Here is a 236178-nt window from a genome sequence, read left to right as displayed (position 1 = left end):
ACAACAAAACGGAAAAAGGAAGCATGCAAATTATTAAAGAATAAAAAAATATTACATAAACATAAATTTAAATAAGCATCTGGACATTCCGCTTAATAGTTATATATATATATATAAATCTATGCGATGTCTCGCAGCAGTCTCTTCCCTTCGACAAAACCCAAACTTGTACACTTCTCCTGAAAATGGCTTTCGTTTTGGAGAACATAATATTTTAATCCAGGACATAGAACACTCTTCGAAAAGAGAAATTTCTCCGAGCGAAAGTCGCACGTGTTTTTGGTATTAAATAATTCAAATTACAGGAAAACCTCATAAAAGCATTCTGCTGGGATCTCCTCTTGGAACGCATTGTAATGATGCACCTGGGCCACAATCACAAACGCTATCTTCATCGATGCATATTGAGACATTATAAAATTAAATTGATATTTATGTACAAAAGTGCGTACATTTATATAAAAATTTTAAGTATCCTTGTTGGGCACCCGTAATTGAGCATGTTAAGAAAAAAAAAATGTACACATATTATTTTTCTCATACAGAAAACAATAATTTTGCTTCGCAAATAAAATTACAGATGTTAACTTCCCATTATAAAAAAGGTCCTGGGCCCCGATTACATTTAGAAGTAAACATAATTATCGTTTACTGTCCATAAAGAAAAACCGATGTTTGTGTACGAAAATGAGTAATTTGCATTAACATTTAAAGTATCTTCGTCGGTAACCTATAATTGAACATGTTTAGAAGAAAAAATTGTGTGCATATTCTGCTTTTCTTACAGAAAACATTATTTTACTTTGTAAATAATACTGAAGATAATTGTTATCTTTCCATTGTCATCGGGGCCCGGGGTCGCAATTATGAACACCTATTTTCATCAATACATACTGAGGCGCTTTATACTAATATCGATATTTATGTACGAAAGAGTATACATTTGTATGAAAAGTCCAAGTTTCTTTGTCGGTAACCGGTAATTAAACATGTTAAGAAAAAAGAAATTACATTATTTTTATTTTTAGAGTCTTTATTCAATAAAATATACCAATTATTACAATATTAATACATTTCAAAGAAAACAAAGTATTAAAATATATTTTGTCCCGATAAACTATTCAATAATAGTTTGTCATCGGGTGCTCAGACATTAGTTTTAATTAATAATCAAATAAAAAGAGTACTCTTATGTCTGTACAGACATAAAACTGTATACATATAAAATAATAAACATAAAAAAAGTTGAAAGAAATATTATCATTTTTTTTTAAAGTAAGAAAATAGAGTACAATTAAAATTAAAGAATAGCAATTGACTTGAATATATTTTTAAAATAAATAAAAAATTAAACACATATATAAATAGTGTGTTTTCATAAATGTAATCAAAACAAGATAAAAAATAAAACAAAGTAAATCGCAAATTTCAATTCATAACTAAAGAAAAAATAGAAATAAGAAAATTAAAAGTACAATATTAATTAAAATTAAAATCTAAAAAATGTAAATAAAGTAAGAAAGAAATAAAAGAAAAGGTAAACCTAAGAAAATAACAAAAATATATTCAATGAGAGATAAAAAAAATAGTTTTACATAAATAATAAATCAATATGGGAACGTTCTGTCTACTAACCGCTTACATAATAAAAACATAATTTTATTTTTACTATGACATGTTTTCATGTCAAGGGCAACATACGAATTATTAAATATTTTTGGAAAAATATTATCCATATTCTGTTTTTCATGCAGCAAACTTAATTTTACTTTGTAGATAAAATTGAAGATAAATTTTTACTTCCCATCAGAATACGAGCCCAGATGTAACTATGCAATAACATTTGCTGATATAATTTATCTATTTAAAATAGTTTCTGGTTCAATTGACTGTCCTGGATACTTTTCAAACTCTATATTAATGTTCCTCCTAAAGTTCTTAAGAATAACCTTCTTCATATTCCTCTTGTTTTATCTAATTATGGGTAAAATTCATATTTACTGCTAACTTTTTATAATTTTAATGTCATCACAAAATCATTTAACGTGGATTTATTTGCGAATAATTATAAAGATGTGCGGCGTTCGCTTTTGAAATAATTTGTTGGGTTTTTTGTTTTTCTATTGGATTTAGATTACTGTTTATTTTATGTTTGAGAATATATTTTAACTTACTGTAGTGCTACTTGTTAAAAACTGTACTTGGCTTTTTTGTAACTTGTTTTTACATATGATAAATGTAGCTGTTCGTTATCGGAATAAGGAATAAAAAAACAAGCATTGGTGATAGGAACAGTGACTTTATGGTTTTATCAAAATACATACATATAAAGTTTTAACATTTTCTTTTTTTTTTTACATTTAACAAATTTTATGTAAAAACAAGTCTAATAATTTTAATATAAAAGTGGCATAATCCTTAACTCACATTTTAATTTTCAAATTATATGTTTTTTATTCAAGCCGTAAATTCATTTCTTAATAATACACTTTATCTATTTATTCAGTTTATTATCATTATTATTATTGGAAAATTCTTGAAAATCTCTTCCACATTAATGTAGATTTCAGCTCTTTAACTTCCAAAAAATCAACGGAAGAATTGAAGAAATATGGATGTTCGAATATAGACAATATGTTGACGTTACACAGTGTAGAGAAACGGCAGTGTATATTTGCAATCGCTTGGGAGAATTTATCTTCAACTATGACATCATAATGAAGACATGTCACTTTAGTGCGTAGATATGTGTACCGTGACATACCTACGCTTCCTCTTGTTACATATCGATGTACCTACCCAAAACTTGAAGGTGGGGGGTCGGTAGCAGGCGCGTTCTGTCCATACTGTGGATGCGGCGCATCCCTTAAAAAAACATGTATAATAATGTATACATATTTTAAAATAAATAAGAATGAAAGGGAAAAAATCTACAAAATATCCTTGATGTAAATTTTTACGAAGAACTTTTTATCGCGAACGATTCCCAAACTCGAACAATAATTTCACTATTTATATCTAGTCGGGTATGTACGCGTACGCGTAATTTCTATACCCACACAATACGCTATGCGAACAGTCGCCTTGTATTTTAAGACAAGCTGTGGATTCTGCTGTTAAAATTGAGTCTGATTCTATACTTTAAAATCCAATCCCCCGCATGCGCATTAAGTTAAATATATTTTTTATTTGATCTACGAGACTCACCTGGAATGATAGCATCTAATTTTACGTAACGCAATGAAAACTCGACTCTATTATCACATGGCATAAAGTGTGAAATTGCTTATTATTTAAATTTGGTCAGTTATCTTGGACATTGTAAGTTTTGTTTTGTTATATATTATGTACCTAGTTATTTACTATTGTGGTAAATAATTAGGTACATAAAATTATACTATTGTGGTAATATCCATTAAAAAATATTTTTTTATGATCGAGTGATCGACGATTTTTCGAAGAAAGAATGTAGGTTCGATCTGAAGTTCAAATAGATGGATTTACTTACAGGTAATTAAAACAAACATTTATTTAATTCCATAATTTCTTAATATCACGATGACAAGTATTTAGATAAGAAACATCTAAATTAATAAAAATCTTAATATTCAAAAATATATACTGTCAGTAACCCTCCCAGCATCCCTCCCAGCAATAGTCACCGCACGCTCCTGGTCGGTAGTGTATCTTCGTAATCACTCGAGAGAATTTCTCTTCAACATAATCATGTTGAATTTATGACGTCCTTAGCTTCTTGACAATTATGCACGCTGACCGACGACATGATTTATGTATATAACTTATTTGTCACATTACAGAATAAGGCTTCAATGTGCGCTATAGGAACTTTAAATTATTAACTTATTAACCAAGGAATTACTAAAATATTAATATTGAAGATCTTAGAACTACTCACTACATAATCAAAAAAATAACAAAATCAGTATAGTTTTTATTTTTCATGATGGACAATACAATGGCTAATTATTTGAACAGACAGCAATCCAATATGTCTAATTGCGCTAATTTTTCACATATGAAAAGTAATGTATATTTGGGATACTTCCTTAAAAAAAAAACTTTTCGAAAGTCTACTTGTAAAAAATATTAAAAATCGGTGGTAAGGAAAATCGAAAACACCTGTCCCACGCGTGCGGATGATAATAATGTAATCCGATGCATCCCGACCGCAGGTTTCGGCTGAGCCGAAGTTTCGGTAATTTTTTGGCCGAAGCTCGTTTTATTAACCGAAACTGGCCGGAACCCAAACTTCGGTCGCTCACTAAATTCAAATCCGAATTTATTTTTGAGATTACTGAAATTCAAACTACAGGCGCCGCTGCCGCCGATTCAAATAGAATAGAACGACACCTAGCGGCAATTTGTGTTATCTTTTTTTATTCAAAGTAAAGACGCAAACCTACTTTATTATCAGTGGTAGTGTTGTAAACTACTCAGTACTCAGAGAACAGGAAAGTCGTCGTCGGCGCTTTATTGCACTATATTTTTATTTTTTTTATATATACGCCTCCACTCGTTTGCGAGTGATTTTGGCCCTTAGAAACAATAATAAGAAATTTAAAGAATATACGCTTCAGTGAACAACAAAAAAAAACTCATACCCACGAAAAAATATAATATAATGTGAGGTAGTTAAAATCAGTATGAAAAAGTTATGTGACAATAAAATATTATTACCGTCTAAATTAAACGTAAACATAACATGAAATTTAGGGCCAAAAGTAAAGAGGGACATTCAATTAGACTTATTATTTAAATTTGGCAAATAATTTTTAACAAATTCAAATATTTTTATTATTTGTCCTTAAGAATTTAGTCAGAAGTAAATAAGTATCCAAATCATTCTGGGCGAGTAAAAATTTTACGTTAAGAGGGAACGTATTATATTCTTCACAAATATTTTGAAGGAATTCGCTTCTTTCGTAGAGGGGCAGTCAAAAAACAGATGATCTAATGTCTCATCGTCATTTTCACAAAGACACATTGCCGAAGTAAAGACACCTATTCTCGATAAATACGAGGCAACGAGAGCACTATAATTTAGGGAATACATATTATTGGATGGCAGGCCCTACTGATACATTTTTTGTATTTTTTTTATTTATTAACGTATTTCATAATTGGTACATGTTTTTTTTAATTCTATACAAATCTTCTTTTATACATCTAGCAAATATTATCACTGTCATAAGTCACGAGGTAAGTACATTCTATTGTCTTCACCTTCGGGTTATTCTCTGCATATGAGATTAGAATGTAGGTACTTTCCTCACCTTAAGTTTTGTCTCTGCATACGGGTATAACTCTCCAAAAAAGAGACTAACTCTTGTGCTTGGAGAGAATGGAGAGTGACTTACACTATTATAGTTATTTATTTATTAGAATATATATAATTTTGAATATACAAGTACACGAGAAAAAAAACTAATAAGATATGAAGAGAAAAACAGAAAATAATAATAATACATTCATACTAATTAAAATTAAATCCAGTTTTTAGTTTTTCTATACAGGGTGTTCTTTAAACCCTGTCACATTCGAAACCACGATGATAAGTAAGGGCAAGAAGACATATTAGCATATAAAAAAAATATTTAGAAGAAAGAAATTTAAAAAAAAATATATATTTAAAAAATAAATGGTGGCTTACTTCTGCAGGGGAGAAGCGAGGGGAGCGTATCAGACTCCCCCCTCTCCCCTCCCCGTTTCGCCCTGCAGAAGTAAGCAACCATTTGCTTTTGTTGTTATTTTATATTTTTAAATTTTATTTGTTCTAAAAAATTATTTTGATGTGCCAATATGTCTTCTTGCTCATACTGATCATCGTGGTTTCAGATGTGACAGGGTTTAATGAACACCATGTATATTCATTTAACCTGTACATCTGTCTTTATTCGAAATAAATAAAAAGATTAGTTTTTTTACATTCCTTAAAGTAATAAAGGTCTATAAAAGACTGTCCAGTAAAAAAATCTTTTTTACTAATTATTAGTAGATAGCATAAAAGATATTCATAAATGTGTAATTTTGAATTCCAGAAAAAACGGTCATTCCATTAGCCACGCCCCTAATACGTCACGATTCATGTTTATTTGTTTCTGGCCATTGAATTTTGTTGAGAACATTATCACGAATCTTGACGTCACAACAACCAAGGCCAAAGGCTTCGCGTTTTTCTGCGAACGTACTTTTATTGAATTTATTTTTTACATTTATTTATGAAAACATTTCTCCACAATATTTATATTGATTTTGAAAATACAATTAATTATTCTAATTTAATTTCAAATATATTTCCCTGTAGTCTAGAGAAGCCCTTATTATTTTAAGTTTGATAAATATTTTTTTTTTTTAAATCATTAGATATATAATTTCAAGTATAGATCTTTAAAAACCTGTAATAAAATAAATAATGAAAAAAAAAATGCATTGAACAGAAGCGTTCCAACTTTTTTGTTTGGTTTAAGTTCGGTTTTTAATTTTAAAACAAACATGTAATGGACGGTTTTGGTTAGAGCTCGCAATGAGGAAGTTCAATGTTTAAAAAAAAAAAAAAATTGTTAATAGACTGTTGAACTAAAACATTTTTTTTTTCGATTTTTATACACTGTATTATCAGCGCTATATTTTTTTAAAGTTTTCTATTTCAGTGGCCTTATTGTGTAACTAAATCGTTTCTTTCGCTGTCCATTCGCTTACATGTCCAAACATCGTAGAGCTCCTTTCTTGCTTTTGTCGATAATGCTTATCTCAGCCTCAGATAATGTACGGATCTCGACATTTGTTTATCAATCATGCATAGTTTTACCACATATTCACCCGAGAGATCGCATTTCGACAGCATTCTACCTACTTTCATCCCTGTTTTCCAAGTCGATACTTCGCTCACATGCATCAGAGTCGGGACCAGGATTCCATTATGAACTGCTAATTTTGCCTCTTGTGACAAACATGCAAAAAAAATAACTTAAATATTAGTAGAACCTTGTTAAAGTGGTTTATACAAATTTATAAATAAACACGTTTGTGGTCTGTTGTTTTTGTTATTTTTAATTTAAAGTTTTTTTTTTAAACAACTTTAAAACTTTATTTTTAAGCAATGTTTTTCCTTCTTCATAACAGTTATTTTGTTAAATTATTTTCTTTTTATTCAAATATTTGTGCTGTTACTTTTATTTTTTGTAGTAGTAGTAAAAAATCAAATAACAATAAGAATAATTAAAAATAATTTTCAAAAATCAACACCAGTCTGAAGATGCCCATTAGATCGTGAAAGCGCTAATCGGTCAATAAATAAGTAGAAGTTTAGTGTGCCAAGTATTTTAGATAAGTATTATATTTATAATCAGTTAAAAAAATACTTAGGAGACTAAGCATAACTTATGCCTTCGTTTCGCAAGATCGTTCGGCAAAAATTGTATTTCGCTCTCGTTTCGGCTACGTGGGTACTACGTACGAAAGATCACAGTAGACTCTTGCGCTAAGCATACTTATCTTCAAAAACTTTCGTCTTTTGATGAACCAAAACTAAATTATTGGCAGCTTCCAACCAGCTGTTGCCAACTAATACCTACTCGATCGTTTCAGCAATAATGATTCAAAGCCAAATAATATATTTTAACTACATATTTAGGTAGTCTGAATCAACGCGAAGTACCGAATTACCAATTCTAATTTCTCTTTCCTACATTTAATGAGGATTGAGCATTGTTTACAAAGTTCATATCGCAATTTACCTAAATTCTGTGGCTTGGATCTAAAAGGGCCAATGTCAGATTTAATTTTAATCTTATCAATATTTTGTAGAATAAAAAATTACGGATATCAACAAAAATAATTAAATAATTCACTATTGTATAAATCATCATCATCATTCCCTTTCCACACCCAATGGTGCATAGGGCGCTGCATTGGTACACCAATTGCAGCGTATCTTGAACTCTTTTTTTTTGTTACATGATGGTAAAATTATCAGTTTTACGCTTACGGTACCAGTCCAGGGACTATGAATTCTAGTGTAAAAACATCCTTTTAAATACCTACATATTTCATATCAACCATGTCGGGAATCGAACCCGTGACCTCTTGTATGGAAGGCAAAAGCGCTGACCATTACACCACGAGGCCGACTAAATAATATTTTTATTTAAAACCTTATATACAAATACATTTAAACGAAGTTATGCAGAAAGCAGTCAGCCATAGAAAACCGAAACTGAGATAATAGCACCTTTGTGAAAAGAGTGAATAATCAAATCTGCACAACAGTTGTAATGTTTTTGACTTTGACAAATGATAAACAATGAACATATTAGTTTTTTTTTACATTACAATTAATAATCCAATTATGTATTTGACCAGTTTTTATGATTTTTTTTAAGTACCACAAGATTTTTCGGGTGCTTTGGGTGTTTTCTGCAAATTTAGAAACGTCGTTTTTGAAATCGAAACTATTTTCAGAAGGTGATTACTATAGTTTTTTGTATGAAAGTGGTCTGGCTGTTTTTAGCAAAACATAGAATTGACCTTACTGCACCCGATAACACCGATATCTATTTTTTTTCAAAATTTTGGACTGGCTGCTTTCTGCATAGCTACGTTCATTTTATAAATATATTAGGGCCGTAATATTGCCTTTAGGCAATTGCTTTCTGCCTACCCAAACCGTTCAGTTTGAGAAAATAAGAAGTATACATATGGACATATTCTAGGTAAATTAATAGATAATATTATTTTATATAAATTATTTATTGACAATTCTTGATGGAATTCCATTGAAATGATGTAATAACTTATATTTAAATATAAGTTATTAATTAAAAAAAACTTGGTACAAATCCACTTCTTTATTTGACTTATTGGCGCTTTCACCCTCAAATGGGCATCTTCAGACTGGTGAATATTATACAGTGTAAGGATAATTTATATAAAACTAAATATTATCTTAAGTGTAGGTACATTTACAAATAAGTTGAAAAATATACAATACGCAATATTTCAATGGAACAGAGTGAGACAAATTATTGAAACATGTGTTGGCGGTGTACTGTTAGGGAGGATTCTATTCTATGAAAAACATTCATTGTTTTATTACAATGTACAGGGTCCAACTAAGGGGGCTAATAAGGGTGAGTTTTTGAATTTTATCTGCTGATTTATTAAAATTCTATCGCTTTTTATCCTTTTTATTTCTAAAATTTCCAATCCATCTAACTTTTGACCTTAATGTCCTACATACTCGTATATATATATTTTATTGTTTTTTGATTTGTCGAAATTGTGTTTTAATTCATTTACTATGCATCACATTTAAACACAAAGGGCAAAAGTTAGAGAAATTGGAAATTTAAGCTATCCGCACCCGGTGGTGCATAGGGCACTGCATTTGTAAACCAAATGCAGCGTATTTCGATAATCTGTTACGTGAAGGTCATTTAATCAATCCTACGCTTCTGGCCAGTCCAGAAACAACGAAATATTACAGTTTATAAAACCTTTTCCTTGTTTCACTCCGACAGAGAGCAAACCCAGAACCTCAAGGATGATATGTGAATGCGCTTAGCACTACACAACGAGGCAGGCTTATCTCCATTCGATTTCCTTATTCATGATTTTTACCTGAGAGCAGCCATCGAGTCGAAAACACTCGTGCAGGCATCTGGTTCTATTTCACAGGCAGAATTGTATTCTTCATCTGCCTGGACACAGAAATTATTACGCCGCATGACTAAAAAAATATTCTTCTGATGTATTGCGATTTACGACTTGGCCCTTTCAGATCCAAGCCACAGAGGTAATCAAAATAAAAGGTAAGAAATGATTCTAATTGCAAATGGAACAATGCTCGCGGATCAAAGTTTTATTTCTGAAATATTTTCAGACAAACAGTCATTAACAATAAATGTGTATTTAAGATATATAGGTTTATTTTTCTTCCATAAAATAATTATTCATTGTTCGAATTCATTGCTTATTGTTTTACAAAAAATGGCATTTCAGAAATCCCGTGCGTTGATATCTCCATACAAAAATGTACCGCGGTTTAAAAGTCGACTGAAATGAGAAAATTTAAAGAATCATTCTAATTATGATTTACTTAAATTTCCTTATGTTATAACAAATAATCAATAGTGTTATTTTTAAACGTAAAAAAATCTACAATTCATTGATTCATATTTTCGTTCACAAAATTTTACGTTTTAGCTCTAATAAGAAAGTTTACGGGTTTTTTAATTTATTTTATTTGTTATTTGTTTATTTATTTAATACTTCACAAGAATACATTACATAATTGAATTTACAATGTATTTCTCACTGGTAAAACCCGTGCTGAGGAAGATATTTTACAATTTCAGTTTAGTGGGATATATACCTACATAAATAAATATTTATTTATTTATTTATTCATATTTTTCGCTTACAAACTACAATTAATAATAAAAATAATGTGACCTTACTGGGGTTTCCCGTGCCGAGGACACTTTACAATTTAGTTTTCTTAAATTACATTTGAGAATAAACAAAGAAGACTAACTTAAAAAACAAACATAATTAACAAATATTCAGACAGTTTTAAAAACAAGGTATTTATGTACATCTATATTATTTATTTTACAAAACACACAGTGAAAATAAAGAAAACCTAACATAAGCGATACAGTTGTGGAGCAGTTGATTCAGCATTGGTATGGGCGAATGAGACAATTCATTTTACTTCTACCAGCTCCACTATCCATTTTTTTATAGCCTTTTTAAACATTTTGCTTTAATAGATAGTGGAAGTAGGTTATAGATTTTAATTGAATAATACTCAAAATCCCTTTGTCCGAAAGTGGTATTAGTTTGTATTTGTTTAAGTTGTCTATGTGTTGAGGATCTAGTGATTATATTATTTGTATGTGATGTATTGTGGGAGTTATGTCTTTCATTTGAGTAAGAGTAGTTTTTGAATCTATAAGTGAGTATTGTTTTAGCGTATAATTGTTTTGGTGTCATAAGTTGTGGTTTATGGAATATTTCTTCAGTAGATGTCATATATTATGTTTATTTCTTTAAAAATAAGTTGTCTTCTTTTAAACGATCACTGAATCCAATTCGATTGTAAACACCTCTCTCCCGCTTCCACTTCCACCGAGTCTACTACATACCATTGTGTCTTTCTTCCTTTATAATAATTTTCTATCCATAATTATGTCCTTAAAAATACCCATTGGGCGTATATAAAAATAAATAAAAAAGTGTATAGATATTAAACACGATGAATTGTTTTAGACTAAAAAGTATGCAAAAACATAGATATAAAAACAAATAATTGATTTTAAATACAAACACATTGTTACTAATTTAAACCAAGTGTAGGTAGCTAGGATCATAGGAATTATAGGGTGCCCATAGTTTACGGGTATGTTGCATTTCTGTCCATTAATATACATTAATTATTTTCTGATTGAATTTTGAGTATTTTGATGTCCAAAACATTTTTGGCAGACTGTTAAAGGAATATACTAATAAACTAAGCCACATTTTTTTATATTTTGATGTATCGTATTACATATTCATCATCATCATCATTATTATCATTCCATTTTCCGCATCTAATGGCGCATAGGACACTGCATTGGTACACCAACCGCAGCGTATCTTGATCATTTTTGTTCCATGAAGGCAGAATGACCACTCTTACGCTTCGGGTACCAGTCCAGAGACGAAGAAATATTCTAGTGTTTTTATAAATATGTCATATCAACCATAGCGGGAATCGAACCGGAGACTTCTTGCATGGTAGGCAAACATGCTGACCATTACACTACGAGGCCGACATTGCATATTGGTGCTATGATTTTTTAATTTTTAAATTACTTCGCCTATGACGTCACAAGTTCTCTTCGGTAAGTTGTCCTAATTAGTGAGTTAACTTCCCGGTAACCGGAAATCTATCACAACACTCTATTATTGATTGATTTCGTAGTACTAGTAACGTCATTCAAAGTAGTTTAGTTTTATTCATTTTTCATTCATTTTCGAGAAATTTCGCCATACAATTTAAACGCTTTAATAATTTTTACCGCACATGAAAAACTTTTTTATCACGTATTCAATAATAATAATAATAAAAATATATCTATATATAGAAAGAAAAAAACAATTTAAATGAATAATTAGTACTAATGTACAATTAATAGATAAAAACAATTGTAAACATATTTTAATATTTTTAATAATTCTAGGCCAAACTGAGAATCGAATAATAATTATTAAAAACATTTATAAATACCAATAATAATTTTATATAATAATAAATATAAAAACATTGATAATATAAAGAAAAATGTTATATTACAATTGAAAAAAACTCTTTATAATATCAAGAATATTTTTTTTCGTCCCTTGGCTTTGTGGTTAGAGCGTTTTGATAATATGCACGAGACAAGATTGACGTAAAATATGTAGATTATAATGAGCTGATACAGTATGTGATGATAGTGGTTGTTGGATTTTTTCTTTAATTAAACCGCAAAAGCGAACATCGGACAGTTCAAAGTTGAAATCTTTCGTAATATTACGAACCAAGTTTTTGATTTTACTTGCAAGTAGAGAGGTTTTTGCTTTACTATATTTCCTGTAAAACAGAATCTAACTGGAAATGGTAATTTTCTCATAGAAAGGCCCCTTTGATAACGCCCAACGACTGGGTCTCTGTTTATTTTATTCAGCTATAAATCATAAATTGATAAACGACATCAGATTACATGCACAGATAGTACATAGCCTGCATCACACTAGGAAATAATTAAATGCAATTCTAAGTAGCGTACGAATGCACAAAAAAACACAAAATAATATACCAAACATACGAGTTCTCAGCGCAACATGTAGAACCGGCTATCCCGCTAAACAAGATTCAAGAATTAACCAGACATCGAACTAACTCAGGTCGAATCTGCACGCCAAAAACACACAGAGCATGTATAATGTCCCGCACCGACAAAAATAAACCAATGCTCGACTATCAAATTTAAATGCTAAAGACGGTATGATCATTTTGATGCGAGCGTACTTAAACCCTTTTCTCTGACGGACTTCCTTGAGTCACTAAGATCGACCATTGGAGATCAACCGTTCGCACCTGTCTACATTTCAATTAATATAACCACCAGCAAAGAAATAATTGTAAAAAAACATATATAAAGCATTGAAGGGGTATTTGTTCTTGTGTAAATGAATTGACCTTTTTGTTATGTATCTTTATTTACCTCGTGATAAATCACGAGTAACGTTCGGTCTATGGCGGGTCGCCATACTTGATCAGTTACAGGTGTTCGCCGGTAGAGCGCGGGCGGCCTATCCGACTAAATTTCAAACCGAGTTCTGAATGTAATAAAGTGCACCATTTTTAAGCCGAAAAACGCAAAATAACTTGCACAACCGATCAATTTTATTGAACGTATCAATTTACTAGCATATCATTGATAATGGTCGCTCATTGCGATAGTTTTGGCTGTTCGGTCGCTACATGTCAAATTGTTTTTTTGCTTCCTCCGGTTGCTAACGCGATGTATAGACGTTCGTTCTTGTGTCGTGTTGTTTAGTTCTTGATTTCTTGTTTACCGGGAGGATACAGGTTCTCGGCTGACACTGGCAATACCAGATACTTTGCAAAAGGCGAACGATTCCAGAAGGTATGTACAATTCCTCCACAATCATTAAACTTAACTAAATCAAACACGTTTGCTTTGAGCCAACACGTCAAGATTCTGAGAACTTGGTATTTTTTTGTTTCACCCAAATTATGCAGTCTCACCTATGTGTAAAACTTCAAATAATTTATCTCCAACGAAAAATAACATACATTCACATTTTTTATAACTCCCTAATTGGTAAAAATGTTTCATAGCATCCTAAATGGTAAAACTGAAAGGGTAAAGACTTTATATTATTTATCCATTTATTTTTATTTGGGAAAAAACAACAGATTTTACATAGGTATATTGTTTACAGAAAATAAGAATACATATAAACGAAAATTGTGAAAACAGTCTATAAAAGTTTGTTTTTGGTGTAAGCTATAGATTAAGTTCATTATCGGTATCAAAATAAAGCAATTAACAATTGCTAGGCACTTAGAAGTTGCAAATAAAATAAAAATACATATACTTGTATACAATCATAAAAATAAAGTAAATAGAAACTAGATAAATTTAAAGAATAAGAAAAGCAAAAAGTTGTGTAAAAATAATGTAAAAGGTACAAAAATATATTAATGAACATACGAGTACATACATAATTACTGACATCGTAATAATAATTATAGTACTACATATAAAAATGTTCTTGATTGATATTTTGTTTTTAATTATTAAATTTATATGTCGCTAAAACTGTTTTTATTTATTATACAGAAGAAGTATAATTATTGAACTATTTAAAAAATGCATTTTTATGATTAGATTACAATATCGACGCTGGAAAGGAAAAATTTTCCAAGCGACATGCTTGTAGTAACTTCACAAAAGAGTCAATAAAAGTTTTTTATATTTTTTTTAATCAGTAAAAAATCTCATACATACGTATTATTTTGGCGTGATTCCTACATATTTTAAATAAAAATTGAAAATACGATATTATTTTTCAATAAAAAAACAACTAATTGGCCTTTCTGCGAAGTTGCTATAATATGTCACTTGGTAACTTATTCATTTCCAGCGTCGATATCAATCGTCGTGAATTTAAAAAATCCAAAGCTAATGATTATTTATAATAATATAAATACGTATATAGTTTTATTCCACTTTTATTGATAAAATATTACCGGGTTTCGTCGTGACCGACATCGTCAGACTGGTGGGAGACTAAATTATTTTTTAAAAATATAAGTACAAGCAGGGGTTGTAAATCATGATTTTGTATAGTTATGGATATAAAAGAGTTTAAAAGGTAATAACAACTATATGAAAGATACATTTAAATATGGCTGATGAAAATTAGGATAAAAGAAATAAAAAAAAATAAATGGCATGTGAAATATGTAAAAAAATAATAATATTTAAATACTGTACAGTCCTCCTTAGAACAGGTTTCCCTAGTGAGGAGTGAGAAGGACTCTTGAATTATTTTTTTATAAAAAATATATCGTATAGTATAATAATAACAAATTAGTAAATTTCACGTACCAGGGGGTGCGTTGTATTAGCACGCTCAAAAGCTATAGGTTGCCTAGTACGTGAAATAATTCAGCACGATAAATCTTACCCACATCAATAAAGGTTTCAGCTCTTTCACTTCAAAAAAGCCAACAAAAAGCTTACCATGTTTTGTTGAAGAGTTGAGGAAATGTGAATGTTAAACTTAGGCAAAATGGTAAATCACTTCAAACAGCCAATGCCAGGTCATAAGCCCCGTAAATGCTTGGACTTCCAAATTCTCCTTTCTGTTGCAATAAATTAAACGTAATTTTGCAGAAAGCAGCCAGCCGTAGAAAAATTAAACTGAGATAATAGCACTTTTGTGAAAAGGGTGAATGATCAAATAAATCTACGCAACAGTTAGAATGTTTTTTAATTTAATAAATAATGCAAACATTTGTTTTTTCATAATAAAAAAATAAATAAATCACCAGTTTTGAGGATTTTTAAAGTTTAGCTGGCCACACAACCTAAAATGTGCATTTTCTAAAAAATGGATTTTCATTTAAATTGGAGTACTTAATGGAGAAGTTCAGTGGTTTTTATTTTTATATTTATTTATACACTGTTAAACGAAGCCAATTTTTTATTTCAATTTTTATATTTCATATTATCAGCACTACGATTTTTTAAAGTTTTGTATTTCTGAAATAACTCCGCTTATTATCATTCAGTTCTTCCTATTGGTCCAGAAATGGCAAGCAGACTGGAAATCTTCCATAGCTCTCATATCATTGCTTGATTCATATGAACCAGTGACGTCATTTAAAGTAGTGCGTTTTTATCAAAATGATTTTTATTATTTTTTCGTACGTTTTCAAGAAACTTTGCAGTACAATTATTACCCCGCGCAAGAAAACCATTTTTTGTACCCAATTTCCCGTAGGACTTAAGTTCCTCATTGTGAGTAATCACTTAATTAATTTGTTATAATAACTTTTTTTTATGTGTTAAGGGAATTTCGGTGGTTTTTTTAAGTCTGGCTGACCACACAACCTGAAATATGCATTTTGCGGAACTCAGCCAGATCTGACACCTAAATCAAACTTTGAATGCATGAGGTGACACTCTGAATTAAAACATATTTAGAACTAGATTTCTGGATGCAATCATGTTCCCATCAGCATCTATATACCGTAAGATTTTCCTAGTCCTGTGGGTGTTTCTGCAAATTGATAAATGCCGTTTTTATGATCAACACTATTTTCAGAAGGTGATTATTACAGTTTTTTGTATGAAAGTGGCCTGGCTGTTTTTAGCAGAACATAGAATTGACCTTACAGCACCCGATAACACCAATATCGCATTTTGTCACAATTGTGGACTGGGTGCTTTCTGCATAACAACATCCAATTTAGATCCGCATTTTAAAAATATATTTGCTGACTGCTAATATAATGATATAAGGTACCTACTTATGTAGTAATAATAATAATAATAATAATAATAAGATAAATAATAAAATATGGAAGAATTAAAGAAATATGGATGTTCAAATATAGGCAAAATGATAAATGTTACACAGTGTGTAAAGTGGCCTCTTAAACCAGCCAATGACAGGTCATAAGCTCTGTTAATGCCTAGACTTCCATATTGCCTTCTTTAAGGTTTTTTTTTTATTTTTATATATGAAGTTGCATTATTCAATACCTTGCTTGCAATGTACAAGGTTAATATACACTTCAAAGCGACAGCCATTAACTTGTTTACTTAAAAATATTTACTTTAATGAAAAACTTTATTTCGTCACTTTATAAAAGGATCAGTAAGATGTCTCGGCTGTGACCTGTTTCAAGAGGTAAGGACAGAAAACTCGTCAGAAGAAGGCGGACCGTTGCCATTCGTCAACAGATCCTCCGATCCACCTGAACGGTGTTCGGCATTTGGTGTCCTGCTATCATTGATACCTTTTATTGCCTTCACTATATCTGTCATGTATAATGATACCTCTCTTGACAAGTCCCTGTGACTAATCACTACATGCACATCGTGTAAATCCTCATTTAGACTTCTGCATCGCGCCTCCAGTTGCATTCTCTGCAGACTAAAAAAGGGGCAATGCATCAATAGATGGGAGACATCTTGGAGAGTAACATCATCGCATGGGCAAGTGTTGATCTCAGATATTTTGAATCTGTGTAAATAACTCATAAATCCGCCATGTCCTGTCAGGATTTGTGTGAGTTCGTATCCTGCACGCTGCAGTTTCCTAAATTCAAAAGCATGGTAAATAGATGGAAAAAACATTTTTGTTACCTTTCCTGTGGGTTCTGCTAAATAGCGATCATTCCAGAGCTGTAAAGTTCTGCTTCTTATTTTTCTCTTAGCAAAACTTATTGGGAAGTCAGCAAAATCAGGAACTGTTTTTTTTTAATGTTGCTTCCCGAGCCTTTTCGTCAGCTCTTTCATTGCCAATTATTCCGCAGTGTCCTCGAATCCAGCCAATGTACACATTTTGCGATCGATTTTTTAATATCTGGATATCAGTTCGTATACTCATGACCATTGGGTTCACCGAATTACGATCCGCAATCGCGTGAATACATGATTTACAGTCTGTCAAAATCGTTATATGTTTCCATCTATTAGGCGGTTTTTTTAAAGCGTAAGCTATAGATTCTCTAATAGCGTATATTTCAGCCTGAAATACTGAGCAAAAGTGATCGAGTTTAAACTTCCTGGCAGGCAGTTCTCTTACGCCATCGTAGGGTACAAATGCTGCACCTACTTTGCCATTTAAGAGACTGCCATCAGTGAAGATCCTCAATTCATTCTCCTTCATGTCAGGCAGCGTTTGGTCATTGAATCCATAGTCTATCTGGTATCGCTCCGCAGGATGAGGAAGGGAGAAACAATTTCCGGTTCCCTGATAAAACCTGTCAGTTGGCAAGTCTTGCAGAGTGAGACTCTTCTTGACCTCATAAGCTTCTCCAAGCTCCTTGATTCTAAGGTCGAGTGGCATGAAGCCGCTAAGAACCTGAGCAGACACCAAGGAGATTGTTCTATAGCCCTTGCAAGACCTGATGGCAATTTGTCTCTGAATGGAGTCCAATTTCTTCCTGTTATATTTTTTATTTACCGCATCTACCCACACACTTGAAGCATATGTAATCAGGGGCTCGACCGCTCCTACGTACATTTGCTGCATTACCTCCGGTGATGCACCCCATGTTGGTTTAGCGGCCTGAACAAGTTTGTTTGTAATAGCCGCAGCTTTTTTACAAACATTGTCAATATGTTTAGACCAATTCAGGTGGCGGTCTATGGTTATACCTAAAACTTTAAAATGATCGACGAATTCCAACCGGACTCCATTTATGTGGATGATGGGCTGCTGGTCTTTTCTTCTAGAAATGAACATTGCATTTGTTTTTTCTTCAGCAAAATTTAGTTTGGCTTTTAATCCCCATTTTGTTATAATCTCTAGAGCATCTTCCGTTTTCTTTACGAGTTCATTTATTTTGTCTTCTACAACTATTAATAGGAGGTCATCTGCAAATGCAGTCAGTTCGACTCCACGGCCTAAATCCTTCTGCAGGACATCATCTACAATGTAGTTCCAAAAACTTGGTCCACATGAGGATCCCTGAACACACCCCTTGGTCGTGATTTTCTCAAGTGCAGCATCAAAGTGTGACAATTTAACTCTTCTTTGGTGATGGTAACTTTTTACAAGCATAAACAGGTTTCGAGGGCACCTTTTCCTACTTAGTTGGCACATCAAGAATGGCCACCAAGCATTATCGAAGGCCTTCTTTAAGGTACTCTCCATCCCTGTTGTAATTTGTTAATCTTAATGACTCCCGAGGGGGTGAAATCCAGTCTATTGTCTACAAACATTTGGACAAACTCAAATATTGTAATAAAACCAAATGGTCCAAGAAGAAATCTAAAAATTGGAAAATTGCTTTCAGGTGTTACCTACTCGTAAGTATGTGAAATAATTTAGTCAGATGAATCTTTTCACAACAATAAAGGTTTCAGCTCTTTGGCTTCACTTAAATCAACAGATAGAAGGATTGAAGAAATATGGATGTTCAAACATAGGCAAAATGGTGAATGTTACACAGTGTGTAAAGTGGCCACTATCATACAGTACCTTTATTAATAAAAAAATAGTAAATGAATTGTGAATTTTTCCAATCAAATTAGTAAATGATAGGGACCAGGGGGTTCGTTGTATTAGCTGTTATATTAATTTTTAAAAAAAAATACTAGAAAAAGGGGAAAAAAATACAAACAATAATAATTAACACATACATCACGATTTTTAAACTTTAGGAAAAAAATTGTGGCTGCTCATAAATGTTAACAAAACTAGATAAAAAAAACTAAAATTTCAATTTAGGTATATTTATAAAAAAAATCTAATGAAAAGGGCATATTAAAATTAGAATATAAAATATAATTAAGAAAGAAAGAAAAGAAAGGGAAAAAAATGTATAAAACTAATTAAAAAGTTAATTAATAATTTTTTGGGGAAACCGAATTAGGTTTTTTTTTATTGAAAAGGGTATAAATTTTAATGCCGACGTACAAACATGTGTCTTGAATAAGCAAGGTTATTTTTTATTATTGTTTCTAGTAGTATATAATATATAATAGCAGATAGTAAAATCAATGATTCAAACCGCAAAACAGATTTATTTATATCAATTATGTACATATAAAAATATTTTCGTAATATTCCTATAACGAACTGAATAATGGCGTATGTAAGGCGCGTTCAGTACCTACAGTCCATTTAAATCTTTCATAACCTTGCTTTGTGTGTGCGTAACAATAATAATAAACAATAATAGGTATAACAATTATTAGTTAATTCTAAGTAAAACAAGTAAAAAATAACTCGTTGCGGACTCATTGCCACTAACATTTTACAGTCTGACTAAAAACAAATAAAAAATACTATAACGAAAAAATTAAGTAAATAAACAATTTTAAAAAAGAAACAATAAAGTAAATAAAATAAAGCAAAGGACATACAAACAGTAAATACATTTTATTAATTATTGTAGATAATTTCACGCATCACACGCGGGAACAGCCAAGTTTCTAGTACTTCTCCCAGACACCAGTTAGTAGCTATCGGACTTTCGTCAAGGGCATTTCTTTCGCCCGCGCTGGGAACATGAGCTAATGAATTGTTCGTGTTTTTAGCAATTATATTAAAAATATTATCACTTTTGACTTCAACTTTAAAAATTAAATCAATTGTTTACAAATATAACTTTTTCCGATTTTAAACCTATCATTTTTTGCATGTTTAATGAGACTACACAACACCGTAACGCGCGGATTTTTTTGGGACAGTAAGAGCTCGTATAAACCAACCAATGATGGGTCATAATTCATGTAAATGTCCAACGAGTGTTTTCGACCCGATGACTACTCTCAGGTAAAATACTAAAAAGGACCGGGGTTTACTGGCAAGAGCTTTTGCTTACGATCCTTGGCAAGATCGACGTGAGATATGTATTTCAATGGTCATTTTCATTATAATATCCGTTGTCCCTGGACAGGATTTGTTTTTTTTTATTATTGTAGTAATATATTGTATGTATATATAGGATGTTCTTTAAACCCCGTCATATCCGAAATCAAGATAATCAGTATAGGCAAGAAGACATATTGGCGCATTAAAATATTAAAAAAAAAAAACAAATGGTTGCTTACTTCTGCAGGGGAGAAGTGAGGGGGGCGCGGCCGCGCTGTTGGTGGTGTATCAGACTCCCCCCTCCCGTTTCTCCCCTGCAGAAGTAATCAACCAATTGTTTTTTTTAATTTGTTCTAAAAAATAATTTTAATGATCCAATATGTCTTCTTGCTCATACTGATCATCGTGGTTTCGGATGTGAAAGGGGTTTAAAGACCATCCTGTATATATAACAGAAAAAACACAATTATCAAAATTTAAAGGTCAAAACATAAAAAAAACTCATAACGCATTTTAAATATCAATATTATCTGTGGTTTTCTTATAACAATCAAGGCCTAAGGTATGCACAAGGAGGAAGTTCAGTGGCTTTTTCAATTTTTTTTTATTATCTATTAATGAACTATCAAACTAAGCAAAAAAACTGAATAGGTGCGAAGGTTTTATCAATATGTTTCTTTTTTGGGTGATACCGTGTGTGTCGTATTTGTTCTGACGTTTCGGCTACCATTGTAAGAGCCATCTTCGGGGACTCAGTTTACCCTGAAGATGGCTCCTGCAATGGTAGCCGAAACGCCGGAACAAATCCAACGCACACGGTATCACCCAAAAAAGAAACATATAAATATGTATTGTATTATCATCGCTACGATTTTTTTTAAAATTAATTACTTCCACGCGTGAGGTTACTAGTTCTCTTCGGTGAGTCGTCCTGATTGGTGTTGCAACTTTCCTGAAATCGGAAATCTATCACAACATTCTATCATTAGTTAATTAAAAAAAAAGTTTTGTCGTCATTTAAAGTGGTTCATTGTTATAAAAATATTTTTTTTAAATTTTTTAGAGAAACTTCGCTGTATAATTAAACGCTTTATTTTTTACCGCGCGCAAAAATATTTTTTTGTATCTAATTTTTCGTTGCACTGAATTTTCTCATTCCTTTTTTCTTCTCTAACTCATATAGTGTCCATGCGGCTCGACTATTAAATCATTTCTCATCCTCTACCAAAATATTTCTACAGTATGTCTCTTTAAGTCATGCCGAAAACATCTCTTTCCTCTTCCTTAATCTCTCCTGCTTTCGTCCCTCTTTATTCCCCATGTCCATTTAAGACTAGTATGGATGTAAAAGAACAAATATTGCTATTTCTATTTTTGTAACTATTTTGTTCTATTATTGTAATTACTCTCGAATACGTTTTGAAACAAAAAATATATACATAACACATAATATTTTATTTCTTGGAAGAATTTGCCATTTGGCAATAAGCCTGCCAACGTACAAATATGTATTGACAAGCGTAATATTGTTGATACAAGAAGTTATTAATAATAAAAAAATGTTTATTTTTCCATGAACAATGTCAATCTATTTATTTTTTAGGACATCAACTATTACTAATTATGTACTATTGTGATTTGAAATTGAATTCCATTTGACATGACGTCAAAAATGATTATATACATTAAAAAATATATCTTATTGTCTGATAATTACATTTCTTAGAAGTAAGTGCTTATTGTTACGAAAAAATAATTTGGTGAGGTTTATTATTTCATACAAGCACGTACCATTATAAAGTAATTATAACATGATATAGTGCTTACAATTAATAATAATCTTACTCACATTGGATTTTTATAATACAAAAAAAAACAACTTATTAAACCTGGATATTTTTTTTTCAGGTAGCACAGAAAACGACGTCGTAGGAATCTAACAAACTTACATGTTTTTAAAATTAATGATTTAAAAAATATGTATACGTATAAAAAAATCGTAATCATTACGTTTTAAACCTTATTTTAAATCCTTATCTTTGCAGGACGAAAAAAAATTTTTTTTACGCTATTTGTTTTCATTATTTTTAAGAAACTTTGCTGTACAATTTAAAAATCAAATTTTTACCGCCCGCAAGAAAAAAAAATGCATTATGAATTGCGATAATGCAGTTAACTCTTCAATGCCCAATTTTTCTAATTCTAACTAAAAACGCATTGTTATGTACGTTTTTAGATGCGAATACTGGAAAAAATAATAATAAAAAAAGTTTTTTTTTTTCAGTTTTAATTTCTTAATTTAGTTTATGTAGACAATATGCTACATCGGTCATTAAAAGGTAAAAAAATACAAGAATGTAAGGAAAACAGGAAATAACGATTCTTATGAACATCTTTTCAAATAATGAAAGTTGCGGAAACGATTTTAACTTCAATTCTTAAAAAAAAAAAACAGTGAAATCACCCTTTGAACTTTAGCTAAATTACGCTTTTGACAGAATACGTGCAACTGACTTTTTGTTTCAAATCTTGTCGAAAAAAAATCCCTGGCGGCGACTTTTATAAACAGATTATAATGCCTAGTATGTATACAATATAATAAACTAGTCGCCGAGTGATAAACATGTTTGATGTAACTTTTATACACCGATTATCAGTATGTAGCAGATCGTCTACATTGGGCATTGTATGGTTAAGAATAAAAAATATGGTGAATCAGTTTTAAGTGCATGCTGTTTTACTCGTATGAAAAATATTTATATCATATGTATCATATTTAATTGAAACATTTAGGTCACACCGCATGCAACAAATCTCATACAATCGTTACATCAGTCTTACGCTGGTGCTGTCCAGAAACAATAATTGCTATGTATTGTAAACGGTAGAGAATAAAGGTAGAGAAAAAAGGTAGGTAAAGAAAAGAAAAAAGGGAACCTGTATAAAATACAATCTCATTAGAATGTGATATCTCTTTCTACAAGAATTTCGGTAATAAATTTATAACAAATAGGCTTACGTTACGTTGAACGTTCCCTTTCTTGAAGGACTACATTTTTGAAGTGTGCGATCGCCTCTCTTCGAGTCTTTGGGCGGTAAATGGACTGTTCGTCTCGAGTTTTCAAATGGAACGAAATCTACTTCTAATGCACGGATATCGTATGGATGAGCTACTACATCAGGGAGTTTAGAATTATAATCCAGTACTAAAATGCTTTCAAAACGGGGTACGTTGGACTTGTTTTTTACAACGTTACAGTATAATCACCTTAAAAAATAATAATTCACGTGCAGACAGGCAGGAATCGAACCGAGGATCTCAAGCACGGTAGGTTCACGCGCCAACCACTATACCACTAGGCGGACGTATCTTCACTCGACGACCTTTTTTAGGATTTTTACCTGAGAGCAGGTATCCAAAATACTCGTACGATTCTGGTTCTTTTTCATCAACCAGAAGCAACCCTGGGAGAGTATTTTCGACTCAATCGCTACTCTTATGTAGGTCAGCTCTCGGGTTGAGAAGCGGAAACTCTCAGGGCTCAGGGGTACTGCATAAGTACAGACCGGTGTTTGCGAAACTTTTGTCTTTTTAAGATTTTGTAGAATAGTTGGTGAATAGATGTTGAAAGGAGGGTGATTGCGGGCAACAAAATGAACGACGCACTGAGCACAGTAATTGCTATTAAAAATGTCAGTCGAAGCTAAACTGGCAGTTGGCAACGGAGTTTTAGTCCCAACACTTATTTGTGTATGAAATCAATGTATGACAGGGTTACGAGTGCAAACGAGAGTGCAAATCCGAGACAATTGTAATCGATATGATTTAGAAAGGGTCATTGAGATGGTTTGGTCTTGTAAAACGAATGGATGAAGATTGAAAGCTAAACCATATATGTACGTACGTGACGAGGACGACCGAGGAAGACGTGGCATGATCAGATAAACCAAAATCGAATCGAAGAGCATGTATGGCAATATGTATGAATGTGGAAGAAGAATGTATGTCAGGATAGACGCGTGTGGTCGTCCATCCACTCTGCCTACCCCCACGGAGAAATGTCATGATGGTACTAGCAATAGTAGTAGTAGTTATCATATTTCATAAAAAAATCGTATCTCGTCAAAAGTGCCCATGCTCACGGTATAAATATGAACTAAACTAATATTTTCTCTACTGTCCTCTCCCATCAATGGGAGGTAGTACTGCCAGTATAATTTAAATATTAAGTTTTAATGTAATTAGTAAATTTATTACAAACAATCCTTTCACTGTGACTAGATGAAATTGTTTGAAATAAGCGGTGTCCATTATTGCACGACGGAATGAAATTTTTTGGATACTCGTGTGAATGGCGTCGGAAGAGTTAAGTAATCGTTCAAAATAAAGATGATAATCTAAATTGATATTAATGGATTAAAGTGGTAATGGATTTTTTGTAACTAGATTATACAAGTGCATTAAACAGTTTTTGCTACTGTTCGTGTAATAACAATTTGGTAGTCAGCAAGAATGGCTCTATTTGACATAATCCGTCAGTATAATTTGCCAAAACCACAGTGAAAGGGGAAATAAAAACTGCAGAGTAAAATTCAATTAAAAACGCAGTTAATGCAATTGAAATTTTAAGAAATTCAGTGCAACTCAGTGCCGAAATACGGCGTTTATTGCCAAAAAATTTCAAGCACATACTTGCAATACAAAATACGTATTTGACGTGTAAAAATTGCAAGAAAATATTCCTAGGTAGCGGCTTCCCTGGATACAATAATACCCGTTCTAAAGCTACATATATTATATACAGTGTGTTCTTTAAACCCTGTCACATCCAAAACCACGAAGATCAGTATGAGCAAGAAGACATAACATAACGAATAAAATTTACAAAAATGAAATATAAAAAAAAACAAATGGTGGCTTACTTCTGCAGGGGAGAAACGAGGAGGGGGGAGTCTGATATACCGTCAACAGCGTGGCGGCGCCCCCTCGCTTTTCCCCTGCAGAACGCAACCATGCGTTTTTTCAATATTTTCTTTAAAAAAAATTTGTTCGTTCTAAATATTTTTTTAAATATGCTAATATATCTTCTTGCCCATACTGATCATCGTGGTTTCGGATGCGACAGGGTTATAGAACACCCTGTTCTCTTATATACTATATATGGACTATAATGGCTATAATTAATATATTATAATAATAATAATACTATACTGTAATAGAAATAAAGACATTACAGAAAAATAAAACAAAAAACATTCTTATTCTTAGAGGTGGGGGTCAGTGCTACGCAAGCTCCTGGACGACACTGCGACCTCTGAAGATCTATTGTGACGGATCCCCGTGAATAGTTCTCGCCCTCCAAGCCTAGGTTTGTAAAGAGCCTGGCTACTGTGTAGAACGCGTTTTCATTTTTTTCTAAATCTCCCCCTCCAAGCCCAGATCCGTAAAGTATTGGGCTATTAGGTAGGGGGCGAGCTCTTTAACATACTCAGGTTTAATTAATGGTCAGAAGTTTTGAAAGGTGTTTGTTCAATCTGCAGTGCCGTTGGCGGGCTCTAGTGATAACCCTCAATTGATTTCGGCCGGGTTTTATTAGGTCAAAAGCAAAACTTTAAGGGTCACGTATAATAATTCATACGGGCAAATATTCGGACTGCCGAGGTATTGCAGTGCCTCCGAAATGTTTACAGCTGGATGGGTAAACACCCTCGCTGCCCTACTTCGCCAAAGAGCCTGAAGTCTATGGGAACGCCTGAAAAGCTCTAATAACGCACTTCTCCAAGCCACTGCAGGGTGGATCCATTCAACGTTGTTCGAGCGATGGCGGGATATGCTAAGACCACCATAAGTGCTGCAAATATAAAATTTTGTTTCATATTTATGTTTATACGGTAGGATTGGCTCTGCACTATGTAGCCATTTTACCGGAATAAAAAAATAAAAAAACTTGGCGAGTACCCTTTTATCGCTTCCTTCGCATGGTGCTGACCAGGTACTTTTTGCCAGAGCATAATGCTCTGCTTCCTGGCCCATGACCTAAGCTTACCACGAGGAGCACATTTAGTCAACCCACAGTAGGGCTCGGGACCTATTGGGGCTGTCTCAGCTCCTAGCCTTGCCAATTCATCAGCTGCCTCGTCACCGTCGATGTTAGAGTGTCCAGGTACCCAAATTATTCACACTGTTACACTCACCGACACAATTAAGCGCACGTAGGCACTCCAGGGTTCATTTAGAATTGATCTCGACAGAGCTAGTGCTCTTAGAGCAGCCTGACTGTCTGAGAGAATAAAAATTCATTTATTTTTGTATTGTCTGCGCATTTTTTTTATAAACGCGGGCATAAATGGCATAGAGCTCCGTTTGGAAGACAGTGGGATAGAGCCCTAGGCTAATGGAAAATCTTTACTTAAAACATTATAACATAAAAATTATAACATTTAAGTATATATAACATACTAATAAATAAACTAAAATTAATAAATAATTTTAAAAATAACTATTTAAATTCCAAAAACCAAAACAAAGTAAAGAAAATTACAGATTATAAAATCAGAAAGTTTTTTTTTCTTTTAATTAAATGAATGAAAAATAAACATTGATTATTGAAGGCAGTGTTAAATTCTTACTCTTAAGACCTCATCCAGCTGACTTGTTCCGATTCTGAGGAGCCACTCTTTTAGACAGTTATTCGATTATTTACAAACAAAACCTCATTTTTAGTATAAGCGATTAAAAACCGATACAAAGACCCTCGGTCTTTAAAACGGTTTTGGGTTTTTTTGAGGTGCTCTAGTGCAATATTTCTTTGTCCCTGGACTGGCGCTTGAAGCACGAGACTTCATGTAACGGATAATCGTGATTCGAGATATGCAAAAAGATATTTTACTGCAAGACTGTTCGATGGATTGAACATAATCAGGTGAACCTTTACTCATTAATTGTCAGGTCTCAGGTAGCTAGTTCTCACCGAACACGGAGAGTACAGTAGTTAGTAGTTGTTTAGCAAACTCCCACGATATGCCCATTGTAAAGGTATTCAGGTGTTTTTTTTTGTTTAACATTCGCATGATACATGAATTCACATTCTTAATTTGGTTTATTTCCACCCACGGGTATTGTGTTTGATTTATTTATAACACTAGGTAAGCATGTTTGTGGTATACCCGGTTTTGCCCTCCACTCCACCCGATGTTGCTCCCATCCGTTCGGAACAAAACTAACTAGTACACAAGAGATAAGAGTCACGGAGCTTTCGTTCGAGTAGCGGGAACAAGAGCAAAATACGATTTTCTTTACCTTAAGGGCTGTTTTACGTGGACAGTATAGGGTAAACTGGGTACGGTTGTGACAATTTTCATCTGATCGCCCATAATTTTGTTTCTACGCCAATCCGCTGAATGAAAAGAGTTTTATATAGTAAAGTGTACATTTTTCTACGTATAAATACTAAAATTTTGTTCCTTAATACAATAGTCAACTGATAGGAGAAAATAAGGAAAAAAATGTCACAACCGACTACACCCCAAGGGCGGTTGTGACGGTGCCCAACGCACTCCTTCGCAAAAAAACAACCGCCATGACAATACAAAATACTTTATGTGCAAAGTACGGGTTGTGGTCCTGTGGCTAGTGTCTCGGACTCACGGACCAAAGGTCCCTGGTTCGAATCCCACTCTACCCCAACTTGATACCCATTTTCTAATAGTAAGTTATTTAAAACTCGTTGAGTTCAAAATTCAATATTTGGGTAAATTATAAGAATTTTCGATTTTTTTACATTTTCGACAGAAAAATTTGCGGGAGCGACTCGTTCACGTCGAGCGAATCACTATTGTCACAAAGTCCTGTCCTTGCGTGTTCACACGAGGACAATGCGGCCGCGCGCGGTGGCGGGGTTAATCATTGACCCGTGGAGATAGCCTGCCCGTCTATTTCGGTGGCAATGTCTCGGAAAAATATTTTGTCCTACAGATTGCAGTTTATACGTGAAAAATGGTCGAAGAAAGTATAATCACAAGGTACAAGAAAAATCAAGCCAGTAATTTCTGTTTTAAAAGAACATGAAAATCATAAAATTATTTGAAAGAATTATCGCAGCACCTATTGTGATTTTTATGCTGAACAAAATAAATTTATACGCTATTGGTCATGTACGTGTCTGGGTGGATTAAGAATACATTTCTATGTCTGTAATATAATTTGGGACCGTATTACAATGAGATGTAAACGGAGTTATTTTATGATGATTATACTTACCCTGTCCCTAAACCTACCCTCACACCCATATACAATCACACACATATTCACATACCTACCAAAACCACACTCCACTTTTTTACACACGCATCCTCACACAAAAAAAAACTCGCACACATGTACTTCTATGAATTATATCTAACTGAACTGGATTTTTATAATTGTATTTCTGTGGATAACTGATTTGGCTTTATTTTATGTTTTTTTTTTATAATGTTGTGTATATTTTTTTGTATTGCTGTTGTTTTTCTGAATAAACAAAATAAAATAAAATATTATATTGAATCTTGAAATAGGGCACACATAAACATATTCTTATGTGTGCTTAAGTTATTCAACACATATTTCTTAACCTTCTGTTTGAACCTATAAAGTAAATTCGAATTTTCTGTGTGGAAAATTAAATATATTGTTTTTTTTAAAACATGATACGGGTTATCGACGAAGATATATAACATTTTCATACATATATACGTGTTTTAGTATATAAAAATCGATTAAATAAAGGAAGATAACTTCGTTAAGTTGTCTCTGTTAACTTTCATTGTAATCGGGGCCCGTATTCCAATCTTCAAAGGTCTGTCAAGTAAAATAGAATTTTCTGCACGAAAATGTGTGTATTTGTATAAAAATTTGAAGTATCTTCGTCGGTAACCTGTAATTGAACATGTTTAAAAAAACTTTTTTATGCATGTTCAATTTTTCATCCAGAAAATTTGATTTTATTTAATAGGTAAAATTGAAGGACTCGCGGCTCAAAGGTTACGGATACGGATTCGAATCCCACTCTACCCCAACTTGATTCCCATTTTTAATAGTGAGTTATTTAGAACTCTTTGAAAATGGCCTTTAAAATAAAATATTTCCGTAAATCATAACGCAAATATTTATTTTTAAAAAAAATATTTTTTTTAACGTGTGCTTTCAAATTATATGCAAAGATACATTAAATTTTCACGAAAAATTCCATTTTATATTTTACTCGTAGACATTTGAAGATAATGTTGATTTCCCTTTGTAATCGGGGCCCTGGATTCCATAAAAAAAATTAAACATCTCATTACCTTTGCGTAAGTTTATTTAACCACAAAAACGACTTTCTATCGGTATTAATGGAGGTTGTTTTTTTTTTTTTTTAAATGAAGTAGTTAAAAATCAATATCAATTGACTTCCTCAAATATAGGCGAATGCATTGCCCACTATACACATTACGCAACGCAACGTTTAGTTAATCGACAATATTAATCACGAATTACGATGTGAAAATATCACCGATAATAATTCTTGAATATCTAATTACTAGCTACTTACGGTTGGAGAAAATGGCCGTAAAAAGTCGATTGAGTTTGTTAATACATAATTGCCTACTCGTACTGTGTAGTATTGTATGTACAGTGCATTTGAATGTTTAATGGTCTGTATTAATGTGTTAGTGCCTGTTGGTGAACCAAGTAAACAAATTTAATTTGTGTTAGGACGCGCACTAGAATATATTATTTAAAAAAAACTCTGTCACGCACACATAACAAACGCCATTAAAGATTTAAATGGACTATACATTTATGTTAATAATGGATTCTAAAACGAAAACGAACCACTTTATGGCTAATATTCTCTTCAAACGCTTTAAAACTTAGAAGTTTGGTGTTTATGAGCTTTGGTGAGGTGCCAAGGTTCGCACCCATATAAGACAGAGTACTTGCGTTATACAAGAGTTGAATTATCGTAATTTCATTTTGAAGAGTATAGACCAGGGCCGCGATTATGATGCAAAGCTAAGGACGTCAAACCTTCACCGTGACGATATAGTTGAAGATAAATTCTCTCGAGCGATTACGAAGATATGTTACCGACCCCCTACCTTCAAGTTTTGGGTAGGTACATCGATATGTAACAAGGGTGTACATCACGGTACACATCTACGCACTAAAGTGACAAAGATACATTATGACGTCATAGTTGAAGATACATTCTCCTGAGTGATTACGAAAATACACTGCCTTCCTAAGTGTACGCATCGAATCGTTAAAGCCGGCTTTGTAATCGCTGGGTAGATAAATAGAGACGATCGTTTAGCATACCGTCTTGGTAGTTTTCAAAAGTCATATAAAAATCATGTTCAAGCGAGCATTTTTTGCTTGAATTGGGATTTATTGGAGTTTATAATCGTTTTGAAGTGTGAACTTTTTATCACAGAAGCTTATTTAAAATATAAATGAAAACTATTTCAAATTTTAATGAAGTAAGGAACGCGGACTAAATTTTCGGGGTCATTCATTGGTTGGAATCGATCGATGTGACGTCGAGATGACAAGTCAATAGAACATACCGAGGTAGATAGAGATAGAATAGACGTTTAGTGTACCGTCTCGGTATGTACATATAAAGATAGCGTTCACAATAGCGGCACAGGGTCCGTATTCCAGTGGAAAGTAAAAATTTATTTTAAATTTTATGTACAAAGTAAACTTTAGTTTTCTGTGTGAAAAATATAATATGTTTTCATTTTTTTTTCTAAACATGTTCAATTACTGGTTACCGACGAAGATACTTTGAATTTTCATACAAATATACACATTTTCGTACATAAATATCGATGTTAGCTTATACGAAAAAACCTATCTCCTTTGATTACAAAATAGAAAATATTAATTTAGATGTAGTCAAGTCTATTAAAGACCTCGGAATTGTCGTGGATTGTAAACTTACCTTTAATGAACATATTGATACTATGATTAACAAGTCGCTAAAACTCTTGGGTTTTGTTAGCGGGACATCTAGTGACTTTACTAATATGTTTACAGTTAAAACACTATATTGCTCACTTGTTCGTCCTCTTTTAGAATATGCCTCCGTGATCTGGTCTCCCTTCTATGTAGGCTGGATAAATCATATCGAATCGGTGCAACATCGTTTGCTAAGAAAAGTAGCATAGATGATTGGCCTCGAGAGGGGAGACTACATTTACGGAGAAATGGAGTCAATGTTAAAAATCTCAAGTCTACAAAAACGTAGATGACTCCATATTTATGTTTAATTACTGAATGGCTTAATTGATGTACCATCGTTAGTGGAACAAGTGGCATCCAATGTTCCAATCCGCCGGTTGCGAAATAATAATGTGCTGTTTCTCGATCAACACAGCACAAACTATGGCTTGCATGCACCAATGTCCCGATTGTGTCGTATTGTAAACTCGAAACAAGATCTGGACTTTTTTGGTGTAAGTCTTTATAGATTTAAAAAATCACTAAGATAGACCAGTTCTTGTCTTGAGGTAGTAATTTAATTTTTTTTTGTCCGAGCTTTAATTTCATTTAGTTGTATTTTATTTTATTAGTGCCTGTATTTATTATTAGAAATTGTATTTACCATCGTTAGAATGGACTGCATAAGTCCGTTAAATAAATGAATAAATACCGTCTCGATATGTACCGTTTACAATCGCGGCCCAGAGGTCCAGACAACACATATCGTGTCAAAAGTTTTCCCGCAATTCCTTTTCGTTTCGAGCTCATTGTTCATCCTCAGTTATGTGAATTCCCAAGTATTTAAAGCTGTCAACTTTCTCGATCATCTGCCCCTTATTATAGAAAGGCTGATCAGGGTTAGGACAGGATTTGCTGCACATATGTAATTTGGGTATTTTTGGTATTGATATCGAGGCCCAGATGATAAGAGGGTTCCCGCAGTGTGTCAACAATTTAACGACAAGAAAAAATATATTGTGCCCCACTTAATATTAAATTTTAAATCAATAAGTAAAATTAACGTCGTATAAAACTTGTGACTGTGATTCGACCCCGTTTTAAAAATGAAAACTACTATCGTAACCATATTATCTACATTCGATCATGAACGATTTTTTTTATTTACACGTCTGTCTATTAGATAAACATCTATAATATATCACAGGCCTCGAGTTGTCAATATCCCAATCTATAAATATAGCTAATACTCACGATTTTAATTGTGCAATATCTGATTAATAAGAAAATAGTCACTCTTTTCTGTCGTATTTCATCGATCAGTCGATAAATTGACAGTCAGTTAGTCGATTACTTTCGACTCAGTGTGTGTATTTTTTAAATATTGATATTTCAGCAGACGTTTAGATGTCAAGACTTTTTTAAATTTATTTTTTTATTCATAAATTTCATAAAAAGTATATGTTTTTGTGAAATTCTAAACATATCTACTTTTACACATCTAGTAAATGTTATCACTGTAACTCTCCAAAAAAAGAGACTAACTCTTGTGCTTGGAGAGTGACTTACACTTTTTTAGTTGTTTTATTTGTTAATAGATTCAACTCCCCGGGGAGTTGTTAATACTAACGTATTACAACAGAGATGAAGAACATCTGAGAGAAGGTAATATAGAAGTCTAGGCATCTACAGGGCTTATAACCTGTCATTGGCTGGTTAAGTGGCCACTTTGCACACTGTGTAACATTCACCATTCTGCCCATGTTTGAACATCCACATTTCCTCAACTCTTCCATCTGTTGACTTTAGTGAGGTAAAAGAGCTGAAGCCTTTATCACGTGGGTGAGATTCATCCGGCTGAACTAAATCACCTACTAGGCAACGCTTTAAAACAGTTTTCCTATTTTTATACATCTTCTTTTTCCCGGGTAGTTAATTCAACAATGTTTGAGTATGTCCAAATGCTTGCAGACTGGCTGGATTTTCTCCCTAGAGAGTTACTCATATTTAAATTTAATAATTTAGGGAGTTATTCATATTTAAATTATTAAATTTAAATATGAGTAACTCTCTAGGTAGGAAATCCAGCCAGTCTGCAAGCATTTTGACATACTCAAACATTGTTAAACTAATTTTTGTTTGTGATTTGTTGTCTGTTTGTGAATTGTTGTTTTGTATATAGGTTTTAGTTGTAAATATACATTGATTGTACATTTTCATGATTCGTCGAGGTAATTCAATATTATGCGAACACGATAAATGCTCAACCATATGAAAATGATACTACAGTTTTAGCGTCACAAGAATTCATAGAAAACATATCAAAATAAATAACCATGTACGTCTGACACTTTCCACGTTAAATAAGTGAGTTTGGGATTAATTATAGTATATATTTTATTGGCGGCCTCCGTAGTGTAGTGGTCAAGACGCTTGAGTCACGCACGGAAGGTTCCGGGTTCGATTCCCGGTGAGGATACACAAATTGAATGTGATTTTTCTCAAGCCTGGATAATCTGTGCTGTTATTCACCACTGTAATTGGCCCTTATGGCCGGTTAAGCAAAAAAAATAGTAATAATATTTTATGCAACTATTGTATAACTCTGTGGCCCAATCACATATAACTATCGATATGCTTAAAAACATGCTAAGCATTTGAGCGATCACAAAGAACAATAATGAACATGCTTAAGTTATCGCAGTCATAAGTCAACGCGTGTGTAATCTCTAAGTCAACGTTCGTGTCTCGGTTTGTGTTTTTTACTCGTAAATAAATACAGTCTATTGGCGAAAAATCAGTGTTTACTATAAAAAATAATACAATATATTGCATTTACAAAATAGTAAGGAGTATCTAATATAAAAAAGTGAAAATTAATTTACAATTACTTTGGCGATTTTTTTCTTGACATTTGGCTTGCCAACCGCCACCGCCGGCTAAATGCAATAAATGGCACGATAAATAATAAATAAATAAATAAAAATAGCAGTTTTGGAATATTTTCCATATTTACACCGAAGAAATTAAAATATGTGATTGCGCAGCAGGATTATACGCCGCGAAACGTAAATATTTCAACATTTAATATTAGGTGTTCACGGATGTTCTATTGTGATCGCGAATACGATAAACAAGCACGGTGAGAAATTGTTATCACGTCGCTTATTAGCACGTCGGTGGTTATTAGTGATTGGGCTACTGGCATTGAAGTTAAACGAAACGATGTTTGCCCGTATAAATTTAAGTTGTAGAAATCATTATAATAAATGAGATTTAATGTCTCTTTGATCCGTCCGTATTATTTGCACCCAATTAGGCATTAAAATTAGAGCGGTGAAGGGGTATTAAAAGGGTTCTTACTAGAGTGAAGATATAGTCCATATTGGAGGTTGGAAGAGCTCTTTCAGATAAGCAGGCGAAGTGGGATTATTCAAAATATTGTGAAGAAGTGTTAGTATATGCATGTTTTTTCTATGCCTGATGTTCAGCTAGTGTAGTTGCGTACGGTATTCGGTTATGTGGACAAATTTGCGAAATTAAAGATTAATTCAATTTATTTATTTGAAAAAATAACATGTACAAAATAAACTTAAATTTAAGGCGTACATAATTATAACAAGAAAAAAGTACATTTAATAGGCTTTTGTCAAAGTAGTAGGAGAACCATGCTCCGGAAAACCCCATCGGATACATGGAGCAGATCAACATCCAGAGCGATGTTCTTCAGCAAAGCTGTAGCCCTTCCAACAGGCATAACCATCGGCAGGTTGGTCCTGTATATCGGAATATGAAACAATCTATGCTGACGCTGTCTTAGTTAATTAGCAGGAACGTACAAACCAATACTCTTTATAATTTCAGGATGATCGACCATACCGCGCAGCAATCGATAAAAATGTGTAGTCAAATACACATTCCTTCTAGTCTCTAAACTGTTGTAGCCAAGCATACCGTGGAGATACTCAGTCGGGTAGTGCCAAGGATAATACCCGCACTCTCGTGTGGAGATATCTCAGAAACTTCTTTTGGATTTTCTTTATCATAAAAGAGTACTTCAGTTCATGTGGCCCCCAAATCATCGAGCCACTCTCGAGTCTATTTCGCACCGAGGAGTTGTAAAGAGTTCTCGTAAACGAATCCTAACATCTTCAATGATTTACCACTGAATGCCTCTATGTGATCATGAAATGTCAGGGTGCTCACAAATCTAACGCCCAGATCCTTAACATTTGATGCTCGTGTCAGATTCTGGTCATTCATTTTGTAGCGAAAAATAGAGTTTTTTGGGCCCTAGTAAAGGACAAGACAGAACACTTGGAAACATTAAACCTAAGTTTGTTTCATCTTCCCCATTCACATATATTAGATATACCCGCTTGGAGAATAACGCATACAAACATTCTGCAATCGTTCCAACTTATCAAGCAGTTCAGAATTAGCATCTGGGTAATAGACATCTGCATATCTTTTTTATCTTTAAAAAAAATATAAAAAATTGATTTCAATACTTAATTTATACTTATTTATATGTACATCTACTACCTGCATCGAATTAATTATTGTTGGTTGTGAATTTTTACAAAGAAATATAAATGTTCATGGAAGCAGAGAGAGAGGCAGGAAAGTAGAGTTGGAGCTATACAATGTCTTCTCTCTTTTATGTACTTTTTATTCAATATTTTTCCTTTTTTAGAATTAAATCATTTTTCCCCTCTCCTCCTGCATTCATAATAAATTAGTGTGAAATCTGTAATTGGTCTTACTTATTTTAATTGTTCTTTTGTACCTTGTATTTATATAAAGACTATGATTTCCTTAATAAATAAATAATCAAGGAGTGGGAGAAGTAAGCTCTGGACTAATGTTTGTACCTAGTAAGCGAGGCATAAAATAAAAAAGAAATATATTATTGAATCTTTTATTGTTTTGTGGCTAGCTTGTTTGTTTCATTCAGGGATTGACCGCTGATTTCGTGGTATTTTGACGGGATCAGAGATCGGCTAGGAGGTGAATACAATATAAATCAGCACATTTGAAAGAGAATGCTTTGAAGCGAAAAAACAACAACAATCTTCTGCACGCGTTCGTTTTGTTTATTTGCATAAAAATAACCTTAATCATACTTAAACATGTACACGTACATACGCCTTACATGTATTGTCTTGTAAAACTAACCAAATTATCACGACTTTTCTACAGGCGTATAGGCTACACCAGTGGTTTCCAACCCCTTTGCTTCTACGCCTCCCCAAAAAAAAATTCCGCCCCATCTTTTATTTTTTAAATTGTTGTAATAATATAGACGCGTTTTAAATTAAAGAAAACCTAATGACAACAAAAATAACTGAAAATTACAATTAACAGAACAACAAGGTTATAGAAGTCAAGGCATATACAGGGCTTATGACCTGTCATTGGCTGGTTTAAGTGGCCACTTTACGCACTGTATAACATTCATTATTCTGCCCATTTCTGAACATCTATATTCATTCAATTCTGTCATCTGTTGATGTTTGTGAAGTTAAAGAGCTGAAACATTCATTTACGCGGGTGAGATTAATCTAATTGATTTATTTCACCTACATACTTACTAGGCAACGCCTGAAAAATTTATCCCTCTCTAAAATGTTCTTCATCTCTGATGTAATATGTTTCAGTTTTTTTTTTTTGCACCACAACAGGCCAGGAGGCCTAATTACAGTGGTGAAATACATCACAGAGCACCCAGGCTTGAGAAAAATCACATTTTAAATTTTGTGTTCTCACCGGGAATCGAACCCAGAACCTTCCGTGCGTGAGTCAAGCGTCTTGACCACTACACCACGGAGGCCGCCGATGTTAGTATTGGCAGCTCCCCAGGGAGTTGAATCCAGAGTCTTTGTCTACGAAAATTTGGACAAACTCAAAATATTGTTGATAACAAGGTTATGCAACATCTACGTTCATATATATTTATTTTGGGGGATGGCACATAATCTAAAATTGAATGTGAGGGCTGTTGTTGTTTATTGGCACAAAGTTAATCAAATCTTGGGAGCAATGTGGAGAGTGGCACTCGTATCTGCTTTACGACTACTAACCTGGCTCGATATTTGGTTTTTGCAGCCAGTCCCGAATAGCCCGTTTCGCATAAATAAGTCGTAACAAATTGTAGAAGTACCTGCATTTCTTTGCAATACAAAGATTCATCCGAAATGATATAATTGTATCAATTTTTTATATTTTATTAATTGGTGTCTCCCCCGGCATAGTCCGCGTATCCCCTTGGAGACGCGCCTCCCAGGTTGGAAACCGCTGTACTACACTCAACAAACATGACTTCTATGATTTCCAGTCGTATTTTAACCATAAAATGTGTTTGTACAATACAATACACATATATTATAGATTACGCGTAATAAATAGTGGTTTATCGTCAAACTCAAATCTCAAACGTAAAAAAAACTTACAATTCCAATGAGGAACTTCAGCCCTACGGGAAATTGGATACGAAAAATGTTTTCTTGCGCGGGGTAAAAAAATAGAGCATTGAATTGTACTGCAAAGTTTCTTGAAAATTTACGAAAAAATAATAAAATATATTGTAATAAAAGCGCACTTCTTTGAATGACGTCACTGGTTCATATGAATCATCCTATGATATGAGAGCTATGGAAGATTTTCGGTATGCTTGCAATTGAAAATGGACCTCGAACGTTACACGCGGAGTTATTTCAGAAATACAAAACTTTAAAAAATCGTACCGCTGATAATACGATGTACAAAAAAATTAAAAATATATTTTGGCTCAGTTTAATAATCTATCAACAAATAAAAAAATAAAACCACTGAACTTCCTCATTGAACATCTGTATTCCTGTATTCTTCCATATGTTGATCTTTGTGAAGTTAACCCTCCCTCCCCGGTGCGCGGTGATGTGCAGCTAGTACACATTGCGTCTAATAACTATAATATCTTTATAAATATAATAAATATTGGGTTTGGATTTTCAGTATTCCTCCATTACACATTTACGTATCGACTGAAATAATTTGTAATTAAATAATAAGTACTTATAAAAAGCATTTTATCGGAAATCGGGGATAAATTATACTCACAGTATACCGATGTTTCGCATTGTTGCGTATGAAAAAGAGTAAAGAATTTACGCCCATCGCAGAGTCAGTCACGTAGGCCAGTACTAGCTAATTAGTAGCTCTCGGGATGTTGGCGCGGGTGCACGTTTCGCCCGAGTCGTTAGGGATACCCAATGGTTTTTTCATGTTTTCAGCAGTTAGATTTTAAATATTATTATCTTTGAATTAAATTAGGGTTTATTTAAGCCATTCCCTATAAATATTCCTTTTTTAAATCTCTTATTTTTTAATACTAATAGACTACACAGCACCGTAACGCGCGGGTGTTTTTAGGACAGTAAGGGAAAGGTTAAAGAGCTGAAACTTTAATTGATGCGTGTGAGATTTATCTGACTGAATTATTTCACCTACGTACTAGGCAACGCCTGAAAATTTCAGTATTTTCCTATTTAATTTGAAGTTATAGCAGGTATACAATCGAAATTAATAATATAATAATTACACTTGTGACTTCTGACGTTTCGTTGTAGTAATTAACTTTTACAGCGTCGAACAATTTAGATAAAGCATGAACGTTCTCCATTGTTAAAAAAATAATAAGGTTTTACCTTCGCGTTATTTAAATTTAAACGAAAAGAGAAATGGTTAAATCGTCTGGCGAACAATATTGCTACCGTTTGTCCATTGTACACAGTGAAAGCTCTCCGCAACAAAGATCTGTGATATAATAAATATTATCTAATTGCCTTTAGGTAAACTAGTACTTGTAGTATTTCAATACTTTTCGTTTTCTATTCAAAACTACTCTTACAATGCATATATTAATTAAATATTAGAGAAATTATTGGTGAGAAATAAGAATTGTTTGGGAGTTTTATTCTTTGTCAGTGCGCCTTAACCCTAAAATCTTGACTCGACAAAAGGTGATTAGATTATTTGTACATAATCAAAATGTTTCGTAACTAATCTTAGATTGTAACTCAGTGGAAAGATGGCTATGCACCTATGAAATGTCAGCCTGTTAAGTATATTGAGTCATATATATCACAGAATTTGATTATCTACAATCTGACAAAATATGGTACGTCTTCGTTAAATAGGGTTAGATATAGCCGTGTAACTTTATAATATAGGCAGAATGGCGAATGTTCCTCAGTGCGTAAAGTGGCAACTCAAACCAGCCAATAGCAGCCTAAGCCCTATAAATGCCCCGACTTCCATATTCCCTTCTTCAAAATGTTTTCCGTCTTTGTTTCAATAAATTTATATCTAAATAACTTCATTGGGAGGAAATCCAGCCTGTCTACAAACATTAAAACATACTCAAAACATTGCTGCTCTTAGAAGATATGATAAATATAAAATTTCGACTTCTGGTGACACGGTTGGGAACATGAAAATAAATTGATCGCGAGAAATCACTTACACCTTTCTGTGAGTGATGTGGTATTTGAAAGGGGGTGTGTGGTAATTAAGTGAAAAATAAATGGAAGCAACGAATATATTTTTGTATGGACAGAACAAACTTATTTTCTTTATCTTTCAAATTCAAGGCTGAGGAATTGGAGCTAAGATAATAAATGGCTAACAAAAGCTTTAATGCTAGTTTCCACGTAACGTTAACCACGAGATTAACTCATAATATCTGATATGGTATTTTTAGAGCTTAAGGACTGAACTACTGGGATCTAGGGTAACAAAACACGCAATATTATTTCCTACTACTGTTACGTATTCCAACCGATAAGATAACGCGTGGTCGCGTAGTGACATTTTTCGAATATTTTTGTTAAAATAAATACACAATAATATAAGATACCTAGGTATTTAAAAAATATGTATTTATTTACTAAAAAAAAAACGACAGCTATTATAACAAAAATATAACGTTTACAAGTAAACCAAAATTATAGGTTAATTAAAATTTTTCTTATATTATTAAATACGAAGCTGAAAAAAGCGCTCTTGTGCACAGTCACTCTACTTTTACAAAGAAAAAAAAATACAGTAGTAATAAAATAACTTTAAAATATTTAAAAAAATGTTTTTTGGCAGCTCGGTCTTAAGAAAACCTTTTCGTCAACTGATCCATGCAAAGTGACTCCAAATTAGCATTTTTCCTTTAAAACAAGATAAATAAATATGATAAGAAAAAAAAAAGCTAAATAAAGTTAGTTTTAAAATAATAAGAAATAATATCTTATTTATTTATTGATTTATTAATGAAATCATACAGTCTTTATATAAAACAAGGTACAAAAGAACAATTAAAAAAAGTAAGACCAATTACAGATTTCACACTAATTAATGCAAGAGGAGAGGGGAAAAATAATTTAATTCTAAAAAAGTAAAAATAAAAATATTACATAAAAAGTTCATAAATCATCTTACACGTATTTAAAAGCAGCCATCGTGTCTAAAACACTCGTCCAGGATTCTAATGCTATTTTATACACTAATCTGTTTCCTTCGTTCCGCCCGGACACGATATTTTTTTTAATAAGTGATAACCGCTCGTGACTTCTCTTTTTTCCACATTAACCTAAGTTGAGCATGTGGACATCACCAGACGCCTCCAGGGCTCCGATTACAATAGGAGATTAACATTTTAAAGTAAAATTTAGTTTTCTGTATGAATATCAGAATATGCATACAATATTTTCCTCTAAACATGCTCAATTATAGGTTATCGGCGAAGAAACTTAAAATTTTTATGCAAATATACTCATTTTCGTACACAAATATCGTTAACTTCCCATTGTAATAGGGACCCAGGAAACCCTTTCGTCAGCCAGTACTCTCGCCTCCTCCGACGTCAATTCCGCGTCCCTTAGTTCCACCGAATAAAGCCGAAAGATCGTCATCCCTTAAGCACAAGGTCAAAACACACTAGGGCGGCACTGCGCAGGTTGACAGCCCTTTTCTACTTTTTCATAACCAGTTTGTCTTTTTTTACTTAGTTCTCGTATTTTGTATGATATTATGTACATAAGATTAATTCTAATTTTACTAACAATATTTTGAGTTTGTCCAAATTTTTGTAGACAAGGACTGGATTCAACTCCCTGGGGAGCTGTTCATATTAACATATTACGACAGAGATGAAGAACATTTAAGATAAGGTAATATAGAAGTCTAGGCATCTACAGGGCTTATGACCTGTCAATGGCTGGTTTAAGTGGCCACTTTACACACTGTGTAACATTCACCATTCTGCCTATATTTAAACATCTATATTCCTTCAATTCTTTCATCTGTTGATGTTTGTGAAGTTAAAGAGCTGAAACCTTTATTTGTGCGGGTGAGATTCATCTGATTGAATTATTTCACCTACATACTAGGCAACGCCTGAAAATATTATTTTTTCAATTTCTATACTTCTTCATGGACCAGGTAGTTTATCAACAATATTTTGAGTTTGTCCAAATTTTTGTAGACATGGACTGGATTCAACTCCCTGGGGAGCTGTTCATATTAACATATTACAACAGAGATGAAGAACATTTAAGAGAAGGTAATATAGAAGTCTAGGCATCTACAGGGCTTATGCCCTGTAGATGCCTAGACTTCTATATTACCTTCTCTTAAATGTTCTTCATCTCTGTTCTAATTTTATTGTTTTTAAAGGTCTTGACATTTACAACGCGATGACATGTAATTTTTGAACAAGTTTTTTTTGTTGCTAAAATTGTGTTTTTACACTGAAAAAACAATTATAATATTATTTTTTTTCCCGCTATAAGTCGTCTATTAAATGTATGATAATCAATGGGTAAAATGTCACAGGATTATAATCCTTATTATTATAATAAGTTATTAAAATCCTGTGACATTTTTTTTATGTTGCCCACAGAAATAGGTATGCACTCCAAGTAACTGTGTACGTAATATTATCCGTATAAGTTGAATATTTTTTATTTTTTATAAATAAATTTCCTGGCTACCTTGTAGCTTGTGGCATATTCTACTACCCATTGGCTGTTTTCACACCACAGTGAAAATCAACCCGGTCCGATAAAATAACATAGGGCTATTTGATTATTATCGTATTATAATTCGGTACTGTGATGGAAAATGGTTATAGACGCTGTTTTTGTAATTTTTCATGTTTGTTCCAAAAAATTTCCCAAATAGTATATTCTTTGATGTAGCAAAAAGATAAAGCTATAATAATATTAGGATCAAGATATAAGATACATGGAATTATCTTTTATAAAACCCCGTCCAACCGATTTTGAAACTTTCTTTTTGCTCTCATGTAAAATAGTGTCTGTCTGACAGATATAACCTTTTGCCATTACAATACCGAATTATTAAAAATATATATATTTTATTTATTTTATTTTTATTTTATTTTATTGAAATAAACGGCACTTAGTGCCTTTTACATATTAGTTACAAATACAATTAAATATACATACATGTAAGCATAATTATAAGTAATACAGAGCATTTAAAACAATATGATTAATTTAGAAAGTCTAAGAAATATAAACTATATAAAATAATAAAATATTACCAGTTGTAGAATTATGGATAAAAAAAGATAATTTGGTATTAGAAATACTTTGAACCAATTAAAAAAATAACTAAGAAGCAAATTTTGAATAACATTAAAAATATATATATATATATGTATTATTATTGAAAACTAATATTTAGGTAAATAGTATATGTTTATGTATAAAAATATATAATGATGTAAAAAAAATGATAAAGAGAAATATTTTTTACTTATAAAATAATTAAGAAAAGAGACGAAAAAAGAAAAAAAAAACACTAATAAAGAAGTTTAAAACAAATTTTTAACAAAAGTAACAAATAGTTACCTAGAACTTTTACCAATAAAATAAAGAAGAAGAGCCGTTCTATATGTAATAAATTTCATGTGAAATGAGTCACCAATGTCCTGGTACTTATTGCCTAGAGAGTGAAGTCTATTGATGACTGCATTTTTACCATATGATGTCGAAGTATTGTTGCCACAGTATTGGTAGGTTTGCCGAGTTGTCCTTTTTGGTACATTAAAACTAATTAGTGATAAAAGTGCAGGGGTGTCAAACATGGAATGGATTATTTTATATAAATTTAATAAATCAGTTATAACTCTCCTGTCACTTAGTCTTAATAATTTCAAAATAAACAGTAACAAATCATAATTTAAAAATTCAATACCAACACCTAATTTAAAATTTATAAACCGTAAAAACTTATTTTGGACCTTTTCAATACAATATTGGTGCCTAGAATAATGAGGAGCCCAGATTGTAGAGTTGTACTCCAAAATGCTTCTTACAAGTGACGTGTACATTATTTTAAGTACACCAATATCTTTAAAATATTTAGTGGTTCTGATAATGAAACCCAACATTCTTAGAGATCTATTACTAATGCTATTAATGTGACCAATAAATGATAATTTGGTATCGAAAATAACACCTAAATCACGTATTTCGGAAACGGATAAAAGTTCAGAATTGCCAATAGAATAATTAAACATATATATATTTAATGGCAGGTAACACACTAACCAGTACACCACGAGGCCGACTAATCTACAGTCGTACAGCCGAGCTGAAGTTTTGAAGAAACCGAAACTTCGGTCGGCCACTAATTATTTTATCGTGTCGTGTGGATGTTCGCTGTCTGAAATGGGCCTTTGTGTTTGCGTAACTAACTGTACATTCTCCGGAAACGCAATAACTTCTGCTGTACTAAGTATGTGTATTTACAGTATACACCTCGTGTGCAATATGCTATATTGCATAGGCGTCTAGTGCACTACGCGCATATAAGTGTCATTTAATATTGCTGTCTCTCAACAATAATTTACTTCACACTTCCTGATAAGGTCGTCACTTGTAAAGATGCCTTGTTAGTGCCGTATTTACCTACGTATTATAAATTTAGTAATACAATGCCAATAAAACGTAACAGTGGTCAGTTGAATGTTGTTATGCAGAAAGCAACTAGTCCACAATTTTGAAAAAATGAGATTTTGGTGTAGGGTACAGTAGGGTCAATTCTATGTTCTGCTTAAAACAGCCAGGCCGTTTTCACACAAAAAATTGTAAAAACCACCATCTGAAAATAGTGTTGATCACACAACCGGCATTTCTAAATTTGCAGAAAACACCCACAGCACTAGAAAAATCTTACGGTATAGATGCTGATGGGAAGATTAATGCCTCCAGAAATCTTGTTCTCCTTAATAAATTAAAGTGAATAAAGACATCTTCTTCTTGAGGTGCCTTGTCAGATCCCCCGACGTTGGCGATCACTACACCGAAAGCATCTCGGTCCTGCGCTACTCCGCAGCCAGGACAACTGCTTATTGTATGTATTCGCCATAGTGATTCCTGGGAAAAGATGACCAGAGTGGTTTCCCGTTGCCTTCTCTGGTGGATTTTTCTGTCGGGGTTACCTTCCCTTAGCTGGTTGGTTCTGGTTCGCAGGCGCCAGAAACTCGCCTTTCATCCTCTCGTTATCTTAATAAAGAAATAGTTATTTTAATTTAAAAAAAAAATAACATTTTTAAATTATTTTTTTTCATTTTTTTTTTTCATTTCATTTTTTTTGGCACCACAACAGGCCAGGAGGCCCAATTACAGTGGTGAAACATTACATTACAGAACATCCAGGCTTGAGAAAAATCACATTTTAATTTTTGTGTTCTCACCGGGAATCGAACCCGGAACCTTCCGTGCGTGAGTGTCTTGACCACTATACCACGGAGGCCGCCGATATATGTTTTAGTACAGAATGTCACCTCATACGTTCAAAATTTGAATGATGTATCATTCAATATTAGATATGGCTGTTTTCTGCAAAATGTATATTTTAGGTTGTGTCGTGTAACACACATAGAGTAAATGTGGCGTAACCAGATTAGATCATTTTTATTTTTTTATTGTTAAACGTACTGCCTACGTTGAACAGAACGATTATTATATCTTATTTCCAAAATTCTCGAACGGGGGCTTAATGTATGTAATTCACATATTAATAGGTTACAAAACACTGGCTATAAATATTCCTCATATTTTGATATATTTAATTTATCTCCGTCTAACTTCAAAACCAAAGTTTCCAATATATTCTTGGCAATAACAGGGAATCAGCTTCAATAGATCGAGTTAGAATAGTTTTGTCTAATGATGTATTTTATTAGTGATTATTTGGTATAAAACATGCAAGTTTTTGTCTATATAATATGCGTATACATTATATTCAAATCTCATATTATTATTTTAAGCACTCCTGTGATGTGAACGCCAGAAATGCCGTGTATAAAAAAAAATATGATCCTACCAAAACTTTTTAAATCCTGTAAATCCGTTTTCTGTAGATAATGTACTTACGTTAAATTTAACCGTATTCATTTTGAGATCGCGTATCTTGCAATAAAATCATTTGATCGCTGCAACCGCGGCCAGTTGATTTCAGTTTGACAGATATCGTTACGAAATCAGCTGTTGGCGAACCGCCATTTCGTGTCCGCGTTCCACTCGCGCCAACTTCGCGTGGGTCGGATGTTAGATCGGTGACCTCTATTCACAGTGTAATAAAGCTGAATCTCGCAATTCCTAATACGGTTTATTGGAGACTGAAGAGAAATACCGTGTGACAATCTTACGCGCCCTTTGTCTCGAGTGCCTTGAAGGCTATTAAGGAATAATCGCATTTAATTACTTAATGTCATATATGGATACATATTATTTTATGAGTCAATGATTCTGTTTAACATTTAATACATTTCGTTGTTAGAAGAAAACCAGTTTCATATGAAAGGTGGCGACCATTGAGCCACGCTCGAACTTCTGAATACGATGGAAAATAGAACCACGGTGTGAAGGTAGAACGCTATCGGGCCCCGATCACAATGGGAAGTTAATAGAGTTGTCTTCGACTGTCTACAAAGAAAAACCGATATTTGTGTATGAAAATGATTCAATTTACATAAACATTAAAAGTATCTTCGTCGGTAACCTATAATTGAATATGTTTAGAAGAAAAAAATGCACGCATATTCAGTTTTTCATACAGAAAACATAATTTTACTTTGTAGATAAAATTTAAGGTAAATGTTAACTTCCCATTGTAATCGGGGCCCTGGGAAGGAGTAGAATCCGTCGCTAGACATTACATTTGTATAAAAATTTTCACAATACTATATAACAACACGTACATCGGTTTACTGAAAAAGTAGCAGTTTCGCTATTGATTTTTTAAAAAATTATTTTATTTATTGGGGATATCAACAGTAATACATTTAACAAAAATACAAATAAAATATACAGAGAATAAAACTAATGACAGATATCCACAGAAATACATTAAATACACGTACAATACATACTAGTGTGTTTGTGTGAGTGTAAGTAAGTGAGAGGGTGAGTGTTATATTGGAATGAGGGTGGACATGTGTGTAAATATTGCACAAGTGTCAAGTGTCGAAAATATAAATATATTTAAAATATTAAGAATTAGAGATAAAATATAATAAAATAAAATAAGATAAAATAAGACTTTATTATTGAAACTAAGTATAAGACAAAAAAATATGTTTTAACACGCGCATTTTAAATGTTATTTTTTTACAATCAAATGGATCAATAAGGGGAAAGTTTAAATTATATTCACGAGCAAAACGTATAAGTGGAGAGTTCAGGGCATAGTTCGTACGAACTGCTGGCACATGAAATAGAGAGCTCGACGTGTGACAGGTGCGGTAGCCTGGGACATTTAATGATGACTCCGACAAAAGAGCCGGACTATCAAGGCGTCCACTAAGTATGTCATGAAGCACCCCCATGTCCAACGGTAGACGGCCATCTTCTAAAGTAAGCAAGTGGTGTTTTTTGCAGGAAGACATATAATTATGATGTATGAGAGAGAAATATGATTTTGAATGCGTTAGAGTGAGATAGATATGTAACGAACGAACGAACGAATTTACGAAACGAAATTGCGACAGAATAAGCCTGCTGACTGCTCTCTCAACCTTATACTTGGTAATTATTGGAGATTTTGCACCAACTGTACACGTGTGCATAATGCAATTGTGTTGTTTTTTTTTTTTAAAACTATTATTCTTATTAGTTTTTATGGATGGATAACGGCATTTTCGTGATCTATAATACTAATATTCTAGAGTTGATTGATTGCGTCTGTCCCTTATACTCGCGCACGGGAATTTGAGCTTTCTTATCGTGGTATCTATTTTGCAATAATATTTACATGCATGTACACCCTCATTCCAATATAACATCCACTCACCCACCCTCTCACTCTCTAACACAAACACATTAGTATGTATTGTACGTGTATTTAATGTATTCTATGGATATCTGTCATTGGTTTTATTCTCTGTATATTTTATTTGTTATATTTTTGTTACATGTATTACTAACAATATTTTGAGTTTGTCCAAATTTTTGTAGACAAGGACTGGATTCAACTCCCTGGGGAGCTGTTTATATTAACATATTACAACAGAGATGAAGAACATTTAAGAGAAGGTAATATAGAAGTCTAGGCATCTACATTTAACTTCACAAACATCAAAAGATAGAAGAATTTAAGGAATATAGATGTTCAAATATAGGTAGAATGGTGAATGTTACACAGTGTGTAAAGTGGCCACTTAAACCAGCCATTGACAGGTCATAAGCCCTGTAGATGCCTAGACTTCTATATTACCTTCTCTTAAATGTTCTTCATCTCTGTTGTAATATGTTAACATGTATTACTGTTGATATCCCCAATAAATAGAAAAAAAAGAAGAAAAATACGATACGAATGAATTTACGAAACGGATTAGTTACAGAATATGGCCACAGCTTATTTTTCTTCATGCTTTGCATGTAGTACATTATTGCATACTTTTGCGAAGGTCCCGTCATGTCATAAATAATGCAATGGTACATTATATATATATATATATATAGACATACATACATACATACGAGTACACAATATTATTGTTCGCTCCTGTATACGCAGTGAGTGTCATATGGCTTCCTTGTAACTGAGTCTACTGACGTGACATGACACCTACATTCGGTAGCTTACCGGCTAATAGTTTATTTAGCTTTAGTTACCTGAAAAATGTTTTAAATATTCTCAAATGTTTGCAAACAGGCTGGATATCCTCTCTAGGGAGTTCGTTGCAACAAAGATGGAAAACATTTTTGAGATGTTTAAACATAGTGGCCGCTTAAACCAGCCAACGAAAGGTCACAAGCCCTGTAAATGCCTAGACTTCCATATTACCTTCTCAAAAATGTGTTCCATCTCTGCTGCAACAAATTTGGACTTAAATATATTCAGGTATATAAAGTTAATGTAATTTTAGTGTTTTATTTTATTTTATTTTATTAACATAAACGGCAAATCTGCCTTTTACAAATATTCATAATATGAACATATTTGGCTTAATATATTTTTTTTTTCAAAAACACGAATATTAAAAACAAAATTAAAAAAAAAAAATACACCAAAAATTATACAAGACTTATATTTAAAAAAATAACTTAAAAATTATACAGCATATTCACTAGAAAGTTTAAATAATAAAATATTCTATAGTAAAACAACAAGAAAATCATAAGTACTGTTAACACAGCTAGGCAAAGTGAACAAAAAATTGTATATGAAATGCATGAATAAATAAATATAATTACCATTCACCATCTTTGAAAAAATTTAAAGGGTTTGTTCTAAAGGAACAATACCCTACACTTAATATATCAGATACGAGATCATGAAGTCTATTTAATACTGCATTACAAGTATACACTGTCCGTGAATTGTTGCTACAAAACGGTGGCACCTGTCTAGTCATTTTTCCAGGCACCCTGAAGTTGATGAGAGATAACAGTTCAGGGCAATCCCTATCCCATCCCATCTTGTCTCGATGTCCCTTATGTTTGTCAATGCTTCTTTCTTTTTTCTTTAAATGTTTTAAACTACTCTTTTATTGTAATATTTAAAGCTTATAAATTGTATACATGGACAATGTCCGTTAATAAATAAATAAATAAATAAATAAATATTGAATTTACAATTTTGAATAAATTTAAAAGGTCTATAATTTTTCTTCTATCGTTAAGGTTTAACAAATTTAATGTTTTTAGTAAAAAATCGTAATTTAAAAATTCATGACTAATTCTAAGTTTAAAATTTATATACCGTAAGAATTTTTTGGATTCTTTCAAGAGAATTTTGGTGACAGTTGTAGTAAGGAGTCCATATTGTAGAGTTATACTCTAACTGGCTTTTCACTAATGAATTATACATCAACTTCAAAGTGTCTATGTTTTTGAATTCCTTTGTCACACGTAACATAAAGCCTAACATTTTTAGAGATTTACTAGTAATATTATTTATGTGCCTAATAAACGATAATTTTTGATCAAAAACGATACCCAGGTCGCGCACCTCAGAAGTTGAGCCTAAGTTAGCCTAGCCTACTAGTGTTGCTAAGTTGTTAGCGTTTTCATCATCATAATTCCCTTTTCGCACCTAATAGTGCATAGGGCACTGCATTGGCACACCAATCGCAGGGTATCTTGATCATTTTTGTTACACGGAGGTAAGATGATCAGTCTTACGCTTCAGGTACCAGTCCACGGACTATGAAATATTCTATTGTGAAAACACCCCTTTAAATAAATATTTCATATCAACTGCGTCGGAAATCGATCCTTTTCATACAAACTTAATTTTACTTAGTAGATAAAATCGAAGATAAATGTTAAATTCCCTGAATTAATGATTTCATATGAAAATATTAGGTCAGTTATTTTCCTGCGATCCTCCAGAGTAGGTAAATTAAAAAAAAAATAACAAAAACATGTAGTTAATTTCTTCTATAGGACTATGCAGTTTGAAACTAATGAATCTTAAAAATTTTCGTTGGACTCTTTCAACATTATTTATGTGAATTTTGTAAAAAGGGGACCGTATAGTAGAGGTGTACTCTAATTGGCTTCTAACCAAGGATATATACAAGAGTTTCATTATTTTAACTGATTCAAAATCTTTTATAGTTCTAAGAATGAAACCCAAAGTTTTCATACTTGTAAAAGTAATGTGGCTTTTAAATTCAAGTTTTTCGTCAAATATGACACCAAGATCTCGAATCTCTATGGCTTTCCAGTTGAATGTTGTTTATTGAATACGGAAATAAAATTGGAGATTTATTTCTACAAAAAGATAATAATTAACATTTGTCAACATTGAAAAACAAATTATTACAGATACATCAGTTACTTAATCTATTTAAATTTGATTGAGGTGTGAACCAGTCATTTTCATTTGTTATTTTCTTGTAGATCTTAATGTCGTCAGCAAAAAGTAAAAATTCGACCTCAATAAAACATTCAACAATATCATTTATAAAAAGGAATAATGCTGGCCCTTGATGCCCTTACATTACAGTAATTACACGATTATATTGGAATTCTTTTAAACCCTCGCTAATTACCCATAATGTGTATTTTTACACTTGCATATAATATATTGCCCTGGACTGGATTCTAAGGCATAAGTCTAATCACGTCTTATTCTCGTTATTTATGGGAGTAATAACTGCGAATCGATTCAATTCTGAGTCGGTTACACCATAATAATTATGTTTGTTTGCGACATTTTTTAAAACCAACTCAAATGAAAAGCTAAGGCTTTTAAATCACAGTATTTATTTCTCAGAGTAATAATTCTCTAGAGAAGCCTATTGCATAGAACAAAAACGTTCCAAATTTTTGGATTGATTTTTAGTTTCACAACGAACGTGTTACGGAAGGTTTCGGTTAGCGCTTGCAATTCTCAACCCAAGTACCCGTTGTAATGCTGTAATCTTAGCTAACTTCGTTGTCAATAATCATGGAATGGTTTTTCTACGTATGGGCGACTCTATTAGGTTATTACTCTTACAGAGTTATCTTTGATGAGAAGTTCAGTGCTAGGGGGATTTGGATATAATTATTTTTTTTGATAAAAATTAGATCATGTAATTGAGCAAAGTATCTCAAAAATACATGAAAAAAAATACAAAAAATAACTACTTTGAATTACGTCATAAGTTCTTCCTAATCAACCAATGATAGAGCGTTGTGATAGATTTGCGATTTCCGGGAAGCCAAATCACCAATCAGCAAAACTCACCGACTAGAACTTGTGACGTCATTGGCAGTAATTTCAAAATTTGAAAAATCGTAGTGCTGATAATACGATACATAAAAATATGCACACATATGAAATGTTTGTTTATGTGTGCCCTATTTCAAGATTATTCTCTTTTTTTAATTTGAACTAGTTTAATAACAACTAAAAAAAAATTATTTTAAAAACGATCGAACTTTCTCATTGTCCATAAACCAATTTTTTTAAAAACAAAATCGCTAATATTTGTACGATCATTTTAAGTATCTTCGCAATCGGATGAGAAAGGAAAATTTTTATTTGTGTTTTCATGTATTAAAAAAAAAATGCAGTACGAAGTAGCCGCCCTTCATAGTACATAATATTACATAGGAAACTATAATTAAGGATCGTTTTTTTCGAAACACAATATTCGCCCCACACAGCGGCTTAAGTTTTTCTTTTATAATTTAAAGCCAATATCGCGACATACCAATTACCCAAAAACAACTTAGCAAAACACGCTAAAAACCCGATAAAAAAAATACCAAACTATTATCGTTTTTTCATAACACGATAATTAATTTATCGTGTATATTAATCCCTAATTTCAACAATGTATATTAGGTGTTAATGAAATATAAAAGAAAATTATAAACTATGTATAAATTAGATTACATTCAGGGTTAGTGTGAGGTGTAATTTATAAAAATAATTATCGTTCACGCGATTTGATGCGAATCACAAAAGCCCTTCTCCCGAAAAATTTCGTTTCGAACGAATGTCGCGTTTTGAAAGAACGGTTCTCAATTGCATTTATAATTTTGGTTTATTTGTAAATATTGTATTCTTTTTATGGTCATTGTTTTCTTAAAATAAATCAATAAATAATGTTCCTAATTGCATTAGCGATATTTTGATCTGAATTGTCCCCTTTTACCTACCAGCATATGCGACTGCATACGAGTGGAAATTCCGTTATAATGTCACGTATCTTGTATACACGAGTCAGTGACAGTTATGACACCACTGAACTCCGATAAAAAATCGATGATGTATTTTAAATATATGCATTAATATGGCGTTTTTACTAGCAAAAAGTGTCGATATACTCCGTTACAGTATCGAATAAGTTAGAAATACCATATTTAAACGAATAATGCAGACGACGAAGAAGGCGTTGACGGGACATTGTCTTGTTCGTAAAAAGACATTCGAACAGACAATGACCGTGGGGACGGTACAATAACGGCTGATGTGTAAACTGTATAATGTATATTTTATATTATGGCTTGGAGTCACGTGTCGTATTCCGTTTTGCAGGTTATCACGTCTTCAGAGGCAGACAAATAAACTGACAGTTGTTATTCGTTAGCCTCTTGTTACATGAAGCCCAATTTTCCCAATTTTCTGGATATTTAAAGCTTTGATTATTGCTTTTCCCATCAATTATAGTACCATCTTTACTTTACATATAACCGAACACACTTTTTAAATTAAATACCATATAAATATATTTACGACGAAGACTTTAGAAAAAATAAGCCCATTGCAGAGGATGTGAACTAACTGACAATTTGAAGGGGAAGTAACTAATTGCTTATATTATTTATTTAAAACTTTAAGTACAAAGAATAAGTACTTTGTCGGACTTATTGCTAACAGCAATATCTTCCAGCCAACCAAAAAACAGACTGCTCAAAATTTTGTACTAAAAAACTATAAATATATATTAAAAGATCGCCTTCTGGGGAACTGGTAACAAGACAGACATAACAAGAATACAAAGACAACAAAATAAAATTCTTAAACTAACATACAACCTACCCTACCTGACCTCTACGACTGAACTGTACAAAAAACACACCAGTTTGAGATAAACTACTTGACTAAAATTGAGACCTTAAAAATTGTGCACAAAATAACACTGGGAAACATACAAGACGACGACATAATATTAGTCAAAAATGCTGACATACATAAATATAACACCAGACAACAAAAACACTATCATATTGAAAAAGCAAAGGCAAACACAGGACAGTCAAAAATACTACATAATGGACTTAAACACTACAACGACCTACCTTACTACTTGAAAACTTTTAATGGAGACAAATTTAAAATCAATCTGAAAAAGCACATGATGACTGAACTAACTAGACTAGACGAGACATAAAATGACTAGACAATATTAAATTTCTAATGTAACCCTAACGGGTTTTTTAAAATTGTAAATAAAAAAAAAAATAAAAAAAAGATACATATGTATGTTAAAATAAAATATTTAAAAAAATCCTAATTAATTAAAAATAAACCTTGTTTTTTAATTAGGAGATAAGGCTTGCACATATGAATATTTATATTTTTAAAAAAATATCTACATTATGTTATACGTATCAAATGATGAGATAATGAGTTTGGAAGGAGAGAGAAAGAGGAACCAAGGAAAGAAAAAGGGATAAAAAAATACATTTGAGAAAAAAGACATATTGGCACATTAAAATAATTTTTTAGAACTAATAAAATTTAAAAAAATAAAATATAAAAAATGGATTTTTTTTTTATTTTTTATTTTATTTTATTTTATTTTTGCACCACAACAGGCCAGGAGGCCCAATTACAGCGGTGAATTACATCACATAACACCCAGGCTTGAGAAAAATCACACTTAGTTTTTGTGTTCTCACCGGGAATCGAACCCGGAACCTTCCGTCTGTGAGTCAAGCGTCTTGACCACTACACCACGGAGGCGGCCAAATAGTTGCTTACTTCTGCAGGGGAGAAACGAAGAAGGGGAGGAGGGAGTCTGATACTGCACCGCGCTCCCCTCACTTCTCCCCTGCAGAACCATTTGTTTTTTAAAATATTTTATTTTTAAAAATTTACTTTGTTTTAAATATTTTTGTAAATATGCTTATATGTCTTCTTGCCCATACTAATCATTGTAGTTTCGGATGTGACTGAACACCCTGTATAATAATGTTTCAGGCGTTTCTTGAACGTGGCTAGAGAAGGTGCATTTTATATTATGTATATATTAAACGCATTTATACATATATTAAACATATATTAAATATCTGTAATCCTCAAACAATTGTTTCCTGATTCTTTGTGTACAAAACATCCATGTTAAAATCGTCAAAACAGTTAAATAAAAAATGGGCAAAAAGCTCACGGAGTCAAACATTAAATACAAAAGTTTCTCAATTTTGTCAGCTGTTTTACATCACCGGTTCAAATAATTTTATCACGAAATGGACGAATTTCGACGGAAGTATTCACAAGTTTAAAAAAAAAAAACTAAATACATTGCGCAACAGTCCGCCTAAAGAAATGTAATAAAGCTTGCATTTATAAATGTATATATATATAATGTATTGTATAGTTTTTATTGTTTATGCTGAACCAGACGTAAACAAAGGCGTGTATTTATTTATTTATTTATTTAGCATTTCACAGTTTTAAAATGTACAGAGTTTATTTGTTTCAGGTCCCGACTAGCTAGGAAATTCCTGTGTTTAGGAAGGACCTTATTTTATTCATGTGTTTTTTTTTATTTTTAATTTCATTAAATGATGCTTAATAAATTCAAAGAATAATAATAACATTATTAAAAATCAATATAAATTTAAATTAGAAAACATGCAAGTAATAATAATAAAAATAGATTAGAAAATATGCCATTAATAGTAAATAAATGAGACACAATTATTATAAATTATAAAACATACCGATAATAATAAAAATTGAACCACAAATACACATTATAATACATAAAATGAGTAATTAAGAAATTAAACAAAAATATAAATTGGAAAACATACCGATAATAATAAAAATTGAAGAACAAAAATAAATTACAGAATATACCATTTATAATTTTTTTTTAAAAATAAGATGCGGTTAAAATACTAGTTTTAAAAAGAAAAAAAAAACATATGTAAATGAATAAACATAAAAAGTAAAAATGAAATATACATAAAAACAATAAGAGATTTTTTTCAATTAAAAGCAACACAATTAAAAGCAACACAATAAAAGCAACAATATTTTATTATATTATACTACTATATCTAAACACAGGTACTGTTTGTTCAGCTGGTCCCACAAAACGTTTCTGAATGGCGAAGAAAAGAATTTCAACACTAGATAGATAGTAATATTCTCTATGGGTCATTACGATGCGTTTTTTGTTCTCTAGAATAAATCGGTCGGACAAGATATGTGACGAGTGTCGTGAGATATTTCAATTGCCATTTCTATTGACCGAAACGGTAAAATTTTCTTGTCAAATTAACGGTAAACATTTCATTTTGACTTGAAGTTCACAACGCATGTGGCTTTCCATGTTCCCAAAGCGATTAAGACCTCTTAATCTTTTCGATTGCATTATATGTAAATTTGTTGTAATTTACGCTGTTTATCATTTTAATAAAAACACTAATTCTATTCAATTTGAAACTTGCCGAGTTTTTATGACTTCATTCTCAGGGCACTTTTAAACCTTTTAATGTATATTCTATTACCGTACTATGATAAACACGTCTGATGTCAGATTTTGGTCAAAAATGCCATAACTTGCTGATGTATTCTAAATTCTCGAAGCGTGTCCCAGTGACGACACATTATTTTTATAATGTTTTATGTAAAATAAAATACGACAATTTAGTTCTTCCATGAACTTGTTGACGGGGGCCTGACCATAGATAGCGTGGGTTCATTTTACATACAGATTTTATTTACAGGTAAGCTATAAAAAAATATAATTTAGTTGTATCTACATAGTAGGTACATAATATAACGTAAGTGATATATGCTATAAATTGCTATTTTTTATGTGGTTCTGCGTGATATAACAACTCTTATCTTTGAAATTGACTCAAACGACGTAATTTTGTGATATACTCGTATTATATTGTGTAGCCATATTATCCATTAATTTAACACATAACTTATTACATAAAAAAAATATTAAAAAAATAGCACAATTAATTCAGTCCGTATAAGGTATTCTCATTACGATTGAAATGTCAACTGGTCGATTTGTTCTAGAAATAAATAATGCCAAAAACGGCCGCGTCGAGCGCCACATGTGTTGCTAGTCATATGTCTAAAGTATCATCTCAAAGAGAAATAGTCTTTAAGGAATAATGTTTGAAACACTGTTTTCCAAATCGAGAATCTTCAAATAATTTGTGTAATCTGCAAGTTTACTCTTGGAGAAAAATCCCGCCACTGCCACTGGGTTCAACATGTTCAAAATGTAGTACACTTATTTGTATGAAGAAATAAGCTGGAGTAATCGGCTCATTGTTCCTTGGCTCATTGCTGGCGCTGGGCGCGCTTTACTGATAATTTGATTCATCTTTGCAGAAAAATTCAAATAGTGGCAATGATCCATAAGAAATAGTAATTATTTGTTTGTTTTTCTGTAAATATAGTTATCATAAAAAATTATTATGGAAAGTCAAATATAATGGTAAGCTGCGCATAATCGTTTCTATACACGGTTCTCCCCTGCCAAATAGCCATAATAAAAACTCGAATGTATTTTTTCACTCGTTAATCGGCTGTCTATCTTGTCCATGTTTCTTTTAATAACTTCTCTGCACGAAGAAAACAAAGGTTTTTTCTGGATATCTTTAAAAGGCGTTTATGTATAAATAAAAACACACACAAATCAAGACTAAGGGAAAATTTTGTATTTGTTCTGTCGTTAACATGGGAGGTGTACGATGGCGTACGAATTATGAATAACATCGCTCATTTGTCGATGCCATTCCGTGCAATTTGTCCCAATCGCTTTTATCCATGGCGAGTCAGGTTCAGGTATACTGTAACAGTAATGGAAGTGACTATTGAGAGTAGATGTGCAGACGATGAACCCTTTCTTCTCACGCAGAACAATAAATTAATCTTGTAACTTGCGGGTAAGTAATGTTATGAGAATTATGAAGTGCACTTCTCCACTTGGTCGCAAACATTTGGTACAAAGAAGCAAACGGGAGTTCAAATTGGTCATTTAAACGGATAAATAATTTAACGTCGTTTCGCAGAAACCAATATTGAAAAAGGAGATATTGGTGTTATCAAGTTCAGTGCCTCGATTATGAACGCTATCTTCGTCTGTATATATCGAGACGGTATACTTAACTTCTGTACTATCTGTATCTTACCTCGGTATGTTCTACCTACTTGCCATATTGACATCATATGATCGAAACAAGCCAATGGAATGACCGCAAACAATTAGTCCGCGTTCCTTACGTCATTAACATTTAAAATAGTTCTCATTTATAGTTTAAATAGCTTCTCTAATAAAAAATGCTCACTTCAAATCGATTATAAATCCAATAAGTCCCAATTCTAGCAAAAAATGCTCGCTTGAACATGATTTTTATGACTTTTGAAAATTACCAAGACGGTATGCTAAACGATCGTCTCTATTTATCTACCCAGCGATTACAAGGCTTTTAAGAAAAAAAGTCCCAACCTCAAAACGATTAAAATTTTTAATAAATCGTAATTAAAGGAAAAATTGCTCGGTGGAAATAAATTTTTGACAATTTTAATGCGTAGATAAACGTATCGAGGGGTTCTAAAACCGTTGGTATAAAATGATGTACTTACATCAACACTTGATGGTAGGGTATCGGTACTATACTTTTGTAGTCGGTCGGGAGACTTTTATCTTCAACTATGACGTTATACTGAAGCTATGTAATTTTAGAGCGTAGATATGTGTACCGTGACGTACGCTTCCCCTTGATTCATATCGATGTACCTACCCAAAACTTGAAGGTGGGGGGTCAGTAGTATGTCTTAATAATTGCTAGAGGGAATTTATCTTCAACTATACCGTCAGGGTGAAGGTATGACGTCTTTATTTTCCCATCATAATCGAGGCTTAAATGCTTAAAGCCCGTATTATATTGGTCAGTAAATGGTACAAGAACTTGTGCAGAATTTGATCCGTCGTTAATACTCAAATTGGCTGAAATATGACGAAGTCAAATTCCAAAAACATAGGACACGTCCTATTTTTTCAACCAATATTTGAGTCAATATTTTCGCGCGCGTCCCACTGCTATATTGTTAACTGTCATCTATCAACTTCAATTTTCAAGGCGTATTAAATTATTTGTTGTTGCTTGTGTCATTTTATTTAGCCAATACATAAATTGAGTGAAAACTAACAAAGAACATTATAAAATCAACGATTTATTTATTGTAAAAACTAAATAAATAAGTAGAGATCTAGGTACATTGAGATTTTTTATGTTTTCTAGAATTTTTATTATTTTTTAGAGATATAAATCAAAGAAAGAAAAGAAAGAAAAAAGGTTAATATTAAACAAGTATTTATTTTCTAATTTTAAAGCCGTGTTTTAAAAACGCTGTGGTAAATAATGTTACAATAATAATAAATCTTTTTTAAACATAATATATTTATTTATTTATATTTGGATAATTTATATAGCGCCGTTTTTGTGAAAATCACCTCAAGGGCGCTGTACAATAAATAAATATCCCACTACGTCTTGCAGCTACAGAGCGCATGGACGGTTGGGATTCTTGTTCCTCGTCTCCAATTATGATATACAGGAGCTAGATTACAGCACGTCTTGCAGCTACAGAGCGCATAGATGATAAGAAATCTAGCCCCTTTTTACATTTTTTATTTGACAATGAAGTTTAGAGATTTAGTGATATTTAAAAAAAAAAAAGCAATTTATAAAAATAGAAGTTAGATTACAACAAGTCTTGCAGCTACTGAGCTCATGAACGGTTGGAATTCTAGACCTCATTTACTAAATTAAGATATTTGATAGTCCTAATTTATATAAAATATACCTATTGAAGCTAGATTACTAATCGTCGGACGAGTGAAATTCTGGCCACTTAAAATTATCAATAAATTTACAAAAACAAACATTGTGCATAATAGTAAATTTGTAAAGTGTTCGTGTTAAAAAGTAAACAATAAAAAAACTAAACAGATAAAGCACTTCAACACTATGGATCATATAACAGATAAAAATATCCGAGGGTAGCTTTCGTAAATTTCATAAAATTTTGGGTAGTCACTAGTCACTGTCGCACAAGTGCAAACACATGTTGTTTGTTTAATTCCTAGAAGATGGTCCGGTCCACGTGTAGTTGCCGGGTACAAAGGTATATATAGTTAAATGGCGGACTTATTGCTTCAAGTAATTTCTTGCAGTCTATCCAAAACTTGATAAAAATACAATAAAAATTAATTAAAAAAAATATTTTTTTTAAACCAAAAAAACCCTAATCTTGAAAACGCTGAACGAGTCTCCGAAGATATGAATGTTTTTCGCAGTGTTAGTCATGTTGTAGTTTTAAGGTCACCTCACTTTTGGCATTTGCCATGTATCTTTTTCTCCAGATCTTTAAATTGTCAAAAATTGTATGTGTCCACTTCATTCACAAGACATTCCCCTTGCCCGCCTTTTCTTGGTCATTTCATGAAACATTCTAAGTACGCGAGAATTCTCCGCGTGCATTTTTAAAAGTATTTCAATATTCGTCTCCGTACCGCAATGACCTTCGGTTTTCATCAAATTGGGTTATACATATCTTTTCCGAGTTGTTGCCGAGGATCGTGATCTCAATGTTCTGACCAATTCTAACCGCACATCTCTAGTTTCAAATCGGCAGAGTGCTTTTATGCTAAAGAGCCTGTCATGCTTTTAAGAAAACCAGATTTTAAAAATATTATATATCAACTCTTTAAGTCCGCTGGCTCAAAAAAAAGTATGCGTGTGGCGGCAATGGGTCAGATTAGACCCAGTTTTAAAAGTCGTCTACTAGACATTTTTTGTGAGGTTTTCAATATTACTTAATCATCAAAATATGCTCTGGTTCAGGAGAAAAATATGTACTAGTGTTTTGTGTTCGACTTCTCAAGATTCTTTTTTATTATGATTCAAAATATGTAAACGCACCAAAATCCTTCAGATACACTCTCTCCGCGCGCACACTTCGTAACGCGGTGATCAGCATCTTGTAGAGACGCTAAAATTGTCGCAAAAAATAACTTTTCACGTAATTGATAATTTTCGGTGCTATTGAGTCTAATCGGACCCATCTCCGGTGGTATGAGTTAAGATCTAATCTAATGGCTGATCTGGGGCTGCGTAGTTCAGTGAAGTTTGAGAAGAAGCGAAATGAAATTGTTTCTGGTCCCGTTCGTATTACATATCATATTGCATAGGTAGGTACATATTCGCTCTCAGATCACTGATGCGGTGCGCCACCGCCAATTTCCCAGGCTGTTTATTAAAAAATAAGTATCGCAGGAATGCTACCAAACGGTGCTGTTATAATTGCTCCCATCATGAGGGGAACTTCCGCATAGACTTCCATTGTCTATGTTCCACTTTACTGTTCCTCGGGATACTGAGCACCCACTAGGAATTATTCTGCAGCACCTCACTTCTTACATTATTTACCTATTACAACAAAGATAAAAAAAAACATCATAGAAAAGGTAATATAGAAGTCTTGGCATCTACATCATACCGCGCAACAATCGATAAAAATGTGTAGTTAAAATACACATTCCTTCTAGTCTCTAAACTGTTGTAGCCGAGCATACCCTGGAGAAACTCGGTCGGGTAGAGCCGAGGATAATACCCGCACTCTCTCATGTAGAGATATCTCAGAAACTTCTTTTGGATTTTCTCTATCATAAGTATTCTCTTCAGTTCGTGTGGCCCCCAAATCATCGAGCCACTCTCGAGTCTACTTCGCACCGAGGAGTTGTAAAGAGTTCTCAGTATGCGGGTATTTTCGAAAACCCTGACAGTACGCAGAACAAAACCTAACATCTTTAATGCATTACCACAAATATGGGCAGAATGGTGAATGTTACACAGTGTGTTAAGTGGCCACTTAAACCAGCCAATGACAGGTCATAAGCCATGTAAATGCCAAGACTTCTATATTACCTTCTCTAAAAGTTTCTTTATCTCTGTTGTAATATGTCAATATTAATAGCTCCCCAGGGAGTTGAATCCAGTCCATTGTTGATAGTCTTATTGTGGGAGTTATTATGCCATCCACCATTTAGTTTACGGGTTTTATTATCTTCAGAGTTATAAATATTTTTAAATTTATTTTTATTGATTATAAGTTTTCCTTTGCATTTTTCAAAAGGTATACATAAGTTACAAATACAAAAAAACTATTACATTAACACAAAAAAATCCAACAAAGACATGGTCTGTGTGTGGGTATACATTTTATTTTTTATTAAAATAAAAGCTACTGGAAGAACATGACAAATATCATTTGTTAACGAAAGGGCAGACCGTAAATGAAAATCGAATTTCATTCAGTTTTGTGAATTGGGAAATATTTGAGAAAGGAATAGGTACATGGAGTGGATACCTACCTTTAATATAATCTTAATGTTCTTCAATTTCTGGCACTGGATCACAAATGAACTATAATATAACAATGTTTTCCTCGACGCGCGACGATTCCAACCACTTTTTATCCAATTTTATGTCAAGTCAAAATGTTGTTTTGTTTTTGTTCTAAATCCGAATCTTCTAATTTTGAATATCTTCTATCTTGATGTTAGGTAGGTACCATAAGGATGGGTCAAAGGAAGGATGGGAACGAAAGGTAATCGGCCAGGAACAGTATCGAACAATGCTGTTATTTACTTAACATAATTATCAAACACATTTTTTTGTCACTAAAGATGACAAAACTATAATAAAAGTATATTCTATTCATTTGAAAAGAAGCTATTTAAATCTGTTTTTATATCTATAATTTTAACAAAATTAGCATCAAACAATTAATAAGCACAAGTTGCGAATTGCATTCGCCCTTAAAACCGAAATTATCGAAATAATAAAATATTTACCATCACTAATTTGACAGATCTCTCTAAATTTTAATTACACTTAAATTTATTTATTTTATACATACAATACACAATTTTACGATAGCTCAATTATTAATTTTCTTCTCCCGACTTCTTAGAAAATTCCATGTTAAGTTGGTACTCTTCTGTTTTAAAATTAATACATTTACTTATAAATATTATGATACATCAATAAACAAAATAATAATAAAATAAACTTATTGAATCAGGTTGCGGTCCCGTGGCTAGTGTTGCGGACTCCTGGATCAGAAATCCGAGGTTCGAATCCCACTCTACCCCAACTTCATTCACATTTTCTTATAGTGAGTTATTTACAATTCGCTGACAATGGTCCCAAAAATCGAAATATTTGGGTAAATAATAAGAACGCAAATATTTCCTTTTTTATTAAAAAAAAAGCACATTAACACTGAAATAATTCTGTAAGTACGTAAAAATTAGAGATCTTTTCATAGATATTAAAAATTACCAAAACATTTATGTTTGCCTTCTAAACTAAACATAAAATTAATTTTGAAAGTAATTTAGTTGAAATATCATTTTATGTATTTGCGTTATCTAAAAAGTGTGAATTTATATATCGTTTTATTAGGTATAAATGAAATAATATAAACATGTGGTATCTGTCATCTATTTTATAAATCGTGTTAATTTCGGTATACGCTATAAGCCATCAAAATGTTATTTATTACACACATAAAAATGACGTTTGCGAGTAATATTGTATCACTTGACTCATTTATTAAATGTGTCATAATATTTAAAATACACTTGTGTATCTTATAATTTTCGGCCATTATTTGAATACCTTTTTTTTACTCAGTACATATTTGCCATTAATCTCGTAAGCGATCTGATCCAATCTCGATGCTTTATATTCCGCGACAAACTGAATCATAATGTGCGGAGAATCAACGCGCCTTTCTATCAAGTGGTTTGATTTTACTTGCAAACTGCACTTTTATAACTTGCAGGTGTGAACTTACTGCGAACGCATGTGAGTTCGTACGTTCTCATTCATTACTCATTCTGTACCTAACATTGTCAGTGTAAACACTGCCTTCTGCCTCGCCCGCGCCCGTAGAGCCGTCGCTGCCTTATCTCCTCGCTAATTATAGCCAGCGTAAATATTACGATCTACCATGCTATCTCAGCTCGCGCTTTTATTATGTCGCTAATTTTGTATTGTTTTTGCAGACTGCGGAACCCAACGACTCGATTGCTGGTCGCGTGAACTTCGACCGCACAACCGAGAAAATACGATTCGACCTCGAAGGATGTGAAGACTCGCGCAGTCCGCAACACGCCGATCGAGGGATAATATGATATAACAGATGTTTGCCATTTCGAAACTCCACAATACGAAGTCATGCAGAATTCTAAAGATCAAACGTCCGCGAAGACAAAAAAAGCCAACAAGAGGCGCAACTCTAGAAAAAAATCTCTCTCCCCTTCCAACTCCATAGTGACGAATCAAAATATTTCAAATGGAAAAGCGAACCAGTCGGGAAATAAACCGGAATGCAAGAGGTCCCTCTCGGAAGGCTCTGCCAAACCGAAACACAATAGAAAGAGCAACTTGAAGAGAACCTTTTCGCATCCTTCCACCGACAGTTTACACAAAGATGAAGCGACGAAAGAGTCGGATGTTCCGGATGATTTATCGCGTGATGTTCCCGATAATATCCCAGCGCTCGATTCGAAGCCGGAAATTGAACTTGGTGATAAAATAAGTGCTCCCGAAAAAGCTTTAAGCCCAAAGTGCGAATCTGAAAGTGAAACCAGTGATAGTGTGCTGATACGAAGTCAGGGTATTAAAAGAAAACAAAATAAAAATAGTAAAGTAGTAACAACGAAAGTAAATAATAATTCTAGTTTAAACGACAGTGATATTAAAAATAGTGTTTTCGACGAAATAGATGTTAAAAATAATATTAAACCGGTCGAGGAATGCGCGGTAGAACTTGAAGCCCAAAAATGCGACGATACGGAGAAAGACAGAATCGCGCGTGAGTTTTTAGTCAAATCTTTGCCTTCCAGCATTTCTTTACACAAGGATGCCATCGAGATGCTCAACGAAGAAATACAAGCCCGATTCAAGGAGGGCATCAAGTCTTTCACGGATCAGCTGACTGCGGCCGCCACTCTCAAGCCGGGGTACATAAACGCCGAGCTGACCAGGATATTCCAGGAGCAGTCCAGAGAGCCGATGATCAAATTCGCGAGACAGCACATCTCTCAAGAGCTGGGAAATGAGCTGGAAAATCTACCAGGTTCAGCAGTCAAGAGGGTGCCGGTGAAGAGACGAAGAAGAGTTTCCGAAATGGGTGAGAGCACTTTTTATATATACTTCATCATTATCTGTACATTTCACATGCATTTAGTGGCTAACGAATTCTCTTATATACACAAGCTTAAGGCTTAAGCTGTGAAATATGATATTTTCTCTATTACAAATACGTAGTCGTTCGGCGCCGTATATTTTAACGGATCAGAATATTGATTGTCACTTACGTTTACAAGTCGAATTCCGTGTCACGTTGGCTGTCAGAAATGCCCAACTTTTACAATGATAATGAAATGTAGTTCTTCCTACACATCGCCCGATCGGGCTGGTGGCTTGCACCCGTAGGTTGAGTGGTACTGAGTACTGAGTACTGAGCAGAGGGAGTAGCTTTATGGTTCGTCGCCAGTATACCACTTATTTGCTTTCACTATTGGGGTTAAGGTCGACCTTTGTTTTCAGACTGGCGAATGTTTTGGGTAACAGAGCGTTACTAAATACGAGGATATCCTTTATCACCTTACCTTCAGTTATCGACAAAAGTCTTGTGTGTATCAGATTATCTATTCTTTAATGTTTTCTAGACATCTTTAGAGGATGGCCTTCGAGTTATGTAGCACATAATATTCTGCAAAAGATACACACGTGTTTTCTCATTATCTTTCGTAACATCGCTCCTATTATTACGCGTGTTGCAATGTTACGTAGATGTTTCATCTTCCAATTATTATTAGAAGTATCTAAAGCAAGTCATTCGGAAGATCAGTTTGCCGTGTGGTTTATGAATCATGCTGGCATAAATAAAATATCAGCAAAAATATTAAAAAAATATACGAACTAATGATAGCTTCATAAAAAAACAATGTGTCATTTAAGAAAATGTTGTACATTAGGGTGGGTCGATATTTTTTTCCGAATTTTGAAATGAAAGGGATCTAAAAAGTTGCCTTGCGGATTACTCGGAATGCAAAAAATATTTTTTTTAAATATTCGATACTACTTTTGGCCCTCAACTAGAGCTTCAAGTTTTCGAAAAGGTCGTTTTTTTTGCGCTTAACCTGCGCTGTCATTTCGTATTTAAGTAGAAAATCAGTCCAATTAAATTTTATAATGTGCATTAAACCTTATTAAACAAGCATCTAAAGGCGGGAGTTGCACTTTGTTTTGTAATAAATAGGTAGCATTGTTTTCAGGCGCTCAACGGAATCAGTTCCGCGGAGTGTAAACTTTTTGCATTTCGGTAGTCTTAATACTTTTTCGAATTTATAATGTGATTAAATTATATCTTTAATAACAAAAAATAATTTTATCAATATAGATAATTAACAAAATGTTTAGACTGTGATAAACTTCAAACCTCGGTTGAGGGCCAAAAGTAGGAATATTTTTTTAAAATAATTTTTACGTTCAATGTATTCCAAAATGCTACTTTTTAGACCCCTTTTACTCTAATGTTTGAAAAATAAAAAAACTTCATACGTCATTGCACATATATTTATTATGTATGTAAATATACCAATGCAAAGGAAGAGTCTTTTAATTTTATAATGTGACGTGAGAAGAACATAACGTCAAAAGTGAAACGTGTAATTTTTATTTAAGACGACTTTTTAATATTTCCATACAACCGGGTTTCGACGTAAGAAACATCGTCGAATTGGTCGATAAGACTAGACCGTGAATTAAAGTCTCGAATTGAACTCTAGCATTTATTCAAATTTTGAGGCTTTATTTTTCTTTAGATGAGATAATTTTTTCATCTTCATAGGTTTTACTTATATCAAGGCTTATTGTTTAAATTTATTTATTTATTATATACGCCAAGACGGCTTTTACATGACAGGTACAAAATTAAAATTCAAGCGTTTCATGGTATAACAGGACAATAAAAAATAAAAAGTATTTTTTTATTTAGTAATTATATTTTTATTGTAGGTCCGTCCAATAAATATGTATCTAATAAACGGGTTTTTTTAAGTATCGAACTACATTATGTATTATATATATGAATAAAGATAAAATACTTCATTAAAGTACGAAACGTAATTGTGCTAAGGATCTTTTTTTAAATTTTTGTAAATAGTTTTTTGTTTTTTTTTACAATATATAAAAGAGGTAAAAATTCAAAAAATAAAGAATAATTACATGGCAATGAAATACATATTAACAGTAAGAATAGTAAACAAAAAATCCCACAAAGACATGGCCTGTTCGTGGGTATTTATTTTATTTTATTTTATTTAGAAAACATACAGTCATACAAAATCAGTATTAAAAACAACAATTTTTTTAACATAAAAAGACCAATTAAGTTTTCATAAATTAAAAAGATATAAACATTAAATGTGACAAAAAATAAAAAATAAATAAGAATTTTAACTGAAAAAAGGATAATTGTTGACATTTGCGTTTTCCATGGAGGTAATAAATTAAAATAAATAAAAATACCGAATGTACACTCCGAGCCATCCACGCACACACATGAACGCACATATAAAACACACACAAACATATACATTACATGCGGCACATATACATAGCATTAACCACTCAAGATGTACATTCAGCAACTATCCCAAATAATCGACCCCATGAAGAAATTTTCTGTACAAATGCAACGTGCAGTTAAAAATGTCTACATCAATACTGAGTCCGTTATAATTTCTACAGGTACGTCTAATGAATGCATTCGAGGTATAATTGTTTTTACAAGTTGGTACATAAAAAAGGGAATTTAATCTAGTATAGCGAAGAGGACAACGGAAACCAATATTTTGTAAAAGATACGGCGAATCAACTATGTTATTGAGAATTTTGAAAAGAAAAATTAAATCATATCTAAGGCGCCTTTTTTGTAGTGATTCTATATTAAAATTGATCAAAGATGCGCCGTAATCATTTTCAATGTTACCAAAACGATATTCCAGGCTCCTTATAAATTTCTTTTGAATGTTTTCAATTTGATTAATATATACATTATATTGAGGGGACCATACTAATGAAGCGAATTCGAGTTGACTTCGCACATAAGTATAGTAAAGAAGTTTTAATGTATTTGGTGATGAGAATGGCTTGGAGATTCGTAAGATAAAGCCTAGAAGTCTGTACGCCTTATCTACTATTGTATTTATGTGATCTCTAAATAAAAGCTTATCATCCATCAGTACACCCAAATCTCTTGCTTTCATTGAACGATTGACAATTTTCCCAGATAGTTAGTATACAAGAAATGTTTATGAATTATTTGCTCCTTAAATAAATAGACAGGTAAAATATTTTTGTATAATATAAGAAAGAGAAAATAAAGTATTCTGTAAAAGATTAGGAGGTATTTTTTTATTTTAGTGTAATTAAAAAATATTAAAAACATAAAATATTCCTATAATTAAAGGGCAACAAAATACGTATATCATTGAAAAAAAGTGTTAATATTTTAAATTTGAATCCAGGATAGTGCGTATTTTTTCAAAAAATGAAAAATTTTAAAGTTAGGGATTTACGAAATATTATTAGTAAAACATTCTTTTTTTTTAAATCTGACAAGATAGTTGGCTGTGACCTGATTAAGGAACTTCTTCGCGTTTGTAAAAGTTTTGCCGCCGTGTTAAAATGCAAATAGCATTTCGTGAATAAATAATATAACATGATCTTAGGTGTTTGTATCTTAATAATCGCTCGTATGTTCGATGGCAGAGCCAATTCTCAATATTTCCACTCTAATTCAGCCACTTACCATTACCAAGTCCTCGTCCTTCAAATGTTGTAATCAAACATAATCCCATTAATCATTGGTGTTAAAGAATGATGGATTAATAATTATTTTCAAATCAATGCTGTCTACTAGCTAACGTGCCTCCCACAAAAGGTTATTATTAATAACACCTAATATACTATGTTTTCAAATATATAATATCATTCGAGTAATATGTGCATGCGAGAGGTAAACTACGGTAATTCCAAATATGACGAAATTCAGTTATTATTATGTCGAAACTAAATTTTTGTCCTCCATTGCGAGGTAAATAGCCTCTAATCTCTAGAATAACAAAGAGAAAGAGGGAAATTGGATATAAAAAAATGTTGTCCCACGCGCGGTAAAAATAAGACTTTTAAGTTTGTAAGTGAAAATTCTTGATGGAAGTTCATTGTAATTTAATAAAAATAAAATAAAATACTTAAACTCATTAAAATAGCATTATATAAACTCATTAGTTAACCCGAAAAAAAAATTTGATAATGATCCTTAAGATAAAAAATACTTTATTTAATTTACTTTCAAATAACTTTGAATTATCTATCCTTACCTCTGTTTTGTATAAATACATTGAACTCCTTAATGAAGATACCAGTCTCGAAGATGTCGCGAAAGCGACGAAACCAGTCATTGGGTATTCCAAATTTGTGGATTAAAGTATCACTCGTCTTTTATTTATATAATAAAAAAAATAAGACCATTTAATTCCACCGCAAAGTTTCTTGAAAATGTATGAAATAAAATGATAAAAAATATATTAATGAAAACAAACTACTTTGAACGTCGCTTGTTCATATGAATCAACCAATGATAGGAGAGTTGTGAAAGATTTTCGGTTTACGGTACGCTAATAGACCAATCGTCAGAACTGACCGAGAAGAAGCGGAAGAGAACGTGAGATGTCGCATGCGGAGTAATTTCAGAAAAACAACACTTCAAAAAATTATAGCGCTGATAATACATAGAAATGATAAAATATTTTAAAGTTTATATTTGAAGCACTAACTTTGCGGTTATTCAATATAATAATATAAATAAAACAACTTTGTTTTTAACCACACCAAAATAGTGGTTAAAAACAAAGTTGTTTAATTTTAATTTTTTTATGATAAAATGTTTCTTTGACTTAGTTAAATAGTCAATTAACCAATGAAAGATATTAAAAAAACCCATTAAATTTCCTCGTTCTTATTTTATTATTGTAACTCCTTTCCACATTAGAGGTAAAAAAACAGTAAGAAAACATGCAGTACTAAAAAAACCTCCTAATCATATGTTATACAGAAAAATATTACAGTATTAGCTATTGTGTTATTAGCATTACTGCTTATTTTTAACAACAAAAAACATGAAATAGGGTTGGCCATTTCCTGAGATAAAATAATTGGTTGGTTTATCAAAAATCTAAACAGATTTTGCATGATAATAATTTTTTGAAAATTAAAACGTATTGTGGATATATAGGCACCCTTTTAACATTGGAATATTTAAAAACATAAAACTAAATTATTCTTACAAAATATAATCTTAGAATGAATAAATACCACTTATTTTACTAATTACAAAATAGTGTTTTTTTCTATCGCGGGAAAAAAATTATTTGGATTTACTGGTTTATTTACTTAACCCTTATACTGCTAAACAACGATATATCGTTGTTGTTAATCCCTATCATAAAGTTCTAACTAGACTGATGCTGACGTCATAATCCCCAAAAGGGTAAATGAATTCGGGAACTGCTTGTTGCACTTAACCGTCAGTGGTATAAAACATTTTCAAAACATAAAAATGACTTATTCGACGGCTTATTATTTAGTTTCGTACCTATTTCAGCCCTACGGAAAATTTTATACAAAAAATGTTTTCTTACGCGCTGTAAAAATTTAAGCATTAAATTGTACGGCAAAGTTTCTTGAAAATGAATAAAAAATCATTAAATTTTTTTTAAATGAAAACGAACAACTTTGAACGACGTCACTTGTTCATATGAATCAATCAATGATAAGAGGGTTGTGTAAGATTTCCGGTTTGCTAATCGTCAATGAACCAATCAACAGAACTAACCGAGAAAAAGCGGAAGAGAACTTGCGACGTCACACGCGGATTAATGTCAGAAATACAAAACTTTAAAATATCGTAGCGCTGATAATACGATACATAAAAATTGAAAAAAAAAGCTTTGTCTATTAACATTTTTTTTTTAAACCTCTAAACATCCTCATTATAAATTTACTTATGTTGTTTAAATTCGCAGTGCTTTTAAGAAAAGAGAAACGACTAAACACGGGAAACTTCTAGCTAGTCGGGACCTGAAACTGAACTTTTTTACATTCCAAAAACAGTGAAATAAAAAATAAATCAATGTTAATAGTTAGATTTTTAATCACTTATATGATATTTGAGGAAAATAATTATATTTGGTGTTTTCCCCGCTATTGAACCCGAGTCAGTGATTACGAAAATATTGTACTTCGGTAATGAATAACTAATTGAATACTTTACCTTTAATATAATAACTCTTATCTAGTGAGGTCCCTATATCACCGGAAAACCCCATAATTAAGAATATAAACAAATAAGTAAAGAGCCATAAAACATAAAAATAATTCACCATGGAACCTAATGATTGTCAATTAGGACGTTTGAATATAAAAAAATCATTTGTTAATTTATTATAATGGGTACCCACAGTAATGGGAAATCAAAATGTTTTAGCTGTTCATTAGATAGTAATTATTGCTCTAATAACAAAACGTAATTATTACCATACAAACTCTATTCTACAAACAAAACGTAAATGAGGTATATCAGCTCGATATTGATCCTTCAAAAATACTTCAGAAAAAGCTTCTTCGATTTCGTGCTCTTCGTAAGAGTCATATTATAAATTATTATCACAACCACTTAAAAAAATATCGTTATTGTCATATTCACTTTCGGAATAGGTTGAGCTGCTAAGCCTCCGAGTTTCTCGGCGAGGTACTCTTATTTCTTTATCACTTTCACTATCCGTTATCATTTTGAATAATATATTTTGTAAATTTATTCATAATAAAAAGGACGCTTTGCAGAGTTAAATTGTTAATTAGAGTAACAAAGTAAGATTAAAAATATATATAAATGTAAAAAATATGTAATTTACCTCAGCTGTTTGTAATTTCGGCAACTGTTGTCTATCTCGCTCAGTCCATTATGCGTGAACTAGCTATTATCAAAACGGAATATTTTTCTTAGAAGAAATATCAATTTGTGAGACAGTTGTACAAAAACATATTTTTTTTTAATTTAAATTATATTATAACAACTACCAAGAAATAATATCACTTCTTTGTACATTTACCGGTTACCTTTAGGTTTCAATCTAAATAACTCCATACAAACATTTAGACATACTCAAAATATTGTTGATTGAAATAACTTGCATAAAAAATTTAAAGTAATTTTAGGCATTACCTAGGAGGTGAAATAATTTATCCAGATGAAACTTACCGACATCAATAAAGATTTCAGCTCTTTTAGTTTGCAAAAGTCAACAGATGGAAGAGTTGAGGTAATGTAAAAATAATCATGAATATGTATGTGTAGACATACCCAGAATAGTGAATATCTCGCAGTGTGTAAAGTGGTAATTTAAACCAGCCAATGACAGATCATAAGTCCTGTAAATGCCTAGACTTCCATATTCCCTTGGCAAAAATGTTTTTCCTATCTGTTGCAACAAATTTCAAGATATATTTTACTCATTTTTTTTTTAAATGCATTGATGGAAGTAGTAGGTTTGATAATTTATAACAGAGCACTTTGCTCCGCAATTAACAAAAAAACTATAATAATTATTTCGTTTCAATAATAATAATGCGCCTTGAGATTGCAGTACGAGATCAGTTTGTTTGTTTTTATTTTCAATTAAGAAAGGGTTTACAACCGCTGTACGAAAATTGTCTATTTGCGGCACGAGTTGTCCATCTTGCTCACTCCATTAGGCTTGACTTAGATATTTATGAAATGGAAGATTTTTGTTGGAATTGCTATTAATTGATAAAACAGTAGTGTGTTTGGAAAACAACGTATTCGATAAAATATTTTTGAAATGTATAAATAATAGGATTTCTGATTAGATTCTTGAAAAACTGCGTAGCAGCGTAAGGGTTAAATGTACAATACAGCACTATTACCAATTACAATGTACATTAACCCTTACGCTGCTACGCAGTTTTTCAAGAATCTAATCAGAAATCCTCTTATTTATACATTTCAAAAATATTTCATCGAATACGTTGTTTTCCAAACACACTACTGTTTTATCAATTAATAGCAATTCCAAGAAAAATCTTCCATTTCATAAATATCTAGTTCAAACCCAATGGAGTGAGCAAGATAGAAAATTCGTGCTGCAAATAGACAATTTTCGTACAGCGGTTGTAAACCCTTTCTAAATTGAAAATAAAAACAAACAAAACTGATCTCGTACTGCAATCTCAAGGCGCATTGTTATTATTGAAACGAAATAATTATGATAGTTTTTTTGTTGATTGCGGGGCAAAGTGCTCTGTTATATATTATCAAACCTACCACTTCCATAAATGCATGCTAAACAAAAATTGAGTAAAATATATCTTGAAATTTGTAAACCGGTAAATGTACCAAGTGACATTATTTCTTGGTAGTTGTCATAATACAATTTTAATTTAAAAAAATAATGTTTTTGTACAACTGTCTCACAAATTGATATGTCTTCTAAGAAAAATATTCCGTTTCACTAATAGCTAGTTCACGCATAATGGATTGAGCGAGATAGACAACAGTTGCCGAAATTACAAACAGCTGAGGTAAATTACATATTTTTTACATTTATATATATTTTTAATCTTACTTTGTTACTTTAACTAACAATTTAACTCTGCAAAGCGTCCTTTTTATTATGAATAAATTTACAAAATATATCATTCAAAATGATAACGGATAGTAAAAGTGATAAAGAAATAATAGTATCTCGCCGAGAAACTCAGAGGTTTAGCAGCTGAACCTATTCCGAAAGTGAATTAGATAATAATGATATTTTTTTAAGTGATAGTGATTATAATTTATAATATGACTCTTACGAAGAGCACGAAATCAAAGAAGCTTTTTCTGAAGTATTTTTGGATCAATATCGAGCTGATATACCTCATTTACGTTTTCTTTGTAGAATAGTTTGTAGAATAGAGTTTGTATAGTAATAATTACGTTTTGTTAGTAGAGTAATATTTACTACCTAATGAACAGCTAAAACATTTTGATTTCTCATTACTGTGGGTACCCATTATAATAAATTAACAAATGATTTTTTTAATATTCAAACCTCCTAATTGACAATCATTAGGTTCCATGGTGAATTATTTTTATGTTTTATGGCTCATTACTTATTTGTTTATATTCTTAATTATGGGGTTTTCCGGTGATATAGGAACCTCACTAGATAAGAATTTTTATATTAAAGGTAAAGTATACAATTAGTTATTCATTACGGAAGTACATCAATATTTTCGTAATCACTGAATCGGGTTTAATAGCGGGGAAAACACCAAATATAATTATTTTCCTCAGATGTCATATAAGTGATAAAAAATCTTACTATTGACATTGATTTATTTTTTATTTCACTGTTTCTGGAATGTAAAAAAAATCACTGTTTCAGGTCCCGACTAGCTAGAAGTTTCCCGTGTTTAGTCGTTTCTCTTTTCTTTAAAGCACTGTGAATTTAAACATCACAAGTAAATTTATAATGAGGTTGTTTAGTGGTTTAAAAAAATAAATTGTTAATAGACGAAGCTTTTTTTTTCTTTTTTTATGTATCGTATTATCAGCGCTACGATCTTTTAAAGTTTTGTATTTCTGACATTAATCCGCGTGTGACGTCGCAAGGTCTCTTCCGCTTCTTCTCGGTTAGTTCTGTTGATTGGTTTATTGACGATTAGCAAACCGGAAATCTTAAACAACCCTCTTATCATTGGTTGATTCATTCATTCATTCATTCATACAACTCCTTGGTGCGAAGTAGACTCGAGAGTGGCTCGATGATTTGGGGGGCACATGAACTGAAGTACTCTCTTATGATAGAGAAAATCCAAAAGAAGTTTCTGAGATATCTCTACATGAGAGAGTGCGGGTATTATCCTTGGCTCTACCCGACCGAGTTTCTCCAGGGTATGCTTGGCTACAACAGTTTAGAGACTAGAAGGAATGTGTATTTGACCACACATTTCATATTCCGATATTCAGGACCAACCTGCCTATGGTTATGCCTGTTGGAAGGGCTACCGCTATGCTGAACAACATCGCTCTGGATATTGATCTGTTCCATGTATCCGAAGGTGTTTTCCGGAGCAGGATTCTTCGACTACTTTGACATGAGTCTCTTTCGTGTATTTTTTTTTATTTTATTATTTTTTTTTTTATAATATGTACGTATTGAATATATTTTTGTAATGTATATGTTATATTTAAAATAAATAAATTGAATTGAAAATTGAATTGAATGAACAAGTGACGTCGTTCAAAGTTGTTCGTTTTCATTAAAATATTTTATATTATTTTTATTCATTTTCAAGAAACTTTGCTGTACAATTTAATGCTTAAATTTTTACTGCGCGTAAGAAAATATTTTTGTATTAAATTTTCTGTAGGCCTGAAATAGGTACGAAACTAAATAATAACCCGTCGAATAAGTAATTTTTATGTTTTGAAAATGTTTTATACCACTGACGGTTAAGTGCAACAAGCAGTTCCCGAATTCATTTACCCTTTTGGGGATTATGACGTCAGCATCAGTCTAGTTAGAACTTTATGATAGGGATTAACAACAACGATATATCGTTGTTTAGCAGTATAAGGGTTAAATATATAATTAGGGAACTACAAAAACATAATAAAAAAACACAATAAATTATTAAGGTCTATAAAATATAGTAAACAAAGACGAATAAGTCATTAAAACACGTTAAGATACATAGTTAGAGAGGAAAAGTCTAAAACTTGTAATCCCAGCATGGAAAAGATCCACCTTTCTCGGTAGGCTGTTCAACTGACCAATCATTCTCCCCACAGGCATCAACAGTGATAATCTTTCCCTGCATTCTGGAAGGACAAATGGTCTGTGCCGCCTAGCTCTTAAATAGTTTCTCGGTACATATATTTTATGCGCTCCAAAATGTTTGGATTGTAAATTAACCCGTTCGGAAGTTTAAAGGCCATCATAAGCAAGGCAATGCTCCTTCTGGCCCGCAAACTTGTTCCCTTAGGTATGCTTGGATACCTAAGGGAACAATGATGAGTACTGCAATGGGTAGTATCCATAGTCTCTCATGTAGAGGTAACGAAGAAACTTCTTCTGTTTTCTCTCAACCATTAGTGAGTAATTAGCTTTTTCAGCCTTCCCACATCACCGCACCACTCTCCAGAATGCTATGTACACACTAAAGTTGTATGCATAAGTTTGATGGTATTCAATTCTGCCAAGTGTTAAAAATTATGTGTCACAAATCCCAACATCTCGGAAGATGAACGACTCACATTGACAATGTGACTATGAAACGTTCATGAGGTATCAAAGGTCAGTCTCTGGTCCTTGGTTTCCGAGCTTTGTTTCAAAGAATCATCAGCCTTCTTATAGTTATAATGCAAAGTATGATAATTTCTAAGTAAACACATCACAATGCATCATTTCAGTGAAACCCATCAACCTTTGATGCTGTACCATAAATATATTTAGGGGTAAACAAATATATCTCCGTTTCTACCATTAAAGATGTCTAAAAACTAAAAAGAAAATATTATAGCATTAAGAATCCGTAATAATTAATGAATACTTGAAAACAAATTTAATTTAAAGCCTCTCATCAAAAATGCTAAACGTTTAAAGCATAAAAATCACTAATTTGTCTCTCCTCAAATGTTGGGTTTTTGGAGATACTGTAGTTTACCTTTCGCATAGAGATTACGACCAAGGTTAAATAAGCCTCATTTACTTGTGCTCCAATGCAGAAAAACGCTCTTTTAAAGAATCTTCTGTAAAGTTTTTCCATTTGCTTTCTATTTTCAAGTATAAACCGAATATAAACATTTATCAGTAAATAATTCGTATGCCTTCCTTATTTATTTTTGTTTATTCATACAAAGATACCACGGGCGTGCGGTGAGGTTTTCGATTAAAAAATAGGAAGCAGTCATTTGGTACTAGGTAAACATGAAATAAACATTTATTTATTTATGGACCCTTACGGATTATAACATTTATTTTGCAAAAATTATATATTTATTTTACTAATACTCTGTTATTGATATTAATATTTATTACATATTTTGAAAAGTTGGTCTGAGTCTTTAGTTTAGTTTTGTCTGGTAGTTTATTGTATAATTTCAGTCCCTGGTTTATTGACTGTCCTTGTCTCAAAGGTTGCATATGATATTTTTCTGATATTCTCGTATTGTGTACACGTTTACAATATTTTTTTCAAAGTTTTAGTTCTTCGTCTACAATTACATCAGTGGCTAATTTATGGATAAATTTTAACGATTCTAGTTTGAAGAGTTCAGTTATATTTGATTGCTTAGTTTCGTAAGAGTTCTCTAGTTGCTGTTGGATAGGAAAGGTCATATACTAACTTTAATATTTTATGTTGCTGTATTTTTAGTTTGTTTATGTAATTTTGATTTCCTGTTCCCCATAGTAGTTTCATATAACATATTTTAGATTTTACATAGGCTTCATACATTAGAATTTTTTCCGTTTTTGGAACAAAATTTTTGATTTAAAAAAAAGACTCGATAATGTCGCCACTTTGCTAATTGAATTGTTGATATGAATTTTCCATGTCAATTGTCGGTGTTGGTTGTCAATTGGTTCCGCAGATACTAAAGATCTCTATTTGAGCATGCGCGGACTTGTGAAATTCTGTTCTGAGGGACCACCTTAAAGGAACTAAAACACTTATGCAGTTCCATATTCCAGAATCAGTCAGAGCGCAAGTATTTTATACCAGTCCGCGCATAACTGCGCAGTCGGAAGGTTGTGTGGCGTTGTCGCAATTTTTTAGAAGTCATAATGAATAAACATCAAACCCATCTCAGATTACTCCTGTTAAAACAACAAACCCAGAAAAAAATAATTATTTTAGTTATTTAAAAGATTAGTTAACTTATATCTGATTTTATTAAATAAAAAAAATAAATACGGATTGTCTAAAGGTATTTTTTTAGGAAAACATTGGTTCCATCGAATATTGGACGGAGCGCGCATAAACGCACATATTATTTAAAAAAAGAATAACGTATCCGTAACTCTATGAGGCCAAGAAAGAGCCCTTTGTTATATTGGGATTCAGCATAATGGAAAGTAGAAGGATGCATATTATTAAAGAATACCAAAAATAAACATAATAACATAAACATTAATTTTATTCAATTTTATAAATTTTGTAAAACTAACGTCTGAGGATTTGATGACAAACTAGTTACTGAATTCTAAATTAGACTTATATAAATAAGTGTAAGACTTATCACCTCACCTTCCGTGTACAAAAATAATACCCAGACTCGGTAATTAGTAATTATGTAATTTTTGAGAAAAAACTTTTATTCAGTATTTTAAAAATATTTTATTTGAACTGAAAATAAAATTTCACCGTTTTCTCAAGAAACGTTAACTAGATAACCTTTTCTGAACAAAAACTAACTCCATAAACTTCTCTACGAACTGAGATATGTTTTTTTTTTACTTTCACTTACTCCATTACCCGTGCTAATTCGCCACCATTCTCGAAAAAAGGGTCCAAAATATTATAATTTCTTGAATAATCCAGACATTTTTTATTAATTTGAAGGCTCTATATAAAACCTCAACTGTCAATAAAAAATGTCAGAATTTTATGTAAAGAAAATGCGTAAATCCCAATCAGATTCTACCCTTAAATTCTTTACAATTTCTTTTCATTGGTTTTATTCGGAATGCAAAAATAATATTAACTCACGTTTATTTTATTTTTAAACGTATTTCTATCGGGGCACCCCTGTAACTAAGAAGAGCTTCGCAATTGCACCGCTAGGCGTAGTTTTACGTTTACATTTTTTAAAAATTTATATTGAAATATTCGTTGTTTTATGAACAAATTCATATTTACCAATGAAAAGTTACACAATATTTTTTGCAATGTTAATCCGAAAGGTTTTTACACTTTCATGGCACAAGCAGGCGTTTTGGTTTCGATTATAAACGTCACGCCTGGCTGGAGGTCAAAGAACGACTAAATACGCGTTGGGCACGACTGAGCGTTTAGGCATTAGTTAATGTCAAAGGGATGCCTAATTCAACGAGAAGGTACTGAAAGTTCAATATTTTGCAAATTGTAAATCAGTTTAAACAAGTCGTGTTGGTATCGGTTCCAAAATCCTCTTTATTGCGCTTTGGAACAATGGCTCGTAAATCGTTCAACGACATTCAAATCAAAACGGTACTTTATTTGTACGTATATTCATAATCGTTTCTGTATTATGATCCGTGTTTTATAATGTACAAAGAACAACTGTACTGTTAAAATCGTATTAGGTGTCCGTTTTCTACAGTGAAAGGCTTTCTTTTATTCTAAATTGGTACACGAAATATATTTACTATCCTAAATACTTAAAACAAAATATCAGTAGTAGAGTATAGTTCGCAGAATTGCTATTTAGTACGAGCGAAATTTAGTAGTCGGGGTTTTATTCCGATTAAAAATAAGAAAATCATTATAATGACCACCTGTTTCCTCATCCCTTAACCTTCTTACGAGCTCTTTTTTTTCTCATGTCTTATATAATATATTATTTTTCTCTTTACTGTGTAACATATTCTCTCATTATATTTGTGAAAAACTTTAACTGGATGTATGTACTATTTTTTTATATTTTGTATTCTTATATAACAACTGTTGTTTTTCCTTAATAAATAAAAATAAAATAAAATAAAATGAAAAAAGTAAATAAACATCAGATGAATGTGCTTCTTCCACATTGATCTTTTAAGTTCCTTATTTTTTTGTAAGATTATCATATTTTTATATATTATTCAATTTTGTATTAATTATCTTTAAACATCTCCAAAAAAGCTGTATTTTATATATTTTAAAAAAATTATGTGTACCTCAGAACTCAGGAAAGGTATTTACTATACCCAGTGGGAATTGGTTGGTTGGAAGAAATTGCCATTTTGGCAATAAGTCCGCCAATGTACAAATAACATTATGAACGAAAAGTTAAATAAATAGAATAAGGGTAGGAATACCACCCTTATTATACCACTATGCCCTGGCGTAACTTTATATCGGGTTTATTATAAGTAAGGCCCTTAAAATTTTAGTTGCAAATAATGGTTAAATATATTTTTACTAGAACTACCTAAGAAAATTCGTGTAGTTTTGTTTTTGGTTTTATAATGACAGGACCCCTCTTTATTTTTCTTCCACAAAAATAAATGTTTGCGCTCTTACGAGTTACCTAAATATTACAATGAGGAAGTTCAGTGGATTTAAAAAAAATAAAAAAATAATATATTACGCAAAAATTAAAAAATAATAATTTATATATCGTATTATGCGCAGCTACGATATTTTTAAGTTTCGTATTTCTGAAATAACTCTGTGTGTGACGTCTGACGGTCTCCTCCGTCTATTCTCGATCAGTTTTGCCCAATGATCCATTCACGGTAAGCAAACCGGAAATCTTCCACAACTCTCTTATCATTGGTTAAATAATTTGAATCAGTAAAGGCGTTCAAGTAGTCCGTTTTTATTAAAATATTTTTTATATTTTTTTTTCGTCCATTTTCAGGAAACTTTTGCCGTACAATTGAATGCTCCAGTTTTTACCGCGCGCAAGAAAACATTTATTGTATCCATTTTCCCGTAGGGTTGGGCTGAAGTTCCTCATTTCGTACCCATGAAACAAGTTGTTGTAGAGCGGGATTCTAACCTCGGACTTTCTGATCCGGAGTCCACGAATCTTACGGGACCACAACCCGTATCAACATCATAATTTCCTTATTCTTAGCCAATGATGCATAGGGCAGTTACTAAATTGGTACTTCAATCGCTGCGTATCTAAATAAGCTCGACCATACTTCGAATTAACAAATTTACGCTTCGCCGGCTCTTATGTTTGCCAGATTTGGGTACCGACACCGTGATCACAAACCTCGCACACCACCGCTCGATCACAGCGAGATAATAGCTACCTTGGTATATTCGTAAATCTTAATGTAACATCTGTAAAACAACTTAATGTAAAAGCTCTGTTACTGTATGCACACAAACATTATTCTCTACCTTCCATAACTCATTACACAAATACATGCGTTAGTAGATACTCCACCTTGATGCTGCAAAAACAACTTACTAAAGTGTTCAATCTACTTCCATTGTCCACAAAGACAGTTAGTAAGTACTCTCAATATAAAATTGCTATTAAGAAATGGATAGTGGAGGTGGGTTGCGCACGGATCGATCGAGTAGATCAAGCCAAATAGGTAAAAAAAAAACAAATTTTGTCGACAGGTCTATATGAATTTGTTATGTTTTTTATTATTAATTTAGTTTGTACTGTTTAGTATGTTTACGGTGTTAATTAGGTTTTTTTGTTCTTTTTTAAAAATAAATATTTGCGTTCTTATGATTTTCCCAAATATTGAATTTTTAGGGCCATTTTCAACGAGTTGTAAATAACCCACTATTAGAAAATGGAAATAAATTTGGAGTAAAGTGGAATTCTATGGAGACACTAGCCACAGGACCACAACCCGATTAATTGCGTTTTTATTTCATTATTATGTTAACTATGTTAAACAACCTTTTTAAGGCATGTTTCATTATACTTATGGCACTGGACCCCCTAGTATAAAAAAAACCACCCATTATTCTGTATAAAAAAAAAACAAATTGTAAAAGTAAAAATAAAAAAATAAAAAGTAATAAAATAATTAGTACTTTGTATTAATTTATTATCGGCTGCATACTTTTTGTTAGCAGTGGCCTATTTTCATTCGCAGTCACGTTCTCACGGGCATTTCATTAGAATTCGTGATTTCGGTACAAACCGCACGTACTTTTACTTTTTTGTTCTTGTGTATTTATTATGTATATTTCACTAAGGTATAATAAATCTCACCACTGTATAGGCATAGCTCGACTGATCATGACGCCTTTTGCTTGATTACGTGCGGTTGTGCAACAGTACGAATAAATTGAGTGATAACACTCGAACCAATGTCTGCGCCAAACATATACTTCAGCCGTACCTCATACCTTTAAGCCCATACACATATCAGATTTCGATCGACCGAAATTAATGTCTTCCGAGCCATGCCATCTCGTAAAATGATTCGTTTGACAGCCGTCAGATGTCATTAGGGTTAGCATTCGAGAAGTTTTTTTTCATTTAGGTTGGATTACATTGATTTATTGAACACTTTGTGGGGTTCATAGTCCATTGATCGATGACACGCGTGCTAAAAAATTCACCAGAAATTATAGTGCGATGACCGATGACGCTGGTCATCGCTTTCTATAGAATCCATTACAACATTTTATGCAACTCTAACAGTATTGCAAATAAATACGGGAGTATCGTTCTGCAGTACATTAACATTGTCCCTACCATGGAGATATGAAGAACAAAGGAACGTGGCCTATATAGAGATCGCAGGGCGCAATCAACGCCCAGTCAGTCCAGTTCAACGCAGTCGCACTGTTCCAACATGTAGTTCAAGTGCAGTCTCTTCAACCCATCATCGCTCCTACGTTCGCTCTACACGACCAAGTGCTGTATCTTATTCGCCATCTAATAAATACGCATTAAACAGCAACATCGTGTCTTCTGTCAATCTCTAACGGGGGTAAGAGCTCGAACCCCCCAACAAACTCATCCTACAAGTTTATACAAATAAACATTTTATTAAGGGTCATTTTTTCCTACCTACCCAAATCGTTCAGTTTGAGAAAATAAGAAGTACATGGACATATTCAAGGTATATTAATACAGAATCTTTTAATTTTATATAAAAAAAAAATACAAAAATAAACTAAAAATCTACACTATACTATAAAGAGAGGTGGGGGGATGCGAAGGAAAGAAGAAGAAGAAGAAGAAAGGAAAAACTCGAATATTTAGATCGTGATAAAAAAGTAAATAAAGAACGGGCGTCTCTGATATTAGTGGGTAGGTTATTCCACAATCGAGCAGCTACTACTGTGAAAGAGGAGTAAAAAAAATAGAGCCGTGAATGGGTATTGAAAGAGTGCATTGTTGTGTTCTATTGAGGTGTGGTCTGTCGTGACTCGAGTTAAGGTAGAATTTAATTGTATCGTGTTGTGGAGTGGAGTGGTGTGGTGTTTTAAAGGCTCTTCTGTCATTTTTATTGATCATTCACGGTGTTTGCAGTTACTCAATGCGTTAAGGAGACGTTTCTAAGAAGATGTTGTTGTGGTGTGGTGTGTTGTGACTTGTGGCGCGTAATAACCTCCCTCTATCACTCTGGTGCATACTAAAAATCGTTGGATCGGGACTGCATCGTGGCGCGCCACAACACACCAAAACCAACAAAACAAAAAACAACTTATCTTTTTTTTGTTTTGTACACCATTTTGTGAAAAGGACCTAAATAAGATTGTTATGGTACTTGTTACAATTAATATAGTGTAAAGTTTCCGCAAACCAAGTTTTGTAAAGTTTCCATTGATAAAAAATGTGAAAATGACAATTTTCAATAAAAAATGATAAAAGCGCCATCTATGAATAATTAGTTTCATATTTTCGTTTAGAATCACCTTAAGTGTAACTTTGTGCCAAGTTAATGAGTATGGCGCATGTAGTTTTTATGTGCACAGTGTGCTTTATCTGTTCCGAGAGGAAAACGTACGTGATTCCATTAAAATTGTATTAGTAACACTTTGGAAGCCTTGAAATTTTTTTTGCATAATTCAATGTTTATTTTAAAACATGATGTGTATTGGAAGTTGAGTATAGTATAAGGAGAAACTTTTAAAAAAGTAATTTATGTTCAGATGCATAATCGATCGTGATATCATTGACATGAAATATTATATTTTTACGACTCGTCGATGTTTTTTAAAAATTATATGCGATCATGATAAAAGTTACTCACGTATTAATAAGGTTATGAATAATTTACTAAGAAATACGTACAAACAAGATATTAATCATCATTTTTTTATTCGCATCTAATGATGCATAGGCCACAGTATTCTTACTCCCTCGATGTATATATCTACACTCTAAGGGTACACTAAATGCGGAGTATGGCCCTTTTCACACGTGCCACGCTAATCCACCCGGCCCGGTAAAATTACTGGGCCGGCTGGATTGGCGTGGCATGTGTGAAAAGTGCCTATCTCAATCATTTAAAAAAAAAAAAAAGTGCTGTGCTGATGCAAAAATAAAGAACCGTACAATATAATTAAACTTCAATTACTCTGATTAATGAATGCCAGGGCCCCGATTGCAATGGGAAGTTAACATTAATCTTCAATTTTATCTACAAAGTAAAATGAAGTTTTCTGTATGAAAAGCAATTTATGCATACAATTTTTTCTTCTAAACATGTTCAATTATAGGTTACCGACGAAGATACTTTAAATGTTCATTCAAATATACTTATTTTCGTAAACAAATATCGGGTTTTCTTTAGAGACAGTCGAAGATAATTCTCTTAACTTCCCATTGTAATCGTGGCCCAGGAGGGTTCATCAGTACATATTTTTACTTTTTTTTTTCTTAAAAATGTTCAATTATAGGTTGTCGACGAAGAAACTTTAAATGCTCATGCAAATATACTCATTTTCGTACACAAATATCAATTTTTTCTTTATCATCGAAGATAACTTTGTTAACTTCCTGTTGTAATCGAGGCCCAGGGGTGTTATTCTGAATGCAAAAGCGCGCGTAGAAAACGCATTTTTAACGCGTATTTAAGTACTAAATACACGCTAACAAAGCGATCTCTTCGCACGCAATTCCGTTCAGAATACCAGCCCTGGGGGTTACCTTCCTCTGTCTTTTTAGTCCTTTAGTCCGAGGTGCAGTTGTCTTTGCACATTATCGGGGAGGCATTTGCAAGAGCGACCGCAAAACATCGTTCAAATACTTGTTCATAAAAGTTCTCAGCCATCGCATATGATCTTAAAGCGATATTTAAATAGATCGATACCTAATTTAAACGGACGCAGAAATTTTAAATACTCAAGTCGGTAACACGAAATCTGTAATTGATGGTAAAACAGGTTACTGTATTTTATTTCTAATCAGTTCAGATAAAATATTGATATTATAATGCTTAAAAGTAATATTTGTAATGCTTTCACGCCATGATTATATTAATTTATATCACATAATATTAAACAATAAAACTAGTGAGTTCTCACTGAGGTAACCCGTGCAGAGGACACTCAATATACTTTTTTTTTGCATGTGAGAATATTCAAAGAAGACTTAATATGGAGAGAGAAAATTACGTATTTTTAACGCTTAATACATAAAATAAATGAGTTAGACAAATGAAATGTGCTTTCTTGGAAATGAAAACGTATTTTATCGTGTTTCAGAAATAAGTACTAACCACAGACTACTAAAGTAATCAAGTACACATACCAATAATATTTTCTTTTAAGCAGATTTCTGCTTTAGTTACAGAAATTGCCGCTAGAGTAAACGATTTTAATTTCTCGTTTGCTCGATAGATGTCAGTGCACGCCGTACACGGAATTCTGCTTCGTGTTGATGCAACGCCGTCCATTGTTAGAATATTATTGTATAATTATTATTCTATTTTGTATTTACTTCTGCCGCGTCTTGCTCGACTTCAGTGTTTCTCTTTCCACCACATCCGGGTTCTTTGAACGAGTGCTGAACCATTTGGTGCTTTGTCCAAAGTTTTGTATAATTTCTATAGCGATTTGCCATGGTGACATTATGTTGCCAGAAATCCGCGGGCATGCACTACAAGAAATATTTTTTACCGTAATGACTTTGAAAACCTTTATTTACGTAGACGGTACCTAAGCGCAAATAACGCTATGCGGCTCAAAACATATTTATTTAATTTACATCGCTTCTACTTTCTATCATAGTATTTATATATTCACAATAAATTAATGACGCTTGCTCGGTTACCATGTTAATTTGGTAATCGCGAGAGGTAGCTTTTATTTATGGTATTTAATTTTATTTTGACTTTTTAATTTATTTTGACTTTTTAATCAAGTTTGTATGTCTTTATTTACTTACATGACATTATCATAATTATTAATTTGTCCTAATGTCGTCATATAATAATGCATTATACCACTGATTCGTTTCACCAATCGCTGGGGATTTTTTTTGTTATGCTCAAAGGTAAGATTATCATCACATTTACGCTTTAGACCCTAGTTCCAACCCCATTGACATATCAATACACACATACATAGAATTAAGAATAGTCCAGAAGGAGCGTAGAATCATATTTGAATACATCGGAATGTGTCCAATAATTCCCCCACTATGCCTCACTTTCGCCGCACGCATTTGTGATGCCGCCGTGTAATGTTGCACGATGGGAAAAATATAATTATAACACAAATGTAAGGTAAAAAAAAGCAATCTGTTTTTTTCTCTAAAATTTTATTGTGCACGCGGAAATATTGACTGACACAACAGAGTAGATAAGTCAAGGGTCATTTAATAAGAATAATTGAATTAATTCACTTTAAACTTAAAACATAAAACAAATTTTATTCTACATAAAACGGATATTTTTATATCATGTTAAATAATACTTGTTGTTTTAAAGATAATGTCGGTCAAATGTCCACAATAGAATTGTTTAATCCGAGATCCAATTTTCATTAGTTCTCTCATAAGATGAGCAGAGTAGGGTAAAAAATAATACTACCCTGGCAATATAACCGAAATGTTCATTTTGTTTCTTCGACAATCTGACAGATATAAATAATTCAATTTTTAAATCATTTGTTACATGCACATTCATTTGCCAATTACACATGAAATGTGATTGCATCCTGATCCTAGCAGTATTTCTACACTTTAAAAGGATACAACACGACAAAGTTGAATTCAAATCAGGAGTTGCGTACTGAGCGACGTCTACAAAGAAACTAATGGGTTAAAACGTAAACCTACTCATTTATGAGTAGTTCAGTCGCCTTTTGTTTGATGTGCGTATGCGGTTTCTGGACTATTCTTAATTCTATGCACACATATGTCAATGGCCATCCCTATCGGAAATCGAACCCGAGATCCTTAGCTTGGTAGTGTTTATCATTTGACAATGAGGCAGACAGGATGGCATTAGCCGGGTACTTAGTAAATAATGTTATTTTATAATAATTTGAATTAAACTAGATTATTATAAATTATTTTTCTTGTATGCAAGATAGCTTTAAAAATATTTAATATGGCTAAAAACCTGTTGCTTTCCTGAACAAACAAAAATTTTCCTAGTGGACGAACTGTAAATAAGCAATTTAGGGGATTGTTGTATAATTTATTTATGGAAGCTATATTGAAAATGTTATTAAATTTATAATTGATAAATTCGTATTTGGTATATCACGGATCAGAGGTCCGAGGTTCGAACCCTCTTTCTACCCAAATTTGATTATCATTTTCTAATAGTGAATTATTTACAACTCGATAAAAAAGTGGAATTAAAATTGCAATGTTTGTGTGAATCGTAAGAACGTGAATATTTTAATTAAAAAAGGAATGTTTACATGCTATGTTATGTATTTACTAATATTTTAAAATATGTGTCTTTTGAATTGATGATTTGCATTTTACCATACATCAGTCTTTTGCATACGTATTACATCATAAAATTTGACAAGAGTTTATTGATAAATTCATCGATTTTCTTATCGTTTATGATAAAAATGATATCTTATCGATGAAGGTACATATTGTAGTATAATGTTGTTAGGTATATTTACTTTTTATTGTGTACGCAGATAATTGGTAGAATTCCGAATTAAAATTAGGTAAGGTATCCAAAATGAAACATTTTAATTGGCTTTAATTCTACAATGCTTGATTATGTCCAAATGCTTGCAGACTGGCTGGATTTCCTCCCTAGGGAGTTGTTCATATTTAAATTTATTTCAACAGAGGGAAAAATCTTTGAGAAGGGAACATGGAAGTCTAGGCATTTACAGGGCTTATGACCTGTCATTTATTTATTTATTTATTTGACACTTTATATACATATACAATAAATATACATATAAGGGCGGGCATATTGTCATTGACTGGTTTAAGTGGCCACTTTACACACTGTACCATTCACCATTCTGCCTCTCTGTTGAAATAAATTTAAATATGAACAACTCCCTAGGGAGGAAATCCAGCCAGTCTGCAAGCATTTGGACATAATCAAACATTGTTATATTACTACCTGGTAAAAGAAGAAGTATTAAAATTGGAAAATTGTTTTCAGGCGTTGCCTAGTAGGTGATTTGGTTCAGCCGGATGAATCTCACCCACGCGATAAAGGTTTCAGCTCTTTTACTTCACAAAAGTCAACAGATGGAAGAGTTGAGGAAATGTTCAAACATGGGCAGAATGGTGAATGTTACACAGTGTGTAAAGTGGCCACTAAAACCAGCCAATGACAGGTCATAAGCCCTGTAAATAGCTTTAATTCTACCTATATATTTAAAAAATATATGTGACGCGTTTTGTCTTGTTATTAAACTGACTAAAATATTTACAAAGTTTCTTATGCATTAAAAAAAATTGTTGTTTAATTATATAGGTGTTTAATAGTGCTAATAATTTATGGAGGTATTTAATAATTTAGGTAGCTATATTTACTTATTTATTGTGTATGCAGATATTTAGTAGAATTCGGTATTAACATTTGGTAAGGTATAAAATAAAATAAAACACTTTCATCGGATTTAATTCTACTTTTATGTTTTAAAAATATATGTGACGCGTTTCATCTTGTTAGTACATTATTAAACTGACTGAAACATTTACAAAGTTTCCTTATATACTTACTAACAAGTACAGGGTAGGTATATTTACGTTTTGCTTTGTGAATTATACATTCGAATCATATAAGAGGTTGTATGACAGGTATAATAGTAACCGACCGAAACAAGATTTTCAGCCGAATTTCGGCTTCTGGTCTCGTTTCCGCCGAAACCAAAACAGAAACATATCAAAATAATTAACATATTACAACAGAGATGAAGAACATTTAAGAGAAGGTAATATAGAAGTCCAGGCCTCTACAGCGCTTATGACCTGTCAATGGCTGGTTTAAGTGGCCACTTTACACACTGTGTAACATTCACCATTCTGCCTATATTTGAACATCTATATTCCTTCAATTCTTTCATCTGTTGATGTTTGTGAAGTTAAAGAGCTGAAACCTTTATTTATGCAGGTGAGATTCAACTAATTGAATTATTTGACCTACATACTAGGCAACGCCTGAAAATATTGTTTTTTTCAATTTCTATACTTCTTCATGGACCAGGTAATTTATCAACAAGATCCATCAACAAGATCCAAGATTTATCCAGTCCTTGTCTACAAAAATTTGGACAAACTCAAAATATTGTTGATATCAAAATAAGTTAAATACTATACACATGAGTAAATTAGGTTATTTATTTGCGCTTTTTGGTTCGTTTTTATGTTATACATATAACTTAAATGTAACGTTTCGTCAATTCACTATATAAATGTTTGAGTTAATCCCTTTTCCGCTTTCCATCCCATACCCTTTTCTTTCTTCATAGTGTATTGTAAATTTTAAGATCATTTTCGTTTTAAATTTTGTATAAAATTATAAGATTTTGTATAAGGATAATATGTCCATGTACTTCTAAATTTCTCAAACTGAACGGTTCTGGTAGGTAGGAAGAAATTGCCTTACGACAATATGCCCCCCTTATATATTTAAAAATTGTATATGTTTATAAAGTGTTAAATAAATAAATAAATACATTTACGCTATTGGAACGTTAACTTGTTAACTGTAAAGGAATTACAAAAACAAAACATTAAAAATCTTAGAACCTGCGATTACTTCGAGTCACGAGCTATAAGATGCACCCGAGTACAGCCGAACGTAATCTGACACATTCCGACCGCAGGTTTTGGCCGAGCCGACCTTTCGCTCAATTTTTGGACGATACCGAACCTTCGGTCGGTCACTAGACAGGGATAAGTTTTAATAGGGAGCGTTTCTTATCAGGTGACTCGGCGAAATCGCACCCACAACTTTAAAGCTTCCGGCTCTTTTACTTCACAAAATTCAACGGATGAAAAAGTGTGGATGTTTAAACATGGGCAGAACGCTGAATGATACACATATGTAATGTGAAATACATTACATAAACAACAAAAAAAAGATATATAATGCAGATAGAGAACACGAAATAATCTGTATCACGTTTCAAGGAATGTCTCAAAATCCTTATTTAGACCGACTGCAGACAAAATAAAATTGCAATGGTGATAGCGCCAACCTCCACACCACGGAGTGGCACCGCATAAAAAAGAAGGTATACGAAGAAATACAATACGAATGCAGCAACAAATTCACCCATTAATCGTGCCCTTACCTTGTACAATCAAATAGATACTTTTGACATCGACATTTTACTAGACTCTGCAATATAGTTTAAAAATAATATTCTGGAACAAAAGTGTGTTTTTTTATGATACTCTCACTCGAACACACATATACACCCTCCCACCCACCCTCTCTCATCCTGTTTTGACATACGTAGTAAAAAATTAAGGCTCTAATTGGAATACAACTAAAATGACATTTTCTACCTAAGCATCCCTACTTGTTGTTTAGATATATTTATTGTGTTGTATTCTGTTGCCTTCATAACATAAAAAAACAAATAAAAATTACGGCTACCTGTAGGCTAGATCATTTTCGACGAAAAGGCAAATCGTCTAAAATTGGATTCTTGCATCATGAAATTAGTGCTGTCTTTGTTCTCCCGGAGGTTTAGAAAAGCGCAAATGTACCATCGGGGTCGCGCGGTCATTTTCACGATTAGCTACGTAGTATTGAAATATTCGCTTTAACCGTTTTAGACTAAGTGGCTAGAGAATTAATTCTCATGGACATAAAAAATATTTTTTATTCTGTGTGTAGGTACCAAAGAAATTATTTTTAATTTTTTGGTATTTATGTTTTTTTAAAATCTTTTACACTTTTGAAATTATTTTACGTTCATTTTTTATCAACAATGGGTTTTAAACTGATTTATTTTTATTTTATTTTATTTCATTGGAAACCCAACAGACATTTATACATTTATAAGAATCAATTATACCATAAATACATATCATAAAGTCCAATTAGAGGCTTCAACATAAAATTGTTAGTGTAAATGTTGTCACATAAAATAACTAATCATACAAAATTTATAATATTACTAGAAATGTAAATGAATATTGGTCACACAGTTGCACATTACAATATAATCAACAGACATAATCAATTTTAAATGCGTTATCTTACAAAATGCGAGTATGTTTATTCAATCAAACTAACGTATTACAATAGAGATGAAGAACATTTTAGAGAAGGAAATATAAAAGTCTAGGTCTCTACAGGCTACACGGCTCATGCCTCGACATTGGCTGGTTTAAGTGGCCACTTTACACACTGTTTAACATTCACCATTCTACCTTTATTTGAAAATCTATATTCCATCAGTTCTTCTACCTGTTGATGTTGGTGAAGTTAAAGCTGTAGTCTGGTAAAATAAATGGAAAATTAGGAAATCATACGATTTTGCCATTTCAAAACGAATGTTTTTTTTTAATCGCGCAATAATAAAAAAACATAAATTAGATAAAAACAATATTTTGTAAAGGTATTTCTGTTAAAAAATATACATAAAAGTTTTATGTAACTAGAATGTAATTATTTTTAGACCGGCAGATTACGCCATTTCAAATTTAGACTAAATTTAGACTAAACTGGTATCTCAATAAAGACTAATTATTGAACTAATATTTGTTGCAATAATTTGAAGATAATAAATTGAACATGAAAGTGGCCGCGGTCAATTTTTTTTTTTGTTTTTGAAAAGAAATACAAGCATTTTAAATCACATACATTTTTGTGACATTTTTCTTTATTTCTACTTAAAACTATGCCTTCGGTAAAACTTAAAAAAAAAAAATATTGAAATACTTTAGTCGAAACATTTTTTTATATAATTGTATTTTTTTTTGTTTGAAAAAAGAAGATAATTCTGGTTGTGATATTCAATTTAAAACAATATCTTATTGACTTTTTTATGAGCTTTAGACCAGGATTACCGAAAACGATTAGGGCAGTTTTAAAATGGCAAAAACGTTTGATTTCCTAATTTTGCGTTCGTTTTACCAGACAGCACCCTTAAAGAGCTGAAACCTTCGCGGGTGAGATTCACCTGATTTAATTATTTCACCTGCATTAGTATTTTTCAGGGGACGCCTGAAAAATTAATTACATTTTTAAAACTGTGATTTTAATGTGTTTAAAACTTGCCTTACATATAATTTATAAGGACGACAGGAATTCGCTCCAAAACAAACAAACCTTCCTGAATCCAGTTTTCTATGTTAAAAACGAAATTTTTCGTGAAATGCTTATTACAGATGTTTACAAAAAAAAAACTTACAAAGCGGTTCCAATTATTAATAAATACACTTGCCGCTTTTGAATTTCGGTAGGTACGAGAGTAAAAAATCATAAAATTCATGTATATTTAAATGACACCCGGGCTGAAACAGTTTTTTTTATTTTATCTTGGACTGTTGCTGCTTGATTTGAATCATGAAGGCTTTTGTGTTTTTAGAAATATATTTGTTGAGATAGCTTTGGTAGAAGAAGAACTTTTGGTAGAAGATGCTTAGAATATTTAATGAGGCGATTTGACAAATTGACCCCTTCGAATTACAAGAGTGCTAACGCACACTGCACAATAACTCAGAAAATTGATTCTGCATCTAAACGGCAGACAAAAACCAAAAATGAATTAGAAATTACTATCACACTTCTGAACACATTTTTTGAAGCTCTTTGGGTCTGTAAATTCTTATAAAGGAATGCTTAAACCCTAATAATTCCGCTGTATATGTTTAAATATCATTTTTATTTCGTGCCTATTGTATCTTGAGCAAATAGCTTCTATAAAAACACTTTTTTGTTTTTTCAACAACAGTATTAGGTTCATTGATTTATTTAGAAGTTAATTAAATTTAGACTATGCTTTATTTAATACTAAAACACCAAATAACTGCCCGTCAGAGTTCACCAAACAAGCAACGGAATGGATTCAATTTCCTTACGGTATTTTCGCTTCCCGCTTTCCACATGGTTACCCGACACCGAGGTCAAATTACTAAACCCTCTGCGCCCTCTCGCATCGCACCATCACATACGAACAAGTTGTCAGGTGAAGCATTGCAAATTTAATACGGTGCTGTAATTCTAGACTAGTAAACCTGCTGTCACAGTGACAGCAGGTCATGCGCGATTTAGTGTGTCCAAACGACATTCAAAACTAAAAAAACAAACATACCACCACGCCGTTTCTCCACAAGTGTAGACAGAGAGGATAGAACGCCACATCACTTCATCTTTGCACACTGATCTCGCTTCCTTTACATTCATACATCTTCTCATTCACGCGCCCCGATTATTCCGACCTTTAACATATCCATCTTCAAGTATTTGTTGGATTTGGTCATGCCATGTCTTTCTCGGTCTTAGTCTATTTCTGCATCCATCAATATTTGCATCGTCAATATTTTTAGCCGTTCATTCGCTTTCCATTCGCTCTACATGTTCAAACCAACGCAGAGCTCCTTTCTTGATTTTGTCGATAGTAACATTTGTGCATCTATCGTAGGTACATAGTTTTACCGCCCAGTCGCCGAGAGATTGCATTTCGACAGCATTCAACCTGATTCCATGTCTGTTTTTACAAGTCCATACTTCGCTCCCATAAATCAGGGTCAGGATCGATACTAATTGGATTGCTAATTTATTTACAAAGGTTGGTTTAAGTGCATCGTTCACTCTGTTCCCAGCACTCAACCTCCTTTAAATATTTTTCTCAGTCATTCCATCCCTAGTAAACATATTTCCCAGATACACAAATTCCTCTACCTGTTTTAGTATAAACCCATTCACTGTGATTTCACATTTAGTTATACTTTTATTTCTTTTAAAAACCGTCAAATTCGATTTGTCGAGATTTATCAGCAAATCGCTTCCGCTTGCATACATCGTAGACTTTTGTTACCAAGAATTGCAGTTCCTCTTTGTTGCTAGCAAGAAGCATGGCATCATCAGCATACATAAGACAATTGACTGTTAAATCAACCGTTTTTGCTCCCAATATTAAGTCTTTCAGTTCTTTCATACAGTTATCGATATTCACGTTGAACAGCCATGGTGACATCACGAATCCCTGTTTGACTCCTTTATGAATGTCAAACCATGATGTGTATGATCGATTAACCCCAACACATGCTGTTTAAAAAAAACAACGTATTATACATATTTGAACCAGTTTATTAATTACATAAATAAAAACCCTAAAAAAAACAGTACCCTACATTAGGAAAATGACTGTTATAGATACTCAATTAATTATAAAAAAAAACTAATTAAACTTATCTATCTAACGAAGTATTATTTATGAAGGAAATCGCAATAGTTTGCTACCAACAAATCCCGAAAAAAATGTTTTCATTCATCACAACTAGATTTTAAGCATAAAAAAACAAAAGTATTTTAAGAATTGATATTCTGCGTACTATTCGGCTAAATATCGATTCTTAAAAAAAAAAATGCCGTATAGGCCGAATACCGAATAGTTGTTGCATCTCTATTCATGTGCCTGTTGATTGGTTTATTTTTTTTTAAATGTATGTCTATGGTGTTGACCTCGCTTTTTCATGACATTGGTCGTAAGTAATCAGAAAGGATGATGTATGCCGCGGATCGGAGATGCTTACTGGATGTTGAAAATAAATAATAATTCAAAAATATATATATACAAATGGCAATCATGAAGTTTCGCATTATAAATAAAGTGTCTTTGTTTTATGAATGTATGTATGTGTATGTACATGTGTGTGAATACATATGTTTATATATGTGTATATATATATATATATCTATGTATATATGCGTATATATGTGTATGTGTGTATGTATATACATACATCAAAATGTGTATACGAGTAAGTTTGTATTAGTCTAAACTTTCTATTAACTTGTAAATTATTATCATGTATTAAAATATAATTGCCTAGCTTGGAACAGGGTGTGTACCCTTGTTAGCTGGGCAAAGTGAACATAAAATTGTATTTATGATAAAATGTATAAATAAATAAACACTAGGACACTATTTGTTTTCAAAACTGCAATGAAAACAAAATGAAAAGGAAAACAATAAGGGATACTTTAAATTTTATAAAATACAATTATCATGTGTTAGCCGTACGTAAAGCTCATTCCAATATTCAACAAACTTTGATTATTTGTGTGTGACAAAATAATTTCAAATAAAATATTCTAGTGTATTTATAATATTTGGGTAAAATAAAAGATTGCATATATTTTTTTTTTCTTCGCTTTGATAACAATATTATGAGCGGCGTGTCTCGTGTACTGTGCTAGCGAACTTCTGGCGAATACTCACACACTGAAAGAACTGAATTTTTTATTTATTTATTGTATGGCCACTCATTGTCTGGCTTCTACCACCGAGCGAGACAAAACTATCAACCCGTAATGTGATACTGTTACATTAGCCATGTAATACCAGCGTGTGTGAGGGAGAAACGTAACCTGTCCCATTATGTTTGTCCCAGACGAATTAGAGACCAGCTGTAAATGATGTACAATGATAGAGTTCGGTGTTTTATTTTTTTTTAATAGACTAATAAACTTACCCAAATAAAAAAAAATATTTTTTAAAGTTTTGTATTTCTGAAATTACTCCGCGTGTGAAGTCACGTCTCGAGTTCTCTTCCGCTTCTTCTAGGTCAGTTCTGCCGATTGATCCGTTGACGTACCGTGAACCAGAAATTTTTCACTAGTCTCCTATCTTTGGTTTTTTTTTTTTGTGAAAGAAATATTTGCGTTCTTATCATTTACCCAAATTATAAATTTTGAGGGTCATTTTCAACGAGTTGTAAATAACTCACTATTAGAAAATGGAAATATGGTTGGAGTAGAGTGGGATTCGAACCACGGGCCATTGGTCCGTGAGTCCGAGACACTAGCCACAAGACCACAACCCGATTTCTATATTATTATTATATTTTGATTCATATGAATTATCAACGTCATTCAAAGTAGTTTGTTTTCATGAAAATATTTTTTAATACATTTTTCAAGAAACTTTGCCATACAATTGAATGCTCTAATTTACAACGCGCGTAAGAAAACATTTTTTATATCCAACTTCCCGTGGGGCTGAACTTCCTTATTATTTGAAATGTATGATTTTAGATTATTGGTTGTAAACTCTGTGATAATATAACATACAATATATTATTTATTTACATTTAAATCAAGATTAAAATGCCACTATCTAAATGTTTGAGTTGTTCCTTTCTCCTTCTTCTTTCCTTCCCATCGCCTCTCCTCTTCTCTCTTCATAGTATAGTGTAATTTTTTAAAATTAATTTTTGTGTAAAATTATAAGATTCTGCATAATTACCTAGAATACGCCCATATCCATGTACTTCTAATTTTATCAAACTTAGCGGTTTAGGTAGGTAGGAAGAAATTGCCTTAAGGCAATATGCCCGCCTGCATATGAATATAAATTGTACATAAAGTGTTAAATGAATAAAAAATATGTATAAATATTTTCTTTTTTGACCACGATTAGAATTTTAAATAAACATTTTAATTATTAAAATTAAAATGCAGGTTTATTTAGATGAAAATTTTAGTTCTCATATTTGGAAAATCAATAATTAAAAAAAAAAATATTTCACCGCACTAATATTTAATATTTAAGTTGATTAATTAAAATTGTTGGTGTGACATTATTGCAATTTATAATACAAATGAAACCGGTCAGTGGTTATTCTAAACTCGCACCAGTCTTTTTTGTTATACTATAATATACGTCAAATCATTAAACATTTGAAAAGTGTATAATAAGGATAAAAACCACTCTATGTCAATTCTTGTTCAAATGTGGCTTCTCCCTCAATACCCTCTGTAAACTAACCTGTAAACAGTATTTTTTTTTTTTGTCTCCATTCCCAACTTCAACCGGCATAATAATGTGTTATTTAACATTTCAGTCCAAATTTCTAATAACTGTAAAATGTCATACCACAAAGTGAAAAATGTTTTTGATAACAATAACAAATTTCTAATGTTTATTTTATAATTGTATTCACATTCCTATCGTGTGAAAGACTTTTTTCTTTATATAATACATTATTTAAAAAATGCAGAAATTAAATATTGTATTCAGAAGATTATTGACTTCAATAAAAAAATGTTTTTGCAACTAACCGTGTTGAAAAATGAGACAAAATTTGTGGTAATCCGGGGTTCGAACCTCGAATCTCCTGATACGGAGTCCGCGACACTACCCATGGGACCAGGACCGTTAGTATATAATATGTTTTAATTATAATAAAATAAATATTTTTTTATTTTTTTAATATTTTTTTTTTCTTTTTCGATTACCATAAAAAAAATACCGTATAATCTTCTACAGAATATTTTATTTTCTCTTTCTTATATAACACAAAAATATTATAATTGTCTATTTATTATAGGAGCCAAAATTCATCAACATTTTCTTATATACCCACAAACAGGCCATGCCTTTGTGGGATTTTTTTAAACTATTATTTTACTATTAATATATATTTCATTGCTATGTAACTATCCTTTATTTTTTTAATACTCTGTTTTACCTCTTATGTATATTGTAAAATAAAAAAAACACTTTTTTCTACAAACCAGTTTCAAAGCTATACAAGCTTTTTTATCAAGGTAAGGTATACCTTAATAAAGAAGCTTGTATTGTTGTTTTTTTTTATTATAATAAATAACCACAAAGTTATTGCGTCAAATATACATTTTACGTTTTTATAATAATACCTCAGTCACCAGAACCCGTCTCAAATTAAATTAGTTTGAAATACTAAAACGAATGAAAATAAATAAAAATGAAAACAGCGTATCAGCAATATGCAGAAAAATGCTATGTTTTTCCTTTTGTTTGTTTTTCAATCCAGGCACACCTGAACTGTTTTTATCTGAACAATTATCGATATTCGTGTCCCACGAATTATATTGTTCAAAAATAAGTCGGCATGACGTTCAACCACCAGAATCGGAGTTCGCGTCTAGTTCCATTTCCATTCTCTGAATGACTAACCACTAACCACCTCCAGTCATCAACCTCTTCATCCGAAGTCTCCGATGATTTTCCGCCGAAACAATGCCACCTCGCCAAAATTGACCCGTCGAACACCGCCACGTTTTTAGGGGGTAAATAAATGGTATAACCTTTTTTACGAATTCAGAGTGTATATCAGCTCGCTGAGTGGTTAAAGCTGTAGTCGTTAGTGTTGGTGACCCTGGGTTTTGTGATTTACTCTACGGGACCGGAAATGTGCAACTAAAATGTGAAAAAAAAGTTTTGAAGATTTAGTAATACGCTGGAATAATTATGCATGTAATAAATTTGAAAAAAAATAAATTATTCTACTGTCAATTTGTTTTGCTTATCAGAGTTCGTTAGTAAAAGTATCTCTGAAAAGAAAGCGTTCTCTGTTATTGGTGGCGTCCATCTACTCCCAACTGAAGGAATGTCTCAATCGAATATATATAAAATGTCTTTGAATGCTCTTCTCGATGCTTGGCAACCGCGATGGGAATCTTCCCCTTCAGGAAGGGTTACCTTTCTTTTTTTTCCTTCAATCCGTCAGCGCTTAAAATCTTCTACGGTTATCTCCAATCACTGGACTACGCAGTTTTTATCAGGTCATAGTAAATTCAATCAAAAATTATTTGTTTTCAATATTGTTGACTCCCCTTCGTGCTGCTGCGGATATCCTAACCAATCTTCTGAACACATTCTGTGGTCTTGTCCCTTTCCCCCTCTCTACGATTACCGAATGGAGCTTCTCGCTACTATCCGTGGCCCTGTTATTGGTCCTGTCGGATATACAGATCTGGTGGCTTCCAAAAAGAATTTCAAAGCTTTTAAAAAGTTTTGTAATCATTTCGGCGAATTGATCACGTCCAATCAATGTAATCCTAGTCAGTGAAAAATTCACTACCCTCTTTTCTCAATCCAATGAAGTACACATACTGTACTTCTGGATTACTTTCTTTCAGCACAAATATGTTAAGGCTACCAGAATACAGAGAGCTCCTTCGGGCAGCTTTTCTCGTTTGACAACGAGGAAATTTTCCGTGTAAGTGGGCACCGCCAAGGAGATTAATGTCCTCAGATGCGGTGTGCGGTATGTGGTGGGTATCTGTGATAAAAGTGTCTTCTTTAATAAAATAAAATTTCGTGCAAAAATTACGATAAATAACACTGCGCAATTCCAAATATTAGAATCTTTGTCTTGGAATAAAACGTAAATCTTCACGTGATACGAGAATGTAGCTTTTAAAAAATACTAATTTAACAGCATTGATTGTATAACTCATACAATCGTCATGAACATTTAATAGATTATATACAGTACGGAGTACTGAAATTTTCCAAACTGAAAATATCAGTTTTTTTAAATAATATTTTTTTTGTTTTGATTTCTTGATTGCTTTTCTGTCCAAATTATTAAGCAACACTGTTTAAAGATGATATATAAAAAAAGCCTATTTAGTGAGCAAAAAATTTTTTTTCATAATTTTATAGTGAATTTGTAGATTTTTGATTTTTTCGCACAAAAATGAAAAATGCTCATATGATTTTAAAAAACACATATTTATTTAAAATAAAGTTACATAGGTACATAACACTAACAATTATCAAAAACCAACAAAATCAGTACTTTGTTGTTCGTCTTTTTTTTGAAAATCTTTGAAAAATTCATATTTACTTGGTAAGGAAAATATTAAAAGTTATTTATAATTCTAACAGTATAGTATTTTTTTTATAATACTCGACTTTAATTTACCCATCATGACATACGAGTATGTTGTGGAAACACGGCCTGATACTGTTTGCGACAAAAGGCTACTCAGAACTGCTGAAACGAATGTCTTGAGGTTCGTTATTGGAAAACCTGTAACAAGAGACATGTGTAAAATATGGGATATCGCGCGATGGAGCAGATCCAGACGAGGATACTGGAGGGACCATGTGGAAAGGATGAGCGATGACAGATTTGTGTATGCTGCAGCCAATTAAATCATATCGATCGCCTGGAAGACCACCCAAGAGACACAGAATCGGCGGGACCTAATCATCTCAAGATAATAATAATAGTTTTCTGTGACACAGATCTTATAATCTATTAAAATATGAAGAATAAGTAGTTTATTTACGGCTGTACAGTTTTGAGTTGTAGTAGTCTTGTTTTAGGAAACGACACAAGACGAACTATTCGTTAAAGTAAAATGATTTTTTTTGATTTTAGGATTTTTTAAAGAAACTTTCAACAAATTACAACAGGGATGGAGAATACCTTAAATAAGGGAATATGGAAGTCAAGGCGTTTACAGGGCTTATGACCTTTCATTGGCTGGTTTGATAAAACCAAAACCATAAACCAGCCAATGACAGGTCATAAGCCCTGTAAATGCCTTGACTTCCATATTCCCTTATTTAAGGTATTCTCCATCCCTGTTGTAATTTGTTAATCTTAATGACCCCCGAGGGGGTGAAATCCAGTCTTTTGACTATGAGCATTTGGACAAACTCAAATATTGTAAAGAAACTTTCCTTTGAAATTAATTTAAACAAAAAAAAGTCGTTCCAATTATCTCGGAACGACATTTTTTGAGTTGTGCATACATAATAGTCTTATGTACATTAATTTAGTATGCGATATTTTCATATATTATGCCATAGAATTAAGAATAGTCCAGAAGGAGCGTAGAATCATATTTGAATACATCGGAGTGTGTCCAATAATTCCCCCACTATTCCTTACTTTCGCCGCGCGCATTCGTGATGTCGCCGCGTAATGTTGCACGATGGAAAAAAATATAATTCTAACACAAATGCACGGTAAAAAAAGCAATCTGTTAATTTCTCTAAAATTTTATTGTGCACACGGAAATATTGATTGACACAACAGAGTAGATAAGTAAAAGGTCATTTAATAAGAGTAATTGAATTAATGAACTTTAAACTTAAAATTGAAAACAAATTTTATTTTACATAAAACGAATATTTTTATATCACGTTAAATAATATTTGATGTTTTAAAGATAATGCCGGTCAAATATCCACGATAGAGATGTTTAATCCGAGATCCAATTTTCACTAGTTCTCTCATTAGATGAGCAAAGTAGGGTTAAAAAAATACTACCCTGGCAATATAACCGAAATGTTCATTTTGTTTCTTCGACAATCTGACAGATGGAAATATTATTCAATTTTTAAGTAATGCATTTGTTACATACACATTCATTTGCCAATTACACATGAAATGTGATTGCATATTTCTACACTTCAAAAGGACACAACACGGTATAGTTGAATTCAAATCAGGAGTTGCGCATTGAGCGACGTCTACAAAGAAACTTATGGGTCAAAACGTAAACGTACTAATTTATGAGTAGTTTAGTCGCCTTCTGTTTGATGTGCGTTTGCGGTTTCTGGACTATTCTTAATTCTATGTGTTATGATAATGATTATGATAAAATTATAAATAAACTTATCAGTCTTGAAGATGCCTACTTAGGCATAAGCGGTCGTTGGTCAAAATAATAATAAAGAAAAACTAAACCAAGAAGTTTCATTGATAAGTTTATTTATAATTTTATCATAATTATTAACTATGGAGTTTTATCAAGAAATATCAACAAAAAACATCAATACTATGTATTATGCGTGTGATATTTCAGGTGACCTGTATAATTTGCCTATCTTTATTGTTTGAGTGGCATTGAGAATTTAATTAATTCAAATAAATACTAATAAATTCACAATACTAAGCCTCTTGCAATATGTATATTTAGTATTTGCATGAACGTACTGCAGCCATTAATTTACATTCATACGGGTATCATAAAGAGACGAATGGAAATTGGATTTTTTGTCTACAAAATAGGAACCCGTTAATTGATTTCAGCCTAAAAGAATCGATATCTGCTTCCGAATTAAATGACGTGGGTTTGTGTACCATAATCATAATTTTATTGACTAAACAATAAAAAAACATATCGCAAAGGGGTCAGTTGCATCATAAAAGCAAAATAAAATGCTTGTCATTTATTTATTTAAAAATATGTATATTAGGAATCGGGTTGTGGTCCCGTGGCTAGTGTTTTTTTCAATTCAAGTCGATTGATTTATTGAAAATAATACATACATTACAAACTAAAATTTTAGACGTAGGTACATATTATAAAAGACAAAAAAGACATAGAGAGACTCTCGTCAAAATAGGAGAATCCTGCTCCGGAAAACCCTTTCGGATAAATGAAACAGATCAACATCCAGAGCGATGTTGTTCAGCATAGCGGTAGCCCTTCCAACAGGCATAACCATCGGCAGATTGGTCCTGTTTGTCGGAATATAAAACAATCTATGCGGACGCTGTCTTAGGTAATTATCAGGAACATACAAATCAATGCTCACTCATAATCTCAGAATTATCGATCATACTGCGCAACAATCGATAAAAATGCGTAGTCAAATACACATTTCTTCTAGCCTATAAACTGTTGTAGCCAAGCATACCCTGGAGAAACTCGGTCGGGTAGAGCTCGCTGTTAATGTTGCAGACTCACGGATCAGAGGTCCGAGGTTCGAACCCCACTTTACCCCAACTTGATTGCTATTTTCTAATAGGGAGTCATTTACAACTCGTTGAAATTGTCCACCAAAATTGAAATATTTGGATAAATGATAAGAACGCTAATATTTATATTTTATTAAAAATACATAAAGGTAATTCAAATTAAAACCAAGCATCTTTATTTAATCACATTTTTTTCGACCGATTCGGAAGCTACAGAAGCTTTCTTATCGACTTATGCTTTAAATTTGTTAACATATTTTTTTTACGTAACTGGCCCTTAGTCTTATATGAACAGTGCACAACATTCTACCAAGTATTATCATTGTTATTTCCATATCTGTGCCCAGTGGTGCATAGAGAATTGCAGTGGATCGTGGTCATTTTCATAACATGACAAGTTAGTGTAGAGTTGTATACAAAATATAACTAGAGCCCTGGACGAGTGATTTAAACCCAATGGCTACTTTCAGGTAAGGATCCCGGAAAAGACAATCGTGTGGAGATAAGTCTGTCTCATAGTGCAGTGGTTATTATTATTATGGATAACTTATACAGCGCCATTTTCGTAACAAAATACCTCAAGGGCGCTTTACATAGTGATTCTTTTAAATTTGTAATTTAATTAAAATAATTTATTTTGTTGTCAAATGTTACGGATTTATTCAAATGATTAAGAGAACAAGTGGGTTTTAAGTTTTTTCCGAAACATCACTTCACTTTCACAGTCTCGCACCTCTGCTGGGAAAGCATTCCATGCCATAGGGCCTGCGACCGCAAATGCGCGTTCACCAAATTTAGTGCGCTGTTTGCGTAGAGGTATAATAACTTTTCCTCTCGCCGTAGACGTAGCTGATCTAAGCGTTAGACGCCTGTCAGCTAGTTCATCTGGAATGCATAGTTCCCTTAGATATTCCGGAGCAGAGTTGCGCAGTGACTTATACATAAGCCAACAGAGTTTGTATTCGACCCTCTGTGGAAAACGTAGCCAGTGTAGTTCCCGAAGTAGTGGAGTCATATGACTGAACTTAGAGATTCCGAAAATAAGTTTCGCTGCGGCATTCAATACAGATTGTAGGCGAGTCATTTTGTTCATTGGCATACCTGCATAGACACCATTACAATAATCGACTCTAGACACTACAAACGCATTTATTAATTGACGGGCGGCATCAACCGGCAACCTTTTTGCGTATGCATTTAATTTGTCTCAGCTGGTAGAAGCATGAACTTATCGTTCTACTAATTTGAGCGTCAAGAGAAGGGTCAGAATTGAGTAAAACTCCCAGTAGTTTAACGGTGGGTAAAGCGGTACTCCCTACATTGGGTAGGGCCGTATCCTGGATCAAATTCAGTCGTCTGGCTGAAGCGACCCATAGTTGTTCAGTTTTTGAAGGGTTTAATGTTAGTCTGTTTTCAGCCATTCAGTTTCCTATTTTCTCGATGCATCCATCAATTAAATTGACAAGCACACTTCTCTCGCCTGGTTTGCAATAAAAATAAATCTGAGTATCATCTGCGTAGCAGTGAGACCACAATCCATATTCTTTGATAATGTTCTCTATATCTTTAGTGTAAAGGAGATAGAGGAGTGGTCCGAGTACTGACCCTTGAGGCACTCCTGTAAACACCCGAAAGTTGCTTGAGCTTTTACCCTGGAACACAACTGCATATTCTCTCTCATTAAGATATGAACTGAACCACATATGTGCCTGATCACGGATACCATAAGTTTTCTCCAGACGTTCAAGCAAAATATTATGGTCTACAGTATCGAATGCAGCACTCATGTCCAGAAGAGCCATCAACACCAGATTACCAGAGTCTACCGCCGTTATAATGTCAGATGTCTTATCACTCCCGTCTCCGTGGAATAAAAACGTCGGTATGCCGATTGCCTTACCGAAAATAAAGAATTCTGCTCGATATAGTTAACGAGCCTACGAGAAACTATTTTTTCTAGTATTTTTGATACGATGGGAAGATTTGAAATAGGGCGAAAACTGGAAAGATCTTCCACATTTATTGAGGTCTACCGTGCTTAAGGTTACGGGTTTGATTCCTGACGTGGTCGACATTAAATATTTATTTAAAAATAAGTTTTGACTCTTTAATATTCTATTATTTCTGAACTGGCACCTGCAGCATTAAAATGGTCACCTTACCTTCCTGCAGCAATGCAGTTGACGTAGACGGTGTTGACGATGATGACGATAATGACGATAATGACGACAATGATTATGATGATAGCGATGATGATTTTTTATGTTTTTTTTTGCACCACAACAGGCCCTGAGGCCCAATTACAGTATTGAATTACAGCACAGTACACCCAGGCTTGAGAAAAATCACACTTTATTTTTTTTTTGTTTTCACCGGGAATCAAACCCAAAACCTTCTGTGTGTGAGTCAAGTGTCTTAACCACTATACCACGGAGGCCGACGATGACGACGATGATGACGACGATGGTGACGATGATGATGACTATGACGATGATGACGATGATAATGTTAATGACGATGATGACGATGATAATGAAGATGGTGATGATGACGATGCTGGTGATGATGATGAAGATGGTGATGATGATGACGATGACGATGATGACGGTGATGATGACGATGGTGACGATGGTGATGATTACGATGTTGACGATGGTGACGATGATGATGATGAAGAAAGTGATGATGACGATGGTGACAAATATGGCGATGATGATGATGATGATTAAGATCTTGTCGAAGATTATGACGATGATGATAATGGTGATGACGATGATGATGACAACGATGATAATGATGAAGATGATGATGATGATAGTAATGATGATGATGATAACGAACCTGTTATGCCAATCGATACAATCCATTTCGTTTTTTATCACTTGAAATACAAAAAATACAACCGTCTTAAATTGAATATTGTGATATCGATACATTGGCAGGAAATATAAATATTGCAACAGGTATGGCATGGCTGTGGTCGGGTGGCAGGGTCGAGCGTGGTAGGAGTGCTGCAGAAGTATTTCCCCTACAAGTCCTGCCCACGTGGGCGGAACGTGGTTCCTACTCTTTCCGCCGTATCGCAATAAATACTCAACCTATTTGCATGTGTGTACTTGGGCGACGAAAGCTCGTTCCACGCACCGCTTTTGGCGGTGCAGTCGCTTGGATACGAGTACCACCTCTTCAAGAGTCGAGTACAACGAAATGATAACATTACCACGGTCCAGCGTTAATATTGGGATATCGCGCAGGGTCGATAAATCAATAATAAAATATGCGCGCCATTCGACAAATCGTTTCCTTTTTAAGGTTGTTACGGTGAATGATTTATTTAATAAAAAATTTACTTACTAGTACATGAACACGTATTTTTCTCTACAAAACACTCAATTTACCCTGAAGATTGCTCCTGCAATGGTGGCCAAAACGTCGTAACGAATCCAACTTACACGTGATCACCCAAAAAAGATGCATATTGATAACAGTGACCGTGAACACCTACGCATTATAAAATAAATTAAAAGTAATTGTTGTTTATTATATAAGTACCTTTATATAACTTTTCATGATACCATAAAACCCTTGAATTTTAATTATATAGCTGCCATGTAAATGTTCTCGGGGCGTATATAATAAATAAATAAATAATTTAATATTTTATTCTCATTACATATTGTTCTTGTTAGAAATTCGTATTATAAGTATATTTTGTTGTGTTGTTTTTATGTATTTGTTAATGTGTTAGGTTTAGAGATGGGCATTTCAGTTTTTTTTATATAAAAGTAGCAATAACGTTTACCGTTTCTCAAATTAAACTGTTTCGTGAAGACGTTAAAAAAATAACACTAAAGTCCGTTTTTTTAAACGGTGCAGGCTTACAGTTCTCTTAGCGGTGAAGTTTTCCCGTTTTTTTTTATGACTCAAAGGTGACAACTGGTAATAACACTGTTTCAGTTTTCAACTACTCCGTTGTGAAAACACCTTCAGTTTTTGATGTTTTTTACATGACGGTAACGACTTCGTGCTATTTAAAATTTCATTTTAAGAATACGGATGGATAAGGGCACGGGACTGCACGGGGGGGGGGGGGGTGACGGGCTGAGGAGATATCATGCGGATATGTGTATGTACTTCTTCCTTAAGAGATTATAATACGAGTAGGATTTGAAGGTAGGGCGAAGCACGGTACGTAGTGCTGCGGGGCGTTGAATTTTTCGCGCGAAGCGAAATGTTTTTTATATTTACTTCTACCCTTGGTGATTAAGTTTATGTTGTTTTTAAACAGTTTAATTTATTTTAGTGAAACTGTTTTAGGCGTTTCGGGAGAGTAACTGTTTTAAATCAGCAGTAAATTTTTTTACTACCGTTTTCGTTTATTGTAATATTTTATTTTATATATATTGTATCAACATAGCACTGTGTGCACAACGTTAACTATAAATATTGAAATAAAATATACATTTTCCAAAATAGAAATGATATTTATACAGTGAGTGCTTGAAATGTTTTTTTTTGCTTCTGATTTATTTTATTAATATGTTCACATTTTGATTTGATGGCTTGTGTATAAAAATAATTACTTACAATTCGCACATCCATCAAACCGTAATATTTTGATCTTTGACCTTTGTCTACTTTGTTCTCCCAAACGTGACTTGTCATTCAGTGAATTAACCTTGTCATTTTAGTGAAACATTTCGCTCATTCATTTTACTAGAAAATCCGAGCGAATCGCATTTAGCTTCAACAACTCGTATCTTTACTATCAAAACGTTCGGATGTCTAAGTTTTTTTTATAAAATACGACCATATTAAAAAAAAAAATGATTAGCACGAACTGAAGACCAATTACACTTCCTGTTTTATTTATCAAACTACCTCAAACATTATGACGTTATTGATTATAATATAGACTACAATTCTTTATCTTTTAAGTCTTGTTATTTTTTATTTTTTAAAAAATTTGATTTGATTGAATTTATTTTTAATTTACTTTTGCACCACAACAGGCCAGGAGGCCCAATTACAATGGTGAATTAAATCACAGAACACCCAGGCTTGAGAAAAATCACATAGTAATATTTGTGTTCTCATCGGGAATCGAACCCGGAACCTTCCGTATGTTAGTCGAGCGTCTTGACCACTGCACTACGGAGGCCGCCTTTACATATTATATCTCTGATGTTGCACAAAGCGCCAATATTAAAACTCAAGTCACAGTGAACTTATTACCGATTGTAGATTATGTAAATGTAATCATATATGATCGGTAAAAATTTCATCTCTTAAGTAACGGATTCTGGAATTTTTACCCATTAATTTTATAAATTTAATGAATGTTTATCATTTTCAGTATGAATAACGGATTTGAATATTTTCATGAAAGAACGTGGGATCCTTGCCAAGGATATCAACGCCAGGACAAGGAAGGAACATTAAAATTTGTGCTCTTTTTTTCTAATAGATTATTCAACTATGACAAAATAGAAAAATTAAAAATATATATCGTATCATCATCGCTATGATTTTTTTAAACTTTTGTTATTTTGAAATTACTCCGCCCGTTACGTCACAAGTTCTTGTCGATGAATTTTGCTGATTGGTGAATTGGCTTCCCGGAAACCAGAAATCTATCACAACACTATCATTGGTTGATTCGGAAGAACTTTTGACTTAATTCAAAGTAGTTCATTTTTTTTTTTTTTTTTAGATTTTCGAGATTTTTCATTGTACTTTTCTCTACAATTAAATGCGTAATTTTGTACCGGGTATAAGAAAACATTTATTGTATCCTATTTCCCGTAGCTCTGAACTTGCTTATTCTCTAGGGCTGATCACTTTACCTCCGTGTATCAGATAATTGGAATACGCTGCATTTGGTTGACCAATGCAATGCGTTAAAAAAAAATATATACAAAAAAGATGTTTGTTTTTGATAGTCCGCAAATAAAAAAAGAAATAATAACGTAGCAAAATATTTAGGAGAAGATGTATAATAAAGGATATTTTTTTTATAGAAACGTAAAATTCAGCAGATTTTTATCCAGAGAATCAGCCATATAAACATTATTTCACCTGCATATATTTTTAAAATAAAAGGATGGTATTTTTAAAGGTACTTTCGCCGTCCACATATGCCTTTACCTTTACATCACCCGTTTCTTAAAAATTACTGTATATTTTTTTGTTATTATTGTATACCCGTACAAAGTGTAATACAAATTAATAACATTCTCAGAAGTTGCTCAATTTGGGACTTAAATTTATTTATTATATATATACGGCCTAAGCCAATTACAACAGTTACATGAAGAAACATAAATGCAAGAAACTGAACAAAAAGAACATAAAACTATTTAGCAAAGACAAACAAGGGCAAAACAATAATAGTATACAATATATTTAAAAAAACGAAAGACCAAAAACTTTGAGCTAAACCATGCCAATCCAACTTCATCCCACACTGTTTAGTCGCGAAGAGATCTACGAAAAGCCGGAAGATCTATCCCAAAAAATTCCAAGTCGTGTGATGAATTGACTAATCTACACATTCTGGACATTGGGGCATAAAAACCAAAGTTGCTCTTAGAAGATTTTATAAATAGCAGATTTTGACTTCCGGTGACACGGTTAAGAACATGAAAAGAAATTGATTGCAACAGAGATGGGACATCACTTAAAGTATTAAGTATTTTGAAAATGCATATAAGGTCCACCTCAGTTCTACGTCTCTCCAATGAAGACAGATTAAGAGATTGCTCTATTTCAAAATAAGAATAATTACCCCTTTGTAATCCGAGCAACCATGCCACTTTTCTTAAAAAAACGGTGTTGGACAGACTCGATATGGTCAATATGAGTCCTGTAGAATGGAGACCAAATAGGAGAAGCGTATTCTAGATGGGGTCGAACTAGTGAGCAATAAAGAGTTTTGACGGTATTAATATTTTGAAGTCCGCCGTCACTCTATTGATAAAACCGAGAAGTTTGAGAGATTTGTTTAAATGATATTAACATTCCTTTGAAAAGCGTATATTTCAAACAACAAAGAAACAAAACAAATATATAAATATATCATAACAATCCTTTAATATTTTCGCTTCTTAGCGCAGTGTAGATTTTCAATTGATTTTTGTTTTAAAAAAAAAATTCACGTATGATCAATTTTATTAAAAAATTTTAAGATTTTATGTTACCTTGTCGGCCTCGTGGTGTAGTGGTCAGCGCGTTTGCCTGCCATGCAAGAAGTCTCGGGTTCGATTCCCGTCAGAGTTGACATGAAATATTTCTTTTAAAAGGTGTTTTTACACCATAATATTTTATAGTACCTGAACTGATACCTGAAGCGTAAGTCCAATCATTTTACCTTCATGTAAAAAACATAAAAAAATGATCAATATTCACTGCGATTGGTGTACGAATGTAGTGCCTTATGCACCATTAGGTGCAAAACGGCAATGATGATGTTAGTTAGCCTACCTAGCATACCTAGAATATGTCTATATATCTATTGCTTATTTTCTCAAACTGAAAGGTTTGGGTAGGTAAAAAGAAATTTCCTAAAGGCAATATGCCCAATATGTATATAAAATGTATGTGCATGCAAACTGTTAAAGAAATAAACAATATATATAACGAAAATCTTTTCTTACACAAACAAAATAAATAAATAAAAACGCTTTCAAGAACGGAGGAAGTGAAAAATCCATGACTTATATAATTCAAATACATATTTATATATTTTATGACCTCAGTGCTTCCAAAACTATTTGTAAATATATTATCGTGACTCCTACACACCTTATTTGAACTTTGTTCATATTTCATATGATATGTTTTCGTTATATTAATCTTGATTGTAAATGGCAAGAGCGAGGTGATCAGACTTCCGTTTCAGGTATCAGGACTTATCTGAAATAAGCTTTCTATTTAGGTAGCAATTATTATAAATGAATGTCTTTGTATGATATCTACATATAACATTGTTTTTGGATGTTTAAAGCACTTTCTTTTTGATTGTTATATTTTAGAGTTATAAATAAAATAACTTTGCTTTATGAACCACTTTTTATTCACTCAACCGACAAGTTTCGGCCACTACACGTTGCCCTCTTCAGGGTTATATAATAACTAAACATACCCAGGAATCAAACCCGGGACCTCAAGGATGGTAGGCGAATGCGTGAAGCACTACACTACGAGGCGGACTAATCTCCACGCGACTATCTTTTTCAGGATTTTTACCTGCGAGCAGCTATCGAGTCGAAAACATTCCACCAGAATTCTGATTATATCACTTACACAGAACTGTATTCTCGATTTGCCCGGACACAGACACTGCTCCTTAATTATATGTGAACGAATGTACAATTAAGTATAAAAAAAAGGAAACTAAAACACATGTTTGTTTGATAAGTGGCTTATCATCTCTGCACTATTTTATAGTCACTGATCTGGCGCCTGAAGGGAGAGACTGATCGTCTTGTATTCATAAATGTTAGGCACAAAAAAAATCAAAATTGGTCGCAACGGTTATAGAACATATCTTTGACAAGGGAATATGGATGACTATGCATTTACAAGTCTTATGCCTTGTCATTTATTTATTTATTTACATACATGTAGTTAATTACACATTATTTGAGACATAAGTCCCAACTTCATGGGACTAAAAGTCCTGTGTTGAGATGGGATGAGCAATTAGTTAACATATACACATGAGTATATCCCACAAAAATATATATATGGCACATCAATATAGTAAACGGTAAACTCAAACATTCGGAAAATCATCATTGGCTGGCCACTTAACTTACTCTGTAACATTCACCATTCCTTATGTTCAAACATCCGCATTTACTCAACTCTTCCATCTGTTGACTTTTGTGAAGTGAATAGCTAAAACCTTTATCATGTGGGTGAGATTCCCCCGGCTGACACAATTCACCTATTAGGCAATGCCTGAAAACAATTTTTATACTTCTTCTACTAGTTAGTTTAATCAACAATGTTTCGAGTACGTCCAAATGTTTGAAAACTTGTAAATGTCTAGACATCCATATTCCCTTCTCAAAGATGTTTTCCCTCTCAGTTGCGACAAATTTAGATCTTTATAACTCCTTAGGGAGGAAATTCGGCCTGTCTACGAACATTTGGACATACTCAGAACATTGTTGACAAAAAAATATCGCTAAAAAGCTGCGATTGGAGTATCATTGTATCCCTTTTTGCAAATGGGGGATGCAAATGTATAGAATGGTTAACAAATTACAACAGGGATGGAGAATACCTTAAATAAGGGAATATGGAAGTCAAGGCATTTACAGGGCTTATGACCTGTCATTAACTGGTTTAAGTGGCCACTTTACACACTGTGTAACATTCACCATTTTGCCTATGTTTGAACATCCATATTTCTTCAATTCTTCCATCTGTTGATTTAAGTGAAGTTAAAGAGCTGAAACCTTTATTGTTGTGAAGAGATTCATCTGACTGAATTATTTCACATACTAGGCAACGCCTGAAAACAATTTTTCAATTGAGAATGGTGTTATTTTTTGAGTTACTGTACTAGTGTTTTCATCACACGGCGATGACGTAGCCAGTACACTGCTGGTGTTGAGTCATCTTATTCAAGTGCAACAAAACGTATTATTTTCTTTAACAACAGCGTGCAGCTACTTCACTATTGCATCACTCCCCCCACTCTTCTACAGCGCTCCCCCCCCCCCACTCCTTCCATCTTCTTAACTCACGCCTCCACCAATGCCACGGTAACATGAAGAAATTACATAACAACACTGTTCGGAACGACAAAATGCCTGTTTGTTTTTTGACATTAATTTTAATGCGTAAATTTTAAATTTTAATCTTTGTACACACGTTAGCATAGGATAAAACGTCTTTTCGTCTTTCTTTTGAAGCGGGATCCGGGAGTATTGCTGCGGTCTGAAACTTTAACTAATACTGTATTCAGATTTGAATTTGTTGAAACAGAGAGGGAAAACTTTTTTGAGAAGGGAATATGGATGTCTAGGCATTTACAGGGCTTATGACCTATCATAGGCTAGTTTAAATGGCTTCTTTATACACTCCGTAACATTTACTTAATACAATTAATGTACTTTTAAAAATATTTTTTTGATTAAATTTTTTTGTTTTTTTTACAATAAACATAATAATGAAACAGAGTATTTTAAAAATAAAGCATAATTACATATCAATGAAATACATATTAATAGAAAAATAGTAAACAAAAAATCCCACAAAGGCATGGCCTGTTCGTGGGTATACAAGAAAATGTTAATGAATTTTTGCTCCTATAATAAATAATGGACAGTTATAATATTTTTGTATAACATCAGAAAGAAAAAATTAAATATTCTGTAAAAGATAATATGGTATTTTTATATATAGTAATTAAAAAAGGAAAAAAAATATATTAAAAAAAAAAACACAAAAATATTCCTTATTTTTAAAGAGCAAAAAAATAAATCATAGAAAAAAAGAGTTCATATCTTTAGTTTGAATCCAGGATAGTGCATGTTTTTTAAAAGAAGGAAATTTTGGAATTAATGAAATATTATCAGTAAAAAAATAATAAAAAATTTTTGGGCCTGTAAAATATGCATGTCTCTGTGAGAGCCTCGTACATTAAACAATTAAATATGTTTTGTTTGCAAAACACGGAAAAGGGGTACAATTATGTTAAATTAAATTTTAATTAAATTACAAGCAAACATATTAGACACGGTCTATCTTCACTAGGTATGGGTGTATTAATTTATTTTTTTATAATATATCATATTTAGTCTTTGTAATGACTTCAGTACAGATGTACATATGATACAGTACTTCAGTACAGATGATTTAAATATTAAAATCGTGTATAAGATGAAATAATATTTTAAAATATGAAAATCTTACGATAATGATGGAACAAAAAAAAAACAAAGTATATGAAACAGAAGAACAATACCTAGAAAAATGTCAAAGAGGGTAGTAAAATAGTAGAATCCAGTGAAATATAATAAATTATTGTATTTTATCATAAATGAAAATTGATAAAATAACATTTTTTAAATACGACACACTGACATGAAACATCTTAAACAACAACCTCAATCATCTACATTTCCTCAACTCTTCCATCTGTTGAATTTTTTAAGCAAACGCGCTGAAACCTTTATTGACGTAGGTGAGATTAATCTGGTTGAATTGTTTAAAAAAATGTACAAAATGAAGAACTTCAGCCCTACGCGAAATTGGATACAATTTTTTTTTATTGGGCGGGGTAAGAATAAGAGCATTAAATTTAAAAGCAAAGTTTCTAAAATATTTTTATAAAACCGCACTACTTTGAATTACGTCACTGGCTCATAAATCAACCTATGATCTGAGAGGTATGGAAGATTTCCGGTCTGCTTGCCGTTTCTGGACCAATGGGAAGAACTGAATGAGAATAAGCGGAAATGAACCTCTGACGCTACACGCGGAGTTCTTTAAAAAATACATAACTTTAAAAAATCGTAACGCTGATAATACGATATACTAATATGAAAATTAAAAAAAAATCTTTCGTCTCAGTTTATCAATATTTTAACAAATGCAACAATTAAAAAAATGACTGATCTCACTCATTGAAAAACTGTTATCAGGTGTTGCCCAGTAAACGAAAATACAAACGTAATAAATGCTAAGATTAACGATGCTAAATAATTATTTAAGGTTAAATTGATTTCAAACGGAATATAACTTATAAAAGATTAAACTTTTTTAAACAACAAAAAAAAATATGTCTTAAATTAAAAATACCTTTCATAAAATATATCTATATTAATTTAATATCACTATTTGCTCATTATTATATTATGATTGAATTATTATCGATAAGGAATTGTGGTCCGCAATATTGTTATTGAAATGTTGAAAACTTGTCACTTTTTATAAAAATAAATGAATAATTTATTCCAGCAAATAAAAAGATCAATGCCATTTAGAATTGGATGTTAGAAGGTACACTTCAATAGTGTGGGGGCGCGGGCGGTGAATTTAGTAGGCCAAGGTTCCTTTTAGGATCTAGCGCCGCGCCGTTGAAGAGGAAGAAAAAAAAAACTCATAAACGACTCATTGGCGATCACAAGGTAGCGGGATACCTACATCGATATCTTTTCTGTGTGGGAAAAAAATTACATTATTTTCATTATGTGAAACTGTTGTGAGGCAAAAATATTTGGTATCGGATTAAATTCGCCTGCAACTTTATCAAGATTTACAAATGCGAACAACCTCTTTGGGAAAGCAATATGGAGGTCTAGACATTCGCAGGGCTCAGCTGTCATTCTATATTTCATATCACTGAAGAAATATCTCTTTTTCTTCTTCTTCGTCTTCAGCCTCATCCTCTCCACTGCTGGATAAAGGCCTCTTCCAAACGTCTCCATTCCTTCCTATCACCCGCTTTCATCATCCATGTTTTACCGGCAATAAAGGCGATGTCGTCGACCCATCTTTTCTGTGGCCTTCCGATACTTCTTTTGTTTGCCCATGGTGTCCACTTTATTATTCTGGGTGTCCACCTGCCATTATTTTGCCTCGCCAAGTGTCCTGCCCACTGCCATTTCAATTTCGCTGCACGATCCATGATATCTACGACTCCTGTTCGGCGCCTTATTTCTTCATTTCTTACTCTGTCTCTCAGACATACAACGAGCATCTGTCTTTCCATGGATCGTTGCGTGCATTTTAATATCTGGCTACTTTTTTGTGTTACAGACATGGTTTCTAGTCCGTATGTTGTCACCGGCAATATGCACGATTCGTATACTTTTTTTAAAAGCATATAAAGACTTCTTTATTGTCAAAAATATATTTTAGTTTGCCGAAAGCAGCCCAACTTAGCCCTATTCTTCTAGGTAACTCCGCTGTCTGGTTATCTTTACCAAGTTTGACAATTTTAAAAATAACGTTTTTAAATTTTAGTCTTTTACATTATCAATTTCATCACACGATGACAAACCTCCTTTAAATCAATTTGTCGGTATATTTTTTTTTATCTATTTTTAAATAATTTTATTTGCGAAACTCATTGTTACGTACATTTTTTCTTTTATAAATAGAAACTCTAAAGAAAAATCGACATAATATTGTAATAAGTTAATCAGCGCAGTCACCGGTATCGAATTGGTTTGGTATATTTTCAACTTCACAGAACTTAATAATTGGCGGCCTCCATGGTGTAGTTGTTAAGGCGCTTGACTCAAGCAAAAAAGGTTCCGGGTTCGATTCCCGGTGAGATCACAAAAATTAAATGATGTTCTGTATTTTAATTCATCATTGTGATGAACGTTCTGGCCTGTTGTGATGCAAAAAAAAACGACATAAGACATTAATACCTACTAATGAAAAAGCTAATTCTTTAATTTTTTTTTTAAGATATCAAAAACCGTTGTAGTGATTAGAAACTTTATTTTAAAAACACTCGTCTTTTTTACTTTAAAAATTAATGTATTTTAATCAATCTAGTTTTTGTTACCGACAATGAAGAAGTTCAGTGAATAAAAATAAAATGTTCATCAGCATTCACTTTCCGCACCTAATGGTGAAAAGGGCACTGCACTAGCACACCAATCGCAGCATATATTTTTGTTGTTCAGTCTTACGGTTCAGGTGTCAGTCCAGGGACTATGAATATTCCAGTGTAAAAACACTTTTCTGAATAAATATTTCACGTCAACCATGTCGGGAATCGAACCCAAAACCTCTCGCATGGTAGGGAAACGCGCTGACCGCTACACCACGAGGTCGACTTGTTCATAGACTATTTAACTAAGCCAAATAAAAAAATATGTATAATATTATCAGCGCTACGATTGTTTAAAGCTTTGTATTTCTGAAATTACTCCGCGTGTGACGTCTCAAGATCTCTTCCGCTTCTTCTCGGTCAGTTCTACCGATTGGTTCGTTGACGGTTAGTAAACCGGAAATCTTGAAAAAAAAATTACGTCAATGTAAGATGATCAGTCTTACGCTTCAGGTACCAGTCCAGGAATTATGAGATATTCTAGTGTAAAAACAACATTTTAATCAGTATTTCATGTCGGAAATCGTATCCGAGATCTCTCGAAGAGAAGGCATTGTCAAATATTAATATCATGGCTCAAGAAGTAGTGACAGAAACTAGTAATATAGGAATACGTAACACATCCAAATAAAAAATATTTTAAGTATGCTGTTTTTTCTCTAATAGAGCTTCCGATAAATTTATAATTTGATGGCAATTTGGAAACCCCTGAATGTAAACTTTCTATTGAAACCAGACCGGCCAATCCTTGTCGCTTTCTCATTCTCTCAGGGCGCACTGCATCGTGAACGATCACTTGCGATAGTGATAGCGAGGACACGAAGCCATTCGTCACGACAATGCTGCTGCCATTTTGTGAACCTCAATTTGCAACTGAGACACCGCTAGGCCGAGCTCATCTTGTGATTTGGTCTCGACTGAACAAAAACACACGAATTTCGCTGTAAAATAGTAAGGCGGGAATTACATAGAGAGCTTTCGTCTCTTAACTAACTTACAAATTCAGTCCTATAGAACGGCTTTCATTTAGTTATTTTTATTTGTTGTCAATTCATTTAGGTAGTTTTACTTTAATAACATACATGATTTTTGTACCATTGTCAAACGCATTGTAACGATAAAAACTAGTCATATATAATTATATATGTAATAACAGACGTGAAAAACTTTTTACAAAAGGGAATATAAAAATCTAGGCATCCACAGAGCTTATGACCTCTCATTGACTGGTTTAAGTGGCCACTTTACCACTGTGTAACATTCACCATTCTTCCTATATTTGAAAAATTGCTCGGTCGAACAAAATTGCTGTCACTTTGAATGCGTAGATAAACGTATTGAGGGGTTCTAGACTCGTCGATACAAACCAATGTACTTACATCAAAACTTGATGGTGGGGGAGATCGGTAGCGTTTTTTAGTAATCGATCAGGAGAATTTTATCTTCAACTATGGACGTCATACTGAAGCTACGTCATTTTATTGCGTAGATATGTGTACCGTGTACGCTTCACCTTGTTTCATATCGATGTACCTATCCATAATTTGAAGGTGGGGGGTCAGTAGTGTATCTTTGTAATCGCTAGAGAGAATTTATCTTCATCTATACCGTCAAGGTCTTCATGTTCCCATCATAATTGAGGCCCAGAGGTTGAGAGCTGTAAAGTCATACGTGTTTTCCGTTATTTATGGAGTGGAAGGATGAACTCTTTAAATCTCTACGATAAAAAAAATTGAGGCATTAAAAGCGTGGTCGTACAGGAGAATACCGCGTGTATCATGGGCTGATTGAGTGTCCGATAAAAGGGTACTGAAAATAATAAAAAAGAACGATAACTGTTTAGCACTGTCAAAGTACGAAAGGGCGCATAATTTGGCCACATACCCCGTGTAGAAAAATATGCCCCAAATACAGCTCACAGTGGAAAGGAAGATTGAGGGTAGACTGGGTATGGGGCGCAAACGAATAGCATGACTTAGGAATCCTTGGGAGTAGTTTAGAATAATAATAATAATAATAATAAATCTTTATTAATTATAATATACAATGTCATATGTACAAAAATAATATCAAAGGCATACACAGTTAATTGGCCGACGTATTGCCAATTTCTTACAGTCTAACCAAAACTAAATAAAAAATAGAATAAAAATTATTCAAAAAAATTAAAATTAAAAAAACAAATAAATGAAATAGTTAAGGAACCGCAAACAGTGAAAACATTACAAAAGATTATTGCTTACATTTAATACATTTTAATTTATTTTATTACGTCTTTTATAGTACGGAAACATTTATTGATTAGAAACACTTTTAACACACCTGCAAATTTTTAAACACAATTTATATACTTAATTTTATTGAGGAGCATATTATATATTTTTACTGCCATGCATAAGGGCCCTCTTTGTATAAATTATTGTTTCGTTAATGGAATTTTTAATTTGCTTTTATTTCTGGTGTTGTGAAAGTGTATTTTTTCCAGTTTACTAAAATATTCAGGTCTTGATTTAACGATAAGACAAAGTTCAATTATATAAACACCCCGTCACTGTTAATAAATTTAATCTAATATAAATTGGCCTACATTTAGCCTGGTAATCAGCATTTACCATTTTCCATTTTCCTAACACATCTCTTTTGAATTTTAAAAACAGCCTGTACATTAGTAGAGTTTCCCCAAAAAATAATACCAGATGCAGCAATGCTCATCAGAATGGTTCAGGATCGAGAAGACTTTCAAGTGATGGTTGCAAACTTCCGATGGGAGCGTCACGAGAAGAAGATGTTCTCGTGAAGGAGTGGTTAGATAGAAATCTTATTTCGCTAAATTGTAATAAAACACTTTTTACTCCATTTTACAACTCAAAATCATCTTTCCCTTCTTCCCTTGGTGTAATCTTGACATGTAATAGCTGCGAAAAAATTAAGTCTGAAAGGTGTATAAAATATCTGGGAGTAATCATTGACTGTCAACTTAAATGGACCAATCATCTTGAAATAATTGTTAATAAACTGAGATATTTAACCCGTGTGTTCAAACGACCAAGTATTTACGCCCAGCTAAATACTATTCCAATGGCATATTATGCACTTGTACAGTCATCGCTTTCCTATAAAATAATTGGATGGGGGGAACTTACAAAAACCATATTAAACCATTAGAAACTGTTCAAAAATTTATATTAAAAATAATGCTTCGCAAAAATCGCACTTTTCCCTCATTCCAATTGTTCCAAAAAGCTAAACTTTTAGAAATAAGACAAGTATTTTGTTTTCAATGTTTAAAATATATATTTAAGAACCAAAATTTATTGACAAGTAATTCAAATATATCAAGTCAAAGAAGGAATCGTGTGCTAGAAATACCACATTGTAAAACGAGGCTCGCTCAGAGACATGCGTATTTTATAGGCCCAAATTTTTTCAATAATTTTTTTACTGATAATATTTCATTGATTCCAAACTTTCAAAATTTTCATTCTTTTAAAAAACACGCACTATCCTGGATTCAAACCAAAGATATGAACTCTTTTTTTCTACGATATATTTTGTTGCCCTTTAATAATAATGAATATTTTAATGTTTTATTTCCTTTTTGATTGCTATAAAAAAATTACCACATAACCTTTTACATAATATTTTATTTTCTCTTTCTTATGTTGCACAAAAATATTATAACTGTTTATTTATTATAGGAGCAAAAATTCATTAACATTTTCTTGTATACCCACGAACAGGCCATGCCTTTGTGGGATTTTTTGTTTACTATTTTTACTTTGAATATGTATTTCATTGCTATGTAATTATCCTTTATTTTTTTAATACCCTGTTCTACCTCTTATGTATATTGTAAAAAAAAAAGTTATTCTCTTCATGAACACTTCAACGCTTCAAAAAAACATAAAAGTGAATCAGAGAGTGTGAAACAAATGTATATGATAAGAATACTTATTGCAAATTGCACCAAAATAGGAGCCATCGGGAGTGTTTTCATCCTATTCAGAATCTTTATAATGAAGAAAAATGTTAGTGTATTTTTTCAATACCTGTCAACGGGTACCAGTTGTTCCCTGTACAATGAATCTACCCATTACAGCTATGAAAATAGTCAAAATGATTCGTGTTTTGAATAAATTATAATGGCGTTGAACCACCTGATGCAGAACTAACATGTGTACTGTGTAGCGTAATGTTCTGTAACTGTGTACTTTTGATGACGCGTCGCCTTTGTGTCTCTTCGACTAATGTTTACAACAAAAAACTGAACGACAAATTGGTCATAAAATATGAACATAAAAACTATAGGCAAAAAATCTTAAAATAATTTTTTTACTTGTATTGATGTTTTTTGAAGATATTTCTTGATAAAACTCCATAGTTAATGATTTAGATAAAATTATCAATAATTACAAAGGGAGAAAATTCAGCCAGTCTGCAAGCATTTGAACACACTCAAAACATTGTTAAATTAACTACCTGGTAAAAGAAGAAGTATAAAGAATTTAAAAATTGTTTTCAGGCGTTGCCTAGTAGGGATGAATGTCACCCACATGATAAAGGTTTCAGCTCTTTTACTTCACAAAAGTCAACAGATGGAAGAGTTGAGAAATTTGCATGTTCAAACAAAGGCAGAATGGTGAATGTTATACAGAGTGTAAAATGGCCACTTAAATCAGCCAATGACAGTGCATAAGCCCTGTAAGTGCCTAGACTCTCTGTTGCAACAAATTTAATTACAAAAAAGTTTTTGCAAACCAGTTGTAATAATATTTATGCTGTCTCTCCATTGATAAAATACTTGTGATCTTCTTATACCTAAACGTTGTAACAAATATTATAAAAGTTCAAAATGTTGTAAAAAAATACTAGTCTTGAAGATGTCTTCTTAGCGAAAGCGCTCGTTGGTCAGAATTAAATAAAAGTGGAACTAAACAATTAAGTTTTATTGTTAATTTTATTTATAATTTTATCTGAATCATCAACATTTGTACGTTTTAAAATAACACAGTGGACGGCACCATCATTCCCCTTTCCGCACCTAATGGTGCATAGGGCACTGTATTGGTACACCAATAGCAGCTTTTCTTGATCATTTTTTTGTTATATGAATGTAAGATGATCAGTCTTACGCTTCAGGAGCCAGTCCAGGGTAAATAAAATATTGCAGTGTAAAAATTCCTCTTATTAATAATGTTTCATGTCAACCATGGCGGGAATCAAACCCGAGACCTTTTGCGTGGTAGGCAAACGCGTTGACTATTACACCACCAGGTCGACCGTATTCAGGGACCTAGATATAATGTTAGTATCCATTTGTTCATTTTAATGAAATGAACTACATAAAAGCGGTGTAGTTTTTGCAATTAAACTTATTTCGAGTTCCATCAGGCTACATCAAAAAGGTGTTTAGTACAACTATTCGTTAAATGATGCCTTAATGAGACGAAACAGCTGTTACGGGAAATACATCCCAGTCATGCAAATAAAATATTAATGATTGTGTTAAACCAAATTCCAGCATTTAATAAGAAATATTTTTATCAGTAAAGAAGTTATCAGCGTTTAAATTTATTTTAACAGAGAGGGAAAACATTATTGAGAAGGGACTATGGAAGTCTAGGTATTTACAGGGCTTATGACCTGTCACTGGCTGGTTTAAGTTGCCACTTTACACACTGTGTAACATTCACCATTCCGCCCGTGTTTGAACATCCACATTTCCTCAACTCTTCTATCTGTTGACTTTTGTGAAGTAAAAGAGCTGAAACCTTTATTTGAGATTCATCCGGCTGAACCAAATCACCTACTAGGCAACACTTGAAAAGAATTTCTCAATTTTTATACTTCTTCTTTTACCGGGTAGTTAATTCAACAATATTTGAGTATGCCCAAATGCTTGCAGACTGGCTGGCTTTCCTCCCTAGGAAATTTTCCCTCTCTGTTGAAATAAATTTTAATATGAATAACTAAAGCTGTTTATTGTATTGAAATTTAAGGGAATTTTACTCGATAGCAAATTTTTGCGTAATGAAATTTTTACTTACTTTTCTTCCGCGTGGTAACACGCTATTGTTTCAAAAGAAACAAAGAACTTTAAAATAAATAAAAAACGTGAAAAAATCTTGCAAGCTTTGGTCACCCTGCATACCATATTGCCATATTGTTCCTCTAAGAGTAGCTACTTTTTAGTGTTATTTTTGTCTCTTTCTTACTCCCTCCGAGTGGCAAAATCCCTCTCTCCTCCCCGAAATTCAACGAAACCCGTCTTCACCAAAACACCAGCGTTTCCAGTCGCCAAAAAGAACACCCCCGCAAAAAGGCATGCACTTGGTTCTAATATCCTTCCGCTCTTCGGTGTTTTGTTTTGTCCGTCTTTTACTCGGTGTCTCGCGTTTGAGGTTGTGTCGGAGGCGTCGGTTTTGTCTACAATACCCTCCCGTATAGAATGGGTCGCCTCGCTTCAACAGTCGCGGTTAGGCCGCCATTACAAATTACGAGCTCGGTCCCTGGGATCGGCTGCAGTCGGAAGAGTTCGGCCTTTCCCGGCTATTGTTAGCGCGATCCGAAAATGTGCAAGTTAAAAGTTTGAGTGAAGTTTGTTTGAAATTTAAACCAAGTGAAATTTGTTGAATAAGAATAAAATGTATTATTATATACATGTAAGTACCAACCCAAGAATGCGGTGAAAATATATTTTATTTAAAATATAATAAGCAGTGTTACACAGTTTTACAATTTATTTTATGAAGTAATTTAACATTTAATTAAGCCCTTGAATTATTTGGGTTTAAGTTCATAAGTTGGTGTAATTTTTATGGTTGATAATTATCAAATTAAAGTTTTTGTTCTAAAAAACCATCTACGCGTACTTTTCCTACTATTGAATATTTTAACGAATTATAAAACACCGATAAATATTTTCAAAAATATATCAATATTAGCTCACAAAGCTGATCACCTTGCTTTTATTTAACAACTGATAAAGAAACAGTATTGTAGCGATGCAGTGCTCAATGAACCATCAAGTGCGGATAAAAGTTAAAAAGGAAAGAAGCAATAAAAATATAAAAAAAACAGAGGGTAAACATCACAAAACCCAGTTAAAAAATGTTAAAACTTGTTCGAGAAATAAATGTTAAAATGCATAAAAAAACAAGATGAATGAGGATTTAAATCATGTTTTTAAATAAATCTGCCCCGACGTTATTTCCATTTCAAGGTCAGATAAACACTCATTTAAAAATAAATAATTTAAGTATGTAATAAACGTTTCTTTTCTGTGTTTTTTTTTTGTCAAATGCTCTGCAAGAGCGCTAAATAAAAAGACAAATCACAACGCGTCTTGCTGCTACAAAGTAGATAGATGGTTTGAGTTCTTTACATAAACATATTTACGATATGGGGTACTCCATGTAAAGTGGGAAAATGAAATAAATTTGTATTTCCATTTATCACATCTAATTTAATAATAACGTACTAATCTTTTTTTTTTTAATAAATCAATACAAAAATATTTTTCAAAATAATAAATGATTACTTTTTTTGTTTATGGAAACAATTACTTCACGTATATTTACTATTTAGAAATTCCACTAGTCACAGAGTTCTGTACTCTGTTCCACCAGTCACGGTTTTTTTTCTTTTCTTTTCTTTATTTCTACAACTGTTATTAAAATAAAACATAAGTCGATGTTTTGAGAGTGCTCAATTTTATTTATTTTTTTCTTTTTTCAATAAAAACCTTTATTAGCGTAAAAAAACAAAACATGCAGTAAAAAAATGGAACAATTAAGGTTGAACTTGCCAAAAAAGAGTCTGGCTCTTGTGTTTGGCAAGTTTACAAAATATTATAAAAAAGAAACAAAACAATGCAAAACGAAATGATAAAATAAATAAAAAATTGAACAATTGTAAAAATTGAGAAAACGTAATACTAATAACAAGTAAAAAAATAAAAAATAAAAACACAAAATTTATAAATTGATATACACATATTATACAAACTTTTTTATTTTCAAAATACGGTTAATGTTAATTATGTCAGGAAGCTTTTCTTTAATTTATTCTTAAATTTTCCGTAATTTATTTCTTGACGTAGATTTTGTGGTAAATTATTGAAAAGCTTCCGTCCTATATGAGTATAATGATTTTTGGCCGTGGTAGTTTTAATTCTCTGTAGAGCGAGGCATCCCGTTCTTAACCTTCCCGTAATACGGTCCGATGGGAGGCTCTCCTTATGCACCCGGAGCATACAACACTTTTCGTAGATATCTTCTACTCTTAAAACGTTAAATTCTTTGAACAGTTCGGTAGGTGAGAACAAAGATAGTTTATATAGTATAATTTTAATAAGGTTTGTTTAATTTTAATTAAGGCTGGATTTCTTCCCTAGGGAGTTATTTAGATCTTATTTTTTCGCAACAGAGAGAGTAAACAAATTTCGAGAAACTATTTAAACATGGCTATGTAAGTATGGCTGAGTAATTATGTAAAGTGGCCACTTAAACTAGCTAATGACATGTCACGCGCTCTTTAAGTACCCAGACTTCCTTATTACCTTCTCAAAAATCTTTTCCCTCTCTGTTGCAACAAATTTAGATCAACATCAGTGTTCAATATTACCGTTTGGCCAAAATTCGTCATCAAATGCAAAAAGGTAGAAGGGATTTTCCAGTGTCCCACCATACACATTTATTAAAATAATCACCATACACAGAATATGTCGACTTTTTGACCTTTTCTCGAAAGCTGTATGGTTCTTATCTTGTTTTTTTTTTAAAAAATACTATTGTAAAAATCCTAATAGCCCCCCCCAAAGTATAATTGAACGTAGATATGCAGAAAGCAGCCAACCATAGAAAAGTGAAACTGAGATAATAGCTCTTTTGTAAAAAGAGTGAATTATCAAATTTACACAACAGTTGGAATGTTTTTGACTTTAACAAATGATAAACAATAAATACATAAGTTTTTTTTATATCACAAACAAGAATAAATTTAGTATTTGACCAGTATTAATGATTTTTAAAGCACCGTAAGATTTTTCTAGTGCTGAGGTGTTCATTTCATTTTTTCGAAATTGTGGACTGGCCGCTTTCTGCATAGCTACGTTCAATTGTAATGCTCAAAGTAAGCTACCTCAAGAAATTACTCATTCTTCCAAAAATAGATTTTCAGTTGAAGTAAAAAGTGGCTTCTTTGAATCGGAAGAAGCTAGCAGGATGAGGTTTTAAGAATATGAATTTAATGCTTCCAACAATAATTCAAATTTATATTTCATTCTTTATATTTAAAAAAATATTTTTATAATCTGTAATTTACTAATTATTTATTTAATTTTCTTTACTTGTTTTAGTTTTGGAATTAAGACTGTTAGTTGCCAATTAAAAAAAAAAATATATATATTTTATTTATTAGTTTGTCACATATTATTTTTTTTTTCTTCTTATTGAATTCTATTTTATTTATTATGGTTCACAAACAATACATATGATATTGGTATAATAATCACAAATTGTTATTTTAGATATTGTTCATCAAAAAATGTGAACTCAGCATGCACAAATATTTTATTTTTTTTTAATTGGCTAGCTCAATTGAGTTCTATGATGGTTATAAATGTTATTACAATAAAGTATTCTGTCTTTGTTTTTAATTTCTTAACTTTTCATTAATATTTTAAGTATTGTGTTTTTGTAATTCCTTCATGTTTATTACAATATTGTTACTATTAATGTTATTATAACATATTATTACAGTGTAAATATTTAATATACGTAGCTTTAGAATAGTTATTTTCGTATCTAGTGAAGCTGCAAGGATTATGTTCTTGCAATTTTTATACGTCAAATACTCATTTTGTTTTATTTGGTATTGCAAGCATATACTTTTTTTTTTACCAATAAACGCCGTATTTCGGCACTAAAAAGATGGTCATATTCTGGAATCAAATGTCCCACCAGTTACAATACAATGCCCCATTTATAACTTTCACATAATCAATCCGATTTAAAAGCAATTCAGGTTCATTATGAAGAATAATTTCTCCTGCGTAATAAGCCTCAGCAAATGAAAATTTCGTTTTCATTATTTTATTTATTTATTTATTAACATTTTACCAATTATTTTATCTTTTGGAAGTAAGCAGAGCATAGAACGCAAAGAACCGTCACACACTTAAATATGCACACGTTACTAGGTACAATAGATTTCTGATATTCTGTGTTTTCACATTTTAAACTTAAGTATTATACCTCTCTTATAAATTTTATTTTAATCAATATTACGATACGCTATTTTTCACAAGGGTAGGCAGATGACGTAAGCATAAAAAAGTATGGCAAAAAGATTATATGTACATGAAAAATTATTCAACAGATTTTTTTTATCTAGGGCGATATGTGGATGGTGTTTTTAGGGCTTTGGCGATTGTTTAGTCACATTATAATTATTCTCCTTTTCACACCTAATGGTGAATCATAAAGGAAAGATGATCAGCCTTAAGCTTCAGGTTCTAGTCCAGGAACTACTATATCTTCCAATGTAATAGCGGCAATTCTTGGTAACAAAAGTCTACGATGTGTGCTGATGAATGTCGACAAATTGAATGTGATGGTTTTTGAATGAAATAAAAGTATGACTAATGTAAGATCACTGTAAATAAGGTTTTTTTACATTTAAAAAAAATAAATATTTAATAACCCTCACGGATTATTACATTCATTTTACAAAAATAATATATATTTTTTTATTCATACTCTGTTGTTGATATTTTTAATTGCCAACATGTTATGCTAGCAACATGTTATTTTTTTGTTTTTCTGGGTTACAAACATTTAAAAAAATATTTTTACTTTAAAATTCATATTCTACTGTCAATGATAGTATTTTTAACATCTTTTGTAAAGTTTGTCTGAGTCTTTTGTTTTATTTTGTCTGATAGTTTATTGTATAATTTCAGTCCATGGTTTATTAGTCTCGACTGTCCTTGTCTCGTTTTAGAAGGTTGTATATTATATTTTTGTGATATTCTCTTATTGTGTCCATGTTTACTACAATTTTTTTCAAGTTTTAGTTTTTCGTCTACAATTACATCAGTAGCTAATTTATTAAAACACTTTAAGGATTTTAGTTTAAAGAGTTCAGTTATATTTAATTGATTAGTTTGTTTAAATAGTTTTTTAATTGCTGTTAGAAATGGGAGGTCATATACTAACTTTAGTATTTTATTTTGCTGTCTTTGTAGTCTGTTTCTGTCATTTTGATTTCCTGTTCCTAATAGTTATTGCATATAACATATTTTAGTTTTTACATAGGCTTCATACATTATATTTTTTCCGTTTTTGGAACAAAATTTTGGATTTTTAAATAAAGACTCGATAATGTCGCCACTTTGCCAATTAAATTGTTGATATGAATTGTCCATGTCAATTGTTTGTCTGTTGTTAGTCCTTAGAATTTAACATGTTCAATTTCAGTTGGTCGTTCATCATTTATGTGAGCATCTATTTTATGCCATTTTTTTCTAGATTCAAAATGGATAATATTGTTTTTTTTTTCATTAGGTGTAAGTCAGTTTGTGTTTGTCTATTTAGTCAACATAGTTAGGTATTCGTTAACGTCATTGTTTGTTTTACTAAAACAGATAAATAGGAATTTGTGTATCTGCGAAGTATGTTATTTAGGGATGGAACGACTGATATTGAAAGGAGGGAGTGCCGGGAACAGAGTGAGAGGTGCATTTAAATCAACCTTTAAAAATAAATGTTTGTCGCGGAAGGCAAAATTATCAGTTCACAATGGAGTCCTGGTGCTGACCGTGATGGATAAGATTGGAAATACAAGAATAAAAAAAGGCAGAATGCTGTTGAAATGCGATCTCTCAAGCGAATGTGTGGTAAAAAAAAAATGTATGTGAGGCTGAGACGAGCATATCGATAAAATCAAGAAAGACGTGCTGTGTTGGTTTGGACATACAGAGCGAATGGACGGCGAAAAAACGGCTGAAAGGATTTACGATGCGAATGTTGATGGACGCAGAAAACGAGGAAGATCGATAAAGAAATGGCACGACCTAATCTAACATCTAAAATACTTGATGTTTGATATGTGAAACGTCGGAATAATCGGCATGCCTGGATAAAAAGACGTAAAAATGTAGAGGAAGCGAGGTATGTATGTATGCTAAGACAGTGATATGGCGTTATATCGTTTCTGCCTATCTTTACAATACCTTTACAAATAATTTCCTGTGCCTATAAATCGCTTTATTGACCGTTTGACTTCGTGGCAAGAATTCATGATGCATTATGCCATTAAAACCGAAGAACACAGTGAGTTTTTATTGGTTGTTGATGTGCTGGGGCGTCCGGGCCGTTCGTCATCTTCAACGTCTTTACGACCATCTTGGAAACGCTTATACCACTCTTAATCTCTTGTTTTACTCAGAGCAGACTCACCATAGGCCTTTGTTAACATTTCAAATTCGTTACACTTTATTTCATTTCTTACACAAACTTTGATACAAATTCTTTGACTCATTTTTTTAGCAAACGAAAATTGCCGAGCTCGTAAAAACACGTGTAACTTAGCGGCCACAAAGTAAACTATAAATACAGCTGATAATTTTAGCATACTTCAGGGGCATGTGTACTGAAATAATTGAAAAAAATGACAATCGGACTCTCCAAACCCGTGAAATTAAAAAAATTCCGTTATTTTCTAAACACTCCTAATATGTTAGAGCAAAAAAATTATGTTTCTTTATTAAAAAAAATATATTTTTACATTATAAATTTAAGTTGTTTATATTCACTCATATCAAACATACACTCACCCTGTCTATAAACTTACCCTCCCACCCATATACAATCACACACATATTCACCTACCTACCAAAACCACACTCCATTTTTTTACACACGCATCCTTACACAAAAAAAAACTCGCACACATGCACTTTTATGAATTAATATCTAACTGAACTGGATTTTTATAATTGTATTTATGTGGAAAACTGATTTGGCTTTATTTTATGTTTTTTTTTATAATGTTGTGTATATTTTTTTGTATTGCTGTTGTTTTTGTGAATAAACAAAATTAATTAAAATTAACAAACTCAAATGTTTTTAGATATTAGTTTTCATCAATTGAGTTGCTTTGATTCACCGTGTTTAATTTAACTGTGCAAAACCGTTATTTCTTCTAATGTATAATTATTATTTATATCCTTGTTACATATTTATATATTCAATTAAAATAGATCTTTAACGTAAACCATGCGGCCATGCCCGTTGACGGATGTGAAGGCAAAACCGTGTCTTGTGAGGGCTGAAAATTTACGAAGGTTGTGTTATAGAAATATCATGGGTGTAAAAGTGGCTTGAGTATAGGCGGACTAGTTTACAACAAACGCATTATATTGAGCAAAAAACTTCAAAGTTTTTTTAGAGAAAGAAATTTATTTAAATTGTGGTTTAGGCGAATGTGAGGAAAAACTATGGACGGTAATAATTAAATAATAAAAAATCTTTACTAACCATAATATATACAATGTGATAAACACAAAGAAAATATTTTTTCTTAAATAAAAGAAATATGAACACGGTTAAACGGCGGACTTATTGCCACTAGCAATTACTTGCAGTCTGGCCAAAAACAAATAAAAAAATCTTATAAACAAATAAAATAAAATATTAATATAAAATAAATAAATAAAAAGTTATGAAAACAGTAAAAACATTATATTAGTTATGATGTCCATAATTGCTTACGTTATTAAAATTTAATGTATTTTAATTTATTTATTTGCATCTTTTCCAAATATTCGTTTATACCATAGAAACATTTATTTATTGGAAACACTTATAACACGCTTGAATTTTTTTTAACACTATTTATTTCTTAATTTTTTTGGGAAGCTTATTATACATTTTGACTGCCATGCATATAGGCCCTCTTTCGTCAACGGAATTTTTAATTTACTTTTATTCCTGGTGATATGATAGGGCGCATAAATGTCATGATTCGTACATTTTGTAAGGCAGAGTTAAGCATTATCGACAAAATCACGGAGTTTTGCGTTAGTTTTAACATGTAAAGCGTATGGACAGAGGAAGAACGGCTAAAAAGATTTAATATGAGAATGCTGATGGATGCGCAAAACGAGGAAGACCGAGAAAGAGATGGCATAACCAAATCCAACAAATACTTGAAGATGGATATGTTATAAGCCGGAGTAATCGGCGGGAGTGCATGAGAATGTTTATTTATTTATTTTAAAGAAACAAACAGTCGACAATGATATAGTAACATTAAAAAAAATACAGTTTAAAGACAGACCAGCAAAGTTTCTAAATAAGAATCTTACATATTATTAAATTGTGTTACAACAAAAGGGTGTGTTTATGTGTATTTGTATGAGAGTAAGTGTATATGTGTGTTTATGTGTATTAGTGTAGGAGTAAGTGTTCAGGTGTGTGTAAGTGTGAGCATCATTAAATAGTAAGTGGGATCGTATAATACGTAAGAATACGTATAAATGTAGTGAAAGCGAGATATGTATGCAAATATTGATTGATGTGGCATTTTATCCTCTCTGCCTACCCTTACGGAGAAACGGCGTGATGTTTGGTTTCTTTTGTGCATTATTTTTTTTTTCTTAGTTAAATTCACCACGTGGTCTTCTGTTTATTGTCCGAGGTTTGAAGGGCAGGCGTCAGCCTAAGAATTATGGAATGTTGCAGTGAAAAAACACATTTATAATAAATATTTTGTGACGTCGGCCATACCGGGAATCGAACGCGTGATATAAGGCATTGCAATTTGTGATTTTTAATTTTTAGTAGCAGGTAGTCATCAGTTTTAGTTATGATTCCAAAATTTGGCGTTGATTGGCATAACTGGTACACGTTATTCATTTGCAATACAAAACAAAAATATAAATACAATTTAAATCATTTCTAATAGTATAAAGTTGTTAACCAACAAAATTTAAGAATTTAAAATTGCAAAGAAATATTCCCAGCAACTTCACTAGGTACAAAAATACATAATTTGAATCTTCTAATAAACTAAATATACTACGAAAAATAATAACTCATAATATAAATTAATGAATTTATAATTAAAATTTATTTAGAAAATGTGTTAAAATAAGCAACATAATTATATATTCAGCTATCAATTTAAATTTAAGAAAATTAGGTTTAAGGGTCAGAAATTTTATATATTTTTATTTTATTTGGAAGTTTAGCAAGGATACATAAAATACATACAATTTGTAAGTAAGCATTGCTAACATTCTTCAATTATTATATGACTCCACCATCTTTCGTTACTTATATAAAATGAGTGGGTAGCTTAATTTAATCAATTTAAGTAATAATACAGATTAAGTTAAAGATAAGAAACTAATCGTTTTTAAAGAAAAAAAAAAGAGAAAATAAGAACATATAAGAAGTAATAAAATAAACGAAAATTAATTATTTGTTTATTTGTTTAAATTTAATGTTGTGCACACAGTGCTATGTTAATATAAATCTAGACAAAATTTGTGCTTTGTGTGAATTTACTAGCGATTGTGTTTTTATTGTTGTGAGTATGAAATGTAGTGCGTGGAGTGAGGTGTATGGAGTGATGTGTATAAGATGTGGTGTTTATGTAGTGTGTATTCTGGTAGTACCTAGTTTAGTATTAATTGTTTCTGTTTATTTTCAAAGAGGCTAAATGATACTAATATTACAGTAACTTTAAACTTTGAAGTAGGGCACACATAAGCAAATTCCCTTATGTGCTCCAATAATAACAATAATAATATTAGTAATACTAAACAATAAAATCTATAAGACTCAGCTTCCGTTTGTAGCAGAGAGCTGAGTCGTTAAAGATGTCTAAATGGTACATCTTCTCAATTTTAGAAAAGTTACTAACTGCTCTTCCTAAGAGCGAATTTTGAGCTGCTCTGGTGTTGCATTTGTTGTAGCTCAGTAATACAGTATGCCGAGTGCGACGAATAGGAGTATTAAAGTTTATTTCTATTTATTTATTTTTATAAACACTACTTAGTATCATTCCAACAGAAGCTATATTTCTGATGATTGAATTGTCAATTCTATACGGAAAGTAAGGTAAATATCTAAGGTGATAGAAATCTCAAATTGAAATTTTAAAAATACCATGAGATTTTTTACAATTGTTTTATTTTTTATTAATTGTATTATTTTGTTTTGCATTTTTTGTTTCTTTTTTATAATATTTTGTAGAATTGCCAAACACAAGAGCCAGAATCTTTTTTGGCAAGTTCAACCTTAAGTGTTCCATTTTTTTAATGTATATATTGTTTTTTTTTATGCTAATAAAAGTTTTTATTAGAAAAAAAAATATATAAAAAAATGTGAATGCTGCAACTTAGCTAAAAACTCCCGCGAATGAGTTTTTTTGTCTTGCTCCGTGCGTCAGTTATAGACATTTAATAACAATTTTTTAATAAGTTTAAAAAGTTCTCTAAATTTATTAAAACTACTTTAAAGCAATATTTTTTTTACTGCAATTCAAACAAACTTTGTTGTAAAACTTTGGAATATTTTAAAACGCTGTAGCCGACTGTTTTCATACAAATTTCTATTCGGGTATTTACGCACGGTGTTTTAAATAAATAGAACCATTATATTAATTTATTTATTTGTCAGTTCGGAAACGAAAGTCGAGCTGAAAGCGGGTCGATTTGAATTGTATTTTTTTTTCAATATGAGACGGAATATGGGACTGTTTAAAAACATAAAGTACTTAGCATCGGCTGCCGGATAGCTTGTGTCTTGATCCTTAAAATAAAAGTTAAGAGAAAAAAAAGATTCGAAAACACCCGTCCAGGTAAAATTTTACACACAGATCTTTATATATTTATTTTGTTCCGACACTGGACTGGGCCGGATATATTACATAATTATAGTTTATCTGTGGTCGTTATAACGAAGTCCGCCTGTAGTTGTTTATGGCGAAACAAGAAGAGTAGGCAGACAGAACGCTATCGGTTCTCGTAGGAGCATGATTTAATACCGTGACACTGAATCTGTATTGGTTTCCTCATGCTACAAGTATATCTGCCTACCTGAAATCATTCAATCCAACAAACAAGATAAAATACTTGTGATTTTTTTGTTTTTTTATTATTTTGCGGATGTTCATTTTATTGATATCCACAACACACATATTTCATTAATATATCTACAAAAAACATTCGTGATACACTTGAATATCTGGACATAGTACATTATCCGCGATATAATAAAATATCACTGTTTTACCGAAATTTTCGTTGTAACCTACAATATTCGTTACTTGCTACCTTATTAAATGTCCGTGGTATTTTAAAATATCTATGACGAACAAAAATATTCGTGGTAAATTAAATGCGTGCGATATGCAACCGAATCCGTAATGTAATAAAATATCCGTGATATCTGAAAAACGTTCCCGATTTTAGATGTACGTGGCAAACGCTTATTTTATCTACTATTATTGCTCGCCATATCACTTAAAAAATGGCCATAGTATATTCAAATTACCGCGGTAAAGGTTTAATTTTATCTGCTCTAATGGCCTGCTATTCCCATTTTAAAAATGTTCCTGACGCTCCCAAATTTCCGTGACACAGGTTTTACTTGATCATCTCGAATTGCATGCTATGTCATTTTAAAAATGTTCTCGATGCAATCGAATTTCCGCGGTAAAGGTTATATTTTATCTCAAATCTAATGGCATACTATGACATTTCAAAATGTTCCTGAGGCAATCAAATTAACGTTATAAAGGTTTTTTTATCTTCTTCAAAAGCATGCTATGTCGGTTAAAAAATATTCCCGATTCACTGAAATTTTCGCAATAATGGTTTGATTTTATCTTTTCTAATGTCATGCTATGATATTTTACTGACGTGCTATGACATTTCAAAAATGTTTCTAATATACTCAAACTTTCGAGATATATACACATATATAAATATATATAGCATGCTATGCCCTTCTAAAAATGTTCCTCATTCTCTTAAATTTCCGTGAAAAAGGTTTTATTTAATCTAATGGCATGATATGTAATTTAAAAAATGTTCCTAATGCAATCAAATTTCCGTGATAAGGCCTTTATTTTGTCCACTCTAATAAAATGCTATGTTATTTGAAAAAATACTCCTGATGCAATAAAATTTTCGTGTTACAGATTATATTTTATCAACTTTAAAAGCATGCTACTCGTATGACGTCTAAACAAAATCTGATGTCCTAAACTTTCCGTGATAAAGTACAAATATTGTATCTACTCTAATGGCATGCTATGACATTTTGTCGACACAAATGACATGTCATGACATTTTAAACATGTTTCTAATGTAATCGAACTTCCGAGATATATTCATATATTTATAACATGACATTTCAAAAATGGTCCCGATTTACTTAAATTTCCGTAATAAAGGTATTTTTTTATCCACTTTGATGGCATGCTATATTGTTTAAAAAATGTTCCTAATGCTATAGAATTTCTATGATAAGTATTTTATTTACGCTAATGACATGTACACATTTATTTATTTGTTTAGATTATACATTTACATTTATTTAAATCTTAAAGTAGGGCACACATATCATACATATTGTTGTGTGTTCTAATAATAACATTGCAAATATATTTAATTTATAAATTGTTTATCACATATGTCTTGACCATTATTTTAAATTTTGATATGTTTTTTTCTTCATAAATATTTTTTTCCATTTCGTAATACTTTTTAATTGCTTTAAATAAAATTGAATTTTGTGACTTTGCCTTTTTCCTAAATGGAAGTCTAATTTTGTTCTTTTCTCTAGTATTCTGATCGTGTCCATGCTGGTTCCGATTAATTTTTTTCCAAAATTCTGTTTTTTTATTAGAGTTTATAATTTTATGAACAAATATCATTGTATTGTAAAATATTCTTTGTTTATATGTTAATAATTTCATTTCATTTACCATCGACTTTACCCTCGTATATCTGTTTTTTTTCAAAATGATTCTAAAGGCTTTATTTTGTAATACAGTTAGTTTATCTATGTTTTCTTTGTTTGATAAAAATAAAATGCTACTACAGTAGTTAACGTGTGGTTCAATAATAACTTTGTAAATAGTTTTGCAGGAGTCCTTATCAATAAATCTTCTGATCCTTCCCAAAATTGATATTTTTTTTGCAATCTTATTTATTACCATCTCAGCGTTTTGGTGAAATGTAAGTTCTGAATCCAACATTACACCTAAATATTTAATTTCAGTGACTTAACATATTAACTTAATTTTACTTACTAGTGTAACAATATGATTAATCAATAATCAAAACTAAATATATCTAAAAATCTACATAATACACAATTTTATTATCTTTATCCCTAATATACGAATAGAATTTCGCTCGAAAAGGGGATATGCTCCAGCTTCCCTGAGACTTTCTGGCATTCAAAAAATGTTCTTAATGCAAACAAATTTCATGAGAAAGTTTTTATTTTATCCGCTACATATAATGGCATGCTGTTTGCATGCATTTTAAAAATGCTCCTAAAGCAATAAAATTTTCGTGATACAGTTTTTGTTTATCTTGTCTCATAGACATTTAAAAAATGTTTATAATTCCCTCAAATTCATGCCATGTACACATTGAATGTGTACAACGTTTTTGGCGTACAACGTAAGTTTTGTAACCAAATAAAAAATTCTTGTTGAAATTTTCGTAATGCACTCAAATATCTGCGATGGCACCAAACTATCTAATATAATGTACCTACTTTAACCTTACTGTAAATATTTGTGGTGAAAAAAAAATCCGTGATGGAAGTTATATTTTTAGTTAGATTTTTCTCAAGCACATGCTTTTGGAGGAACATTAAAAAAATGTTTGTCATACAATAAAAACTCTGCAATGTAGTTTTTATTTTATTTACAAACATTTAGTGAAAGTTGCTACTGTCTCGGACTCACGGATCAAAGGTTCGTGGTTCGAATCCCTCTCTACTCTAACTTGATTCCCATTTTTTAATAATGAGTTAGTCGTTGTAAATAAACTTTAACTTCGCGACTCACTTCCGCGATACACCCAAATATCCGTGATATACAAGAATTCCGTGATATAAACAAATTTCCGTGATAAACTAAAATATTCGTTATGGATTATGATAACCATGATAATATTATCATTTCTTGGTACCTCATTTACTGATCTACCTGATATGTCGTTGCAGGTAGCGGCCTGAGCCGCGAGGAGGCGCTCGAGCTGGACCCCGGGCGCATGCAGGCCGAGGACTACCGCCTTGTGTTCCTGAGCTCGGACTCCTCTCGGGACGAGGAGACGGAGTCGTGCTCGTCCTCGTCTTGCCCGGGCCTGGAGGACTGCGACTGGGACTACTTCGACTCCGGCCCGGCGCGCCCCCTGCGTGACTGGACGTGGAGCACGCCCTTCGGCAGCCCCAAGGTTACTCTCCTGTACAAATTGTTGCATAAGTTAGCCAATTACAGGTTTAGTAAACATAAAATGCGGCAGACCCCGCGATGTAGCGGTTAAGACGCTTGACTCATGCACGGAAGGTTATGGACCCATTTCCCGATGAGAATACAAAAATTAATGTGATTTTTCTCAAGCCTGGGTTTTCTACGCAATCCATCACTGTAGCTGGGCGTTCTGGCCTGTTGCGGTGCAATAATAATAAAAAAGTATTTTAAATTAAAATATTAAGTAAATATAAAAACGTAACGTCATTTGTATAAATTAATTTCCTGTGCAAATATCAAATTATTTATTCGTTACAATATTTGCTTGCATATTTAGGTACATACATCTTGTTTTCTTTTAATAAATTTTATTTTATTTATTTTATTTTATTTATTTCGAATACAAACAGATGTACAGGTTAAATGAATATTTAAAAAAAAAAACTATATAAAATGTATACATAGTAGAGCCTGCCATCCAATTATATGTATTCACTAAATAATACTGTAATAAAGCGACGACGGCTTGAAGTTTAAACTATATAAATAAAAAATATACTATATATTAAAATAAGATAAATATGGACAAAACAAGGAGATAGTGGAAAGGAAAAGAAGGAAATTGATAAGGAGCGGTAAAGGATGATTGAAGGGAAGTGAGAGTGGAAAATAAAATAAATATAAAAATAAATAAAATAAAATAAAAAGATATTGAAGAGACGAAAAAAAAGAAATTTAAAAAACCGTTCACAATTCACATATTATGTAAAGATGATTTTTTTTACATTTGCAATTCACAATTTATAAATTTTAAGTTAAGTTTACGTATGTACGGGGTTGGTAGGTAGCGTTTGGTTTCTTGTTTTTAAAAATAATAATTATTTTTTCTCTCATTTTTCATTCATGTTTAAACCAATAGTTAGTTTATAACTTAGTTTTTTATAACATGTTCAATTTTATAATTTGTTGGTTTTTACAATATTTTTATTAAATTTGTTTTAAAAATTTAAAAAAATGTTTCCTTACACTTTCTGTTTTTTTAATTCTTATTTATTTCTTTATTTTTTAAATATTTTCTCAATCCTGCGAATTTTCAAAATGTTTATACAATTTTGCTACTACGTACTTCGTTTTACTCTTGTATTCTAATCAACTATTAGGTTTTGATTTAATATACATTTTTTAATGCATTGCATCTTGCTAAATTTACAATTGCTAATTTCATTTTACTAGTTATGTATTATAATTCACTTTCGAAAATATACAGGCATTTTATGCGAAAATTGTTATTATTTTCCTAAAGAATAAATAAGTGATTAAATAGAAAAGATGCTAATTATACACCATAAACAATATTTACATCAGAGTGTTTGTACACAAATATTGGATTTAACCATTTAGGGATTTAGTTTGGGTAGATTTCAAACGAAGATAAAATAAAAAAAAGGAGTTTAAATTATTCTTTCCGTATTGAATGTGCTAATTTCTATATATTTATTAATAAAATAAAATAATATACAGAATTTAAGAGATAAGAATATGTTTATTAGAACTTAACTATAAGCACCTGCTGACGAACTGCATTTTATGCAGATCAGTAAGACTTGATAATTTATATGTTAATTTTTGTATGCTTTTGATAAATAAAAACATTAACTCTTTCTTTCAAAATAAACAAAATTCCAAACGTTGTAGATAAATATGGGATTTTAATATTTGTTTTCGTTTTCCATTTCCCAAATTCAAATACCAAATGATTATACCTAAATATATTATAAATGTGTTTGTCGTGTTTCAGGTGCTCAGGAAGCTGTCCTGCGAGTCTCCTCTCGGCAGCCCCTCCGGGGGGCGCAAATCCCGCGGCAGCGACACGGAGGACGAGCCTCCGGCGCCGTGCCGGCCGTGCCGCCCCCACCACCACCCCGCGCCCGGCGGCTGCCGCTCGTGCGGAGCCGTGCCTCGCTACGTGCCCGTACCCGTGCCCGTCCCGGTGCCGGTGCCCGTGCCGCTGTGGGACTCCCTGCTCGCCTACCCCGACGCCATGAAGCTGCGTCTCAAGGGCATCGGGTGGCCCTTCGCTCAAGAAGACAGAGGACACGTCATCCTGAACGCCGACCGGGAACCGGACAAGAACGCCACCGATCTCGCCAAAGACCCCTTCCTAGAACACAAAACGGAGCCGCGTCCCGTTATCGGAGACGAAAAAAGTACCCAATTTGTCAACAATTTCGTGGAACAAAAACTGTTCGAGAATAATATCAATTTTTTCCTCGGCAAAGGTGACGTGGCGGAAAATATTTTACTCGAGAGTGAAGTTACTGACGCCAAAATTACTCCTTCCATTACGGACGACGAAAAAACATTGTTGAACTCGCCTAAAAAACATAACCTCGAACTATCGTGTGACGGAAGCGCGAATCGCGAAGTACCGACGCGTGAAAATGATATAATATTACCCGCGCGGGTCGCCGTCACTGTCACTCCCGCCGCGGCGGCGGGGGAGGACCACGGGCGAGCGGGGCGGGGTACAGGTGATAAGGAACTCGGCTCCGCCGACTCCCCGCGACACATTTCAGTTTCAGTCTGCGATGAACCTCCCGCGTCGCCCGAGCCGCGCGGCGCAGTGAACGAAGGGACAGATATGGTTCCCGACCCCGCTAAGGACTCGCGCGTCGAGCACGACGATCTCGTCATCTCCGACCTGGCGGGCCCCGCGCCGCCGGGGGGCGAGGACCGGGAGAGCGACGGCGAGCGCCGCTCCCCCGAGCTGCGGGGGTACCTGGCCTCGGAGAACGCCTTCGCCTCGTCCTCCGAGTCCGGCTCCTCCAGCGCGGACGAGGACCGCGCGCACACCCGCCGAGCGTATACCGTCACGGGCCGCAGCAACAGCGGAAGCAGCGCCCGGAACTCCGTGATAGACGACGAGGGAGAATCTTCCTGTTCCGATTCGGAGAAATCCGAAAATGTAGAAAGAACGCTTCGCAGTTTTTCGAAAGTATTCAGAGTCAGCGTCAACACGAATAATTCCACCTCCGCCAGCGACACGCTCAGCGGAGAATCCGACACTTCGGACAACGATACGGACACGGAGAAAGACTGCGGCATTGTTCTCAATTACGTCAGGGAAATCCGAACGGAGGAGCCCGACCGCGGCGGACTTACCGCCGAAGAGGAAGCCAAAAATCTCAAAAATCGACTGCTGAGTCAGGAGGGTGTCGGCAGCCCTCCCCCGACCCCCGCGCTGCCGCCCCCCGCGGACCCCTTCCCCGATCCTCTCGGGGAGTCCTTCGTCAACAACGAAAGTGTGAAATCTTCGTCTATGGATTTCAAACGTTTCTGCGATGTGAACATGTTCAACGCTTGTGAAAGTGATTTCGCGCGAGACATATTGTATTCGGATGTTTTGATAAGCAACGGTAAATTAGAAGACACCGCGCTACGGCCGTTATCCGAGGCGGCAGGTAGAGTGGAGAGTAGCGATGCCGGTAATGCGGATAGTGGGGGGGAGTTATCGGCTACCGCCGATGCAGAGGAGATAAGGGACGCGGCGACCGATACGTTTAATTTTCCAAATGAGTCAGTGAGCGAAAAGGACGAAGGATTAAAAAATTGCGATTTAATAAGTCTATCAAAATATTCGACGTTCAGTGAACCGGAAAGTTACAATTACACGGACTTATCTTCTATTCTTAACGGTAAAATTGATGTCGATCGCTGTTACGATTTTGACATTCCGACATTCGAGTCCGACACGAGGAAACCCGCGCAAAAAACTCAAATCGACGTCCGTTCGGATTCGGCGGAGGGGAACGAGAGCGGAGACAGTACCGGCCGCACTCGCGGTGACGTAGATCTGGTGAGGGGCATCGAGCGCGCGCTGAGCGAGCTACTGATCAAGGAGGCTAGCGCGCCGCGAGACGAGCGACCGCGGGAGAGAGCGCCAGTCGACAGCGAGCGGTCGGGCCGCGCGGACCGCAGTGCGCGCTACACGAGCCGCGTCATCATCACGCAAGACAGCCTGCCGCGGGTGTCCGTGGTCACCAGCGACACCACCACGCTCATGGCGGATGTGACGGTGCAGCACACCAACTGGCAGGACGCGGCGGGCGAGCTCGGCCGCGGCGCGGAGCCGCCGCCGCCGCGGCCGGAGGGCGTGACCGTGGTCACCAACGAAGACACGCTCTCCGCCGTCGTGTGCCTGGAGGAGGGGCTGGCGGACGACGACTCCTGGGTGGAGGACGTCAGCCACGACGAAGACGACGCGCCTACCACCACCCCCACGGACACCGACTCCGGGGACGAGGTAGCTCTCTCCTCTTCGGCGGATCGCGAAGAGGAACTGAGAGGATACCGCAGGGCCGCGATAGACTTCACCCTTCACACGATAGTAGAGGAAAGTTGCGAGGAGAGTGAGGCGGAACCGACCGTTCGGAAAATGAGACCGATTTCCGCCACGGAGTTGGAAAAATATTTTTTCTTCGGTCTAGGTGACGGACAGCGCGCGAATGACGAAAACGGTGACGCTTTTTCGGAAACTAGTAGTGTGTGCAGCGAAGGGGTGGACTCTCTCCCGGGGGCGGAGGACTGCGAGCAGGGCGAGGGTCGCGACCCCGCGGAGCTCGCCTCCTCTCGGCTGGAGAAGTACTTCCTGACGGGTTTCATGGGCTTCACTCGGGAGAGCCGGGACTCGGATGGCTCGGGCAGCGTGGGCAGCGACAGCGAGGGCCGGCCCAGTCCCGAGCAGCGCAGGAAGCGGCTGGTGCGGGCGCGGGGCGCCGGCCGCTCGCACTCCTCCTCCCTGGACAACCTGCTGGCCGCGGCCGAGCTGCCCCCCGCGCCCGCCGACCACCTCCCCGAGCTCGCCGCGGACTCGGGAGAGTCGAGCACCGAAACGGACACTTTCGAAGAAAATATAAACAATTTCGAAAAAAATGACGGCCAAAGTGATACTGTTAAACGGAAAAAGCAAGGAAAAAAATCTAGGAACTCCCCCGCGGACGAAAAACGATTTTCCTCGGAAATCAGAGATGACGAGGACGCGAGGTCCGTGTCGGACGGGGACGAGGACGGCCGGAAGACACCTCAACCGGACTTCCTCCCGCTGGCTTCCGATCTCGCCAGCGGGAAAAAGCAAACCAGCAGGGATAGCGGTTTCGTCGGGAGTTGCGATGATTTATTGAAAAACGGCAACGAAAGCTCCAATGTTAATGATTGGAATTCGTCCCGAACGCCGGAGTTGAAATTAGATTTAGAAGAAATTGTCGAAGAAAATAAAGTGGATCTCGAGGACAAAAGTGATAACGGTGTAATTTCCGCCCTAACGACTAATGCCTTAATGCGTAAAGATAGTTTTAATAATTGGTCGTCCGATGAGGAGACTAATTTAATGATGAACAAAATGAGACAGTTTTTCAAAAGTATGGTGGCCGCTTCGGCTAACGCTCAAATTATGCAATCAGTTCCTATATCAAGCGCCAGCCCCAAGGTCCTCCCGCCCACCGCGGGGCGCCCTACCACCAGCCCCAGGGTCAGGAGAGGCACCAAGCCCCCGCAACTCGTGTACTTCGAGAGCGAGCTCACCCGTCTCATGAAGACCGTCCCCGGCATCAGGGATGAGGAGGTCCGCGAGATAGTGGAGTACCTGTCCAGCGAGGACACGTGGAGTGACTCTTACGACTCCTCGGACTACACGAGCTCGGACCTCGAGGGGGCTGGTGGCGGTAAATCTGCCCTGCAACAGCAGATATCCGACAGCTGTAAGCGAATAATTAACAATTTCGAAAATAAAGACGAGCCCGCCGTCTCCTCGACCGAAGATAAGGGGACGGAGGACGAAAGCGCCGTGTTCAATAGAGACACGGCGTTCGTGTACCAGAAACTAGTGGCGTCTCTGAACAAAATGGCGACAGAGCGAGACAAAGTGGTCAGCGACGACACCAGCAGTTCCCCGCACAGCTCTCCTCCCCTGATAGCCAAGGTCATGCACCACATCGGCAGCCGCCTGGTGGCGCTCATGCACGAGGTGTCCAGCGGAGAGTCGCACGCCGGGGGCTCCCCGCGCCGCGCCAGGGGCTGCTCCGCCTCCACCACGGAGGACGAGGGCGAGGGCCCGGGGGCGGCGCGCCTGCTGCCGCGCAGCAAGTCGCACGACCTGCTGCTGGGCGAGGCGCGCGCCGCGCAGCACGCGCAGGAGGCCGGTGAGGAGAGGGAGGCGAGTGACTACGAGAGGTTCTCGTGGCGAGGGAGCTTCGAGTCCGCGCTGATGGCCGCCGACTCCAGGAACAAGCTGTCCCTGCTGGGCTCCGAGGGAGGCAGCGCGCTGGCCGCCAAGCGCCGCTCGGCCGGGGACCTGCTGTTCCAGCACAAGAGCCCGTCCCGCGAGCAGCTGGACAGGGTGCGCAGCTGCGGCTCCATCGGGGGCGCCGCGAGCGAGGAACGCCTGTGGGCGGTGGGCGCCCCCCGCGGCCGGCGGCGCTCCAGCGTGCCGGACTCGGGCTCCGAGGAGGACGACGAGCGGCGGCCGGGCTCCCTGCCCCGCCTGACGGTCGTGGGCGGCGCCTACGTGAAGAGCGCTCGCTACCGCCCGCCCGGGTTCAGCAGGGCGCAGCGGGCGGTGTCCGCCCCCGGCCTGCAAGCTCCTGCTCCGGCCCCTGCTCCCTCCGCCCGGAGGGACAGACGAAGAGCGCCCCCTCCGCCCGCGCACACGGTTCATAGCAACGGTGAGTCAGACTTTATTTACATTTTATTTTATTTATCCCAGACGCCCTAGCAGGCTTTTAATTTAAAATAATATTATAAAAATACAAATGAAAATGAAAATTAAATTAATTGGCCATTTCAATGTACGCTTATTTTTCTTCTTTTTTTGGCATTGTAATGTATGGAAAACTATAATTGGCCTATAATTTTGGTTTATTTGTAAATATTTTTTTTTGTTGTAGTGGCTGTTGTTTTCTTTTAATAAATAAACTACGAGAATAGAAATAAAACAATAAGATTTTATTTAATCGATGCATTTTACTTCCATAGGCCATTTACATTACATTTACAGTGGCCATAGGCTCTACTGCGCATACATATTTTTAAGCTGATATGAATTTAGCGTTTTTTATGATACGAGGTTATTATTCGTAGGTTATTCCGGATTAAAATAAAAAATAAAATAAAATAAAACTTTGGTGAAAGATGGGTAAATATGATCCAGTCCATCTTTAGGCATATTGAGTTATATATATCACCGGATTTTTCAGCATTTTGTGTTAACACGCAATGGTGAAAAAAACAAGCTGGATATAGAATTGTTCAATGCACTAATTCAATAAGGCTTGTAAACAAAAAATCAAATTATTCAGAGTCCATCGAAACTCTCATTCAAAATGCCATATTTCAGCATAACATAAATTCTACAGGACTCATATTGACCGTATCGAGTCTGTCCAACACCGTTTTCTAAGAAAAGTAGCATGGTTGCTCGGATTACAAAGGGGTAATTATTCCTATTTTGAAATAGAGCAATATCTTAATATGTCTTCATTGGAGAGACGTAGAACTGAGATGGACCATATATGCATTTTCAAAATGTCCCATCTCTGTTGCAATCAATTTCTTTTCATGATCCCAACCGTGTCACCAGAAGTCAAAATCTGCTATTTATAAAATCTTCTAAGAGCAAATTTGTTTTTTATGCCCCAACGTCCAGAATGTGTAGATTAGTCAATTCATCACACGACTTGGAATTTTTTGGGATAGATCTTCCGGCTTTTCGTAGATCTCTTCGCGACTAAACAGTGTGGGATGAAGTTGGATTGGCATGATTTAGCTTAAAATTTTATGTCTTTCGTTTTTTGAATATATTTTATGCAATTATTGTTTTGCCCTTGTTTGTCTTTGCTAAATAGTTTTATGTTCTTTTTGTTCAGTTTCTTGCATTTATGTTTCTTCATGTAACTGTTGTAATTGGCTTAGGCCGTATATATTATAAATAAATAAATAACCATAAACATGCTACATATTCATATTATGACACTACTCCGCTATAATATCACCAGTCACATAACATTTACTTTCCGCAGTAAATCATCGTGACATTTCCCCATTCCCATACACTGTATTGTACCAGCACCTCGGAGTAACACACTACCACTTCTACTCGAGTATTATTTCTCAACTCCGCCAGATTGCGCAACGTAACAATATTGTCAAATATAGTACGAGTATAATTGTCGTCAGCTGTTGGTGTTATTGTAGCACAAGGCTCGGTAAAGTAACGGTTCTCATTGTCAGTAAACGGAAGCGGTATTTTGTCAAGAGGTGTTCCTGTTTTCTTGTTTTCATTTAATTCCGAACACCAATATAACAAAATGCATAACGAGACTAATGAATTCGATATTTAAAGAATAATCGTCATGTTTACTGACGAATTCGAGTAACGATTTCCCCTCGCATACATTCGATCACTTCCGTCATAATGATTATTTTCGTTATTTATTTATTTATTTTTATTTGGGAAAAAAACATCAGTTTTTTGAAAATTAGAATATATATAAACGAAAATTGTGAAAACAGACATTATAAATTTTCCACAGTGGTGTAAGCTATTGATTAAGTACATTATCGGTATGAAAATAAAAGCTGTATAACAATTAAGAAATGTTAGGCACTTAGAAAATTTTAAATAAAATACTTTTTTTTTTTATTATTTGGGAAAAAAACAACAGTTTTTACATATTATATTGTATACAGAAAATAAGAATACATATGAACGAAAATTGTGAAAACAGTCAATAAAAATTTTCCACAGTGGTGTAAGATATTGATTATGTACATTATCGGTATTAAAATAAAAGCAATTAACAATTGTTAGGCACTTAGAAGTGTCAAATAAAATAAAAATACAAATACTTAAATACAGTTATAAAAATAAAGTTAATAAACAAGATAAATTTAAAGAATAAGAAAAGAAAAAAAGTTGTACAAAAATAATGTAAAAGGTACAAAAATATAATAATAAACATACAAATACATACATACATAATTACTGACATCGCAAAACTAAACGGGATTACTGTCTATAAGTTTTTTTCACCATTGCGTGTTTACACAAAATGCTGAAAAATCCGGTGATATATATAACTCAATATGCCTAAAGATGAACTGGATCATATTTACTTATCTTTCACCAAAGTTATAATCCGGAATAACCTATCATAAAAAATGCTAAATTATTATTTATATCAGCTTAAAAACATATATTTATATACAGTTATAAAAATAAAGGAAATAGAAAAGGGATTAATTTAAATTTAAAGAATAAGAAAATAAAAAAAGTTATATAAAAATAATGTAAAAGGTACAAAATATAATAATGAACATACGAGTACATTCATAATTACTGACATCGTATAATTAAGCGGGTGTACTGTCTATAAGGAATCCTCTATATTTTATATAGGAGAGATGAAAATTGTCAGCGTGACCGGAGATATATCAGAATATTCGAAACGGTTTAATTTTCGTAACATGTAACGGTTAGCGATTTAGTTTTAAAAATCATTTATAATATTCGTTTATTGCGTGTATCATTTCCACGGAAGAGATAAATATACATCGCTTTATGTGTGTGTTAATAAACTAAAACGTGTGCTTCAAATCAATCAGAAAAGTGGTACACGCGAAGTAATTGAGCATACTAGCTGTTTGTAGTACGGCATACGTGATTACGTCATCAGTACGTCAGATACTCAGAAAACACACGGCAAAATATATCGGCGATACATTTAAAAAAAAGTTATATTTGAATAGATCTGTTAGTTTCTCTCAATTATTTTTATAGTATATACTAACGTAATATTTACATATTATCTATCTCTTTTTTTCTTTTTTTCTATAAAAAAATTGACTTTTAAATAAATAATCATATGATGTTGAAGTTTACGATTTTCAAATAAAATGTAAAAAATAGGTTATTTTTAATATTTTTTTCTGCCTAAAATATGAATAAACGATATTTAATACTTGCATAAACTAATTAACAGCCATATTATTCATCGAATCGGAAAAACATTTGTGGAATTACACAGTTTAATATATTGTAATAATAAAACGTTTGTAGGCAAAATACTATATTTCACCCCCGAGGGAGTCATTAAGATTTACAAATTACAACAGGGATAGAGAACTCTTTAGATAAGTAAATATGGAAGTCTAGGCATTTACAGATGATCATTTATGATCTCTCTCTCCCGCTTCCACTCCCACAAAGTCTACTATAAACCATTGAGTCTTTCTACTTTTTTTATAAAAAAATTATATGTATGTGTCCATAAAAATGCCCATTTGGCGTATATATAAATAAATAAATAAATTGTCGTAGATAATATTATTATTAATATTAATATTACTTACCTTGCAATTAGCTTTCAGACTCTTTTCTTCCTAACCTTATAAGCCATTGGGTTATTTTATTGCCAAATAAATAAATAAATTATTGACAAACTCAAAAAATGGGACGCTGCGTTGGTTGGTTCTTTATAATACACACAATTATTACGTCTAAAATATGGTTATGTAATCCACATAAATCCATTAAACGATTGCGGCTTATGTCTCAAAGTATCGATCAATATTTAGGTATTGATTTTGTAAATAAATTTCTTCGAAGTTGAAAAAATAATTTACAGTCTTATAATACGGGTGTGATAACATATTTTATTACCAAAACGTTCTCCTTTCTTCTATCATTCAAAACATGCGGATTAATCTTATCATAAATGAATTATTTATTGATCTGATATCTTTATCAGAAAGTATGATTCACAATTTAATTAAATTTTGTTTTATTTTTATACCAATCAAATATTTATAGTTTAAGCAAAATGCATTTTTAATACGTGATTATTTTTTCCTCTTACGATTGACTAATACGTTTATTTAGTATTTTAAAGCTGTAATTTCCCAAAAAAGAAACAAGTTGCTTGGAGAGTGGCTTAAACTTACACTTAATTGTAAACATAAATAAATTTTAAACATTCAAAAAAAAATCTTTACAATTATTGAGAATCGTTTATTTTGTCGGCCTGTAGTGCAGTGAACAGCGCGTTTGCCTACCATACAAGAGGTCTCGGGTTCGATTTCCGACATGGTTGAGATGAAATATTTATTAAAAAAAGTGTTTTTACACTAGAATATTTCATAATCCCTGGACTAGCACCTGTACCGTAAGACTGATCATCTTACTCATGTAACAAAAATGATCAAGATAAACTGCGATTGGTGTACCGTTGCAGTGCCCTATGTACCGTTAGGTGCGGAAAGAGAATGACGATGATTTTTCAAAACACGATATTCGCCCCACATGGCATTTTGTTATAAAAAAAGCCATTATTGAGACGCAGCGATTACTTGGAAAAACTTACCAAAACACGATAAATGAAAAAAACGGTATTTTATCACACAAACAGATACATGATAGACAGATAAGACAGCGTCAGCATAGATTGTTTCATATTCCGATATACACGACCAACCTGCCGATGGTTATGCCTGTTGGAAGGGCTACCGCTATGCTGAACAACACCGCTCTGGATGTTGATATGTTCCATGTATCTGAAGGGGTTTTCCGGAGCAGGGTTTACCTACTATTTTGACAAAAGTCTCTTTATATATTTTTTTGTCTTTTTATAATATGTACGAATTAAATTTTAGTTTGTAATGTATGTACTATTTAAAAAATTTAAATAAAAAAAATGAATTGAATATTATTTTTGTATGTAGGACATTGTATATTATGGTTTAAAATATTTATTATTATTGAGACTGCGAAGAATATATAGATTACCTGGGTACGTATTTTGACGAGAAGCTAAAATTTATCGTCAATTTTATCTATAAAGTAAAATTAAGTTTTGTGAATGAAAAATAGAATTTTATTTCAACAGTAGGGGAAAATATTTTTAAGAAGGGAATATGGAAGTCTAGGCATTTACAGGGCTTATGACCTGTCATTGGCTGGTTTAAGTGGCCAATTTATACACTGTGTAACATTCACCATTCTGCCCATGTTTGAACATCCACATTTCCTCAACTCTTCCACCTGTTGACTTTTGTGAAGTAAAAGAGCTGAAACCTGTATCACTGGGTGAGATTCATCCGGCTGAACCAAATCACCTACTAGGCAACGCCTGAACACAATTTTCCAAATTTTATACTTCTTTTACCAGGTCGTTAATTCAACAATGTTTGAGTATGTCCAAATGCTAGCAGACTGGCTGGATATCCTCCCTAGGGAGTTATTCATATTTAAATTTATTTCAACAGAGAGAGAAAAATCATTTTTGAGAAGGAAATATGGTCTAGGAATGCCCAATAAATGCCCTGTAAATGTACAGAACTTATGACCTATCATTGGCTGAATAAATTTAAACATGAATAACTCCCTAGGGAGGAAATCTAGCCAGTCTGAAAGCATTTGGACGCACTCAAACATTGTTGAAAAATAGAATATTATGTTAGCAAATTTTTCTTCTAAACATGTTCAATTACCGGTTACCGACGAAGATACTTTGAATTTTCCTACAAATATACACACTTTCGTACATAAATATTGATTTTAGTTTATACCATGTATATCGGTGAAGATAGCCGTTCATAATCTCGGCCCTGGTATTAAATATGTATACTTATTATGCAATAACTTTATACAATAAATAGATACGGGAATACGCTTGAATGAATAAAAGTCAGAGTACGTTTCTTCTTAATGATTTTTACCCGAAAGTAGCCATTGAGTCACACTAGTCCAGGATTTCGGTTATATTTCACACACGTAACTAAATTCCTCATCCCCCCGGACACAGACAAATTACCTTCTCAAAAATGTTATGTCTGTGTTGTAATATCTATCAATAGAATTGACTGAAGTTTTCGTCACCTTGTAATTTTAAAACTGGTCTCAAAAACGTAAAAACACATCACTATTTAAAATTTTGTCACCTTGCTAAGTATTTAGTCTTTGCTCAGGTGTTACAAGTTCGATGTTGACTCTGCATTAGCTCGCGAGTCCAACATTGAGCAAAAAGAATAACAAAATCGTGCGTCTGAATGTTTCCCGTTCCCGGGTGGATGAAGAATACGGTTCTGGGTGGGAAATAGAACCAGAACCCTGGACGAAGTGTTTCGACTCTGAATAAAGAAATCGAGACAAGTAACACACGGAAGAGTTGTAAAATGTTCAAACGCAGGCAGAATGGTGAATGTAAGTGTGTAAAGTGGCCACTTAAATCAAGCAAATGCCCAGACTTTAAAATTCCCTTTTAGAAACGTGTTTTCTCTATCTGTTGCGTGGAAAGTGGAACCCACCCTTGTCTACAAACATTTGTACGTGTTTGTAATATTAAAAAAAAAACTTATTTAAGATTTGTATTATTTTACGTATTTTAAATTTGCGGCCTCCGTCGTGTAGTGGTCAAGACACTTGACTCATTTACGGAAGGTTCCGGGTTCGATTCCCGGCGAGAACACACACAAAAAAAGTTATTTTTCTCAAGCCTGGGTGTTTTGTGATGTAATTCACCACTGTTATTGGGGGCCTCCTGGCCTGCTGTGGTGCAAAAAAAAGTAATAACTGCTGATGTCCATAACATTATCATTTTTTTAGTGAAAAATAAACAGAAAATTCAATCTGTTATTGTTTATTCATGATAACAATTGATTGTTTATTTTCTGAGATTCACTTTTAAATTAAACGCTTATCATTCATTACAGTAACCTTCTATTTTGTTTTCAGTAACACTGACAATATTTTTTTACACGTTCGTTTGTTCGTAATAATTCTATAATAATTTGGTATCGAAATACTTACAGACACATCTACCTGACATACTCACACATATTCACCTGTGGATGAATGTTTACAAAACATGTGAGCACCTTTCGAAACACCTATGAATATTTGTATAATAATCATTTTCCACTCACACATTCGCTCGAATCATGTATAAACTTTATCGATGTAGTTGCAGACAGAATATCGTCATAGTATGAATATATCAGTAAGTTTGAATTAATTATTGATACCTGTGTTTTATTCGTGTTATTTATGGGAGTACACAACGTTGTAACCGAGGTAGGAAAATATAATTATATTTATGTAAATATCAAAATATCCGATATACGAGTACATCGCGATGTATATCCGATACATCGACCTATTAATACATTTAGACGTAGAGTATTTTTTTGAAAATATTTTTTTAAAAGCAGTAATACGAAAACGTACCCATAGTTACCGAGTTTTTCTATACCAAGGCCCCGATTGCAATGGGAAGTTAAGGTTGTAGTCTGGTAAAACGCACGAAAAATAAGAAAATCATACGATTTTTCCATTTTTAAACGAATGTTTTTTTTAAAATCGCGCAATAATAAAAAATAAATGAGATAAAAACAATATTTTTTAAGGTATTTAAATTAAAAAGTATACTTAAAAGCTTTATTAACCTTAAATATAATTACTTTTTGACCGGCAGATTACGCCATTTAAAATTTAGGCTAAACTTTGGTATCTCGATTCTCATATAAAAACTAAGTATTGAACTATTTCCTTTTCTAATGATTTGAAGATAATGAATTGAATATTAAAATAGCGGAAGCAAAACCTTTTTTTTTGTTTTTGAAAAGAAATACAAGTACTTTAAATCACATAAATTTTCGTGACATTTTCATTTATTTCTACTAATACTTGTTAAAAAATTGGTTATTGAAATATTTTAGTTGAAAACTTTATTTATATAATTGTTTTCTCTTTTTATTTAAAAAAATGTAATTCTATTTGTAATTTTCAATTACTAACAATATCTTATTTAGGTTTTTATTACCTTCATACCGGTACCGCTAAGGACCCTAAACTATTTTTTTTAAAGGTGTCGAAAATGCTGACTTTCGTCTATTTGAAATTCCATTTTGAAGGCTTGTAATAAAAAAAAAAATGTAACTTAGAAGCGAATACAATATCTTGTAGAGCCGAAAATTTTCTTTCGAATAACCTTTACAATTTTTTTTACTTTAGGTGCTCATTTTTAAATTTGAAAAAAAATCGGACCCAAATTATGTTAACACCGAATATGTAATATGGTGATAAGACTGATAAATAAAATTAAATAATCTTCTGAGCTGCTACTCGTTTTATAAATTCATTCGTATCCGTATGAGAGGGAACGAGAGCGAAATACAATTTTGATTGCGTTAGAGCGGGATGGATATATGACGAACGAACGAACTTACGAAACGAAATGGTGACAGAATAAATCTGCAGCAGGCTTATTCTGTCACAATTTCGTTTCGTAAGTTCGTTAGTTTGCCATATATCCACCTCATTCTAACGCAATCAAAACCATAATTCGCTCTCGTTCTCTCCCATACGATACGAATGAATGAACGAATCGAATTAGTCACAGCTGAGGCCACAGAAGAATCAGTTTTGTTCTTTTCGCCCGCACACGGGTTAATATTTTCCAATAACTATTACTATTAAAATTATTTTGAAATGTGAAGTACTAGGAAGCAAAATATGGCAAGGCTAACGAAGATGCCAAGGCTATTCGTTTCTAGTACTATCTATCTTCTACTCAGCTGAACACTTAATTATTGTAGAACGATTTGATACTTTACACTTCATAACATCACGATTTATCTTATGGAATTGTTAATCATTTCAAAAAATGATTTCACAAACATTTCAATAATTCAAAACAGCCTATTACGTTACCCGTTCAATTTTCAAAGTTTTTTTGCTGTATTTTTTATTTGAATGTACTTTTTTTTATTAAAAATAACGTTCTGTATTTAAAAGAAATGGCGGCATTTATATGAAATGGGACAAAATACCGAAATTGACAAATATATAATAGACTAGCGGGCCTGACAGACGTTGTCCTGCCCGAACGTTGGTTTGCCTGCTATTAGCTTGGAAAAAGACTTTTCATTTATAAGTAGGTACCTAGGTACTTTTTTGTGATTAAATTCCAAAACTAAAATTTTTCAATATTCAAACATTTCATTTAAGTAATTCCAAAACATAAAATATTTTTTTTTTCAAATATGGCATTCTTTTTCTAACGTCTATCTCCGGTCTTTTCACCAACAGAGGGGTGTACTTATGTAGGAATACGGTGTTTTAAAATGTATTAAATTTAATATTATTTTAGTATTACCAAATATTCAGTAAAAACAAATAAATGGGTAGAAATTGTAAGGAATGTAAGGAAAGAATCTGATTGAGATCCACAAAAAACAAATGCTGTTTTTAAACATTCAAAAACAAACTTTCTTTAAACACAAAAAACAACATCTTTCCATTTTTTTGTAAATGCATTCTCCTCGAGTGCAACCCTGATAGATCGAAAAATAAGACATTTATGCTCCTTACTATTTTCTTACATATTAGATTGAAGATTTTTATATCTACGAACACGCACAGCGCAAATATCTATATTTCTCCGAAAACCGCAAGTAAATCGGTTAAGCCGTTTAGAAGGAGTTCAGTGACATCACACGTACAGAGGAATTATTTATACAAAGATTGGATATGATTTTTTTTGAGGAAATGTTCCCCTTCTTTTGATTTACCCAAACATTTAAATTTTGGAAGTTATTTTAGAGTTTTTGTTTTGTGTACTCAGAAAAAAAAAATTGTATCACAACTTAACAAAAAACTTAATATAAAATTAATACATATATTTTCATTAGCGTTTCTCATTGCGTAAAAGAAAACGCATTGATAAAATATTTTTTTTTAGTAATATTTATTCAGATCTGTTTTCTCTCACAAAATGTGTTTTTCTTTTAACATTTTGCTAGCTTTTGCATGAGGTCGGTAGTTTATTAAACCTCAATACCCATAAAACGTTTGTATTATAATAATTATCGGAACAAGCACGTACTAACCAGCAGAGCTACCTTTACTGGTTAAACTTGTTTCCGACTAAATGTTTATAAACGAGTGACCTCAAATTCATTACATCATCCATTTTGCGAACCACACCAAATTATCAAATGACCAGTTATATTTATCGAATAACCACGCCATAGAAACTCTCTATTTAAAATGCCGGTTAACGGTTAAACGCATATTTGTAAGAATGTTTTGTACTTAACAACACTAGATCATTAGTTGAGTTTTAGAACAGAGAAATTAAATTATATTGCACGTGTTGAAAATGTTATAAGTACTTTTAAACATTTTTTTTAAACAAAAACAAAATGAATATTTTACTGTATGCAGAAACCTCTCTTAAATGAGCATGAAAATAGTTAAAATAAAACACATTAGTAAATTGTAGTCCTTAAAATGTAACATGATTAGAATAACAGTTGTCAGAAAAAAAGACGACATAACTTTGTAGTTACGTCAAAAGAGTTATTTATATTGACAAACGAAAAATCATTTGTATCTGGCGTGCTAATTTTTTTTTTAATACAATGCTTGAAACATAAATCAACATTAATATATAAAATCAGCTTTAAAACGAAAAGAAAACTAAAATAAACCTAATTATTAACGACGTTCTTACAAGGTTACATAATTTTGCAAAAACGTTAGAGATGGGAAAAATTGATCGAATAAAAAAATAGTTCATTTGATGTTGTTCATGTAAAAAGTATAAATGTCTCTTTTTTTAGCGAATAATTGTGTTAAACGCACTATAATAGGCTTGTTTTTTTTTTTATATCAATTTTCGGAAACAGAGTTTCATGATTGCATGAAAAAACTGATAAAATCGATTTGATCAGTTATCAGTAATTTCCCATCACTAATAAAATTAGTTAATAATATTTAAAGGACTATAGTTTGTCTTTCGTAACCGCAATAGAAAAAAAACCACCTTTTGCCATAGAGGTATCACTGCCTTTTGCGGACATTTGGGAGGGAAACGTGACATTAGGATTTTAAAATACTACAAAAAATATATGTACAAAAAAATCTTTAGCATATCAAATTAAACACATTAACCCTCCCTCCCCGGTGTTGTGTAGCTAGTACACATTGCGTCTAATAACTATAAAATCTTATTAAATATAATAAATATTAGGTTTAGATTTTCAGTATTCCTCCATTACACATTTCCGTATCGACTGAAATAATTAAAAAAAAATAATAAGTACTTATTACTTACAAAAAATCAATAATATCATTAAAAGTATACTCACAGTATACCAATAACACCTACGTTACACGTCCACTACATGTCCAGTCACGTAGTCCAGTACTAGCTACTTAGTAGCTTTCGGGAGGTTAGCGCGGGTGCACATTTCGCTCAATTCGTTAGCGATACCCAATGGTTTTTTCATGTTTTCAGCAGTTAGATTTTAAATATTATCATCTTCGAATGAAATTATGCTTGTTTACAGCCATTCCCCATGAATATTCCATTTTTCCCTTTTTAAATCTCTTATTTTTTAAATGTGTAGCGACTATACAGCACCGTAACGCGCGGGTGTTTTTAGGACAGTGAAGAAAGGTTAAATGAACGCTTACACATTACTCGTCCTCTCGGCCACAAAAATATTTTGGATTATTTTGATATTTTGTAAATACAGTAATATAAAGAAAATAACTATTTTAGTTATATGTATTCAAAAAAAAGTTTTGCTTCATTTTTATATTTGTGACAAACTACAATTCGACACATATCTATTATTATTTATACTTGTGTTATTATAGCTACTTTTGTTTGTTTCTTTATGTAATATTTTTTACACTGGAAGACATACAATATATGTTATTATATCCTTATATCATATCAAAATAACAGTAAATAATAAATAACCAGTGTTATTTTTTATTACTAATAAACAAGTGTATAATATATGAGATCGCATTACATTCTACCTCTAATAATCTCAAACTTGCATGAATCATTAGAAGATTTGTGTCCCTTCCGCCTGTTTCGCCGTACTGAAGCGCTTCATCTCCGCCATCACGGCCGTTGAGGTCTTCACCCGTAGCCATAGCGAGGGGTCGCTTTATACCCCGCGATACTGGGTCCTCACCCAAACTTAGCCACCTAAGCATTTCTGTCTACTGAAGTGAAAGGTGCCCACCCGCGCGACATGGACGCGCTGAATGAGAATTACTCTGAACTCTTACTGAAGTAAATTCTACATTCCAACCTGTTTCTCCTGTCTACGCTTTGACATGCTCAAACACCTACAGTAATATTCGTAATACAGGAAGATGTACAACATATGTTATTTTATCCGCATATCATATCAAAATAACAGTAAATAATAAATAACCGGTTTTTAAAAACAAGTGTATAATATATGAGATCGTATTATATTCTACCCCTAATAATCTCAAACTTGCATGAATCATTAAAATGACGTGTTTTAAATTACTTCATAAAGCACATTTCATGAGACAGGTGAGTCTTGTCATTTTATTTATTTTAGGGTTGGTCAGTGGTCACAGTTTGAGCGTGCTTATTCTTACGTGTTTTTGTGTTGTTTATCCTCGCTTTTCGTGACATTTTTCATTGTTTTACCAGGGTAGGGATTAATATTTCTAAATTAGGTCGTTTACTTAACCCTCCCTGTATCACTTAAAAACATAATGTGTTCGGTCAGTTAAACGGTTTACAAATATATTCGTTTGGAAGTTTCGTATTCATTTATTTATTAATATTAAATTACATTTGTTAACACATTCACTGATTTATTATGGCTTTTTAGTTTATGTCCGTGTTAAGCCATAATAATTAAAAATGGGAAAAAAAAATTAGGAAAAAAAGCGAATATGCACAATTTCGTATCTACAATAGAGACATCCTTCTTTTCCTTTCCACTATCTCCTTGTTTTGTCCATATTTATCTTATTTTAATATATAGTATATTTATTATTTATATAGTTTAAACTTCAAGCCGTCGTCGCTTTATTACAGTATTATTTAGAGAATACATATAATTGGATGGCAGGCCCTACTATGTAAACATTTTATATAGTTAAAAAAAAAAAAAAAAAATTAACCTGTACATCTGTTTGTATTCGAAATAAATAAAATAAAAAATAAAAATATCACATACCTACTACGAATACCAATGAAAATATATGAAATGGATTAAGAAAAAAAATTTGTGTTTTCAAAATCAATATGGATATCGTTGAAAAATGCTTTCATACATAACTTTTAAAAATATTTTTTTAATAAATATATCCCCACATAAACGCGACATGTTTGGCCTTGATAATTGTGACATCAAGATTCGTGACGATGTTTATTTAAATTTAAACGGTCACAAACAAAGTTCAAAATTTACCAGAATCGTGACGTATTAGGGGCGTGGCCAATGCACTTGACCGTTTTCAAGGAAATCCAAAATTATAAATTAAAAATATTTTTATGCTAGTAGGAGAAAAAAGTTTATTTCCCTATTGAAGATAACTGTTAACATCCCATTGTAGTCGGGGCCTTGGTCATGAGAGGGTTAAATCCGCAATTCCACACGTTTCGTCGTGTAAAAAAGTAGGAAAATGAAGGTGTGTTCTTGTTCATGATCCAATCACATTATCCATACTAATCATATAATTATAATATACCAGAAGACGCGTAGAATCAAGTTTGCATACATCGCACTATGTCCGAAATTTGCCAAATGCCCGCCCCCTGCACGACATCCCACCTGCGTGCATGCGTGGAGTGGCCGCGTAATGTTGCCGAACCGCGAACAATATATTATCATAATTTTTATAATTTTATTATGATTTTATCAAAATCATTAACTATAGAGTTTTATTTAGAAATATCAACAAAAACCATAAATATATTATCATAACACAAATATAAGATAATTTTTTGTTTTGTTATGTTTTACCACGAAAAATATTTTACTGACTGGATTAAAAAAACAGGTACTTTTAGGCAAACGTAAAAAAAAACATGAAATAAAAAATTCGTAATTAAGTGAAATTCATTCAGCTTAATATTATACTAAGGTTTATTAATAGAAAGCTGGGTAAAAAATTCGACTACCCTGGCAACACTAATTTTAAGTAAATTCAATGTATATAGGAGAAGAAAGGGGGCGTCAAAATCAACCCCAAACCCCTCCGGCCCCTACCCTAAGCGGACCCACAACCCTCGGGGACTTTTAATATGTTATGCAGTAGATACCAAATCTTAATATTAGAAACATAAGACACAGTGTTCTATACTATTTATAGATTTTTTATTATTTAATGCACAAAATACACAATTTTATCATAGAGCACAATTATATTTCTTTATGTACCGACTTGTTAGAAAATTCCGTGTTAAGTCGGAACTCTTCTATATATAAATCAAAAATATTTATTAACATATTAAACAATATACAAAATAATCAAAACAATATACAAAATAATAATAGAAAAATATATGTATATTAATAACTATCACCATCAAAAAGATTCATGTAATATTTATCAATAAGGAAGTTCAGTGTCTTTTTTATTATTTTTATTTGTTAATAGACCATTAAACTAAGCCAATTAAAATGAATAAATTATATATCTTATTATTAGCACTATGATTTTTTAAAGTTTTGTATTTCTAAAATAACTCCGCTTGTGACGCCGGAGGTTCTTCTCTGTCAGTTCTTCCGATTGGTTCGTTTACGGAAATCAAACCGGATATCATTCACAGCTCTCATATCATTGGATGGTTCACACAAACCAAAGACGTCGTTCAAAATAGGGCGATTAAAAAAAAAAAAATTTTTTTCGTACATTTTCAAGAAACTTTGCTGCATGATTTAACGCTTTAATTTTTACCGCGCGCAAGAAAACATTTTTTGTATTCAATTTCCCGTAGTGTTGAAGTTCCTCATTGCTACACGTTCATTTAACTGCAACTAGAGAACTTTTTAAACAAACTAAGCAATTAAATATAACTGAACTCTTTCAACTAGAATCATTAAAATTTATCCATAAATTAGCCACTAATGTAATTGTAGACGAAGAACTAAAACTAGTAAAAAATTGTAGTCAACATGGACATAATACGAGAATATCAGACAAATACCATATACAACTTTCTAAAACAAGACAAGGACAATCAAGACTAATGAACCAGGGACTGAAATTATACAATAAATTACCAGACAAAACTAAACAAAAGACTCAGACAAACTTTACAAAAGATGTAAAAAATATTATTTTAAACAACAGAGTATAAATGAAAAATGTATGTATTATTTTATGTAAAATGAATGTTATAATCCGTAAGGGTTTATAAATAAATTTTCAAATAAAAAAAAAAAAAAAGATTTACTCTTCGAATTTTTAGTTCATCGGGCAGTTTATTAAATTGAGAACGGCCAATATTTTCAAGTGATTTACATATTTTGTTTTATGAACAGGTTACTCATACGCATATGTTAGAAAGATGAAATCTGCCTTATGAAAAGACGTTTAGAGACTGTAAATGTTAGTGGGAAACCTTCTCACGCCACACTCAGAGAGCCATTCATAACTCTCTCACTCGACTGCAAACGAAAGTTATCATTTAATTAAGTATTACATTTTCGCGATCGTTAAAATTCATCGATGATATACTTGTAGATACCCCGGAATATTCTGCATTGAAATAATCGGGGAAATTTATCTTTATGCATCATTAAATTAATTGTTACGTCTGTTATTGTATTGATTTTATTTACTTGTATGTATTATGAAATCGTATTCCACATATTTATGTACATATACAAATGTTATGATCATGGGAACGTAACACAGGTGAAACTTAATTTGAAATCACAAGTAGTTTGTACACATTCGAAAGATTTGTATTAATTTACATAATAGAATTTTATTTTTTTAATATTTTATTGAAATAAAAGGCACTTAGTGCCTTTTACTTATTAGTTACAAATACAATTAAATAAACATACATGTAAGCATAAGTAATACAGAGCATTTAAAAAGTTAAACTATATAAAAGAATAAAAAATTACCAGTTTTAGAATTATCGATAAAAAAGATAATTTGGTATTAGAAATACTTTGAACCAGTTAAAAAAAACTAAGAAAACAATTTTGAATAACATTAAAAAAAATTAAAAATACATGTATCATTATTTAAAACTAATATTTAGGTAAATAGTATATATTTATGTATAAAAATATATAATGATGTAAAAAAAATGACGAAGAGAAATGTTTTGTACTTTTAAATTAATTCAAGAAAAGAAAAAAAAGAGGACAAAAAAAAAACTTATGAAGAAATTTAAAACAATTCTTACCAATAGTTACAAATAGTTACCTAGACCTATTACCAATGAAATAAAGAAGAGCCGTTCTCTATGTACTAAATTTCATGTGCAATGAGTCACCAACGTCCTGGTACTCATTGCCTAGAGAGGGAAGTCTATTGATGACTGCATTTTTACCATATGATGTCGAATAAGAATAGTCTAGAAAGCGCATACGCACATGAAACAGAAGGCGACTTAACTACTCATAAATGAGTAGGTTTACGTTTTGGCCCATTAAATTCTTTGTAGACGTTGCTCAGTACGCAACTCCGGATTTGAATTCAACTATGCCGTGTTGTGTCCTTTTAAAGTGTATAAATACTGCTAGGATCTTAAAGAAACAGGATGGTATCACATTTCATGTGTAATTAGCAAATGAATGTGTATGTAACAAATGCTTTACTTAAAAATGGAATTATTTATCCATCTGTCAGATTGTCGAAGAAACAAAATGAACATTTCGTTAGTGTTGCCAAGGTAGTAATTTTTTTACCCTACTTTGCTCATCTAATTAGAGAACTAATGAAAATTGGATCTCGGATTAAACAACTCTATTGTGAACATTTGACCGACATTATCTTTAAAACATAAAATAATATTTAAAATTATATAAAAATACCCGTTGTTGTTTTAAATTTTAAGTTTAAAGTTCATTCATTCAATTACTCTTATTAAATGACCCTTTACTTATCTTCTCTGTTGTGTAAATCAATATTTCCGCGTGCACAATAAAATTTTAGAGAAATTAACAAATTGTTTTTTTTTTACCTTACATTTGAGTTATAATTATATTTTTTCCCATCGTGCAACATTACGCGGCGGCATCACGAATGCGCGCGGCGAAAGTAGAGCATAGTGGGGGAATTATTGGACACAGTTCGATGTATTCAAATATGGTTTTACGCTCCTTCTGGACTATTCTTAATTCTATGACTATTGTACATTATTTTGGCAATTCACCCTATGAAGGATGATTAAATTAATATATTTAAGTATCATGTCATTGTAATTTATTTATTATATAAATCTTCTTTGTTTACAATACCTTTAGCCCAAAAATAACGGACTAAGGGCCAGTTGCATAAAAAAGTTACGTTTAATAAAGTACAAGTTAAATTATTGTTACGTTTTTGTCAAAATGAGATGTTTTATTTTTCTTTTTCGTGCGAACTCTTCAGTCCATTTTGACGAAAACGCAAAAATTATTTAACTTGAAATTTAAATTAACTTGACTTTTCTTTATGCAACTGGCCCTTAACCCGATGTTTTACACGTTGTATACTGCAGTTTTGCAAATGTCGAGCCATAATCGGCAGAACAACGTAGCGACAAATAGTAAATTGTGCAGGAGAAGGTTTTTTTATTTTTTTGTTCCATATATATATTTTTTAATAATTTGGTAAATGGGATTTATAATGGTTGGTTACTGCCAGTACTGAAATGTCAGCCAAATTGTTTAAATTCCTTCCGTTTTTCAGATAGTGGCGGTAACGCTGTTTTACCTATAACTCTGACTGTGGTGCGAGCTAGCGTAACCTCTTACACTGTCGTCGGTTACGTTGTTTTGCTTAGCTTAAAAATAATATGTCAAGACGTTTAAACGCTAAAAGCCAAATATATATTTTTTTAAGAGTGAAATGATGCGGAGTAAAATATAGGAAATTCGGCCTTTAATTTTGGTTTGTTCGTAAATATTGTATTATTTTGGTATAATGGCTCTCGTTTTCTTTTAATAAATATCCTTAAATGTGGCTGGGGAATTTTATAGAGCTATGAGGATTTTAACGCTTGTGCAGGGGGCAATAAGGAACACTTTTCTTTTTTTTTTTTTAAATTCGCCAAAAGTGTCGCTTACGTTGTTCTGCCGATTATGGCTCGACGTATAGTTTTATTTTTCAAAAAAATAATTGTTTTTATATCAGTCATATATGTATACCCATTTAAAGAAAATATATGTGTGTAGAGTTTTAATACATTATTTTTTTAATTATTTATTTGTTAAAAGAAAACAACAGCCATTATAATATAAACATACAATATTTACAAATAAACTAAAATTATAGGCCATTTATAGTTGTCTGTATGTACCAACGTCGAACAATGACGAATTTAGATGAAACTGGGTCTAAAGCACAAAACTACTATGGAACCGGAACAATAGAATTTATTTTATCAATAGTTCAATCACAAATAACTATCGGCGTGCTTAAAAGTATGCTCAGCATTTGAGCGATCACAATGAACATGCTTAAGTTATCGCAGTGTGTAATCTCTAAGTCAACGCTCGTGTCGGTTTGTTTTTTGTTTTCCCCGTAAATAAATACAGTTCACTGACGAAAAATCGACGTTTGCAATAAAAAATAATACAATATATCAATATTTTTTTTTTAGTTTGTCCAAATTTTTGTAGACAAGAACTGGATTCAACTCCCTGAGGAGCTGTTTGTATTAACATATTACAACCACCCGGTCCATGAAGAAGTATAGAAATTGAAAAATTAAGATTTTCAGGCGTTGCCTAGTATGTAGGTGAAATAATTAAATTAGATGAATCTCACCCGCATAAATAAAGGTTTCAGCTCTTTAACTTTACAAACATCAGCAGATGAAAGAATTAAAGGAATATGGATGTTCGAATATGGGCAGAATGGTGAATGTTACACAGTGTGTAAAGTGGCCACTTTCTTCTTTCTTCTTTTTTTTTCTTCACTTTCCACACAGCTCTGTAGATGCCTTGACTTCTATATTACTTTCTCTTAAGTGTTCTTTATCTCTGTTGTAAAATGTTAATACAATATATTGCATTTGCAAAATAGTAAGGAGTTTCTAATACAAAAAAGTGAAAATTAAATAACAATTACTATGGCGACTGCTTTCCTTGACATTTGGCTTGCCAACCGCCGGCTAAATGCAATAGCATGACAAATAGTAAATAAATAAATAAGTAAAAATAGCAGTTTTGGAATACTTTCCATATTTACACCGGTGAAATTTAAATATGTGATGGCGCAGCAGGATTATATACGTCGCGAAACGTAAATATTCACGGATGTTCCATTATGATCGCGTATACGATAAACAACCATCGTGAGAAATTGTTATCACGTCGTTTATTAGCACGTCGATAGTTATTTGTGATTCAGGTACAAGACTGTTCAACAAGCTTCCCGCCGAGGTAAAGAACTCAACTAGTTTCGAGCAGAGAAGCGGACCAATAAATGATTTCCTTATCGAAAATCAAAACTTTACAAATGTGTGCACTTTATTTCTCCTTTTTTATAAATTTGTGGTATTACTTTTTACATTTTCTTATTTATTAATTAATTTAATTAAATTAATTTTTGTGTTTATTTGTTTTTTTATGATAATTTCCAGTTATTTTTATTTGAATAAGAAAGTTTTATTTATTATTTGTTTGGCGCGATATACTCGTAGATACCGTTAATTTTGAAATATGTTTGAATAAATAAAATAAAATTAAAAAAAAAAACCCAAATATAATTCCGAAAAATAAGACCCGCGTAAAATCACTCCGTATCATTCAACTTTTTTTTTTTTTTACATTACGATAATAATGTTTTTAACATTTTGGACCCTGACATAAAGGCGTCTGTCAGTTACAATGTTTATAAGAAGAAGGTGAGCAAGTGGATAAGGGGTAGACCTTTTTACATCCCGTAAATTATTTTCATGACTAAAAATTGTGTTGCTTTTAATAGCCAAATATCTCCTTATTGTTTTTATTTAAATCTTATTTTTACTTTTTATGTTTATTCATTTACATTTGTTTTACTTTTCTTATTATTACTAGTATTTACACGTATGTTTATTTTTAAAATTATAAATGGTATATTCTAATTAATGGTATATTTTTAAAATTATAAATGGTATATTTATATTTGTTCTTCAACTTTTTATTATTATCGGTATATTTTAAAATGTATATATATGTTTAATATCTTAATTTCTAATGCTATATTTTATAATTTGTATTTATGCTTCAATTTTTATTATTATCGGTATGTTTTCTAATTTATAATAATTATGTTTCATTTCTTAACTATTAATGGTATATTTTCTAATTTATATTTACGATTCAATTTGTATTATTTTTACCTGCATGTTTTCTAATTTATATTCATATTGATTTTTAAAAATGTTATTATTATTCAGACAGGGTATAGTCTAAGCTTATAACCGAGTTACACAGTTTAAACCCGCGCCGTGCCAGCGGGTACCCTGCAAGACATTCTTTGAATTTATTAAGCATCATTTAATGAAATAAAACAAACATATGTAAAAAAGAAGCTCCTTTCTAAACACTGGAATTTTCTAACTAGTCGGGACCTGAAACAAAGAAACTCCGTACATTTAAAACAGTGAAATACATAAATAAATAAATAAATGTAATAGAACATATAAAAAGTAGACGTTTTTTGTTTGCTCGGTCTTAAGATATCTTTTCGCCAGCGGATTAATACAATGTATATTGTAATGATGTGTCCTCGGCAAGGGGTTACCAAACAGTATGGACACTTGATATTTTATGTTTTTTATATAAATATGTGACGAAAAAGGAAAACAATAATAATGTAAACATCTTCAAAATTTAACTAATAGTCTAATAGATTATTTTATAAAATCTAATTATACCTTATTTTTTAGTTTTTAATAATGTAGACTATACCCTTTCCCTCACTTAAATCAATCGTCATGCAGATTCTATTTTTTTTAAAAGCGTATTGAATCACGTAAAATAATGACTTTTATCGTTTTAAGTTCGCATGGCAAAACATTGCCGATGAAAACAATCTACAATTTTATGATCCCGCGATAACGTGATTTTGATTGTGGGTTTCTTCGATCAGAAGTGTTTTATCGTAATTGCGTTTTGGTGAAATGTAAGTTTTGAATCCAGCATTACACCTAAATATTTAATTTCAGTGACTTCATTAAGTTTTTCATTTTCTATTACAATTGATGGTGTAATTTCTATTCTTTTGTTTCCTATATTCATATATTTAGTTTTGTTAACATTTAATTTTAATTTATTAATTTTTAGCCACAGTGATACACTATTAAGATCATGATTTAGTCTGTCCATAATTGTTTTATAATTTTCTCCCGATATATATATTAAGGCATCGTCTGCAAAGAGTCTTATTTTTGAATATTCTAATGTTTCGACAATATCATTTATGTATATAATAAACAAAACCGGTCCGAGAACCGATCCTTGTGGTACTCCCAATGAAATTTTGAGGGGCTCGGAAATTTCATCATTCACCTTCGTTATTTGGTATCTATCGCCAAGGTACTCTTAAAACCATTTTATAGTTTTTCCTTTTATTCCTATTTTTTTCAATTTTTTAATAATTATTTCTCGGTCTATTGTTTCGAAGGCTCTTTTAAAATCCAAAAAAACTGCAATTACGAACATGTTCTTATTTGTCTACCATACAAGAGGTCTCGGGATCGATTTCCGACATGGTTGACACGAAATGGCGATAAACGCCGTATTATTGACAGGTGAGTCGACAGTTCAAAAGTATGCACCGCCTGCGTCTAGAATTTCGGCTTATCAACGCCAACGGTCGAAAACTGTACATTTTGTTGGCTTCTGACACATAAATATTACCTGTTAATTTCAGTACGTGTAGTTACGTATAATCCGTATTATAAATCTGAAAATACATGGATGTTTGTATTAATGTTTGTTTGTCCGTCACAGGAACTCATCCGAAACGGCAAGTCGTAGCGAAACGGAAAATTTGGACACGTCATTCTCGATGCAATTTATAATTTCTGAACATATCTTAATTTTTTATATATATATTTAAATTTTTTGTTTTTTTTCAATATACATACGAGGTAAAACAGAGTATACAAAAAATAAAGGATATTTACATAGCAATGAAATACATATTAACAGTAAAAATAGTAAACAAAAATCCCACAAAGACATGGCCTGTTCGTGGGTATACAAGAAATGTTTATGAATTTTTGCTTATATAAAAAATAGACGGGTGTAATATTTTTTATTATTAAGAAGGAGAAAATAAAATATTCTGTATAAGATTATAAGGTAATTTTTTATTTCATAGTAATTGAAAAAAGAAATAGAAAATATAAAAAAAAAATACAAAAATATTCCTTAGTAATAGGATATTTACACAAATCATGAATTACGTTCAAAATATGTTCAATATTTAGAGTGGATTTTTACGATTCTAATAATCTGAGTATTTATGTATAAAAAACAAGTTTTCATTCAAAGTTTTCGGGTTTAAAAAAGGGCATATACAAAAAGGGTAGCAGTTTGTCCTCACACGTCATGCCCTCCGAGTGCATTTCCTACAAATGGATATATGGCGCGGTAACGTAATAAGTGCCGTCTTTCCTACAGGGCGCAAAACATCTCGTTTTCATTTAAAATATGCTTTTTTTAAACAATGTAGAAAATTTATCCAACGTCGCATGGAAAAATTGTGTGCGCGCGTATGACCGTATTATATGCGCGCGCAGAATCTTGAGTGAAAATTGGGTCAAAATAAGGACGGGTTCTTAAAATTAGCACTTATCTTCAACAAATTTACATATATATATTTTTATTTTTTTATATATTTTTTATTTTCTTTTATTCGGGAAACATACAGTACAGTTACAAAGTTTAATATTTTACACAATTAGACTTAATTCTAATGGACCAGTGAAGTTTCCATATATATATGTACATATATATATATATATGTATAACACAAAACAGTGAGGAATTTCAGTGGTTTTTAAATTCATTTTTTTCTTTTAATCAAACTAGGCCAAAATTAAAAATATTATGTATCTTATTATCATGGCTACGATTTTTTAAAGTTTTGTAATTTTTTAAGTACTCCGCGCGTGTGTCATCACTAGTCCTCTTTGGCAAGTTGCCCTGATTGGTGGGTTGGACCGGAAATCTATCACGACATTATATCATTGGTTAACAACTTGTGACGTCATTTAAAGTAGTTCATATTAATATTTTCATGCATTTTAGAGAAACTTCGCCGTTTACTTTTGAATGATCTTATTTTTGACGCGTGAAAAAAAATTAATTTAAATTCGATTTTCTGTAGCACTAAACCTTCTTGTTCTGAGTGAAAATCTTATTAATGTAACACAGTTTTACTAAGAATGATAATGCCATCGCTTTGTTGATTTTTTTTCTTCAGTTTGAACGCAGTCAAGAAAACACAATTAACTTTTTTTACCTTACTAAGGAATTACGTTACAAATACTGTGAGCAGTGTAAAAAAAATATAAAAAGCTGCAAGGTAGTTTCATGAAAACTTCATTTTTATGTATCCTTGAATATTGTTCTTTCTTTTTTTCTTTTTCTTTCTTCCAATTCTTGAAATATATTTCAAGAATTGAAATAATTCTAAAAAAAAATTGAATCACCTAAACTATCGTCAATGTTTACATTTCAATGACTATGAAGAAGCTGCAGTACATCACAAAATCGATACCTTACAATCTAGAAGAATCATCAATGATACCGTTTTCCTTTACAAAATATGCAATAACAGCTTAGATTGCCCTCAACTGCTTGAGAAAATTAAAATTCATATCCCTCAACGTACAACTCGGCTGCAACAATTAATTCATGTTTGTATTTCAAGCACGAATAATAACAAGAATACATCTTTGCCCAGAATTGTAAATAATTATAACACGTTTTTTTCTGAAATAGATATATTTATTTATTTATTTATAAATTTATTGCGAAAAAAATATAAACATACTTAAAAACAGGGAATCTATATAAAACCAATTAATGTAAAATGAAAACGGAGTGTTCTCTGTTTATGATAGTCTCCATCTAACATGGCACAGCCTGTTCTAAGATGGAGATTTTCAATCTTTAGAGCGTAAGTAGTCCTATACTAATAAAACAATAACATAAAAAAGAAAAACTAAAACTACTTTATTATAAATACCTAGCTAATCAAATGTAAGAAATTAAAAATCATTATTATACAAATATAAAGTATATATATGTGCCAAGAATACATCTTACTTAAACATAAATAATATAGTATAATATATAATCAAACAAATATAAAGCAATGAAATACATAAAAATATAAATAATATGTGTACCAATTATATAAAGTACTACGTTTATTGATTTACACATATTTTTCAAAAAAATCTCTCGCTACACTATTTATATGTGCAGTTATTTTAATTTTAAAATTTGTTTTACAATTTGAGTCTTTTATATTTGGCAATAAATCATATAACATATTTCCAATAAATCACATATAATCAAATATTTCCTCAATTAAAACAAATGTAAAGAAAATGCTAGAACCCTGATTAAAAATAATAATTATAATTTAATCTAACTGTACCTACCTATTTTTTTATTTTCTTGTACACTTTAATATTGTAATTATTTTCTCTTGTTTGAAAGAAGAAGAAAGGGAGGACTGATAGTTCCGTATGGATACGCCGGCGAAAGGCTTTTTAAGTTCGAGTAAACCAAAAACTTTTTCTTTTTTTTTTGTTACTATTTCATTATTATTGTAATATTTTATTTATTTTTTTCGTGTGGAATAATGCGGAGTGGCTATTTTAATGTACACTTTTTTTCTTATTTTTTTGACATTGTATTTAGTAATGTCTAGAAAACTGTAAGTGGCCCTTAATTTTGGTTTATTTGTAAAAAAATAATTTGTTGTTTTCTTTTTATAAAGAAAATAAAAAATAAATAAAATAAAATATATTTAGAACTTTTTATGTGGTGTTCTCAGTTTACTAAAGTAATGTTTTTTTATTATGAAATCATCGGCCTTGATGAATTTTGCTTGCGTAAAATCGGTATTTTTTAAATATAAACTGTTATATAGGTACCTAAACAAATTTTGTTTTGTCTAATAAAAAAGATAAGATGATTCATGGGAATTTGCACGGAAAATCTTTTGTAATAATTCTCAGAATTGCATAACTTTTTCATTCAACATCGTAAAATATACACAAAAACGAACAAATAAATCATCACACCCCGTAGCGGTAGACAAAGAAGATAGAATGCCAAATCACTCTGTCTTTTCAGACTTACCTTATTTCCTCTACATTATCATGCACGCGCGCCGATTATCCTGACTTTTGACATGTTGATCTTCGAGTATTTATTGGATTTAGTCTTGCCGTGTCTTTCTCGTTCTTCTTCGTCTTCTGGATCCATCAACATTTGTATCGTAAATCTTTTTACCCGTTCGTTCGCGGTCCATTCCCAAACCAACGCAGAGCTCCTTTCCTGATTTGACATAATTCACGGATCTTAATATCAGTACACCCATGGTTCATAGTTTTACCACACATGCGCCTCAAAGATCAACCAACGCAGAGCTCCTTTCCTGATTTGACATAATTCACGGATCTTAATATCAGTACACCCATGGTTCATAGTTTTACCACACATGCGCCTCAAAGATCGCATTTCGATAGCATTTAACGTACTTTTGTTGTTTTTCAAATTGCATTCTCCGCTTCTATACGTAAAAGTCTAGTCCAAGCACCAGGACTCCATTGTGAACGGCTATTGATACTGACATTTTCGCAATAGAGAGGTAAAACATTTTCGAGAACGCATTATGGAAGTCTACGAATTTACAGCTCTTATGACCTGTCATCGGCTGATTTAAGTGATCACTTTTCACATCGTGTAACGTTCACCATTCTGCCTATGTTTGAACATCCACATTTCCGCAACTCTTCCACCTGTCGACTTTTGCGAAGTAAAAGAGCTTAAACCTTTATCACGTGGGTGAGATTCATCCGGCTGAACCGGTTTACCTACTAGGCAACTTTTCTAATTTTTATACTTCTTCTTTTACCAGGTAGTTAATTCAACAATGTTTTGAGTATGTCCAAATAGTAGTAGTAGTAATAGACTCGCTGGATTTCCTCCCTAGGGAGTTATTCATATTTAAATTTACAGATGGAAGAGTTGAGGAAATGTGGATGTTCAAACATAGGCAGAATGGTGAATGTTACACAGTGTGTAAAGTGGCCACCTAAACCAGCCAATGACAGGTCTTAAGCCATGTAAATGCCTAGACTTTTCTATTCCCTTCTCAAAAATGTTTTCCCTCTCTGTTGCGACAAATTTAAATATCTATTTGTGTCCCACAGCATTTTTTTTATGGCTAAATAATTTTTCTGCTGGTTTTTCCTAGTGCATAGATGACGTCACAAGTTGCATTCCCTCCAATTTCATGCACGATCTCGCGATTGGTTCTGCCACATTCCAAATTACAAAATAAATACCTTGCCTGTATTATTGGGTATTATCCGCGTATAATATTCTTACGTAGTACATTTTATATTTATAATCATCAACATCATTTTCCGATCCACGCCCATTGGTGCACAAAACACTGCATTGGCTCTTCAACAAGGAAGTTCAGTGGTTTTTAAATTTTATTTTTTTGTTTGTTAGTTGACTATCTAACTAATCTAATCTAAAAAGTGCATCGTATTATCATCGCTATGATTTTTTTCAAGGTCATGTAATTTTGAAATTACTCCGCCGTACCCGTGACATCACTAGTTCTCGTCGGTGAGTTGTCCTGACCTTTTACAGTCGATCACAACACATGTCAGCGCTGTAATTGATCGGCTGATTCTCAAGTACTTGTGACGTCGTTCGATGTAGTTTATTTTTATTAATTTTTTCACGCTATTTCGAGAAACTTCTCATATTTTTACCACGTGTAAGAAAACATTTTTTATATTCAATTTTCCGAAGCGCTGAACTTCCGCATTGCATCGTATTTAGATAATGAGGAAGTTCAGTGGTTTAAAAAAAAAAAAAAATTGTAAATAGACTGTTAAACTAAGTCAAAATTATTTTTTTTAAATTTTTAAATATCGTATTATCGGCGCTACGATTTTTCAAAGTTTAATATCTCTGAAATAACTCCGCGTGTAACGTCAGAGGTTCATTTCCACTTATTCTCATTCAGTTCTTCCCATTGGTCCAGAAGCGACAAGCAGACCGGAAATCTTCCATAGCTCTTAGATTATAGGTTGATTCACATGAACCAGTGACGTCATTTAAAGTAGTGCGTTTTTATCAAAATATTTATTATTATTTTTTCTGTACATTTTCAAGAAACTTTGCCGTACAATTTAATGCTCTAATTTTTACCCCGCGTAAGAAAACATTTTTTGTATCCAATTTCCCGTAGGGCTGAAGTTCCTCATTGTTGTTACATATAAGGTAAAGTGATCTATGAAATATTACAGTGGAAGTACAGCCTCCACACACCCCAAAAAATGGTTTAAAAACCGAGTCTTCCTATCGGTTTTGCTCGTACTAAAAAAATTTTTTTTTGTCAGTAAACGTGTGACTTTTTAAAAATTTCAAATTAATAAACCGTGATTTTTATTGAATATAACTCTACTGCTCCCGTTGCCCCCTTCACGGTAAGTTTGCTAAACCGCACGGAAGGTTTATGTCGCGTATTGTCATTCTTCTTCATGACCATGTTGTAATCGCACGAATGGTAGCTAAAAACTGTTTTTATTTCATTACTAATTACAGTAATTTATTTAATTACTCATTACTGTAATTTACTTGTCTTAAATTCAGTTACATAAATCCGTTTCCATTTTATTTACATACATTTTTATAACATCAACAATACTTTGATTCTATCTGAATTTTTGTAGACAAGAACTAGATGGAATCCCCCTGGGAATTATAAACATTAATAAAGTACAACAGAGATGAAGAACATTTTAGAGAGGGTAATATAAAAATCTAGGCATTTACGGGGCTTATGACCTGTCATTGTTGATAAATCCACCTGGTCCATAAAGAAGTATTGAAATTGAAAAACAAAAAAAAAATCAGACGTAGCCTAGTATGTAGGTGAGATAGTTCAGTGAATGAAATCTCACCCGAATAACTAAAGGTTTCAGGTCCTTAACTTTACAAACATCAACAGATGAAACAATTGACGGAATATAGATGTTCAAATATGGGCAAAATAATGAATGTTACACAGTGTGTAAATTGGCCACTTAAACCAGCCAATGACAGGTCATAAGCCCTGTAGATGCCTAGACTTCTATGTTACCTTCTTAAAAATTTTCTTCATCACTGTTGTAATATGTTGATATTAACAGCTCCCCAGGGCGTTGAATCCAGTCCTTGTTTACAATTTGTTTTACATACTTAAAATATTTTTCAACTTCTATAAAATGTTCTTTATCTCTGTTGTAATATATGAATATTAAAATCTCCGGATGAATTTGAATTTTTATTGAATCCAGTTCTTGTCTACGAAAATTTGGATACACTCAAAATATAGGTCAGAAATATAGGTGAAATAATTCGGTCAGAATTTCACCCGCATCAATAAAGGCTTCAGCTCTTTAACTTCGCAAAGATCAACAGATGGAAGAATTTAAGGAATATGGATTTCCAAACATAGGCAGAATGGTGAATGTTACGCATTGTGTAAAGTGGCCACTTAATTCAGCCAATGACAGGTCATTACATTTTTTATAACATTTGTTTTGACTATTATAATCATTATATAATAAAAAAAATAGATTTCCATCGACGTCCTTCGTAAAAATCACCAAAATATTATTCCATAATCGTATAATTGGGGGGTATTAGAGGCAAACTTAGGAATCTCTACCAAAAACGGAAAATTCGTTAATAAACTAAGCAAAAAAACCTACCCACCTAAATAATAGCGTAATTCAAAACCGTCTCTAAATCTTGCAAAAAAAGATTTCAAGTATACTACTTGACACCGCAAACTTAGCATTCTCCATTCAGTTGGTGAAGCATAATGATTAGAAATCTTACAATTATTGTTTTTTCAAAGTTTTCGGCAAATATCTCAGTAACTGCTTCGATGGAGATTTCTAAGCTTGCTTCTAATACCCTCAATTAACATAGCTTAATTTAAGATTCTTGACTACTTCAATATGATCAAGTCACAGCGAATGAAATATTGCAGTTTACACCCACCTTTAAAATTCATTTCACGTCCATACTGCCAGAAATCGAACCGAGGACCTCAGGAATAGTCGGCAAACCCACGATTACTACACAACGAAGTGGACTTAGCTTTACTCGATTTCCTTGATCAGGAATTTCACCCGAGAGTAGCCACCGAGTGGAAATTACTCCAAAGGGTTTTGGCTCTATTTCACAAGCAAAACTGTTATTTTCATTAGATTCTCATTTTGTAAAGAGAAACTTATTTTGTTTTTCACTCGTCAAAACCGAACTCTATTAAAATAATGTAATTGTATTAATGGTCTTAAAAATGCAAAACTTATGTTTAACGCGTGCTGATATGAATATTCATAAATAATATTATAATGTCGTTTTTAAATGGTAAAGATAAAATACGGTTCAGAATGAAAGATTGTCGTGAAACTCTTCACGGGAGAGTAGAATAGAGAAATTATCATGTTTATATTTTGCCTCTGTCCAAACATTATACTAGAAATGTGCTGGATTTAACGCTTCTGGGCCAGTCATTATTTATTATAATAGTCAATGAGTCAGGTATAACTGATAAGATTAAGAAAGGGTATCTGAGATGGTTCGGACATGTAGAACGAATGGATTACGAAAGAATAGTAAAACAGCTATATATGGCGAGAATGAACAATGACGCCGGACGAGAACGCCCAAAATAGACGTAGCGTGATCAAATAAACCAAAATCTTAAGTCTGGTCATGTCAAAATCATGCAAAACCGAAGGGCATTTATGATGAATGTGGCAGAAGCTAGGAATGTACGAGTATTTTATTTCTTTATTTTATTTATTTTGAATATAAACAGATGTACAGGTTAAATAATATAAATAAAAACGATAAAAAATGTATACATAGCGACGAAAGTTTAAACTATATAAATAATAGATATACTATACATATTAAAATAAAAGAATTATGGACAAAACAAGTATATAGTGGGAAGGAAAATAAGGAAATTGATAAGGAGTGGTGAAAGACGATTGTAGGAAAGTAGGAGTGGAAAATTGCATTTGATTTAATGATTAAGAGCAAGAAAAGAGACAAAAACGTCTATTTTCTGTTATTCTGAATCAAGCCTATTAGTTCTCTTCTGTATAGACGTGCCAGAATAGACGTGTGTGGTGGTCCATCTTATCTGCCTACCCCCATGGGTAAGTGGCGTGATGGTAGTAGTAGTACAACATTATTTAAATGCATAAAAAAAATATTTTAAAAATTGGTTTTAAATTTATTGCAACAGAGAAAGAAAAATATTTTTGAGAAGGGAATATGAAGTCTAGGGATTTACAGGGCTTATAACCCGTCATTGTCTGATTTAAGTGGCCTCTCTGTGTAACATTCATAATTCTGCCTATATTTAAACGTCAACATTTCGTCTAGTTTTTCATACGTTTACTTATGAAAAGTAAAAGAGCTGAAGCCTTTCATTTCATCATGAAGGCCATTGAAATTTGTTCAGAACAATATCATGAATCTTGACGTCACTACAACCAAAGCTAAACATTTTTCTAGCTACGTATTTTTAGTAAATTTAATTTTTACACTTATGTATGAAAACATTTCTCCACAATATTCATATTGATTTTGAAAGTACAATTAATTATTCTAAATGCATTTCATATATTTTTATCGGTATTCGTAGTATGTGATATTTTCGTATTCTCCCATTGTTGGCAGCTGCCCTCAACAAGGACTGAGTGCTGTAATGGAAGCAGTTACGCAATTCTTTAGCCAAGAGATGCGCCTACTACCTGCACTGCGTCTTCCTTTAATCCTTACTTGTAGGACTTGTAAAATGTTATATTCTTCGCCTCTCGTCACATGGCCAAAGTACTCAAGTTTTCTTTTCTATATGGTCTTAAGTAAATCTTCATCGTTTTAGGAGATTTTTAATACTAACGAAATTAAGAATTAAAATTTGATAGTTAGGAGCAGTTGTTTCAAAATCAAATAATTCTTAAGTTTTCATAAAAATGTGGAAAATGGGCTGCGTGGAAAAAAGTACGGCACGACAACCGTTTTCTTCATTTTTACAAAGACGTAACAAACTTGATTTTTTTTTTAAACCTATTAAGAAATTAGTGAAAATATCCAAGTGTTGTAAATGAAATTGTACGACTCCGTACGATTCGCCACAAAAGACTGCGTTTAATTAGCGCGCTTCGGCCATTGTAGTTATGTTCTGGTTATCAACTCGGTCAGAGCCTCGCAGCAGACTATAATAACAGGCTGGAGCCTAGATATCTGTATTATCTACTTTATCTGCCGGTACAATCTCGCGAACATTTCTTCAGCTACTCGAACAGGTACCGATATTTGGAAACTCTTTTCTATTGTACTAACGTCTGGCCTGCCTTACATACCCAAAAGAACTTACGTAATTTGGAATTTGGATCAAGTGAAATTACCATAGATTTGAATAACTAGATAGTCTTTCTGATGAAAGTTATCAAATTTGTGTGTTCCTTTTACCTTCAGCGGTGCAATAATTCATTTATTTACCCCCTGAAACCTGAATTAAATCTGGAAATTGTAAAAAAATATTTAATACAAAGGAAGGAAGAAACACATGTTAACGCCGAAACAGGAATTAATAGCCTCAAAAACTGGCTTAATGATAATTTGCTGACGATACACTCAAAAAACACCAAATATATTAGGTTTAATCCAAATATAAGAGGCCAACCAAGAATAGAATTAAGGATAAAAATTCATGATACAAATTGTAACACGCTCACCAGCTGTAAATGCTACCATATGTAGCTCAATCACAAATAACTATCGACGCGCTTAAAAACATGCTAAGCATTTGAGCGATCACAATGAACAATAATGAACGTGCTTAAGTTATCGCAGTCATAAGTCAACGCATGTGTAAACTCTAAGTCAAGGCTCGTGTCTGTTTGATTTTTGTTTTCCTCATAAATAAATATAGTTCACTGGCGAAAAATCGGCGTTTACTATAAAAAAATAATACAATATATTGCATTTGCAAAATAGTAAGGAGCATCCAATACAAAAAAGTGAAAATTAAATAACAAATACTATAGCGACCGCTTTTCTTGACATTTGGCTTGCCTAGCGCCGGCTAAATGCAATGAATAGCATGATAAATAAATAAATAAAAATAGCAGTTTTGGAATATTTTACACCGGTGAAATTGAAATATGTGATGGCGCAGCAGGATTATACGTCACGAAACGTAAATATGTAGGCATTTAATATTGGGTGTTCACGGATGTTCCATTGTGATCGCGTATACATGGACTTCTCATGGACAAAAAAACATGGACTTCTAATAAATCCAACAAAAACCCAAATTGTACTTGTTGGTAGTAAAAAAATGTATTCAGTAGTGAATTTTTCCACACTTCCTTTTTTCAAAATAGATAGTACAGAAATTCCATTCATAACTTCAGTCAAAAACTTAGGTTTTATCATTCATAAGCATTTAAGGTGGCACGATCAGGTTAACGAAGTTAGTCGTAAACTTTATAGCAGTTTGCACTCACTTAAAAGATTACAGAATTTCTTGCCAAATCATGTTAAACAAACATTAGTCCAGAGCTTACTTCTTCCATTCCTTGACTATGCGGGTGTATGTTATCCGGATGCTAACTCTGAATTACTTGATAAGTAAGAATGATTGCAGAATATTTGTATACGTTATTTTTTAAATATTTATTTACAATTTTAAAAACCCGTTAGGGTTACATTAGAAATTTTATATTGTCTAGTCATTTTATGTCTCGTCTAGTCTAGTTAGTTCAGTCATCATTTTATATCTTTGATCACGCAACTACTCTCTCTCAGTATCTGGCATAGAAGTAAAATTCACATTCTATCACTTCTTCACAATATCTTAAATAATCCCACTTCATTTATCTGAGAGAGCTCTTCCAACCTCTTTCACAACACGGACTATCTCTTCGTTCTAGTAATGAGAAAACCCTTTTAGTACCCTGTCAACGATCTTATTTTCTTGCCTCCTCTTTCACAGTAGTAGCCGCTCGATTGTGGAATAATCTACCCACTAATGTCAGAGACGCCCTTTCTTTATTTACATTTAAGTCAAGATTGAAATGTCACTATCTAAATATTTAAATTGTTCCTTTATCCTTCTTCTTTCCTTCCCATCCCTTCTCCTCTCTTCATAGGATAGTGTTCATTTTTTATTTATATTCGTAGTATAGTGTTAATTTTGAAAATAGTTTTTAATTTGTTAATCTTTGTTTTTAGTTTTTGTATAAAATTGTAAGATTTAATATGTCCATGTATTTGTAATTTTCTCAAACTGAACGGTTTGGGTAGGTAGGAAGAAATTGCCTTAAGGCAATATGCCCGCCCTTATATGTATATTTATTGTATATGTATATAAAGTGTTAAATAAATAAATATACGATAAACAACCATGGTGAGAAATCGTTATCACATCGCTTATTAGCACGTCGATAGTTATTTGTGATTGAGCTACTGGAATGTATACAAGACATAAAATATTTGGCCATTTTTATTGACGCACACCTTAACTGTAGAAAAAATATTGATTCTTTAGAAGGTAGAGTGAGGAAACTAATCTATATTTGTATAATACGCGTAATATATTGTCCATTGTAGACACTAAAAGTATATACTATGGTTTGTGCAACTCTTTTTTGGCCTACGGTTGTATTTGTTGGGGAGGAGCTGCCAAGACTATTCTTGATCTCTTGGTCAAGGTACATAAATCAATATTAAGGATAATATTGCGAGAACCGTACAATCATCCGAGTGAAGGCCTTTTCAAATCCTTAGATGTCCTTGACTTGAGACAAATCTACATAAGTCATACTCGACATTCACAAAAATAGGAGCACTCGGGTGATTGTGAGTCATGCGCACTCAAGCAGGAGTACAGTAAGAAACGATTTGGTGATTCCAATAGAACGTACAGCGGTATTCTAAAAATCATTTCTATATAACGGATCTAAACTTTATAACCTGATTCCGTATGTTTGAAAATCTGATGAACTATCCGTATTGAAAAAGAGAATTACGATTTGGTGAACGGACATTGGAAGTAAGGAATCTAAAAATTAATTGAGAATAGTGATCTAAATAGCATGCAATTACATTGAATCTTTTATAATTACTTTTTTTAATGTATTTATAATATATAATCTTTTTTGGGCAATAATTGTTTTTTCTATTTCTTCAATATTATTTTTATTTATGGGTAACATATTCGATAACCATATTTGCCGCAACAAATCGGTTTCTTAAAACAGGCATTTGCCCATATAGGAACCGATTGCAACATCATACTATTTTTTCTGGCTTGCCGACCCTTCGTATACTGAGCCTCTTAGTACAAGCAGAATTTGTCAGTGTTTTTTGTGCCATTTTGTAAACTATGAAATGTATACAAGAGAATTATTTTAAAAATTTCGTTGTTTTTTTTCATGATTATCATCATCATTATCTTTTCGCACCTGATGGTGCATAGGGAACTGCATTGGTACACAAATCCCAGTGTATCTTGATAATTTTTGTTACATGAAGGTAAGATGAACGATTATTTTTGCCTCAATGGCTGCTCTTAGGTAAAAATCCTGAATAAGGAAATCGAATGGTGATAAATCCGCATCGTTGTGTAATGGTTGTCGCACTAGCCCATCATGCTTGAGGTCCTGAGTTCGATTGAACACGTTGTTTAAACTGTTATTATACATTGTTCCTGGACAGGTAACTGAAGCGTAAGATCGATCGATCGCTGATCTTTTTTTATATAGAAGTTGCATTTATTATTTACTTCGCTTATTACGTACAGGGTTTATAATTCATTAAATAAAGATACTGCAGAACTAATTTACAAAACAATCATTCTTCCACATATAGATTACTGCTCAACAATATTATTTTTAGCAAACGAAGGAAATTTAAATAAACTAGAAATTTTACAAAATAAAGCGATGAGAATAGTTCTTAAGAAAAATATATATAGCAATGTAAAAAAAATGAGAGATGAACTAAAATGGTTATCTGTAAGAAGGAGACTTAAATTTAATATGTTGATATTTATACATAAATTTTTTCACGATAAATTACCAAAATATTTTAAGGATAAAGTTGTCTTAAACAAAAATTGTCATGAATTTGCTACTAGACAAAAGGATAAAATAAGACTACCATTATTGAAAAGAGCTGAGTCGCAAAATTGTTTGATGTATAAGGGTTTAAAAATGTATGATGAGATGCCTGAATGTATGAAGAATGAAAAGTGTCTGAAAGAATTAAAAAATAAATGTATAAGTTACTGTAAGGAAATGTAAATATATATAGATGATGTAAATGTACATAATAGTTTATATTAGTTTTAATATAAGCTAACTTAAGAAATAAATAAAAAAAATAAAAAAAAGGAAAGTGGATTTTTCTGCTTTTAATAAGATTCTATATTGTCTTTAAGTGTTGGGGTCAGGAGGGACATTTTTTAAAATATTTTTTTTTTTATATAGGAGTTGCTTTATTATTTACCTTGCTTATAATATACAAGGTTTATATTTCAAAAAGTGTATTTTTCTGCAATTAAATATCTTAAAATTTATCTAAACTATTGGGATCAGGAGGGATATATTAATGTGGGCTAATCGGGAACTACTCAGCATTTGCTCACGTGGAGAGGAAACCACTTTAAACTCTTCAGGAGAAGCCGGCCTGTTGGCAGCAGTCAACAGGCCTGCCGTTCCACTAGAGGAGTGTTCGGCATTTTGTTCCCTACTTTGGTTTATTTTACCAATTTCCTGCGCTATATTTATCATGTATGATACTACCTCTCGTGTGAGTTCTTTATAACCAGGAGGGACATTCTGTAGTGAACCAATCGGGAACTTCTCTAGCATTTGCTCCAGTGAAGAGGAAACCACTTAAAACTCTTTAACAGAAGCCGGCTTGTTGAAAGTCATCGACAGGTCTTCCGTTCCACTAAAAGAGTTTTCGGCATTTTGCGTAAGACTGATCACCTTACAGTCATGTAACAGATGATTAAAATACGCTGTTGTCGCTTTACCAATGCAGTGCCCTATGCATCACTGGGTGCGGAAAGGGAAGCCATAATGATGTTTTTTTAAATAAATACGAATACAAAAGTGATAAAGGTTTCAGCTCTTTTACTTCACAAAAGTCAACGGATGGAAGAGTTGAGGAAATGTGGAAGTTCAAACATGGGCAGAATGGTGCATGTTACACAGTGTGTAAAGTGGCCACTTGAACCAGCCAATGACAGGTCATAAGCCCTGTGAATGCCTAGACTTCCATATTCCCTTCTCAAAAATGTTTTCCCTGTCTGTTGAAATAAATTTAAATGCAAATGATATTATATTATAGTATTATTCCATACATTTTGTCAACAGACAGCGCTTAAAAAGCTGATTGATAGGTTTATAATTTCCGTGTTCCACCTGAGAGCCTTACCTTTTCTATATAGGTATAACAGCAGACCATCTCCAATCTGGAGGAGTGTATTCTTCATCTAAACATAGGTTAAAAATCTTTTGCAGCCAAACAAAAATTGTTTCACCGCCCGCCTTTGTAAATTGCGTAATTTCTTTAGAAAAAAAATATATTCGCGTTTTCAAAGAGTTATTATATAAATAGCTCACTATTAGAAAATGGGAGTTAATTTGAGGTGCAGTAGGGTTCGAACCTCGGACCCCTGATCCGCTAGTCCGAGACACTAGCTACGGGACCACAACCCGGATTTTAAAATACAAATAAAACACGAACGAAAAGTTATGGCGACCTCGGAGACCTCCTAAAAATAATTCACATTAAGTTCACAATCACCAAGTTAATGTGATTTATCTTAATTCTGGGGTTTCAGTGTTTTAATACAACACTTTTATTAAGAAACTCGGAGTTGTGGTGCAAAAAAATAATCTTAAATATAATCTATTTGTATACCTCGGACCTCTGATCTGAGAGTCCGCAACACTAACCGCGGGACCACAACTTCCATAAGACTAATCTCAAATAAAAACAAATAAAAAAGGAACTCGAGTGTAGATTTGTTCACCCCTTGGCCTGCTGGTTAGTGCGTTGGTGATATTATTTGTCGCAGATTGACTATTGTCAATGCTGTCGAGTTCTATAAATATGTCTGCGGGCACCATTGGATTTGTTCTCTCTTCTCTAGAGGTAAGCAGCACTAGGTCTTGCGCCGAGTGAAAGTGGTAGTACCGGTAGTTGGTGGTGAAGCCGCCTTTTCTTATTGTCCGTTAGCGAAACCAGTTTCGGAACTACCGTCACTTAACGACGCTTGAACCGGCACTATAAAATTACTCTTAGAGCATTCTTATCTAAAGACATGTGTAGGTATAGTTTCTGCTCCAAATCGCCTCACGCAATGCGCAGAAACGGATGCTCGCTATAAATTATTTTTTTATATTATATACGGCTTAAGGCTTTAAATAAATACAGCACAAAATTGAATATACCTTTATATATATGGGTTTTTATAATTTATGTAAATAAACAAATCACATTAAAATATACAATACATAATATAATCAAATACGATTCGAGAAATCAACATTGATATGTAACAAAAAAAACACATTTTTAAAATTATTTTTTTATTTTTTTATTTAATAAGGTTAACATAAACAGAAAATATAAAAGGAAAAATAATGGAACCCACTTAACCGCGAAACCGGCTAAAAACAAATAAGTGTTCAAAACAAAATGTTTCCTCTTCAATTTTTAATGAGGAAGTTTAGTGTTACGGGAAATTAGATATAACTAAATGTTTTCTTACGCGCGGTAAAAATTAATGTATTAAATTGTACGGCGAAGTGTCTTAAAAATGTATGAAAAAAAAAAATAATATTTTAATAAAAACAAGCTACTTTGGACGACACCACTAGTTCTTCCGAATCAACCAATGGCGTGCCGTGATTAAGTTCAGGTTTATGGAAAGCCGCGTCAGCGCATTTGCTTACTACGCAAGATGTCTATGGTTCGATTCCCGACATGGTTGACATGAAATATTTATTTAAAAATGTGTATTTACACTAGAATAATTCATAGTCCGTGGACTGGCACCTGAAACGTAAGACTGATCATCTTACCTTCATGTAACAAAAATTATCAAGATACGCTGTGATTTACCAATGCAGTATCCTATGCACCATTAGGTGCGGAAAGGTATTGATAATGACGATGATGATGATGAATTCACCAATCAGCAGAACTCACCGAAGAAAACTTGTGACGTCACACGCGGAGTAATTTCAAAATTACAAAACTTAAAAAAAAAAATGATAGCCCAGATAACACGATAGGTACATCATTTTTTTCAATATTTTTTTTTAGTAAATTTATTAAAAAATTAAATAATATTTTTAAATCACTGAACTTCCTTAATTGTTAAGATAATTATATTCAAATAACTGTCAATCTTAACAAACTTCTAGAGAGTTGCAATAAGTGTTCTCCGTGGTGTAGTGGTCAAGATGCTTGATTCACACACGGAAGGTTCCGGGTTCAAATCCCGGTGAGAACACTAAAATTAAATGTATTTTTTCTCAAGCCTTGGTGTTCTGCCATGTAATTCACCACTGTAATTGGGCGTCCGGCCTGTTGTGGTGCAAAAAAATAATAAAATAATAAATTGTACATTTAAATAAATAAATAACATCGAGAATACCAAGAATCGTTTTGGTGGGGGTCAAACGACTCGATTGAAAAATATTAACAAACGTTTTCATGACGTTTTCTTTTTAAATTGATGAAATGTACCCTACGTCCCGCATACGATAGTGAATATTTCCTATGAATGTTGGCAAAGTGTATTTTTTGTCTTGTCAACATAAAAATATTTTTCTTAAAATCAGTATCACTGGGCTCAGTTTTTTCACACTCAGATGACGATATTAATATTTTAATTGTTCGACCAGTTAATCAGTTTATATACCTATTCTCTATAGTCCTTAACATATAGCTTGATTAGAATGACATTTGTCAGCAAAAGTAACGACATAACTTTGTAGTACCGTCTAAGGAGTGATTTATATTGACACACAAAACATCATTAGAATCTGGCAATTTCTTTAAGTTTTTTAATACAATGATTGACATATAAATCTATCAACTTTTTAAAATATAAAGCTAAAATAATTTTCAAAAATATTTACAATATAATCTTAAATTAAAGTCCTGATGAGTTGCATACACATAACTCGTCAGCAGGTTTTTATAAATTGTAACGATTATTCACACTTAACCTACATTAATAATAATTTTACCTGAAAAACATTACATATTACATTATCAAAAATTAAAAACTATCACTATTACAAAAAACTTTTCTATGAACCATAACTTGAGCAAACGTCTCACTCCTGTATTTAACTCAGTATGTTTAATATTGTTTGGTAACATGTTAAATATTTTAGGTATACTGTGTTGTGGTGTCCTTTTGCCATATTTATTGCAATATCTAGGAACAGCCAGCCCTTCTATACTAGTAATCCTGGTGTTGTAATCATGTACCAACTTGTGTTTATTCTCGGAGTGCGACGCATGCTGACAAATTAATTTGTACCAAAGTAAAGCCCTAACAGATAATTTATTTACATATTTATACATCAATGATATTAAAATATTGTGTATCTGGCGGTAAACATCTTTATGTAGTAGCAATTTAAATAAAAAAAAAATAAAAAAACTTAAATAAACCTAATTATTAACGAAGTTCTTACAAAATTACATCATTTTGCAAAAATGTTAGAGATGGGACAAATTGATCAATGTAAATCGATCGAATAAAAAAAAAAATTCATTTGGTAACAATATTTTGAGTTTGTCCAAATTTTTGTAGACAAAGACCGGATTCAACTCCCTGGGGAGCTGTTTATATTAAGATATTACAACAGAGATGAAGAACATTTAAGAGAAGGTAATATAGAAGTCTAGGCATCTACCGTTGCCTAGTATGCAGGTGAAATAATTAAATTAGATGAATCTCACCAGCAAAAATAAAGGTTTCAGCTCTTTAACTTCACAAACATCAACAGATGGAAGAATTGAAGGAATATAGATGTTCAAATATAGGCAGAATGGTGAATGTTACACAGTGTGTAAAGTGGCCACTTAAACCAGCCATTGACAGGTCATAAGCCCTGTAGATGCCTAGACTTCCATATTTTCTTTTCTCAAATGTTCTTCATCTCTGTTGAAATATGTTAATTTATTTGGTGTTGTTTATGAAAAAAAGTATGAAATGTCTTATTTTTTGGTGAATAATTGTCTTAAACACACTGTAGTAGGGTTGTTTTTGCGTTTTTAAACCAATTTTCGGAATCGGAGTTTTATTTTTGCATGAAAAAACTGATAAAATCGATTTGATCGGTACGTGATCAGTAATCAGTACTTTCCCATCACTATTGACATTAGTTTGGCAGCTGTCATAGAGCTATATTTTAAGGACTATAATAACTGTAATTACGCAATTTGGCCAACAGCACCGTTTCATAACTTCTTTGTCGCAATATTATTCTCAGGCTCCTCTTCAACTAAAGTCACAATAGAACCTCCCGTCCACTTTGTTTCCACCGTCTTCCTATTATCACGACTATTCTTTTCGAGATCAATTTTCCATAATGGCGTCACTTAAGGAATAATGGAATTGGCTTTAAACACTGACGTATAAAAAATAGACGCCTTATTGCTATACAACTCCATCACAGTTTTAGCAAATATGGTTTTGCCCCTAAAAAATTAACAAAAAGAGGTAGCCAATCACGATACACATGCAAATGTGTAGTTGTGTGCCTTTTTGTAGGTACTACACAATTAAGTATGCTGACATTTTTACGATTTTTAAGAAAAAAATTAGATTTGTTTTAGAAACTTAAAATGCGTTTAGGTAGAACATAAATGAAATGTGAATCTATACCATTTTATTTATTGATATATTTATACACATAGCCATGCCCTAAGCCCTCAAAAATGATGACATGACTCATGCCCAAACGCTGCCATGCCCAACGCGTATTTAGTCGTTCTTCGACCGCCAACCGGGCGTTACGTTTAGAATCGAAACCAAAATGTCACGAATGCGTGTAAAAACCTTTATATTTTAACATTGTAAAAAGGATTGTGTATTTTTTAATTGGTAAATAATTTGTTCATGAGTGATTAACAAAGCCTAAAACAATTCTATAAATATTATTTTTTGTAAACGTCAAACTACGCCTAGCGGCGCAATTGCGAAGCTCTTCTGACATACATAATACGCTTTAAAAATATAACAAATGTGAGGTAACATTATTTTTGCATTCCCTAAAATCCAGTGAAAATAAATAAATGGGTCTAAATTATAAGGAATTTAAGGAAATAATCTGATAGGGATCCACCAAAAACCAATGTTGATTGTTAACATTAAAATACAAACTTTTTTGCTTACTAAAAATCAGTATCCTTAAATTTTTGGTAGTATATGTATGCTCGTTGAATGCAGCCCTGGTATAAATAAACAAAATTTAACAATGGGTACGTTTTCGGGTGACACAAAAATATTTTACACCATAGGGCGCGTCTATGTAGTAATATTATTTTATTTATTTTATTTTATTTTTGTGGTTCACAAACAATAAACAATACATACGACATTGGTATAATAATCACAATTTGTTATGTTGAGATATTGTTCATCAATTATATGTGAACACAACATGCACAAATAAGTTTTTTTTAAATTGTATATAAATATATATATTTAAAATTCACTAGCTTAATTAAATTCTATTAATATTATGAAAGTTATAACAATAAATTACACTAAACAAAAAGGACTATTTGATTTTATAAACGCGAAGGTGCTTTCGTTTGTTTGTGTCCTTCACGCCGCAACGGAGCGACCGATCGACTTAATTTTTTGTGCAGGGATAGCCGGAGAGATGATAAGTAAAATTGGACACTTACTTTTTACCCCTAAAATTAAAAAAAGCACTCTAAAAATAAAGAAATATTGTAACATTATTTGAAAATAAGTAGACGGTAAGGTGCTTTGTCAAAAATAATCAGTTTGAAATTATTTATTTGAATTTCTTTAGTATAATTGATTTGCTTTATCTGTGGTTAGTTTTTTTTTTTTTCATTTTGCTTTTGTAGTAGGATTTTGTATTTGTGAACAGAATAACGATGCTACGTTACAATAGACTAACTGATCATCGTGTTTCTTTCATAGCGACAGTTGGAAGACCAAGCTACTCTCAACCCCGATAAAATTTATCATTCCGTCGGGAAAATTCTTATTGATAAACGATACAACTAATTAATAATTAATAACCTAAATAATTTCTCCTTAATTTCACGTGAGCGAAGCCGCAGGGTACAAGCTAGTGTTTTTATAAATATTATAATCTGAATCTTTCTCTATAAAATTTAGAATTTGATCAAAATACATAATATTATCCAATTTTCAGCCAAGGACATCGTGAAACCAATCTTACTTTTTCCTATTTTTGTTTAGGATATTTTAGTTCCATTTGGCTCATGTAGATGTCACTTTACGCAACGCATTATGTGACCGTAGTAATTTTTTTCTCATCAGAAAATATGCGCAGTGGAAATAAAATAAATTTTATAATAAAATAAATAAAAAACAACTTTGTTTTTAACAACTTAATTCTTGACGTTTATCTACCGACCAGTTTCAAAGCTACAAAAGCTTAACTAAATTAATTAGTTAATTCTATCATATTTTATTTTTACGGTGACTACTAAATAAAACGTTTTTGCGTATGGAGCTAATAAGTCGAGTCTTATGTCATGTTGTTCTTGTAAACATAGGAGGTATGGAGTGAAATGGATACGATATGTAAATCTAGACACTAGAAATACGTGGTTTAAAACAAAGTTGTTTTACGTAATACTTATTTTATTATAATAAATATCCACAAAGTAAGTGCTTCAAATACAAGTTAGTAGATAAACTATATTTTTACACAGGAACTATTTTTTACATTTTGTGAAACACAAAATACGAAAATAAAGGCACTAATTTGCCTTATTTAATGTGAAACAGATGCATACAAATATTATAATTTATGATAAAGAATTCCTTTTTCCATACCTGCCCTATTCCACAACACGTTGTTAAACCAATATCCACGTTGTTTGATAATTTACAGACATTTTGACCACTCTCGCGTTTTTGAATCCCTCCTATCCAAGGGAAAGTATTTTTTTCCGTGAAAAATATTATTCAATGCATTTTGTTTAGTTGGGCATTGAACTCAGTACCTCGTGAATTGTAGCCTAATGCACCTATGTTCTGTTATAAACTGAAGAAGCCTCATAGGTTTTTTATCTATTATTTTAATTAATTTTATATAAATTATACGGAATTCGAATTTGTCTCTTTCGATACAGACTTACCTATTTTTATTTTGTATTCTTTATTTGGATAACCAACGGCTACATTTATCTTAAATATAAAATAAAACAAATAACAAATAAGCCAATTACAGGTTTTCACAAGTAGCATCACAGTAAGTTAATGTAAATCCAAAAGAAAAGAAAAAATACTACGAATTATTTCAAAAGCAGACGCCGTACGTCATTATGATTATTCGCAAATAAATCTATGTTTAATGATTTAGTTATTACATTAAAATTATTTAAAGTTCGCCATAAATATGAATTTTGTCTATAATTAGATTGAGGCTCTTGTGGAAACATATGTCTCAACTAGAGAACGGACATGGAATGATGATGATAAATATTTACTACCGGTGTGTATTGGAAGATTGGCTGTTGCGAGATATGATTACAAATATAGACAGCGAATCTTTTACTATTTTTACCAAGAGGTTTTATAAACTACAATATTGTGCTCAATCATGAAATTAAATTAACTTAAGACCGGCTCATGAAACAATAAAACAATTGTTCACCCTAAAATATACCTACATCCTCATAAATATTTTACGGTTTTAATTTTTTTATTTTTTTAAATCTAATTTTGTTGCAACAGAGGGAAAATAATTTTCATGCATTTACTGGGATTATGACCTGCCGTGGGCGGGTTTAAGTGGCCACTTTACACACTGTAACATTCATCATTCTGCCTATGTTTGAAAATCCACATTTCCTCAACTCTTCCATCTGTTGACTGTTGTGAAGAATAGAGCTGAAACTTTTAACATGTGGGTGAGATTCATCCGGCTGAATCAATTCACCAATTAGGCAAACAATTTTTCAATTTTTATACATCTTTTACCAGTCAGTTGATTCAACAATGTTTTGAGTATGCCCAAATGTTTGCAGACTGGCTGGGTTTCCTCCCTAGGGAGTTATTCAGATCTAAATTTGTTGCAACAGAGGGAAAAACATTTTTGAAAAGGGAATATGGAAGTCTATGTATTTACAGGACTTATGACCTGTCGTTATTTTCTTTCTTCAATTTTTTATGGTGTTTAGTGTCATTTTTTTGTGAATGTGGGTACGCCTACATATTCTGTAAAATATACATTTGAAAAATGTGTTGTATTTATTCATAAAAGATATCAGAGACATTGATTTTATGTAAGGTGTAAATAATAAAATATAACCAGTTGATAAAAGATTTTAAAATTCTTAAACACGACTGATTTGTAAGACTGTAAGAAAAAATATTTAAAAACTAAATAAGTTCTATGTTTTGTTATGTCCACTCTTATTGAGGCAAATTTGATATATGTTAAGTTTTTTTTTGTAAAAATATTTTATTATAAAATGTGTAGGAGTCTTGTCGTTGGGGGCTATAGCTCTCTGGCGCTAAGTGGGTGGACCTGTTCTTCAAGGACAATTTTATCAAGAATTTTAATGTCATGGACAATCATTACGTCCGTATTTTTTATTTTCTTATCACACAATGTAATTTGCAATTAGGCATTATCACCTATGAGTGGATACTCCGATTGTTGTGTTTTTAAATGCGGTGTTATTTAAAATCATTATCGTTATTCCTCTATCCGCACCCAGTGGTGCATGGGGCACTTGTAAACCAACGCATTTCGAACACATGTTACATTAAGGCGGCGGTTTTCAACCCGGGAGGCGCGGTCTATTGCCAGGGGAGCCGCCAAATGTACTAATTTATTAATTTTTGTAAAACTGTTCCAGCAGTTGCTTGTACTAGACTGCCCACGTTGCTCTAACCTATTATTTAGAACAGTTTACTTTGTGAAACGGTAACTGTTATAGCTTCTTCTTTTTAATAACCGAAACGTCAATTTCTAGTCTATATTATTGTATCCATTAAAAAAAAACGGTTGGGAGGCGAGGAAAATTTTCTTTTTAGGAAGGTGTAGAAAAAAAAAGCTTGGAAATCGTTGCATTTCGGTAATGTGATCGGTCAGTTGTGTTACTTAAATTCCAGAAATGCTTTCATCAAAATATTTCATAGTTTTTTAAATCATGTCTTTGAAGAAATACTGAAGAATAAAACAGACTTGAAATATTTATTTATTTATTGACGGACTTACGCAGTCCATTCTAACAATGGTAAATACAATTTCTTATAATAAATACTGGTACTAATAAAATAAAATACAACTAAATAAAATTAAAGCTAGAACAAAAAAAAAAAAAAAATTACTACCTCAAGACATGATCCGGTCGATCTTAGTGATTTTTTCAATCTATCTTTACTTACACCAAAAAAGTCCAGATCTTGTCTCGAGTTTACAATACGACACAATTGGGACATTGGTGCATGCAAGCCATAGTTTGTGCTGTGTTGATCGAGGAACAGCACATTATTATTTCGCAACCGGCGGATTGGAACATTGAATGCCAGATGTTCCACTAACGATGGTATATCAATTAAGCCATTCAGTAAATTAAACATAAATATGGAGTCAATGTTATTTCTACGTTTTTGTAGACTTGAGATTTTCAACATTGACTCCATTTCTCCGTAAGTGTAGTCTCCCCCCTCGAGGCCAATCATCCATGCTACTTTTCTTAGCAACCGACGTTGCACCGATTTGATATGATTTATCCGGCCTACATAAAAGGGAGACCAGATCACGGAGGCATATTCTAAAAGAGGACGAACAATTGAGCAATACAGTGTTTCAACTCTGAACATATTAGTTAAGAAACTAGATGTCCTGCTAACAAAACCTAAGAGTTTTAGTGACTTGTTAATCATAGTATCAATATGTTCATTAAATGTATGTTTACAGATCGTGATAACTTGACCAGACTTGACTACATCTAAATATTTTCTATTTTGTAATCAAAGGATATTGGTGTTTTTTCACTCTATAAAAAGGCATCATTTTACATTTTTTAATATTTAATTCTAGGTAGCTGGCTTTGCGCCACATCTTAAAAGAATCAATATCTGACTGAAGCAGCAAACAGTCATTTGTGTTTTGAATTATTTAAAGAATTTTATTGTAGTCCGCAAAGAGCCAAAAACGAGTAGAGGAGAATACATTTGCTACATCGCACATCGTTAATAAACTAATTAAAAAGAAGGGGTGCCCGATGCGCACCCTCAGATATGCATAATGCGCGGATTATAAACTTCATATTTTTAAATTTTCCTTTAAGTTAACCTTGAATAGCTTCAGCATCTGCAGTATTGAATTCTTTTGAATTCCTTCCGCATGATGCCAGTGCTTGTATCAATGCTAAGGGGGTAGTCTAAATTTTTTTTAAATATGCTAATATGTCTTCTTGCCCATACTGATCATCGTGGTTTCGGATATGAAAGGGTTTAAAGAACACCCTGTATTATTATTATAATTAAGTTTAACAATTTTTAATTTATTGACGTGTACGTGTTGACTTCACGATCGGTATACAATTTACTATATTTGGTACTTTGTTGCACTGAATTTCTGAAATCCACAGGTCGCGACCCATAGGTTGAAAACACCGGTGTAGTGCAATGCCACTATTAATGTATTCAGATTATCAACACGTTTTACATCAAACCTTTAATCCCACATGTTATCAAAATATATAAATACCAAGGCATGTGTATTGTACTCGTACGTGACTCGATTTTTGTACGTATTTCATTCACAAATGAGTTTTAGCACAATCACTAAGTTCTTGACTTACTTTTTTTATTGCTTTGTCATTGCATGTGTCCATGCGGCTCGGCTGTGGAATCATCTCCCATCCACCATCAAAGATGTTACTACATTATCTCTGTTTAAATCACGTCTGAAGAAACATCTCCTTTCTCTTCCTTAATCTCTTCTCCTTTCCTTTTTCCTCTTTTTTCCCTTTTCGCATTTAGTAATAGTTTTGATTTAAGGTAATTTATAAACAAATACGTTTATTTATATTTTTATATATCTTTAGCTTTTTAATCTTTATTTTCTATTGAATGTGTTCGGTGACTTGAATTATAAAAATATAACTTTTATTTTATTGGTTGGTTGGAAGAAATTGCCATATGGCAATAAGCCCGCCAATGTACAAATAACATTATGTACAAAAAATTTAAATAAATTACAGTTTAGTTTTAGTTTTTTAAGTAATAAGGGTCTTTGGAATACTGTAGAGTAAAAAAAAAAATTTTACTACTTGTTAGCATCATACAAAATATTTTGAATTCGTCGGCCTCGTGGTGTAATTGAAATTCCTAAATTCCACACAAGTCGTGGTCAAAATAGCTTTGTCTTTAAAGGTGTAAAAAATTATAATAATCTTCCCAATGAACTAAAAACCACTAAAAATAATATATCAATAAATAAATTTAAAGTAAATCTAAAAAAAATTTTTGAACACTTGTAAAAACTACATTAAATTTTAATTAGTATGAATGTATTATTGTTTATGTTTTTTCTTTATATATCCTATGTTTTTATTTTTTTTCTCATGTACTCGCATTTAAAGCTATATAAACTCTTATAAATAAACAACTACAACAGTGTAAGTCACTCTCCAAGCACAAGAGTTAGTATATTTTTTTGAAGAGTTACAGTGATAACATTTACTAGATGTGTAAAAGTAGATATGTATAGAATTTTTTAAAAACATGTACCTTTTATGAAATTTATTAATAAAAAAATTAAAATAATATTTTTATCGGAATTCGTCGTAGGTATGTGATATTTCCTTATTGTATATTAATATACTATAAATATTGAAATCAAATTATGTACCCTGTTGCATTGTTTCATTCTCTGCCTATCTCTGAGGAGAATTTTCGCAACGATTCGTATTCTGAGCAACGTGTCGAAGTAAAGTAGCTTCTATGATATTGCATTGTAAAGTATATAATTGCTCGTCCTGTCCGATGTCACCTTCGTCTGATTGAACTTTCCACTTAACCTCACACTCTGATCCTAATTGGTCCAAATATTTAGTTCACCAATGCCGCGTATCAGGAGTAATAAACTGATTTTATAAGAGCCAGTTGCAAAAAAAAACCACAAAGAAAAGCAATTGTAACTTTCGATTCGTCGGTGCAATTTTAACTAGCAACGTTATTTTTATCACCAGTTTATAATAATCCAGTAATTGATAAACAAAATAAAACAGTGGGTTGTTGTTATAATTGGGTGTTAAAATTGTTTTTTTAAATTTAAAAATGAGCTATAAAAGTAACAAAAAACGGTAAAGATTAAATACATCATTTGAAAGAAAATTTTCTGCGTTACAAGATATTGTGTTTTCTTTTACATTACATATATTATTTTATTTGATCACAAGCTTCTAAAATGGAATATCAAGTAAACGAAAGTGAGCATTTAACTCCTTCATTATTTTACAACAAATTAGCCAATTATTCGTAGCAACTTCACCGTACACTGCGCAAATATCGCGAACAGCTTTGCCAGCTTTCCCTCGATTGAGATTCCCAAGATTACTTCGATATTATTTCAATGAAAAGTAACACGATGATTGGCGTGGTTTACCTTCATAGATAATACTAATACTCCCGTATGCCCAATTACAACAATGTCATAATTAAGTACTTTGCGGTTTTCGTTAACTGTTTAACGTGTAATAACCATAAATACATAGTTTTAACGCACAAATGAAGTTTGGTAGCAATAATGATAAGGTAATAAATAATAAGAAAATAATAGGCTAGTTAGTACATTCATGTTTGTTTCCGAAGGACTTATTTTTTGCATTTTTTCGAAACATAATTTATTTCATTCACATACTTAATATGTCTTTTTTTGCTGTGTCCGCCTTAATAATTAACAATAAAAAAACTGTTCATAGTAATTTAAAATAAATAATAATTACATGACATACAAAAGTGATATAAATAATAACAACCCAGAAAAAGGAATAGTCATAAATTATACATTGTATGCATTTAGTTCCAAAATAATTCAACATGCAAAGTAATAGAATCATTGAAATTAAGTGTTTTTTTATAATTCATTCATTCATTAATCATTATTCCATTTCCGCACCTAATGGTGCATAGGTCACTGCATTGGTACACCAATCGCAGCGCATCTTGTTACATGAAGGTAAGATGATCAGTCTTACGCTTCAGGTACCAGTCCAGGGGCTATGAAGTATTCTAGTGTAATTTTTTTGAATAAATATTTTATATCAACCATGTCGGGAATCGAACCCAAGATCTCATGCATGGTAGGCAAACGCGCTGACCATAACACCACGAGGCCGACTTTTTTTATTATAACTATTTGTTAATATACTATAAAACTAAGCCAAAAAAAAAAAAATGTATTGTACGAGTATTATCAGCGCTATAATTTTCTAAAATTTTGTGATTTTAAATTAATCAGTCTGTGACGTCACAAGTTCTCCACGGTGAGATTTCCCGCTTGGTGGGTTGGCTTCCAGGTAACGGGAAACGTATCACAATACTCTGTCATTGGTTGATTTCGGAGAAATAGTGACGTCGCGTCGGCGTCTGTCAAAGTAGTTATTTTTTATCAAAATCTTTTTTTTTCATACGTTTTTGAGAAACTTCGCCGTACAATTAAATGCTCTAATTCTTACCGCGCATAAGAAAACAATTTCTGTATTACATTTCCCGTTGCACTGAATTTCCTCATTATAATTTGAATATGGTCTATAATGTATAAATTATGCATTATTTTTGTATGACATATACATTGCGCTGAAGCCTTAAATATATGAGCTATTTTAATATCTTTTGACGAACCCTGGCGTCTTCTGTACTGTCTCATGTCTAATTGTTCAAGTAAATGGTAAATCGTTCCTCCTTAGATTTAGTGCGCCTCGCGTCTCTTAAACGAGTAACCCAGAATATTACCGAATTTGTTAATTAGATTTTACGAGCATTTGGTTCACGATTTAGTGGTAGTGTTATCAGTAGCCAATTAGTTAATGTTTAATCTACTCCGGAAATGTTCCCATATTTTCGATATTCCCGTAGTTTACGTGGACCGATCTGCATTTATTAACCTACTACCGTCTGATACATATCGCTATATTCGGTGATGTTCGAGTGAAGGGTTCGGTCGCAGGCTGCGGGGTAAGATGCCCAAGCTGATGAACTACCGAAAAAACAGCGATTCTTCTAAATACTCGTCTTTCTTCAACGACCATTCTTCCACGAACACAGCGTCGAACGAGGATCTGGGGCGGTTCGATTCATCGAGCGTCTTCACGCAGATTTCTCTGAGCAAGGAAAACAACAGAAGGCCGCCGGAAAAGCAGCGGCCAGGAGAAGAGATGCTGCGTCTCTGTTGTCCTTGCTGCGGACCGTCGAAGAGCGACGAGGATGTGGACGCCGGGTTCGTCCTGGTGAAGAAAGAAACTGCGAAAGAGGCGGACAAGGGCGGAAGCCGCAGCAGCACTCTAAGAGTCGGAGACAAGGCAGTCAGTACTGCCAAGTTTGTGAGTGAAGTGTTGAACTGCAGGGACGTATTTCTGCACAAGTTGGAGCACGATGGTACCCTGACCCGCAAGGCGAAGGCCAACCCTGAAATCAGGATCAATTATACCCCGGATGGTGCGTGTTAATTTTAATTGTTTTTTTACACTACAACTAAAAATAATTTCCGTTTAAAAGGGCTTAGTCTGGGACAGAAAAGGCGCGGTGATCCGATATGGACATTCAAAATCCTAATAACTGATTGATTTGATGTGCTTACATCGAAATCAATTTTCACTTGTTAAAAAATCGTCATCTGCCAGATCCCTAATTACGGCTTCGTTTAATTAAATTAATATTCACATCTATCATTCGTCGGCATGAAAATTTTGTTAAAAATATATTCTAGAAATTAAATATTCACAACCAAAATATTCTTTCTAAAACAAGACACAAAACATAATCCCATAAAAAGGGGTTTGAACTATTTAAAGTTTTTGAAGAAGGAATAATTTTACCCCAGAATTTTAGAAAAATATCACAAAATTTGTGTGATAAAAAATAGTTTTTTTTTTTTTTAGAAACCATTTTTTTTTCTTTCCTATGATAACTTTTTTGATCAGTTCATTATCTTCAAACCATTAGAACAAATTTCACTTATTTATTTTACTTAAATACTTTTTCTTTAAACGAGTACTTAAGTTTAGTCCAAATTTCAAGAGGCATAATCTAACGGTCGAAAAGCGCTTATATTTTAATAACATAACGTTTTTTATCAGGAATACCTATAAAAAAAATATTATTTTTAACGTACTTTATTTAACGGCGCGATTTGGAAAGAACGGCGTTTAAAAATGGCAAATGTATAATTTCCTTACTTTTTATCAGACTATAGCGTTAATGTTGAGGGCAGCCTCCTCAATATCCAACTCCAGGAAGCACTTCTTGTGGAGCATTGGAAAACTTTTAATTTTGATGGGGTCAGTGGAATTTCTGTTAATATGTTCAAAAATAAATTAGATGACCACAAAAAAAAAACTCGAATTGATTTGACGCACACGCGGCGGCCTCCGTGGTGTTGTGGTTAAGATGCTTGAGTCACGCACGGATGGTTCCGGGTTCGATTCCCGGTGAGAACACAAAAATTTAATAGTGATTTTTCTCAAGCCTGGGTGTTCTGTACTGTAATTCACCACTGTAATTGGGCTTTCTGGCCTGTGTGGTGCAAAAAAAAGTGAAATGTAATTTAAATGTAAATTATTATATCGGCTTGGAGCTGACAATGTATCATGCATTTTAAAATAATGTATAACGGGCCAAGTTGCCCAATCGAATAGTGAACATTTCACTGTTGCGATCTTACCGGGAATGGAGTGAGATGAGCATACCCATTACGGGGCCGCCATTATTCTAATTAATATTGCTAAATCAGCATTATCCTCCACTAAACCGCACCCAATGGTGTACAGGGCACTGTATTGGTACGCCAATCGCGGCGTATCTTGATAATTTGTTATATATCGACCCCTTCTACGTATAACGTCGTAACCCACAAATCGTAATGTTGCAACCGACTGAGTTTCTCCAGGGCATGCATGGCTACAACAGTTTAGAGACTAGAAGGGAGATGTACTCGACTACACATTTTTATCGATTGTTGCGCGGTGTTATCGATAATCCTGAGATTATGATGAGTATTGGTTTGTATGTTCCTGATAATTACCTAAGACAGCGTCAGCGCAGATTGTTTTATGTAACAAAAATGATCAAGATACACGATTAATGTACCGTTGAAGTGCCCTATGTACCATTAGGTGCGGAAAGGGAATGATGATGATTTTTCAAAACGCGATATTCGCCCCACATGGCATTTTGTTATTATAAAAAAAATATAGCCATTATTGAGACGCAGCGATTAACTGGAATAAACTTGCCAAAACACGATAAATGAAAAAACAGTATTTTATCACATAAACTGATACCCGATAGACAGATAAGACAGCGTCAGCATAGATTGTTTCATATTCCGATATACAGGACCAACCTGCCGATGGTTATGCCTGTTGGAAGGGCTACCGCTATGCTTAACAAGATCGCTCTGGATGTTGATCTGTTCCATAAATCCGAAGGGGTTTTCCGGAGCAAGATTCTCCTACTATTTTGAGTCCGTTTATGTATTTTTTGCCTTTTTATAATATTTACGTCTTCAATTTTAGTTTTTAATGTATGTATTATTTTAAATAAATGAATTGAAAAAATCGTCGATTTTGAGATTTTAATGTATTTCGTCTATATATTTATCATATTTTGAGTTCCAACGAAAAAAATGTTTTTTTCCGGAACTCGTATTGTCGTAAGTATCTCATATTTTTTACAAAGTATACTATTGTAAGAAGCTTTGCGATCATTTTCGCGGGACGAAAGAGATGACCGAAAGCGGCGTAAGTATTAGTTGCGATTGTGTTCTCCAGATTAGCGGACGTCCGCCGCGTACATTGTTTTTTTGTTTTTAAATATATTTTTCATACCTATATATATTTTTTCTAAAATGAATCCCGCTTATGCGAAAAATAAAAGAATGAAGCTAACTAGAGCATAAACATGTGTTTTTGCCTGAGAAACTTAATCTACACTACGTACAATAGAAACTCCAACAACAGATTCATCGTATAATAACAAAGTCCATATTTGCATAAAACAAACCAGTTGATTATATTATTATTTGCTTGATTTTAGTACTAATATTTATATTGGTTATAATATACAGAATAACAACTTATATTATCGTTAGTGCTTCTTGCGATTATATAAGTTGTTCGTGAGCATCAAATAATTGTGCATAGGGAACTGCATTGGTACACCAATTGCAGCGTATCTGAATCATCTTTGTAAAGTAAAGGTAAGATGATCAGTCCTACGCTTCAGGTGTCAGTCTTGGATCTCTAAAATGTTCTAGTGGAAAAACATATTTTTAAATAAATGTTTCCATGTCAACCTTGTCAGGAATCGAACCCGAGACCTCTTGTATGGCAGGCAAACGCGCTGACCACTACACCACGAGGCCGACGAATAAAATAATTATCTAAAAACAAAACGTTTTTTGTAATTTTTACGATATTTTACTTCGTGTATTTTCATAAGCATAATATTGTATGTGCATTTTTACAAAAACCGTAAAACATTTTACGTTTTTTTGTAAGCTTTGTAAGCTTTGTAAGCTAAAAATAAATATACATACCATTTTTTTCAATAACCGGCTTATATTTAGATTTATGCTGGACAAAAATATTTTTTTATCCGTATCCTGTAAAATCGCGTTTTGTGAGTTGCCAATATGAATTCAATATTTGTTACCACCCTTGCTTTTCTGATGCTGGGATCTTGGGATCTTGAAATATTGCAGCGAAAAAAACGCCTCAAATGGTCAGCGCATGTGCCTACCATGTAAGAGATCTCGGGTTCAATTTTCGACGCGATTGATATGAAATATTTATTTATAAAGGTGTATACTAAACTTTTTCATAATCCCAGGAGTGGCATCTGAAGCGTAAGACTGATAATCACACCTTTATTCAACCAAAAATGATCAAGGTACGCTGCGGTCGTGTTACGAATGCATGATATTTAATCTTGACCTTACCAGGAATCGAATCCGAGGTCTCTAGAACGATAAGCAAGCACGTTAACGTATTCGAAAAAAGACGACGAAAATCAGAAATTGTATTGATTTTTTAAAATCGTGTTTGATGTTAGTATACGTTAGGCCGTTTTTTGAAAAAAAATTAAGAATTGAAATTCTTGGTTACAAAAATCTACGATGTATGCAGAAGAGCGATTTGCTAATGAATGTTGATAAATCGAAATTGATGATTTTTGAAAGGGATGATAATATAACTAAATGTGAGATCAGTGTGTACGCAGATATTCTGAATCGGGTAGAAGAATTTGTGTACCTGGGAAATGGAAAGGGAAAAAAATTACAGGTACCGTATTTTTCGGACCATAAGACGCACTTTTTTACTCTGAAAATTCAACCAAAGATTGTGATGCGTCTTACGGTCCGATGCGTCTTATCGTCCACAAAATACGGTAGATTGGAGCTATATATTTATCGTTACTACAGTTAGCTTTTAAAATAATCACGTTGACCTTGAGATACATAGGTAATATTAGGTTGCCACATTACGAAAATGGCGCTGTTTAATATAAAAAAGATACAGTATATTCTATAAGTAATATTACTGTGATGAAAGTTTTAATTTGTCTTGAGTTTTATATTTTAAAGACACATATAGTCCATTAAAATATTTCATAAATTTTCGCTTATTTATGGGTAAAATAACGTTTTTAAATGAAATATTCTAGTGTGCCTACTAACACAAACGAAATTTATATTGAAAAAAATAATAACAAAAACAACTTTGTTTTTAACCACATATTTTTTCTTTTTTCTACCGATCGGTTTTTAAAGCTACACAAGCTTCATTATCAAGGTATATTTAACTAATGAATTCTATCCTGTTTTGTTTTATCAATGTTGACTAAATATTACATATCTATTTAATTTTTTTGTTCTTTTACAATTTAAGAATGACTTTTTTTACAAGATTGATATTGCTAAGGGAGATATTTTTTTATAATTTTTTCAAACATGCCTTATAAAACATGATTAAATCATAATCTCAAATACGTATGAAACTAAAAATAAAATAAAATAAATAAAAACACTTTAACCTCACAAATAAAAACATATTTCTACCTATTTGGCCTGATGCACTCATCAATTCGTATACCCCCTCCGTTATCCATTTCTTAATAGCGATTTTATAGTGATAGTATTTGCTAATTGTCCTTATGGACAATGAAAGTTGTCTGTACACTTTAATGGAGATGTGGACGAATCCTCTTTGATCGAATGTTGTGTTCATTTTTGATTGCTTTTGCAGCATCAGGGTGGAATGTCTAGTAACTCTAGTAATTGTTATATGGAGCTAATAAATCAAGTTTTTTTGTGTAATTTGAGCTGTATATGTTAACTTGGTCCTCGGACAGGTATTAATACATTTACATCGTCTTATTTTTTTATTATTTTTTTATATTATTTTATAAATTTATTGCAAAAAAAATGTATACATACTTAATAACAGGGAATCTATATAAAACCAATTAATGTAAAATGAAATCAGAGTATTCTCTGTTTATGATAGTCTCCATCTAACATGGCTCAGCCTGTTCCAAGATGGAGATTTTTTATTTTTAGAGCATAAGTAGTCATATATTAATAAAACAATAACATAAAAAAGAAAAACTAAAACTACTTAATTATAAATGCCTAGCTAATCAAATGTAAGAAATTAAAAATCTTTATTATACAAATATAAAGTATATATATGTGACAATAATACACGTTACTTAAACATAAATAATATTGCATAATATATAATAAAAAACAATATAAAGCAATGGTTACATAAAAAATAATATGTGTACCAATTATATAAAGTACTACATGTTTTGATTTACATATATTTATCAAAAAAATCTCTCGCTACACTATTTATATGTGCAGTTATTTTTATTTATTAACATTCAAATCCACCAAATATAATACTCATGTAAGTGCCTACCTGCCTATAAAATCATTATTTCTTCACCCTTCTCCTTCTTTTCTACCTTTACTATAAAACTTATGTCTTGGTTGCTCTTATTTTTACTCGCCCTCACTTATAATTAATTACACAATGTAAATTTATTTTGAAAATATGTTATTACTACTATCCATAGTGCTATTAGCTAAAACCAACAAACACAATGTTAATGGGAAGTGAATATTACAGATGACAGCTGTTCTGCAGAACTTGGCAGTCCCACACCCCCCCCACCAGCAACACAGCCCCCCACCCACCAGGAGCCTGAAGATGATATCGACAGGCTGGTGGCCATGCACACAAGGAGCGGTCTTCAGGTATCAATATCACTAAAGCATGTCCAATTTTAGTTGAAATAGCGCCTTCTACTTTGGACAACTTAAGTTTAAATAGGACCTTCCACTTTGGACAACTTAACCCAAAATAGCGTCATTCGCGTGGTTAACTTCAGTCAAAATAGCACCTTCCACTTCGGACAACTTCAGCCAAAACAGTGCCTTGAACTTTGGAAAACTTTTCAAATCAGCCCCTTCTTTCTACTTTAATCAATTTAAGCTAAAGAGCTTAAATCGAATCTTCCACTTTGACTAATTTTAAACAAAATAGGACATTCCATTTTGGCTAGCTTAGGCCAAAAAATAGCTCTTTTCACTTCCGCCAAATCTAGCTGAATTTTTGGCCAAAGCTGAATGAGCCATTTCAATAAAAAAAATTGGTATCTGAGAAGCATAATATCATTGTATGTCCTTTTCTCGGGATTTTTTCATGTTCGAAAGCAATGAAACTGTTCACTGGTTATTCAAAATTTGTGGTTACTTTACTCATATTTAATATTTATAATACATAAAAATTAACTTTTACTAATGCACCGTAAAAAACTTGAATGTTTTTAATGAAATATGTTTTTTTTATGTGAATCACATAAAAATCTATGTATTTCTCTTAAACGATAAAATAATAATTACGTATTATTTTCAGACGCGCTCCGAGTCGATGGCCAGTGTTTACTCAGGAGCTGGTGATGGAAACTATGGTTCTGTAACAGTTAAAGGCCAGGTTGAGTTCGGCCTCCTGTACAACTACAAGATGGGAGCTTTAGAAATCAATGTCAAGAGATGTCGAGACCTCGCCCCAGTAGACACGAAGAGAAATAGATCGGACCCTTATGTTAAGGTAAATACTATCGAGTACTAACTGACAATCTCTGAAGAGATTGGAGTTTCTATTTGTAATTTTATTTCAATACTGCGATGATGAAATCAAGTTAAGTAAAACAGGCTTTGAACGAGAGGTCCCACCTCTGATTTGAGAATTCCCAACACTGCCTGGGACCATAATCCTGTTAACTAATAACTCATATGTAATTCTACACCATAATAATTAAATCTAGAAGTATAGTCTGTATGTATGAATAAATATAATAAATAATGTATCATCACCATAACTTGTAAAACTCCACAAGTGGTCTAAAATGAAATGTTGGCATTTTCCATTAGAACTTCAAATAATCTATATGTGTGTAAAACTTGTATATTTTTAACAAAAATATCGAAAAAAAACTTTGCTAAAACGAGAAAGTTCAGCGCTATGGGAAATTGGATGTGAAAATTAGACCATTAAATTGTATGGCAAAGTTTCTCAAAAATGTATGAAAAAAATAATTCAAATGATTTTAATAAAAATGAACTACCTTGAACAACGTCACTAATTCTTCAGAGTCAACCAATGATAGTGTTGTTATAGTTTTTCAGTTTACGGGAAGCCAATTCACCAAGCAGCAGAACTCAGCAGATACACATTTATTTTTTTTTAATTTAGCTTAGTTTGCTAGTCTATTAACAAATAAAAAAAAACACTGACCTTCCCATTCGCAACTGAAGTAAAATCTGTTTTTACTCTCCCCTGAACAAAAGTATATTTGAGACTTGTGAGTTTTAAAAGTTAAGCCGACGCGTCGACGATGTGATATAAAACAAGGAAGACAAAAATTATTGTATTAATAATTTATTTAATAAAATATGTAATATTAAATTAAAATTATTAATGTCTCTTAGTTAGTAATAATAATGGTTTATTGACATAACAATTCCTACAATCAACCACATTTTTGTGTTTAATAGATTTTTCTGACTTGGTATACCTGTTTTAAGGCAGACATTTTAAATTATAACTTCATTTTGTAAATATTTTAAAAATAAATTTAAAATCAGACCCACTTGCATGTCGCCTCATCGTTTTGTAAGTTTGTTCATATTCCATATAACTATTTCACTTAAATGCTATTAAAACTAACACTTAGTGACTCCTCACAAAGAATTTGAAGTGTATTTATACAAAATACACGCAGTGTGTATATCTTGAACTATTTAGTCTATATAATGTCTAAACTTGCTAAAAATATAACGCATGTTAAGTCAGACTTGACTGTGTTAATATTTCTTACATTTTGTTTACTATGGTATAATTGTTTATTTTTAAGAATTTCCCGATATGAGTATAAAAATATGAAATTTACAAATAACATTTTAGGTGTACCTTCTACCTGACAAGTCTAAAACTGGTAAGAGAAAGACGAAGGTTCGGAAGCACACTCTTCAGCCAGTGTTTGAAGAGTGTCTTCGCTTCCTGCAGCCCCTTAGTGCTCTACCAGGTCGGGCATTGTGGCTCTCCGTGTGGCACGCTGACATGTTCGGTCGGAATCACTTCCTCGGAGAAGTTGTCCTTCCTCTGCAGGATAAGGTCTTCGACGATCCTACCCCCAAGTGGTATAATCTACAGGAACGGGTAATTTCCTTTGTTTTATTTATTAACTATTACTTTTATTGTTTCAATGGCAGAAGTAGATGAGGGTCGCGATTACAAATGCTATCCTCATCGGTACATATCGAGACGGTATAAAGTAAAATTGTTATTTATGTATGAAAATTAAAATGGTCTTAATCGGTAACCTATAATTACTGAACACGTTTAGAAGAAAAAAAATGCATAAACATTCTATTTTTCATGCATTATCATCATCATCATTCTTTTTACGCACCTAATGTTACATCGGGCACTGCATTGGTACACCAATCGCAGTGTATCTTGATCATTTTTGTTACATGAAGGTAAGATGATCAGTCTTACGCTTCAGGTACCAGTCCAGGGACTATGAAATATTCTAGTGTAAAAACACCCTTTTAAATAAGTATTTCATATCAACTGTGTCAGAAATCAATCCCTTTCATACAGAAAACTTAATTTTACTCTGTAGATAAAATCGAAGATAAATGTTAACTTCCCATTGTAACACGGGCCCAGGAGTTGTGCTGTAGCCGAGTACAGAATTTTTAAAACAAGATTCTCTTCAAGATTTTAAACATCAAGTTTTGCAGTCACTAAAAAGTTTTGTGTACCACATTTAAAAAATCCTATGTCAACAGCAAAAAAGTAAATTATGTAGTTTCACAAAGTTTGCACGAACCTATTTGCATTTAGTATTTTGCAGCCAATAGTTGTGTATGTATCACTTAAATTTGTTAAAATACCTTTTGAGTGCTTATGTTGGGAATCTAAATCCATTAAATTACATTGAGATCGATCAAAACTGCTAAAGGGTAATAACGTCTGACATTACAGAGAAAATCCATTGAGATTTGAGTTTCTAGTTTAAGTTGCATTGTTTGGTGATTTCTAGACGGAGCAGTTTGAAGAGCAGCAAGGAAACAAAGGAGACATGATAGTCGGCTTAAAGTTTGAAGTTCCAGAACAAGGAAGTAGCCTTAACATGCGAACCAAAGGAACTTTACATGTTTTGGTAAAGGAAGCTAAAAACCTTTCTGCAACCAAGCCTAATGGACTTTGTGATGTTTTCTGTAAGAGGTAAGCTAACTGCTTTCCATCAAGTTATATCGCTTAGCAAGGTTTGTTTTAGAATTCTTTAGCTTTTGCTCGAGGATGTCGCACAAATTTAATACTTCTGATTAAAAAAATACTACAATACCTTTTTTTTAAAAATAACTTATTAGGTTTATACCAAGTTGAAATATAGAAAAGAAAATCACTTACCAATAAAGAGCTGGGCTGAATAAACTGTATCCAACACAATAATACACGTTTACAAGTTTCATAGTTTATCATTAAAGTGATTTATTTTGTGTTAAAGGAATCTACAGCATTTTTACTTTTAAAAACTTACAACTATAATTATATTTATCCAGTAATTTTGCTAAATATTTTGTTTCTAAATGTGATGTAGTTGTATATTTTTGAGAATCTAATAATATTACCCAATAGCAAAATGGAACAAATATTAAGTCAGTATTTGAGGGTAATAGAAGCGAACTTAGAAATCTCCACTGAGATATTTGCGAAAAACTTTGAAAAAAGAATTGTGATATTTCTAATTATGCTTCACCAACTCAATGGAGAATCTGTTTTTGCAAGATTTAGAGACAGTTTTGAATTACTAGGTTTTTATTTACAGTTAATTTTGGCATCTATACCTATGATTTAAGATATACCTACCTGTCCCTTAAGCTAGGGTTTCCTAGGACAGCGGTGCCCGTATTTTAACGGCCGTAGTGAACGGTGATGCAGTAGACAGCCGTCGTAACGTCGACTAGAGAGTAGTTTCCTAGGAAAATGGTGTTAAATGGTGTTGATAACACCGTTTTCCTAGAAAACCACACTCTAGTCACCGTTACGACGGCTGTCCACTGCATCACCGTTCACTACGGCCGTTAAAATACGGGCACCGCTGTCCTAGGAAACCCTAGCTTTAGACTTAAAAATATTAAAAAAAGATTTTTCTAATTTTTTAATTTTCCGTTTTTTGTGAACCTTTCTATGTTTGCTCCTAATACCCTCATTTGTATGTTGCCTTGCAGCTACCTGCTACCGGAGAGAGGCCGCGGGGTGAAACAGAAGACAGGCGTATCTCGTCGCACCCTCAGCCCGCGTTGGGAGCACTGCTTTACTTACCGCGGTCTCACGCTACAGGAATTGGCCCAAAGGGCCCTAGAACTGTCCGTGTGGGATCGGGATCTCATTAGCTCTAATGACTTTATGGGTGGCGTCAGATTCTCCCTCGGAACCGGTAATTACTATTCGCTCATAATAAAAATTGGTCATGTGAATTATATTATGAAGTTGTTAAATACTTAAAATGTTACCTGATTTAAATACATAATATTTTTTTTTTTTGGAAAATAAGAAATATGCCGATTCTAATGATTTACCGTAAAATATTTGAATTTTTGTCGTCACTTTTTGGGGGCTAACTAATTGTAACTGATCCATAAGTCGGCGGCGACACTAGCGACAGGATCACAACTCGGTGTTGTTTCGTAAGTTCAAAAATTTCTATATCATTGCTCTGGACAATAAGACCCCTAATGTACTTCATCACCATTTCCTATCCGCATGTAATGGTGCATAAGACACTGCATTGGTGCACCAATCGCAGCATATCTTGATCATTTTTATTACATAAAGGTAAGATGATCAGTCTTACGCTTCAAGTACCAGTCCTGGGACTGGAATATTTTAGTGTAAAAACACTTATATTAAATGAATATTTCATATTAACCCTGTCGGGAATCGAACCCGAGACCTCTTGCATGGTAGGCAAATACGCTGACCATTACACCACGACGCCGACAGTGTACATACATACATATCTATTTATTTATTAACGAACATTGTTCATGTATTTAATTTATAGGGTTTAAATATTACAATAAAATTATAGTTTAAAACATTTGTATAAGGATAGGTTATGTTTTAAGTTTTAAGGATTTCTCAAATTTAAAGTTGTCAAAAGTAAAAAATAAACTATTTTATTTGTCGTGTATAATCAAAATGCAGTTCCATCAAGAAATGTTAGTAGAAAACTCAATATCAAATAGATATCTCTCATGCAGTGTTTCCAGACTGGAATAACTTGCAAAACATGATTGTCTATTCCACTACAAGCAAAAAAAGAGGAAATTCATTGATCTTGTTATTAAAAATAAATAATTGTCAATGGACTATCAAACTAAGCCAAAAAATGATTTTATTTATCGTATTTTCATCGCTATGATTTTTAAAAGTTTTGCAATTACACCGTCGTTGACGTATGTAACATTTAAAATTAGAACCAAAACTGCTAAAACATGCTAAACCAGGAATTGGAAAACTATCAAAATACATAATCGATTGGCGACACATATCCTGAATCTGCGACATTTCAAAGTAGTTCACTTTTATTATAACTGATTTTTATAAAATTTTTGTAAAAGTTCACATTAAAATTCAATACTCTAATTTTTACAGCATGTAAGAAATTATTTTTACTATATGAAGAAAAAAATCTGAATAGACTATCAAAAAAACCCTTTTTTTTTTATTCTTATCCTTTTATCATTGCTAAAATTTGTTAAAGTTTCGTAATTTTTTAATTACTCCGTGCTAATTTTTACCGCGTGTAACAAAACATTTTTACATCCAATTTCCCGTAGCACTGAAAAACGAATCTACTCGGTACAAAAAGTGTGTCTATTATTTTTCAGGAACTCATATGGGCGTGCAGGTTCCTTGGATGGACAGTATTGGCAAGGAAATAACTCTCTGGCAAACCATGATGCAACGTCCCAACTTCTGGGTGGAAGGTTCCGTACCCCTGAGATCTTCTCTCAACAACTGACTTCATGATGTCCCAACTTCCGCTTCAGAGATCATATCTCTGGAGACTCGTAGAAAGATGGATATTAACAATTGAAGGTAGTTATGCAGAAAGCAGCCAGTCCACAATTTTGGAAAAATGAGATATTTATGTTATCGGGTGCAGTAAGGTCAATTCTATGTGCTGCTAAAAACAGCCAGATCGCTTACATACAAAAAAAACTGTATCAACCTTCTGAAAATGGTGTCGATCACAAAAACGGCATTTCTCAATTTGCAAAAAAACACCACAGCACTAGAAAAATTTTATGGATCATCAAAAAATCATTAAAACTGGTCAAATACATAATAAGATTCTTGTTTGTAATAAAAAAAAAACTTATGTATTCATTGTTTATCATTTGTGAAAGTCAAAAACATTCTAACTGTTGTGTAGATTTGATAATTCCCTCTTTTCACAAAAGTTCTATTATCTCAGTTTCACTTTTCTCTGACTGGCTGCTTTCTGCATAGCTATGTTAAATTATTACTTTAATTCAGAAGTCGCGAAATCCAAAGAATCCACATTGAAAATGTGATTGATGCATGGTTTGGAAAAGAAAAGATCAGACATTACATAATACTTACACCCCTACGATTAATTGATACATTATATCTTTATCATTATATTGGAGTTTTATCTAGAAATATCAGCATAAACCATCAATAATATTTATTGATTTAATCTACTGATTCAAAGCTGTGATCAAGGTTTTCTTTTTCTGTTAATTATGTTAAATGGACAGTCATTTGTATTAACTGCGGAGAATTCCAATCTCCGCTATAATATTCCGCAAATTGATTGGACAATCGAGTTTGATATCAGACTGATTAGGCAGAAATCTGTATATTATACTGTACTTTAAAATTAGCACTCGCAGAGTTATAAGAAACGAATGTAAATTCTTTTTACTGTACAAAGTTTTACCTTTTTAATTAATAATTATTAATACAAAGATAATAAAATATATTATATCATGTCCATGTTTTTCTTTCACAATTTGCCCTTCTTTCATATTAATTAGCTGGTTCAAAAATATATTTTTAAAAAAAATACATATATTTAATACTTTTTACGGATTATGTGATAATGTCTATTGCTGAATATAAGCCTTCCCTTCACTGAGTTATCAGAATCATCACTGACGAATGCCTATAGAAAAGCACAAGACCGTTCCAGATGGAGGGAGACTGTCCACAGACGAGCCATGCCTGGAGTCAGGCGTAATCACCATCCTTAGACATGAGGCACGGATTGAAGAGAGAAATACTCCTCCAAATGTTCCTGTCTTGCACTTTCTGTATCCAGTCACCAACAATTCTCTTTATATCATCTGACCATCGTGTAACACTCGACTGCCCTTTCTTAGCCACGCTTTCGACCACGTCTGTTACTCCCGATCTTATTCGTATCTCGGTGTTCCTTATCCAGTCGGAGAGTTTTATATGAAGCATGGCTCCTTCATGTTTTCTCTGTGCTACATGGAGCTACTCTATAGTTGATTTAGTGAGTGAAAGTGTTTCTGTTCCATATTTCAGTACTGCAAGTACACATCGGCCATAACATGCTGCGTTTCAGACTTTGGGGAATATTGCTGTCGAAGAACTTCTTCAGATTGCCATACGCTGCCTACTCAAGACCGATTCTTCTCTGAAGCTCAGCGGCCTGGTTATCTCTGAAGAGTAAAATGTTGTGGCCGAGATACATATATTTATTCACTTCTTCTATTAGATGATTGTCAATATCTACAGACCATCGAGGATCAGATTCGTCATTAATTTGGTCTTGCTTGTGTTGATGAAGAGTCCAACTTTTTTTGTCTCTTCTGTGCTCTTTCAGCATGACACACTCTTTATCCCGATCTTCTGATATCAACACAATGTCATCTGCGAATCGTAAGTTTGTTAAATTGATACCATCCACTTTAATACCTTTCTCTTCCCAGTTCACATCTTCATTGAACTAGACATACTATGTTACTGAACAACGACAAATTCAACACCAGAGCAGCTCGGAACTCTCTATTAGGAAGAGCGATTAGTCGTTTTGCCAAATTTGAGAACATGTGCGATCTTGATATATTTAACGACTCAGCTCTCCGCTTCAAATGGAAACTGAGTCTCATTTACAATAATAATATTTAGCCTCTTTTAACAATATTAAGCCTCGATTAATAACATTAGGCTTTATTAATAATATTTAGCCTATTTAAAAAAAATATATATATTAAACAAACACACAAATAGAGTCATGCGTTAAACATATTTTTGTCACATTTTGTTGTCCTGTCAGAAGTTATATTATATATTGTGTTGTGTACGTAATTGGTGCTGTGTTAGGTTTATGTTTTTTGTTATAACACTAATTATACCAATATAGCACTGTGTGCATAACCATAAACTTAAAATTAAAAAATATTGAGATGGTACAAAGTAAAATCGAGGTTTATGCACAAAAATGTGTATATTTGTATGAAAATTTAAAGTATCTTCGTCACTAACTTGTAATTGAACATGTTGAGAAAAAAAATACACATTCTATTTTTCATACAGAAAACTTAGTTTTACTGGAGATAAAATTCCAAGGGAACTACAGATTTATTGGGTTGATGGCTCATAGGGCAGGTAGATAGCAATAACATACAAGCATTTGATTATAAAGTATAATTAAAATATGCTTTGAACATGTCTATAATAACAATTGCTAGTCAATTTTGATATCTATACATTACAAATAATAATAAAAAAACTCGAGTGAAAGTTTCAAAAACAAATTACTATTTTACAAAATTTTACAATATTACTACAAATATAATTATAAAAGATTACAAGTCTTCTCAAAACATAAATCATTAATAAAAAAACTTAGTACTATAGGTAATATGTTTACAAGTTATAAGGGATTAATATTTCTTTACCAGCTCAGCCCAAAATACATAACATCCGGCCAAGAATAATGGCCACATTACTCAGATTAGAAAACTGGACAGACTAGTTAAAAATCTAAACAAAAAATCTTGCATGGTTCTAAGTATTTTCAAATTTAAAAATTAGTTTGTGGGCGTGTGAAATAAGTGATACGCAATAAATAATATACAGACCCTTAATTAATCAGAAACAAGATGGAATCTTGGAAGAATCTATAATTTAACCCTTACGCTGCTACGCAGTTTTTCAAGAATCTAATCAGAAATCCTCTTATTTATACATTTAAAAAATATTTTATCGAATACGTTGTTTTCCAAACACACTACTGTTTTATCAATTAATAGCAATTCCAAGAAAAATCTTCCATTTCATAAATATCTAATTCAAGCTCAATGGAGTGAGCAAGATAGACTATTCGTGCCGCAAATAGACAATTTTCGTACAGCGGTTGTAAACCTTTTCTTAATTGAAAATAAAAACAAACAAACTGATCTCGTACTGCAATCTCAAGGCGCATTGTTATTATTGAAACGAAATAATTATGATAGTTTTTTTGTTGATTGCGGGGCAAAGTGCTCTGTTATATATTATCAAACCTACCAATTCCATCAATGCATCTAAAGAAAAATTGAGTAAAATATATCTTGAAATTTGTTGCAACAGAGAGAGAAAACATTTTTGCCAAGGGAATATGGAAGTCTAGGCATTTACAGGACTTATGATCTGTAATTGGCTGGTTTAAATGACCACTTTACACAGTGCGAAATATTCACTATTCTGGGTATGTTTGCACATCCACATTCATGATTATTTTTACATTACCTCAACTCTTCCATCTATTGACTTTTGCAAACTAAAAGAGCTGAAACCTTTATTTATGTCGGTGAGTTTCATCTGGATAAATTATTTCACCTCCTAGGTAATGCCTAAAATTACTTAAAATTTTTTATGCAAGTTATTTTAATAAACAATATTTTGAGTATGTACAAATGTTTGTAGGGAGTTATTTAGATTGAAACTTAAAGGTAACCGGTAAATGTACAAAGAAGTGATATTATTTCTTGGTAGTTGTTATAATATAATTTTAATTTAAAAAAATAATGTTTTGTACATTTGTCTCACAAATTGATATCTCTTCTAAGAAAAATATTCCGTTTCACTAATAGCTAGTTCACGCATAATGGATTGAGCGAGATAGACAACAGTTACTGAAATTACAAACAGCTGAGGTAAATTACATATTTTTTACATTTATATATATTTTTAATCTTACTTTGTTACTCTAACAATTTAACTTTGCAAAGCGTCCTTTTTATTATGAATAAATTTACAAAATATATCATTCAAAATGATAACGGATAGTGAAAGTGATAAAGAAATAATAGTACCTCGCCGAGAAACTCGGAGGCTTAGCAGCTCAACCTATTCCGAAAGTGAATAAGACAATAACGATATTTTTTTAAGTGATAGTGATAATAATTTATAATATGACTCTTACGAAGAGCACGAAATCGAAGAAGCTTTTTCTGAAGTATTTTTTGATCAATATCGAGCTGATATACCTCATTTACGTTTTGTTTGTAGAATAGTTTGTAAAATAGAGTTTGTATAGTAATAATTACGTTTTGTTAGTAGATTAATAATTACTACCTAATTAACAGCTAAAACATTTTGATTTCCCATTACTGTGGGTACCCATTATAATAAATTAACAAATGTTTTTTTCTAACATTCAGACGTCCTAATTGACAATCATTAGGTTCCATGGTGAATTATTTTTATGTTTTATGGCTCTTTACTTATTTGTTTGTATTCTTAATTATGGGGTTTTCCGGTGATATAGGGACCTCACTAGATAAGAGTTATTATATTAAAGGTAAAGTATTCAATTAGTCATTCATTACGGAAGTACATCAATATTTTCGTAATCACTGAATCGGGTTTAATAGCGGGGAAAACACCAAATATAATTATTTTCCTCAAATATCATATAAGTGATTAAAAATCTAACTATTAACATTGATTTATTTTTTATTAAACTGTTTTTGAAATGTAATAAAGGTCACTGTTTCAGGTCCCGACTAGCTAGAAGTTTCCTGTGTTTAGTCGTTTCTCTTTTCTTAAAAGCACTGCGAATTTAAACATCATAAGTAAATTTATAATGAAGATGTTTAGTGGTTTTTAAAAAAAAAAACGTTAATAGACAAAGCTTTTTTTTTCAATTTTTATGTATCGTATTATCAGCGCTACGATCTTTTAAAGTTTTGTATTTCTGACATTAATCCGCGTGTGACGTCGCAAGTTCTCTTCCGCTTCTTCTCGGTTAGTTCTGTTGATTGGTCCATTGACGATTAGCAAACCGGAAATCTTACACAACCCTCTTATCATTGATTGATTCATATGAACAAGTGACGTCGTTCAAAGTTGTTCGATTTCATTAAAATATTTTTTATGATTTTTTATTCATTTTCAAGAAACTTTGCCGTACAATTTAATACTCAAATTTTTACTGCGCGTAAGAAAACATTTTTTGTACCAAATTTTCCGTAGGGCTGAAATATGTACGAAACTAAATAATAACCCGTCGAATAAGTAATTTTTATGTTTTGAAAATGTTTTATACCACTGACGGTTAAGTGCAACAAGCAGTTCCCGAATTCATTTACCCTTTTGGGGATTATGACGTCAGCATCAGTCCAGTTAGAACTTTATGATAGGGATTAACAACAACGATATATCGTTGTTTAGCAGTATAAGGGTTAATGTCGATGATAAAAAGTTAATTTTATACAGTATTTGTTTGCTCTGCAGATTCTTCTGATTGAAAGCTTTGATCAAAATTAAGACATGTTCTAAAATTAAGCATCTGAGTACAAGCTCTCTTATCCATAATATAATTTTGGCTTTAGTTTGAACAAAGCAAATAACTTTAATGTCATATCGTCAATGTATGTACATACGAGTATTTAACCCAATATAAAGTATGTACATATATATGTATACATCTTAACCTACCCATATCAGAGTCAGAACCATGAATGATAATAAATTAAAGAGGGTATTGGCAATTGGAAATTTTGCATTATTTTTTGGTATTTGTGAAAGTATCCATTGCGTTTCCTTGTAAACGTTTGCAAAAAGGTATCCAGTAAGGTTTTTACCATTTTCTGAATAATTAAATGTGCGAGAAGCTATTCCAACAATGATCAACTCGGTGATTTTATTCGGGTTCTCCGTGATCAATGGTGCACCAATATCAGTTTTCTGCAAGACAATGAAATAAAGAATAGATGATTTCACAAATAAATATTTAATATTTATGTTGTCGACAAATTTAAGTAATTCATTGGAAGAAAAAAAACTTACTTTGTAAAAATAATCAAATCCTAATGCGCAAATTGAGTGATTGTCTATTATTGCGTCCGGGGCTATTGCCACACATTGTTCAGAAGTATTTATCATTACTTTAACAAATATTTCTGTAAAAGTGGGAGTCTCAAAAAGAGCATAAAAATCCTGCAAACAAATGACAAAATATTATTTCTGTATTAGCCTCGAAACAACTTCGAAAAGTTCATAAAATATCTTGTATTCAAGTCTTAAACTCTATTCGCAGATTTGTACCTAAGCATCGCATAAAATTTAAGACTGAGTAAGACTGTCAGCGTGGAAAAGAGCGATCTCTCTCGCGTACTCGCTTTATAACATTTTGACAGCGCCATCTGTTGACCAACCTTGCATTTTGCGTAATGCTTAGGCACATTCTCAATATGCAACTGCTATGAAATGTCTTATTATGAAACTTTTACTTACTCTTTCTAGCTCATTCAAGTGAAATGTAGCAATATAAAAAGTACCTGCAGTCAAAACAGGTTTAGCTTTAGGTATGTGTACTATGTTTACAACATTTGTCCTCATAAACGGGGAATCTAGCTGAAATTATAAGCACAGTTTTTGTAAAAGAAAACATTAATACATAAATATTTTTTAGTTACATTTAATAACAAAATTATTGTCAAAAAATCTTCCAAACACAAATTAACTCGGCTCTCAAGCTGGCGACACTTGTTCATTTTTCCACCATAAAATTAACAATTACAGTGGTGTATACAAAACAAAACTGAAAAGTTTCACCTACGATTAAAATTTATAACATGTACTCAGCCTTCGTTTTTATTTTAGTTCAGCTCAGTGTCATATAGAGGCGTTTATTCATCGAAACCTAAGGCCACAACGAAAGTCAGAAAACCACTTTTGAATCATCTTCATCCATAGTGCAGAGTCAGGATAAAACTCATCTAGTTTGGCCAAAGCCAAACCGTAGACCAAAGTCTCGGTTTTCTTTCGTAAATAATAATGTTTAATTAGAAAACGAAACTCAGATTTTTCCATTAAAAAAATAAGGAGGTTGGTTGCCTCTCACTGCCGTAACCCTGTAAATGCGTAAACAAAAATGGCTGATATTTCGACAGACGTCTAATGAAGGATAAAGCTTTTTACGATTAGTTCACATTACTGCAACTGACGCCATCTCTTCGGATTTTTCCAAACTTTTTGATCCATCTAGTATTCAAATCCACCAGCCATTAACTTGAATATATGGTTACCAGTGGATTTCTATATTTGCAACAACAATAGTACTAATAACTACACTGTCATTGTCAGGTTTAAGTGGCCACTTTACACACTGTGCAACATTCACTATTCTGCCTTTGTTTAAACATCCGCAATTATTCAATTCTTCCATCGGTTGATTTATGTGAAATTAAAGAGCAATGTGGGTGAAATTTACAAAAAATAAAGAATTTAAGGAAATGGCATATTCTCAATAAATATAGAAACGACATTTACCTGTACATCTATCTAATGCACCGTGTTTTATATATGCATACAATATAATATACAAAAAAAACAATACACATAACATACAATAAGAGAAATAAAAAAAATATGTGATCGTCCAGGCGGTTTTTTAACGCATAAACAAAATGTGCACCTATCACTCTCCCAGGAAGCCTATTCGATCGCTCCACAACTCCGTTTGTCAGGAAGTTCTTTCTGGGGTTGAATGTGAAGTAGGTAGTGTTAAATTTTAATGAATGGCCTTTAAAGTGGCAGTTATTATTTAAAGTAAGCATTTATTTTAACTTCGGTACATTTCAACTAGAATCGGGTTGTGGTCCTGTGGTAAGTGTTGCGGACCCACGGATCAGAGGTCTGAGGTTCGAACCTCAGACTTGGTTCCCATTTTCTAGTAGTGAGTTATTTACAACTCGTTGAAAATGGCCTCAAATTGAAATATTCGGGTAAATCATAAGAATGCAAATGTTTATTTTTTGTTTTAAAAAAAAACCTAAAGATTAAATTACCTCCAGAAGGCAAACATCATGAATGTAATGATTATATTTGGGATGAATACTAATATCTCTCAGGCGCCTTTCAGGTCCCAAAGCGTTGAGATTCGAAACCCCCCCTCTTATTATTAAATCAGTCGGTGCATATTGATACTCGTCTTCACTATCGATTTGTCTATAACAGAGATAATCGTTTATTTATTTATACACCCTCAGCATGCTATTAAAATTTTTTCATTTACCCACCCACATACATTTACACGGTTTTTCAGGCCCAGACTGCGAAACTTCAGAGGATTCCTCATGGTAAGCTTTAAAAAAAATCCTAAAAAAATTGTAATCTCAAAATGAAGTAAATCCTTTATTTCTCGGACAAGCAGTCCCTCCACAAACCCCTGCTCCTCTCCTACCCAGCCGCTTCCCTTGTCCGCGTCTGGTGTGTATCGCTTTGTTGGTCAAATATGTTTTTATTGAAACTTTTTTTTGTCGGGGAGGGGTAGGGGTTTACGGAAGGGATGCTAGTCTGAATCTGTTTTGAGATCTGAAAAAAGTTTTTTTTTTAAATGACTTCGGAAAATTTTTATTAGGATTTTTTTAAAAGCTTACCATAAGCAATGTTCCTCTGAAGTTTCGCAGTCTGGCCCTGAAAAACCGTGAATATATCTTTATATATATAATTCCTCTGTACATGTGATGTCACTGAACTCCTTCTAAATGGCTTAACCGATTTACGTTCCGTTTTCAGAGAAATATAGATCTTTGCGCTGTGCGTGTTCGTAGATATTAAAATCTTCAATCGAATATGTAAAAAAGAAGCTAGGAGCATAAATGTTTTATTCATCGATCTACCAGGGTTGCATTCGAAGAGAATGCATTTACAAAAAAATGGAAAGGTGTTGTTTTTTGTATATAAAAAAAGTTTGTTTTTGAATGTTTACAATCAGCATTTGTTTTTTGTGGATCTCAATCAGATTCTTTCCTTAAATTCCTTATAATTTCTACCCATTTATTTCTTTTTACAGGATTTTCGATAATACTAAAATAATATTAAATTCGATACATTTTTGAAAATTGTATTCCCACATAAGTACACCCCTTTGTTAGTGAACATCAACATCTCAACACCTACGTGTAATTTTGTAACCCACAAAATGCAATTTTATATGATCAACTGGTTTGTTTTATCAAGGATTTTGCTGTGTTTCATGCAAATATGGGTTTTGTTTATTATTATGCTGAATCTGTTGTTGGAGTTTGTGTTTTACGTATTTTAGATTGAATTTCTAAGGCCTAATCAATTTTTTTACGCTAGTTAGCTTAATTCTTTTATTTTTCGCAAAAGCAGGATCCATATAAAAAATGCTATTTAAAAACATAAAAAAACAATGGACACGGCAAATTTCTATCTAGTCCAGAGAACATTATCATAACTGATACTTACACCGCTTCCGATGAACTCTTTCATCCTGTGAAAAATATCGCATGGATTCATTTGCAAGGGGGTATACTTTCTAAAAAATATGAGATACGAAAATGTTCTTCCCAAAAAAAAAGCCATACCTAATTGCAAAATATATTATTTTCTTTGTTGGAACTAAAAATATAATGGACAAAAAAATTAAACTCCAAATTGACAACTTGTGGGTTACGACATTATACATAGGAGGGATCGATCTGTGGCAATTTAGGTTAGGAGGACATGTCACTAAAATTGAGAATACGAGTTAAGTATGCAGTTCCACTCTTTAAGATAACACCCAAATTGTATGTTAAAGAAATAAACTTGTAGGAGACTTTAAATGGCTCCATTGCACAATCAGCTAATTTAACAAGGATACAGAGGAAAATAAAATAATTAAACTAACCCTACCTGACCCCTACGACTGAACTGTACAGTTTAACATAAAATAATTGAGACAATAAAAATTGTACACAAAATGGCACTGAGACAATGACATGAACTAAAAGTGCTGACTTACACAAATATAATACCAGACAACAACACTTCCCCATTCAAAAAGCAATGACGAAAATAGTATACAATGGACTTAAACACTACAATGACTTACCTTACTACTTGAAAAACTACACTGAAGACAAATTTAAAATTAACCTGAAAAAACACACGAAGACAACTCTAACCAGATGAGACATAACAAGACCAGACCTTAAAATATGTATACATATACCCTTATGGGTAGTTTTAAATAATTAGACAATAAAAAAAACAGCTTACTTTCCTATGCAGCAAGGTACAGCGGTCAGAGCATAACGACAAGTGATCAGAGCTCCCGGACAACGGTAACCCCAGACTCCCTGTTTCCTAGCCTGTTGCTGTTTGTCCATTATTTCATACACTCCTACCTTGAAGGAAAACAGACATAAAAAAATCATCATCATTATCGTTTGTCCATCCACACCCAGTGATGCATAAGGAACTGCATTGGAACTCCAATTTCAATGTATCCTGGATCCTTTTTGATACATGGAAGGTAGGATAATCAGTCTAACGCCCATGAAAAATAAAATGTCGCAGTGCATAACCACTTTCAAAACCAATATTTCACATCCACCCTGCACAGAATCGAATCAAGGACCTCAAGTATAGTACACACAATGTCATTTTTATGCATAGCGTTCTGTCTTATCATAACAAAGATCCATTGGAGAATGAAGGCCCGAGAATTGAAATGCCATTGTCTTTCTAATTACACATACAATGTATGGAACCATAAGTTCATATTTTCAAAAATAAATAAACGTCACTGAAGTAGTATTGAGTAAAACTGAACCAACAAAGAATTTAAGACATTTTTAAAAGTAATGTGTTATGATCACAACTTACCAAGTATCTTGCAGAAGCTTTTGAAGTTTGGTTTAGTACATTCCATTTATAAAAATTTTCATCACTGGGTTGATCTTAAAATATAAGTAAATCATTAGGCAATGTAAAAAATCTAATTTATTTTTTGATCATTCTAACACTGCCTTACACTGATGTATAAAAAATAGACATGTGTATCCTCAATAGCATGTTTTGCAAATATTGTGCTGCCATGAACAATTTTGAATAAAGAGATAGCAAATCACAATACACTGCAATCATTCATGTTTGAAAGAGATGTACCTACATATTTTCTTATTTCATATTTCTAACTCATTGCCATAGCATAACACTGCAGACAGCTTCATTATTTAAATAATGCAATGTATTTTATCTGGATAGTTTTGCAAAAAAAATATTTTATTCCACATCCGCTCCTAAGTGGAGCATGTGTACATCAGTAAGCGTCTCAAAGAGACCCTATCGCTAGCTTGCATTTCCCCTTCTCCCACGTCAATCCCGCGTCCCTTAGTTCCCCCGAAAGATCGACACTGACGGTCTTCCAGGACGGCGGGAGTCCGTAGGTGTGAAGGGCTCCTGAGCCATCCGCAGAACGTGTCCAAGCAAGGTCCACCGCCACACACTTAAAACTCTATTATTATTTGTTTATTGACAGACTTATACAGTCCATTCAAACAATGGTAAGCACATTTTATTATAGGAGACTGCTGCATCAGTTCTCTGACTTTAATGTTAGTTATGAAATCGAATCACTTTATGCCTAATATTTTTGTTTTCCTCACGTACTTACTCCCAAACTCAGAAGTTTGGGGTTTTATGTTTTAGTAAGGTGTCAGGATTTGAGTACCAGCATTATAAAATAGTCAAATAATCAAAATTTCGTTTTGTCCGAGTATCCCGTGTAAGTTGGCTTCGTTCCGACGTTTCGGCTACCTGCAATAGCGGAACACTAATCAATAATGAAAACACTAATCAATAATACAATAGCGGAACAAAAATCAGCAATAGCGGAACACAATAGACTCGGGACATCTTTTCGCCTTCAAAGCAAGGATTTTGCATAAACCTAGAAATAACAGTGCACGAATAATAAAAGAGGCAATTGAAATACACAGAAACCCAAATAACATCAATAAAGACAACGGGCTGAAATAAAACTCAATATGGTTTTCCAGGACTACACACTACAAAAATTACACGGAAAGTGCCTGCTACTGAATGCGACACGGTACAAATTACTAGTACATAAACACATATTTTTTCTACATAACACTCCGTTAACTCAATGACTTGAAGATGGCTCCTGCAGTGGTAGCCGAAACCTCGAAACAAATCCAACTTACACGGGATCATCCAAAAAAGATACATATTGAGTACACATTGTGTTAAAAGTTGGTCCAACAATTCCTAGCTGGGTTGCGTACTCTTTGGGCATGTCACCATCCTCAGTTATGTGAAATCCTAATTATTAAAGTAACTTATGGAAATAAAATTTAACAACAAACTGTTCCTAAACATTTCAATAGTATTACGTTTATTTATACAAAAATGTTTTTTTTGTATATTTGTCAATCTTTTCAGACGCTTTCTGATGACGCTCTAGCTACCCATGTAGATAATTGTTTTAATGAAAACCATAGTTTCACACGAAACAATGTGATAAACCCAGTATTCCTAATCTCTATGGGCCACTCATTACATGTACTTGAATAAAAATCGGATTGTGTTTACGATTGAAATGATATATCTGTTTTGCTTTTCAGTTGCTAATAATGAAAGTATTTTTTGCGAGCGTCACGTGCAATGCGATCATGATAAAAGTCCAAAGGCAATAATTCACTAATAGAAATGTACTAGACTTCGATCTAGTAACGTGCGTATTTAATAATGTGTCATTGCTAATCACTCATCATTCATAAGTTAGAATTGTTGAAATGGAAAACTCATTAACCCATTGGCATCATTACAGACCTTGTCGTCTCTGTCGATGGAAACAAAATACACATTGTATCAAAATTATTAGAATAATCAAATAAGATAATAATCCCATTTTCATAGAAAATATATATTTTTAAAATTTCAAAACATGTCAAGTAATGTAATGTAACCAAAACAATTTTGAATTAAGAGTGTTTCCTCGTGTTGCCAGTAACTAATTGTAACTAACTTTAAAAGCACCAAAGTACCTGTTTTTTTTTTTTATTTGTTAAAATTAAAAAATATGTTTTTTAATCATCATCACCATCATTCCATCTGCACTTTATGGTGCATAGGGAATTGCACTGTTACATAAGATGCAGCATAGGTGTCTCACTTATTTGTTACATGAACGCAAGTAACATAACCACCCCATAGTTTAACTTAATAACTTAATTCAACCTATACTAATTCTAACCGGGCGACTTTTAGTTGGGCCGTTTCCAAAGGTCTTGCTTTTAACCAGCAAACACGTTGAACGTTAAGCTATCTTAATTCATTCAATGGCTAGGGCCATTCAATTGAATGCCATAATTAAATGAATAGCCGTCCAATTAAGTAACCGATTGATCTATTTGGAAGCAAAACACAGCATTTCAAACAAATATTTTTTGTCAACCATGTCGGGAATCGAATCTGAGACCTCTAACATGGCTGGCTAATGCGCTGACTGTTAGGCTACGAGGTGGTCGTGTTCCTCACCAACATGTAAAAAATGAATGAGGTTCCTATGCTGCATTTTATGTAACAATGCAATGCTCTATGCAGCATTGGGTGCAGATGGAATGATGGTGATTATGAATGAAAAATGTATTTATTATTTCAATAAATGAAAAAAAATAAGTAGGTACTTTGGTGCCCTTAAATGTTTGAATTAAATTAGTTGTTGACAACACGAGGTAAAACTCTTAATTTAAAACTGTTTTGGTTACATAATATTACTTGACATGTTTTGATAAATATTTGAAAATATATTTTATATGAAAATGAGATTATTATCTTATTTGGTTTTTCTAATAATTTTGATACAATGTGTATTTTGTTTCCCACGACAGAGACGACAAGGTCTGTAATTATGCCAATGGGTCGATAAATTTATCGTATAAATAATTTTACTGTATGGGTGATGAGTGATTAGTGGCGGCCTCCGTGGTGTAGTGGTCAAGACGCTTGATTCACGCACGGAAGGTTCCGGGTTCGATTCCCGGTGAGAACACAAAAATTAAAATGTGATTTTTCTCAAGCCTGGGTGCTCTGTGATGTAATTCACCACTGTAATTAGGCCTCCTGGCCTGTTGTGGTGCAAAAAAAATGTAATATTTTTTTTTTTTAAATTAGCAATAACACGTTAAATACACACACATAGAATTATAGACTATTCTAATTCTATGTACACACATTACTAGCGCAAACTCTTTGGCATTTCTATTAGTGGGTAATTGCCTTCTTTTTCTCTATTCTCTAATGGACTTTTATCATGATCACAGATGGCGATGGTTTTTATTAAAACAATTATCCATATAGGTATCTAGAGAAAGCGTCGGAATATTTTTTTTAAAACATAAAAAAAACCTTTTTTGTAAGTGAGTTTTAAATACTTGGAATTTCACTTAACTGAGTATGGTGGCATGCTCAAAGAATTCGCAATTCGCCTAGATATTGCTGGAGCAACTTTTGACACAGTGTGCGCTATCTGAAACTCTAGTTTATATTCAGACAAAACGAAATGCCGATTATTTGACTTTGTATAATGCCGTACTCCTATATGGGTATAAATCCTGGCACATTACTAAAACCTACAACTCTAAACTTCTGAGTTTGAGAGTAGGTGTATGAGGAGAATATTAGGACAAGATTTCATAACTGATATTGGAGTCCGAGAACTGATGCAACAGCTTCTTATAATGAGAGTTTTAAGGGTGCGGCGGTGGACCTTCCTTGGACACGTGCAGCGGATGGCTCAGGAGCCCTTCACACTTACGGGCTCCCACCGTCCTGGAAGACCGTCGATGATGATCTTTCGGTGGAACTAAGGGATGCGGGATTGACTTGGGAGGAGGGGAGAGTGCAAGCTAGCGATATGGTCTCTTGGAGCCTTATGCATATGTTCACATGCTTCACTTAGGAGCGAATGTGGAAAAAACAAGTTTTGTACAAGTATCTGAACAAAATACTGCTTTGTTATTAAGCTGTCTGCCAGTGTATAGCTATGGCAATGAGTTAAAAATATAAAAAGAAAATATGTAGGTACATCTTATTCTAACATGAATGTTTGCATGTGTATTTTGATTTCCTATCTGTTTATTTAGAATTGTTCATGGAAATGCAATATTTGCAAAACGATGCATGTGTCTGTTTATGGATTCACCTTAAACATTGTCTATTGGTTTTACTTATAATTTAAGGTGAATCCAGTGCTTCAAATTTTTATAAATGGAATGTGCTAAACCAAACTAAGAAAAATTCTGCAAGATACTTGGTAAGTTGTAATCACAATATGTTACTTTTGCGTCTATTATTCATCAACTTTTCCATCCCTTCTATAAAGTATTTTAATTTCATCTGCGTTGAGATATTTGTCTCATTATTCCTTTGTTCTTATTAATTACCAACTTTTCTATCCCTTCTATAAACACTCCTCTCTTCCTCATAATAAAGACTAGTATAATGAATCAATTTATCCACTGAAAGTTAATAATTTTTTTTATTAGCTCCAATGGCAATAGCTCCAAGCTTCCAATAAGCACACTAAAACACAAATTATAAAATAATGAATTATTGTCACAATTATGTATTTGTCTTATTTTCGATTAATTTTAATGATTCTAATATTTTGTGAATTGGATTATGTTTGTAACTACATATTGTGAACAATTAATTTATTTATTGTTGTATAGTTTATGTATTTATTTTTTACATTAAAAATAATAAAAATAATGTTCTGGGTGACACGTGCCGAAGGAAACATTTAACATTATTTTGAAACATGCCCGAAATACACATTAAACACATTGTGTATCAATATAATATATTATTAATTGTATTTATTGATATTTCTTATTTTGGATTGTTATTCTTAATATTGCTATTGTATCATAACATGTGTAGTTATTATTAGTTTTATGCCAAAAACAGTGCGCCTGTATTATGGTTATGCATGCGGTAACTGTAGATGCATCATTTTGGACAATCAATTCCATTCGTCTAGTTACATCATATGAACTTTTCTATTGTTACATCCCAAGAAATTGATGATGACACAATACTGTAAGCGCAAAAAAAGAAACTTCAGTAGGTAGTGACAGAATACTGCATTCTACCAGGACAACTTACACATATGCTGTTTTGCCATTACAGCGCCATTGCTGTGCGGAACATGATACGCACGCACATAAAATGTTTTTGAGTCACAGCATATTGCGTTTATAATTCAAAAAACTTATTTTTAATGTTCCGCCAGAACACGTTTTTGTGAATTCTATCAACACACATTTGGTCATAATATTCATAATTACAATACGCATTATTCAAGGAATCTTCATGTGTCTAAGTTTCGCTCAACAAAGTTTGGCAGCAGGTCCTTGGAAAATATTGGCCATTCCGAATATAATAAACTGCCTGATGAGCTAAGACACGAAAAACTGAATAAAAAATCCAGAAGTGTCGCAATTAAAAAATATTTCCTACATCTTTTTGATATTAATAATTATTAATGTAGTTTATATAAGATGGTGTTTTATGTTTCTTATACAATAATGTTTTCTTTTTATTTCGGATGTATTAATTTGTATGATATTATGTATTTTCAAAAAAAAAAGTTTTTTCTTATGTACGGTCCCAAATGAGTTTCTAATAACTCCTGGGAGTATAATATGTAATTTTTGCATTATATGTTTCATAAATAAATAAAAAAATGTGAAGTATATTTTTAAATTTATTTTTTTAATTCATGTTTTGAATGAAGGGTCAATCTAACTTTTCACAAATTTTTTAATTATTCTTACTATTATTTTGCGAGGAATGTAACAAAATGTCTAAAAAACTTTTCAAAATTTAGGTAGCCCTTTTTCAACGTGTGGATCCGGATACGGCTCCCTTAAACGTCATTTGGGGTTACCAATGCCCCGGGTCTCTGCTGACAGCCCGATATGTTTTGACTTCTGCCTCTTGTTGTCTTGGAAAGTAAGCATAATTTCATCATTAACGTACAATATTTTTTGATTATTTATAGTTAAAATAAACCTCCTGTTATGTCTCGTCTGGTTGATGTCATAATGTGCTTTTTAGGTTGTTTTGTAATTTGTCTCTAATGTAATTTTGTAAGTAGCAAGATAAGGGAGTCATTGTAAGGTTTAAATCCATTGGTTAGTATTTTTATTGTCCTGTGTTTGTCCTTGCTTTTTTAATGTGGCAGTGTTGTTGTCTAGAATTATATTTATGTATGTCAGTTTTTTTGGTTAATGTTATGACATCGTCTTGTACATATGTTCACCAATGCAATTTTGTTTACAATTTTTAAAGCTCAATTTTAGTCTAGTATTTTATGTCAAACTGATGTGTTTTTAATCCAAATACACCTGACTTTAATCTAATTATATATTTTCAGAAATTACCTTAATAATATTTATGAAGCTGGTGAATTGGTGGGGGTGGGGGGTTTGGGAAGAAGAGTTAATTTTTAAATTGAAAATTGGGCTATATTGAAAATATATTTGACTGTTTATTAGGGGGGGAGTATTATTTTTATTCACCTTCATGTTATTTCATTTAAGTCCATTTTTAGTATTTGAATGTATACTTATTAAAATTGTGATTGGAATTTACAAGATAATAAGCAAACTCTAAAAAAATATTGTTATTTAAAGATCTCATGTGTTTCTTTATGCAAACATTAAAGCTATGTGACATTCTCTCAATATATATATTTAATAACATTAGTTAAAATGTTTGACAAAAAAGTTAATGCTTTAAACATAAACAATATTGATAATAATAACAATAGTTTATTATATGTTAATTTTTGAAAGATTATTTTTAAAACTGTAACACAGATATTTTACTTTTGCTATTTATTTATTTATTAATGAAATCATACAGACTTTATATAAAACAAGGTACAAAAGAACAATTGAAAAAAGTAAGACCAATTACAGATTTCACACTAATTTATTATGAATGCAGGAGGAGAGGGGAAAAATAATTGAATTCTAAAAAAGTAAAAATATAAATATTAAATAAAAAGTACCTACATAAAAAGTACCTACATAAAAAGGAGAAGGCATTGTATTGCTACTCTACTTTTCTCCCTTTCTCTCTGCTTCCATGAACATTTAAATTTTCATTGTAAAAATTCACAACAACTATCAAACATAAGATACAACAGTTTAGGTACTCATATTAGGAACAACATGGTTTTCATCACATGAGATATTCAGAGCTTTCCACATGCCTCTCTACTCCCACTCCCACTGAGTAGTAAGTACATGCAAGGAGTGGAGGAAAGTCAAAAAATGAATACATTTGACGACTTGACTACGCATTTTCGCTCCAATTGAAGGGTCGTGACATTGAAAAGGTGGACAAGTTTAAGTACCTCGGCAGCATTCTAACAGAGACCCTCGACCCAGATATAGAAATGAAATGCAGAATTCAGGCAGCAAGAGCTGTTTTTAACAAAATGAAATCCCTCTTCTGCAATTAAAATCTCAACTTTAAAATAAGGCAAAGATTGGTAAAGTGTTACGTGTGGTTTGTATTGTTGTATGGCTGTGAGACTTGGACTCTGAAGGTGAACACTATGAACAGGTTGGAAGCTTTTGAGATGTGGTAGCATCGCAGAATGCATATCTTGGACAGACCTTATAATGAAATTAAAAATCTTAAGTCCAGCTAGAACAAACAGAAAACTCTTAATCACCTTAAAAGTTTATAATAATTTGTATTTGGGGCAAATAATGTGTAACACTTGTAACACTTGCTTCATTTAATTTTGAAGGGTAAAATTGAGAGTCACCGAAGGGCTGGAAGAAGACAGATGTCCTGGCTGCGAAATATATGAGACTGGACTGGCTTTAGGACCCTAGAGCAAATTTTCTGGGCAGCATGAGACAGAGAGACTTTTGCCAGAGTGATTGCCAACGTTGGGGATACCTGACAAGGCTCTTAGAGAAGAAGAATACTATTAATTCACAAATTAAACTGATTCGTGAAACTGTTCCTAAAAATAACATGTGAATATTACATGTATGCATATATGTATACTCGTATGCACATGTTTGGGAATTTATTTACTGTCACAAGATGTATTTGAAATGTTATTCCCCCTCATCCACAGTCATGTAATTGGTTAAATAATTTATACAGTAATGCTGACTGCAAATAAGTGAATATCCCTGTCCGCACCTAATGGTGCCAAGGGCTCTGCATTGGTAAACCAAATGCAGCTTATTTCGGTATTGGTCTTAAAGTTGGTTATATACTGAAATATTTTACTGTACCTAGACTGGGCACCTGATGTGTAAGACTGATTTACCTTTCATATTATAAAATTGATATATATACACTGCAAAAGTACTAATGCAGAACCCTATGCGCCACCTGGTGTGGATAGGGAAATGATGGTGATTTAGTTTTAACTTAAAAAATGTATTTTTGGAATTTTTAGTGATGGCGATAAGGTTTTTAGATTTGATATATCTGATATAATAGTCCGTGCGGGAATGACAAATCTTAATGTGTTGGGAGCTGAACGTTCTCCAAACAGTATTGAAGTTCACGGAAACTACAATGAAAAAAAGGATGCTGATCTTTGTTTGATAGAGGCAGGTACCAGTTTATATTCTAATGTAACCTTTCTATATTGATCTACCAATGTGTCCACTGTCTAACAATCTACCAATGTGTCCTACCTATCCTTACATACGGCACGGAGACTATGACTCTGCCCGAGTAGTCTTTTCATAAATTGCAAGCTGCACAGAGATGTATGGAACTCGTTATGCTTGAAATACCATTAAGATAATAGAAAGGGAAATGATTGGATCAGTAGTCAAACCGAAGTATGTGATGTGATGGAAAGGATCGGTTGGTTGATATCGAAATGGGCCCGCCATATTGCTCGGATATCTGATGATAGATGGGGAAAGCATGTTCTCGAGTGGAGACCGAGGTCAGCCACCAATGAGATGGTCAAATGATACTCTGAGATTTGCAAGTAGACAGTGGATGAGGACGGCGCGGAATCGGCAAGAGTGGAGGAGACAGGACAAGGCCTAAGTCCTGCAGTGAATCAACATGGGCAGTTTGTGATGATGATGATGATTGGTCTACCGTAACACAACTCGTTTCTATTAAAAAATCTTGTCAGGGAGAAAAGGAAAATGATATTAACAAAAAATTGTGTAGTTAGAATAAGGACAGTAACTGGAACAAAAACAAAGGTTATTTTAGCTGTCAGTCACTGTTATGATATTTGAGTATTGTTTGACTGAATCATATGTTCTATATTTCAGCTGGCAATCCCCTTTATGATATCTGAGTATTGTTTGACTGACTCACATGATTTTTGTTAGATGTCAGTCCCTGTTATGATATTTGAGTATTGTTTGACTGAATCATATGTTCTATATTTCAGCTGGCAATCCCCTTTATTTTTTTAATTGATGCAGTGGCATCTTTGATACCAAATTTCCAGCGAAGCTCAGATTTTAAGGATAAATATAATATGTATACTGTTAAGTAGGTACCTACAGTAAGTAACACAGTACGGACCATGTTTGTGGGCATCATTGAGCATTTTTATATTGGTTGCTAGTTTTTTATCTTCATAATGTGTTGATATAATGCAAATTAAAATACATATTAGGTACTGGTGAATAGCAGTGATTTCTTAGTGAGGCTCAGCCTCACTTGCTTCATATGCTCCTTCGTCCCTGAATTGATGGTGAATGTGCGAAACTGAAGAATAGACTTTATGAACAGTTTCGGAAAGGGGGGGGGGCGCTTTCATTATATTGTTTGACTAAATTATGTGTTATTTATTTTAGCTAGCTGTCCCCTTTATGAAAACAATGTTCATAAATACAATAAACTTGCCAGGGTTTTCAGTTTTGAATCATTCTTGTAATGTAACTTCATATCATTTTAACTTTATAAACAGAGTAAGTAAATGTTTATTTTTTCTTAATGTTTTCTTACAATCTAGTTTTTATGCCTTTTTAAATACCAGATACGCAATAAATATAGTTTTTGTCTTGTAACAATGATGTTTAATAATATAGTGCACTGTTTTAATCCCAGAATTAACAAGCTCCTTAATTATTTATTTTTTTGTTAGATTTTTTATTGTACTGCTTGTATTGCTTGGTTACGTCGCCGCCAAATAATTAAATCAGCCACTCAATTGGACACCTAGACTTTTCATTAAATATTGGCATTCAATTTAATGGCTAACGAAAGCTTAGCCAAAATGTTGAAAGCAACATTTAATGAAAGAGCTGAACACCGCTTAGCCTCATTGATTTCAATAAAACAAAAATAATTGTTTTATTTTTAAATTTATTTTGTTGTGTGAATTTAGGTAAGGTTAAGATGTTGAGTAAAGTTTAATAAAAAAAAAATATTTTTATTTAACTAAATCCAACCTATCCTAACCTAAAACTCGGCGATTTTTGGGTGAGCCATTTCAAAAGGGCTAGCTTTCAACCAGCCAACATGCTATTTTAATTTATTCAATGAATGGCCTAGCCATTTAATCGAATGCCGGCACAAATGCCCACAAATTATCAAAATAAACAGCTTTACCACCCAATTGAGTGGCTGATTTAACTATTTGGCGGCAACAGATGTATTATATTATTATTAGAGGATGGGTCATGGGGTCTATCACAAACTCTGAATTCGGGCAAAAAAAATTCAGGTTTCTGGGCCCCAAAATATTCAATATGTTACCCAAAGATAGCAAAACCATGACCCGGATTCAATTTGACAAATTTGTAAAAAATTGGTTACTGGGTTTAGATCGAGAAAAATCGGAAAATTTACTCAAAATACATTCCTAATAAATTAATATTGTATAACTGTGTAGTAAATTAACTAGTAGGTAGTAATGTTTTTGTTTATTTTTGCATAAAAATGTCTGCCTTAAAACAGGTTGTACCTAGTTAGGCGGACTAGACATGATCCAGAGAAATCTATTGCCTAAGTGTGTATGTAGTAGATAAAGTAATTGTTATTGTTGTTAATAAACTATGATTATTTTTATTTTTATTATTATTATCATGTTCATAATTTGTTACATAAGTGCACATAAATATTATTTGTTTTTACAGTCAGCTTATTACCCCTACGAGACTCCTTCCTTTACAGAAATGGTAACATCAATAAATATGAAGCACAAAAATGAATGCCTGGAAATAGCCAATTTCACATCCTTGGATAAACGACTGTGCGGATTTGGAAACATGTTTTTTTTCAGAGTGAGTCTTATAAATAATAGACAGGTGGCATTAGGAAAAAACACATAGTTTTGTCCTTTAACAATAAGAATGGAATGAGATGTGTTTCTGGGATAAAAAGTAGCTTGCATCGATTGCCGATCCTTGAACTATCGCTATGGCATCCTTTGTTCTTGGGCGATGATTGTCCGTAAACAATGCGTTTCACCCAAAACGTCTTGGTGTGTCATAGGTTACCCATCATTAGGGTAGGTATTAGGTATTGGATTAAATGATATTTGAATCATTAAAAAAATTTCATAAAGGACTCTTGTTTAAGTTCTTCTTCTTCTAGTGCCCTATCAGATGTCCCCGACGTTGAGAATTACTTCTTAAAAGGCCTCTGTCTTGCATTGCCCAGAACAACTCCTCCACACACCTTATTCCTGTCCAGTCTCTTATGTTGCGCAGCCAAGACATTTGCCTTCTTCTAGGTCCACGTTCCCCCTTAATCTTGGAGGAATTTATAGTTGTCTCCACGCAGGATGTGACTCAGTTAGGAAGTATTACGGACCTTTAAACATTTAAAAAATTGTCTGTTGTAATTAGTTCTTCCCAGGACCCTTACATTGCTGACCAAATCTGACCATGGTATACAAAGCATTCTTCTGTGAAGCCACATCTCGAATGCCTGCGACCGGTTCATATTCTGTGCTTTCAAAGTCCAGGTTTCTGAGCCATACAACAGAATAGACCAAATATCGCACTTCACCATTCTCTACTTAAGTTTTAAGTAAAATTTATCATTGCAGAATATTGTTCTAATTTTGTTGAATGTGTCACGGGCCATTTCGATCCTGCATTTGACCTCCACATCTGGGTCTACAAACTTTGTAATAATACTACCCAGGTATATAAATTGGTCCATCATCTCCAATAGTTCATTTCCTAGCCGTAAAGTACTCTACTCTACATAACAAGAAAGTTATGTCGTCACTTTTGCTGACAACTGTCATTCTAATCAAGCTATATTTTAAGGACGATAGTTAAATTATTTGAAACAGAAAATCAGAAAACCACAAAGTTAGTGTTTTGAATATTAATTTTACCCAATATGTTTTTTGAAAGCACGAATTTGTTTAATTTGTAGCATGACATTGGCGCGCCACTAACTTTCATTGCGGCCGAAGGCTCAGATTATAAGCTCGGTGGAATAGCTTCCGAGATGTTGCATCTTCCGTTTAAAGAGAAAGGATCAAGTTCGCCGCAAGCGGGACCTGCCAAATCTACAACAACTAAAACATTCTTTATATTTACAGATGTATTTAGTTATTGGGAATGGATAAATGCCCGTATTCCTGAAAGCGATGCGACTTACATAGTTGCCAATAAACTTCTTATGTTTGTCTCTCTCTTAATTTTTACTATTATGAGAATTTGATTATGAAAGGGTACTGTGCATTTGAATATTTACTAACCCTATGTTGTGAAGTGAACGCTGTCAGTGAACCAAGTAAACACACAATAAAAATCCCCAAAATACTCAAAAGGATGCCTTACCACTATAGATTAAAAGCACTAGGACTTACATCATTGGAAGAACGATGGAAGATAGGGGACTTGATAGAAACTTGCAAGTTATATATAATGAGGAACTTCAGCCCTACGGGAAATTGGATACAAAAAATGTTTTCTTGCGCGGGGTAAAAATTAGAGCATTAAATTTTATTGTAAAGTTTCTTGAAAATGTACTGAAAAAATAATAAAAAATATTTTGATAAAAACGCACTACTTTGAATGACGTCAATGGTTCATGTGAATCAACCTATGATCTGAGAGCTATGGAAGATTTCCGATCTGCTTGTCGCTTCTGGACCAATGGGAAGAACTGAATGAGAATAAGCGGAAATGAACCTCTGACGTTACACGCGGAGTTATTTTAGAAATACAAAACTTTAAAAATTCGTAGCGCTGATAATACGCTAAATAAAAATTTAAAAAATATTTTTTTCACTTAGTTTAATGGTCTGTAATACACAACAAATAAAAAAATATAAAAAAACCACTGAACTTCCTCATTACTATGACTGCCCCCTGCATGAGATGTATAAATCAAATCTCAACATAATTGACGGAGTCATAACTGGAGCTCTATCGTTCCCAATTCCACCTTAATTTCTAGAAAAACTTCCTTTCCAGCAGGGTAGTATCAGACTGGAATAAATTGTCAAGCCTAGTTGTCCATTCCATTTTGGTCAATCAGTTCAAAAACCGTTTGGATGATTTTTTTAAGGAAAAAGAACACAGACAAAAAGCAATACAGAAGGTATAGGCGCATCAGCAAAGGCTGCCTGCCAATAATGAATAATAATAGTAACAATAGTAAAATTATATTTGTGTTGGTATGCACACTAGCATGACTAATATGAAATTTTATTGTTAGAGGGTATTAAAGATTTAAATAAACTGCAACTTATTTGTGTGAAAACTTACAAAACCTTGTTGAATGTAAAAAAATTCCACAATAAACATGTGAAAATTTCTGAATCTTGGCTATTAATTTCTCTCGAACTTTCTAACGAGTGAGCATGGATTATCCACATCCTAAAATATTTAATTTAAAATATTCGGGGTGAAGTATGTATGAAGTAAAAAAATATTTGTGTTTGTCCCATGTCGCAGTCAGCAGACGTTTGGTGATTTTTTTGTTATTTTTTTTATGTAGTGTTTGGAACCACACTGAGTGGCACAGACATATTTATCGCTTCCACGTGGAGGGGTTCTAAAATGCAGTGTGCTGTATGTAGTGAGCAAGCTGTGCCACATTAATTTATTTATTTAATAAACGCCCAGAGAGCTCTTACAATATACAGTTAAAAGTACATATAAAATATTGTGGAAATAACAAAAATAAACTCACAGCTATTACATTTAACATGTAATTCATTCTAAGAAAAAAGAAAAAGGAAATAAAGTGAAGATGAGTGGAGAAACACATTAAATAGGGGGAATTGAGGGGATAGCCATTAGGTGGATAGGATATCTGATTTGATAGCGGCAGGAGTGGTGTGGAGCAAGTCCAACAGCTCAGCATAATTATTGGCTGTTCTGTGGACCCGTGCCAGGGGAAAATGGTGGGTGAAGTTCATCCTATTGTACTCACACTGGAACATGTGTTGGAGTCTGGTGGTCCTTGTGGGTACACGAAAGTTTCTCAGGGACAGTAATTTTGGGCAATCTATTATGGTGCGTATCACTTTGAAGATTAGAGTGAGGTAAGCAATTGTCCTTCTGGCGGAGAGCAATGGTAACCTCAACTCAGACATCAAAGTTTGATAGCAAATTTCATTTATAGGTTTATCCTTTTTGAATTGTATGTAGCGTAAAAACTTCCTCTGAAGTCTTTCAAAGTTAAAAGAGTCACAATTGTACAAAGGGCTCCAGACTGATGAAGCTTATTCCAGTTGTGATCGGACCAGAACACTTGAAGAAACGATGCTACTGAAATTTGTCGTATCCCTGATAATGAAGCCCAGCATCTGCATCTGCCTTATTAGCAATTGTCATTCTATAGTGCGTAAAGGTAAGCTTTTCATCCAAAGTTACCCCAAGATCTTTAATTTGTGAGACAGACACTTTCATAATTATGCATTCATAATTATGAAAGTGTCATTAATTGAGTATGATGTTGGAATGAGACATGTGAAAAGATTTGTTTACATTTAAAAACAAATGGTTGGATTTGCACCCCTGAAGAAGTATATCGATGTTTTCTTGAAGGTGAAGTATGTAATTTGAGAAATTCATTTCTCTAAATAGCTTCAAATCATCAGCATATAGCAAAAACTCTACATCAGAAAATTGTGTAGGTAGATAGTTAATAAATAGTACAAAGAGAAATGGACCAAGATGAAAACCTTTTGGCACCCCCGATCTAACTGTAAATTCATAAGAGAGATAGCTATTTAAAATCCATTGATTAAAGGTAATGGTTTATGTGGTCAATTTTAAATAAATAAAATATGTTCAATTATTTATGTAATACATTTGAACACGAATAATCAAAGAGAGGTATAACAAAATAATATTCAAAAATATGTTCATATAAATGTTTTTTTTATTTTTTAAAAATAATTATGATTCTAATAAATGGCTCTTATGTAGGAGCAGTATATTAAAAAGAGAAAATAACATTTTACAGGTTCATTTAACACTTGAAATGTTTTGAAGGTAAAATAAATATATGACGTGGTATCTATCCTTAATCTTTATACAAATCATGTAATCGTCAGAAGTACGAGTGAAAAAAGAACAATTAATTTATTATCAACAGGATGTTTAGCATTGCTGCTTGTTGGAATAAATGTCTTAAACCAATCTAGATAACTAAATATATCAGTAAATATGTAGTAAATCCCGCCCGCATCAGAAGTAATATTATATGAAGCTATTCCAGAAACTATCCAATCTCCATCATCAGTGATCAATGGGGCACCAACGTCATTCTGGAAAATAATTACAAAATGAAATAACAGTTGATAGTTCCTGTCCATGTTAGTAGCAAAGGGACAGGTGATCAAATTTGGTTGGATAGTTGGGCCAGTCATAACTCGTGCCCATAACTCAGCAGATTGCGGAGTTGCATACGGTTGAGTTCGTCAAAAATTATAGAAATGAATTTGAGGCATTAGTGTTCTTATACTTATAAACAGTAGGCTCTGAAAAAAATGTTATGACTGTCAGATGAAGCAGTACAATTATAATTTGGTGTTGCCAACAGAACAATTAGTTGAAGTTTCAGAATTACTATTTTTTAAACTTTTTCATCAGACTAATAAAATTGCCACAGTCTGTCAGCAATAAAATAGTGATTAATGTCGTTCAGGTTAGGTTAGATTAGCCTCAACAAACTAGGAAATCTATAGGGGTTTTATTTACCAATATATTTTTATATTTGGTTTTTAATTCAAGCCAAAATGAAAATTAACAAAAAAATTGGCATCAGTAAACTATTTTTTATAAAATTTTATCAAAACAGGCCAAGAGACCCATTTATAGTGGGGAATCACAGCATAGAACATCCAGGCATGAGGAAAAAAATGTGTTCTCAATGGGAATCGAATTTGGAACTTTTCGTGTGTGAGTCAAGCGTCTGAACTATTACACCACGGAGGTTGTCATTATTAATATGAAAAAGATAAATCAGAAGTATATAATTCAACCAAAAGATTAGACTTATATTTTAATACATATATGTAGTTGTTTTGTTTTGTAAAAGCATTATGGTTTTGCGCCATATTTGACCGTCATCTTATATATTTTTTTGCATATATAAAACACTTATAAAAATAATACGGTTTCTGATTAACTATACATAAAAAAATTAATAAAAATAATATTAAACAGGCTAAAATATTACCCAAATAACAACAAACAAAAAATCTCACAAAAGTTTCTGTTTGTGGAATGTATAAAACTGAACTCTTTGTGCATCTGAATGGGCATGAATATTTAAGAAATTTAATTGGTATCAAGTAAATGTCCTTTCAGTTGTATAAAATACACATTTAAAAGGGGTCTACTTAATGTATGCATTAAAAAAAAAAATCCAAACCAAAATCACAGTATATAAAAATAAAAAGTTGAATTTGCTTACATGAAAGAACATGGGATCTCCAAATCCACAAATGTGTCTTTCCAGATTTAACTTAGGAAGTGCCACAGTACAATAATTTTTTGGGGGCATATAAAGTTCAGTAACAATTTGAGAATACGTAGGAGTCTCATAAGGGAAATTCATAGTCTATAAATAAAATACAAAAAAATAATATAAGGACATTATTTCCAGAACTTTACACTACCGGACAAATAATGCTATTTTTTAAAGTCGGTTGTAAGATTATTTTAGACAGATTACGAATTTCACATGAACATCTGGAAAATAATTCAAGTTATGATGTTGCGCCTTGAATCCGCAGCCTATATTATGCAGGTTATGTGCAGTTCTGTATGTAGGCACATAATAAATGAACACTGTATGGTCAACTATAGTTGTATTATTTATTATAATGTGCAACTGTGTGACCAATATTCAAAAGTAGATATATTTTGAATAATATGTATTACATTTACATTTCTAGTAATATTATAAGTTTTGTATGATTAGTTATTTTATGATATGTATAATTTTTATGTGACAACATTTA

At 32.7% G+C, this 236178-nt stretch overlaps 3 protein-coding genes and 1 long non-coding RNA gene across 17 annotated transcripts in view; 2 read left to right on the top strand and 2 right to left on the bottom strand.

Moving 5' to 3' along the window:
- Positions 1-13332: 13332 nt before the first annotated feature.
- Positions 13333-208413, top strand: LOC148278728 (uncharacterized). Its single transcript, XM_088230963.1, has 10 exons — positions 13333-13700; positions 63963-65092; positions 136685-136914; positions 138730-143650; positions 200940-201067; positions 201729-201923; positions 203280-203534; positions 204427-204611; positions 205619-205827; positions 207284-208413. Exons 2-10 carry the CDS (start codon positions 64135-64137, stop codon positions 207415-207417), a joined length of 7215 nt encoding a protein of 2404 aa, XP_088087089.1. The 5' UTR covers positions 13333-13700; positions 63963-64134; the 3' UTR covers positions 207418-208413.
- A 1700-nt stretch (positions 208414-210113) lies between these two features.
- On the bottom strand, positions 210114-220665 carry LOC148278727 (uncharacterized). 2 transcript variants are annotated; one of them, XM_088230962.1, is made up of 7 exons: positions 220533-220665; positions 218562-218635; positions 217953-218080; positions 215732-215891; positions 214176-214295; positions 213729-213878; positions 210114-213626 (listed from the first exon to the last, which is right to left on the bottom strand). In XM_088230962.1, the coding sequence occupies exons 1-7, from the start codon at positions 220615-220617 to the stop codon at positions 213369-213371; spliced, it is 975 nt and encodes a 324-aa protein (XP_088087088.1). In that variant the 5' UTR covers positions 220618-220665; the 3' UTR covers positions 210114-213368. The 2 variants fall into 2 exon arrangements, 1 of the variants encoding a protein (XP_088087088.1); XR_015823110.1 differs by lacking the exon at positions 215732-215891.
- An 801-nt stretch (positions 220666-221466) lies between these two features.
- Positions 221467-232511, top strand: LOC148278726 (uncharacterized). Of its 3 annotated transcripts, none has more exons than XR_015823109.1 (7): positions 221467-221603; positions 222944-223017; positions 224596-224720; positions 227203-227359; positions 228584-228697; positions 229868-230014; positions 232172-232511. XR_015823109.1 is itself a non-coding variant. In XM_088230960.1 (7 exons), the coding sequence occupies exons 1-7, from the start codon at positions 221519-221521 to the stop codon at positions 231411-231413; spliced, it is 993 nt and encodes a 330-aa protein (XP_088087086.1). In that variant the 5' UTR covers positions 221467-221518; the 3' UTR covers positions 231414-232511. The 3 variants fall into 3 exon arrangements, 1 of the variants encoding a protein (XP_088087086.1); XR_015823108.1 differs by having other exon boundaries at positions 231292-232511; XM_088230960.1 differs by having other exon boundaries at positions 231123-232511.
- Positions 232512-234067: 1556 nt separating this feature from the next.
- The window catches only part of LOC148278725 (uncharacterized), a 7087-nt gene continuing 4976 nt past the window's right edge, over positions 234068-236178 (bottom strand). For 10 of the 11 annotated variants that reach the window (XR_015823103.1, XR_015823099.1, XR_015823107.1 and 7 more), the window contains 2 exons: positions 235629-235775; positions 234068-234477 (listed from right to left, as the gene is read on the bottom strand). This is a non-coding gene — a long non-coding RNA (uncharacterized LOC148278725). The remainder of the gene's footprint in view (positions 234478-235628; positions 235776-236178) is intronic. The other variant, XR_015823105.1, reaches the window with a different exon arrangement.

The sequence above is a fragment of the Micrasema longulum genome, unplaced genomic scaffold (assembly GCF_059751315.1).
Source record: "Micrasema longulum isolate JH-2025_06_02 unplaced genomic scaffold, ASM5975131v1 h1tg000834l, whole genome shotgun sequence".
Lineage (NCBI taxonomy): Eukaryota > Metazoa > Arthropoda > Insecta > Trichoptera > Brachycentridae > Micrasema > Micrasema longulum.
The sequence above is the reverse complement of the archived record's forward strand: the minus strand, read 5'-3'. Positions and strand labels throughout refer to the sequence as shown.

What these genes read in the sequence shown, in the direction of transcription:
- LOC148278727 (XM_088230962.1), bottom strand. Translation starts at nt 220,617, where the DNA reads ATGAAAATGGGATTATTATCTTATTTGATTATTCTAATAATTTTGATA. An exon ending in GTACCTTGCTGCATAGGAAA is followed by an intron (nt 215,892 to 217,952) that starts GTAAGCTGTTTT and finishes TCTCTGTTATAG; the next exon opens with ACAAATCGATAGTGAAGACG. An exon ending in GATTTGATTATTTTTACAAA is followed by an intron (nt 213,627 to 213,728) that starts GTAAGTTTTTTT and finishes ATTGTCTTGCAG; the next exon opens with AAAACTGATATTGGTGCACC.
- LOC148278728 (XM_088230963.1), top strand. Translation starts at nt 64,135, where the DNA reads ATGCAGAATTCTAAAGATCAAACGTCCGCGAAGACAAAAAAAGCCAAC. An exon ending in GATCGGACCCTTATGTTAAG is followed by an intron (nt 201,924 to 203,279) that starts GTAAATACTATC and finishes ATAACATTTTAG; the next exon opens with GTGTACCTTCTACCTGACAA. An exon ending in CAGATTCTCCCTCGGAACCG is followed by an intron (nt 205,828 to 207,283) that starts GTAATTACTATT and finishes ATTATTTTTCAG; the next exon opens with GAACTCATATGGGCGTGCAG.
- LOC148278726 (XM_088230960.1), top strand. Translation starts at nt 221,519, where the DNA reads ATGAAAATGAGATTATTATCTTATTTGGTTTTTCTAATAATTTTGATA. An exon ending in AAAATTCTGCAAGATACTTG is followed by an intron (nt 223,018 to 224,595) that starts GTAAGTTGTAAT and finishes TTCAAAATTTAG; the next exon opens with GTAGCCCTTTTTCAACGTGT. An exon ending in GAAACATGTTTTTTTTCAGA is followed by an intron (nt 230,015 to 231,122) that starts GTGAGTCTTATA and finishes TTTAATTTGTAG; the next exon opens with CATGACATTGGCGCGCCACT.